The following is a 286,419-nucleotide window of genomic DNA, read 5'->3' as shown; positions in this document are numbered from 1 at the left end:
TACTCTGAGTCTTCAACAGGCTGACAAAAGTAAGGTACTTTTTAAAGGATCAGAACTCAAATGGACTAACAAAACTGATTCAAAGACTGACCTGCTTAAATGTGAATGTTAATTCTTGAGTATAGGTAGATTGCATTTAGCATTCATGCAAAGCATACCCTTCCTTACCACCTCCAGAGCTTTTATAACTAAATAAACTCTGCTGACTTAAATCATGAATATCCAAGTGACAGACTTGGCAGGAAACTCAGACCTCACGGAAAGCTGTGAGAATCTTCTTGTGCATGCACAGCTTTTCAGGGATTTGTCCAGTTTATGCATTAATGCACTCTATCATTTTGGTCATGCTTGCTTGCTCCCACACACCTCCTCTCCTGAATGAAGACAGTGTGCTTCCACTGCTGCATCTTTCAGAGACTGCAGGATCTGCAGGCAGAGCTGAGCCACAGTCTCTTTGCAGATGACTCTTTTACCTTTTACTCTTCTGAGTTGGAAGTTCCCACCTGGGAGGAGAGCCAGCAAAGGGGCTCCTCAGAGTCCCCTCGGCAAATGGACTGAAATTGGACTGTGCTAATCTTGGAGAATTTACACCAAAACAGATTGAGCAGTGCTCACTTGTGTGACTGCACCTGGTGATGAGCTGGATGGGACCCTTGTGCCAGTGGGTGGTTACATGTAGGGAGCCACAGGAGCATCTTCAGGTGACAAAGCTGGGGCCGGAAAAGTGCCACTGCCAGTGCTCAGCCTAGGGTAGTGACATTGTGTCTGTGCACTCACCTACCATGTAAAAGTACACGCTTAAATCAATTTCGGTTTGCTCTTCTTCAGTGTACTGAGCCTTCCCATCATCTATTCATTTAAACAACTGTAAGAGCAGTAAACAGCTGGAAAAAAGTCTGTACCACAATCACCAGATTAACCACTTTGAAACTGTTTCCTTTAAAAGAAAACAGCAGCTATTATGTTGCCTTGATTAAAGGCAGCAAAATCCAGCCTTCGGGTAAACCTGGCTGGGAGTTTGAGAACTTTGAGTAACAGGCAGCAATACTTGCGGGTTTGCTGAGTTGGCATTATTGCATGAATGTATATATGATCAGGGCACCTGAGTGACATGGACACAACAATACAGAGGTGAGAAACTTTAGCCATGTATTTGGGTTTTTAGCAGAACAGCTCAGATAATGCCAGCAGAGAGATGTATTCCACAAATTCTTCTTCCATGTGGCCTGCTTTTCTATCCCAAAGAGCCTCTTTGGGCAATACTGGACAAGGTTTTAAATACCCTGGAGTGATTAATCCCACCAAATGTTGACTGTCTGGCACATAAACCCAGCAAAGATTTTAGCAAGCAGTTGCCATTTTGATAAAGAACAAAATGTAGTTATCAACCATCTACTGAGATATAAGAGGAAATAACAAAACCATTATTCACTTTATTCACATCGAAGAATATTTAGGAGCTCCCCCAGAGTAATTTGATGGCTCCTTTTACCCCTTTTTCCTGCAGTAGGATCTGTCTGTCTTTTAAGACTGGAATAGGTTTGCTGTCCTGGATAAAAAACTCTTCCTCATGTCTTCCTCATGTACAAGTTTAGTACTCATGTAATACAAATCTTGTCTTTGTGCAGTCCTGACACCTATATAGAGGATATCTTTCCTAATGGATGTCTTTTTCTAATGTAGTTGTCTCTACAATATTATACTGTATGATGATAATAAAAGGGATTAGATGGCCTCAAGCTTCATTGGTGAGTATCCGACAAGGGAAAATTTTGGAATTAAAAAAAACTCCACAGGTTAGTTTCACACTCAGGATTTCTACACATGAGAGGCTTTCAATTGAAATGAGATGCTTCTCCTTAACTGCTTCACATTATCTGCTCTGGAATAAGTAGAGATAAAGAAGCACTGGACTTTTATCTTGCTGTAAGTCATTGTTTTGTTGTAGTGGTGATTTCTTTAAAAATACTTCCTCAGTGCTGTGAGCTAGAATTTCATGTTCCTTGGGACTGATGGGGACAGGGCATTTTGGGATTATGGCACTGGAATTAGAAGCATATTTTGTTATTGGTCACTGAAAATCTAAATTTTCTGTATTCTTTAACATAAGTGTAAAAGTACCATGATTTGTCTTTTGCCATGAGAGCTCATTGCTCTCTGGCTGTGGATTTGTGTCTGAGGACCAAAGACTGATTGATGTGGGTCGATACAAGACATAATTCTCCAAAGTACCCTATTCCTAAGCAGCAGCAGGAATAGGGTTTATCTGCACTGGAGCTTGCCAAATCAAAGGTCTGTAAGGAACCTCAAAGTTCATTTGAGTTATCCCACTAGTCCCAGGGTCAGCTGTCTTATTTCAGTCTTGACTCAAGCCTTCTAGAGACCTGCACTAGGAAGAATCCCCCAGCAGCAGAGTAAGAAAGCAAAAAGTGGCACTCACCTCTGAAAAACTTCATATTGGGTATGGGTCTTCCCAAGACCAGGGAATGCAAGAACAGAAGTACTTCTGTGATAGATTAAATCAAAGGTCTGGCTAGCTTAACACTGTGTGTATAAGATGTTGAAATTGGGCACATGTGTTGAAAAAGGCCTTATAGGGAATTTCTCCACCGATGGAGACAGTATGCAGACTATCTTTTATAATTACATCAATAGATCTATTTTTTATTAACTTTATAATTCCTTTTAAAAACTGTTTAACTTTTTTTCACTTGCAGAATATCCTTTGCAATTAAGATTCATCATTCAAATCTGAATGGAAAAAAAACCCTTTCATTTTCTTTATTAGAACTCAGAGCTCAGAAGATCTTTGACAATTGAATTGGGGAAAATAGTGAAAGACTATTCCCTGCTCACCTTTCACAAACCATTTGGAAGCTGAAAGTTCCCATAGAATTTAGTCTGCCATCATATGGGAGCCACTCTATGCATTTATTGTTCTGACAGCTTTCTCCTTCCTTCCTGTGCTCTTTGTGAAAGTGAGTGATCAGAATTATGTGCTGTAGTCAAGATGGGAATGCATGATAGATTTTTACAACTGTATGACCTTTTTTACTGTTATTTTCCTCTGCTCCCTTTCTCACAATGCTTAATATGGAATTCAGTCTTTTTGAACATGAAAAATTGCTCCAAATCCACCTTCCTGTGTGGAAATACCTAATTTATATCCCATCACTATGCATTTATAGTTCATCTAATCAGTGTTACATTGAAGCAGGGCACCAGCTTCACATTGTATGTATTTGCGCTGTTTCATGAGCTGTTTTGTCACCAGTTAAAATACAAGAAGAATCCTTGTTGGATGTCTTTGCACTCAGCCTTACCTTGAACACATTGCTCTGCAGACATTGCAACCTCACTCTCTACCCTTTTGCTACATAATTTTTAAACATCTGGTACAGCACCAGCCCTAGCACAGATTTCCACAGTAGTATCTTGTAACCAACCTCTGTTACAAAACCTGGCCATGTCTTCCTGTTTTTTACTCCCACCTTTTAACTGATGTGTGTGTAAGAAAGTTCATTAGGACCCCTCCTTTCTTCTCAGGAGGCTTCTTTGAGAAGCTTGCTGAAAACTTTGGCAATCAAAGTATATTGTATCAAATAAATCACTCTTTTTTTACATGCTCACTGACTTTTAAAAAGGCCCTAATAAACTGGTATCTCAAAAAATTCCATTTATAATGGAAGCACCTCAATCTTTCCCCAGTGGGCCATACTTTGGCTTTATTTCTGTTAAATGTATTCATCATTCTCATTCCTACTGCTTTGCCTTGTACAGGCAGAGGAGGGGATTTTGCAGCAGAATTGGGATGACCAGTGATGGCTGAGTGGCTTCAGACTCTCAAAGGCTATTTTTCTAGAAGCAAGGACATGGGAAACTCAGTGTGTTCAAAAGTTTGGCAATGTGAAGGAAACCCTTCTTTGGACACAAAACCACCAACCCTGTGTCACCATTATTGAAGAATCTACAGCAGGACTGTAGGTTTCCTCCTTAAGAATTTTAATCTGGTGCCCTGCCACTCAGGGTTGCTCAGCAGAGGTTTGAAGACTTTCAGGACAGGCTGAACAGCCCACAGGATGCTCTCCTGAGCAGCAGTTGCCAGCAGCACACAATCTGAGATGCCTGGCACAGCTGCCACAAGGAGGGAACAGTTTATTAAATACTGTTTGAAAATTTTTAAGTTGCAAAGCTTTTGTTTTGCATGCTCTGTGTATTCATGTGCATGTTAAAATGGGATAGTGCACACCAGCCCACCAGGTGAAAGGGGCTCTGTGTGATGGATCAGAGGGATCATTCTGCAGCCTGTGGGTGCTTTCAGGAATGTTGATCATTGTTTACCTGTAACACAGAGTGGATGAACTATGTAAGAGCTTCCACCGACAGGCCCAGAAGGGTTTTCTGTGCACTGTCCAGATTTTTTCTCTCAGTAAGATTTTACCCTTCTAATTTGAACTGCACACTCAGTATGAATGCTTCACCTTTCAGAATTATTTATTTTCATTTTCTATGTTTTAGGAACAGCTGATGAGGAGATGCTTAATCAGTAAACAAGATGTAGCTTCACTAAGTAGACAAAATAAGATTCTGTTTTCCTTGATGTACATCAAAAATATATCACCAAAGGTACATACACACATTTTTGAGACTATTTTATACTATGAAAAGAGCAAAGTTAAGGTGGTTTGGCTTAGGGTCTTGGTGAGTAGCCTTTCGTGTTGGGGATCTCCATGTATTGAAGGTCTGTATCTGATTCACGGCACCTTTGGGAGCAGTTTGGTCTCTGTCACACTGAGGCAAAGAGATGGCAAAGCTTTGAGTGGCTATTTTTATAGTAATAATAATAATAACCTATTGATAATGCCCCTGTGTTGTCACACTCTCTCCATAGCCACTAATTGCCCTCCTTGTTCTGGCCAGACTGTGCTCTGTTATCTTGTAGGTATTTTCTGGCAGCTGCCAGGTCTGATTGAAATCCTTTCTTTCTTTAAGCACTTCTTTATGTTTCTCTCTTTGCTGTTATGCCTTTGACTTCCACTTGTCCTTCACCCTCCCTAGTCTGAGAAACATTCCATGTATCAGAGGGTTGTGGACTCCCAGGAGATCCCTGAACTTTATTTCACCTTTTACTTTTCAGTTCATGTAAAACTGTGAAATGGTTAAGCCTGATGCTTCCAAGGGATGTTACATGTGCTGAATTGGCAAAACTGAAAAGGTTGGTTCATGGGTTTCAGGTTTGTTTTCTTAGTTGTTGTTGTTGGTTTTTTTTTTTGGGGGGGGGGGTGGGGGGGTGTTTGTGGCTTTTTTTGTTTGTTTTGTTTTGGTTTTGTTTTGTTCATCCCCATCAATGACCTATGGTGCTGTTCAAAACCTTGGGCAGTTTTGGAGATACGACTTTGTCTGGATTCTCTCTAAAGGTTTCTTACCACAGATAGTCTTTCTCTGACCCCTGAAACTGAGGAGGCTCATGCTGGGACGCTGGCATGGGAATGGAGAAAGGGGACCCTACCCTGCTGTGAGAAACTTCACAGCAACCCTTGCTCTTTGGTGTGCCACTCTGGCTGCTCTGCACTCAGGAATAATCACGGGAGGTCTGTGCTTTGCACTTGCACAAGTGCATTGCTTGCTTCTCTTTTGGAACATGACCATCACACAGAACTTTAAAATGCACTGGTGAAGGCAGAAACACTTAGGGCTCCTGCTCATATAGGAAGGAAAAGGGAAGCAAAAATCATTTTTCTGCTGTTATCAAATAAAAGAAAACAATTTTTAAACAAAATATTTATAAATTTGGGACAAGGAAGAAAGCTACTAAAAATTTAGGTTCCCACCATTGCTATTACTGAACTAATGGATGAAAAAGAAAGAAAATGAATAATCTTAAATTCTAAATCAGAATTAACAGTATGATGCAAAAATCCAGCACTAATTTTTGATGTTAATACCTTTCTCATCAAATCATACATTAGATAATCATACATGGGTTGTTCTTGATAACCTTAAATTTTAGTTAAGAAACCTAAAAAAGAACTTAATATTATGAGGACCAGAATAAGTAGTGTGGGGAACTGAGGTCAGTGTTGGAAAGGAGAAGCCAGCTGAGTGGCAAACACACATGTGATGAGATAGGCTTTTGGGGCTATTTTGGACAGGGAAATAGGACCAGGTTGGGGGCTCGCTTGACTATGGTAAAGAAACATTTTGAAGACTTGGAGGGAAGCAGTAACATGAGGATGGCAAGGAGCTGGGGAGAAACAAAACTCCCATCTGGGCTGTTGGTGACCTGAATGCTCAGGCAGCAGAGATGCAGGGCTGAGTGCCCAGGTTGGTGAGAGCACAAAGAATGTCACCGTTCTGGGACACAGAGAATTTCTTTTGGGCTCTTGGAACGCATCACAGTCTCCTTCGTGTCCTAAGCTCTCTCCATGTCACTGCCAGATTGTCAGATTGTCAGGAAACTCTGTAGCCTGGTCAGGTGCTAAGAATTGCTGATCTTGTCTGTATTCTTTTCAAAGGTCTTTGAATCACCCTGTAAATCTTATTAAATGTTCAGCTTCAGAACTACTTTCTGTTTTCTACTCCATCATTTCCAGTAAGTCAAGGGGTTCAAGTCTGAAAGATGTGTCATCAGAGGAGATAAGGTAGGTAAAAAAACCCTATGGGCTAGCAAGGCAGAGTCAAGGACTTAGGAATACACAAAGAGAGAAGAAATGAACACAAATAGATCATCTAAGTGCTAGTGTGTTAGAGTGGGATAAACAGAGCAGCCAGAAAGCAAGGAGCATCAAAGCACTCTGGTCACAGTCTTTTCTCTCTGTGCATGTGCATCACTGCCCAGTGGATATCAAGCTCTCTAAAATAAGTGCTATACAAACCCATTCAAATATCTAGAAATATAAACACAACCTGGTTAACTATATTGTAAACTCAGAGTTAATTCATCCTAATCATGTGCGTATTTGTTTTTACATTATTGAAATGAAAGCCAGTATCAAGCAAATAACTAAGGAAAGGATTTAGGGAGTGACAGATGATGTCTCAAAGTCAGTAACAGAGGCTGAAGAGCCAAGAGGCCATTCCTTTGCTGCTGTGGACTGGCATAGGTCCACTGCTACTAATGCTGTAAGCAAAGCATCAGTTTTTGCACAACAGAAGAAAAAAGGTATTTATAGACTCAGGATAAAGAGCTGTGGTTTATTCATGCTGGTAACTTCCCTGCTAACAGAGTTGATATGTATTTTTGCTTAGCCCACTAGGATGCACTTATTACCTTTAAATGTATGCTCAATATGCAGAATAACAATACCTGCAGCATTGGAGGGGAGTGATAAGAGTCCACTGGTCTGCAGGATTAAGAGGCTGAATGCTCCAGCCAACACACAACAGCCATTGCTCATGTTGTTCTAGGAAGTTTGCACCATTGCAAGTCCCTTTTCCACTGGGTTAATTCCATTGGGAATTAGCAGACTAGGAAGGGTGCAGCAGCAGCACCACATTACACTAACCCATGGATTCTGAGTCAGTATCACTTAAGTGAGGTAGGACATTGGAGTTGGCAGTATTGATGACAAAAGCTTGAGGCATCCAGTGCCAATACAAACCATCCTGGTTTTTACTGACAGCTGCTTTTCATTATTTCCAGAGAAGCATTTCCTAGCCACAAGATTTGTATCTTGCTGCTACATGCCTTCTACACACAGTGCTTAGGAGATAATCCCCAATGCACTGTAGTATATGAAGCAATAAATGGCTGCTGAGATTAATAGACTGAGCAAAGCTGAAGCATTTAATCAATCTGCAGAAAGTACTCATTGCCAGAATACTGCAGGCAAGAGAATTTGTTCTTCATGTACAACAAACCTTAAGAGGGAGCAGCAACATTTCTACTCACCAGTGAGCACTTGAACTGCTGAACTGCCCTTTTTCTAAACAGGACACCTCAGTGTGGGGTGGAGATGAAGGGATCAGCTAGAGTCCTAACCAAGCAGGGAACAGGTACAGACTTAGGCCTGAATGAGGAAACCTTGGCCAATGGTTTCCATGCTTTACACTGAACTTATATTGTCCTTTATCTTTGTGCCAAGGTACCCCCATTTAACACAAAAGAATATTAGAGCCTCTTCCTGGTATGAGAAAGAGCAGAATCCAAGGAGACTTTGGATTTTATTGATCCAGCCCAACTTGGATACAATTTATAGCAGCTGCCAGGCTGCTGCAATTTACATCAGTGCTTTAAAGTCCTTAACTGTGTGTCAGCGGGGATTACTGGAATGAGGTTTCCTCTGACAGACCTTGATGGACAGCTCACAGCAGCCAGGGGGAAAGGTAACACAGAAACCTGTGTATGCCTTACCAGCACAGAGGTCACTGCTCAGGCTTTCTGACTTCACAAGCTGTCCATAGGTCTCCAGTTTCCCACACAAACACATCCATCTGCCTCAGAGGCACTTCCACTTGCCTCAGAGGGCATCACACTCCTCCTCCTGGCCTGAGACACCAAAGCAATCCACAGAGTTTAGCAAGTCCCTCTCAAAAGGAATTCATTGTGGTAGTGTTCGCAGGGGTCCCAGGATGAGGGAAGAGATGAGAATCTTGACTCCACGTTTCAGAAGGCTGATTTATTATTTTATTATATATATTATATTAAAACTATACAAAAAGAATAGAACAAAGGATTTAATCAGAAAGCTAGCAAAGGAATTGAAAGGAATGGAATGATAATAAAATCTTGTGACTGACCAGAGAGTCTGAGACAGCTGGGCTGTGATTGGCCATTAATTAAAAACAACCACATGACACCAATCAAAGGTGCACCTGTTGCATTCCACAGCAGCAGATAATTATCATTTACATTTAGTTTCTGAGGCCTCTCAGCTTTTTAGGAGAAAAGCTCCTAATGAAAGGATTTTTCATAAAATATGTCCATGACAATTCATATTTCATGATGCAAGAAAAAATATGCAAGCCCTGATGGGGCAGAAAGAAGATGGAAATGCCATTTCATGCACTTCCCATCTTCACTCACATGTTCATCTCTACCCTTACAGCACATGTTTATTTGTACTTCCCAATATCTGACCAAATGGGGAGCTAGAATTTTCACTGCAAACCCAGTTACTCTTTATTTAAACCTTAAAAAATGTTAAATGCTGGTGCAGGGCTTGGGTGCTCTGAGAAGTGCTGGTGCTGCCTGCTCTCTCACACTGGACTCCTAACTCATTTCTGTTTGCATCTTTTCCCTAGATATCAGATTAGATTGGATATTAGGAAAAATTTGTTTACTGAAAGAGTAATCGAGCATTGGAACAGGCTGCCCAGAGATGTGGTACAGTCACCATCCCTGGAGATGTTAAAAAATGTGTATATATGGCACTTAGTGATAGAATTTAGTGGTGGGCTTGACTGTGCTGTGTTGATAGCTAGATTCAATGATCCTAAAGTCTTTTCCAGCCTTCAGGATTATATAATTCCAGGGTTTTGTAGCCAATTGTCCCAGTTTGACGTGTCCACTATCACAGGCTCTTCCAGCCCTTCTTCAGAATTTTCAGGTCAGTCCAAAACATTTCCAGAGAAATCATACATGTTAAAGGGAACATATCATCACTGGTCACTCAAAAATCTTCTCCCACATGACCAGCTGATGCTTGCTAAGGTTGTGTGAGAATGCAAATGAAGAAGCATTCCTGCCTAAGCTCAGGTGTTTCACAAAGCAGCTTGGTAGATTCAGTTGGATCTGAATCAGGTTTCTAATATTAATAATTTCAACTTCACAGACAGGAAAAAACTAGAAAAGCATACTAAAGAAGGGGGTGGCTGTTAATTTGTAAGGACTTTGAAAACAGACAATAAGCAAAACCAGATTTACTTTTCTATAAATCCAAGGTAATCTGCTTTTCTCCAGTATCTTTGTAATGAAGTCTCATTAGTTTACAGATGGGGCTGTGGCATTTAAGTGGCTAATGATACATGGCCTCATTTTTCTTTCTTCACTCATCTGAGAGATGCCCATAGTGTCCTTAGGATGTTATTATTTTTGAACTGAATATGACTGCAATATTTATTAACTGTCAGTCTTTCATATAACATTGTAAAGTCAATTAAGGAATTATTTATTAGAACAATACACTCACTAATGTGAACTAAACATTTTTAGAAAATTGACTTAGTCAAATGTGAGGAGAGACTTTCTTAAGGCTTTTCTCTGGGTTTCACTTAGACAGGCTTTATTCTGAGGAGACCCTCCAGGTTTTATTCACATCAGCATAAACGTGGAGGAGCACAGTGCCAGGTAGTTTAGGTATCTGTAGAACATGTTCTCCAAAAACATTTGCAAAGCAGGAGGCACTCTAGGTATGCTTATCTTTCATGAATCTAGGAAAGTTGGAATTATTTCTGAGTTTTTATCTCCTTTGCATAAGAAACACGTGAAAGTCTTGGGAGTTTTCTAGAGCTAATTAATTTAATCAGTCCTTATCACTCCCAGTTCTGAGCCTTTTAAGGAACTGGTTTGAGCACTTGTCACTGCTAACTTGAAATGGCCTGATTTTACAGTATTATCCTTTCTAGTTCTGAAAAATAGTTTAGGACTATAGCCACAATTTAGACATGTATCTTACAGGCTTTCTGAAAGCTCTGTCATCAAAATTTATGTATGTTCCTGTGAGAACTTAAGGGATGGAAAATGTCATGCTACTGCAAAGAAACAGATTTTGACAGTGACAATCCATAACTAATTTGAAGGAATCTTACCAATTAGTTTGAACTCAAGGTTGTCCTGCCTTAAAATTATTTTGCTATGAAAAGAAATGTGTTTTTCTTCTTGAAATCACATTTAACCTTTATTCTTTTTTAGAAATGAACATCAACTACTTTTTCTCAGAAAAGCAGAAAAAGCTGTAACACAGTAACCATTTAAAGGCATTATATTTGAAGTGCTGTTACAACAAGAAAAGCTGTCCATGTGGAGAAAACAAATTATCAAATGTGAATCCATTCCAATTCTTTAGTCTATTGTCAAAAAAAGCTATTTAGATAAGACTGTATCTCTATTTCTAGAGTACTGTTGACTGCACTGATTACATTGCAGATATTAATGAAAAAAACTCCAAAGTAAACCCCATCATGTACTTTTGGCATGGGATCCATAAGAAGTGTAGAAGGGGGAAACTATTATTCCTATTGACTTCACTGGGGAGGGGAATAATGTACGTAAAAAGATGGGTACCAGTGTCAGAACTGCGGTCACTCAGTCCTTTTCCATGCATTTAAAGGACAGGATGGCCTTCTGACAAAGACATTTTCTGTTTTCTTTAAACTTTCCTTAAATACATACAGCAAGAAAAGTGGATTTGATACTGCCATATGCGGAAATTGACAGCACAGTAAAATAAGTGTGAAGTTCACTGCGGCCAGAATAGTGACATTTTATTCTGACTACATATTAGCATTTTTATGCCTACTTTGCAAAAGATGTTAAATAGCAGGTATACAGTGACTCAGACACCAGAACCATTTCCCAATTAGCTGCCTTTATTAATTCCATGAACCAAGGGCATGTATCATTCCATGCTACTGCAGGCCATTTTCAATAGGGGTTTGCTCTGACACACCCTAATGACAACTCTTAAGCAATAAAAACTCATACTTTTCCGTTCTTTTTAGGTATATGCATATGAATATCTAATTGCTCTATGAAGAGCTTTTTGTAATCTAAACTTTCCCCAGCTTGAGGGCCTTTCTTCTTGACCTGCCATTTTCTGAGACTAAATAATTCCCTTCTTTCATTTGTGGTGTCAGTTTGATAGTATTTAGAAAGCCTGCTTGTTTCTCTCTTGAGTATTCACTATGCTAGATAGTACAAAATTTGTCTTATCCTCTGTGTAATACAAATTTATTTTATTATTCTCTGTGTAATAAAATTTTATTTTAACTTCAACTGGCAAGTCAGCCCCACAGAGCTGCTGCTACCAGTACCATGGGGTGGAGAATCAGGAGGGTAAAAGTGAGAAAAGTCATTGGTTGAGATAAAGACAATTAAATAGGCAAAGCAAAAGCCACGTGCACAAGCAAAACAGAATAAGGAATAAATTCACAGTTCCCATGGGCAGGCAGGTGTTCAGCCATCCCCAGGGAAGCTGGGCTCCATCACATGTGAGAGTGACTCAGGAAGACAAAAGCCATAGCCCCAAATGTCCCTCTTCCCCCAGCTCTGTATGCTGAGCATGGTGTCATATGGTGTGGGATATCCCTTTGGTCACTTGGGGTGACACACAGCTGACCTGGCTGTGTCCCCTCCAAACTCCCTGTCCAAACTCAGCCTGCTCACTGGTGAAGTGGTGTGAGGAACAGAAAAAGCCTGGACACTCTGCAAGCCCTGCTTAGCAACAGCTAAAATATGCCTCTGTTATCAACACCATTTCCAGCACAAATGCAAAGTATAGCCCATACTAGTTACTGGGAAGAAAATTAACTTTATCCCAGCCAAAACAAGCACTGAGCAATAAAATACTGTTTGATGCCCATGACCATATTTTTTGGTTCTTTTAATTGGCGCACTGACTTTTACATTGTGTGGGCTGGAAGTGCCCATAATTCCAGGTGTAGCTGCTACATGAGCCAGGCATAATATCCAAACTCAAGATTTGCATATAATCCTCCTCTTTGATATACAACCATTAATACCTTTGAACTTTTATGGTAGTGGAGCTGCACTACAAATTTTATTTGGTTTCTTGCTGTTCAAGGGGAGCCTATTGGTGAAGGAATAGGCTGCGCAGCCTGCTCCAGCTGCACAAGGAACCATCCTCATGGGCTCTTGTGCTGCTGGGGGACTTCAACAATTGCAACATCTGGGAAAGAGGCACAGTGAACTGTAGGAAACCCAGCAGACTCCTGGAATGCAGGGAGGGTGACTTCCTAAGCCAGGAAATAGACAGCCCTACCAGAGGGGATATGATACTGGATCTGAGGTCACCAGCACAAGCAAATCACTCTGTTGCAGTGAGGGAAGACTCGGACGCTCAATATGAGTGATCAGCAAGCTTCGTTTATTGATGAGAGCATCAGATATTTATGCACAATAAGTAATAAGCTCATACATATTCCGTAAGCCAAGCAGTCTATTGGTTATACTATAGATATCAGCTCCTCTCTTACTTCCTCATTCCTTACGACTTACATCCCCTTTTTCTCATGTCTCTCTCAACTACAGCATCTTGTTATTGTACCACAGCTATGCCTATGCTCAAGGACACAGTGTCCTTGCAGCCCTCAGGAACTCAGATTAGCTGGGTCCAGTACTTTCCCAATTCTTGGTCAGCTATCCAGAGCATGTCTACGTGGCCTTTGTCACGTAGCCATTCCTCCACACCACTCCAATCAAGACTGGAGTCAGCCTGTGCTGCAGAGATCACAAACCAGTGGAGTTTGCATTCCTAAGGGATATGGGTCAGGCAGAGAGTCAGGACCCTGAACTTCAGGAAAGCAAAATTTCAGCTCTTCAAGGAGTTAGTAAATATGTTCCCCTGGGAAACTGCCCTGAGAGACAAGGGAGCTGGCAGCTCCTTAAAAAGGCTTTCCATAGAGCACAAGAGCCAGCAATCCCCAGGTATAAGAAATCAGGGAAGGAAGGCAAGAGACCAGCATGGCTGAGTTGGGATTTGCTGGTCAGGCTAAAGGGCAAGAAGGAAATGCACGGGTAGGGGAGGCAGGCACAAATATCCTGGAAAGAGTAAAGGCATGCTGTTGCTCAGTTGTATAGGGATGGGGTCTGCAAGGCCCAGGTAGAGCTGGATCTGAACTTGGCAAGAGATGCACAGAGTAGAAGAGCTTCTAACAGGCATGTCAGCCAGAAAAGGAAGATTGGAGAAAGTGTACACACATACAGATAAACAATCTGGCAAAATGGTAACAGTGAATGAGGAGAAGACAATTTTTTTGCTTCTGTCTTCACTGACAATCTGTCTTCCCTCTTACCCTCCCCTGGAGGGTACTGCAAGGGAGGGTCAGGTTTGGAAGCACCTGAGGACCTTGAAGATACGCGGGTCTACAAGACCTGATGAAATACATCACAGAGTTTTGAGGGAGTTGGCTGATGTACTTGTCAAGCTACTCTCCCTGATGTTTGAAAAGTCAGGGCAGTCAAGTGAAGTCCTAAGTGACTGGAAAAAGGGCAACATTGTACCTTGAGAACCCTGGGAATTAGCAACCTGTCATCCTCACCTCTCTGCCTGGAAGATCACAGAACAGATCCTCCCAGAAGCTATACTAAGGTACATGGAAGACAGGCCCCTTCCAACCCTAACTATTCTATGAAAAATGTCACAATATGGAAGATGATCAGCCTTGGCCAGCATATGCATGCATTTTTTCTAACTACTCTGTCTCTGGTACTTCCTGCAAATCCTGCACTGAGATCCAGGCCTTGCCAAAACTGGAGAGCAGCAGCTTCTTTTTCACTTACCCCATCTACATCCGCAAACTCTGCAGAGAACAAATCAGGCACTTCTGAACAAAGTATTTCCAATGAGCATGACTGGAAACTATGTTAAAAGTGTCCTAACGTTTGCTCACCACATTAGAAAGGATATAATTCATTGACCAATTAAAAGTATTTTACCAGGTTTTTAAAAAGAAAACCATGTTTTTACACACTGCAGAGACATTTCCCCAAAAGACTGCAGTATGGGCACTGATACAGGAAAATTGTCATGAACATCTTTTTTACACTATAACCACCAAGGCTGCTACTCTGGGTAATTGGTTTTTTGTTGTAAGGCATTGTAGCTACCTGCATATTTTCAAACTATGGAAACACAAAGTGACATGAGATCTTTCACTGCTACCTCACCTGGAGGTCAATCTGTTCCCCTCAGCCACAGAGCAGTGTTTCTGTAAGAGCCCTTTCCTCTGTGTCACTGCAGTTCTTTCACAGAGCCCTTTTTGGAAGTCCATCTAGAAACCACTGTTTGCAGGGCAGGTGTGCTTACCTATCTCAACCTACAGTGCTTCTGGCTTTCCAGTAGCTATTTAATCCTCAGGACCTCAGGAGATAGGAATTGAGCTGTTTCAGAGCAGATTCCCCAAACTGTCTTTGTTAATCTTATTATTGTGTGCTAAGGCCCAAGGATTTTTACAGCCTGGCCAGAGATTTCTGTAGCATGCACAGGCTCAGCTCAGTGACCTCCGTAACACAGAGGCACAGGGAACAGAAATACATGACAAATTACTGGTATTTGTTACTGGTATTGTGTTTATGAGACAGCTGCCAGTCCCTTTACAGTCTGCTACTGGTGCAAACCAAGCCTGCTGCTATTATCTTTGTCAGTCCAGAGAAGGTGCAGCACCACCAGTCAGTTTTGCTAACCCACTGGGGCAAAGGATGGGCATTAAATCTGTCTCTACCCAGGGATGGATGGTGGCGTTTTATGGTCTGCTGCAGAAGATGTTGGGGCCCTGTAGGTGGTGATGTTAAAGATTTCCCCCTACACTGAGAATGGGGAGAGTTGCAGCTGCAAATAGCAGCTGAGGCAAACAGGTCCAATTAAAGAATAATTCAGTGAGGAATAAAACTCCAAGACATACTGAGTTTCCATTTTGGTAAAAGAAAAAAAGATACAACTTCCAAATATATCAGATCTACTTACATTATTTCATTATTAGTAATTAGGATACTCTGACAAAGCAGACCAAGCCTTTATTAGCTGAAGCAGCAGTTCAGCAGCGGCTGGAGTTTTATTGCTCATTGATTAAGCAATAGATACAACTGAACCAGTAGCCTCATATGAAGGGTATTAGAGCTGAAAGCCTGGCAGATTTGTGTGAAGACTTATAGCCATGGGACAGATAGATCTATATATATTGCCCAGGGTAAAGCTGCATGAATGACTCTGAAAGGAGAAGGTTGCTGCATCATGGCAAATAATTGTCAATTTATCTTAGCGTGAAATCTTTTTACACCTCACATAAAATAAGCCACTTTTGTGGGAGGGTTCGTTCAAGAATATTCCTTTTCAGTGCAATGATGGGGTTAAGTGCTGCCTTTTGTCTGGAAAAATGGACAGTCATTCAGTGAACTTTGGAGAAAAACCTTTCCTTCCTTTGTTAATCCCCGCTCCGACAGAAATATCGAGCAGGGACCTGAGGAAACATCTTGCCATGGATGCTGACACCCAGTCCTGCACCCACTGGCTGCACAGCCCCTGGAGAGAAGCTCTGAAAAAACCAGTCCTACTGTCCCCAAATGTCATCCTTGCCCCACTGCCTAGAAATAACATTTTTGTAGAGGAGCTGGAAGAAGAACACCTTTGTTCCTGATCTGGTGCAGGCATACTTGTTTAAACCTCTGATGAAGATTAATTTCCAGTTATGTGTCTGCTCTGGCATTGCTGTGGCTGAGGTGCAAACATTTTATTGCTGACACTGCTGTGAGAGAACTAATCTGCAAAATAGAGCATCCTAAGCCACAGCAGCTCTTTGCCTCTGGGAACGTGAGTCAGGGTGCTTAGATTGCACTGGTTTCTATTAATTGCCTGCTTAACTCCAAAGAGCCAGACATGTCTATTTCATTTAAAATTACATTTTTACAAACTTAAAATAGAATAAAATATAGGTTATAACAAGAGTTACCTAAAAACTCATTGGACTTCATTTCCCTCTGTTGCACTGTGATGTGAGAATGAAATGATGGAATCACATACATAAAAGAGCTTCTCCTGAGTATTTCTTTTGCCCAGCATTCAGACCTTGTATTTGACATGAATGTCATGGCCTTTACTGAAAAAATCTTGCCCCAAAAGTTCAGGCTCTGTCTTGCACAAGCATAAAATTAAATTATAATGAACACTTCATAAACTAGTAAGCTTACACTGTGTCCTGCTTTTTTTTCCTAAAAATAAAGTCAGGAAAGCAAATACCCATTTGGATGTAAAAGTGGGTTGGAGATAGCTACAGGAGAGATTTCCTGGCCAAACAGAGGTATCTTCTTCATTTGTTGTCAGTTAATTTTCCTTTCATAGAAACACCATAGTTGGGGTCAGCTATAGCAGAAAACAGTTATTGAAATCTGCTTTGTTTTTCAGACAATATGTGATCTTGGTCAGTAACACTCAGGACTTTTATTTCATGCTGTAAAAGCCTAGATGGAAGCTGATTGGGGAGGTAGAAGGCAGATATTTTCCCCAGTTCTGATTTGTTGGTTATTGCATGGCAATCAGCAGATCCCATTCTGCCTTATGATTTCAAAGTGAAATTCTCCTTGAGTGGAGCCTAATCTGTGCTTGAGTGTAATGAATGACCTGTGCCAACACAGGCAGCAGAACTTTACACTGCAAGAAAGAGCCTCCCATGAGCTGTTCAGAGATGCAGTTATTGAAATCAAACACTGAAAGCAATTTTTAAATGCCCAAAGATGGGTTATTCAAACTTTGAAAGCCCAGCTTCACTGCAGTATGGCATAGTCACTGGATGTTGCAGTGTGCTGTGAGAATGCAGAACATTTCCCTGCAACAATCCCATCTCCTGGGCCAACCAGAGGCTCTCCAGTGCACTTGTTTTACAGTGATTTAGGGACTGAGCCCGAGAGCAGCACAAGCTGTGCTTCATTTCATTTCCTGAAGGCACAGACTGAAGCAATATTAGAAGCAGACTGCACTGGCCTGTAGAAAACTCACAGTGTTGGATTTTTTTTTCCACTGCTTGCCAAAGCCTCTGACATCAACTTTACCCCAACAGGGAGCCAGAGGAAGGGGAGGGAGGTGCAATGGCAGATGGCAACCCACAAGGAGGCGAGAACTGCATACTGCACTTTGGCACTCCATGACAAGGACAACTTTACAGTAACCTACTTTGCTTATAAATTGAATGAGGATTATTTGCTATTTCCCCCCCCCCCACCCCTATGTTCGGTCAGATCACTGCAAGACAGGAAAAAAAAATCTAATTAATTAATTGACTTAGCTCTGGCAAGCTGGATTTCTAATACTGGGAGGACATAAGAGAGCTGATTTTAATATAGTTAAGGCAGACGTTGTGTAATTTCAGCCTTTGATATGGTTTCAATGTGTAGATGAGCTGGGGGACAAATTTGCCTACCCAGTAAAGGAGCAGTGAATTTCTCTGTTACCTGGCCTGAATGCCCCAGAAATCTGCAGAAATTCAACAAAAGTTTTGCTATGCTTTCTGCTTGTCTTTGCCTTCAAACAAAAGTATATTTAATGGAGACAACAGGTAAGGGAAAAGGAAATTTGACTTTCTTGGTGTTTTCTGAAAAGTGATTCTCCTGTCTATTTCTAGCCATTAAAATTAACTTGCTATCTAAATGGATCTTGTCTAAATTAATTGTGCTGTCTCTGTGCAGCGTTTCCCCAAGGAATGCACTGAAATACTGTTATGTCTTTGCCTGTTCTTGACTGATTGAGATATTAATTAATTATATGAATAAGCTTAGCAAAATAAAAGTAGGTTTTTCTCCTAATTCGAGTGAGTACTGGGCCTAATGCCTCATACATGGTGTTTGGCAGTAGTCACTTTGCTGTGTGACCTTGTGCACCACTGCACAGTGCCCTGTTTGGGTGGGGCAGGTGTGAAGGAGGAAGTTGAGTTGAGCAGGGAGAGGAGACTCGTGCCTAGCGTTGGGCACCACGGCTGACTCCCAGCAGGTGCTGTACAGGAGCAGGGCTCTGATGGACAAGGTGCCCTCTCAGGTGCCAGCCACAGGGCTGTCTGTTGTAGTGTGTTCGTTAAGTTCATTTAATTCCTCCCCCATTTTATGTATCTGCTCCCCCCCATTTTGTGCAAAATGGTTCTGCCCTCCTCAGTTCTCCCGCCACAGCCCTGCCAGTTGTATTGTCAATCTTTTAGGTTACATAATTCCTCCTCCCCTTTTTCCCTTATATGTATGCCTTTTCTCCTCCCTGGGCCAAGTCAATCACCCCCCCCACTCCACCTAGCATTCCAGAAGCTTCTCATCTTTGGGGATTGTGGTTGGCTGTGGTCCCGGGACCCCTCCCATACCTGGTACCTATTGGGCTCTCCACTATGTCATTTGTGTTAAGTTCATCCCCTCTTCCCCCACTATTGGTCTTCTGTAAACCCCTCCCGGGTCCACCCCTTCCCTTTATAACCCTTAAGCACCCTTTGTTCTTGGTCATTCGCTGATACATCGTGGGCTTTCCAATAAACCAAGTTTAGCCCCCTTGGCGAGTGTCCAGCTCCTTCCTTCTCGTCGTTTAGCAGCGATCCAGTCTGCAACCAGCACAGCCCGAGGCCTTACGACGCCGAGGGGTGCTGGTAGACCATGCAGCGAGGTGTCGGCCTTAACCTCAGCTAGCTGGACTCTGACCTTCTCTGCTCTAGAAGGCTAAATACACGTCGCTGCAGCTGTCATGTGGCTAAAAATGTTTGTCATGCAGCAATCCTGCTGTTGTGGGATTTATTCAGCTCAGTTTTGCATGAGTCACTCAGGCTGGGCTTGGTGCACTAATGCTGCACCCTTGCTCAGTGCTCAGGGCTCAGTCATGACAATCACAGAGGCACAGAGTCATCTAGGTTGGAAAAGACCTCCAGGATCATCGAGTCCAGGTGTTAACCCAGCACCACAGTGCTCACCACTAAGCCATGTCCCTGAGTGACACAGCTACACTTCTTTGGAACACTTCCGGGCACTGCCCACTCCAGGGCTTTCCTGAGCAGCCTGTTCCAGGGCTTGAAAACACTTTTGGTGAAGAAATTTTTCCTACTATCCAACCTAAATCTAAACCACCTCTGACACAACTTGAGGCCTCTCTCTTCTGCTCCATTGCTTGCTCTTTGTGAGAGTTGGGTGATTACTCAGGTCCAGCTTCCCTGCCCTGCCTGACATAGCTCTATCCCAAGCATGTCGGAGTCTGGCAGAAAGCCTTTGGACAAGCAGGGAGCCCAAGAGCATGAGATGTTGCTATTTTTGAAATTCATGAAAAAAGAGAACCCATTTTCTCATCTAGCAAATGGAAACATGAATGTTCTGCAGAACGAATATATTTTCATGATTGAAATGGACATGACAGCTTTGTTTTCTCCTTGGTTGGTTGTTGTTTGCTTATTTTATGAAGCTTCTCCAGGATTTTTAGCTACAAGGAAGAATTTCCTTACTGACACTTTTATCCTTCCCATGGTGTGGAAAATAAACCCCTGAATCATGTAACTTAACTTGCCCCAAAGCTGAGGGGAAGTTGAGTGTACATTTTCTCTGCCACTAGCTTACTTTGAATGTTATGTATCTGCACATAAAATAAAAAATACTTAGTTGGAACAAGAAACAAGTACTTAGTGTTGTTTAAGAATGCTAAAATTGCAGACTTAAGAGTTGCAGTAGCTATTTCATGCTGCTCACCAATAAATGCTTTATACTCCTGTAATATGCCTGTCTCCAGTATGCCTATTTTTAAAAATTTAAACATTTGAAAAACAGAACTTACTTTGTAATTTAGCTTTGGCCTGTAACATTTACATTTCAAAACTCAGACTTGATTTAAAAATAACCATATTCCAGGAAAGTAGGTGTTAAAATTGCTTCTATAGTCTGTCCAAACCTTTTTCTCTGTATGCTCTGTGAACTTGTGTAATTCATATTCAGATGATCATACTGAGAAAGGTTCAAATGTTTGCTTCCCAGAACACGTGGAATTCTTTCAGAAACGGTTGTGATTTACCAAGTCCCTTGGTTTCCTGTCACAGAACTTCTGGAGCCCTGAGCTTGAGGGAGAGGAGTGGGATTTTCTGTGACACCTGAACATCTCAGGAACACTCAGGCTCTGCTGTTGGCTCCTCTGAACTGAGTGCAGGCAGTTCATTCAGTTTGATGCTGTGTAACTATCTCCTTGGTCGCACAGTCATTTTGCTTGAAATGATGAATAATGCCTGGGTAGTGTAAATTCCCTGGGGGCCATAACAGATACTAGAAACTCTGCCAGTGGTGTTGAGGCATTTGGAAAATTATTTTCTTTCCATACTTTATACTGTAAGAACTTCAATACTTGATTGCAAAGGAGTTTGCCTTGAGGGACGGAAAATTTCAGAAGACACAGAGATAGAAGTTTTATAAGTTTTAATAAAGAAATTCTAATAAAGACTGAAGAGATTGATGACCAGGAAAGACATTCTCCTTGTCTGTAGTCTATACAAGATGAAACCAGATTCACATCAGCATTAGCATTCAATATCAATTTTTCATATGCCCTCTACTGACTGTGTCAGGGAGATCCTTCTTTTGGACTAGACACCCCACACCCCATAAGCAGCACTTATTTTTGTGAAGAGCAAAACCATAGTCACATCCTGATGACCCTTAAGCTTTGCTTAGGAGTGCTGTAATTAGAGCTTGTGTCTCTTTACCTTGAGCTTCAAATCTGCTTAGCAAACCTGGAGGCTTGGCTTTAAAGCCAGCATTCATGCTAAGATGCTGTGCTAGCTACACTCATGGATTTGTCAAAACAATCCAACCAACTCTCATAGGAAACCAGAAACAAGAAGGAAAAATTTGGCCAAATTCCTATATCCAAATATTTTTACAGCATGAGAAATTGAACTAATAATGCTTCTGTCTGGTTAACAGCTGTCAAAGGATGAAAAATAAGCTACTGGGAATGTAGTCAATCACTCACTCCTTTTAATGTGGTGTGAAATCCATAAAGGCATTTATACTGACTCTTAATGTGTTTTACAGAAAAATCACTGGTAGCTGTGTTGAAGAGATGCCAACTTTTAACAAGCAGCGTCTGGTGCTTTCCGGGCCACTCCACGCATGTGCACTGTGCAGAGAACGATGAGCTTGCACTCTGCTTGCTTCTGGGAATCCAGGCTTAGTAACATTCCTTCTCTCCCCCCTCTGCTTGAGGTGGGTCACCAGGACATGAGCTTCATTCACAAAATTACATCCAAGCTTCATCCAGTTCCTCTCTGGCAGTGAGTGCAGTTTTCATCCACGTGGAGAACGGGGGCTCCTCTCCTGCACAGGCTGCATCCCACGGACACAGTGGCACACAGGGACACAACCATGGCAAGTCCCACTGATTCCACACAAGCCTGCTATTCTGAGACAACAGAGCAGGTGAATCACTGTTCTCAGGGCTGTGGCCCTCCCTTGTGTGCTGTATTCTCCAGCCAGCAGGCAGTGCTGACAGTGCCGTGCGTGACACAATGGGATATTAATGCGTGTGAAGAGCTCGGTGTTGAACCACACACAGAACAGCCTATATATAGCCAGAGGTAGCAGCTTTCTGAACCAGGATGGCTATTTTTGTGACCAGTAGCATGGGGGAATGAAAAACTCTGCACAGAGAATGAACTGCTCAGGTTGTTGAAGGATTTGTGTTTCCCTCTGGCCCTGCTCTTCACTGGGGTTTATTGGATGGATACAGCTGCATACAGCTGCATACAGCTGTGGTGGTCACGGTCTGAGGCATCCTCCTCATCCTGCCCCAGAGGAGATATACGGTATCAGGGGGTGCTAATGCAGGGGCTAAAGGCCCCTTTGGTCACCCTCCTTCCCTTCTCAGCAGCCCATGGCAGGGTTTAGGCTGGTGACTGCTGGGTGGCTGCAGGGATGATCATCATGCCCAGAACACGAAAGGAGAGCCAGTCCCAGGGCTTTCTGCCATTGTTTCAGGTGAAAGCACCTTGTGAAATGTAACTTGTAACACTCCCTTCTTTATATCTCCACCATCAGTTCATCTGACCCCTAAAATCAGGCTGGCCATTAGAGACTAGTCTTGATGGCAGTTCTGCTACCTTGGTCTGCAGACCTGAGGACCTGGATATTTGACAGCTCATTTCCCCTAAGCTCACAACCACTTCAACCTTTGCTGCCCTTTTTTCATGGCACTGGCTCATTTTGTGGTCTGAGGATCACCTGTTATGTTCAATCCAGGCAAAGTTTTAAATTAATATCATGGAGAGATGGGAATGGAAACATAAAGTATCATGTCTATAAACTGCCATACAACCGCCATGCATGAGAATGGTAAAATAATAGAAAAAATACAGAACAGAGTCCTGCTGTTTTCTTTTCTGTTCGTTACCTTTACCTAATGAACTGTAGAGATGAACTGTTACTATTCCTCAAAACAAACATTTACTCAGTTTTGCAATGTGTCTTTCACATGTGAGTTAAGGCTCTTGTCCACTCTTTCTCATAGCTCCACAGTACAAATTATACAAATACAGACAATAGAGATCCTTAAAGGTGAGATTGCACTCAGAATATCTTCCTGCTGTCCTGTCACACTGAACTCTCCTTTCCAAACTGGGATGTGCACAGGCATAGTCATAACAGGTAGTCCAAAACAGAAAGAAAGTGCCTCAGGATGGCTGTAGGGCAAACACTGGTGCTGTGGTTCCTGTCCAGCCTGATGCCATTAGTGTAACAAAAACTGTGGTTTCAGCTGAGCTCCTTCTATACATTAGTTCAGAGTGCAAAAACCATCCAGCAGAACCAGGACCTGTGGAGGAGATGACCAGGGCTGAACAAGAATGGTGTTATCTCCTTAAAAAAAGAAAGAAAAGATTGCCTGTAAGGCAAACACACACGATACAGCTGCCTGCAGCTTGCTAGGCCAGGAAAACAAATTAGGAACATTGGACTTCTAGTGCCTTGGCTTTCAGAAATGTATCTCCATAATCTCATTTTCTGAATGATTTCTGAATTTATGTACTTCGTAATGTGCAACCACTACTACTAAATACATCATACCAAACCAACACTTATGCTTTCTTTGCTCTATTCATTAATTTTTCTCTTTTAACAGATCAGCTCCCAGCCTCCAGAAATTGCATCTTATGGTAACATTGGGTATTAGTAATGTACAAAATCTGGAGGCTTTCCTAATATGCCCCTGCATTCCAGTGTGCTGCTCTTTTATTCAGCTAAACATATTATGGCCTTGTGCTTCTCTCTTTCACTCATGACAGAAAGGAGACATAATTTTTTTTTGTTAAGATAATACCTTGTAAAATATTATTTTTCCTACTGGACAACAAGAGCCCTGAGCTTCCACTGAACTCTGTAGTAATGGGGGATGCTTATAAAACTAAGTCTGAATTCTCAGCTAAGTGAAGCATTTGGGATTTATTTCAGTCCCACTGAAATCAGTGGGAAATAAAAAGAACTTTAAACAAACATTTGGGTGGTTTGCCAAATGCAGTTAAAATGCTGAACATAGGTCTCAACAAGAAACTGTTTTCTATTTCTTACCGTGATAACGTATTTTGACACACTGTTATGGTACCAAGTCAGCCATATCATCTTTAACACATTACAACCAAGAGAGAAGCCAGCCTGCTGCACTAAAATTCACAAATAAGGAAATACTCATCTTGGAGTGGTATTTCTGAAAATCAGCGACACCCATTTTTACATGAAAAGTACAATGCCTCTGTGCCCCAAGAAGTCTTTCACTTGTATGTCTGCAGGGAAGCTCAGGCCAGGAGTTGGGCAGCCAGGTGCACAGACTCCAGACAGATGTTCTGCCCATTCCATGTGAGGCAGAATTCCATGTGAGAGGCCCTTTAGGTGCCCTTGTGTGTGAGCATGCCTGAGGAGTAGAGGAGCTCATTGTGGCACCACAAGATCTCCTGCAGACTGCTGTGGCTTTGTCCAGAAGGTTTGTAAAGCCACGGCTATCTTCCCCCAGATAGATCCTTTTGGTGTTTGCTTTTTACTATTTTTAGTCTACGGTTTCACTTTTACAAATCTTGGATTTTGTTCTGCATTGCATCCTTACAGCTACAGGACTGAATATTTTCTTGCTGTTCCTGCAGTTTCTTTTGTCTTTACAAATGTTGGAATTTATTTGAATTGTTCCTTAGAGTGTTTGTGGTAATAAATCTTTGTCTAGTTGATAGTTACTCCCCTCAAATTCAGATACCAAAGCAGCAGCTGTTCTAGAAATCTCTGAATATAGTGTTGTGATTGTCACGTATTTGTGGAATTCATAGAACCACAGAATGGTTTGTGTTGGAGAGAGCCTTAAAGATCATCTGGTTCCACCTCCTCTGCCATGGGCAGGGACACCTTCCACTAGACCAGGTTGCTCCAAGCTCCATCCAGCCTGGCCTTGAACTCTTCCAGGGATGAGGCATCCACATCTCTCTGGGAAACCTGTTCCAGTGTCTCACCACCCCCACAGTAAAGAATTTCTTCCTAATATCCAATCTAAACCTATCCTCTGTCAGTTTAAAGCCATTTCCCCTTGTCCTATCCCTGCTTGTCCTACTGCTTGTTATTTGGCAGAAGAGCCCCCAACTCCCACCTGGCTGTAGCCTCCTTTCAGGTAGCTGTGGGCACTCATCAGGTTTCCAGGCTAAGCATTTCCAGTCCCTTCAGCTCCTCAGCACGGGACTTGAGCTCCAGACCCTTCCCAGCTTCACTGCCCTTCCCTGGATACGCTCCAGCACCTCAGCTCTCCAGTCTCTGCTTTGGCCACCTCCATCTCTGCCCAGGCAGCCCTGGGAGGGTTCCAGGGGGAAGGGAAGGGAAGGGAAGGGAAGGGAAGGGAAGGGAAGGGAAGGGAAGGGAAGGGAAGGGAAGGGAAGGGAAGGGAAGGAAGGGAAGGGAAGGGAAGGGAAGGGAAGGGAAGGGAAGGGAAGGGAAGGGAAGGGAAGGGAAGGGAAGGGAAGGGAAGGGAAGGGAAGGGAAGGGAAGGGAAGGGAAGGGAAGGGAAGGGAAGGGAAGGGAAGGGAAGGGTCACCGTGCCGACGCTGTGCCCTTGTTGCCAGGAGAGGGAGCAGGTCCCTGCACATCCCCCGGGCTTTTGTTCCACCTCCTCGCAGACTCGCAGAGCTCCACCCTGAGCCTCTCAGCCGCGGGCTCCGAGGAGTGTTTCGCTTCAGACTTTCTCACACAGGCACACAAGCGGCTCTCAAGCAGTTTTCCATGGCTGTACAGCTTTGCACCTGTGAGTCATTAGACACAGTCCTGCCGCCCTCACTCATAATCACGAGTTTCACAAAGAATTTCCCTGGAACCTGCGTGTTTCCTTAAGGAGAATTCTTGGAATTAAAGACGACAGGAGTAGGCTGTCCAGGGCGTGCGAAGGAGAAGTGTTACACATCTTTAGTTTCAGCAAGTGGAAGATGATCTGCTCAATTCAGGAATGAAAGAAAAAAAAAAAAAAGAGAAACTGGAATGCATTTGCAAGACTGTGGAAAGACCAGCACCCTGTAAGAGGAAATAAATAAAATTTTTCAATAAAATTATAACTACATCTAGATTCAACTAACACAGCAATAAATACCTGCACTGCTTCCTGCAGTAGCAAATGCTACCTTGTACAACACCAATTGAGCAGAGCTTTACACATTGCAGTGTATTATTTTCCTTTTGGATGTGAGGGTTAAAAAGTTTCCTTTTCCATATTCTACCACAAATAAAATTGCATAGAAGACATGTCTCAGAAACGGAATCTGTCATCTGGCAGTGCTCCCACATGTGCAGGCAGGCCTGTGGTCGCTCTGGTCAAGTAATGCTTCATCACACACTGCAAAATAATATTGGGAGAGACCCTAAGGACCAGTTGGACTTGGACAACTTCATGAGCCCCCAGTATTTCATGCATTCACTGTTACCTGCCTGGGGGAGTAAGTTGTCTCTGTGTTTCCTATGTACCATGTAAAAGCCTGTGTTTACATGGTTACCATTTCTTTTAGACCCAGAATCAGTTAAATAAGCTGGAACATGGTAGTATTATCATGTGTCTTTTATATCTTGTGACAGAAAATTTCATCTGCAAGCACAGACTATGACTAGGAGTGAAGAGGAGGCAGCTCCACTCCCCCCTTTTGTGCTCTTGGGAAACTCATGCCAACACTGAGAAAGTGCAGGAGCAGCTCCAGCACTGTGACATGGCCACCCTCACTCAGGAGTGCTGTGTTCTCTAAAAACCAGCTGTGTTCCACAGCCAGCCATGAAGTGGGACCACTGATGTCTCAGGACACCTCAGACAAGTTAGACAGAATGGCAAGGGTGTGCAAATGGAGAGGCCTCCCCCTCTGTGCTGTGATTTTCTATCAATATATCACCAGGTTTTTTACAACTCTTTGGTTTTGCCTCTGTACATGCACTGGCATCTTCAGAAACCTTCTCTGTGCAAGATCTGCCCAACCTAGTGACTGTGAGGATGTCTGCACAGCGTTTTGCAGGGTGACGTGCTCTGAGCTGAATGAAGATAATATTGTAGGTGCCATGCCTGTAGAAATAGAAGGAACTTCAAGAAATGCCATGAGTCAATCCCAGTGCTTAGAAACCGGAGATAAACAAAAAGCAAAGTGACTGCTACTGAAATAGATGTTCATGTAATGATTGTTTAAGGGAAGGCTTTGGGTTTTCTTCTTTGCAAATTTAAAACTGCTGCAGAGTTTTAAGTGGGGGCCCTCACCCTGCCACTTCTGCCTGCATCTGCATCCCATGTCCATCTGTCAGACTTCCCAGTTTCACAAAAAGCCTGGGGATGAGAGAAGAAGACCCTGCCTGAGTGCCAGCTGCACTTCCCCTGCAAACTGGAGACAAATTCCCCATGCCAATGCTCAGCTCCTCAGTGCAGTGCCCCTTTTCCTCTGTGGAAGACAGGATGGCAAGGGCAGGGGATGCAAAATCTTTCCTAAAATCAGCAATTGGCTTAATTTCCTGGTTTAATGCTACTGTTGGGAAGGAAAAACAAAGCTGGGTATTAAAGAAGTGTCAGCAAGCAAATGTGTTAAATGGTGCCCCAAGTCTGTGAATGCAGTGGGTGAGAGCAGAACCTGTTTATAAACTGCAGTGACTGTGCTGCCTGGAGATGACTTCATGCCTGAAGAACTCCTGTAACCTTTTTCAATCGATGCTTTTCTTTTTCTCTCACATAAATGTCACATAAGGACATACACTGCATTACATGAATGTCAGAGATAACTGCCCAGCTATTGTGCTTCCTTTTATTTCCCTTTTCCCTCAAAACTGAGGCCTTCCTTTTTTTTCTGCATGTAAACAAAAATTGGATTTGATGACAAAAATCTAATCATCAATCAAGTCTTTCTTTACCAGTAAGATTATCAGAAGAGAGGAGAAGCAGACATACAAGTGCAGCTTTTTGCTGTGATGATCACAGAGATGTATGTTCACGGTATAATGAAGATTAATCATCACTTTATCAAACTACATCCATTTTTTAAAGCATCTCAATTAAACAACAGCTTAGATTCTGTAGAAGTGGCTGAGCCAAAGATGTGCCATTGGGATGTGCTGGCATCTTCTCTTCCCTGCCTTCTCCTTGCTCACCCATGCCCATGCCTGCCTGGCTCTGCTGCCCCACATTACAGCTGCTGCAGGGCCTGTGCCCCTCCAGCCTCTTCCCTGTCTTTATTCCACACCCTGGGCATCCTTCTGCCAGGGATGGATGATCCCACATCCCAGCAGAGATTTGCTGCAGCCAGGGCACCCAGCATCCAAACCCTCTGAAGAGTCTCACAACCCCAAATATACATTGGTGCTATCAGCTAAAAATCCACCCTGGTTTAAGAAGATTGATTGATTCTGAAGCTCTGAATTTCAAGGCTATAAAACCTCTCTGCACCAGTAAGACTGAATACCATTCACATGTAGGTTGGTGGAGTTCAGGTACCTTTTTTCTCCAGGCCCCTGCTTGCCCACCACTGAAGGAGCAGAAAGACTCTTGCCTGCCCTTTGCTGGTAGCTCTGCCCAAGCATCTGCTGAGACCCTGCCAGGGCAGGGGAGCAGAGGGAGCCCTTAGTGCTCTTCCTGTGCTCTTCCCATCAAAGCCCATGGGATTACTTCCTGAAATAAAAATCTGTCTACTGCTGGTGGGATATTTCGGTCTGCTTGGTTCTGCTTTGCTCTGAAATAATTTCTCCAGCAGCAGCTCAGCCTGGAAGCATTTGGAGATTTGCCTGACTGAGAACTGACTAAAAAAATGCAGACTTTGGCCCTAGTGGTTTTTACATGTAATAGATCATTTAATTAATTCATATTTCTCTCTCTGTCTCTGATCATATACTATCATAGAACACTTGAAAATAAAGAAGCATAAGGTGCTCTGAGGGATTTCTAGGCCTCCTGACATGGCCATTTTCAAGATAATACTAGGAGACAAAAAGAAAGCTTAATCATTAACTACCTGGTAGTGATGTCAGACCTTCTGTTCTCTTGGGTTAATGTATGATTCAATCAGCACAAATGGAGGTCTTCAATATGCCCTTTTACTGGGATTAAATTCTGGTTACATTTTGACGTCCGTACAGACTTCAAACAAATCCAGTGTTCTATATGCATAATATGGTAATTGTGATAAACTGAAATTGAAAAAGATACTGATAATTATATGTGGTGAAAACGGCTAATGCTGATGACCTGATATTTATTATTAGTTGTTTTATTAGTTTTGTTGCTGTTAATCAGTGAAATTGTGAAATGCTAATAACAAAATTCCTCCTGGCTTAAATCTTACCTATGCCTTGTCTTAAGATACACAGAGAAAGTGAAAATGAAATGTATAGTTAGTGTTTTACATTGCAAATGCAGCACAGCTGGCTGGCATTTTTGGCATGATATATGTGTGGATGCAGCACAAACCTGCCAAAATCAGCACAAAGCCCAGGGTTGCATACATTGCAGACAAACAATGAACCATCACTTTACTCTGTGACTCCAAGGCCCCTGAAAATTACTGTATTTTATCCTACAGACTCCTTTCTTTAGCCTACCCTTTCTTAAAATATGCTCTATTAAATGGGCACTGTTTTCTATTAGCAGTGCTCCAGAAAACAACAGAAAAGCTGTGCCCTGTGCAAATTTGCTTTGTTTTACAGCTATTTTTATCTATATCAAAACATGGTTCATGCCTGAGCACCAAAATATGGTGTTGGAGATCTGCAGCAAGAGAGCCTGCCCAAGCTCCGTTGGCACTGACCTGCTGGGCTCCCAGCACAGGATGAGAAAAGCACTCTCTCCTGTCTGCCTCTGCTGCTTTGGCTAATTCTGGTGTAGGTATTTGTCAACAGGTCTTAAAGACAGAGAATCAATGCACTTCCTAGGTTAGTGATGCACAGGCAGATCACAAGTTGTGGCCATTTTTGACAAGGCTCAGAGGTGAAGCAGTGACCTGGGGTCTAAAGGAAATGCACCCTGTTAGAGCCCACATCTGCCTTGTGAGCAAGGGGAAAGCAGATGTCTTATTAGCTGCCATCCTTAAGTGGCTTTTGTCATCATGTCAGCTTTGAAATAACTCACTCTGGGCAGGGACACACACAGCCCCCACAATGGCCAAATGAACTGCCAGGCAGTTTAAATGCAGCAAAGAACGACAGCAGTGTTTAGAAAAAGCAAAATGCAAAAATGAATATAGATGAAATAGAAATATTTTTTTTCAGCTTTGCAAACAATGAGGGGGTGAGACTTGCACTCAGTTATCACAAATTACTGTGATACTTAACAGTGCATTGTGCTTCCACTGAGCATGGACTAAAGCAAGCAGGCTGCAGAAAAATTAGGGGCAATGCTCTACACCCTCAAATTTTTAAGCTGTATAGTTAGTGTAAAGCCTACCTGACAAGTAACCTATCCTCTCTCTCAAAATCTAATTTAATCTGTACTTTAGAGAGGTGGATGTCCCTACAGATGTCTCACTTGGCTGCTTAAAAATATTCTTCATATCACTGAAAATTGCTCTTTTAAACCAAGGGAATCATTTACTGGGGCTGAGATACCTTTCTCTTCTGTCATTAGGAAGGCAGGCAGGTGAAGCAAAGCTGGCACTGAGCTGCTCTCAGGCTCTCCTGGTGCCAAGTGTGTTCCAATGCTGAAGAGACACACACCCAGCTCATGAGAGAGCAGCCAGGGCACAACAAGAACTGCTGGTTCCATCACAGGGTGGACAAGCTGGAGGATGGGAACAACCACAGCATGAGCTGTGCCCTCAGCAGAGGGGTGCAGGCCCACAGGCTCTGGCCATGGTGGGCAGAGCCAGATCCATTTGACAGCACCAGACAGGGCAAGAGGAGAGTCTGGCTTGGAGTCCAGCAGGGGAGGTCTGGGCACCTGCTCTGGCCTTTGCCAAATCCTCTCCCCTACAGAAGATGTTGTGCTCAGGCTGCTGTGTGTGATGCTGAGGTTCACAGTTGTTGGGCCGGTTGTTCTCCTGGCTCCAGAGGGGGAGTGGCTGTGTGTGCTCTGGGAAGAAAAGCTATCAGCAAGGAAGGAAATTAATGCTGGAGCTGTTCTGGGATCAGATTTAACCCTGCTGTGCCCTGGTAGAAGTGCAAGGCAGGAGGTGGAGCAGCCCAGTGTTGGCATCAGGCTGGGGGGCCCTGCCAGCAGGGTGAGGGCTGGGATATTGTGTGAAGGCACAGTGCATAAGCACAAGGACCAGGGGGGTAGAAATGGAAACTCATCTGACAGCAAAGGGACAGTCTGTGTTTCAGGATTAATCATAGAAATGTCTTTGAGTTCATCAGCTGTGAATGACAGAGGTGGAGTAAGTCTTGGTTTATTAGTCACAGTGTGACAATGAGCCACAGAGATGTCTTGGCTGTGAAGATAAAAAGGGTGACCACAAAATCTATTAAGCAGGGAGCTTCCTACAGAAAGCAAGGCTTATTAATGCTCCTGCAGCAGTCTCTGGAGAGATCTCATCCCTGCTGCCTGATACCAGCCCCTCTCAGCCAGGAAAGACATGGCCAGCCTGGAGCAGAGTCAAAGGTGATGGCTGGGGCAGTCACTCTCCTGTGAGGGAATATGCTCAAGAGTAATTAGCTCAGCAGAAGACTGTAGAGCTTATATTATTGCTCTTCATAAGTAATTCAGAAGAGTTAGTAGCAGGAAGGGAAATGGGCCATTTATGTTAAGCTAAAGAGCAGTTTTGGCACAAGAACAAGTGGTGTGAGAGGCTGTGGGGATCCCACTGTGCCAGCAAGGGAGCTGAAGGAAGTGAGAAATACCATTAACCTTCCTGGCTGTCCTTGGCTGGGGGCTGAGTAAACCAGCCCAGCAGCTGGGGACCTGGAGGGCTTCAAAAGGGGACTTAACAGGTTAATGACAAGTTCACTGGAAGCTCTGGGTAGTTAGGAAATTTGGGCTGGGGTAATTAGTGAATAACACAAACTGATGTGTGCTTTTCTAGTAATATGTGGCTATTGTGAAATGCTGAGAAGTTTGGGGTATTGCAAAGGGTGAAACTCAGTTTGGTCTGTACTGAAAAATGAGGTTATAAAGCTGAAGCAGGAGCTGCCAGTAGGCACAGTCTTCCTGTCTGAATCTGGGTCTTCTGCCCCTGTGCTTAGTGAATGAATTTTCAAAAGGGGTGTGAAATGCAAGTTGCAAAATGACCATATATGCTGAGATCAAGGAGGAAGAGTTCTTCATTCACATTTTCAAGTTTAAAGTTACTGTGGCCAAAGTGTACTTTAGCTTTTGGTAGCCTCAGGCTAATGGAGGCTTGAATTCTTTCATCTTCCTTGTCAGAGACCACCTGGACAGATTCTTTCCTGGAAGAGGAAGGGATATATTGTGGAATAGCACAGAGGACAACATACACTGCACATCTCTGTGCTCTCTACAGATATGTACCATTCCAGCCTCCAGTAGAGCCATTCCTTTTCCCTCCTACATTGGCAAAGTCCTGATTAGCACCAAAGCTGAAGTGTGTTTATGGTGGGGAGTTTTGTGCCTCTCCAAGCTGTGGGGATCTGAAACTGTGGAATTGTTAAAAGGTGAGCCCAGGTGTCCCTAGGCCCTTTTTTATTTATATTCTAATACCTTTTGAATGTCTTCTTAGCTGCTTTTGGAGGTGTCCAAGGCAATACCTGGACTTATGGAAGTGCCCTCCAGGCATGTACCACAGAACAAGCATCAAATATATTGGTTTTTTCAAGCTCTCCACCATTACACACAAACAATACCCTTCAGGATTATAAAGATTGCTTATCCAAAACCCACACAGCTCCCTTGAGCTGCCAAAGGCCTCTGTGGCAGAGGGAAAGCTGTTCTCTCTACCAGCAGCACAGCCTCCCTGTTGCAGTGCAGAGCTGGTTTTCAAAAGTTGGGTGCTTGCTGCCATGGAGGAGGTGCAAGACACACACAGACATCTTTTCTCTGTGTTCATGGAGAGGTTCTTTTTGCCTTTGATTGTCTGCAAAAGTGCATGTCCACTGTCAGGATCTGCTGTTGCCTGCTAGGACTGCATTATGGTTCATAGGACTCTGTGAGGGAAGCAGAGATCCCAAGTAGCAAAAGGTTCCTCAGGGTTAAAAACCCAAATCAGACACATCCTGGTAATGACTCCCCCCATGCTCCTTGTCACACATTCATTTTTACAACAGAAAATCAAGAGTCAAAGAGCAGGACTGAGTGCAAATCTTTGTGGCACTAAATCAGGAAGGCAGTAACCATCCTGGCATCTCTGGCTGCCTTCTGAAAGCAAATAGTTGCCCTTGCTTAATGCTGCTAGCCTGAATGAGAGATGTCAGTATTGAAGATGAGCTTGGTGTGGTGGCACAGGGAATGTTCTGATATGGGAAGAAGGGTGGGAGAGTGACAGCAGGTGATCAAGGACAATCCACCCCAGTGAATGAGCATTAAAGGCTGATGGAGAAACATGGACTTGGCAGGGAGGGGGAGGAAGGAGCTTGAAGAAACACTGATTGAGGTCAAGAAGATTTTCCTTTCAAAAGGAGAGAGACAGAGGAACATTAAACAGGTAATGAGAAAGTAAATGGAGAAAAGCACTGCGCAGTAGGGCTGCATGATAATCAGGAGAGGTTATACAGATATTCCCTGGTTATTCACACTGATCAGCCCAGGGACTTGGATCATGGTGATATCTGAGCATGCAACAATAAAAGGAGATTTCCCAGTTAATTGTAGGCATGATCCAAAATGAACTACCTGCAGCTCTGTGGCCGAGTATTCCAAACAAAATACCCAGGAGTTCAAAGGCATACCCTGCACCCTGTCTGCCTCTGTTCCCAGGAAGCTGAGGGAATGCATTTAAAGAGTATAATCTTGTGAAAATTGAGGTCTGTAGAGCTCTGCTTTTTATGGACAAATAACTTCCACTGAGATCAGTAGCACCCACTCATAAGTGGTCTGAATTGACAACCTTAAAACAAGCAAGAGTTCTTAGTCCTCCTGTATCCTTCAGCTGTGCTTTGTTCTCCGTTATTTCTGAGTTAAGAAAACAAGATCTCTGCTATCTCAGGTCTGGAGAGAAATGATATTAGTTTCAAAAACTGGTTTTTTTTATTATTAAGAATAAAGAGCCCCAAACCTTGTAAGCTATACTTAATAATTACAACCTTTTGGATTAGGCTAAGATACTCTTTTAAAAGCCATTGTTTGTGTGAGAATCCTCCCAGTGCTTCAATGTGAAAGCAGGCTGCCCTAGAATATGTGTCTGCATCCTCTCATCTGCACCACCATACTACAGCAGAACCTGGCAGATTAAATTACTAGAGTGTCCTGTTTTCTCCCAAAGAGAAGAGAAATTTGTTTGCCTCTTGCCCTGGGCTTTCTCGTGTTGTTCAGCGAGCTCCTGTGCGGCAGCAGGGTCTGGGTGAGAGCCTTGTGAAGGCGGGCCAGCTGCCAGGAGAGCTGCCAGGAATGCTCCTCCAGCCCTGCTGCTCTCCCTGCTGCGCTGCCAGCTCTGCTGCTGCCGGGGAGAGGGGCTGTGGGCAGCCTCAGCTCTGCCCTCCTGTAACCACAGCACATCCCCTCCTCCAGGCTGCCACGAGCTCCTCATTACAGGAGTGCCACCGGTGTGGCTTTTCCTGCCGGAGAGCAACGCTGCTCTGCTTCAAACCCGGGCGTTTCTGGCTGGATCAATCGATCGCTGCTGCTGTCAGCGGTGCCGTGGAAGGGTGGGAAAGAGCCTGAAGCTGATCCAGAAGAGGGCCTGCATTGATAGTGCTTTTCCTGTCTATGTGATGTGGGAATTGTAAGGATGCCAGCAATTCTGCTCCTTTTCAACATCTTCTGGCAGAAGAGGCTTCTGCTCTCTGCTCCAGTTGAAATGCTTCCACTGGTTTCTCTTGGTTCCTCCTGAAAAAGAGGCTTAAGATCAGAGCCTTTGGGCAGCTGATTTCATGGACATGATACTCATCTCTGGAGCCATAGTACGCCAGTGGCAACCCAAGGAAGGCTCCAATGGAATGTCATCTGTGAAAGGTTGTCCGGTTTTCGGCTGTTTGAAGGGCCTGGAAAGGCCCGGAGTGGCCTTGGGGCAGCCCGCGTATCAAAGGACGAGAAGAGGCTTCAGTTCTTCTTTCGATCTCTATGTTTATTAATTGTTTATCTAAAAGATTTTCTTTCGGCCCGACAGAGGTCTGCTCAGCAGCCAGCCATGAGCACACTGTCCTGCCCTCCGGACAGTCACCTATCTTTATACCCATAGTTACGTGTACAATATTTATCATTTTTCCCCAATACCTTTTATTATTATTGTCCGGTGCACTTTCAGTAATGACCAATCCCAAAGTGCCACCATCACCACAGAAGATGGAGGAGAAGAAGAAGAAGAAGAAGGACAGGACACGCCCCAATTCCTCCATCTTACTTCTCTAAACCCCCCTGTACAGAGATCCTAAACCCTGTGTCTCACCCTCTAATTAACTAATCCCTTCACCATTCACCCCGGTGAAATCCTCCTATCCTCATACAGGTGTCGTCTCCCGTGTAGGATCAAAGTCCAGCCACCAGACACTTCTGGCAACATTCCAGGACTCCCGAGCCCCCCAAGGGTGGTCTCGGTGACTCGGCACCTCAGTCCTGAGGTGCTGAGATCCCACAAAAGGTGAACTTAACCTGAAAATAGGTCTCAGCTTCAAATGTCAAAATTAGCTGAAATGGTTTAACTTCCCTCACAGATACTCTGGGATGGTCAAGAAAAAGCCATGTGGGGGCAGTAGCCAGGGCTTTCTGAACCCTTTAGAGCCTTCCTCAATTCTCCACCATCTCCCTTTTAGTGGGCCCTTGTCCAGCTGCTGCCACCTGCCCATGACACTAAAATGACTCCAGTCATAGGGTTCGGTCTGGGAATACTTGTATTTCCACAGCAGCGCCTCGCATCAGGGAGTGGGTGCAACTTAGCATGAATCCAACAATGGCCTCACATCTCCTGGAGATTTTCCAGGACTGAAAACTCCTCATAGGATAAGCTGCACACACTTCATTGTTCCTCTGCATTATTGTAATACAGAGCACCATGGCCAGACTGGAGGATCTGCTTCTTACACTGTACAGAGCCCCAGCCCACAATATTTCTATTCACACTTCACTATGTGGGACTATGTCTCAAACATAAAATCAGGCTGACAATATTTCTGGTTAGTACTATTATGCTTCAAAGGATATGAAACTATTTTTTTTTTTTGCATTAGTTTAGAAAAAAAAATTAATCCAACTAGAAGAACGATATGTCCTGCCTTGAAGAAAGAAATCACTGATTAACTTTTAGCATATATAAACCCCTGCCAATTTCTGATAAGAGTCACCATACTTCACACAGAAATCACTGCTGAAAATCAGAAGACCAAATTACTTTTCCATGTAGAGGTAATAAGTGCATTTCATGATGGGCAGGAAAGCCTGTTAGGACATTTCTGGTTCTGGGAATTTGCAGGCTAAGGAATTAGCAGAGACATAAAACGAAGACTCTTTGCGAGAATAAAAAACGCAAGTTACTTTTACCAATATGCAATGTGATGGACTCAGCAGCCACTTTACTTGGGCCTGTTTTTAACTGGGATTGGATTCCCTATAGGTTAAAGCTGCTTTTGGTGCTCCTGTTTTATCAATTGACTTGGAGGATATTTTTTTCGGAATGAGAAATTTGCATTTAGATGGTCCGAGGTTAGTGCAGCTACTTCAATCTTGGCATCCAGTACAGCAGGCTGGGGCTGTGCAGGATGGCAGGGGCACACCAAAGAGTGCTCTGTGTCCCACTCTATCCCTCTCCTCACACAGGGAGAAGTCAGTCAGGAGTTGCTTTCTAATCTGGGACACAAATGAGTGATCAAGTGAGTGCCAAGCCCTTGTCCAAGAAGCCTGTGTGGGGTGGTCTTTCCTTTCCTCTCCTCTGCACTGGACACAGAGCAGGGACAATACAGTGCAGCTTGTTGCAGGGACAGGTTTTAACTTGTAGGTTTATTGTAAGAACAGGATGATCATTAATTGATTCCTTTTAGTGTTCTAGAAGTCTCTCCAGCCAGGTGCAGAGATATTTTGTGGGCAGAACCCAAATGGATCCCTTCACTCCCAGAGGGTTTTCCCCCAGGCTCCAGTAAACATGCTGGACTGCCAGCTTATGGAGGCAGTGGGGCAGCTTAGGTATTCACAGCTATGGATGAGTGCACAGGTTTGCAGGATCTAACTTTTCTTTCTTCCCTCTTTCTTTCCACTTGCTGTTTCACTGGAAGTCTTTATGTGTAGGGGGATAGAATATAAGAAAATAAAGATAGTGTAGAAAGTAATCTTACCTCTAAGGAGTTGCAGCTGGGCCAGTTATCAAAGATTAGGAGCAGGCCTGACTTTAACAGGCCACAGCTGTAACCAGGGAGAAGAAGAGTGCTATAAAAGAGTGGGGTGGCCCCTTGAGAAGGGAACTGGAGTCAGTTGGCTGTCTTGTGAAAAGCAATGAGTCAGTGCTCTGAGGAGCTGCCCACAAGAACCGCCAAGAAGGTATGGAACTTCTGTGAGAAGGAGACAACAACATGGAACCCCTGCAATAAGATGACAACGTTTATGTGTGTGGCAGGCTGCTTTTCCTTACTCTGTTTAGATGAGACTCCTGAGATATGGGAGTGCAGCGACTTTAAGTCAGCTCTGTGCAAACACAGGGATGGTTTATCATTCCAGGAAATACTGGGATCTCTTGTGCTGTTCACCTTCTTAGGGAGCAGTGCTCTCCTTTAATTTCTGGCTTTTACCAGGAAAACCATTGATCTAACTAGAAGCTCAGATTAATGAGATGCTGATCAGAATCACATTCACTGAAGATGAGGGTCTTTTGGTCAATTGCATTGGGAATTTTACCTGGAATTCAATACTCATATGGTCTCTGAAGGCAAAGACTTTCCCCGAGTTTTATCATGAAGTTTAAACAGCCTTTGACTATAGTTGTTTTACTAATTTGCAGTCACATCTTTTCTGTACATGGACAAGATTTCCAAGTAAAGGTAGGTTATTAAGATCAGATTCTTGCGATGATTATGCTACTGGTTACTCTCTTGATTAGAGCATGTAGCCTTTTTTCTCTTCCTTCCTCAAAGGGATTTAGTTCTAATAGGGGCCCTTTTGTACTGAAACAGTAAATTATTCTATCATCTGTTGTTCACTTATTAATATTGTTAGTTCTCTTCAAACATATTTTTCTCTTTTTGCTTGAGGTCTGAGCACTTCATTCTGTAATGAAGTAAGTTTGTAGCTTTGCTTGTGGAGTTAGTGAACTACAGTTTTGATCCTTCAGTTGAGAAATAGAAATCCAAAGTCCTGAAAGTAAAAAAATGAGGGCTTTTAAAGTTTATTTGATATTTAGAGCTAATAAAGTCAACAGAATGGAGAATAATTATAGCTCTGAAAACTAGGCTTTAAATTTTCCTCACTGAGTTTGAAGTATTACAGAGATTTCCTTGATTTTTGATGCATGTTTGTAATGCACACCATGTGCATTAAAATGCAGCTAAATATAAGTTTCAAACCCAGAGCAAAGGAATAGGGCTCATATTTACAGGATGGGTAGTCCCATCTTAGGAAAAAGCAGCATGCAGGAAGATGTGAGGGTTCTAAGAAAGACAAGGTAACAGGAGCTCCTAGTGCCCTGCCTTGGTGATGGGCACTGTGCATGAAGAGCCAGCTTAGGAGGAAAAGGCATTTTACCATTAAATGAGGCGTTGGGACCACTGTTACTGAAATAGTACAGGTCATTCTCCTGCTGGTACTTTAAAAATGAAAACGACAGAAACAAAGAGGAGAACTCCAGAAGTGAAAAGGACAAAGATGGAACCTGGACAAATGTTTTGGAAGCTGGAGGAAATGCCTGGCAGTGACAGATTTTGAGAACTCCATCTGCTTAGCTTAGCAAAGAGAAGTAATTTGTTATCACTGGAAAGTACCTTCACAGAGTAACATAAATCTGAAAGGGTTTAACGTAGCTGAGGAGGCTAGAGCAGGAATGAGGCTGGCAGAACATGGGACGCCAAAGACAGTTAAAGCTAAAATCAGGCATGCTTTCAGTATTGCAGAAAATTGTTGGAAGAAAAAGATGAGGGGCATAGTTGATTCTTCATCTCTGTGTGTCTTCAGTCTTGCCTAGAAGATAAGGTTCAGTTAAACATAAGTTATTTTGTGCAGTACAGCCTCACTGGACAACTGTCCTCTCTCCTCCCAGGGGTCAGCCTACACAAGCCAGGTTTCTGGTGCTAAACTGTATGCTACAAATGAAGTGCTGCTTAAATTGGAAGCGAGCCTCATAGTTTGAGGTCTCTTTTGTAATGTCCTACTGTCTCGTGCAACAATGACGGGGAATATTTTTTTCTTCTTCCCGGCTTTTTCAGCTTTTCCATTTCTAAAATAGTGGATAATGTCACAAGTTTCAAGTCTTGATGTTTAGGTCTAGTGTAGTTTAAGATCCTTGGGCAAATGGCTGAAGTACTAAAAGGATACTTCTGCCTTGGATGAATGGCCAAATTAGTTTAAAAATTCATATTTGCATTATTATAAATCTATGTGTATCTCCATCTGTAGTGAAGCAGGAGAAAAACTGAAATATGTGCTGCCTGAAGTCTTAAGCTGAATATCAGCAGGTTACCATTCATGGGGAGAAGAGGTGCCCCAATATGCCTGTATGGCAGGCAACGATTTTCGCCCATAGGAATAATCACAGGAGGGGGACACCAGTCTATTCCTAGGGAACACAGTTGTTTTACAAAGTCCTTCTAAAAAAAGTTTATGTAGCATCAGATACCTGTTACAAGTGCTGTCTGAGACCAGTATTTCCCAGAGAACAGTGACTGTGAGATCTGTCATCAGGGAATTGCCACAACAGAGACTTGATGTGCCAGACTTGCCACTGAAGTATCCTTGGCTGCTTACTCTGCTCTCAAGTGCTGCTCTCATTTGGGTCCTAGCTGGCTCAAGAGCTAAGAGCTATGGAGGTGCTTTCCACTTCACTCTGATGATGTGGCATTGAGAGGGAATATTCCTCAGGGAGAGGTGGAATCATGACTGCAGTTCATGGGTGGACATTTATTGCCTTTGGTTTATTGCAGGTAGGAGTTCCCACCCACGCTCCAATCAAGCACGCAGAGGCTGAGGCAGAGTAGGATATTCTTGTGGAAAATGCTGCTGCTTTTGAGCTCTTGTAAAAAGGCTTCTATGATAAGAGATATGCTAAAAAGGGTGTTACTGGTCTATTGTATGAAAAGAAGCTTGTTCTGGAGTCATCCTTGAACAGCCTGCAGATTGTGATATTGTCTATTTTTTTTTAAACCAGAATTATGTGCATGCAGTCAGTGACTTTGCTAGCTAGCCAGGTGATTCTCCTGGGCTTCACAAGCACAAGGTGATCAGATGCCCTGCAGAGCATTTTTTTTTTCTTTTTACCCCCTTGCTTCTTCCTGCGCACATTGTTTTAAAACTAACTCAGGAGGTGGAAAAGATGTATAAAATTTCTCCTTTACTTTATATGTGTGGTTTAAAATTGTGGACATGTTAATAGTCATGTGTGTTTTAAAGTTTCTTTAATCACCACTTTGAAGTTTGAGGGATATCAGTGTTGAATTGGACTGGTATAGCTTTGTGAGGAGGAGTTCCCTCTGACTCATTTACCAGTGGACACCAGAGCAAAGCTAGGTGAGCAGATAGGCATTGCATGGCACTGAGCAGATGTTTGAGAACATGGTGCAGAGGAAAATCTCAGCTTGGGCCCTCCTTGTTTTTCAATTAGTTAAATTTCACTTGCTTCATAAAATGTACTCCTCATAATTTTGGTGCAGATTGCATCCATTCAGGTGCCTTGGGGAAATGTTTCTCAATGGCCCAGATTTATCTCAGCAGGGAGCTGGAGGTGTTTGCAACTTGCTGAGTGAACTGCTCATGTTCTGTGTGTTCGTGAGGCCTCTGTGCAGCACCATGAGAGTCTTGTATTGGCCATGAGGCAAAGGACATCTGCTGAGAAACGTGGCTGAGGCCAGTTCAACAGGCAGGAGGTGTCTGGTGAGGCCTTAAATACTCACTGGCCATTAGGTATGGAAGTTGGATTTCATGGTCAGGTCCCAAATTTTGTTCTATTGCATTAGGAAAAACTAAAAAGTTGCTATGAATTTTCTGACCTCTTTCATGACATTCATAAACATCTAAATGAATCACATTTTAAACCTCCAAGGCTCATATTTGCAGTGTTTTGCTCCATCTTTATTTCTCTGGCCATAGGGAATTTTTGGTCCAAGGGTCCCAAGAGGACCCCAGACATGTAAAAATTTTTACAACAGATGAATATTGCAGCTGAAAGGCAAGCTGAGAATTGGAATGCTCTGGATGCTTGTTCTAGCTCTGGTGCATTAGTAGAAGGGCTGGAGAGGTTACTTGTATTAATGCTTCAATAACACTCATTTCCCTGCCTGTAAAATGACCTCTCAGGCTGCTATTCAAATCAAAGTCCAGAATTTTGGAAGCTAACAGGACTGTTTGCAAAATGTGTTATAGTTTACAGGCAGCATCCTCCCCCTCCATTTCACAAAACAGGAACCACTTCAGGACTGCTAATACCCACTAGGAACCCAGTGAGTTCAGCTCCAGAAAGGTTTGAATAATTCAGTGCCATTTGCTATGTGAACACAGACTGTGACTCTGGAAGGTCTGATCCACAAGCAGCCTTGACTCTTCCTCCTCTTCCCCTTACAAAATTGCCACATTTGGATAAACTTGCTGCATTTCATGAGGAGAGTGAAAGCAGCCAGGCAGCATGAGGTGAACCTCTGTGGCCAGTGGTACTTTATTAGCTTTTGCTCACCAATAAAGTTTCCAGCAAATTGCTCTCTTCCACTGATTTCCTGGAGATATGCAACATGTGTTTTAGATGTTGGGACCATATAGTAGGCTTTTTAATAAATTAATTTGTGGTTTGCCTATGACAAATGTATGCTTTCCTTACTTCAGAGGAGATTGCTTGCAGTGTGTGCAGCCAGAGACATTGTAGCAGAAACCAGGTCAGCACCCACCAAAGAGCAGTGACAAACTCCCTGGGATGTGGTCGCAGTGATTTGCAGAACAATGAATTTATTTCTCACTTGTTCACTGGAATTATGTAGGTTTTGTTGCACAGTCAGTACTGACAGAGATCTTGCTGAGGTTTGAAGCCTTCTCTTTCAAACAGAGTCTGTTCTTTACTTTAGGAAGAAAATACCCAGCACAGGAGCCAGCTTGGAGTGTGTGGCTAATGAAGATAACTGGGATAAAAGGGGGTGGGTTGGCTGCTCAGGGAAAGCCTTGGAGGAGCCCTGATGAAGAAGCAGGAGAAACACTGCTGTGAAGAGCTGCGTGTGAGAAAATCACCCAGAAGGTATGGGACTGTAGAAATATGATAACAACAATATGAATACAAGTGGTGACCCTGACGTGATAGAAGATAGGACAGCTGAGAGCTGTGGCAGCCTGAGAGCTGTGGAGGAAACATGGCCTTTGAGTCAAGGAGCTGTGTGTGTTGTAAATGGCCTTGAAGTCATGGGGAAATGTATGTATTGCACTTTAATATCTGTATTGTATTTGAATATCTGTAAGTAAAAGAAAATGGGGAAATATAGTAGGAGTCCTAGTAAAATATATGTATTGTATAAGTGGCCTTGCCCCAATCCTAGTTGTTCTAAATGGGCTGCAGCTTTGATATCCTTAACTGGGTGGCAGCTGTGGCTAATGAAGATAACTGGGATAAAAGCGGGTGGGTTGACCAGTCAGGGAGAGCCTTGGAGGAGCCCTGATGAAGAAGCAGGAGCAACACTGCTGTGAAGAGCTGTGGGTGAGAAAACCACCCAGAAGGTATGGGACTGTAGAAATATGATAACAATATGAATACAACAGGAGTGTATTGCCAGCTGTGCAGAGAGGAACTAGGGATGTGCAGGCCCTCAGGCCACCTCACTGCTGGGCTTGGTGGTGGCTCCCATGTGGCAGCATCAGCTTCTCCAGCTGATCTAGTGTGGCCCAGCCTGGCTCTTCTGTATGGCATTTCTTCTATCCTGTGCAAGCTGCTGGGACACTTAAAATACCAAATAGGAGGTCCTGAAAAGAAGAAAATATTAAGAAGAATTCTATTTCCACAGCTAACAAGCAAGAGACTTCTCATTACGTGTTCTGCTTCCCTCTCTACTCCACATCCACATGCGTGTGGAAACAAAGGGACAAAACTGGGAGAAAGCACCATTAAGACCACAAGAACCATCTGCACTCAGACATGTTATGCATGTGCATGCCAACTTTTTGTATATACATTTGGAGGAAGAATTTTAGGGAGTGTGCAGTTGTGGGCAGTGAGGGCCTGAGAAGCATTTGTGATACCTAGGTTTCATTTAGTGCATGCCTTTGGGTTTGGGAACGTACCTAGCCAAAACCACTGCCCTCTTACCATGCTCTCTTAACAGCCAGCACTGAAATAAGACTCAGATGGTGCCTGAGGTTTCACTTTATTTTAAAATAAGATACAAGTCCCTTTCCGCATTGAAAGTTGTCTCATTTGGGGGACAGCTGTGAAATCCTGTTTTAACTTTTCATTCCTTTTTAATTTTCAGAAAATATGTAAGTAGAGTCTGCAGTGTTCTCTCCCTGCATCCTCCCCTATGAAGGTAGCTAGCTTTGTACCTCATGGCTTTATCATTTAAAGCAAGCCTGTTTTGTTCACTGACCTTGGGGGTAAAATCAAAACCCTGCTGATTTTGCATAGGTGTTTACTGACAGTCCTGTGACCAAAAAAGTCAGAAAATGCTACTTTTCAGTATGAAAAAAAAACCCCAAGCAAATCCACAGAAAGCTAAAAGAATTAAAGGAAGGAAATAGTCCACAAAATTTTGCCTGGTACAAGCAGCTTTTTCAAAGTTATTCTTTTAAGGAGATAGAAAACCTTTAAAACACTTTTTTTCTGTATGACCTTGTTGTCCTTGCTGCCTATGTGAAACATGCAGGATTAAGAAGACCTCATTACTGAGACAGGACCATTTACTAGCTGCAGAGTGACATAATTAGTTAACTCTGGGCATTATTCTAAGTAAAACACATCTACCTTTGCAGAGGAAAAAATAAAAGCAATATTTTCATCATAAGTTGGTTTCAGGAAAAGTGTTTAATATCATTTATGCCAATTCAGAGGAGAGCCCAGATTTTTGAATCACAAATGTTCAACATCCAGTTTGAGTTACATGGATATATGTGTATGATTGCTGTGCAACAGTTGGACTCCATGACCTTAAAGATCTTTTCCAACCTACATAATTTTATGATTCTGTAACAAAACCAATTGGAGGTGCAAGGAAGAATAAGCATTGCCTAATTGCAACACTTCAGCATTTGAGGCTTTAATTCTGATTGTGCTTTTTTGATGCAGAACAGCTTCCATGCAACCAGGAAGGAACATTTTGCTGTATAACCAGGAGGTGAGTACTTGAACTGGTCCCTTTCTTAGAAGCATATTAATACCAAGGAAAAAAACTGCAAAATCTTTCAAAGTTTGTTTCACAGAGTTTCAATCAAAACAGCTCTCTTTCTTCATCACAGTTACCTTGGTGAGTTGAGATGGCAGTAACTCTGCAAAAATAGATGTCTTGTAACAGCAAATATAGGCCATAAGAAACTCAGGTGAGCATTATCTTTCTGTACATATGCTAAAGCTGTGAGTGGGATTTTAAAAGTGCATTGATCACAGAGCAGAAAAAAAAATTGCTATTGATTTCCAATGGAATTTACACCTGTAAGTCATTTAGAGAGAGATTCTGAAGATGTGTTTAAGTAGGTAAACATCTAACAGGATTGAGAGGAACAGGAAGGTTACAGGCTCAAGGGCTTTTTGCCCAGTAGCTGTGGCAGCACCAGCTGCCCTGGTATCCAGCCCAAGCCTTCCCTGGTGTGAGGAACAGCAGGCTGGGGCACTTGTGTGAAGGAGACCAAGAGACCAAAGAGCAAGGGACAAGGGAAGCAGAGGAAAGAAAGGACCCAGCCAAAACACCCAAGAATTACCCACTCCATCCTCCTTGTTACACCTACTGCAATCATCTTTTGCACAGAAATGAGGGACAGTGACATGAAGGAAAAATATTTTCTTATTGTCATTACCTTTTTTGGGAAACATGATTTCCTTTGAGAGGTTTCATTTCATGTGTACATTCCTACTATCTTCAAATAGGACTCAGTTATAAGTCTCAATTTATTGTGTAAAATGATACTTAATTCTAGTTGAGACATACATTTTTAAATCTACCCATAAAACTTCTTTTACACAGAGCTAAAATTTATTTGTACCTGAGCTTCAAGTTAAAGTTTAGCAGGCTTTTGTCCTATGCCCTACAGAAAAACAAGAAAAATACTCTTTCCAATGCTGTATTTGACACTGTGCATAAATTCCATATCACTTAAACTGTGACTGAAGTAACATTTGCAAACAGAACATGAGTCCATTTCCTAACACAAGACTCCAAATGTATTCACTGGTACCTCTTACTAAAGCTCTAGTTTGCAAACTCATCAGACACATGGATATATCAATGTCCAATTTTTCTTTAGTTTAATTGTAACACTGAGGCCAAATGTTTCAAAAAAAGCAACACCTTAATAAGAGAAGACTGTATTACAAGAAAGTCTTTTTGTTTGCTGAAAATAAAAGGATGGAAACATTTCCTGACTTAACCCAAGATATCTCCTTGTTTTATCTCCTTTGCCATGTCATGATTAAGAAACAGGACATTTTTTTTGTCTGCTTTTCATTCTTCTTGAGATATAAGCCACATGGTTTCCAACATCCCTTTCCCTCCTCAGCAATTTTTTGTGTACCTAAGGTGATTGCCCAAGAGGGGACTCCAATTTTCAAGCCTGGATGGAGAATTCCAGAAAGCTTAACTTAGGTTTTGTCCATAAACCTGGTATAGGGCTCAGTTTGTAGCCATGCTAAAAGGTTTAGTCTACACCTACTGCTTACCAAATCACTGGGAATAAATCCAACATGTAAATCACCTTATTTGAAGTATTGTTTTCTTGCTTTTGTCTTACTTTGTAATCTGTGTTATGACTAAAAAAAGAAGTATGTATAACATTTCAGTGAGGAAGCCTTGAAAGCACAGTCACATCCATGGTTTTTTATTATTTCAAATGAGCCATTCAGCATGGCTTTAGAGAGGAAAATAAAAGAGAACACTCTTTGGACACCAATAAAATTCAAGGTTAGTGTATAAAAATACAGCATCTGCCTTGTCAGCTTACCAAATCCAGGATCTGGAGTGGCACAGCTGTAACCTTTAAACAAAATTGTTAGTATTAATTACTGTGAATTATTGTAACAGAAAAGCAGGGCAGAAAGGGATTACTTTAGTCTCTCTCACTTGTTCAAGGCAGGAATAACTACACCTGTGAAATTTTTCTCATGTCAAACCCCAATATTTCTTGCACCAATTTAAGCCATTGCTCTTTTCCATCATATTTGGAGAAAGCCTCATCCTCTCTGAAACAGTCTCTATATTCTTGAAAACTGTGATAAATCTGGGAAAGGGAGAGAAGGAATTTTCATCCCTGATCTGGGCAAGTGTTTTAGAAGCCTTTTATTTGTAGGTTATGTTCTTTACTAGGGAGAACATGTTATTCTCCTCTGGATGTTCTCCAAGTGTGCCACATTGCTCTTAAAGTAAATTATCCAAAATCAGTCACAGTGCTCCAGCTGAGGCTTGATCAATGATGGGTGAAAAAAGGATTTTTCTCTGTGTTTTGCAATCTAAATTTCTGCCTGTATCTCCCACTCTTATGAGATTCAGGGGGACTGCAAGAAACAGCACAGCTATGATTTATGACTAGTTTACTCCCAAGACCCTTTACTGAGAAAATGCTACCATACCAATTATTTTTCATCCATTGGGGAGGAATAATCAACTAACAAGTCCATTGCATCTTATTTATCTTTCTTGAATCTTGCCCAGAATTTTTAATCCATTTTTTCCCAGATATTTAAATTCTAAATAACCCTTGTAAGCACTTGCAGGCTCTCCCACCTGGAGTCGCCTTCAAGTTTAATTTCCACTTCTACTGTATAAGTCAAAAACTAAATGAAACACCATTAAAACAGCAGGATGTTTCTAATGTTTCACCCCAGCTAAAAGGCCCATTTCAGTGTCAGAGAAAGGAAAGTGGTCTGGCACATCCACAGGCTGTTATTTATTTCTTTGCAATTCCCACCACTGCTTAGCCAGCCTTTTTAGGTGCCTTCTTTCTAGGAACTGGCATCAGGGTGGCCAATCTACAATGACCACAGTCCTCTGCTTTTCCCATCCTATCCCATTTGCCTTTTTATAGAACTTTACCCAACTTCAAAAGTTGCTTGTATTCTAACACAACTTTAGTAATTTTTTAATATTCTATGCCCAGCTGATTTCAAAGTATCTAACAGAGGTTTAAGTCACTTAGCACTCTGCTTGTTGTTGGAGGAGATCAGTCCTTCAGCTAGACATTACTGTTACAACACATTTTGAAATGATGCAAAAGCCATACACTGTACATGACATTTGATGTTTGACTTTTGTAAGAAAACACTTGTTTGACTTTTTCAAAAAGTACACAAAATACTGGTGGGACTTTATGCTTTCACATTTTAGATGTATTCAGCAATTTATTAGTGAGTGAAGGGCACAACATTGGGTTGTCCAGCAGCATTCCTAAATTGTGATCAACCTCTCCTTGCAAGAATCAAGCTTCTGAATGAGCTGAACACTATTCTGAAAGCAGAAACAGAGCTGATTATTTCCAAATATATGGACTATTGATGACAGCAGAGATTTGTTTCTCTCTAGCTTGTCCTCTTCCCATATTTAGTGATCAGCATATAACAGTTTCATTATCACTCACATTTCTGGCTTTGTAAGATGCCTGATGTCTGCACAATTCTACCACTGCTTTTTATTCCAGTCACAAGGGAAAAGGACATGAGGGATGTTAGCAAGAGTCAAAGATAACACCAGAACTTAGTCTTAATTTGTGTGTAATCTCTAAAAAGCTCTGTTTTACCCATTTATTAGGCTAAAGAGAGGAACTCTGAATGTGTTTCTGATGACCATTACTCCTGCCTTGTTACATGTCTGCTCCCCATGCCTCTGTGCATCTGATCCCACTGTCACAATCACAGAGCACTGATTAAAGTCTGATGAAGTTGCAGCTACAGGATGCTCCAGATCCAGGGAACCGGCACAGCAGAGACAAGAGAAAAACGTGAGTATTAAGCAGTGCCATCTAGTGTAGTGCAGGCACTCATTGACAGGGAACAGAGCTGGCCTCCAGGCATTTTTAGCCCTTAACTGAAAGGGAAACACAGAACTAAACCCTTACACACTGCAGAAGAGTTTTGATGGCAAATAAAAGATGCCAAAATGGTTTTGTGCCTTTGAAGTTCTGCCTGATTTACACCCTGGAACCCAGATCTATTTTTTTGGATCTTTGCCTGGACTACAAAGAGGGGAGTGTGTCTGCATAAGCCTCTCTATAGATTTGAGCATCCACAGTGCCAGATTAAGAGACCCATTTGAGCAGTGCAATGACAGATGGCAAGAACTTGGTTGGAGGGAGCTACCAAACCAATTTGTGTGCAGCACCTGGTACTGCAAGGCTTTAAGGGAAGCTCTAGCAAGATTTGAAGTCCCTGATGGTACAGATGCTTTCACTAGTGAATTAGAACTCCCACAGAACAGGTTAACACACTGCCTAGTTTTAGGCATTGCCCATCCTATACTGAGCTCTGCACTGCCTGATGGTAGTGCTCTCCACATTCCCCATTAGCATTTACAGCTGCAACATAGATCAAAGACAGAAATATAGGTGAAACACCCTATGAAATCACATAATTGCTGTTAAAAGCCAATGGGCATATACAACAATTAAATCTTTCACATAGGTCAACAAGGATTACTGTAGTAACCTTTGTATCAGTTGAACATTTTCCATTCAGCAAGTATCTCCTCAGCCCTCTGTTTCCCTTGGGCAGGCTGGAGACCAGCTAGCTGAATTGAGTACAGGCAATGCTTTCCAAGACTTCCTAAAGGGGCTAAATCAATCACAAGCATAATGTAAAGCCAGGTAAAATAGGTAAGCCAGATCTTACCACCTGACTCCTTCCAGCTCTGTACCATCACCTAGATAACAAGCAAATCAGCCAGTTTTGCATAACAGGCCCTTATCCTCAACATGACCCAGTCTCTTCCCTCCATTAAGTAAGCTGCTTGTTAGCCTTATCTCATCAGCTGGGAGACAGCTGATGAGTTATAGGTAGAGGCTAAACCTGTCATCTGAAAGCCCCATTTCCCATGTGACCTGATGACTTGTTTTTTTAAATATGTGTCTTCCTGAGCAGATACTTTGAGTGTTTTGGGATACTAAGAAACCAGATGAAATTATGTGACTGGTGTTACACAGATTAATGGATTAGATAAAAAAGTGGCTTCCTCCTTTTTAAAAACTATGATTGTGTTTTGGTTTGAGCAGTACAAGAAATGCTTCTACTGGTGTCTGAGCTGTAAATGTGCCCTCCTATATGACAGCATTATTGTCATGGTAAAGAAACCATCTCTTTCAATGAGAGAATTTCTTTGAAAAATGTTATCTATATAAATAGTAAATTAAAGCTTTTTAAGTTTTCAATGCTCAGTTTGGGTTTTTTAAGTAATCACCTCTGCAGATAAATATAACTGTGCATCTGCTGTTATTCACAAAACAAATATTTGGAAGCATACTGAAAAGTAGAAAAAAGCAGGAGTGTGGGACAAGGGGACAAGAAGGGCGAAGCACACAGTGGCCAAGCTCTCCCCACCCAATGCTTTGCCCCCAGCCCTGCCTCTGCTCCTGCAAAGCAGGGAACTGCACAAGAGGTTTGGGAAGCTGCAGGAGAGGAGCAGGACATGCAGCTCTGCACCTCCGGGGTCATTGCACACATCTCCCACTGAGGCTGGCAGCACTCACACAAAACCCCAGGAGAAAGTGCCCTGACTTGATGCTGCCTGCTCATTAAAATCTCCCTCCTTCACAGGAAGACCTCTGAAGAGTGCATGTCAATACTTAAGGCAGGATGTCATTTATTGAGAAATCTGGAAAGGAGATGTCCATATCATTCCAGCATGTCAAAAACCTCTCGAGGAGGAGACAAAGTCAATTACCCTACTGAGGCCTCTTAGAAGCTACTGCTAAGGGAAACTTTGGCCATCCCAATGCCTCTGGGACCTCCTGGTAGAGATGCCCTTAGCTCTGGCCCTGTAGACACAGGGTGCAAGATAAATGTGGTGAATTTTGTATCTTATTGCTGTGTATTTTCAAAATGCTTTTCAGAACCTGTGTAAGGTAGCCAGGCATAACATTCCCTTGAGAAATCTCACTGTACAATAAATGATTTTTACCCATATTTGCTAGCAGCAGTCCAGTTCCCAAAACAGGTATGATAGTGGGGGTGAAGGTCTCAGAATAGGCAAATCCCTTATGACCAGTACACTTCTCACACAGACCTAAAGTGTAATAAACCTGAAGCGTAGGTTTGTCTAGCAACAGTGAAGCTACACATTAGAAACTTGTCATAAATGAGTGTTTTAAGGTCAGTTAAAGATTGCAAAATTCCCATATGAAGAGCTGTTTTAAAAAGTTAAGTGTAAAACATTTAATTCTTGCCAGTTCCAGAGACCAGCCTAGATCTGTCAATATTGGCCTGCAATGATGATTTTTTCCACTAACTATAGAGTTCTGAGTGAGTTTATCTTGAATGTCCAGACCATGCCCATTGCATTGAGCACTCTTCTCAAAGGGATGGCTGTTCTTTGCTATTAGCAAAATTTCTGACTAAATGTTTAGTGACTGCTATAAAAAAAATTCAGCAAGAGAGATCAAAAAAGTCAGGTCATTGTGGATGTCCTGAGCAAAATTAAGCAGGGTGTCAGGTCAAACAAAGAACTGCCCTGTTGGGCTCACTTTCTAATCACCTAATGCACACAATATTGCAAATAGGTGAGGTTCTGAGTGTTTTTTTTAATTCTTCCAAGTTGCTATTACCTGTTAAATTGCACTGCAGATAGCAGCAATTTCTCCTCCTTCTCCCTCATCCTCCAAAACTCTCTAATGCCTTACGAGGCATCGCCACTTATCGCTCATTTTGCCACCTGAAGCTGGCAGGGAGCTGACTGACTAATCCCTGCTGTTAATGCACATCAGCAGCAGTCAGATCACTCACATCTGAATCACTCCCACCCTGTGCAGGCTGAGCCTCATTCAGGTGTTTAACGTGCTAGTCCAAGTGTAGCTCTACATTACAGTCATTTATTAAATGAGTGATTGTTTTGGGCTTCAGAAGGAAAGTGGGAGAGGAGAATCGTTTTGCTTTTCCTTACGGTGTTGATGCCACCTAACTTTACCAGAAAACTAATTTGATACTCATTGTAGAGTATCTTCTTTTACTTTTTTTCTGGTTAAAATGAAAGGTGTTTTTTTTTTTTTTTTTAATTATCTTCATTATACCTTGATATGAAGTTAAAAAGAGTGGTTATGAGTTGACCCTTCTTCACAAAGAGGAGTTGCATGATTATAGCAAATAGATTCAACCTGATCACGGATTAAATTAATAAAAGTATATATTCTGTGAGGTAAGTAACTTTATTCTGTGAAGTAAGTAACTGACGTGAATAGTTCAACCTGTGGATCCTTTAAAAAATGCTATTTCTACCCAGACCTGCTAGAGAGGGAGTTTATTTTTATAAACTAATTTTTCATGAATTTTTTTATAATAATAATATAAAATAATTGGTTTTTTTCACCTATGTCTTAAATTGTGCATGCGTATGTCATTGCTTTTGTTTTATTTCTCAAGAAGCTAGTGCTGTATTTAAAATCAGTTCTACTAACAATACTGTCTGTGGAGAAGGAGGCAGAATTGTATCTGTGGCAGTTCAAAGACACAAGTTTGCAGGAAAAAGTAATTAACCTCTTTGATTAGAAAAACTGTTATATTCAATTTTTCCAGCTGTAATAAAAGACATTCCCTCGTCTATCTTGGCTCTTTTATATAGCTCCAAATGTTGTAATGGCTTCAGATGAAGTGTACAGAACTGCCCAGAGCTACACTTTGAAGTAATGTTTATTTACAGTTCTCTGTATAGTTGGTCTCCATGACTTACCATCAAAATGTCGAAAGGGTTCTCCTTTCCTCATGAGCAGTAATTTTCTAGGTCAAGTAACATTTGCATTGAGCACTGCTCAGAGACAGACACTCAGCTGTATTTAGACAGTATGGTCTGACGCAGTGGCTAGGAAGATCTTGGACATGCATTGAAATAAAAAATTCCTTGCTTGTTTTAAAGTAATTTTTTTCCTTTGGATTTCATACCCCTCAGTGAAATGTGATTGGGAATAGAGAGGTCTTGTTCACAGAGGTCCAGTGTTGTCTTGATTTATATTTAGTTCTGCATTAAAAAATCCACAAAGAACTATTAATTGATAATTTTGTCAATGTGGCAAATTCAGCATCATTTTGGCTTGTCCAGTGAAATTCACTTAAATCCAAGACAAGGTTTCTTCTAGCTTCAGCAGCAGAGGAATCTCATTCTTCAAATTTCATCTGGGGTTACTTTACAAAAGAGCCTGGAGAAAACAAGAGCTCATATTCCACTGAGATGGACAAGGAGTAGGGCATCCCACTTCTCCCTGTACTGTCATGGAGAACTATAACCCATGTGCCTTTTGGAAATATCTGCTGTCAGTTACAGAATCTCAGAATCACAGAGAGTTAGGGCTGGAAGGGACCTTTGGAGATGATCTAGTCCAAGCCCCCTGCCAAGGCAGGGTCACCTAGGGCAGGTGACACTGGAATGTGTCCGTGTGGGAGAATGTCTCCAGAGAGGGAAACTCCATGTCCTCCCTGGGCAGCCTGTTCCAGTGCTCTGCCACCCTCAGAGTAAAGAAGTTCCTCCTCATATTGAGGTGAAACTTCTTGTGGTTTTGTTTATGGCCATTGCTCCTCATCCTGTCACTGGGCAACACTGAAAACAATCTGGCACCATCTTCTTGACAGCCACATTTGAGACATTTATACATATTCATGAGATCCCCTCAGTCTATTCTAGGCTAAACAGGTCTAAGTCCCACATCTCTCCTCACAAGGGAGATACTCCAGACCCCAAATCATCTTCATGACCCTCACTGCACCCTGTCCGGTCGCTCTTTGTCTCTTGTACTGAGGAGCTCAGAACTGAGCTCAGCACTCCAGATGTGGCCTCACCAGGGCTGACTAGAGGGGGACGGTCACCTCCTCTGCCTGCTGGCCCCACTCCTCCTGGGGCACCCCAGCATTCCAATGGCCCTCCTGGCTGCAAGGCACTGCTGGCTCACCCCAAGACCCCCAGGTGCTTCTCCACAGAGCTGCTCTCTGGAATGTCAGCCCCCAGCCTGTGCTGGTACTTGGGGTTATTCCTCCCCAGGGGCAGGACCCTGCACTTGCCCTTGTTGAAATTCATAAGGTTTCTCTCTGCCAAAAATTCCAGCCAGTCAAGGTCCTGCTGAACAGCAGCACATCCTTCAGGTGTATCAGCCACTCACCCAGCTCTGTGTCATCAATGAGACACCAGCTCCCCAAAAACTAGAGGCATGGTGAGGTGAAATATGGTGCTCTGTGCTGGAGGTACTCAAGGCAAATGATCAGTGGCTTCCCAGCCTTAGAACTTCTGAATTCATATGGCAGACAAAACATCCCCCCCAAAGATCATCAGTTTATGTTATAGTCATTCCCAAGCAAATGTAAACAAAGGGAAAAATGCTTGAATCAGACTTACAAGTTACAGTAGGAGAACACAGGACATAGGCAGCTGTGCATTAGCTGTTGGTGCAAGCTTATAGATCCCAAAGCTTAAAAGATTATTTGGGATCATATGTTTCCCCTGTATTATACAAGCTACGGGGTTTTTTGAGTTAACTTCTATAGGAACAAGACGAAAAATTTCTCTGAGAAAATCAATCATTTCCAACTTCAAAATGCCTAATGATGGAGAATCCATTTCAATCCTTGGTAAATTGTTCTAATAATTAATTTCCTTCCATGCTAAAATGTGTCTAGTTTCAAATTTCAGTGGTTCCTGTCAGGCGTTTTTCCACTTGACCAAAATGCCATATATTATCAAATTTCTACTCTTCTATCCTATTTCTACAGGAAGACAGGAAATTTATAAATTATATCCAACTCTCCCCTTGACCTTGTCTCTGTTAAGCTAAATAGATTGATGTACTTAAGCATTTCATTGAAAGACAAAGCTTCCCCTCTTGTCAACCTTCTCTGAACCTCTCTCTGAAGACCACTGGTCCCTTATGGTGAACTGCAGAAGCAAACTCTACTTCGGTGACCACTGCACCTCCGCCCATACAGAGGCAACACAGCTTCCCTGAGAAATCCTGCAGCAGATACAGAGCATTGACCCTTTGACTCACAGTCTTGGAATGAAAATTTACACTTGCCAAATTATTCACCATTATTCCTTTCCTTTCCTTTCCTTTCCTTTCCTTTCCTTTCCTTTCCTTTCCTTTCCTTTCCTTTCCTTTCCTTTCCTTTCCTTTCCTTTCCTTTCCTTTCCTTTCCTTTCCTTTCCTTTCCTTTCCTTTCCTTTCCTTTCCTTTCCTTTCCTTTCCTTTCCTTTCCTTTCCTTTCCTTTCCTTCCCTTCCCTTCTCCTTCCCTTCCCTTCCTCCTTCCCTTCCTTCCCTTCCTTCCTTCCCTTCCTTCCCTTCCTTCCCTTCCCTTCCTTCCCTTCCCCTTCCCTTCCCTTCCTCCCTTCCCTTCCCCTTCCCTTCCCTTCCCCCCTTCCCTTCCCTTCCCCCTTCCTCCCTTCCCCTTCCCCCTTCCCTTCCCTTCCCTTCCCTTCCCTTCCCTTCCCTTCCCTTCCCTTCCCCCCTTCCCTTCCCTTCCCCTTCCCTTCCCTTCCCTTCCCCTTCCCCTTCCCCTTCCCCTTCCCCCCTTCCCCTTCCCCTTCCTTCCCTTCCCTTCCCTTCCCTTCCCTTCCCTTCCTCTCTCTTTCTCTCTCTTTCTCTCTCTTTCTTTTCCTTTTTCTTTTTACCTCTTTCCCTTCCCTCTGTCTGTTTTCTCAGGATACAGACACACTGACTGTATTTCAGTTAATTCCCTGAGGTCTGTAGCAAGGGATGGGCTAGAATCACCTCTTTCACAAATCCAGATGTGCAAATACAAATGATAGAGAAAACCAAAGTAAAAAACGGGGCCAGCCAGCATTAGCTTCAGCCTCTGTCTTTTTTCTGTTTCCTTGGACTAATTACCAAAATGAATGCATGAAATAGAAGGTCAGTAATACACCAACAAGTTAACTTTCTGCCTGTGCTAAACACAACACAGTAGGTGACTATAGAGCAGAGAGTCATGCAAATTTGGAGGCCAAGGCTGAAATGGCCTCTTCCTTCCCATCAGAGCCTGGGAAGCACCATGGCTGTACTTGATCTCACAGAGAGAATATATATCTTTTTATATATTCCTTTTATAACCAAACCAAACCCACAGTGGAAACAGCAGAATATCTTTCTAAGGTACCCTGCCAATGTCCATGCACATCTCTACCTCCCCAGTCCCTGGCAGCAGTAAGAGAAGTGAGGGCAAGGTGTTGGTTATGAAGTGGAGCATGTTATGGGATGAGCAAAATTCCCCTACTGAGTCATCATTTCTCCAGCATGTAGTATCTGTATAACGAGTTGGCCGGAATTTCAACACTGCATATGGCTTTTTCACACATGAACACATTTTTTATCACATATTTGTTTGAATGAGGATATCAATTTCAGAAAACAAAGCACAACTCTGGCTTGAAAAATAGCTGCGGGAAGTACAAAGACCTCCAGTTTTACATTCTTTTATAAGAACCATTATCCAAAGTTCAATCAGAAATGTATGAAAATATATATAGCTTAACACTGCCAAGTTCAGTATATGTTAAACAGAGTGAGGACTTTGCTAAGGCAGCATTGTTCTCTATGGGCTAGTGGTCATAAATAGAAATATTCATGCCAGCCTTCACATTAAGCAGTTTTTTCTGTTCCAGAGCCTTGAAACATTATACAATGGGCTGCTTGGGTATTTTTTTTTTTTGGTGGTGGTGTTTTGTTTTTTTTTTTTTTTTTTATTTTTTTAATGGTCTTTCTCTCTTGGAAAGAGAGAAATCTTAATTACATATGAGAACATGCTGGTTTGGGTGAATCCCTCAGGTTTTAGAAGCAGCGGATGAGTCTCAGAAGTACCTTGGAGACTTTTAAGCATCCAGAAGATAAAGCACTAGGATAATATTTGTTAAAACCACTTCTGCATTGCTTTGTTTACTAGAGAGTGGTCATTAAATGGCTGGGGACAACAGGTGGAGAAATACCACTACTTAAAAGGAGTGAAATAAAATAAGCATTTGTGCTGACTTGTGCTCCATCTCTACCTTTCCTTCCATATCCCCGCTCAGAGTGAGGGGCTGTATCAAAGGGGCAGAATGGTCATGGTGATACCTGGCTCCTCGTGATCTAAAACCTCACTGTCCTGATTGTGGCTTTTGCTCTGGAATTTAAGGAAACTCACTGGCACTCTGAGGTCTAGCTCAACCTGCTTCTGTCAGCAAATGACTCACAAGGTGTGGGTATGGATAAATGCTGGGATTCTGGCAGATCTCCAGAGGGACACGGGGAAATCCTTGGCTCATACTTTGTATAATTCCTGAGTGCTGTCATCTTAGTGTCTCCTCGTTGCACTGCTTGTTCAAGGGCAGAGCCAGTTAGAAATTAGAACTACAGCTAAATCCCTGTTGTTGAAAACTATTGCAGACTTCTATTTCTTTCTGCATGTTTCCACATTGGCAAAAAGGGTTGGGAGAGCCCTAGAGTGGGTGGAAAATATAGAACAGCTGTTTTGTAGACCATCCTTTACTAAAATGTACACAGTACTTACAGGAAGTGGGATCTGTGGAGACGTCCTCTCCAGGCCTGCACTCCCAGGCTGGGAGGTTTGCAGGACACAATGATGACTATCTCTGGCTCCCTATGCTGGGCATTTCAGCATATAATTCCCCAAAACTCTCTACCTAGCTTGTGGCAGTGTCTCACTGCTCTACTGTTGGCAGGGACCATCCTTGTTCAGGGATCCTCTCCTCACTCCTGAGGGATAACCCAAGCAGGCAGAGCACATGGAGAGTAGCAGACCAACAAACAAACCAAGCCAGCCATCCAGAAGAACCCTACAAGCCAACCCAAAACTTCTTCTTAGGTCTGGACCAATTTTACTTCATGTAAATTGGTGATGTCATCTACCTGGACTTGTGCAAAACTTTTGACATTGTCCCACAGGAAGATGATCAGAGGGGTGGAGCAGCTCTCCTCTGAGGACAGTCTGAGACAGCTGGGGTTGTTCAGCCAGGAGAAAGGAAGGTTCTGGGGTGACCTTGGAGCAGCCTTTCTGTACCTAAAGAGGGGCTACAAGAGCACAGGAGAGGGACCTTTTATCAGGGTATGTAGCAACAGACAAAGGGAATGGTATTAAACTGAAAGAGGGCAAGTTTAGATCAGATTTTAGGAAGAAATTCTTCAGTGAGACACGGGAAAATGTTGCCCATAGAAGTTGTGGATATTCCATAGATAGGAATGTTCAAGGCCAGGTTGCATGGGGCTTTGAGCACCTGGTCTAGTGGAAGGTGTCCTTGACCATGGCAGAGGGGTTGGAACTAGGTGTTCTTGAAGGTCATGGAGATCTGCAGTCCACTTCTGTTTTTAAGTTCCTAGTTGCCATGGGAATTATTTAAGCAATTTGGTTGTTTGTGTTCACTTTTTAACATTAATGATCTTTCTTTTCTTCTTGTTGTTCAGGATGGGGTTATACTGAGTAAAAATTATTCAGCAGTTTAGCAGGAACAGAGAGACTAGTGTAAGCAGTGTGTATAATAGGAGTGTGTAGTAATAAGCTGCATTTGGGCAGCAGGGAACAGTCATGTGAGGGCAGATACCATTTCTATTGTTCTGCTGCTTAAGGTTGATACTAACAACACTAATTTGGTGTTTTGAGGATAAATTTATAGAGAACATTGAATCAGTGCATAAATGTTACCAAGTCAAAACCTACCATAACACAATTTATCAAAGGGCACTTTTCTAATGACCATTCTGGGACCCTGCCATATAACCTCAAAATGTGCATGGTGTTCTCACTTAAAGAGCATGGCTACCTCATAGTAAAACTGCAGTGGCAAAAAATGAATGCTTTGGGCAAATTTCACCTGTGAAACAACATCAGTTGGGTTAAGGACTGGTGGCAGTGTATGTAACAGAAGGTTAGAATGTGTGGAGCTTGCAGTTGGCAAAGGTGCAGTTGAGAGCCTCTGGATAAGGATCAAGGGACAAAAAAAGTAATGTGGATGTCATTGTGGGAGTCTACTACAGACTTCCTGGCAAGGATAATGATGCCAACAAATTATTTTATGAGGAACTAAGGGACACTTCCAAGTCAACTGCCCCTGTCTTCAAGGGGGACTTCAACTTGCCAGAAATCAAGTGGGAGCACTGCACAGCAGGTACAACACAGGCCAGAGGATTCATAAATAACCTGGATGACAACTTTGTGGAACAGGTCCTAAGGGAGCCAACTGAGAAAGGTGCCCTCCTTGATCTGCTTCTTGTCAACATTGTGGATCTCATGAGTGAAGAGGAGATTGGCGGCTGTTTTGGCCACAGCCACCACAAAGAGATAAATTTTAAAATCTTTGTCAACAGGAGGAAGAGTGCCAGCAAAACCTCAGCTCTGGACATGAGGAGAGAACACTTCAGCCTGCTCAGAAAATTAGCAAGTATAGCTCCATGGGAAAACATTTTTGCAGGTGCTGGTGTCCATCAGAGCTGGTCACTTTTTAAACATCACCTCCTAAGGGCACAGGAGAAGGCAATTCCCAAATGTCACAAGTCAAGCAGGTGAGGCAAAAGGCCAGCTTGGCTGAACTGGATTCTTCTTTTGGAAATAAGGTTAAAAGGGAAGGTGTATGCCCAGTGGAAGAAAGGTTAATTGGCATGGAAAGAATACAGAGATTCTGTTTGCCCCTGTAGGGAGAAAATTTGTGTGATCCCAAGTTCAGCTGGAGTTGAAGCTTCCAGAAATGTGGGAAAAAATAAAAAGAGTTTTTTCAAATATAAATGGCAGGAGGCAGTAGAAATAACATTGTCCCATTAGAGGATGAAAATGGTCACCTCACAAACAGGGACCTGCACAAGGCAGAGGTGTTTAACAAATCCTTTGCCTCTGTCTTCAACACAGATGTCAGACCAAGGGGCTCTCAGGGCTCTGAGCTGGAGGACCATGACTCTGTGAATGATCAACTCCCAGCTGATGAAGAAATTGTGTGGGATCTGCTTCTCCAGCTGATCCCTACAAGTCTATGGGACTTGATGGTGCTCATCCAAGAATTCTCAAAGAATTGGCTGATTGCCATCTCAGAACCTCTGTCGATTTCTAAGCAGCCTCAGGAATCTGGAAAGGTCCCCAGCTGACTGGAATGTGGCAAATCTTGTCCCAGTTTTCAAGAAGGGTAAGAAGGAGGATGCTGGAAACAAGCCTGTCACTTCAGTGCCTGGCAAAACTATGGAGAAGATTATTCTGGGAGGTGTTGAAAAACACCTGAATGACAATGCAGTTACCTGATTTCCCTTTTTTGTCAAGGTAACACACATGGTTGATGAAGGGAAGCCAGTTGATGTAACCTTTTTGGACTTTAGGAGAGCTTTCCATACTGTCTCTCCCTGTATCCTTCAGGAAGAAACATCCAGCACACAGCTGGATAAACAAACACGATTTGAGGGGTGAACAACTGGCTCATGGGTCAGGCACAAAGGCTTATAGTGAGGGGGGACATCAGACTGGTGACCTGTCACTTGTGGGGTTCCACAAAGCTCCATTCCTGGCCCTGTGCTCTTCAACATGTTCATCAATCTCTTGGACACGGGACTGGAAGGGATACTGAGCAAGTTCACAGATGATACAAAACTGGGAGGAGCTGCTGCCTCAAAGGCAGGGAGGCCCTGCAGAGACCTCAACAAATCAGAGGACTGAGCAAACACCAATCATATGAAGCTCAAAAAGGGTGAGCGATGTTTTCAGCACCTGGGAGGGGACAACCTTGGATTTATGCACAGATGGGGAATGAGATGCTGGAAATCCATGCCATGGACAAGGACCTGGGGGTCCTGGGGTCCTGAACATGAGTCAGCAGTGCCCTGGCAGCCAGAAGGGACAACCCTGTCCTGGGGGGCATCAGGCACAGCATCACAGCCAGGCAAGGGAGGGGACTGTCCCACTCTGCTCTGCCCTGGGCTGGCCTCATCTTCAATATTTGGTGTAGTTTTGTCCACTGCAATATAAGAAAGGCATTAAACTATTAGAGAGCATCCAAAGGAGGCAACAAAGAGGATGAAGGGCCTAGAGGGGAAGCTGTATGAGGAGTGTCTGAGGTCACTTGGTCTGTTCAGCCTGGAGGAGACTGAGGGGAGACCTCATCACAGTCTACAACTTCCTTGTGAGAGGAAGATGAAGGACAGACACTGATCTCTCCTCTGTGCTGACCAGTGACAGGACTCAAGGGAATGGCCTGAAGTTGTGTCAGGGGAGATTTAGGCTGGATATTAGAAAAAGGTTCTTCACCCAGAGGGTGTTTGGGCACTGGAACAGGCTCCCCAGGGAAGTGGTGACAGCAACAAGGCTGGCTGAGTTCAAAAAATGTTTGCACCATGCACTCAGGCACATGGGGTGACTCTTGGGCATGGTGCTGTGCAGGGAGTTGGACTCAATGATCCCTGTGGGTGCCTTCTAACTCAGCTTATTTTGTGGTTCTGTGATTCTGTGCAAACAGTGAAGGAAGGAATATCTACAATGAGACGCAACAGTAATTTCTTTTCCTCTGGTTTGGTCTTTAGTTATCATTGTCTATAATGTTGTGAAGTCAGGAAAATCCCATGCTGCTGATGCAAATATATGGATCAAATGCAAAGGTAAAATTTGGATGGTGTTTTATACCAGTGAGAGATTAATGCTGCATTTTGCAAAATATTTCAGATTGAGAAATTCTGTTCTTTTTTCCTTCCTCCCTAGTTTCCATCCTGTTGTAAGCAGGACGATGGCAGCTGGTTAAGCACACTCTGTTCCAGTGCTGACTTTGTCTGGTAGTGCCTGACACAATGGCTGTGGAGCCATATCTGAAACTTTCTGGAACATTTTCCAATTATCACATCTCCCTCCATGGCAATGAAGTCAAGAACACTAACAGAGATAGACTGCTAGCATTTACAGCACTACCTTATTAGTCCTGGCTTGGTTTAGACAACACACTGGGTGGTATTCTAGTAGCTGGTTTATATTAGTTTTGCCTTAGCTGGGAAAGATACATTACCTGTAGAAAGAATAAAAAATACTATACACACACAAAAAAAAAAAACAAAAAAACAAAAAAACCCAAAAAAAACCAAAAACCCACCTTTGTGCACACCTTCTTTAGCATGAAAACAAGCAAGGTTGAATGTGTCACTGTAACAATAAAAAATTTTCAGTGCCCATATACAAACCTTAAGACATTTGAAACATTCTCTTCTCTTTTTTTTTTTCATGGTGTGCCACATATTTACTCCCTTTTCCTTTTTTATTACCAAGGAAATAAAGAAATTTTCATGAAAACAAGAGCTTATATTCTTACAAGTTTGTCAATTCCTGCTTATATTTTTCTGTTCTGAAGGGATCGGAGCTTTCTGTACAGGGTACCGTAATTGCTTCCAACTCAACGAGCTGTGATGAATAAGAAGCAGGAACTTTTAAACAAAGACCCTGTTTTCATGCAAATATTCTCAGTAATAAAGCATAGAGTAAAAGAAATATGTGAAGTTATGTTTTGCAGAACTGCTACTTAAAGCAAAGCAGCTTTGTAGAATGAAGCCAAGTCTGGAGTTTTCTAACTGCATGAAGGGGAAGTGAGTTTGAGCATTTTCTCAAGGGATCCCGAATGTCGCCAAAGAAGATTGTTAAAAAATAAAGACAGAATATATCCCAGTATAATTCTCATTGGCATAATCAACCTCACTCTATGTGAAAAGATCCTAACCAGAACACTATTGACACTATTCCCACATTTCATGAATTCATTCTCACATTCCTTTATAAACCTAGAAACATACAGCCTCTTTCTCCCAAATATTTAGCAAGTAGGTTCTTATAAGCCATCTCTGAGTCATTGCTTCGGCCTACCTCATCTTAATTTTCCAAAATCAGCAGTAACTTAAGAAAAATAGAGAAGAATATTGGAACGGGGAACAATTTGTAGAAAAAAAAATTTGAACAGCAATTAATAGTTTAGAGTTTGCTCCATGATAGCTCATTCAGTAGATAAATCAAAACCTAGACAACCTCCCTCTGTTTGAAGTTTTCATATATTAGTGCTACCAAGTAGTACTACCTGTAGTTTCTGACTACCTGTAGTTTCTCCTAAGCAGCAAATACCTTGAAATTGCCATCAAGGATACCTTTCTAGAGTGGTCCTTTGCCAGTAATATCACTAGGTGGAATGGGGACTATTTTCTCCTCAGGGAAGATGTGTCACAGCAGAGTCCTACCCCCCAAATGCAATCAGGTGACTGATTATTGAACCACTCAGGAGAGTCTGTCAGGTGTGTGAGACCAAAGGAGGAGAGCAGAGTCAAGCCCATGCAGTGTGTGAACACTGACTTCTACTTGCACAAGCACTAGGGCTTGCAGTGCTCATTGTTGCTGCCATCACTGGGCTGTAAAGGACACAACAGGACACTTCCACTGAAATTCTCTCCAGAAGAGAGGAAAAGCACCACCAGGTATGTAGTTTAAAGCAAACCATTTGGAGCTGCAGTTTCTTTATTCCTCAGCACATCTTCTGTCAGTTCAGCATGGATGATTTTCAGTCTGCACAAAAAGGGGCTTTCCAACGTAACTCATGGACATGGCAAGTCAGAAGTGTCAAAATAATTTTTTCTCGCTATGTCAATGAACAAAAAACCCAAGAGGCAGGAAATTCACATCCTCAAAGGCTACCCTTAGCCATCCAGTAATGCCATATCAAGCACTGTGCTGAAATATGGTGCATGTTTTCCAAACAATTCTCTTTGGTAGAAGTTAGATGACAGATTTAAGCCAAAAATCTACTCTCTGTTTTTAAGCAAGTTTAAAAAACTTGAAAATGTCTCCCAGCTTTTTCTGTTGACTGAGTTCCATGTCACTGCAAGATTGCAATTTCATCTAGAAACCCTGGTAACTCCAATGAGAGACATCAGGCCCCATTCTGCCTGTCTTCACTTTCTATTGCCAGTGGACTTGTTAAAGCTGATAATTCAAAAAATACAGTATTTATGATATTCATGATTTACTCTAAACCTCTTTCACAGCTTGATGCACATGAGGCAATTCAAATAGCCAAAACTCTGTTTTGCAGCTAGCACTTCATTCCACTGAATGGAAATGTTCACACATCTGTTGGTGGTGTATTGTTTCAGGCTGGCTGCAGAGCAATCAAGCCAGCAAGGCACGGATGTGGTGTCTCCACACCAGAGGAGAGAAACTTTCATTTTCTGCCAGAGGCAAGTGAGTTCTGCAAATGCAGAGCACAGAACAGCCTCAGTCCATGGCATTGAACGCCCAACACAGTCCCTCTTCTCAAGGATGCCACAGTTCCAATTTCAGCTGAATAACAGGTTGTCATTAGAACTCTTGACAGGAGGAGGGTCTGTGCAAGCACTTTTCATTGTGAGGAGATTCCAGACTGTGTTATTAAACTCTGTTAATTCTAAAACAAAAACTCGCCCCAACCAGACAGAACTGAAGTTAACCCCATGTATTTTTCTTATTTAAATATAATCTGATAGTACTACTTTCAGAGTATCAGAAGTTCTTAAAATGGGAGATTAAAAATCTGCACTCTAAATTCACCATATAAATTCCGCTGAAGTTGCTATACACATACACATTATATATATGTAATGAGTATAGGTTGTGAAAATACACTACAATGTATATTTATATGAAAATGAAGCCATGTACCATGCAATTGACCTTCTTTAGATTACCAATTCCTTATGGTACGCATAATTTTTGTATCCTGTGCTGATCCATTGTCTGGCAGGGTGGGTGGGGTTCCAGGATGCTCCTAGGACTTCTGGCCAAGTGATTACTGGAAGCAGTCATGAAACATCCATATCTTCCATCAACACAAATCAAAAATCTTAACTGTAAAACAGAGAAAGAAATCCAGCCACGCTTAATATTACTCGAGTTTCTACTTTCCATCCCCACAGGTGCTTTATACCCATGTTTGTTTCACAAGGGCATGTAGTGGTAGGACAAGGGAGAATGGCCCTAAGATGAAGACTTAGATTTGATATGAGAAGGAAGTTCTGCACTGTAAACTGTAAAGGTGATGATGCACTGGAGCAGGTTGCCCAGAGTGTTACCTGGAGGTGTTCAAGGCCAGGTTGGATGGGGTTCTGAGTAACCTGGTCTAGTGGAAGGGGTCCCTGCCCATGGCAGATGATTGTTAAGATCATTTAGATTCCTTCCAAACCATTCAGGAATACTGTGATTCTTTTTCCTGCCTTGAAACAGTTTGAAAAAATAAATAATATTTCCGGGGTCTTTAAGGCATGGTCCAAGCCTGATTGAATTTAGGAATGTGTCTCTTCTGAGAAGGCACAGGGCTCTTTACATGATCCAAAGTGATACTCCTGGATATGGAATTATTTTCTGATCTACTAACCCATGCCTGCTTATTTCAGGCATTTTACTCATCCATGCTATAACTGTCTGGATCGTCACTCCTGGCTCTGTCACATCTTCCTTTATCCCCTTTGCTTTGTGTGCGTACTTTGGATTCAGTCACAGCACAGTACCAGTGTGATACGGAAGTTACTGAGACCCTCAGCAGGAGGCTGGGTTGAGAACAATTATCTGACAGAATTGTTTAGCAGTGCAGCCCAATCCATGTTACGACCCTTTTTCTAAATGTAGATCTAATGGCACATTAAAGCAATATTACATCTCGTAAAGCCTGCTGGGTAAGAGTTCAGCGAGGTTCCCCTTGCTCCCCTTCTGCACAGCAGTTCCTTTGTTACTGCCTCGCCTCTACATCCTGTGATGGACGGGAGTCCCGTGCTCCTCTAACACTAAAATGGGGCTGCCAAGATAATTTACGAGCCCTGTGGCCAACAAAAACTCTCAAGCCTCCTTGGGTTATCTCTAACTTTTCTCTGCCCATTTTCTCTGCCCATTGTGCCAGCTTGTCCTCTCAGATTTTACAGATAGCAGGAAAGGTTTCGGTAACACAAACATCCTTCAGAGCGCTGCTTTTAAACAATAGTCTTGTCCCAGCTTTGCCTGTGTCTGAGGTGGGGCTTCCAGACAGAAAGCAGAAAAGCAAACATAGGACTGGGGGAAGAGGGGAAAGAGGGGAAAAGGAAGAGTGGGACAGAGAAGAGGGCAGGTATATGTGAGCTGGGTTAGCTGGGGAGATGGAGGCCAGGTTAAGGTGCCCATGCACAGGGCCAGCCCAATGGACCAGCATGTCCTGGCTGGGGTGTGTGAGGAAGGGCTTCTCCTGGTTCTCTTAGCACCTTCAGCTTTTGCACTAGAAATCCAGGCTCGGTGTAAACAGCACGACAGCCCACGGAAGCCTTTTTCTGCAGGACACAAGAGAGTGAACCAAGGTGCTCACTACTGCTCAGATGCGGGCAGGAGAAACACACAGCTGCCTTTCCACTGGGCCCTTCCAGGCCCCGAGAGACTGGATACCCAGACACAGGTGGAATTTCTGCAGAAGAAACCCGAGGCACAGCACAGGAACCCCGCAACCCTCTTCATTTCAGCGCCCTGAGCCCAAAACTGCACGCGTTTGGGTTGCGGTGGATTTTGGGCTCCCCTCCCGCCCACCGAGCGCCGACCCGGGGCGGCTGCGCTCGCTGCCGCCGCAGCGCGGGGCGCGATAGCGCGGGGTGCGATGCCGCGGGCACGGCCGCCCGACCGGGGCCCAAGGCGCGGCTGCGCTCCCCGGAGCCGCCTGCGCGCCCGGTCCCGAGGGCACCGGGAGATGCGGGGAGCGCTGCAGAGGGAGCCCCGCGGGAACGCGGCCCCTCCGCCGCCTCCCCCGCGGCCCGCCCCCGCCCGGCGGAGCGGCTTCGCTCTCCGTTTCCCGGGGAAAGGCCAGCCCAGCGGCGGCCACGTGTCCCGCAGGAATCGCACGGGCCCGCCGCGGCCCCGCCGGCCGGCGCGGCGCAAAGTGCGCGCTACCGCCGGCTCTTCCTCCGCTCCGCCGGCAGCGCGGGCGGGGTGGCGGAGGGGATGTCCGCTGGGGGCGCGGAGGCCGCCGGCCCTCCGCCACGGCCCTGCGCGCGTTTCTTGCTCCAATAAGCAATAATTAGGTCCTCAGCTAATGAAGTGTCAGCTGATCCCCTCGCTCCGTCTGCGCGCGGGGAGGAGGGGGGGCTGCGCCCGGAGACATCGCCATGGAAACGCTGCCCTCGCCTCTCTCTCCCTCGCCGCATCCCCCACACCCCCCGCCGGCCCGGGCCGGGTGCGCGCCGTCCCCCGCGCCCCGCCGCGCCCGCGGAGGCGGGAGCATCCCGACATGGGACAGCGCTGCCCGTCACCGCGCCGCGCCGCCGTCGCCACAGAAACTTTTGTCCCGGCGGCCAATCAGGGCGCGGGGGGGGCGCGGAGCGGCGCTGGGCCCGGCCCGGTGCGCCGCCGCCGCCAGCCCGGCGCGGAGCGCAGCCCAGCCGAGCGGCGCAGCCCAGCCCAGCCCAGCCGAGCGCGGCGCAGCGGCGGCCCCGGAGCGCAGCCCGCGGGCGGCGCGGGCCCGGGCCGTGCCCCAGGCGCGGAGGTGCCGCACGGCTGCGGAGCGGGGGCGCGGAGCCCGGCGCTGGATGGCGGAGGCGCGGGCGGGCGCGGCCGCGGAGAGGCGACGAGAGGAAGCGGCGCGGCGGAGCCTTTTCCCCCCCCCGCGGAGGGGGTGTCCTGCCTGACGCGGCGGGGGAGACCGGGGGAGCGCGGAGATCTCCGGCGTGAACTGAAGCTGTGGCAAAGGGAGGGGGAAAAAAAAATAATCAGGATTTTTTTTCTTCTTCTTCTTCCCCCCTTTACAAAACGGGGGTTTATGCTTAGCATCCGCACGCAAACTTACTTGAATGCCTTGTAGCCAGTTTAGCCCAGAGACCAAAGGATACCCCGCACCCGAGGAGTCCTACATGTGTGAGCACCATCATTACACTGGCAGAGCAACGAGAGCCGCCTCCTTTCCTGTACCAACATCCTCCTGGGACTGATCTCTCCTCTGGTCCAATATCCAAGCCTATCTCATATATATGGGTTTTCTTTCTTTCTTTCTTTCTTTCTTCTTTTTTTTTTTTTTTTTTTTTTTCTTCCATCGGCTGGGATCGCTGTGTAAATAAACAGAGGAAAATTCCTGAAAGGGCATATGAAAATTCAATGGGACTCAATATGAGGAAGTGAAATTTTCACAGACCATTTTTTAAAAATTAAAAATTATTTACTTTAAACGCGGATCGGATGCATTAGGCTTAGAAAATAGCAGGTAAGAACTTTCTTTCTTTCCAGTACCTTCATGCCCGGAGCGGGGATTTCTGAAGCAAAGCCGCCCAGCCTTGGAATAAAGGGGGAGCAAAGAGACCAGTGTGCCCTTCAGTGCTTCTTCCATCCTGCGCGGCGAGGCGGCTTTGGGGAGAGGCACAGCCCGCCAGGACAGAGACAGAAAGCTCAGAAAGCCTTCGGAGAAGACAGCCGAGGGCTGCCGGGGCGGACTAGGGTGGGCTTTTTCTCTTCTTTCCGTTCTTTTTTTTTTTTTTTTTTCCTCCTCTTCACCTGCACTATCCAGGGTGAATCCGGGTGCAGTTGATGTATGGAAAAGAAGAAGGATGCGAGTCAATATTTTCTTTTTCCTTCGCTAAGCCGAGGGATAGGATTTTAATTATTTATCCACCCGAACCCTCTGTGGGTAAGGCGCTGCTGCTGGAGCCAGTGGGATAGTCCTGCCTTGCACAATTATTAAAGAGACTGATCACGTACAGTGGAAGGATAAGAGGAACCTCCACCAGATCCGTTTTGCCTCCTGTGAAAAAAAAATAATAATGAAGGAGAACATTGCCACACTATTGAATTGATTGCTGCCCCCCCCACCCATCCCCCTCCCGACCCCCACCCCCCCGAGCCACCACCACCACCACAACAAAAAAAAAAAAAAAAATCCGCTGGGATCTGCCTGCACCGGGACCTCCTTCGCTCCGGCTCGGAGGTGGATGCATTTTTCATGAGCGCTGGGTGAACAGGTGCAAAGTGCGGCGGGGCGGCCCGGCCCCGTACCCCGGCCCGCTTCGGGGCGGCGTGTGCGTGTCCGTGTGTCTGCCCGTGTCTGTGTGCGTGTCCGTGTGTGTGTGTGTGCGCCCCGGCGTGTGCATGTGTGCGTGTGTGTGTTAGGAGATTATGGAGAGCAGCGACCGGGACATGTACCGCCAGTTTCAGGACTGGTGTCTCAGGACTTACGGGGACTCAGGAAAAACCAAGACGGTGACCCGTAAAAAATACGACCGGATCGTCCAGCTCTTGAACGGCTCCGAGTCGAGCTCCACGGATAATGCCAAATTCAAATTCTGGGTCAAATCTAAAGGCTTCCAGCTCGGCAACTCGGACGAGGTCAGTGGTGGTGCTGGAGGAGGGAAGCAAGTGCTGTACGTGCCAGTCAAAACCACGGTTAGTAGAGAATTGTCTTCCTTGTTCTATGTCGGCCGCTGCAGCCCGCTCCGGGAGCGAGAGGCGCAGGGGGAGCCGCAGCCACAGTTGGCTCCTTCCTCCCTCTTCCCCCAAGTCATCATCACCATGTTGCGTTTGCCTGTCACATTATACACCGCCGAGGTCTTTGTGGGTCCTTTTATTTAAAGCGATCGTGCGCACAACGCGCCCCGCCGGGTCGGTGTCGTTCTCCTCCTCGTCCTCCTCGTCCTGCTCGTCCCTCCCGTCCCCCCCGGGCCGCTGCGGCTGGCTCGGGGTGCGCTATTGTCCCGCCGCTCCGGCCATTGTGCCGGGCCCGCGCCCCGGGCAGCGGGCCCGCTGATGGATGGATGGATGGATGCATGCATGGATGGCGCACGGGGGTACCCTGCCTGGCACAAAGCCAGGCGCGGCGCCGGGCGGTGGTTCCCCGGGATCTCTGCTGGGCTTTATTTATTTATTTATTTGTTGCTTGTATGATTTTTATCCTTTTTTTCCCCCCCTTATTGTTATCCCGCAGCCCTGGCGCCGCCGCCGAGCGGCCGCGAATGTGCCCGGCTGGGCTGTGGAGCGCCGGCTGCGCTAGCGAGGGGCGGCGGGAGGGAGAGAGAGGATGCTCAACAAAGGGAGCCCGGGGTTCCGCATGACCGGGGGAAGGGTGCATTTTGTGACACTTTGCGGGGTCGCAGGAGCCCCTCAGCACTCCGTTCGATGCGCTAGGGTAGCGTGGCATCTCCGGCAGGCGCTGGCGTTTCGGGCTCGGCGCAGGTCTGACAGCGGGAGAGCTATTATGCTTGGTGGTGGCAGGAGCGACAGATTTTCCTATTTAAGAAGATGGGGACTGTTGGTTGCAAGTAGGTTTTCCCTATTGAACTCTCTTAATGTATCATTATTCTTACTTCTTATGCGCTGGGTCACGCAAGCTAAGCTTCTTTTGTCTGTGCGTGGGGCGGGTGTGGAGGGGGAGCCGAGAAAGGAAACCCGGCAATTAAAAATATTCCTGCCTGGGCATTTGGCTTGGATGAGCAATATTCTCTCTCTCTTTTTTTTAATTTTTTTTTTTTTTTTCCTGGAGTGGCAGCTTATCCAGAGCTAACGGGAAGGTTGCTGGGTGGCGCAGCAAAGGGGGCTTCTTGGAAAGTATTCTGGGCTGGGTTGTGACGTAGGCTGCCGGGGAAATCTGCCTCTCTTTGCCTTGCTGAAGTCATAAACCTGGGCATTCCCAGCGGCTGGCTTCTATTTGCCCCCTTGTCATCAGCGCCGTCGTGGCTCTGAGGAGGCAGAAGTGGGAAATTAATTTTAAGGAGATCTTCCATATGAAGATTTAAAGTAAAAGAGAAGCTCTGGACAGTTTTTTCTTTCTCTATGGTTTTTTATTCACTGAAGTGTTTCAGGTCTGTCTATAGATTCAGATGATTTGGCAGATCTCTGTTTTAGTGTTACAAGATTGATTGCTCATCTCTGAGCCCAGACAGTACCATAGATACAATTTATAACAAAAAGGTTGCCTAAAGCAGGAGTCTCCAATTAGCTTAGTATTTTTAAATATCTCTTCTGCCCACTGAAATAATTATTTTGAAGGGCCAGTGGGCAAGATTGTTTATGCCCAAGACTATTTTTTTTCGCTATGAGTTCAAAACTGTAAGCAAATTCAGTATTTTTTAAAATGACATTGACTACTCTACTAAATAAAGAAGATAACCCTTATTTTACACAATTGAATTTAAAAATTAGGTGCTTTTCTGGTCCTCTGAAACACAAGACTCAGTGATGATAAGCTTGTTTATTTTCTCTCACCTTGGCTGGGCCATGAAAGCCTGGAGTCCCACCTTCCATCCTGTTTTCTATTTTAAGAACACAGAATCAATTTTTATTTTTATTTTTTTCCCACAAGGGATTTCAGTGAGAGGTCGAGCATCTTGCAGGTCTTACCTTATGTACATTTGTGGGAATCACACCCTTAGCTGTGAATGTCTCTTTATGCCCCTATACATGTATTTATATTCATATAGGAGTAACTCTCTTCATATAGTTTAGCAACCAAGCAGGAATTCTAATAAAATTAGGACTGGTAATGAAATCAAGAAAGGAAAAGTTAGCATGACCTATCTGTAATATCAGAATATACAGAATATCTGTATATAACTTGACCAATGATATATAATCCTTTTCATAATACATACATACATACATACATACAATTTCCTCCTGCTGGCCATCAGAAATTTGTTGTCCAACAAAAATGGGAAAAGGGGACGCTCTGCAACATTCAGCTCTGAAAAACAATTGCCAGCCCCTCCTAAACCCATGAATCTGGTGTCACCATCCCAGCACAAAAGGCAGAGGAGTATTTGAGCAGACCCACAGGGTGGCAGTGGTTTGTATGAGCTGCTGCCAGGGCTGGGGCAGTGCCTGCCAGGCACCGAAGGCTCAGCAAGAACATGTTTGACAGAACAGGGATGCAGCCCCTGGCGCAGAGAAAGTCAGTGGCAAAGCTCCTATTGGCTTCGAGAGGTCTAGAATTTCACCCAGATGGGAATGATAAGTTACAGGGGGAAAAAATTGGATTTTCATCAGACAGTAATTGTTGGTAAGCCTTAAAAGCCCATTCTCTCATTTCTTTAACTCTTAATTATTATTTAAGTGTTTTAAAATTTGTGGTAATTTTTGTTTTCTCTTCCCCTCTCTCATGGTTATCCCATACATTTGGGCCTGTCCAGCCCTCAGAGACAGCCCCAAACTGTGAGAGCAGAGCTCCAAACTGTGAATTTCTCCTTCATCCTCTCCCTCTTTTTGTCCATCACTTGATCTCACCATAGGTAAAATTAATTTCAATTTAAAATTAATCACTGCATGAGCACTCCCTGTTCAATAAGAGGGTGGATGAAATTGCAAGTTGGACTCTACAGTTACAAGCTGCTCAAAAATAAGCAAATATTCAAATACTTTGTTAGGAATTACTCTCTCCTTGAAGCTTTAAGATTTGCTGCTCAGCTTTGCTGTCAGCCAGAGAGATTTGCTCCTGATGGTGCTGTAATCCACTGCTGCTGGTAATTAGACATCATTACTGCTGCGTTAAAGGGAAAGAGAGAAGGAGAGAGGACAGGCTGGGGCTAATTAACTACTTGATTCTAATGAAAGAAAGAGAGCCTGATAGCAACTGGGAGGTTGCACCGGAACAGCCTAGATGTACAACACAGACTTAATTGAAGCAGGGTGTCTTGCAGCCTCACAGCAGCTCAGCCTTGGTCTACTTTCATATTCTGTGGGCAGTAGTGCACAAGGTATTATTCTGCTCTTCCCTTGCCTGCTTGATAAGTAGCTCAAAATCACAGGCCTGCCTTCAGTATCAAGTTTAAGCATGCCAGCAAGGAGAATGCATAGATGATGATGTGCTGGCTTAATCTATTTTACGGGTATGGTCTCCTCAAGAGCAACAGGAACAAATCAATTTCTGAATGTTCACATCCCTCTGTGGCCTAGGAGATGCACTTTTGGTCACCAGGCAACAACATTCCCTGCAAAACAGCCATTTTAGGTCCAGAGTGGGACAGCACACAACAAGGTATTTCTGTATGCTTTAGGTATTCCTGTATGCTACCTAGTGAGTGTTTCACTTCTGCAAATTTTCAGGTTGTTTCTGTCACCACTGAAGGTTTTCTTGCATTAAGCCCAAGCCGCACTTTGTGAAAGCAGTGAAATGATGTCTAGCCTGGACACACTGTATAAATAAAACAGGTTAGGCCAACAAATATGCCAAATGGTTGCTACTGTAGACTTTCAATAGTTGGTACTTACCAACCATGAGGAGGTATGGAACTAGTATCTCTAGTAAGATATCCTTTGTAACTGTGTACATGATTTTTATGGTGTATTTTAAAATTTATTTTTTGCGTAGTTTCTTTAGCTGGAGCTACTTATTGATTGGCAACTTGAAAACAAATTTCTCCTCACCACTTTGTTTCTCTGGCTTGATGTTGTGTGTGGACACAAAAATGGACCCTAAAAATTAGTCTTGATTAAAAAAGAAGTTATAAAATAATAGCCCAAGCTATATCAGCAGACTTTAAGCAGAATTTTCCTTTAAAAAAGAAGGGCCAAGATGACTGCAGGATAGCTTTTAAATACAAAATTTACACAGTATTAGCAAACTAATAGAATATAAGCTCAAAGGCCAAATTCAGATTACTTTTATGTCATTACTAATTTGAAATTACTCCATTGACTTTAATGATATCACAGACCTAATATATGAATTTTCCTGTGTTTTCTTCTATATTTTCCAAATATAAGCACAGAATGAACTTTCATTCTGAAACTGAATTTTGTTTAGCTTAAATCTTTAGATCCTCCAGGAGGATCTGGTACCTCATGGGTTGCTGCTAGCAGACCAGCAAGGCTTTGTGCAGGTGCAAGGCTGTACTACTGAACCTGATTACAGGATTTAAGGCTTAAAATTATAGACCAGTCAGCTCTAAGGAACAGGCTATGTCCCAACCCACCTCTTGTTCTGTTGGACATGAATAATAGCAGATAGATACAGTTTATATTCCTTTTCTTTTTAGATAAATTACTTTGTTTATGAACAATAGAAAAAAACAGATCACAACATAAATAGCTTATAGGTCAAAATTGATTGCTTTAAACTATCTTACATTTAAAATTGATCATTATTTTAGGGCATTTTGTAGCAATTTGAAAAGAAGCTTTTTTTTTTTTTTGCATTTCTCCCCATTTTTGTACCTATCCATGGAAAAAAAATTATAGAAGTGTTTGTCAAATGTACAGTGGTATCTCTGTAGCCCAGTGAACTGCCAGCACATAATGGTAGTAAGTACTGCAGAAAGGTGACGCCGAGGGTGAACTATAATTTATCCCAAGGTACAATGCTGCAGGAGTTTTACAGTCCCATTAAATGCACCTTCCAGGCTCAGGAGTGGTATTCAAACCCTGCCATATGCCCCCTGCTCTAGCTGCCAGCCACATTTTCCTTAACCCCTGTTGAGGTCTGCAGAGCTGTGTCTCCTCCCTTTCCCCGCAGCCTCTGCCCTGCTGTTTGCAGACCTCCCGATGGAGCCGGTGGGGAGGGATGCTGGTGAATCAGAGAGGGAGTGCTGGAAAATGGTCACAGCAGATGGAACAAAACTGGTTTAGTTGGCAACTCTTAATGCAGGCATTCAGGGGAGTGTTCATGAATAAAGAGAATAACTCCGTCCTGGAATTAAAAAATGTTAAAGCACCCATATGTAGGATGCCATCTCCACATGCGTGTGTGAGAGAGGCAAAGGGACAGGAGGAGCTGAGATTTCTTAGTAACAATGTTGAGTTGGAATTTTCAAAGAAAAATGAGCCAAGGAGAGCAGGTTTTTAAAAACTAAGTGTTTTAAGGTTAGAAAATGTTGACTTGACTTTAGAAACATGAAATAGGGTGTAGCAGTGTGCAAACAAAACCTAGCACTGATGTATCCATCCCAAAAATACACATGTAATGAGAGACAGGATGAAAAATTCAGTGCTATCACCTGGGAAAAGGGCAGACTTGCAGCTCAAAAGCCCAAATCTTTCCAGTAATCAGAAATAAAACCTCACAGTTTGATTTTCATGCTTCTGTGAACCTTTGCTGAGAAGCCAGAGGTGATAGTGAACTTTTCTTCGTTCTTACCCTGAGTGTCTTGTCAGTGAAGCTGCAGTGGATTTGGTCATGATGCAGGGGCTGCTGCTCAGATGCTCCAGCCCTGATTTTCTTTGGACGTACCACGTGCTGTTTCTGTGGCTACACAGCTATGTGATCAGTGGGAAATAAGCTGGAAGGTTAGGGCTAAAATGAGCTGTTAGGCATCAGTACAGCTTTTTTACAGAAAAAGCCTGATAGGACTTCTTCTGATCTTTTTATGGAGAAACTTTCTTTCCCTGTCCTCTGGGGTGATCACTACTGCTGTTGTTCAACTCTAGACTGAAAGGAGACAGGATCTGAGGAGACTATGCAGAGACACTGCAGGTAGAAAGGGCTTCCCATGAACACAGGCTCTGGGGGAAGAAGGCTAGTGCCAGTGCTGGATGAATGTGGGAGTTAATGATTCAAATTTCATTTTACACTACAAAAATAAATTCAAATGGGCTGACACTGAACTGTGAGTTTGTTTGCTGTTGAAAGGAGGCAACTAGCAGCTGTTAGGTTTGGTCTGAAGGAAGCTATTCGGGTCCCAGTCTTCCCCAGTTATGCAGGATACACCTGGTGAGAGTTTGCTGGTAAAAGAGGAACGAAATAAGCAGAGCGTATAAATGAGGTAGATGTGGAGAAAGATCATGAGACTGCGTGGCAGGAAGCACACTCTCCAGGAGGGAGGATCACAGCAGATTCTGCAGCCTCCCATGCATTGCAGAGCAGCACAGGCATCTTGTGTTCCTTGTTGAGTTGGTTGACTGGTCAACACAGTCGCCCAAATTAGTAGAGCTTTGCAGGATGTAAAAGATGTTTTTGTCTTGTCTGTGTCATTTTAAACCTGCCAGAAGCCTCTCTGACTCCAGAAAACTCAGGCAGTGGTAGTTGGTGCACTGAGAGTTGTTGCCATTGTCCCGTAAGAGCGCTGAAAGTGATCCCGCAGCTTGCTTAAATTACCCTTTTGTTCTCTTTAAATAGATGAATCTCAAAACTTTACAATTCCACTAGCAAGGTATTTTTTTATGGTTTATGAACATACAATATCCAGGCATTGTCAATATAGAGGAAAGAAATGCCACAAGTTATGGCATTGAGCATTTTTTCCGATGCACATGGATTTTCTTAGTGATGATCAACTTTGTCACAGACAGTTGCACAGGATTCTAACTGCTTATTCAATAACTCTGCAAGCTGCAAAACTTGACAGTTACTGTGTGCATCTGCTGGGATTACAGCCTACTTGTTGAAATTCAAATGGAGTGTTTGAAACATTTCCTTGTACATGTGGATACTCCTCAACTTAAGGGGCTATCTGTAGTGAGCAGTTTACTTAATAAAACTGATCTATGTCAGACTTAACCTCAAGTAGAGACTTTTTTTCGGAAACAAACATTCTATATAGACTTGAAAGGGCAACATTTATCAAATGACCTACTTCTGCCTAGGATGAAACCCATTCAACCTTTTTTACTTAAGAGCCTGTAATTAAACTCCTTAGGGAAAAGAGAGGTTTTATGTATTGTATTGATAGTAAGGTCTGCGCGTCTGAAGCTTTTGTACATTTTGTTACCCCTGAGATTTAATACCAGACATGGATGCTACAACATTTTGACCGTACTTAGAGAAAATTTACGTGGTGAGATTACTTGCACTTAAATGGCTTATGAATCTAACTCATTGTAAAACTTTTAAGTAATTATGACTTGTGATTGCTCTTTTTGTTGCCTCTGGACTTACACATACCACTACTAATACTGCCAGGTGCAGTTTGTAGAAAACTTTTGTTCAAGGCAGATCCACAGCTGGAGTAGCTGCCACTAAATCATGACCTATCTGTAGGGTAAAGCAGCATTGTGCTGGTATATAGGAAATCACATTTAGGAATGGACTTTCACTACCCTGAGCTGATTGAAGATGAGTAACAGGCAAATCATTATACAGGTAATTAGATTCAATAAGAGAAGGACAGCTAAGGCATGGCCAGAGGTTTCAGTGGACAGGAAAGATGAGGACTATAAACACATTTCACAAAACTTTATTTTTCAGTGTGTATCTTTTCTGATGTGGGTGATAAAAAAGTATCTACCCTGGGTTTACATTTTTCAGGTGATAAAATTGAAGAATGGTCAGAAATAGAGAAATAAAAAAGAGGGGATATGACATTGCAGGGCATCACTGCAACTTGCACAAATTCAAAACCACTAAAGAACTTAAGAATGAAGTACCTAAAATACTACTAAAATATATTATTTGCCACTATATGTGACAATGATGCAACAGTATGGACAAGAATGTACTAGAAAGGGAAAAACTGGGTAGTAAAGATAGCTCACAGAAATAAGAGATAGTGAACCATATGTCAACACTAAGAAAAAAAATCAGTAAGAGTCATTAAAAATTATCTTAAGTGTAAATATGAACTGGAGCTGGTTGGGAACAAGCTTGGATTTTGTGGCTGTTAATGATGTTTTTCTAACTTGTGTTCAAGAATCTTTCAGAAATTTTCAGGTGAAAACTGTTTCTTGCTTCCTTCTGAAATGAAACCCATCTGATACAGACTTTATTAAAGCAGGGTTGTAGCTTTGACTATGATGACAAATTAAAACTGATGAAGAACTGGGAAACCACAGCAAGTATTTGAGAGCTATGCAATGCACTCCAATGTGTGTATGTAAACAGCCCCCCTCCATATATATATATATATATATATATATATATATATATATATACGGAAATGCAAATTAATTAGGTTAAGTCAAAGAAAAATTGGGAGCTAAAATAGAAATATTGTAACAAAGGGGAGAAAAAGGGAGAAATGATGGCAGGCAGAATTCCCTACAGACCGTTGCCAGATAATTTACATTTTATGCCATCATGATATTAGCTTTTGGAGAGGAAAGGAAGAATTCATGCCTTTCAATCACATCTAAAATATAGGGAATTAGTGTAATATCTCAAGGGAAATATTTAGGAATGGTTTCAAACAAATCAATAAGTGTATCCAAAATGAGCACAGCACATATAACAAAAATCAGCATTAGGAAACGTATAGAGAATAACACTGAAAACTTATTATTCTCATACATTAAATGGTATGTCCTTGCCTTTAATGGCATGCTTAGTGTATTTATCTCATCTCTAAAAGGTTGCAAGAGATGAAAGGTCCATGGAAGGTAACCAAGCTTATAAAAAAAAAAAAGGGTACTTACATGAGAAGTAGTTAAAATGGTTATTTCCAAAAAAATGGTTATATACCAAAAAGATAAACATTAAGAGAAAAAATGTTCAGCAGAAAACTGACATGTAAGAGGTAGAAAGAAAGTGAGAGAAATAGTGTGGTGTAAATATTGGTGAACAGCAGAGAAAATTCAGTCACTACCCTTTTAAATTCTATTTCATGTCCCAAGGCTCTTTTGACAACCATCTCAGAAGATAAATTCAAAGCTAGGCCATTTTTATAAACCAAAGTGTTGGGAATGGAAAATCTGCACTGCTGTCCCTAGAGAAACCCTGACTGATTAATCCAAAATTTATTCCAAGGATTTTACAGGAGCTCTGTGGCTCTCATAAGGATGTAGCATGCTCTTTATGTCAGTTCAACTTTGCAGGCTGGAGCAGAAGTGAGGACAAGGTCATGTTCATGCCCTTCCTGCTCTGTGCCACCAGGAGTGAGGGCATTGGTGTGATGGCATGATCTCTGCCTGGCTCCCACCTGGTGTCTTGCAGCATCTCCCCAGGTGTTGTCCCATAGAGCCTTTATCAGGGTGAGTCATGTTCCAGCCCATCCATTCAACACAAGGAGAGACTGGTGGGGCATCTTGAAATCCCAGCATCCTCTCATCCCCTTCCACTTTGTACTGAATTTCAACGCTGCTGGTGGTCTCAGCCTTCATGCTCTTGTTTCATCAATAGCTTAATAAGTTTTAGGTGTGTCTTAGGTTGACTGATGCTATAGCAGAGGAAAATAAATTGGTCATTATTGCACAAGGCACAGTATTTTGGTTAGGAATATGTTTATTTACCAATTACTGAGCTCTGAAATATCTTTTGCAGACTCCCTTGCAGTCTGGTACTAGATGGTTTGTTGGTCACTTGGGCTGTAGCAGTTTCTGTGGCTCGTTGCTGTGGTGATATCACTAGTCTGGAGGAAGGAGGGAGACAGTCAAGTTTCTGAGGTCCAGCACTATGTGAGCTATGAGATTGTTGTGGTTTACACAGAAAGTCTGCAATGAGCTAGCCCTGGTTTACAATTTACTGCGCTTGTGGTGAGAAGGAATGTGCTGCTTTCACCTCTGTATTTTTGTCTACCTGTGTCAGCTTTTTGAGTATGTGTATTTGTCGAGACTATTTCCAAACCCTTACTGTGATGGAATGAAAAGAAAAAAGAGCAGAATTGTCAGAGAATTAATGACAAATACGGAGGAATTAGCTCATTCAAATGATGGCAGTTTCTGAAAGCCTTTGGGTTTTGACCAATGGGACTAGGAAGTATGGCATTCATATAATTAGATGACTTGTCCCATTGCATTTCTCAAGAAATGGCAGTGGAAAAGAAAAAAGAATGTAGCTCCTTCCTTCCTCCTTTAATCTAGACATAGTCATAGCTTTTTTATGACATCTTTTGATAACCTTTATCTTTTTATATTTTGAGAGTTCAGTAAAGCCCCCTGGTTATAGTTGCTGTAATACTGAAGTATTTAATTTTTACTGAGCAAACAGTCAGCATTGTTTTAATGAGTGCTATATTTGAATGCCAACCATCCATCTAAAAACTGTAGTTCAGGCAGATCTCATCTACTTATCCCTTTTTGTCTCAATTTGGGCTTATCCAACAAGGAAATTGGATAGTAAATTCTGTATGAATGCAGCAGCAAAAAACAATTCTCAAAAGGATGTTTATTGTAAACTTCTTGCACAATGACCCTGTGTTTTTTCTGAAAACTTACACAAATCCTCTGCCACATCTTACTAATGTAGAAGGCCTCATTATCATTGTTTTGGTGTAACTAAGAGTTGAACTGAGCATATAGGGAGCTTTCAAATAGTTAAATTTGCATCCGAGCAAATTATAAAGCAATACAAATAAAGCTAACTTTGGAAGTGAATAAAGCTAGTTAAAATAAGACTAATTTCTTCTTTTTAAATTGCCCCTCTATATAGAAAATTTCAGTATTGTTCTCTTCATCCCAATTTTGGCAAGATACATCAGACATAAAGGAAACTGTGGAACTGAAAATACTGTTTTACCTATGCTCCTAATTGAATCTTCCATTTTGAACTGGAAGCAAAAGGACTGCTTTCAAAAGCTAAGTAGGAAAAAGCATTCCTAAACAGGAGAAAGCAGGTCAAATTTTATTAATAAGTAGAACATTTCAATTAATAGAATTGTAATGAACTATGCATTTTTTCTGCTTCTTAACATTGAACTTTAATGAATTTATAGGTAATTACAATATTTCTTTTTTAGTAAATTTAATTTTAATGGATGTAAAGTCAGGAAAATTTTCACATATACAGACTTCAAAACATTCAAGAAATTTGCATTATTGTTCTTGCTGTAATTTAAAAGCAGGCAAATAAGTAAAGTACAATATAGATGATTAAGTGATAATATTTTAAAGTAAATTAGTATTTTGCCTAATAGATCCAAAGAGTGAACCAACAGACCTACAATAAAGCTGAAAAACTGTAGCTAAAGGAAGCTGGAAGGAGTTAAGCCCGTGACATTTGTGAGGTTTGAAGGACCCACCCTGTCATCCTAAATCATGCTGGGTGAAATCCCCTCCTGGGACAGGACCAGCAGAAGGTCTGTGAATAATTCTTACAAATTTTCTGGAACAAAAGTTATGGCCCTGTTTTGAAGACATAATGCAGCCCTGGCTGATGCTTGGGCTTTGCAATGGTCAGTGCCCGAGGGAGGAGTCCACCCAAAATCCAATGCCCTGGGCACTCAATGCCCCCATTAGCTGGTGTGGGGTAGCAATGACTGAACTCTCCATAGGATACATTTAGACAATATTTTTTCTATTTGTGAAGAATAATTTATATGTCAGTGCTATCTGGTTTTGCCAAGGTAAATTCCAATGTGCTAGAGACCGGTGCTTAACAAGCATATAGAGAAGTTTATAAAATGGATAAAAATATCAAGAAAGGTGTAGTAACAGCAAGGCCAAATCCAGCTCTAAAATAACAGCAGGGGTACCCTGCTCCCACCTCTTTGGTTATAATCTTCTGCAACATCAGAGTGCACTCAATGCAGTGCACTGTGCAGACAGCTCTCTGTTGTAGAAATCCCAAAGTTCTGATTGTTCAAGGAGGAATAAACCAAACCAGAGAATGAGCTTGATTTCAATCCTTTAAGCCATACATATATTTAAGTCAAATAAATGAGCATCTCTCATAAAGTAAGCACACACAACACATATATTCACCCTCAATTACACTGTTGAGGTTGTTTGTTTACTTGTTTTAAAATAATCTCCCTTTTCTATGGATATTGCATTAGGACATCTGCTATGATGAGAATTCAGATCTCCTTCTCTTTTTCCTGTCTCTTTGAACTATATTTGCATTAGAGCAATCCTGCTTCTAATAAGAGTGGAAGGAAAGTGAGATGAGAGAGCAAATGGAGTGAAGTGTTAAAGCCAATCAAGTAAAAACAAACTTTGGCTTAATCGCTTCCTATGAGCTGATACTTAAAGCAAGAAAGTCAGCTTGGAAGAGATGGAGGCTGAGGAAAATAAAATAAGCCTAGAGAACACATATTACACATTTCACAGTAATAATAATAATAATGAAGCTAATGAAATAAAGCAGGCAAAAAAAGACAGATGCTTTCTGTTAACTGGCTCATAAAACTACTTCTGATCTTCAAAAGTAGTATTTAAGCAGCTAGGTATACCTGTCAGCTACCTAAAAGCACAGAACAACCTTAAGATATTAACTGCATAACCAAACTGCCTGGGAAATGTGTGGAAGATGAAACAATTTTGGGGGGGGCAGGTGGGGAGGCATAGGGGGAAGCATTTTCTCAAGGAAATTTGATATCAGCAGAATTTTGGATAAATGTCTTTTCCCAACCATTTATCCATTTATTACAAATTGGAGTCTATTAGTCAACAGTTATTTCAATGAGTATCACAGCATGATGTAGCAAAAAGTAGCTGAGCAGAATGTTGCTAGACTCTAAAAAGCTTTTAGTTACACAAATAGGCAAACAGTTAATACAGGTGCTAGATACACCTAGCACTTTGAATTTGGACATGTTTACCATTGTGTCATAGCCCCAGTATCTATCTGATGCCCACAATTTTTCCTCAATCCTTGTCATTTGTCTTTACTGCTGCAGTTTATTATTTACTAATAGGCAGAGAACATTTTTTCTCCCCTATGCTGCCTTTATTTCCAGACCTCGAGGCCTGCTGTTTCTCATTTTGAATTCCAATCCAATGGCAGGTGCCAAGATTCAGATGTATGTTATCTATGGGCAGGAGGATCAGCCTGTTTTTGTGGCAGCAGTCGAACTGAACCACTCCCTGTGCTGGCTGCATTTTAATATTTTTAATCTTGCTTTGGAAGGCATGCTATTTTGGTGAGAAACCAAATGCATTCAAAGCTGCACACAACAGGAGATCTACAAATGGGTTTCTAAATCTAGGCTTCTGTAAAATTAAAAAGCCAAACCAAAACAAAAAACACTTAAACACACATAACTGGAGAATCTATTAGGTCCAGTCCACCCACAACCATCTGGAACACTAAGTTATCTGTCGGATTTATTCAAACAAAACTTTGGACAAAACATGAGCAGAAATGAGGTGAAGAAGTTGAGCTGAAGTAATTTTTACATAAATCTTTTAAAATGTCCAAGGCCAAGAAGGCCAATTTTAAGAATTGCTGAATGATATTACCATAATAATGTGAAATAGACCATTTTAAAGGCAAAAAGCTGTTCCCACTGAAGTCAATAGCAAAATCTCACTGACTACAATAGTAGTGGGATTGGTCTGCTAAGTAGCAAACCATGCTTTAAAAAAATCAATACTTCAATTTTACAAGGTAATATGGGTAACAGTATAGTTGCCTATTATCAGACCCCATAGTCTGTGGATTTTATCTCTCTAATAACGGCAAGGTTTAGCACCTATCTTATGAATCATTGAGAGGAAAGACATAAGCCATTTCAAAGCATTTCCCTGCCCCGGCCGAGAAAGCTCTCCAGAGGCAGGACGCGCTGCACCGAGCGTGCCTCCATCAGCGCCGTGCAGCAAGGATTACTCTGAAATGAATGGCTGCCCGCTTGGAAAGAAAAAATAGCATTAATCGCTGTGGATCTCGGGCTAGCGTTTGATGCCCAGGGCTTCCATGCCAGCCCTTCCTACGTGCCAATCATAGACAGAGATGCCCCGAAATGGGTCAGGTTTTCCTCTCAAACCCCACCGATAAAAAAAAAAAAAAACCCAGGAAAACAACAGGAGACCTTTTTAGTTCTTATTTTCCTTTTCACGTTTCAAGCATTGCTGATCCAGAATAGAGCTCTGTCCCATACATTCATCTTTACGCCGAGGCTATACATAGATGTTAACAGATCTAGACTTTGGGGAAGGGAGTTGGTTTTTCCCTCTCCGGCCGCCCCAGGGCAGCCAGCCCGCTGTGTGTTTGTTCCCTGGAGTCCCCACCGAGGATTGCCGGGGTGCCTTGGCCGCGGGCTCGCCGCAGCCCCCGGCAGCAGGGTGTCCCCCCGCGCCCCGGAGCGGCGGAGGCGCGCTGACCGTGACTCCATCGGACATAATGAGCGCGGCGGCTCGGCAGACATGTCCCTCACCCCTCCCCCTGCAGCCATATGGTGGCGTAAACAGCCGTGCGGGGACGGGGTTTTGTTGTTGTTGTTGTGTGCGTGTCCCCCGCCCCTTCTCCCCGCGGGTGTCCCCGGGGTGCGGCCGGGGCTCCCCAGCGCCTCTCCCCGGGCGCGCCTCGCCGGGGACGGGACGGGGAACGGGGGCGGCTGCGGAGGGACCATCTGCCGGGCCACCCCTCGGGGACCCCCGTCCCGGAGTCCCCCCGGGGAAGCAGCGCGGCCGCGACGCCAGCTGGGTGCGGGGGCTGCCCCGAGAGGGGGCACAGGCCTCGGCCCTCTCCCAGCCCGGTGCCGGCTCCATTAATTGATTCAGGGCTTGGGCTGGCATTGAGGGCACGGGGGAGGGGGAGCGGGGAGAGGGTGCGGCTGTGCCGCCATCGCCTCCCCCCGCCTGTTCCTATGGAAACAGTGCAATACCTCCGGGACACACACACACACACACACACACACACGCACACGCACACGCACATACACACAGACACACACAGACACAGGCTCAGGCACACACATATACATACACACACCCACACACCCGCTTCTCGCTCCCACAGGCGGGCGGGGGGGCCCGGCCGGGCCCGGCCACCGCGCCCTCGGCAGCGCCGTTCCCATGGCGACGGGCTGCGGCAGCACCTGTGCGGCCACGGCCGCCCCTGGGCCCGCTCCCCCCGCGCCTGCCGCATCCCGGGCCGAGAGGCTGTGCCTGCCCTCCAGGGAAAGGGCTGCGGGTGGCTGCAGCGAGGGGGGATTTTGTACCGCCGCGGTGGGCACGGACAGCCCCTGCGCAGCCATCAGCCTGCACCCACTGCGGGCAGGGAATACCGTGAGGTACAGTGGAACATCGTCTCCAGTTTATTTTCAGTGCAATGAATGCCCTGTGCCTACCCGGCGTAGTGCTTGCTGCAGGCACGGGGAGCGTTATGCTGGAGATGGATGGGTGATAGAATCATGGAATTAAGGGTTGGATGAAATCTAAAGATCATCTACTCAAACACACCCTGCCATGGCCAGGGATGCTTCCCACTAGACCTGGCTGCTCAAGGCCTTGTCCAGGCTGGCCTTGAAAACTGCCAGGGTTGGGCATCCACAAACTCCCTGGGCAACCAGTTCCCTTGTCTCACCACCCTCACAGTAAAGAATTTCTTGCTAACACTTAACCTAAATTTCCCGTCTTTCAGTCAGTACCCATTGCTCTTTGTATTGTCACTACGATTACTGATGAAGAGTTCCACTCCAGCTTCCCTGTAGGACCCCTTCAGATACTGTGAGGTCTCCGCACAGCTCTCTCTTCTCCAGGCTGAGCAGCCCCAGGTTTCTCAGCCTGTTTTTGTAGGGGAGGAGCTCCAGTCCTCTTATCAGCTTTGTGGCCCTCCTCTGGACTGGCTGGTGATGCCCTCGTCTGTTGGAGGAGCTGTGTGGGCAGCCATGGATGGGTTTCAGCGCCAGCCAGCCCTGTTCCTGTGTTGCTAGTGTGTGTATGCACTGATACAGCTGGTACCTCTTGCATTGGGCTGTCCTGCACACCTAAAATGCACTTCCATCATGGTTGTGTAGCCTGTGGCCAGCACAGGCCTTGGGAACTATGATCTTGACTTAAGGAAGCCCTTGACTTTGGAAACAAGCCCCAAATATAAGAAAATTCACCGTGATGCCACACAAGACCCTGCTGTGCAGCATCACGGCAGCTACAAATACCTGCTGTAAACAGCGATGTGTCGTGGTTGGTGTGACTTGAGGTGCAGGGAATGGAAATAAAACCCCGTGCCACTGTCACTGTTGGTGTTCACTGTTGCTTTCTGCTTTTGTCAGAACCCAGCACATGAGACATGTCTTCCTACCAGCCCTGGTGCTTTTTTAACCCTGTGCAGGCAGCTGTATGGTATGTAGCCTAGTATATAGTTACAGCTGTTGCTGAAAATAGTGTTGCTCCATTTTTGGCCCTCAAGGTATTACACTGGCTATTACAGGCAATAAAAACATTTGCATATGGTTGTGATAGGAAAACATGGACTTGGGCCCCTGATATGCAAATATTATGATATATTTTGAAGCCAGGTCTTCCTCAGAGGAAGACTTGTGGGACCCTTCTGCCGTTTAGCCAATGGGACAGCCCAGAGACTGGGGAGAGTGGGTAGATAAGAGGAATGTCTTTAGCCCCAAGTACCAGAAGAGGTTTCTCTTTTACCCATAACAAGAGAAAACTGCTTTTTATCAGCTTCACTAAAGGCTGGAGGACTCCTTTTGTATTTAAGACAGTGCTTCTGGGACCTAAAAAGTTAGTAAGGTATCTGACCAGTAGTAATATCACACATGAAAATAAAGATTTAATTATTTTATGAAAAACTAACCACAAAACTGTATCTGTATCCTAATGCTGTCAATGTCAAAAAGATCAGGAAACTTTCTTTTTCTTTATAGATGTTACAGTAGCTCAAAAATGGATTCTTATCAACTCTAACTATATCATTGTGAGTCCCATGGTGTTTGTAATTTTTTTCTTTTAAAATCCCATCTACAGTCAAATGCTTGTGAAAATTCTACTTTTGTGTCAAAAAAACCCTCACACAAAAATCCTTTAGCAATCCCTACAGCTGTATAGAAAAGATTGTCTTAGCAACAACTCCCTGTCAGTTCTCAAACTCTCAAGGACCATGGATATTTCATTATCAGGCTTTTGACTGATGAGTTTATGAAGTGTGGGTAGTTAGTGTGGTTCTAGAGACTGTTGATTTATTAATGAATAAATGGTCTTGCAGGCTCATGTTTGAGAACTTCCACTTTAAACTCTGCAAATTTCCAAAGTGGACCCTGTAGACTAAGAACCCAGGAAATAAAAAAGCAGGGCCTTTTTTTTCCTAAATTGTAACATTTTTCAGGGCAATTTAGTGATTTTCCATACCCTATTTCATTAATCCAAATATCAGTTAAGTAATTATCCTTAAAACAAAGTGAGAAAATGAAGGATATAATTTGAGAAGAATCCTTTCAACATAATGCCTAGTAAGCTCTTTGAAAAAAATTCAGAAGGTGCTCAAAATAACAAAACCAGACAAATTTAATTATAGAGATAGGAACACTGAATACATCTTACATTTTATAAAACTTGGCCTCATATTAGGGGAGTCTAGAAGCTTCAGTTTCAGAAGTTTACAAACCAGATTGTAAAAGCTAGCCTGAAAAAAGCTGTATGAAAAAAACTGCACCATAAAGCAAGATCTGGAGAAGGAGAGCATTCTAGTAAACTTGCTCAAGTTTAGGTCACAGGTCCTATCTCACTGGGAGACATTCCTTCTGCTGCAACACAGCAGCACAGGAGGACCAAATGTGAAAGCAACTTCAATGCCATTATTTTTTTTGCCTCTTAATAGTAATAGATTTACTTCTGTGGGACCAAAAAAGCAAAATAAATTTCTACAGTAACTATAGCATCAATAACTCACAAGGATTAATTCAGAGAATTGATATAACGTCAGTTGAGTTGGTCACAGTCATCATCCTCAGTTTGATCAGCAGGTTGAGGGAGGTGATTCCATCCCTCTGCTCTGCTCTGCTCTCATGAGACCCCGCCTGAAGGGCTGTGTCCAAGACTGCAATCCACAGCATAGGAAAGACATGGATCTGTTGGAGTGGGTCCAGATGAGGGACATGAAGATAATTTGGGGTCTGTTGCACCTCTCCTACAAAGACAGGCTGAGAGAATTGGCACTGTTCAGTCTGGAGAAAACAAAGCTCCAGGGAGAGCTTATTGTAGCCTTTCAGTACTTGAAGGGCACTTACAAGAAAGATGGACAGCGAGTTTTCCCCAGGTCTGTTGTGACAGAACAAAGGGCAATCTTTTTAAACTGAAAAAGGGCAGATATAGATTGCACAGAAGGAAGAGATTTTTTTCAATGATGGTGATGAGTCACTGGAACAGGTTGCCCAGGGCAGTGTGAGTGTCCCGTTCCCAGAAGTGGTCAGGGCCAGGTTGTATGAGGCTTTGAGCAACTTGATATGGTAGAATGTGTCCCCATCCATGGAAGGGGGATTGGAACTAGAGTGTCTTTAAGGTCCCTTCCAACACAAACCGCTCTGTGGTTCTATGATTCTGTCTCTGTAACTCATGATGTTCTGTATAACAATTCTGGGAAAGATGAAAGCAAACAACAGGGTGCTCACCTGGACAGTGTTGTCTTAATTGATTTAAGAACAATTTCAGTGAATATACAGGCTGAAACATACACTGGATGGAGAAGGAACGTCTATAAACTATAAGCAGAAACAAGGAGACAAAAAAAAAGGGGGGAGGAAAAAAAGGAGCATCTGAGCAGAAAATCTAGTAGGAAAAAATGAAATGGACCAATACTTTTTACATCAACATCCAAAATCTGAGCAAAATACAAAAAGATTATTTTTGCGGTATCATCAGAAATCCTAAAATGTATTAAAAAAAATTGAGTAAAAAATATTCCTGACCCCTGGAGGAGAGTGTAATGATGGCATTGTGTTGTGAAGTACTCTCAGATGGCAGGTTACTGTTAAAAATGACTGAAAAGATGGAAAAAGGGCAGTAGTAGGGAATAGATGGATGGGATAAAACCCCAGATACAGAATGAAACCCCAACCTAAACTCATTGTATCAGCTGGTGACAGCTACCTCAAGGGTCTGTTCATTTTTCCTAGGCTACATTTAGCAGCTTGCCATGGCAGTATAATACTGTTGAATCAAATTGAATTTAATTTCATGTATATCCCTACATGAAAACCAAGCACACATATTTACCAGATGTGCAGCTGTGTCTGTTGTCTCCCCAGAAAGCAAATTTCAGGATACATGCAGAATACCCCCAATGAAAAGTTATGGTAGAAATGATTTGATTTGGCAGGAAATTACTGTGTCATTTCCTTTTAAAGGCTGTAACACACAAAATCCAGTACTGTAATAGGCTATTTGCACGGAACAGAACAGGGCTTGCCTATATGGTCTTTTAAAAATCTTCTTGGTGATCCATGCTGGTTTGGCAGTTGTAGACATACAATTTTGAATTTAGAGTTTACTTACAACTGGCCTTGTATGTGGTTTGGGTAGCCAATGTGGTTTGTCAATAAAGTAATAACATATTTTTCTTAGAGCAGGCAAGACTTAAATTATGTAGATGAAGTACACACTCAGTCCTCATAGCTGACTCTGATGGTGCAAGTGCATCAAAGCCTTTTCAGTCATTTTGGAGTGAGTGGCTCCTATAAAGTGCAGGCAAACGAGTGGGTGTAATATATTTACAAAGAGAGACACGTGGCACAAGAATTTCTACTACACTAGCGCCCTTGGCTTTACTAATTGTTTCACAAAACGAGTGATCTCCTGCAGTGTGTCTTGGGAAATGTAGTCCAGGAAGACTCAAACCTGACGTAAAGAAATGGTCAAAGTTTGAGATAACCAAATTGCTTTTTGTAGGTATAGCAGTATATCAGAAGAAGCAGTTTAATGTTGAATCAACGCATAAAGGAACAAAATATGCATTTGAAAATTCAGTCCTTGTTAATATTTTGTTCAGCAGAATAAAAACATTGCTGTTCATGTTGTCAGCAAGATGAAAACAGATGTTGGCTTTCCTTATGAGATAAATTTGAAGCTTTATAACTGTAGCCATCTCTGATGTGTATGTGAAACTGTGATCTCTGCATTTGCTGAGGAATGAAAATGATGATGGTGTGCCCCTAGTCCTTTGCAGGCAAAACATCATTTAGGAGAGAATAGGACAATTTGGAAGATTCAGCTACAGTTTATTAAAATCAATGTTACCTTGAGATTAGCTAAAATGGTTAGAGCATGCTGTTAATATTTTAAGGGTTGTGATCCCTGTAGAGGCCATTCACTTTACAGTTGAACTTGATGATCCTTGTGGGTGCCTTCTAACTCAGAAGATTCTGTGATTCTTCAATGGGATTTTAAATTATGCTATTATTTGTGAAGAAAGAATGTGCTGAACTCCTTGCAAGGGAAGCTATTTTTGGTAGGAGATGAAATTGGGCTCCTGGAATTGGGAGATAAGCTGGAAACAAGGCAGTGACATGACAAAGCCTTAGGGAGGTGATCACCTATTTCTCACTGCCACCAAGAGGCCCTTGCTAACTCCTTCTTAGCAGATATGATCTAGTATGACAGAGGAACTTTATTCTCCTGTGAGTCCTGGAGAGGGTTAGTGTCATGCCTGTGCTCCAAGTGAGCATAACTAAGAAACAGCAGCACAGCAGTCTGCAAAGCTTTTGTGGCAGGCTCTTGGCACAGGCTCAGCCAAAGTTTCTGTATTTACCCCTACTAGTCTGTAAAATAGTGTCTCAGATGAAACCTAGAAGAGATGAGTGATTTATGACAAGACAAGAAATTACATTGTGAGCAACAGAAGACAGTCCCTTTTCTGTCATGGATAGACTAAATGCCCATTTGATTTTTCTTTCATCTGTCCCTAATTTTCTATAGTACTTTCCAGCTCAAGAGATCCCATATGACAAATTCAAGCTAAACTGTCAATTACAACCAGCTCTGGGTTGGTTGGCACATCCATCAGTCAAGTTGTACACATCATGTGAATGTCATGAGAGGAAGAGAACTTTATTGTCAGTACTGAAGGCATCCAAGTGCTGTGTCCCATTAACATAACACAGCCAACATATACAGCAAGTGAGAAAATGCACAGGTCACTTAACACTGGTTAATTACAGTTTTGATACAGTTTGAACAGAGTAGTTTAAGATATTGGGAGACAGATCATACAATTCATCTGAACTTCATGAATAATGTAATCATTATACTGTGTTTAAAACATAATTGAATTTTAAGCCTGTGTTTCAACTCCTCTTCCTGTTCTTATAAACAACTGAGGAACTTAAACTTTCTTCTTTTTATATAAAGAGAGAAAGTTTAAGTAAGGATACATCCTCACAGAGAATTGTTAATAGAGTGTTTGGTTCGTGTTTTGAGCACAGAATTGTACTATTAATTACAAAGCTTTGCATAGTTTGCATATTTCCCATTGTAGGTATGACAAAATAAGCATGATTTTTATTAGACAGAGCAGACTGTTTCATCTGCATATTTTCTTTTCTTTCATCAACTGTACTATATGTATATTAATATAATATATAATATATAATATATAATATATAATATATAATATATAATATATAATATATAATATATAATATATAATATATAATATATAATATATAATATATCTCATCTCATATCATATATATTTGCATGCAAAGCTTAGTCTATGGTAATGAATTCATGGGCATGCCTGGATTAAGGCAGAGACTTGCAAACATCTTATTAATAGGGAGTCTTCAACTTGCAAGTACTCTGATTGCCTGTCTTTCATCTTACATCAGATGTTGGGCAAATCTGGTTACCCACTTATTCAAAACACCAGTTCTTGCAGTATAGTTGGGCTAATAATGGTCCCCTTCATTATTTGGCTGTTCCCTTAATTTTTTTAGCAAAACAGTTAGGGTGATGAGCAGCATCATTAGTGATCAGAAGTGGGATGAGAGAGGTTTTTATCTACACTGAAAAGAAATTAGGTAGCTGATATCTATAAAAATTAGGAAGCTGAATTTACTCAATATAATAGAATTTGCAAAGTCAGTGTTGTAGTTACCATTGTTTTGAACTGTTTGATGCTCAGGCATGATTCAAATTTGATGCAGGAAAAGTTCTGAGTGAAATTCATATAACTGCACATCTAAGGTCTTTCTACTATGAATTTACATTACTATGAATGAATGAGTCCAGACATTGTCCATTTCAGTTTCAGAGCAACATAATAAAGGAAAATGATTCCATTTACTCTCCCATTTAATAATCAATGGTAGATGTGCATATAAGATGAGACTGCAGAACATTTTAAAGGAAATTCACACAGAGGCTTTAGATACAGCCTTTTGAAGAAGGGCACTACTATACAGTAAAGGCCTGAATGAGGGACACAACAAACGTGAACTCATGGAATTTCACTGCCAGTGGCACAACTGACACAGATTTTGATTTCCAGCCCTCTGATGAGTGTTGGTGCCTAGGCATGCCTGAGAGAACATGCACACAGTCCCTGTGGAAATTGCTAGCCATAAATCTGCTTAAGCCCTGGAAAAAGTGTTTGGACTGCATGAGGAGCTGCAGATGGAATGAGAGAGGAGCAAGGGGGAGAAAAAGTAAAAGTAGCATGGAAAATGCATTTTATCTTAGTGCTTCTGTAGAAGTACCAATGCCACTCCCACAAACATTTAAGCAGAGTATTCTTGCTGCTTTAAGAAGGGCATCAGAAAAGGCAGGAAAGACTTTGGTTCATGCAGTGCTTATTGCAAGGTTGATATATCTTGTTCAGAGAAAAACTGGGTTAACTGGGTCTTCAGAGAAGTTCAGGGGACTGTTTAAGGACATTGTATCCTTGAAGTGCATGACCCTACAGGCCCAATAGAGTTCAGTGGCCTTGCCTGAAGGTCCATCATATGTAACATTAGCAAGTGTTTTCTATTACACCAACAGCTTCAATGCAATATCTGATACAGAAGAGTTTTCCTTCTAAAGGAGATTACCAAAAGGATTCACAGGGACTCCCTTTTTCAATCAGCACCACCATTTTTCTCTGAGATTCTTTTTATATCTACTACATTTACACCAGTGTAACAAAAATTAGTTGGCAAGGTGAAACTGTAGATCAGTGTTGAAAATTTCTCCTAAGCAAAGTCTGGCTAGTATTGACTTCAGTGTACAGTAGCAGCATGTTTGTGCTGAGTGGTGGTATGAACTCCCCATCTGCAGATGTCAGCCTCCGAACTATCACGCTGGTCAGGACTGAACATATGGTGGAGCAGTGTTTTTCAAAACTTGGTTCTGCTGGCAAGGATTGGCCTCTTCATGCTGTAGACTTTGTTTATGGTTGAGGAAGGGAAGAAGAAGAAAAGGGAAAAAAGTGGTGTAAATAATCTGACTATCTGCAACAGTGCTTCCTCACAGAAACACAAGATTTTTGCATCTGGCACTTGTTCTTGCCTGGGTTGAACAGGAGACAAAAGTGTTGCAGGAGTGAAAAAAGTGATAGAATTGGGGAAATGTCATTCAATTAAAGAAAATCTCAACAAATAAGTTATTGAAGAGCCCCACATAGGCCTGCTGAGCTAATTTCATAAAGCCTGATCTGTGTGCACACACATACAAATATTAGCAAAACAAAAAAAAAAAAGGAATATTCATTATTTACCAATTAATTTAATTTGATTATACTTTTGAGGGTACAAGCTTTCCCTCAGGTCTGAGGGAGAATGAAAAAACTTTTGGTTTTTTCCTGTCTTTTTGGAAGGAAAACTTTTATACCCTTCCATGAAGAATCTTCCTGAAGAACATGGTTAGATACTTGGCTCATGGCATTGCTGGCTGCACCAAAAACTTATTGCCAATTTCTGTCATGATATGTTTTGTTTCAAACCTGGTAGAGAGATTTTGTAACAATGTTTTGCCTGATTTTTCTGGTTACTGTGCTGTTACATCTGAGAAGAGACCCTAATCCCTACAGTTCCTACTTTGCTACTGTTTGTACATCATCAGGGCTGGCACTGTGCTGCTGTTGAGAGCCCATGAAGGCTGAAGTCAGTGACCCTGCATTCTGATTGTGCTGATATGACCCTGAGTCCCCAGTGGCCTCTGTCCCTGGCCAAGTAACATTACCTGTGCAATTCTTCATAATCTGCTCATTTGTCCTTGCAGAAATCTAGAGGGATCTCCATTAGAAGCTGTTAATTTTTGCTCTGGGAGTGTTTAGTCTGGGAAGCACCTCTTTGCTCCCTGCAACAAGCAGCTTTTTTTTCAGTGTGGGAGTATGTTGGTAATGTGGTCAGAGAACCAGGCCACGTGCAGAACATGGGTGCCCTGGAGACTCCTGTCCCCTTTGCCAGTGGAGCTGGGGACAGTTGTCATTATTCTGCACTTGGCCTTGCAAGTGAGGCTCCTGAGTCAGTGCTTAGGCTGTGCCTGGGTGGTACAAAGCCACTGATGTTTAGTGTACCTTAAGCTGCCTGTGCAGCACCAGTGCAGCTTAAAATCTGATCCCCAGTGTCTTTACTGATGACGTTAATGAGGTTACCAATTAATGGCACCTGATGGGCTGTTGTAGCAGTGGTTTTGGTGATGGAGACAGCTGTCCTCTGGGAGCTGTGCTGAGACCATGAACTCATTCTGTATAAGCAAGGGAACAGCTGTTGCAGAAACATGGATGGAAAGATAAGGTCACATGTTTCATCTCCCTACCACCCCAAGGCTGTTCCTTGCCATAGGCAGCAGATAAAAGGAGGAAGCAACTTTAGAGACAAAAGCCCTTGCTAGAGTTGCAGCTAGAGACCTAGACACAAAACCACTAAATCCCATCAGCAGTCCTCTGATTCATCCTCTTTCCCTGAGTTTTGAAATATTGTATCAATTAACTTGAATTTTGAAGGTTTTTTTAATTTATTTAGACCTTTTGTCACTATGCAGGGTTGATCTGTGGTGTGGTATGCTTTTGGCACTTCGCTGCAGTATGTAACACTTGGCATTTGCATTTCACATTATGTATTAAAAAAGCTCCCTCTGCCAACACCCTTACATCAGAGGCTTATGAGTATTTGGAATATAATTTTAGAATATATATATTTAATATATATAATTTCGCAGGCAGCACTTTGGGGTAACGAGTTCTTATTATTTAAACTTCACTTTAGTGTTAGGTTACTTTTGGTGTACAGTAGTTGCATTTCATCAGTCTGAAAAAAGGTGGCATTATAGATCTACATTGCATTCCCCTAGTGCTTGAATACCTGTAAAGTACAGCACACTTTAAATTCTAATTGGGAGATTGTTCATTTTTGGAGCATGACAGGAATGTTAAGAGGTAAAGTTTAATTAGTATCTCGTCCCTTTCTTTCTTCTGAGCTGATGACAATACCTGATCTTATAATTTAGGAAAAAGCCCTGAACATACTAAGCAGGCCCACACTAGGATTCACACCCATTCATTTTAAAATCCCCTAGAGTCAAAAAAACTTTGAGGAGAATTAGTTGGTTTATCCTTGTATTCTTATTCAGGATAAGCAAATCTTTTCATACTCAGCAGATACAAAGAACTGTCTGTCTTGAGACTAAAGGAAAACTAAATTTTGTATATATTATAATTGCTACTAACTTTTGAAAAGAAAGTTTCATGGAAATTGCTGTACAGTGTGCTGAGCTGTTGGAGAGGGGAGCTGAAGTCCCTTCCCTTTAAAACACTCACCAGGAGTAGCTGACCCTTCCAGATTAGCTGTGAGATTGAAAAGGCAACTCCCCTGCCAAGCATTTAGCTTGGCATTGCAGTCTTTGCTGGAAAAGTCCTGGAGCAACTGTTTACAGCTTGGCAGATATAATTATCAGATAAAATGCATGAAGAGTAGAAAGACATGAAAAAGACAATGTCGTTTCAGTATTCATACACTTAGTGGACACTTGTGCTTCAGTGAGTTGTTATCCTTCAATTTTTTTACTGTGTCTGATGGTGTGTTTACTGTTTTTTCAGCAGCTGAAGAAATCTGTGCACAGAAAGATTACCTCCATCCTCAGAATGTCTTTGAAATATTTTTAGTGTCTTAAGAGAAATCTTATAGTTATCTTAATACTTGCCTCTATGGTCAGTTTTACTTTCAGTAAAAGAATAAAAAAATAAAATGTTACTTTAATGGGATGAATTTTCCCACACTTTCATCTTATTTCATGGTAGAACTGAAATGTTGACAGCTTTTTAAGCTTAAAATCTACAATTTCTTAGAATTCATAGTATTACAGAAAATTCTGGTAGAAAGTCCTTATACCTAGATGAATCCTTTAATGAGTCATGAAGAAGGAATACCTGCATTAAAACTTTGGTCATGAATGTGAACTTAAACACAAAAGCTTCAGTTAGATTTGGCTCTCTGTTCAGTTACCCTTGATGTCCAAGCTAGGTTTATCAGCTCTCAGTTGCTTAAAACTTTGAAGAGGGCAAGTGAAGTGTGCAGGATATTTCCAGACCTGTCATGAATATTAAAAAAAAAAAAATCAACTTCAATATCAAAACTAAATTCTTTCTAATAGAATGTTAACCCATTAGAAAAGAGACATTTTCCTTCAGGGAACAGGAAATAATACAACCTGGTTATCAAAAAAAGAAATAGTAATTGCTTCTCTTTTAAAATATAAGCTTCAGAAAAAAAACTTCTTTGAAACTTCCTAAGATCAGAAATTTTTTGAGACTATTTTTCAAAATTAGGAATGCACAAGTAAATTATAGTTAAGTTCATGTAAATAAAAATATGTAATTCAAGAAATTGCTTTCCTTTAAAATCTGCAGATTTTTTTTATTATTATTACTATGAATGATAATTTTTCAGATTTGAAATGCAACCTGCAGGTGTTATATGTGCTCTTTCTCTCTCTCTCTGTCCAATTCTAGCTTTGGTTTGATTGGAATTGTCACATACATTTCACTCAATATAATGCATGTAGTGCCTGGGTTACTTTTTCATGTACTAAATACACAAACTCAACAAACTCTTGTAGACAGAATAGAGCCTTACTTTGCTTTCTCTGTCAAAAAAAAAAAGAAAAAAGCCAGCTGATATCAGACTGCATATAATGATGGAAGCATTATCTGTTGTTTTAACAGGACAAGTAGGCAGGAATTTGCTAGAGAGGGAGGCCTGTAGAAGGACTAACATGGCAAATAATATCTGTTTTAGAATAAGTGTTTGTTCAGCTTCTTTCTGATCTCCTGAGTCACACCAGGGCCATGTGTGTCCCTGAGCTAGATAGTTACATATTTTTCTCATCAGTTTGGGTAATGTTCATCACAATATGTGTGTGTGAAAAATCCTGTCTTGTTGCCTTATTAAGGAAGGTATGTCAGCATTTATTTAGTTTGGAAAACATGCGTGTCTTTGGAACAAAGCTCCTGACCATGTTTGCTGGTCTTTGTTTCACAGTGTAATATTTTTTCAGTATATAAACAAATTTCTTTCAGTGAAAGCAAACTGGCACTTGATAGACATTCACCTACTGGGTTGTGACCAGAATTGTGCCCATTGCAGAGGTCCAGGTTAGAGATATCCTGAAATGCTTTCGGTGTAGCACGCGCTCCTTGGTATCACGTGCTTTGCTCACAGTTGTGCTGCTCCTGTGGTGACCTGCTTGCTGATAGAGATCCAGCTCGTGGTGTTTGGTTAGCCTGCAGCTAACCAAACTTCACAAACAGTGAAGTGTGACCCAGCTTCTGACCTGCTTTTGTTCAGAAGGATTGTGTAAATGTTTAAACATCAAAGGAAAAAATAATCAGGTGCTGAGGGGAAAAGGTATTCAGACCTCAGTTAAGAAGCAGCTCTTAACTGTGAAGAGTGAACTGCAGTCAGGGCTCTGGCTGTCCTGTGTTCATCACAGGGTTTCCTGCCATTCCTTCAAGGCTCTGAGTGCAGGCATCTTTTTGAAATTATCTCTTGTTTCCCATGTCCATGCTTGTTTTTGGTTGGAGACTCAAAAGTCAGTACATGCACTCCATGTTTTAGTTCAAATATTTTCTGCACTCTCACTGATGATAGATCTACCTTTCACAGAATGGGTCAGGCTGGGAGGGACCACTGTGGCCATCTGGTCCAACCTCCAAGTTCACGCAGGGTCATCCTAAAGCACATGGCACTGGATGACATCCAGACAGTTCTTGAGTATCTCCAGTGAGGGAGACTCCACACCCTCTCTGGGCAATCTGTCCCATTGCATGGTCACTGCACAGGAGTTGGAGCTCTTCCTCATATTCAGGTGGAACTTCCTGTGCATCAGTTTCTGCCCTTGCTATCCATATACACTTCTGAAGAAAGATGAGAAAGCAAAGTTTTTGCCCTTTAATATGGAAAGAGCATGAAATATTTATTGCAGAGGCCACTGGCCAGGTTCTTATCCTATTCATGCCAAAGCAACCTCTGAAAATACCCTTGACAATATTTTGTGTATCGTGAAATAATCTCTGGGCCTATTTTACCATGCTGCAAGGAAAGACAGGTGACAGGCCTTCCTTTCACAATTTGGCAAGTTGAGTTTCACAACCCATTCCCTCTACTTGATAGAGCTTAATTTAATGGAGCTAGTGATCTGCACCAGATGATGGCCTCACCTGAAACAACAGTAGGATAGCCCTTTTGGGTGGGATATTTTAGACTTATATGGCACCCAGCATTCACCCCTCACCGTTTATGGACAGAGATTTGGCTTTGGTGCTTTCCCATCATCTGGAATAGTTCAAGAGATAAAGGAGAAAGGGACTTCTGCTCAGTATTGTGTATTGGTTGTTGGATTTTGTGTATTGGTTGTTTTGTACTCACCTATCAAGCCAAGTAAGAGGACTTTTTGTCACCTCCAGCTTTCATAATGCACCAAAACTCTGTGTCTGTTGTTTAGTTTTAGTCTCTCATCTCAAAGGGTAAATTAATTTGCCATTTTTCTTCACTTTATTCTCTTTGTTTTCATGATCTATATCTACAATTAGTTTGACTCATTGCTGTCATGCCCTAGCTTATTTTTTAGTTCTTGTAGTGTATGTTTTTTTCTAAAGGGAGAACTTGTCAGCTGGAAATGGTTTTGGTGTATCTGTTTTATTAACTCTGATTTTTCCTGTCTCCATCTGCTGGCAAAAAATGAGATTTGCTGTTCAAACATGATATAATGATGAACAAAAACTGTAAATTTCAAATAATAAATTTTAAAAAAATAAATACTTTTGCTATTATCTATCCATTTGGAACTGGATAGAAATGATCAGTTTATTTATTTTAGGCTACTTAATAATAGCTACCAAATACTAGTAACTTTTTCTCTTTTGTGGATTTTCACTGTGCTGACAGGAATGAGTCAGATATTTAAATGGATGTACTCATAACCTGGGAGTTCAAATACATGGGCTGATTAAAGTAATTTTTTCATTTCTATGGGAGTAAGAGGCATTATGAAACACTCATCCCTATTTTAAATATCAATATATTTTACAGTTATTTTACTGAATGAGCAGATAAAAGAAATAATGTAAAATGAGATTTTCAATTTATTAATTTGTTTTGAATTATTTCTGCAGGCAGATATATAGGGTTCATGTTATACATAACTACCATTGCTTCCTCCTAACACTTTCCATACAAAATTTTTGTATCTTGAACCCTGAGGGAGTAAAACATACAATCATCCTGAGGGAGTAAAACATACAATCATGTCAAGAGGTCATTATGCATGAACTAACAACGTGTAGGGCTATGAGCAAAACTTTCTGTTTATTCAGAGTATGGTGTTTCAGTCAGCAAAAGACTTTTTTTCTCATCCAGGGGAAATTCAAAATGTGCTACGAGTCAGCAGAGGTGTGGGGGCATAAATGAGCTTTCACTCTGTTGCTGTCTGAACTGATTATATGAGAAAATGTTGCACATCATATTTCTGCATTCAAAGCAGTCTTAGATTTATATGAGATTCATATTATGTAATGAAATATTTAGGTGCATTGTCATTTGCATCTACTCCTAATGTTTTTTAGGTGCTTCTAGCTTTGATGCTTTTACAACAGAGGCTTTTATAGACCTGAACATTTTCTATAAAACTACCAACCAAGACTTTCCTTTTATTTTCTATTTCTGTCTATCATGCCTTTATAGGAATATTTTTCAAACACTGTCAAGATGCTGATAGTTATATTCATTCATAAAGCAAGAGGATGTTTTATGAGACCTATTTCCTCCTAGAAATTTCAACAGGAGATGGGGCAGCAAGGAATTACAAGCACTCTTGTTTCAGTGGCATTAATTTTAAAGGCTTGTATTAAATTATTTTCTCCTCTGCAAAGTAACTATAAAAATGACAACCTTTCATTTAATAGATATTTTTGCTGCCTTAAGAGTTTTATCTATTTGCTTTACTAGCAAACTTTCTTCCTTTCTTTACTGTGACAAGCCCTGTAGATTCAACCTCAATAAAAGAGACTGCCTGTCTCCCCAGCCATCCTGGTTCGCAGAGATCCTTAGCACTTTCTGGGAGGTGCACAACTCTCTGTAAAATTCACTTCTGTTCAGAAACTTATTCTTTGTCTAGATTAAAAAAAAAAACAAAACCCTGAGGAAACAAATTTAATCTCAGAGAACAAATGCAATTTGTAGTGCTTAAAATGAAAGGAAACATTTCTTTATTTGTATCCTAAGATTTTCCTGATATCCAGGAGAATCTCTAGATATACATAAAAACAAGAGTAAACAGGAAAAACTGTAATGCAAACAGTAAAATCTCACTGATAGAGATTGAAACCATTCCAGCAGCTATAAGGATGAAGGTGGTTTGTCAGTGTATGTCACACTGCTGGCCAGAGAGGCATCTGAGAAAACTGGTTTAGGACAGGGCATGGCACACCTCAGTGATGGCTGAAAGGAGAGGGATGAAATGGCCTGAAAGATTGGAGAGTCTAGGTTCAATGCTTGAAGTAAAGCATTCAGTGAGGCTTCCATTCCTAAATCATTTTTGAAAGTGAGGCTTGGACCCTTTCCGTGCTGAATAAAAGTCCTAAAAATACCTCAGTGATTTATAAATATCCTCCTTGCTATTCCAGAGTTGCTACTGCCCAACTCACTTTGAAAGTGGCATTTAAGCTTCCTAGAATTATCAAGAAGAAACTCAATTAATATCTAGTATACCCAAGACAGGATTTACTCATAGTATTCCTGACAGATTTTTGCCTAACCTGGTCTCAAAATCCTCCTATGATATACATCCCACAGCCTCCCCAGGCAAACTGTTACTGAGCTTGACTATCCCCATCAATAGTAAGTTTTTCCAAATGTCTGATGTAAATCTCCTGTTCTGTGGTTTAAGCCTATTACTTGTCCTGTCCCTTGTGGACATTTCATAGCCCTTCAGTCATGGGAATAGCATTATGATGCATTCTCTCATTCAGGTTTTTTTTTTTAGCCTGAGTTGAAGCTAAAAACCTGTCCCCTTAGGCACTGTGAAAATATTTACCCAAAGTCAGCTTATAAAGCAGGGCTGCTTTGTTAATGTCTTTATAAAATAGCAATTTCATGATAAAAGTGTAGTATAATGGCATATGGCAGGAAAGTCTGATACAACTGTGTCCACTTCAGAGACTTCATGGTTTAAATGGAGATTTGAGGTTTTATAAATTTCCCAGCTTTTTACCTATTGGGATGTCAGCATGGAATATCAAAAGTGTCAGTAAGTAGCTACCCTATTCAAATCACTCATCTGGTGTATTGCTTCTGCGGCTGAGGCTTATGGCACTGCCCAGCACTGCGTGCTGGATGAACTGAGCAGTTCACTCACAGCACCTTGGCACCTCCTACAGCACTGCAGGTGTTTTGAATCAAGGTCTACTTCATTGTCTTAGACAGCACCAAGCAGGATGAAGCCAACTCAGTCATGTCCAGACTCCGCTAGATAAAGTTACAGATGTAGATATTTAATTACAGCCCCTGAAGCAATTTCTACTCTATTTAAGCCTTTTCTTTCCTGCCCTTTTTGAATGAAAAGGTTTGGAAAGTTTGTATTCCTTTTCTAGCACTTCAGTTAGGAGTCATGACAATTTGTGCAGACTTCACTTCTGTGTATTTTTAGAAGTACTATCAATGCTTATTGATTTAGGCAGCTACATGGAGAAATACCCCTCCAAGAGCACCCCCAGCTCATACTGCCAACCTTTGGGTCTCCATGTCTGGGGAGGGACGTAGGAAGACCATTACAGAGAGCACTGCACACTATGGCCACCAAAAGCAGCAAACTGAGCTTCATTCCCGAGCTTCTTCTTTAAATGTATTCATAATGTTTGCATGTGTCAGCTCTACTGAGGTGGCATCTCAGGTTTTAAATTAATATTGTTGTAATGCATTTCTTTTTAATTAAAAAAGAGAGCTCCCTCATAGGAAATTTCATAAAATAAAGCTAATTAGTAATAAACAGATTAAATCTTTGTCAGTTAATCAACACTATAAACTTCTGACTATTTGGAGAGCAGTGTGAGATAACACTGTCGTCATAATAAGAGTGTTTGAAATCATCAGGGATCCCACTGTGCTGTTTGGGTGGTGAGAAAATAATGATTGAAGATGGGCCCCCCTACAGTGCTCACATGTGAATTCCCCTAAAGATTAAAGCTGCACAGATCTGAATTTGATGTTGGCCCTATCTCTAAAGCAAGTTTTTTTAAAGAGTAGGCAATGGTGGTGTATAGTGCCAAGCAAATTCTTAATGATGCTTAAACCAAAACCTGTCCCAACTCCACAAAGTTTTTGAGCTAGCGGTCAGCAGCTGATAGTGGGCTGGGAGCTTCGCAGCTTTCTTAGAACAACTGTTCCCAGCAGATCTGAGGCTTTAACCTGTGGTGGAGATTGCCCTGCAAATTTCTCATGTTCTTCCACCCTCAATCCTCAACAGTCATTTCCATCAGAACTGTGACAGTTCTCTCATCGCACATGTGCCAAGGTTCTGCCCAGGTCCATCTGTCTCCTGGGGTTAAAAAACACAATGGAAGAGACCATGTAGCTTTGGGCAGGGACCTCTCTGAAGAAAGTCGGGCATACTAGAGCAGGACAGGGCACAGCCTGTCTGGCTGGTGTATCAACACCTCCTAACCCACTGTCACTTGGGATAATGCACATTTAGAAGGTTACGCTCTAAACACGTAAAATTGACATTTTCTCCATTGGTACTAGGAACGTGTCAGAGCTCCTCTCATCACCCTGGCAGGTTCTTGGAGCCGTTGGGATTATTTGGGTTCTTCCTTTGAAATATATGAAAAATTTAGGTGGGCTGGAATTAGAATAAGGGGAGTGAGAAAAATGAATCACGTTTGTCCACATACAGCAAACTTAGTGGAGTGGGTTAGCAAGAAGTTATGATCTGGGGAACAGCAAGTGGGAGTCATACAGAGTTATTATCTTTTAATTTCTCATCTTTGTCTATATTTGGTCACTGCATCCATAATTGCATGTGTTTTATCATAGAAGTGCCCATGTAAATCAGTTTTGTTGTGGCATGAATTAAATGAGCAGTAATGGTATTATAAAATACATTCAGTTTGGAACACTGTTATTGCTTAAAATACACAGTGAATGTTAGATTATACTGCTGCCTCCAAAGATCTAAATTTGAATACAGAGTTGGAGTACAAGTGAATTGGCCCTTCTTATTTTATTTTTCATATACTGGTGTTGTATTACAAACTGCAGCCTGCTTGATAGATCTCTATTCTGGAAAAACAAGTTTCTGCTCCTTCATTAGAACTGAATCCATAGGCAGCTGTAAAACAAACAAAACATCCACCAAAATGTGGATGGTTCTGTTAAAAGGGCGGGAGCTGAACTGCACTGGTTAATTTCAGAGACGCTGGGGACTGTTCCTTTTCAGAAGTGTTTATCTACCCTGACACTATCACTTTTGAAAATCAGATGCTAGGTGTTCTCACTTTTCCACTTCTTCCAACTGGACATCTGTGTGCAAAAGTAGAAACTATTTAAAACATCCCTTTCTTTTCCTCATATTGTAGTATGTCTTCATGTAGTATGTCTTCATATAGTATGTCTTTGCAATTTTTGCAAGGGCAAATTGTTTATTACAACTTCCTTCATATTCATAATTACAATCAGCTCTTTGAATTAAACCCTTTTATTAAACATCTTTATGAAATACTCAGCACAGATTTACTGGGAAGTGAGAGAATAACAGAGCTGTTGCATCCTTGCTAACAACCACATAATGCATTTTTGTGCTATGTGTTTGAGACAGCTTCTGCCTTTGAATCATGTTTCTGCATTTGGAGAAAGAAGCACAGATAGTTTTTGTTTTGTTTTTTAAAATATTGGAGTGGAAGATCACTTCCTATCAAGAAGCCAAATGCCCTGGTTTGGCAAAATGGGCTGCTTGCAGGCGTGATCCTTCTCATCACACAGCTTTCCTACAATGCTGCGTCTGTTATTTGCATGGTGGGTGATCTTCAGACATTAATGGGTCTTTAACTCCCTTCTCAAAAAGGACAATAATGTGTCTCATGATTATCATAATTTGTCTATTCATCTTGTCTCCCTTACTTTTTCTGTTCTTTTTTTTTTCCCTTTTCAGGATGGAGTAGGTGTAGATGAGAAGCTGTCTTTACGGCGGGTGGCCGTCGTAGAAGATTTCTTTGACATTATCTATTCCATGCATGTTGAAACTGGGCCCAATGGAGAACAAATCAGAAAACATGCTGGACAAAAGAGAACCTATAAAGCAGTAAGTACAAAAAACAGCTTAAAGTGAACATGAGTCTCTAAAAATGTGAGTTATTTGGGTTTGGTCGGATGGCATGAGATTTGTGGGGTTTTTTTCCCAACTAGATTAGTACTGACATCCTCACTCAAACTGATTTCAGAGATCTTTCATTAGTGCATGAAAACATATTGTTTAGAAATCACATTTGCTGTGTAATAAGGGCCATATGCACTGACTTCACTAGACATTCTCTCATTGGTACAAGAAGAGAATTTGCTATTTCTATAATGGTTTCTAATAGCTCTGTATTAATTAATTGCTATTAAATGGATGGAGTGTTAAAGCAGACATAGAAGGTATTGTCACAACTTGGCTAAATGGATTTCTGTGTTTCAGCATATAAATGAAGGTGCCTTATAGGTTATTGCCATAGACTAAGTGATACTTAATGATTTAATGGTATGAAAACTTGTACATGTCCTAAATTCAAAGGACTGGAAAACTACTAGGTATAATAATGAAAGTGTTGAGGGAGCACTTCCCATTCCTGCATAAACTGGCTGAGTAGAGAGAAAATACTATTTAAAAAATTTTAATTGCCTCATAGTCCTAAAATAGCTATAAATGGCTTTTGTGATTGGTGACACAAATATAAGACTTTGCTGTCCTATGGAGAACTAATGAAACCCTTGCTACACTTTCCCAAGGTGCTTAAAATTCATGGTCTTGCCTGGGTTTGGATGACTAACTTTCCATGTGCAGGGCTGTGATAGTGCCAGGCACACTCAGAGGCTGATCCTGACCTACCTGCCCAGCTGTTTCCAGTTGCTGAAGCACCAGGGGATCTCCCAGGGTGGCAGGACAGGGGTGCCCAGCCAGGTCCCATCACATCCCTCTGACCAGATTGCAGGGCATCCAAGGCACCTCTCCCCCTGGTCCCAGTGGGATGAGGCTGGCAGAGAGCTGTGGACAGGACCCTGAGGTGACCTATCACTCTGGACACAGTTCTTCATCTTAAAAACAGCCTGGGGTTATGTGAGCTGTTTTTTTATCAGAGGTCACCAGAATATGGGGAAGCTTCAGGTTTCTGATTCAATTTTGGCTGTAAGAAACAGCTGGTTTTCCATTACTGTTTCTTTCACCCTTACAGCAATCTTTTCTCTATATCTGTGAATCCCTTCACAGATATTTTATTTATAGGCTATTTCAGATGGTTTGTTGAGGGATAAGCTCTTGGCAAAATTTCTTATAATTTGTTCCCAGAGGTATTGACCTTAAGATAGACATATGAAGACATCTTTCATCTGGGTGTGCTTTTGTAGGGCTTGGAGTGTTATTTCAGGGTGATCTAACGCAAACTCTCTAAATTAATTTTCATCTGGCACCTCAGCCATTTTGATACTTCATCTTCTCTTTCAGAAAACATTAGAAAAGTGATATTTTCCATTGACCTTTCTCTTTCTATTTTGTTTTACCTCAGTAGGCTGTTCAAAGGTATAGGTCACAAGTGTCTTAGACTAATATACAGCTATAAGGAATGCTGCCAACTGTAAATACAATACTTCAAGTCATCATCCCACAAATGTGTGCCAAGTATAATATTTACTACTGTAAGAATCCCATGATTGCAGGTCAGATAAGAAATTTGTTTATTGTGAATAACAATAAAAACAATAAAAGACTAGTGTATCTTTGGTGAGAAGAACTATTTGTGCAGATTCAGTAGCCTACACAGTAGTTTCATCTATTGTCAACTTCTATTGCAATTGAGACATGAGCTTGTTGCATCTTTAAGGGTGCCAAAATGTAAGTTTTTGTCAGTCTGCAATATTTGTGCATTCATTTAATTGTATATTAATTTGTCAAGGGCATTGAGTTGCCTTTCCCAGTGACAGATTCACATATATAATTTTGAAAGGCTTCCATAGATTAAAAAAATGGAAAAAATACTCCAGAAGAAACAAATTTCAATTCTTGCTCTCTATTCTGACATAAGTATTAAGTGAAGTAAACAGGCATCAAACCCCCAGAACTTCTGGGGAAAGGCATGCTCCTTTACTGGACCTGTCCATGAAAATGCCTTTAGTAAAATTAAAAGCTGTAGTGTCAGTCTGTTCCAGGAAGCCACGCAGTATCTACCTCCTCTGTGGCAATGTAAGGAGGAATAAGGTAATATCTCAGGTAACTGTCTCCCAAACCATTTTATTTTAAAAGCTTTATAAATCAAACTGAAGTACTTTGGTGGGGTTTAATTTCATTAAGTAAATCTGGAACAAGATTAATTTAGTCTTGTTTCTTTATTCACGTGTCAGAAGTGAATCATCCCTGAGATCTCTGCATGTATTTGTCATACATAAGTATTCACCAAATGGTTTGAGTGAAGAACTTTTATAGGAGATGTGCTTCACAAACTCTGTGCTACAATTGCTATTTATAATTCACCCCTGGCATGATCTAGTCACATTGCTTCCATTCTCTCACCAGATAGCCTAAAAAAACTTTTTAACAGAGAAATTATGGGAAGAAAACACCACAAGTTTGGTACAAAATTCCTGAACTTCTGAAGTTCATAAATACTGTCATGGATTTTCAGTACCTAAGTATTTCTGAAAAATTAATGGCACAGCCCTTGAGAATTGGAACATATTGATTTTAAGTAATTAATTTGCTTATATGTGTGTGAGTCTCATTTTCAATAGAAAACCTGCTCCACACAAAGTTCTGAATACACTTCAGAATGATTTTAAGGGTAATGAAATTGTCAAAGGTGACTTAATTAACTACTGTCTGCATTTACATGGAGTTACAAATTTGGTATAGCTAGAGTCTTTTTAATTTTTGATAGAGTCACCCTGGGTGCTGGTGTGCTAAAATACATCAGAATGTCTCTCTAAAAATGTGTTCAGAACACTTGACAAACTCATTTAGGGAATCTGCACTGCCTTGTTTATGTTAACTGCATGATATTTTTACAACTGATTGATTTGTGTGGAACTTCCTACACTAGCACTGTGCAGGAAGATAAACAGGATGTGGTACTTGAGACCTCTTAAAGAGCAGAGTACTGGAAAGAGCCTTTCCATTTTAATTGGGGCAGCAATGTACCAAGCTCAAACTTTAGGATTTTTGGCACAAACCCTATAGATAAATTAGGAAAGCCTCTGTCCTTCAATATTTAAGTTTAGAATAAGGTCCCATTCTCTTCTCCTCTGCACACTAAAGACCAGAAGGGAATTGTATCAACTCTGTGTGTATGTGGGAGAGTAACCTTGAAAATATGCAAAACAGGAGGAGTGTCCTACTTAACTGGCAGGTTTTGTGTTCATTTTGAGTACCAGACTTGTATACAAGGTAAGATTGATGTGCTGTGTTCCTTGCCAGCATAACTTTAAGTAGATCTATACCAGCAAATAACCCAGATGTGGCTTATACATGTAAAATGAAACCAAGAACTTTAAATCATATCCAAAGTATGCCAAAGTGAAGGAATAATTAATGTGGTGCTTTTAATCTCAGCTACTTTCCCAGCTCCCAGGGAAGTTTACAAACAGGGAAAACATTGAGGATCTTGATCTGGGAGATGATTCCCTGACAAAGGCAGGATATGTGACGCAAGGCCTGGCCAAGTCGCTTGCTCAGCAGGGGCACAGGTGACTCGGAAGATGCGGAAGGTGAAAAGAGCATGTTCCTCAGGGCAAGGGGAAGCGGTGGTGCCCAAAGAGGGCCATGCTTGTCCTGCATTCCCCTGGGTGCTCTGCTGGGCCTCACAGGAGGTGGAGTGAGATGCTGATGGCAGCAGTGTTGTCAGGAGAAAGCACCGGGATCTCGCCGGGGTATCTCCGCTAGCAGGTGCTGCCACAGCTCAGTGTCTAAGAGGAGCTCTTTGCTTTGGGGTAGTGCTTTTCACTCTGTGTTCTCAGGGAGTTATTTCTGTACAGACATCCCACTCTGAAAGGAGAACTGTGGCATCAAACTAGGGATGGGGACGCATGGGAGAGAAATGTTCAGGAAAAGAATCCATCTGGTGTATTTGGGAAAGGCATGCAACAAGTGCATCGCAGGCTTTCTATGCCTTTGTAGAACTACATTTCTTGACTTAAACTATTCATCTGTGTCTACAACTTAAATACAAGTGTTGAGGGTATATCAGAGGTGGGAGTAACTGGGAAAAGTTGTGGCTACAGTAGCAGCATAATGCAACAGGCTCAAGCTGTCAGGATAACTCTGTGATTCAGTGCAAACCAGGGGAAAAAATAGCCTTATTACACTTTGCAAGAAGTGCAAATGGTCTGTGATGAGGCTGGCAAGCTAAAACATCTGTGTTACTTATCATGCCCAGCTATTGGTACTGTCAGGCCAGACAAAGGGATTAAGCCCTATATTTCAGAACAGATTTGACTTTTCTTACTTTGTTTTGATATCCTTATAAAAGGTATTAGATTTTCATTAATTTAAACAATTGAGAAGGTGCCTTACCTTTCTATGTTATATCTGGACACATTTTCCCACAACTAAGTGCATTATCTGAGAGCTGTGTATAAGTCTCATAGCTACCTTAAGCACCTTTAATTCTATGTAGATATTCTACTTGAATTTTTTAACTGTGAAGGATGATCTAATATCTCTGTTGAGTCTGTGAGTCTCTGTGCAAAATCTTGAAACATTACAGCAGTGAACTTGAATTGTGGGTGAGGGTTGTCATGTCTGAGCAGGTGAAATGGGTTGGTTAATAAGACTCCCAACCCATAAATGAAAAAAGAGCCACTGGGCTGATGAGCTGGAAGGAGTAGGCTTGTAAAACACGTGGAGATACTAATGTGTCAAGGGAAAGCAGCCTGAGACAAGACTCTCATCAGATAGGTAGTACATAAATATATAACATCTGAGGCATTAACAGGAGCCTTTAAGATGTGGGGTAATATCTGGGGTTTTTTGCCTCACCCAGCTGTTAAATGTTATCACCCACTGATAAATGTTTCTTGATTTTGGATCAAGATTTTGAGTAGCTTCCCATCTCTCCTATCAGCCTAAGAAAAGCCTTGCTGAGACTGAGAAACAGGGGGTTCTTTTCCCCTCCCAAAACAAGAATGTGCTTGTGAGTCCCCTGTGAGCATCACACTGAGTGTGTTTTCCTCAGGGAATAATTTTTTGACAGGTTGCTCTGTGAGATAACATCATGTCCTTCCTGATCAAACAGGGCTAAAGTAGGTTTGGGTCTTGGCTGGTTTCTGTACAGGACAGACTTGTTCTTGGGGAAGTAGAAGAACTTGAGCTTTGTGCAGGGCCCTAGCATGCTTAAATTCTTGCATCCACACTGTTCTTGTGTGCATGGCAAGACAGCCAAGCGCCGTGCACTTTTACTCTATGAGCCTGATTCTTTGCAAAGGGTGAGTGTTCAGTGTCCTGGCAATTGTCCCACTCGCAGGTGTTTCCCATTGCTTCCCTCACAGAAAGCAGTTTTTGCTAGAGGAGGGGAGAAGGGAAGGGAGCTGTGAAGTGCAAGTTTAGCACATGAGGGAACAGCATTTCCCACAGTGTAGCAGGGTAGTGAGCTCTTGCTAAAACTCCCAGCAGTGCTAGATCTGATTTCCTGTGTCAGCCCTCCATTCTGACCTCTTGCTGAGGAAAGGAGAGGGCTTCCCTTGGCTGCCTTGCCCTCCTGTCATCAAGAAACCAATTTCTGCCACCTGGTTTGATGGCTGTGGGCCCAGGACAGACTACCATCTTCACTCTATCCCTATCTTTCTCTCTTTCCCTCCTCCTGGAGTCTTCTTTTGATCATCTTTTCCCCCTTTACCCTCCTTAATTAAGAAAAATACAAACGCACATGCAAAATCTCTATTCTGACACATTGTATCTTCCAGACTACACATACACCCTCCATGTTAATTCTTTAGAGGTTAATAGGTTCACTTGCAAAATTTCACTCCCTCTCCTCACACTTGTCTTTCCTACTCTGCCATATGTGTCCTAAAATCTGCCTTTCAGTTTAGGACTTGTTAACTTTCCAAGCAAAAATTTAGCTCTGAAAGCTACATCATCACAACATCCTGCACTTAAATCATCTGAGTATGGGAGAGCAAAAAGGAAATTTTGCTTGTTTTCCCTGCCTGTAGTGATGCAGTAGGAATGAAATAGGCTTCTCACAGACAATTAGGACATTCATTGCTTAGCTCCAATATAAATCAGATTACATGCTCAGGTAGTGGATTACTTGCCTGTGCTAGTTGTGCTCTTCATGGGATCCAGTAAACAAGCCTAGACTGGCCTTCACTGCTGCATGATGCTTTGGATGCAGTCATGTATGTCAAAATATACCAAAAAGTTTTTGTTAATGGTAAGATCATAAAAGCTTTGACTCTGGAACCACTGAAGTCAACTCCTTTTCCTCTCAATTCAGAGTTAAAGCCAAACATATGTAGATGTACATGGACTGTATTCTTGCTTCTTATCTTTTAATTTCTGAGGCTAAAACAAACCCTGTGTAATTTTTGTGGTTTTTGCTTAATGCCCTGGAAGTTCTGTTTCTTCTTCATATATCTTTACAATGTAAAAAGGCATATAGCTATAATAGCTATACCTAGTATGCAATACCTAAACACAAACCTGCTAGAATTTGCTGGTTTTCTGATTTCTCCATGATACAGAACACATCCAGTTATGAGATAACACATTCTACAAGCAGCAGAAGATGTACTTATGTGCCATAAAAACACAAGTAAGAGTAAGGAATCCCATAAGGATATTTCTAGAGGTTATATATTTGAGAAAAGTATAGTTATAATATTTTTTTTAATCAATCCAAGTAATTTTATCAGTATGGTAAATCAGCACTCATTGGTCTTTGATGGGAATGGGCATGTGCATTAGAAGTTTCTTGTAAGTCATGCCAAAAATATGACAGTCTGATTTGTCAGAGTATGAATGTAAATAAGGCAATATCTCCCACTTCTTTTTTCTGGCTTTAGTTTTTCTTAAAATGTAGAAGTATGTTCATCTTTGAATCTTTTTTTTTTTTTTTTTTTGGCATGGATTTACAATAAACCCATATTCTTTTTTTATAACACATCACTGAAAAAGATGGTCTGGCTATATGTTTTATTAGCTAATAGCCTTGAGAAGAAGGCTAGGAGCTGGGCCACAGAAGGCAGTGAGAGGATACAACATCAGCAAGGGCTGAGTCATTACTTCCTTCTTTTGGATAGAGTAAAGGACAGAAACCATTTTTCCTGATGACATCAGACCACTCAGGTATTTTTGTGTAATTACTTAGAAAGTGTCATAGGCCTCCAGGTTGTTCTCTGAAACACTCACATGCAAGCCAGCTCCATGAATTACATCAGTCCAGTCTTGTGCACAATCTGGTAAACTATACTGAGACCTGAAAGAAGGGATTTTATGTTCAGCCTTGTGCTAATTTGGTTGAGTATTTCTTGGCTACATCTGGTTCAGAGCTCGGCCAGAGCCAGCAAGAGGCTATCTGCATCTTACAATGTAGGGAGGAAAGGCAAACAAGGGTCTGCACTGCTGGGGGTGTGAAATTGTGCAGTTGAGAGGAGACAATTCATCAGCTTCCTGGCAGTGAAAATTGGAGATAGCTTTCTTTTCTATATATTCAGGCAACAAGAATAAGGAATGTTGTGGGCTATGCTCCTTATGTATCTCTTTTAATGTGATTCCTGTTGTGTTATGCCAATTTATACAGACTGAAGTCTAGGAATGTCAGTGATTGATTCAAATTATAAAATAAACAGGGGAGGAAGTTGGTGAAATCTGGAGTTATTTAGGGAAGGGCATCCTTAAAACTGTGTTGCAGTGGGAGGTTGGAGACACGAGCATCTGCTCTATGGACAAATTTAGTTATAAAACCCAGTTCCCTTATAGTCAGTGGAGCAGACCTACCAAATCTGGGCCTTAGCTCACTTTCTCTCCATGGAGGAATTTCATCTTGTTTGAGCAGAACTGGAATTTTGACAGAGATGCTTGATTAGAATAAATGGAGCATTCCTATCAAATGCAGGGGACTAATGAGTCCATTGGTAAGCTCCATTAATTTCAATACAGTGCTAAGCATGTTAAATGTTGTAAGAGAGAGGTTGCTGTGTACGTGCGCTTTCCAATTTGTTCAATACTGAATTCTAGCTGGCTTTATGTTCTTTTTTCAGTTTCTGTAAAGCATGAGTATAACCAGTGTTTTCATGTTTAGAAAGGTAAATAAGCATCTGCTCTGTGGGTATAAAAAACAGGAAAAAATAATCTAAAAATGTATTTTTAGTAGGACCTCCCATTCAAAAGTGGCTTCATTTAGTGCCTTAATTTTCAGAAAAGGTGCTTCAGGCCCAGAAAAAATCTTTGCCAGTTTTTATCACAGAACAATATTTGCTTTTATACTAATTGTCTTCTCCCTTCCCAAAGAGATTTTCATTATATAAGAAAACAACAACAATAAACAGCCTAAAAACCAATGTTATAGACATGACGGTATATTTTGCATTCTCATTTTATAATGCATAATTTCTATGTATTGACATGATACACATCACATCAACAAACACTAATTTAAACTCCACCTATTTTCAAAAATACTGTGACTGATAAATTTGATCCATGGAGTTTTAGGAAATGTAAAATTCAACGTAGGTTAAGTAGGAGACAAGCCAAGTGGAAAAGTGTAAGAAAGTTAAAACTGACCATCGTTCCTCCTCTTAGCTCCCTGTCAAGGGGCAGAAGTGATTAGGACAATATGTAATCCCATTTAATTCTAGTTAAATTCTGATCTTGTCCTTTCTGTAGCCACATTTTCATACACACCATCTCCATTCTTCTTCACTTCCTAGTGTGACTTGCATCTCAGCATAGTGCTTGATAGGAAATCAAATCCTGCTGAAGGTTCTACAGTAGGGCAGTACAAACAGATTAACAACTCACTCTCCTAATCTCTCTTGCTGGGCCTTGGTCTTCCATTAAGGATTATCTCCATAATAACATAGTCACCATAGCTGGGAAAAAAGAGGCTAGAGATTCATTACAACACTTGCACTGTTCAGTGTATATACATCAACATATCTAAGGAATCACAGAAAAGCCATACATTTGCCTTTTATTAGCTTGAAAACACCCAAGTTTGGATGTTTTCATCAAACTCCACCTAACTGATAAAGCTGCTCCAGTGCACTGGATTGTAACAGTCTCTACTGATGTCTGGTTTGAATGTCCCAAGATACCTCTGTTGTTGTCCCTAGATATACATTATGAAGAGTTTTTCTCTACAGATTTTTAACTCCCTTTCAGGCAGCAGTGGACTAAAATGAGATATTTCTTGGCCTCATAACCTACATGAAAGGAATCTATCTCCCTCAGCCTTTCCTTCAAGGTTTCCTTTAGGTTCCAGCTGCTATGATGGCCTGGCTCAGAGCCATCTCCTGCTTCTTAGCAGCCTTCTTGAAGTGTGGAGAAGAATGTGAACTTTGAGGGGAAACCTGGGCACATTATTCCAGCTGCTTTCTTACCAGCACTGAGTAGAGAGGGATAATAATTTTTCTTGATCTGTTGGCTCTACAGTTAAAGTAGCCAGTATGAGATGTAGTTTGTCTGGGATCAGAGAGTATGCTGTTAGCTCATTTTCAGCTTGGCACCAGCCTCCGGGTCCTTTTCAGCGAGCAAAATGTCTGTAAAGACAGATGCATCCTTTGGGGTGAGGGAAATGCAATCTTTAAAACCAGTAACAACTTCTTCCTCCTCTCCTTCTCAAAAGAGAAAGAAATCCCTCTGGTACCTATTTGTGAGTATGTGGTTAGAAACAATGATTTTGTTGAAACCAAGAAACAACTCAAATCTGTTGTTTCAAAGTATTGCCAGGTAAAGCAGAGTCTCTAAAATCAACTGGTTCACAAATTCTTTAACTATTAGTAAAAATAACATAGGTACTCCAAAGTACAAAACCACAAGCTTTAGAAAAAAATTTTCACAAAACATTTAAGTACAAAGTTAAAATAGTAAGGCAACCTTCTTTACTGCTAATCAATCAAGTCCTATATCTGTCCATGTATTGTTGCAGCAAAAGAAATAGATCACATAAGACAAGTGCTTTCTCTTTTTTGGCATTGGCTGTTAAAAAAAGGTCTCTCTTCAACTTTTTTTGTTATATATTAATCTTTTTGTTGAAAGGAATTTGAAATGAACTGTAAACAGAAAACAACCCCCCCTTTTGATATAAATGGGATTTTGTTCAGTACCAACTGTTAGTAGCCATTAGATACTAAGTAGGCAGATTGGAGAGATGCTTCTTGAAATCCTACGTAGTATGCAGAACATGCTTTCATTGTGCTTCCTGGCATTAAAAGATAATGTGCCTTATTTGGAAATATGATGATCAGGTCTGTTAAATCATGCTCAATCAGCTTACATAATAACACCTATATTTTGTTATTAATTTCAGATTTCGGAGACCTATGCCTTCCTACCGAGAGAAGCGGTGACACGATTTCTAATGAGCTGCTCAGAGTGCCAGAAAAGAATGCATTTAAACCCAGATGGAGCGGATCATAAAGGTAGTTTTAGTGTCAAATAGTGGGATGTAAAGTAATTTCATTTCTAATACCCATTTATAGGTTCCTAGCTTAAGTGAGGGTTCATATAAATTTGGTAGACTTGTAACAGTTCACTAAATCAGATCATCTCATTTACTTAAGCTGGAAGGTAGTGAATCTTCTGCTTTCACTTAAGGATGGAGTGTAATGCCATCTGCACCCTCAATAGAAAGATGGTTTTATGTGGAGGAAATAATTTATTTTGCTATGGAAATGTTTGTATGGGAGCTTAAGCATAAGGAATAGATGGGGTATATGGGCTGTAGTCATTTAAGGTAGAAGAGTTAATCAGTTTTCAGGGTTTGATCTTGGTTTTCCTTTTTTTGGGGGAGAACTCAATTTGTACAGCCTACAAGTGATTGCAAATGCAAAAGTTAGAGCTTAATAATCTAACAGTCTTACTTTAACTGCAGAACAGGCTGACTTAGCCTCCACAATTAACATGTAATGCATAATTACTAATTTTTTTTGCAGATAATGGAAAACCTCCAACTTTGGTGACCAGTATGATTGATTACAACATGCCCATTACTATGGCTTATATGAAACACATGAAGCTGCAGCTACTAAATTCACAGCAAGATGAGGTAAGACCTGAAATCTTTTTAGGTCTGGTTTTCTGTTCCCCTGTGTTGTTTTGTACTTGTCTTTCAGGTGGCTAGGAAACTGAAGTGAAGATGATTGTTGATCCTATCTTTATAATTTTGTTGCTAAAACAGTCAATGTGAAGCCAAGGCAGGGTTGTTTTCAAGCAATCAGACTGAGAGAAAATATGACCTATGGCCCTTCTGTGACTGGGGGTAGTGAGTGTACTTTGAATTGCCTGAAGGTGCTCTTTCACTGGACCAGTGGAAAGGGTGATGTGGGCAGCATGTTCACTCAAGACTTACTTCTGTGCCCAGCAGTGACTTCCACTGTCTGCTTTTAGAAACCAATACCATCAGCAGCTGAAATGACTGCCATGGTGTTCTCAAGGCTAGCAAACATGATGCAACACATGGCACTGACAGTGATGAAAGTCCTGGCAACATCAGTTGAAAATTTTAAGGTAAAAACTTAATAATAAGAGTAGGAGTTGATTTTGAAATTTTAAATAAAAAGGCAGAAAAAAAGAAGGAGGAGAAGTAGACTGAGAATCAAGCTTCTTCATGAAGAATTGGGATTGGATTGTATTTATTTCTTCTCAAAGGTTGTTTCCTTTATCTGATTTATTCAGAGTTTTCCCAGATCTTAAGAAGTGCTCCATCAATTCACAGGCCCATACCAAATTATTTGTGATAACCTCATTTTGCTAGAAGTTTGTTCATTTGCCATTTAAACTGCCAAATAGAAGCCAGCAAAAAACCCCAGTTCTGCATTCTATGTCTTCCTGTTCAGCTACAAGATATTTTTTAATAAAGAAAGCCTTCAAAAACAACCTTGACTGTTGGATTGTGTCAAGACCCTGACTGACTTCTGACTTGTGCAGTCAGCCAGATTTGTTTTACCAATAAGTAGGTATGGGCTATTGCTGGAGATTTCATTAATCCAACACTCCCTGGAATGGGGATTTCACCACTTTTCTAGAAATATCAGGATCCTTGTTTCAGTTCGACCCTTGTTTTTTAATTGCAGAGGGTGTAGGGAGAGATCCCAAACACAAATTTCTTAATGCATAATACAGCCTGGTCATCTTTTCCTTCTATTGAGTCTCCTGATGATTTGAGGGGTTTTGAAGTAGAGTTTCAACTAGCAGGAGAGAAGAGGTTTTATTCTGCAGTAGCCTTAAGAATTAAAGGACTCCTTGATTTCTACACCTTTTCCCTTTGTGAATTACTACTTCCACAACAGGGTCAAGGACTCATGCTGGATCAGGACCCCATGCCACAGATCTTCTGTAGCCTGAATATTTTGGTGTAGTCTTTCTGGTCTGATGACTGAAATTTTTGTTGAACCAGTTTTTCATCTAGACAAGCCAGTGGCAATGATTTGGAGGCAGCAGGACTTAACTTTGCTGGGTATTTCCCTGCCCAGCTTGGTTTTGTAGCTCTGTTGTTACTGTATATGAAATGCCTGCAGCAGTGGATTTATGAAAGTAATTTCCTATATGTTTTATTAATAATAATTTTTTAGGGTAGAGTGGGCACAAGGAAAGTTTTGGATTTATGAAAGTAATTTTTGTATGTTTTAGTAATAATAACTTTTCAGAACAGAGTGGGCACAAGGAAAGTTCTCAAAATAATCCTTATGTCTTTTCTCAAATCATGGTTTTGCCAAGGTTTTCTTTTTTCCCCGGGCTGTACATTTGTTGGCCCTGAGAACAAAATGACAGGGAAAATGTTGTAGTACAAAGGAGCAAGACATCTGGTTCAACTATTTCATGCACTTAAAAAACAGGCTTGGGTTTGTAGGAAAGATTTAATCAATCATATAGGTATTCTTGTGTGGAATTGAGACAGGAGTAAACTTGGTTCCCACTGCTAGCTAGCATAATGACTGAAATCTCCTAATTCTCTCATCTTCAATTCCACATTTTTAAGCTGAGACCACTGATGAGAGGGAAACTGGCTTCATCTAAAAGGAGAACTCACCACTCTGTGGGAATTTAGAGCTGTGCTACAACTGCTATAAAAATGCCATAGGTACTCAGTTTTTGTTCCCATGCCCATGTGTCCATGCAGATTCAAATAGAGGTCTACACAGATAGAGGTGTACACAGTTTGGGAAGTGAAGTGGAGGTATTCTGCAGTGCTGTAGGCAAACAGGCTGCCTATGTGTGTTGCTTTATAACTGTGCAAGTGTCAGCCAGAGCCCCCTTTCTGTGAGCCCATCAAATTGCCTAGCCTCAGAACTGAAATATGTGAGCTGCTGCTTGCTGGGTCCTGCAGGATTCAATGAGAATTACCCCTGCATTTTAACAGAGACACAGCAATCCAGAAGGTCTGGGGGAGTTTGTTTTCTTATCTTGCTCTTTGAACAAGCAGAGTGCATTTTCCCTAAGCCTCAGACCCATCTGGTGTGTGTGTGCCCTGGCCCTGTCTGTCTGGGCAGGAGGCTGGTGGGCACCAGGGTCCATCTGTGAGGGCACTGTTTGGGTGTTTGCTGCTGCTGTGACTGGGCGCTGCTACCTTGTGTAAGGCAAGACAGACAGGTGCCTGTTAGAGAAGCCCTCACTCTTCCATTTGTTTTTTTACAAATCCCTGAGAACAAAGTATATTTACTCCCTTATTTGTCACTGTCCTGCTGTGGCAGTGCAGAACAGCTTTACTTTGTGTGTTGTCCCACTCTTGCTCCTGAATGGCATTTGCAGTACTTCATCCTAATTTAACATGAGTCATTACTGCAGGGAACTTGCTTTCTGGAAACAGGAGAAATGTCCATACAACCTGGAAACACTGCTGAGACCTAGGGGAGGAACTGATTTGAGAGTTAACACTCAGAAAGAAGCAAGCAGCTATATTAAAACCTGTAATATCCACTTCACAACAAGTACACAGTAAATAATGTTCTAGAGATTGCTATTTTTCTAGGTCAGTTCTGGTGAACAACCCACAAAAGTAGTCAGAATCCTGTCTTGTCCTGTTTTGATTAGAAAATGCAAATAAAAATGAATTGGAAAACTGTTTCAAACATTTCAGGATGTACAAATCTATTTGCCATAGTTTTCTCTCAGCTCTTTCAAGTACTTCTTAACAGCAGTAACCATCAGAAAAGTTGTTACTGAAAATATATTGCCTTAGGTTTGTACATTGCCTCAGCCATTTCCAGAGCCAGACTTGTGGATACTTAATTTCTAATCCATGAGTGGATGTGTGAACTTCAGTGGGACTGAAGCAACTGAAGTCAAATATGTATTTGAATATTTTCTGAACTGTGCCTAAAACTATTTTCTTTTATAAGTGGGGATAATGATCAGGACTTTTTGCCCTTCTTATCATCCCTGTAAAATGCTCTATAACTGGACTTGATAGATAAGTCATATTAAAGATGTACAATGTAGAATAAATTTACAATGATTCTCCTGTATTTATATTACTTTTATTTGCCACTGACAGTCATGACCATGCTCAGAACTTTTATAGGCTTTCTCATTTTCATAGATGCTTCTTTAAACACAGTGTAAGTGTGACATCATGTCAAGGGAATTTGACCATGGATTCTTACCAGGTCAGGTTGCCAACCCCAGCCAGCAGCTAAGAACCATGTAGTGGCTTGCTCACTCCTCTACCCACTCTGGTGGGATGGGGAAGAAAATCAGAAAAAAAAAAGTGAAAACCCGGGGGTTGAGATGAGAAGAGTTTAATAATTTAAACAAAGTAAAATCTACTACTACTGCTACTGCCACTACTGCTACTACTAATTGTAATGAAAGGAGAGAGAGAGAAGGAGGGATAAAATCCAAGAGAGACATGTGATGCCAAATAAAATTCCTCACCACTCACAGAATGATGCCCAGCCAGTCTCCCTCTGGTCAACTCCTCGCAGTTTATATACTGGGAATAATGCTCTATGGTATGGAATATCCCTTTGGCCGGTTCAGGTCAGCTGTCCTGGCCACCCATGCTCCCTCCTGGCTCCTTGTGCACCTGCTCACTGGCAGGTCATGAGACCTGAAAAGTCCTTGATTTAGAGTAAGCACTACTTAGCAACAACCAAAACACCAGTGTGTTATCAACATTATTCCCACACAAAATCCAAGCACAGCACTGTACCAGCTACTAGGAAGAAAAGTAAATATCCCAGCTCAAACCAGGACAGGAGTCATTCACAGGGTTACTGACTTCCATGTGGGAAAGGTAAAGGATTCAGACAGAGAATATAGGGAGGTCTCCTCAGCCAAATTTGAATAACAAGGACTTGCTATGGGGTCTCTAGTTACCAATTCTTTTCTGGAATATACTATGTGGTATCCTCATTGTTGAACGGATTACATTTATCAGATTATCATACCAAATAAATGCTGTAGTTTCCTCCCTCTTCTTGATGTCCTCTGCTTGTTTTCTTATATAAAAAATTGTTTAGCATGATTACACTTCACACTGTGTGTGAGTGAAACAAATGGGAAGAGAATGAACTGCACATATAATGTGAACAGTGCACCGTGTTTTCTGACATGTCTCTTTCTATTTGCAGGATGAAAGTTCTATAGAAAGTGATGAGTTTGATATGAGTGACTCAACTAGAATGTCAGCTGTAAACTCTGACCTCAGCTCAAATCTGGAGGAGAGAATGCAAAGTCCTCAGAATCTCCAGGGTCAACAGGATGGTAAGGCTCTCATTTTGTACAGAAAATGTGGCATAGCCTTGTCTTTTTTCCCATTCTGTGCTTTCATTTAGAATTTGCTTTTCTTCATAGTATGTTTCATTAGGTAATTTGAAATACATGTTCCCTATATCTCAGCATGAAGAAGAAGAAATTAGTTTTTTGGGTTTTTTTCAGTTTAATTTATTTGTTGCTTAGTCAACAGGTGAGTGCTTAGACAACTATATGTTAAGTGGCATTATCTTACTGTTCATCTATACCTCTGTAGTGTGAGCATGCACAGGAATAAAAGGAAATGAAACTCAAACCTTTCTGAGGCAATCCAGAAAGCTACGAAAGTTGTTTTTACAAGGAGGGAGAGTAGTGTCACAGAAGCTGGTTATTTGGGAGATAGGAACTGGAATGTGATATTCAGAAGACAGGATGAAAACAACAGATTCCTATGGAGAAATAGAGGCAAAAGATGAGAAAACAGCAAGCACATTTGAATGTTAATTGTTTCTTTTTTACAACACAAAGCTACTTTTTGGTCAGAGATAAAACTGACTTGGCGTTGAAGGTACATGGGTGTGTAGTCTTTGGATTCAGCCCTTGTTATAGAGCAAGATAAATTTGTCTGGTTTGGAATGAACTTGTCTGGATTGTGGAGCTCACAAATAGCCTGTCTACTACAGACTGTGACAGTGGCTCAGGAGTGGCACATGAATGCTTAGCACCCAAAGTGTGGGTCTATTCTATTGCCATTAGAAACAACACATTGGAATTCTGTACTTGCTACTTGGGAATTTCCTGATCATATGTGCCAAATCAGAAATGCTTTTAATATTTCTCTTGAACACTAAATATATGGGATTTGACTAACCTGGATGCTTTGCACTTCATGCATCATGGTCATTTGCTAGCTGGTAAGATATTTAGGTGAGAATGATGTGGTGCATAGTGGCTGGTGGGACCTGGTGATGGCTTGGATCTTCAGCTGGGTTGCTCTCCAAACAAAGGAAGGAGTAGGATGTCTGTGATGATTTGATAGGCCAGATTCTAACCACAACTGCCTTTTGTCTGAGTGTCCTCAAGCCATCACAATTTTTTCAACTTTTAACCAATTTCTGTCTACATATGTTCACTAGACAAACAGTTCTGATGCATATGATGTATGAAAAGATAGTTCACTTTTCTGTTGAAGTTTGACTTTTCACAGGAATAATATAGTAATATTGCTGACTTAGAGGTTACAGGGATACTTAGGAAGGTGATTTTTTAATGCATCTGGCTTTCACTGCAATACTATGCTGTAGAAGTTTCACATATATAGTTTCTTAATAGTAATTGCATGCATGCTTATGTCTGAAATAAAAATTATAGCTCAGTACAGTAACCTGTGAAGAAATGCCTGTCATACATATCTTAACACCTGCTGCAACCAGATTCATGTGCCATATGTAATCATATTAGAACCTAAGTATGAATGATAAAATGCTGCAAATCTGTCACTTGCTATTTGAAATGATGGGAAGTAAATCCACTGTGGTCTTTGAACTTCGAACAGTGTGATCTTACAGTATGGCTTTAAATCTCCCAGCTTTCCCTCTCTTCCTCCCAGATGGCACTTGCTCACCTTCCTAAGGCAATCCTATTTTTTGCTGTGTCTTCTGGCTAAAACATCTGCTGATAGAGAGATTTGAAATAGCCACTCTCCCTGCTTCATTGTTTTCCTTTGCTAGCTGTTGTCAGGTAGCAAACCTAAGTGTGGCTAGTTATAGCAGTACTGCTGTTTCAGATGTGGGAGAAGGGGCTGAAGGAGGAGCAGAAAGACATGAGAGAAGTGGGGGGGGGGGGAAGAAGAAGGAGAAGAGAGGGCAGGAAAAAATAAGATTGGAAGAAAATGAATAATATGAGAGGTAGAGGAAGGAAAGATGGAACAGAAAAGAGGGAAAATAAAAGGGAACTTGAATTTAGCAGTACAATCCCTTCTGCTGTCACAGGCTGCCTTGTAAAATTTTACAAATTTAATCCTTAATTATAGTGCACGTGCACTGAAATCATCACCAAAGCATGAGACTGTGTCAAAAGTGATTCTTGCTCCCTTCCCTCAAACACTCTGCATGTCTATGAAAGTTTATGTCAGCCACCACATTCAGCCTATACACAAAGACACTTGGCATTTGCCTCATCTGAAATGTGTTTGCTGCATCCTGGCAGGTGGAAATTTGCTGTTGCATAAGGTTGCCTGTGCACATGCAGTTGGAAATGGTGTCTGGGGTGGAATAGGACAGCACAGGTCTTCTGCTGCTCCAAGCATGCTCTCTTTGGGAGGATAATTTGCTAATGGGAATCATTAGGAAAACTGCTGCCTGGGGTGGATTAAGGATAACTCTAGTGTACCTAAAGGTGATGTGTTTAATCACTTTACTTACGTGGTTTTCCATATGAAATAGCATAAGAATATTTTAGGACATCCCCTGTTTGTTTTTTTTTTCTATGCATTTAAATTGATTTGGTACTGGAATATAAACAGTCTGTGTACCCTAGAGGAATGTAATAGTGAGCTGGGTCATGCTACCGAGGGATAGATGGAGGCTCCTCCTCCAATTCAGTTTATCAGAGCATCAGAATGTTGACACTGTCTATTTAAAAGAAATATGATGCTTTCATAGCCTCATCCCTTGGGGCTGTACTTGCACCCTACTTAGACAGGCATTTTTCATTGGGAGTCCATTACAGACTCATACTAGAAAATTTGACCTGAGGTTTCTCAATGTGTTCCAGCCCAATACTGTGTCCTGTTTCTCATTGTTGGGTTGCTTGAACCTAAATAGAATAAAGTCAAGTATGAGAGCAACTCACAGTATGAGCTGAAAACAATAGACTTCTACATCCAGAAATGCCATGGGAGGTGAGAAAAATGCTGAGGAGGGAGGGCACAGAGACAGAAGGTGCATATTTGCTCAGAGTAGATGGGTGCTGGCACTGCACAAAAGTCCTGGGCTCTGCAAGGAGACTGAGGCTTCATAGTACTTGTACTAAGCTTATTGGGTAGAAAGGGTACAGGGAATTAGGGAAATAATGAAAAGAGTGGAGAGTTGGTGAATTGCATCCGTGGTCCTGAAGTTGCTGCAATACTACTAAGGACGGTTCCCACTTTAAATTAGCCTTTGTACACTTTTCAATAACAGGGTCTTGAGTCACACCTGCTGGTGAATGGCTGAAAATCCTGAGCACCTGCAGGGCTGCTGCAACAGTGGGGTAGGAGTTGGAAAAGGGCTGCTGCTCTTCCCTGGAGAGATGGAAAAGGAAAGGAGCTCTAATTTACAATTTGTTCATTGCCCAGCTGGGAATGGGGTATGGCTGTCTGCTCAGCAGTGCCTCAGAGGTGTTTTCTCTTGCAGCCAGCTGGATAATAGAGCTGCAAATTGCTCATGCATTCCTTTCTCTTTTGCTTGCCACTTGCTTCCCTAGACATGACACAGTTCTGTGTCCTAAGCTGATTCTTTGGAGTGAGCCCTGTGTGTAACTCATCTGCAGGCAAAGCTCCAACTTGAGAGCTGTCTTTAATTCTCTTTTCTCTTAATAATGCTCTTGGGGCTCTGATGTTGCTGGATCAAACCCTTTTGCCCATCTCAGACCACAGACAGCAGGCAAGGTTTGTGAACTGAGTTGGAAATAAAGGAGCTTTTTTGTTTTTTAAGTTAGTGGTTCAATCTGTTTAAAAAAATGATTTTTGTAGTGAAAAATGACCTCTAGATAGGCCTTCAAAGAAGCAGCAACAGCTTCTACCCTGAGTGAAAATAAGATTTTTGTTGCCCTTGCCTGTTAGCTGAGCCCTGTACAGAGCAGCTGGGTGTGTTCCCCTCCTCACTGTGGAAGTTCATTAGTTACCAAGACATGAGATATGTAGGGGGATGCTCTATTAGAGGAAGTTAAGAGCATATACAATCTTAGAAGTGAGGAGAATTCACTACAAATTTGACATTGCATTTTTTATTGTTTGGGTTTTTTTAACTATGTGAGCTATCAAGTAAAAGTCAGGGGTAAGACTATTTGACTGTAACTCAAACTGAAAGATGCAGGATTGATTTATTTTCAGTATTTTTCACTCTACTGAGGTATACTAAAACATATCAGTGATTAGTCTGGATTTGGGTGGAGGGACTGTGTTCAAGGGTCTCTTCAATCTAGTTTTTAGAAAATTATAATTACATGTTTATTTATACATACACACAACTACCCCTCACAGGCACTGTGTGGAGACATAGGAGCTAACAATGACAAAATATGTCAGCAGTCAATCTTTAACAGGGCTTGTTCTGCCAATTTAGATGTAGAGATTAATAGGCTTTTCCTAGTTGTATTTTTTCTAATTTATAGAAAACTGAGCAATAATATTGTAATGCAATGGAGAGTTATGTCTTTGAGTAGTTTGTGATCACTTAGATGGTGCCAGTTGCCTTTCCTTGGCATGTTCAAATTGCCACTTTTACACAATATAGATGTAGGAAACCTGGCTGTTAACATTAACTATTCCTTTCACTCATTTGTGTTTGTGACAGATGCAAGTATTGGAGTCAGCCATCTAAATACCTGTTTTCTGCATCAAAGCTATAATCTCTACACAATGGCTTCACCTGAAATAAGTAACATTAGCTGATTAAGTTGTCAAAACTGACTGTCTATGCAAGAGTGCAGACTTGCTGTTGATTTTTCTCTCTGAACAAAGTCCAAGCCAAGAGTTTAACCCATCTTCTCATTCAAATCTTGTTGTAGTGTTTTACTTCTTTCTGCTTTTATCTTTATTCCACTGAAACCTGGACTCCCTGCCTTGAAACATTGACTTTTCTTTCTTCTCAAAGCAGATTAAGTTCAAGATATATGAGTCCAAGCACCAACTGCAGGCCAGAATGAAGACACATTAGTGAAAGAGCATAATGGAGTAAATTGTCTAGGCTGTTGACAATGTATTGGCCCTGCTCTTGATCTTGAGTAAAGTGAGAGGAAGCAAAATCAACATGAGAGCAGATGATTCACAGCATTAAATCCATGCTTTTTGGATTAAAAAAAAACAAAAACCTTTTTGCTGGTAATTAGGAATTTTCAGTGGAAATGTAATTTTACATTAATTTATAAAATCAGTTTGCATCAAGGGGAATTGCGCTTTTGATTTTTGTTCAAGCACTGAAAGGTTTTACAAATGTCCTTGTTCTGAATGAGGTCTAAATCCACTTGACTTCAGTAAAGGCCCACTAAAGGTTAGCCAAACTGTTTGCAAAGTTTAGATATCTTTTACTGAAAAACCTTTACTGCTTTAGACTTCAAAGGAAAGCACCTGAAATTTCTGTGGTATATGGGATAGACTGACATTACCACATGAAGTCATAAAGCCTTAATAAAAATACTAAAAATAAAATAAGAAGCAGTCTGTCAGTTTTCCTAGATGCCACCTCATATACTTTTAGAGAACCTTTTCATTTCAGGGACTTCTTGTGACTTGACTGGTTTTATTTGCAATCTGTAGATCCATATCAACAAAACTAAAATGCTATTAAAGTTGTTGATAATGCTTATACTTTATAAAAGACATTATGCAAATTAAGAAGCATTTTACTGTGAAGAAAAAGCTAATTTTTCAGAAAGAAAAGGTATTTTAACTGTGTTAAAGGTAATTTTACTGTGAAGAAAAGGTAATTTAAGGTAACCCTCCCTTAGTAGGGAGAGTTTGGGCTGGTTAAGAATGTTAACTTATAAAGAGGATAGAAAAAAACATTACTTTTTTTTTTATTTGGTGAAATGGCAGACCATTTAAAATTACATTTGAGCTAGGACCAGGTGATCTGACAATTTTGTGATATATTCAGACCCTCCAGTCTTGTTCAAGCCCCTGAAACTTGCAAACTTTTGGGAAATAATCTCACTTCTTATCACTCAGAGTGAAATGATAAATACTACTTTTCTGAAAGTGAAAATCTAAGATATCTGCCTGTCTCATGGCAGTGAAAAAGGAGCACAGATGTAATGTACAGAGGCAAAGGTCTCCTGTCTCTGCAGCTGTTGCTCTGCTACCTTCTGCAGTCACCAGCTTTCTTACTGAATAAAGCAAAAGACAGTGCAGTCACACATATTTGTTTCTGAGTGAGTCCATGGGCTGCACTGAAGTGTGTCAAAAATGTCAGAATCAGAGAGGTTTTTTTAGACAGGAAGTTAGTTATAATATGTTCCTCTGTCTGAGAAAATCAGTATCACTTTCACCTAAGCAGAGTCAAAGTGTACCTGAGAAGCTGGCATGTGATGCTATTTTGCTTCAGTGGAGCTGCACCTGGAGCGATTTAGCTCATCACATTTGGTTTGATGGATTATTATTTGCATAAACCAATGTATTGTAGTGGAAGGGGTCCCTGCTTATGGCAGAGGGCGTGCAACTAAATGTTCTTTAAAGTCCCTCCACCCATAACATTCTCTGATTCTGTGATTTAAGAAAGAGGAGAAAAATGGTGAAACATGACCAGAAAGTCAGAGAGTTTTGAAAATCTAGTTTCAGTGGTGCTTTAATGGCTTCTTTTGAAATGATACCCTATCAGTGCAAAAGGCATTACAAGTAACACTGTAATGACACTTGAACAGTGCTACAATGTCACTGACAATGAATATTACTGAACCTGGGCAAGAGCTTGAAATGTTCCTGCATCTGTGTTAGAAACTTTCAGCCCTTAATATTGTTGAGGAGAGCTGGGTGGAATTTTCAGCAAATCAAGTATTTTAATGGACTTGCTGCTGATGAGGCAGCTGCTGTGTGCATTGTCATCAGAATACTGAACTGATGCATGAGGCACTTCTATTGTAAGAGAGGATGAAAATCTTCCTTTGACTCTACACACAATTCAAATTTGTTCAGAATTAATCATCAACATTTCTCAATGGAGAGCCCTCCTTCCTTCCTCCTGGACCTACCTAATCATACAACAGTCTCAAACTGGGATTTGGACACGAGCCCCCATCTCATTGAAGCATAGCAAATGGATTGCTTTTATAACTGACTCTTTTAATATGTAGAGTTACTGTATTTACATTTGCAAGCATCTTGTGAGTTGGCTTTTGTGAACATCTCCCCCCTGCTCCATGTTTTTTCTGCGTGTCTTATTCCATCTTATAATAACTTGTGGGATTTTTTTTTACATGTCTCTGTTTGTTTCTTATCTTATACTGTAATTTGCTTTAGAGACTAAAATATTATTAAACATGAATTATGCATTGAGCAGACTCTCTGCTAGAGTCTGAGTGGTCTGTTGCAACCAGAGAACAATCTTGTTTCCCGCACCACCCTCCCAGCTGCACAACTGTCACTTTCTATTACGCTTGCCTTGAACAATTGAGTGTGGCTTGTAATGACAATAATTGCCTCAAAATTGTTTGTCATGTTTGCCTTGTTAGCAACAAACTACTAACTGTTGGTTACAATCAGGTTCTCAGCTATTACTCCATAATTACATCAGGGAATACTTGCAGCCAATAATAGCTGAGAAATTAGAATTATCTTTTCACAAGTAATGCTAAAATGCTTGCAGACCATTCGCTCTATTCACAGCCACTCATTTTTACATCAACAATCTAGAGGTAAGTGCAGCTTGCCCCCATGTAAAAGGCTAGCTGCAGACTCATGTCCTTTTGCATCTTCAGAACAGTTGTATTACTGTTGTACATGTCCTGTAACAAAAGGTATTTCACTTTGGCAGTATTACTACCCATCGAGCTATCTCTTCCTTATGCATGTACTGAAGGCAGTCTGCTTTTGATTTCAGTGTGCAAATCCTTGTAACTAAGCTTAGCTGGATTTCTGAAAGTGTTGTTTGGTTTGGGTCAATATCCTTTGGTTTTTTCCCCCTATCTTAGCATATCTCAGGCTGTTCCCTCCTATTTCTCTTTAAAATCAAATAAAAGGAGGGGCATTCTGCTACAGAGATTTAGTTTTGCTTTCCAGTAAAGGCACTTAATACATTTTATCCTTTCATATGTACCAATTGACTTTAGCAGACGCTATGTGCACAGATTGCTTGATTTAATTTGTCTACTTCCTTATAGTAGAAGCGGAGGGTTTTTTTCATAGTTACTGTTAAAATGCATGCTAGGCATTTACTCTCCCTTTTTTTTTTTTTCCCTATTACATATATCGTAGAATAATATAATAGAGCATTTCTTTTTCAGGAGAAGGAATGTAAAACAATGTGCTTTAAAGAAATTTAATTTAGCCATTGATTCTTCACTGTGTTATATTTTAATTAAGGAAGCTGTTAATTTATTTTTTTCTGAACAGGAAATTCCCTGGAGACATTGGTCTGTCTTGTGAAAGATATTTTTAATAGAATTTTTTTGAAGCATTTATTGTTTGATAAAATTTTTGTAATGCTGAATGTTTAAAATTAGTAACCCAATGAAAATAGTTTGATTGCAAGAAAAAAAAGAGTATTTTTTCAGCAGTATAGCATTTTGGAATATTAAAATACATAGGAAGTAGTTATATATGTTTTCCTGAAATTTGTGAAGAGATGTTTTCAAATAATTGGTTTAATGTTGCTAGATAGTCACCATATTTGTTGTCCTGAGGCAGAGGGACATGCCATCTCTGGCACTTCTTAATAACAGGGTGGAAGCAACGGTGCAATCATCCTGAAAGTTTCAGGATAGCCTGAACTCCAGTGTGTTCTCCAAGTATTCCTGAACACTGATAGCCTGGTTTGTTAGAAAGATAGTAGAGGTGTTTTGCAGGCTGGCTGGAGACACAAAGATAAAATAATGATTAAATTTAGCATCATATTAGGATACAGCTTGACTTGTTTTACAAGTTTTTCAGCCTTGGTGGCTGGTTAACAGCCTGCTGGGAGGTGTGTGAGGCTCAGGCAGTCTCTCCACTGCTGCAGGCCAGGTGGAGACTGACCAGTTCTGACCACTGCAGGAGCAGCCTTCCCGACTGACAGACAGACTGACAGACTTCAGCAGCTACTCAGAGCCACTCTGGGAAAAGATGTGGAGCAGCACACTATTTAATTGCCTTTGTTGGCTCTACTACATGTGATGCTGAGAAACCAGCCCAGAACCTCAGCTGTAAGCGTTGGCATTGCTAATAGAATAAGCTAAGATAAAAGCTAAATTTACCTAATATACAGCTTTCAGACTTAGGTGCACAGAACTGAAGAGAAATTGATGCCTTAAATCAGCTCCAAGAAGCTTTTCTCCACTTTCATCAGGACACTGGCCTTGCAGCCAAATGTGCCTTTCCAGCAGAAAGATTGCCTTGAGATCAGCCTCTAGTGCAGAGGTTCCTGCTTATGGAGATAGTTCCATCTCTGTGTTTAAAGTCTTTCCTCAGTGCCTCAGTTTAACTTCAGTGTTTTACAAGCTTCCTGAGTTGTGACATAAATCAAGGAGTCAGTTTAATGCATCTCTGGAGGACTAGTGACTGCTTCTACTGAACTTATAACTCTTCTGATATCCTGTGTGCTTTCCTGGGTAGAGTTCCCTAAGCAGAAGGCAGAGTGATCCTTGTTAGTAACCATCCAAGATCCCTGCTAAACTTTTGTAAAATTAGTCATTCCTTCTGACTGGAAGGTGGAATTCAAACCTCTATGCTTAGCTTTTTGTACTTTGAAATCTGAATTTTACACAAATGTAGATATTGGCAAGGAGAAGCAAAAAAAATCATAAACCAGGAAAAAAAAATAGCATGAGATTCGCTAGCAGCTTTTAAATAAGGCAATATTAATAGATACCTTGGGGCAATAATTGAATAGAAAATTTGATTTTTTGCTTTGAGAAGCTATAATAAAACCATGATATCAACAGACTAATCTTAAGAGTGATAATTGGTATTACTAGTTTGATAGGAAAAGAAATTAGGAGATGTAAACTGGGATTTTTTTTTTTTTGCTCTGCAAAAACAATATAAAGAGATGACATTTCAGTTACACAAAGTTACTGTTCTAAGAAGAATCAAAAAAATGAAGTGTAATAAAATTTTAATGACTTAACTGGCAAAGACATACAGTGAGTTTGTTATGTCACACTATTTAAGTGTCTCATGAATGGTTATTCTGAAGGGAGCTGATGCTGCAAGCTGTCAAAGAGAGAAGGAAAGACAGAACTACACGATGTGGGAACTCTTAATGTGAATTACTTGAAGTGGAAGAAATAAGCCCTCTCCAAAAGGAGGTGATATGAATAGTAAGAGCAGCAGTGTGGTCTAGAGAGTTAGAAAGTAAATAGAAGCAACCAGTGCTTTCAAAATAGTTTTAAAAAAGTCTCCTTGCATGTGTATAAAGAAACTATAATTCTTAATAATAGTCTTTGAATAGTTTACAGGTCTGCATACATCTTCTAGGATTTCTGTCTGTTTAAAAACAATTGGTAAAATATTTAAAAAATATATCCCTCCATCTTTTAAAAGATATCCCTCTGAGGTAACTGGCCAAGGATTGTATTTGTATCAGAAGTTTAAAAAACTTTGACTTTTAGTGACTTAGTTTTTAGATATTTTATCCAGCATGATCATCTCCAAAATATATGGATGCAATGAAAATCCTACTGAAATAAATAATGAGAATTTATATGAACTCCAATAGAGACAAAGTTTCTACATGTTTTCATAATAATGTTTTCAAACCCTGCATGTTTTCATAATAGGTACTTTGTAGCTGAATGAATTCAGAAGTAGTTAATATGGGCACTGAAACTGCTGCTTTCTCTTTAATTAAACCATCAGTGCAATTTATGCAGTGATGATAAGTTTTAATTCAGCAAGTTAGCCAAGCTCTGTCTGTTCCTGTATCTTCATTTCTCCTTTCTGCTACACTTCTGCAGTTCTGTACTACTTATACATGCTCTCCAGGAACTGCTCCTCTTAGATTCCTGGAACAGGCTATAATCCCTGATTATTCCTGTAGGACTGCAGTCCCAGACTTGAAGTTGTACATATTACTGTATCTTCTGCAAATATGTCTTACTTTAGTCAAACGCATGGATATTGTAAAGTCTCTTAGCACAGACAAATATTTTTCTCTTCTCTGAGCCATCCATTCAGCAGTGTGTTTACATTCACCCCCCAGAAAAAGTGGGGCCTAAAATGATTACTTGCTCTAGAAATTGAAGGAATGCTGGTGACAGCATTTAAAGACAAATGGCGCAGATTTCAAAGAGTGAAACAGCAGCCTGGCCAACTTTCTCATAATAATTTAAGAAAGAGTGTTTCATGGTGATCCTTGAACTTAATTATCTCTGTTGGCATTGTAAAGTGTTGATTTCAATAGGAGCTTTCTTAAATGCAGCTTTTCAAAGGAAATGGTAAAACTGTTGCTTTTCTGAGAAACAATTTTTCACCACCTAGAAACTGGGTACACTTCTAGCCTTTTACAGGCAGCTCTGATGCTATCATGGGCACACAGAAGAACAGGAGTTTATGAGAAGAAATTCTACTACATGGATAATTTACTTGGATGCATAGTGGTAGTCTATTTGCCCTTTCTGTTTCTTAGAACCCATTCCAGTGTAATGCCTGGTTTAGAGTAGTCCAGTTCCTAGAATCATAGAATTATAGAATCATATAATCATGGACTCATAGAATCCAGACTTGTAGAATTACAGAATCATAGAATAAATTGAGTTGGAAGGGACCCATCATGATCATAGAGTACAACTCCTGGTCCTGCACAGGACACCTCAAGGGCCACATCATATGCCTGAAAACATTGTCCAAATGCTTTGTGAACTCTGTCAGGCTTGGTGCTGTGACCAGTTCCCTGGGCAGCCTGTTCCAGTGCCCAAACACCCTCTTGGCAAAGAACCTTTTCCTGATACACAAATTAAGCCAATCTGACTCAGCATCATGCCTTGAGTCCTGTCACTGGACACAAGAGAGAAGGGATTGGTACCTGCCCCTCTGCTTTCCCTCACAAGGAAGTTGCAGACTGCAATGAGGTCTCTTCTCAGTCTCCTCTTCTCCAGGCTGAACAGACCAAGAGACCTCAGCCATTCCTCATAATTCTTCCTCTCAAGGCCCTTCACCATCCTCGTGGCTCTCCTTTGAATGTACTTTAATAGTTTAAAGTCTTTTTGATATTGTGGTGCCCAAAACTACACACAATACTCAAGGTGAGGCCACCCCAGTGCAGAGCAGAATGGGACAATCCAATCCCCTTCCTTGTCCGATGCTGTGCCTGATGCACTGCAGGAAATGCTTGACTCTCCTGGCTGCCAGGGCACTGCTGGCTCATGTTCAAATTCCAGTGACCAGGACCCCCAAGTCCCTTTCTGTGACTCTGCTTTCCAGCCTCTCATTCCCCAGTCTGTACACACAACCAGGATTGCCCCATCCCAGGTGCAAGTCAATAGTCTGTGTGGTGGCAGTTCTGCTCAGTTTATGGCTTTTTGTTTTTTCTTCAGGCTAGCTTTGTGGCCTTCTAGTGCAGCTGCTGTTTATTGTAGGTGCCTGATGTGAGCCTCTGTGAATAGAAAAGAATTCTGCAATATAGTTTTGGGGAGAAGGACAACAGGCATGTCCCAAGTCTGGCATGTCCCGGTTGAGCATATTGTAATGAAACAGCAGCCCTTTGCTTTTCAGCTGAAATATGTTGTAGGACCCTGTGCTACTTGTGATGTGGCTAACACCTGGGCATAAGCAGACTGGCCAGAATGATCCCAGACCTAACTGATCATCCAGTACACATTTATGAGGGGGAAGCAGATGCTAGCATACCAGTGTCTGTGGTTGTTTTAATGTGTAGGCAGATAGAAGAGAAATAACTATTTAAACTCTTTCTGCCTTGCTGAATGAATTTCTCTTAATAATAAGGAGTTTCTTTAAAGATATTTCTGTCTTGTGGGTCAGGAAGAAATCTAGTTTCCCATACTGTCTGACTGCCTCTTGGGAATACTGCAATTAGCTATACTTGGAACCTCAATGAAAAAATGAGGAGAAACCACTCTCTGGACTTCTCCATTATTTCTACTCAGAGTGAAAACGGTCTCTCTTCAGCACCCTTCAATGCAGTAAAATGTTACTTATTCTGCTTTCCTATGTGAGTATATGGTGGATGAATTTCCATTTCTTTTTCCCTTTCTGTACACACAGATGTGAACAGAAATCAGTTCTGAGGAAAAATCCAGAGAGCAGAGAATTAGAAATGCTGAGATTGAAATGCAGTCTGGCTCTCCCTTCTGAAATGTCCACTTTCCTACTCAGTTTGGTGTTAGCAAACTTTGTCAGTGTACACCTGATCCCATCTTCCAAATAATTTGTGATGATATTAAACAGCATTGGGCCCCACACAGATCCCTGTGGGACCCAACTTCTGGTAGGTACCAGTTTGGAAAGAAGCTGTCGCCACCACCCTCTGGGTGCACCCTGTCAGCCAGATTCCCACCCCCAAGGACCACATGTCTGTGGATCGTACCACATCACTCTGTCCAGAAGGAAGCTGTGGGTAAACATGTCAAAAGCCTTGGAGAAATCCAGCCAGACAATGCCCACCTAGCCCCACAACAAGTGAACCTTATTATAGAAGGTGATCAAGTTTGTTGACTACGATGTGTCCTTGGTGACACTGCCTTGGGCTTTTCCCAATAATGTGCTTCATCTGACATATGATAGCCCCTAGGAGGATTTGTTCTGTAACATTCCCAGGGACTGAAGAGAGACTGATGAGCCTATACCTTCCTGAATCTTCCTGTAAGACCTTCTTGTAGGTGGGAGTGGAATTAGTCTTCTACCAGTCTCCTGGGACATCCCTGGATCTCCAAGGCTTCTCAAAGGTTACGGAAAATGGTCTCAAATCATGTCAGCCAGGTCTCCTAACAACACCTTTGGGTGGATACTCAATAGTATCTCCTGTAATAGTTCCCACACCAAATCTTCCTCTACAGTCAAGCGGACTGTGTTTGTATCAACCTGGATTTTTGTTCCTGAGGCCAGACCCAGCAGTGCAGGTAAAGAGAGAGGTGAGGAAAGTCTTAGAACCTCAATTGTTGCAGCATCATTGGTGACTAATCCACCTTTCCTGTTTAACAGAGGGCCAGTATTTTCCTTCTATTTCTGCTTGTTGTTTATGTACTTGAAGGATACTTTCCTGTGGTGGCGTGTCTTGCTTTCTTGTTTTGGTGTGCGTGGAAAAGGTTTTGCTTGAATGTGTTTCAAATGTATCACAAAGTGTGTGCCATCTATACCAGCTTGTTTTTATCTCCTCAGTAGAGGCAGCAGTGAGAAACAACAGATGTTCATATCTGTAGCTCCTATTAGAATATTACAGGCTTTATCTGATGGACAGCAGTAGCTAAAACAGTTCAACAGCACATTCTTCCTCCAGGAATGCAGCAACAAAAATAAATTTGGATGTCTGTCTCTTGTACAAGTAGCTTCTATAAATATATATATTTATATATAAAATATATATTTATATATAAATTATATATATATGCATGTTTTTATATACATATGTTCATGAAAAAATAAATATTAATCCACAGTGAAGCTCTGTCCATCCTTCAAAGTGTTCTTCTGTTACAGGACAGGGGAATCATAGTGGCTTCCTCTCAGAGCCATTTGCAGTGGTGCTGTGTAGGGCAGATCAGAGACTGAGTGGAGAAGACTTGTATGACAATCCAGCTGGAGTGCTGTGTGCAGCTCCAGGATCATCAGTACAAGAAAGATGATGTTAGATTTGCTCCAAAGGAAGGCCACAAGAATTGTCAGAGGGATAGAACAACTCTTCTGTGAGGACAAGCTGAGAGAGCTGGGGCTGCTCATCCTGGAGAAAAGCCTCTGGAAAGATCTTAATGGAGCCTTTCAATATTTAAAATGTCATATAGGAAAGAGAGAGAAGCTTTTTTCCAAGGCACACAGTGACAGGACAAGGGATAATATTTTTAAACTGGAAGAGGATAGGTTTTAGATTGGACATAAGGAATTTTTTTTTCTTTATGATGAAGGCAGTGAAGCACCGGAATAGGTTGTCCAGAGAAATTGTGAATGCTCCATCCCTGGAAATGTTCAGGGCCACGTTGGATGGAGCTTTGAGCAACCTGGTCTGGTAGAACGTGTTCATGCTTATGCAGGGGGTTGAAAAATGGGACTGGTCTCAATGTCTGTTCCATCTCAAACCACCCTTTATTTCTCTGATTGCCCTAATCAAGGAGAGAACACATACACTTCAGCTTATAAGACCTCTGTCAGAAAAGAAAGGAGACTTCTGGATCATTTCAGGTGGAAAATTTTTTTTCCTGCCATGCCTGTCTGGGCAGCCAATAAGGTAGCAGCATCATGAAAGGTCCCAAAATTGAAGAGTGGGTTGAATAATTTAAAGCTGGATATTCTTGTTACTGGAATATGATCAGGAGGTGTTTCCTTCCTCCTACCACCTTTCATTTGTCTGCCTTTGTTGTTAAAAGGCTTTTTTCCCCTGCTATCATTTAAACATCAAGACAGTTTGAGAAGGAAATGAATTCTGGAGTAAAAAGCTTTGTGCACTGGTGTCAGGTGATAAGGAGCAATTTTTTTCACAAGTTCATGTAGTTATTGAGGAAGAATGCTGAGGCTTTTTTTGTCTGTAAGGTGTGGATTTTAGCAGGAGAGAAGTAGTTTTTGTAATAATCCTTAGTTCTCAGTCTAAGGAAATCTGAAATAATTCTCCTCAATACTTCATGTTTGCTTATTTGCCAGCTGAAGATATGTCATGGGAAAGGAGAATGGTAGTAAAAGAAAAGATGCTGTGTTTTAAAGGCTTGCCCCTTGAGGAGAATGGACAAGAGTAGACCAAATGGAAAGGTAACCTATCTTCCTGCTTGTTTCTGGTTTGGATTCTGAGTATGAGATGAGAAAGTTAGTCAGCTTTAGGAGCAAGGAAAAGCAGTTTTCCAGAGAGTTGCCTTTTGGACAGGAAGAGAGTCAGCAGTGATGGCCTTGGCAGAGGCGTAAGTTGTAGTCAGACCTCTGAATGCTGCAGAGAGGCAGAAGGAGAGGGAGAGCTCTTCTGCCATTTGGTGCCTTTTAAACTACTGCTCTTGGGGAAGTTTTGCTAGTTCTCTTCAGTTACTCCCTGAATGAGCTGTTTAAAAGAGTGTTACTTGCCAGTGTGTGAAAGAAAAACACCAATGCAGGCAAATTTGGATGTCTTGCATCATACTCTGTGTTTATAGCAAATGAGGTCCTAACCTTTTTTAAAAAGAGGAATTATTTTCTGTTTACAATACTGATTTCTGTCACAGTTGATAGTTGTCAGTGCACTCCTGTAAGCAGGAAAAATGCGATCTTAACTTTATTATTAGCACAATATGTCAGTCCAAAGTGCAGTTGAAATAAAGGAAACCTATTGATGTCTACTCACTATCCATTTTCATTTTCAAATGGTGAAGAAACCACATAGATGTTTGTGGTAAACATCTGTGTCATTTCAGTATAAGAAAATCTGTTTTGGAATACCAGCAAGTCAGTAACATGGCATAAGTGGCATGCCTTATTATATTGTCTGTGTTCCAAAAGAGATGCTGCCACCTCTTCCACCCACCCTCTGCATGTGGAGTATCTTTTCAAAGTAATCTGAGAGTTTTTTTGCCTATGCATTTAAGCTGAAGGTCTGATTCAGTAGTTTTATTGTTCAAAGTAGTAGTACTAAAGGAAGCCTTTTTAATTGGGAGCATTTGGAGGAGTGTTACTGTCTTTTTACATGTACTCATCCATACAACAAGAGTGACAGCTTTTTCCAGTGACTCAGAGCATCATTAATCCAGGAGGTTTAGAGCTATTAGCAGCGATAGCACAGCTCAGGAAGGTTACTCTCCCATCTCCCTAGATGCATCAGAAGGTTAGTGGAGCTGTGGAAATGAGGCAAGACAAGATGGGTCTTCTGTCAGAGGAGGGGACTTGGACAGATGAAGAATGTCTGTTGCTTTGCATCACAGCAATATATGTATTATTTAGAAGCTGGAGGTATCAGAAGTTGCATCATGACTGAAGAAGCAGTATGACTAAAGAAGCAGTATGCCAGAACATACCTTGCACCCTCCAAAATAAAACAGAAAAGTCCAAACCATGTGGTTTAATAAATTCAGTTTCAGTTTGGTGATGCTGGAATTTATTGATGGCTGTAACCTGGAAACCTGGTGAATGGATTAACAGGAGGAAGGACATTACTGTCATATTCCTTTCATGAGAGTGAAGAGAGATGATGGAGGGTTTTTGGCAACTACAAGCTCTGATGGGAATAAGTTGTAGAATTAGTGGAAAAAATTCCACCTTAAATCTGAACTACACCTTAATGAAATGTGACCAGTTTTTGGAAGGGAAGTATGGAACACTGAAAATTGTTTGTATTTGTTTTGTCTTTTCCCCTGGATGTTCACGCTGATTCAGCACTGAATATATTTCTAATTTTTTTTTCTTTCAAAAAAATTCACTCCTTTGATATTAAGGAGGAACAGTTTTTACACTAAGACAGAAATCTGGAAGATATTTTAAGATCCACCTACATCTTATGAGATAGTCTTTACTACTCTAAATTAGATTCCCTAAACATGCCAAATACAAGGATGAGTAGAACATATGGATTGGCCAAAGGTATCTGAAATAGGAGCCTTTTTTTCTGCCTGCTACAGCTCAGCCTGAAGTGTGACAGGCACTGTTGGTGACACATTTGTGCAGGAAGGATAGGCTAGAAGCTTCCTCTCTGGTAAGAGCTCCCTGGCTGCATGACATGGTTACATAAAAAGCCACAGGAAAGCTGTGAGTTGCTGATGTTTCCAAGGTTGGGCTGAGGCCTTGCTTTTGGACTTCTCCTTACAGCTGTATGGATCTGGTGCAGGCAAGCTTTGGCAGATACACAAAAATCCAGTGAGTTCCTTTGTTCTTTGCTATAAATATGGCCATCAATGAACCCTTTTAAAGCCTTTGTTTAAAAAAAGTAGTTTAAGCTTGAGCCCTGGTTCTAGGTCTTTATTAGCCAGTGTTGGCGGCTCATGGGTTGCACATCCACCTCTTTAGCCTAAATGAGTTGAAAAGTACTGATGAACCCTGCAACATGGAGAGGACTTTAGCAGCAGAGATAATATTGGATGTTTTCACCAGTTACTCTGATTCCAAATTTTCAGTTTGCTGCAGTGTCTGCCTTGGGCTGGAGTCCCTCAGGATCAGCTGAGGGCAGAAAAATGCCTCAAACACACAGCCTTTCCTTATTGTCTCTCAGATGGGAGCTGCTGACACCCTGACCCTTGTTCCATTTCAGGACTAATTCAAACACATCTGGAAGTGGGCTCAGACTTTATCCCTTTCCATTGAGTTTGCCACTTGCTATTGACTCCACACTGAGGTAGAGGCCTCTGTGTGCTCAGTTGCAGAGTTCAGTGAAGCTGTTGCCCATTGTGTGAGCTCTCACTGCTTTGGTTCCAAAGAGACTGCAACCAGGAACACACAGGAAGAGCTGAAGGTTGTACAGGCTCTCCTCAGCTTCTGGCTCTGAGAAAGCTTGGGAGGAGCAGGGTAAGAATAGGGATTTTAGCTGATTAAATGATTGATTCCATGTTTCTCTTGCCAGGATGTGTCAAGAATCCTCTGAGTTGTAGGCACCTCTCATTTATGCACGATATACTTCCTGGGTTTGGAGGAGAAAGGAACATACTGTTTTAATAGAGATTAAAGAGTAATAAACAGTGCACAGGTTGCTCAGCTAAACTTATCATTAACAAGTTTGGCTACATCCTTAGGAAAAGATTTGATAATGAAAAGCAATCATCCTATCTGAATAGACAGCTATTGGACATAGACTGCCAAGAGATTGTCTGCTGACCTCTTTGAAAATATGAATGTTTAGCTGCAAATGTTTTAAACTTGTTCTTTTTGAACTGCACAGCCTATGATAATCAGTCAAGAATAAGTTCAATGAGTATGTGCTGGAGGATATTCCTTGAGGGGAGAGATTTTTGCACTGGCACACATATTTTACATCACTACAATTCCCTATGTGTGTTCATATCTCTTTGGACTCATACCTACAGTGTTTGTTTCTTTCATTCAAATAATCTGCCTTTGGTTAAGTAGGTTTTCCATCCTTTTAAAAAACCCTATTGCATGTTAAAGGTTCACCTTTTTGGCAGTGTTGCATTTTCTGTCTTAGTGTACACAAATATGTGCAAAGTTATGAATAGAAGATATTCTCTGAATACTCTTTATATTCTAAATCTACACAATTGGTGCAAAATCATGCTTTTGTGATGATTTTAAGTTGTGAAAGCCACTTTGACACAAAGGTTCATCAGAAGGCAGTAGATTTCATGCACAGGTGGACACAAATGTCTTTTAAATAAGAATCAACTTTTCATATTGTTCATATGATTTATCATTTTTTCATCAGCATATGAAGGAGACCACACAGAAATCTGTTGAACAAATTTGATTTAGACTTTTTGGTTGTGTGAAGGTGTACTGCTATGTGAGGGAGACAGCTACTCTGAATCTAAAATGTATCTGAAAGAAATAGTATGAGAAAACTAACTAAAGTGAGGTCTCTTAATGGGCAAGTGGGAGGCCCTCAGGCAATGAGAATTTGATTTTAATATTGCTTTCTTACTAATACTGTATGAGTCTAAGTGTTTCTTCTTAGGAGATAAACCCCCTTGATTGTCTGAGAGGAAAAGATAGTTAATACCATCTGTAAAAGCCATTAAGTGTTTGTTAGGCCTAAATATCACAAAAGCCTTTTAACTAGTCACATGGGCAGGAAGGATAAGATGGCTAATATGCAGATATATTCATATAGATTGTCCTCTTTGCCTTTCTGGATTTGGTGGAAAATCTGACTCTTTCCTATTGAGGAGTGTGGGAAAGATAAAAATCCTGAGCTGCATTTTAGATAATGTAAGGGAATGTAATGTCATGACAAAAACTTTAAATAAGCAAATTAAATGAGCAAAAGCTTCAACTTTACAGCTGAGTGTCCCTTATTCAGCCATGAAATCCATGTCTTTGAGATTGCATTAAGCTAATGTAGACTGATTTTTCAAAGGTCATTGAGACTTGCCCTTTACTGGTTCCTTTACTAAATCACTTCAGGGTATCCTATCTATTTTACACCTGCTGATAGGCACTGCAATATGACAGTTTAGCCAAAATGAATGAAAAATCATTAAAAAGGATATTTTACTAAATACTGACAATGTCTGGCTCTACATATGACAGTGTCTGGCTCTCTTGCTTGGAGTCATGGCTAGCTACACCACGTGACAAAGTCCTCCTGTCCCACAGTCCAGACTGGGGATGGTCCCAAGCCTTCTGCAGACCAGTTCTGACTTGCAGGTCTGAGGTCTCTCCAGGAAGGATGTGTGGGCAGAGTGAGGACTCATGCCTTGGCTGGGGAGCCATCAAGAGCTTCCCTGTTCCTTTAAAGACTCAATTTCTAAATAGGCCCCTCAGAATGTTTGGCAAATATTTATGTATTAATCTCAGAAAATTTTAAAACGTCCACTGCTGATTCAGAATTGGGTTTTGATGATTAAATTTGCAAAGGTATTTATTTAGCTGCGTAATTTTCTTAAAAATCAATGAGAACCAGGTCTCTATCTACTCCCAGTGTAAGAGTTGTGAAATTATGCAGGCATTTACTATGGGTTAATAACTCTAATAACATTTTGCTGCAGTTTTTCCTTTGTGGATTTTCTCCTGTTTTGTTTTCTGAAGAGCATATTTGTATTTAAAAACATAATGTAACCATCAATTACTGTAATAGCCACTAGAGGTCTACTGATATCAAAATTCCACCAACATAAATTATTTCTGCAAGTATTAAAAATGTTTCATCCAAAAGAAAATGCTTTTTATTAAAAATAGATTGCTTTGTGAGGTGTATAATTTAAATTATCTGAATTTTAACCTTAGAGTTGTTTTTAATTAAGTCACACTTAACTGAAATAAGAGTTGAAATGTTAAACTCACAACTGAAGAGTGACTTAGAAAATTGCCAACTATATTAAAAAGTAATTCACTGGGTAGAATATATTTCTTAGTGGTTAACCTTGAAGCAAACAATGTTTTAATGAAATTGTTCTACAATTAGTGGCTTCTTATGGCATTATTGAATTCTATATGCCTTTGAGGATATTTTTTTATTTCTCAGAAAATAAATCAATCTTCAAACCTTCTTGTCGGTGACCGTAGTATGATACCTTGTCAATTTCTAACAACAAGTGGGAAGTAGATTTTGCTGCCTTTGCTTTAGGTCTAGTTATTCATCACAGGAGCAGGAATGTACTCAGTGGGACAAATGGTATAAAAAGTAACATTAAGGACTTTTTTCCAGTGACTTCCCATCAGGTGACAAATACCTCTTCTCTGTCAAAACAAACACAAAACCCAAAACCAAACAAAATGGGTAAATTGCAATTCTCTGCGATTCATGAGCTCCTTATCTAGAGTTTGTAGGGATTCAAGCTGGGTCATGAGAAGATCCCTTTGAGACCTAGCTAATGGCTCACGTCTGTTCAGCCATTAGCTGAAAACATCTTTTTTTGTTGTGGCCTAACAAGTCATGGAACAGTAGCCTGTGAGTTTCAGAAGAAGGGTAAGACTCTTCAGATCTCATCTCATGATGCTTCCTGTTAGGTGTCTGACAAGTTTGGTTTTTTTTTGTGAAAGAAGGCGGTATCACAGGCAGTGTCACAGCTGCAAAGGATACAAACAAGGCTTGATTCAGAACATTTGTAAAACTTTCCTGATGTGTATTTAGCTGTATTAGGTGCTTTGTTGAACTGGGATACATCTTAGTGGAAATATTTATTGTATATTGTGTGAGTATTGGGTCTTGTAGTGAAATATTGTTTGTTTTCTGACTGTATTGTGACTGCTGTACTCCCCCAGTTCTTAGCCTAATGCTGTCTCTTCCCTTGTGCACAGTTTTCCTCACTCACTGAAAGATGAGGGCTGTGACAGTGTAGTGACTTCAGTAAGTTCTGTGGGTGAAGTCAGTAGCTTATGGCTGATAGCTAAGGTAAAAGAAAACCTTCAAAGAGTGTCTCTTTTTTTTGGACTATTTATTATACTGGGAAAAAATCTGATGGATGCATCTGTCAACCTTAATATTTATTAAGGTATTCAGACCTGCCTCTCACTAGTCAGAGTGCTTAGTATGAGTACACCTCTTTAATAGGAGAGGAAATTGTTAGTGTGATAGCAGAATAACTCAGTGTAAATGATTAACTAAGGTTTTCCATAAACCTGTGTGCAAATGTCCACTGTGTACATAAGTCATGCCTTATGAACATAAGATAGTTCTCACTTATTGCTGTTTGTGGAAATATTTAATTTCTCTCCGTTTTCAGTTTAAAGTGGAAATGCCACATGACGAGGGCAAAGCTTTCCTTAAGAAAGAGCAGTGAAATTAGTTCTTTTAAGAATAACCTTGCTTTCTTCATTGGACTTGTTGGAGAGTAAGTCCTTTGCATGAAAGGTAAAAGAGTGGATTCATTCAAGGCAGTTCTAGGAGGTGTCTCTCTGCAGGAGTGTGGAGCCAGCATCCCAACAGGGATTCCCCTGAGAGAGCAGGTGGTGGAGCTGCTCTACCCTTTCTAGGGGTTCAGGGGAAGGGTTAGTGTGAAGTTGCTGTCAGGACTCCAAAGAAGCTGGAAGCTGGCTAGAGCAAAACAGATTTAGCCAGAGTAGCTAGGAAAAGGATGCATTCTCCAGCCATTTGTCTATCTATCCTGTTCATTAGCATCCATTCACCACCTCATAGCTCCTGGATGAAAAGTTATTTTATTTGTGTTCATGTAGTTGAAAACTACAGATAATTATAATTGTTATTACTGTAGCTACTGTTATTAATGTTATCATCATCATCTCTCTTAACAGTCCCCAGAAACTCTTCTGGTGCTAGGTCCACCTGCAGACTTTGTGATGACTGTAGTTCCCAAAGTGCTGGGCAACAGGCAAAATACTGTGACTGTCTGGCTTTCCTCCTGAACATCCCATACTTGAGAGGAATGAATGCTGAAAAATGATTAGTGTGAGGGACAGAAAAAATACAAGATACACCATGGGCATGGGCTATTATGTTTTTCATATTTAAGTAAAAGCAGATGTAAGCTATGTGAGGCTAATGGGGCATTACTTACAGGGTCTCAATGTAGCAAAACTAATGGGAACATTTTTCTTCTTAGCTCTCAAATATAGTGTTTAAATGGAATTATATGGCAGAAGGGGTGGAGCTAGCATGGCATTTTCTCCAGATGTTTGAATTTCTAGTTATTCTTTCGCCAGAGCTGGTGATTCATCTCTTCAAAGCTTTATTCCCTGTGTCTATGTCAGCAGTATTGTGAACACCTTCACAGTCTCATTTTTGTTTCTGCAAGTAAACAGTTTGGGGGGAAAAAAGAATATTTGGACTTGGAAAATGCACCTTACTATCCTTTTTCCCCTGGGTAGAATGGGGCAAATTTCCATCCTCTGGCTTCCTTTCTCTGCAAGAAGAGGATGAGGAGTCAAAAGGCAGTTCATTAGCACTTGCCATGCTCACTACTATCCCAGGCTGGGACCTCTGCCAGAAACAAAGGCATTAGAAGAAGATGAGAGGAATACTGTTCACTGCAAGAAACACAACACTTTCTCACACTGACAGATATAGAATCGTAGAAATTGTTGGATAAGATCATTGAGTCCAAGACTAAACCAGGTCCCTAAGTGCCACATCTATAAAAGGGATAGTAGTGAGCATAGCAAGCTCTAATGAACAGTCAGACAGGTCTTCTTCCTCATGAGCTCATATTTCTGCACATGAGGACAGCCTGCTCCTGTGCCTTTGGGATTTCCCTCCTGAAGAATGTCCAGCCTTTCTGGATTCCTTTACCCTTCAGGTAAAGGGATGCTATCCCAAGGGATGCTATCCACCAGTCTCCTGAGCAGGCCAAAGCCTGTCCTCTGGAATTCAAGGTGTTAGTCCTGCTAGCACCTCCCCTTACTTCTCCAAAAACTGAAAGTATAATTTTGTGATTGTTATGCCCAAGAGTGCCTACAGACATCACAGCACACACCAGTCCTTCTCTGTTCACAAACAACAGGTCCAGCTGGGCATTTTCCCCAACTGGCTCCGTCACCAGCTCTCTCAGAGAGTTTTCTTCTACATTTCCCAGGAACCTCCTAGACCATCTCCTCCCTGCTGTGTTGTATTTCCATCAGGCATCTGGTACATCTAAGGCCCCCAGGAGAACAACACATAGTGATAGTGAGACTCCTCCCATATGCCCTTAGAATATTTCATCTGCCTCTTCATCCTGTTTGGGTGGTCTATAACAGACTCCCACCATCACACTGCCTTGCTGGCCTTCCCCCTCATTCTTACCCAAAACCACTCAGCTGAATCACCACCATCACCAAGCTCTAGTTGTTCCTGCTGCACAATGGCTTCCAGCTCCTCTTGTTTGTTGACAACAAGTTTGACTAAATTAACAAGAAGAGCTGTTTTGTTTATCCATTTATCAATTTATTTATTTTTCATTTTTTAATTTCTGTTCTCCAGAAAATGTGGTTGATTTTTAGGAGAGCTGTAAGCAGAAATGCTCATCCAAGCAAGACCCAATGAAACACTTAAATGAAATGCAAAAATCCATTTTGCTAAACAATGCAGATTTGGGGATTTACTTATTTATTCATAAATTATTACTCTAGTAATTTTGAGAATCTTGAACTTCTCATCTGGGGCACTTGATATGAAAGTGAAACTCATGGACAAGTAATTCAGGTTTCTGAAGTTCTTTTCACTTAGTCTGTGAAATCAGAAACTTTGGCAACTTAAATGGGATCCTGTGTTCATATAAAATGCATTTCTTAAAAGCCAGAGATACAGTGAACTGGATATGGATACTATGCTGGAAAAAGCCATAATTGGTGCTGGTTTTATTGACCGAATCGACATACTGTGTATTTCACTTAAGGCTAGAGTGTCTATAAGTTAAATAGCCTCAGGCCTGTGGCTTAGAGACAGGACCTGGGTTTGTGTGCTGCAAGTTGGGTGAAAGAAAGCCTTGGGAAGGGTTTCCCTCTGGTATAGTGTAATATACATGTAAATATGTGAAGGAAAAAGACAACTTTTCTATATACTGTAGATTCAGTGACTGGAATACTAATATCCCTGTGTGAAGCCTTCACTTGCTGTGACAGCCTAATGAGCCACTGACAGTGGCTGTCTGCTTGTCCTGAGTGAATGTCCTGCATTATGTTGTTTGTGTTGTACTGCAGGATGCTGAAGTTTGGTTGTCTGACTGCTGTCCCCTCGGGAGGCTCAGGAAGAGATGTACTGGATCTCCCAGGAGGCTATCCTCAGAAATAGTTTTCTACCTAAATAAGTACCATCTCCTGGGGATCTTCTAGTATAGTAACCAGTGCATGACTGCCAATATCTTTTCATACTGTGAAATTTTAAAGCCTTAACTGTAGAGTCAATAATATGAAGATACAGTTAGGATGCATGCTCTTTTTGGTATATTATAATTTACTGACTGAACAGTTTTGGCTTCCTACCTGTTTGCACATGTAACTTCAGTTTTTTATACACTCTATACTGTTTGAGAATAAGCTTTCTTATGGATTTATCCTTATTTACCATACAAAAGCTGAGGTCATCTGTGATGTGTTCTTTGACATTTCTTAGAGGTCAATGCTAAACAGGGGAGGGAGGAGTTTAAAGAGTTTAAATTTTGCTGTATTCCTGTGTAGGATTTCTTAGCTGGAAATACATATCTGTGTATCCTGACAGTCTGTAGTGTGAGTCCAGTTCATCAGAGCCACTGATGTGAACTTTAAAAACAGCTTGTATGTTCTTCTGCAGAAGAATTTGATAGCTTTTTATGGAAGAGTAGCAGATTTGGACTTCTCAATCTACAGCTTGTTAATCTTTTATACATAAATTGATCTCATATTTGTACGCTTAGGGAGAAATGTTAGCTAAAATCTTCTCTGCTTCTTAAAACTCTGCTTAAACACTGCAAAAAATTTGCATACAGAATATGAATTCATTATCATGTTACATTCTGTGTGCTTCCTTGAACTTAATTGCATTATCACACCTTGAAAACTGATGTTACAAAACAAATACTATCACAAAATGCTCTAGGCCTAGAGAAGACATTATGAAGAAGGTGTATAAAAGAAAGAGTTGTGAAATTAAGAGACATTAAATAAAGTCCTGGACATTTCATTTTAGGGAAAATTATGCCTGAGGGAGTGGTATGGCAGAGGTTTGTACAGTTGTTAAGTGGTGCGTAGTGGTAAACATGGTGTTATTATATACTGTTTCTCATACTGTAAAAATTGTGTCACAATAAAATGATCAAGCAGTGAGATCATAAAAATCTAAAAAAGGCATTTTTGCGCACAGGCAATCACTAAGTTGAGATATTAGTGTCCTAAAATGTCCAGAAAACCTGAAGTGGACATAGTCTTAAAGCATAGATCAACTGATGGCTATTCAATATGTTTTTTAAAAACTTCTCTTGGAGAAGATGGTGACGCATTGATTGCTGAAAGCTGCAAGGATGTAGTAGGGGAGAAATCATTGTATTTTTCCATTTGTATGGTCTTCTGCCCAACATCTGCTTAAAATTGAGATATTTGGCCAGATGAATCTTTGCTTGACCCACTGTGATTATTTGTGCTTGTTTTTAGATTTCCAGACATCACATCTAGATGTCAAATACTTGATGGAATATACTGCATAGTATCAAGGAAACAAAGTCCTGCAGATAAAATAAGTGATGGGATTCCCTTCACCTAGCAGAGCATCAGACAGACTATAGCAAAACAGGAAGAAAAGGCAGGTTCAGTTGCACACTGTATTGCAAGCCTGCTGTTTGATTTTTGGTCTACTGTTGTCCTAATTATCCTCATGAACCAACATAAACACTGAGTGCAACTTAAATCTTTGTTTTACCTCTTCTAATTGCTTAAACACTTTTTGTCATCAGCGAAGTGGAATTCTTTACTGAAAAGCATCTGATTATTTTTTGCTAACATGCTCAATTCAACCATCCTGAGGCTTTTTAGAGCCTGTTACTGCCGACAATTTGCAACTTTTTTTTTTTTTTTTTTTTTTAATGAAGACAATGTTATTAGATGCACCAGTAGTTACACAGAGAAATAAATGTACCTCTGAAAAAAATTTCCTTTGTTGGTGTGGTAGAAAAAAATAGCTTAACAGCAAAAGTAGCATTATGGAAGTGACTAGTGTGCAATCCCTGCTCTAGTCATGGGAGGGGGAGATGCAGATTCAGGCATTTGAAGGGTTTGCATTTCTTTCCTAGCAATCTTTGCCCTGGTCAGATCTCTTGATTTTTTGGTCTTGGTTCTTGTCTGGAGAATGGAAGGGATAATATTGTTTAAAATCCATGTATTTTCTCTCTTGTCCTGCTTGATCCAGCAGTAACCTTCTAGGTCAGGGGTTTTATGGGAACTTGCATGTATGGGTACATTGCTGCTGTAATGGTGACCTGATGCAAGCAGGAGTGTGTAAGTCCTAATGCAGACGCCTGTACATATATATTAAGCTGAAATGAAAAATAAAAACAACAACCCAGACTAACCAAACAAAAGAAAAACTACTAGAGGACAAAGAATAGGCAGCTCCTTGGGTCTTCATTTCAGTCCCTTGTATTCTCTGTTTATTTCCCCTCTTGTATACTGCTGACACACTGACTTTCTTTTCCTTAACCTTTCTCAGATGGCAAGAACAATCTCTCTAAAACAAAAAGCCTGCCTCTGTTTGGTGATGCTCATTAAAAGAAAAAGTGAGCTGTGAGGGGTCACTGCCTGGTCTGCATGTGCCTGCTTCCCCCAAACAGGCACTGAAGCGCTTAGTCGTGTTCCTCAGGGGTTGCACCGTGCTGCAGCTGGAGCTGCTTGTGCCCAGCCTCGTCCCCCTCTTTGTGCAGAGAGTGACACACTCCTGCATGCCTGGGAGGCAGAGCTCAGTGGAGACGCAGGTGTTGCAGGCAGCCCTGCAAGATGTGCCTGCTGGCAATGTCAAACCAGTGCAAAAGCAAGCCAGAAGCACACATCCAGCCTTCTCATGAGGAACCAGCACCCCAGGGCAATGGCGTTAGACAGTGACTCTCTGTGTATCCATGACCTTTTAGTGATTTGGTGGCAGGAAATGTGAACAAAAATAATAATAAAAAAAGAAAATCAAAGGGACTTTACTCTGTTACTGAAAATCTGTAAGTCTGAGATGCAGGATGAAAATGTTGCCATTCTCATTTTGATATAATCAAAGCCTTTATGTAACGTGAACGTTGGTGGGGAGCAGTCTCCCTGAATCGTGTTTACTGGTGGGAGTTTCAGAGCTGATGTGTGGGTGGGAGCTAACAATAACCCCCCCCACATCCCTCTGCTGCACTGCATGGATGGGACCAGGCTGGCAGCAATAGGCATTGAAATTACCCTCATCTCTTTGGTTTTGCATAGGGGACATTAGGCTGGTTGGTGTTTCTGTTTTAGAGGATACACTGTGGATGTGATATCCCATTCCCGCTCCCATTCCTCCTCCATGGTGAGTACTCTTAGGTCAGTTTTATGGCACTAGCCCCCCTCTGACTCTATTAGATGTTCCTTAACATTGACATCTATCTGTGAGCATTAGCTAGCAGATGGAGTAAGCAGAGATTTTGGCCCAGGTAATGCTCTCATGTCTCAACTTCATTTGTTTGTCTTTCTTATCTGCAGTGCCTAAGTGGTTTGCTTCAGGGTAGATGTCCTTGAAATATTTTCTTCGTATCATTCTTTGAGTCTAATGCCAGCTGTTCTGAACCAGTCAACTGCCTTCTCTCTGGTGATGTAAGATAACAATTTAAATGAGAATTACATAATTCCCCTCTAGAAATTAGTTTAGCTGTTGCATCTATCAGGTCCAAAGAATTATTCTTTCTATACCTGCTGATGAAACTTAACAGCACTTTGGAACAAGATGGAAAACTCAAGAGGAAGTAGTTTTCTTCATACTCTTCCTCATGTCCATTTGAAATGTTATTGCTCCATCATCTCATAGAAGTGTTCCAGAGGTGCACCTCATAGCCAAGCAAAGAACCAACTCAGGTATTTGGATACAGATCAGCTGTGCTTAAAAGGTTGTATCTGATAGTTTGTGAACTATCTGTTTTACATCTTGCACTTTCTTTACCTTATTTTCTTCTTCAGTTGTCATTCAGCAGCCATGGGATAACATGAGTAAATTTCTTTCAAATACCTGATGTCCACTGAACCAGAATGAAAATGTGAATTTTCAATTCTTTCCCCATATCGGGTATTCCTTTAGTATGATGCTGTGTCAAGCCAGAGCTGGATAGCATATCCTTCTTGCTTTATAGACAAGCAAAGAAATAGAGCATAAGCTGCTTCACTTTCAGTCTTGATCTTCATGATCTTTTACCACGTATTTATCCTTAGATTTTAAAAGATAAATAACTGGGAGGCTTTTTTGTCACTTTTCTGAACCACTAACTTTTTGTATTACCTGATCTTGATTTCTCTGTGTGTCTGTCATAAATGGCAACTCCATGAGAAACATCATCAGCAAATGAAATTTATGTAAACTTTGTTATTTACCATGATCTTTAAGACAGAAATTATTTAAAATGTTTTCTCCTGCTCTGAATTCATAATTAATATAGTGACAGAACAAGAGGAAATGGCTTTCAACTGAAAAAGGGTATATTTGATTAGATATTAGGAAAAAATTATTTCCTGCCAGGGTGGTGAGGCACTGGAACAGGTTGTTCCAGAGATGCTGCAAATGCCCCATCCCTGGAAGTGTTTAAGGCCTCAGGTTGGAGGTGGCTTTGACTTCAGCTACCTGGTCTAGTGGAAGGCATCACTGGTCATGGCAGGGGGGTTAGAATTAGAGGATTTTTAATGTTCCTTCCAAGCCAGACTCTTCTGTGATTCTGTGAAAGCCATTCAGGGAGCTTTAAATAGAATATCTGCCTGGCATGACTGGGAAAAGGGCATTTTTGGTCTTTCCAAATTGTTTGTTTACAGAAACTTCAGTCATCTCATTATATGTTTTTGCATCCATTTCCAACTTCTTTTATGTCAGTATCTTTCTCCTCAACAGTAAACTAAATTGATATATATGGGAAAAGAAGCTGTACATTTCTAAGAAGACCAAGTATTAAATAATTGGAAACCAGACTTCCTGTTACATTGAAAACAGACATAAACACATTTAAACACAGAAATGCACAGGGGGTCATCCATAGTACCATAGTGACATGATTTGGAGTAATAAGGAGGAAATTTGATGCAGCTTCTAAAATTAATTTCATTTGAAACCATGAGCACTACAGAAAGCATTTATCATACTGATAATTTCCCATAATGTCATAAATATGAGCAATGAAGAAGAAGTTGCTTCAATAAAGCTAATCTAGATTAGGTTTTCCTTTCTTAAGTAAAGGTAGTATTTGAATTTCTTAAATGCTCAAATAATAAAAGCTTAGATTTCCTGGATTCTTAAAATCAGCTGAAAAAGTCAGACTGTAGAGTGTGTCACAGAGATGCTGCTTTCTGAGTGAAGAGATGAATACTGAAAGAATAAAGCAATAGATACCCTGGAGGTTTGGGGTTTTTTTGTCTGAAAATTACTGCATGATACATTGCCCATTTGTATAGCTTATGCACAAAGACACGAGCTTGTATAGCAAAATCCATAATAATAAACAGAAATCAATTAGCTTCTTTAATAGTGTTAAAGGTAAATATAAGAATCTGAGAACAATAGAATATCTCAAGTTTAAAGAGACACATAAGATTCATCAAGTCCAACTCCTTGAACTGTCAGAACTTACAGAACTGTCTAAACCTAAATCATATCACTGAGAGTGTCATCCAGACACTCCTTGAACTCTGGCATGTTTTGTGCTATAAATTGAAAGGTATACTTCAACTCTGTATAACAGCAAGAACACTGAGCTTGCAAAACATGAGTTTGTTTTTTTATCTCAGAGGGTTGAACATTTCCATTTGTCCAAATTTACATGGTGCTAAATGCAACCTTTTTGTGATAGTACCCAGATAGTATTTAATTTAAATATTTTAAGTACACGTGCCTTGAATTTCCTAACTGGGAATGTTGAGCTTAAGGCTCACACTTACATTTTAGAAAAAAAAATTATCTGACCTTCAAAGCATCTTGCTTTGAAATGGAAGATAGCAGATGTGAATCTTGCAATGCTGCAGCTGGTATCCAGGGTACTGCAGATGAAAAAAATCAGAGATCTTCACTTGTCACGTTGGTACAAAGCTGCCCTGAAGAACAGGGCCTCTCTGCAAGAGCATAGTAACACAATGTACTCTGTCTGACATCAGGAGAAATTTCTTCATGGAAAGGATTTTCAAATATTGGAATGAATTGTCCAGAGAGGTGGTGGAGTCACTGTCTCTGGAGGTGTTCAAGAAATGACTGCATTGTCACTTTGTGACAAGGTGTTGATCGGTCAAAGGTTGGACCCAATGATTTAGAGATCTTTTGCAAGCTAATTGATTCCAGGATTCTGTGACAATGGAGCTGGATGGTGAGAGGGTAAGTCAGGGAAACACACTCCCTTTCTTCTCCATCCTGCCTGTGCCTGTTGGCTTGTGTCACTGTTGGGAGAGTGTATCTGTTGTTTTCCTCTTGCAGGAGAGTGCTAAGGGCTTATTGCTGGAAATATAATGTATTTCAAAGTCAGTGTTATTTTCTATATATCCTCTTTTTGAATAAGAATATCCATCAGACAGAAATATGGTGTGATCTTTTACTGTTGCTCTTGCTCACCAGAGACTGTACTGCCACAAAGTAGTCAATGTAACTCACAGAATCACAGAATAAGTGAATTTGGAAGGCACCTCTGGAGATTTCTCACTTGAGTCTTGCTGTCTGTTTAGAAAAGTTATGAAATTCACTTTTTAAACTATATAAGCAACAAACATTTGAAAGAGCACTTTTATCTTTTCTAGGCCTCTCCACCACTCCCAATCTGATAAACTAATCTAACTAATCTTAAAGATCTAGAGAAAAGAACATCCTACTGAGACATCTGACCTCATCTTGCATTTATGATTTCAGTGTATAAATGATTTAATGTCATTCAGTGTTGTCCATGTTTCGCAATAGGGTGGCTTTATCCCTTCAGCAAGTACTTCTACATTTGCACTATGGTCATAAAATGCAAAACATTTGCTTAAGGAGATAAAATTATATTACAATTTTACAAGTACAGGCTGTTTTAGTCTTTCTGTATAAGTTCCTTTGGCTGTTAGAATGAAATCACAGCACTCTTTATCATTTTGCATATTAAAAAAAGCCTGTCTTCTGAAAAGTGTCATTACTTCCAAAATAATTTGATTCAAAGGTCGTGAACACTTACTCTGCTGATACCTACTCCTATCTGTAAACCTTGAGTAAAGTCAGTGAACTGAGAGGAACTACAGGGAGGGGGAAAAAAGTGTGAGAGGTGCGGGAAGTATGTCCCGATTGCCTAAATGATCCAGTGGTAAAATTATAGGTGGGAAGTGCTTAATTTTATGACACATTTAAAAAACCCCACAAACCAGATTGTGTTTAAGGACAATTTTGTTACAGTCTTGAGGCAAAGAAGAAAAACCATCTTTTTCATTTATGAATTCAGGTGTATGCGGGTGATTAGCTCTGTGCCATTAGTTCTGTGCTTAGAAGATGAAGTCTGTGTTTGCTGTCAGGAGGGGGTGGTACAGCTTGCACTGGGTGTAGGCTGCTGCTTGATGTGTCCCTGCACAAGGACTGAAGGTCACTCTGTTCCCTATGACCAATTCGTCTGACAAGAGCAGGATCACAGTTCCCAAGGTATATTTTAAAAGAGAGGGGAAAGGGTGGGGAATTAGGGGATTTAAAACCCCAAATTGCAGGTTTCATCCTGTAAAGTACTGGGCACTGTTGCTCAATTTCAGCAAGACTTAAATGTGCTTAAGCCTTTTGTTCAGGGCTCAGCATTTAGCCCTGTTTAATCTCAAATGAATGGTTCTTAAAAAACAGAGTGATATTTTCTTTCATCCACAGATTTCAAAGGATTCTGTGAGCAGCTATGTATAAAAATTATATTATAAAATTGAGAATTCAACTATGATTTCACAGTTAAGCATAATAAAGAAAAAGACAGGAAATCAAAACAAAAGCCTTCGCTTTCCCATGTCCACCTTTCTTGTTGAATCTCTATATAGTTTTATTTTTATTTTCCTGTCTTTTTTCTTGTTTATTTTCAATGTGAAATCCTCAGACTCCTCATTCGAGGTCAAAGCTGCAAACTTATGCAGAAACACAGGACAAGATGTGTCCTCTGACCTTCCACATCTTGTTTTTGAGCTGTGTGTGTCCTATTGAGAGGAAAAGGGGCTGTTGTGTATTCACCACTCATCCTCTTACAAGCAAGAGGGTAAACAAAGAGCAAAATTCAGACTCCAATCTTGATAAAGGTAGATTCTACCTTTGAAAAAGCTGGGAGAGACCTAAGAGATTGGTGGGGGCATTTTCTGCTAAGGGCCTGGAGCTGGTTATTGTACTCAAGCCTTAGAAATGTGCTGCTCTGCTTTTGGGATGTTACACTTAAGTGTTGTTTCTTAGTTAGAATAGACCACTTAAATATATGTCCTCTGCTTTCATTTTATCTTATCCCCTATTGTGGCATGTTGCATCTGGGTTCACTAAAACAGTTGTCTTTTCCTGGATATACCCAGGGATATATGGATACAATAAGAATACCTGTAAGCTCTTGGGTGTTCCAGATCTCCAAATTTACCTCATTTAAATTTCTTTTGTTACTTCACTTCTATGTAAGAGCATGTGTTCCTGCTGAGAGAATGATTTGGATATTCATCTGAAATAAAACAAGAAGTTTTTGCTAGAAATGGAAAGAATGTGGTCAGGAATAGTGTGGGCCAAATTTAGTAACTGGGTGTTACTTGTTTAGGGTGCCAGCAGGGGAATCCGTTCCCTATCCAACAACTAAATAAATGTAGTACTTATGTTTTGTACCTGGCTGAAAGACTGAATTTCCAGGAACACAGGATACAGTATTGTTAAATGGAAGATCTGCGCATGAACACTGAGAAATGAATGATTGCATTCTAATGGCAATATTTACTGGTTTCTACAGTCATAGCTTGTGAAACAAAAAAGAAACAGAACCTTACTTTCATTAACCATAATAGTAGTTTAGCTATTTTCACAGCATTAATCTTGCTGTTAACTGTTCTTTTTAGATTGTGAGGAGACAGCATGTGAGAGGAAAAATCTATAACATCATTCAACATCTGATTATATGCCCCTTTTCCTCAAAACCAATTTGCATACCTACAAATATCAGTGTTTCCCACTGGAATTGAAGGCGTAAAATATTGTCTTTCAAGCTGAAAGTTATTTAAGCAAAGATTTTTCAGTATTTGGGAATTCTGGCTGGATGATTTCAAAAGCAAAACCATATGCCACTTACATGATTTGGCATTTCTCCAGTTGGGTAGAACTTGAGTGGAAAAGTAGAAAAAAAAGTAAAACCTAACACTAATTAGATGATAATAAATACAGGTGCTATACTGTGTGGTGTAATTCATCTTCATAGCAAGCTGTGGGATGAGTCAGAGCCAGCAGATTCTGAGGGATACTGTTGTGTGTATATATATTCCTGACACATGGTAAAATCCAAATTAAGGTTAAACTTTAAAGGGTTGTGTAACACTGAGATACTTTCCAAGGTTATGGAGGTGTGATATTGCATAGCCTTGGAAAAGGAATTGTATGGTGGTTTTTTGGATGGGTTTTGTCAGAGGAGTTCTCATTGTAAATGCAATCAGTGTAGTACCAGGATAAAAACAGTGATTTGATGATCATTGAGATCCTCACCCAGGCTCCCACATACCCCCATCCTCCCAGACCTCCCAAAAATTTCCTTACACATTCCAGTCATCAAGGTGCCTCCTCAACACAGAACCTTCCTTCTCCAGCCAAATTCTTGGCCTTATGTGTTTTGCCAAGATGAAGTTGGTTGTGACTGACCTGCCAACTGTCCTGTATAATGTGCTGTTGAGGGAAAGCTGCTCCACATCTTCCCATTGTTTCATCCACCCCCACCTTCCCTGCCTACAGGAATTCTGGCTAAATGCAACCCCTGGGCTCCTTCTCTTTCTTGTGTCAGATACGTTTATGGAGGTTCTTTTCTTTTCTTCTCAAATTTCCAGAGAGAGAAATGGTGTGGATTTGGCTCATCCACAGCCAAAACTTTTGTACTTGGATAGGTTAAGCTTTTACGTGTACCGAGGGGACTGGTGTTTTACCTGATGATGGGGTGTTCAGTGTGTGGCCACACGTTACATGCTCAAAAGGGAAGGACAAAGGAGGCAGGATTCCATCCTGGGCAAATGAATGGCTTACAAACATGATCAGAAAATGAAAATTTTCGGTTACTGTGGCTTTAAGGTGTAAGCTCACTGAGACATGCTTGTTTCTGAAATAACAGGAGAAGACACTGCCATGGTCCAGCCCCCAGGAATTTACCACAATAATGTGCTGTCTGATTTTGCAAGAGAAATAAAAACACAAAGAAAAACGCTCTGCATGAAAATTTGATTGAGCAATTAAAAATGTGTAAATAATTGAAATGCAGGAGCTTAAAAAGCTTTCCATTATTCTCATTGAGAAAAAAAAATCTTTAAAGTGTAGGATTTAGACATTATTCTGGGGCTGAAAATAGCTGATATTTACAGTATAGATTACTCAATTTTCTTTTGCCTGATGAACAGGGCTCCCAAAGCTTATTGTGGCTGTTGTGTGGTTTGTATAAGACACGTGGCTGCTGTGCCTTGCTTTTCTCGGTGCCCCCTCCCCCACAAGCAGAACCCTTTGAGCTCCAAACACAGATGTTACACTGTGCTCTTTGTGTGCATGTGTGTGCATGAGCATGTGTGTGTGTGAGCATCAAAACGTGCCTAATATGCTGGAAAACTGAAGCTGAAGCACAGGACTGGGCGTGTGACTGTATTACAGTGAGATGTTAGTCTGAACAAGAGTAGGACTAACGTGTATGAAAGAGCGGCGGTTTAAAAGCAGCCACGCTTAAATCAGCAATTTAATGTAAGGAGGAATGGCAGTTTCATTAAATAATGCTATGATCTCTCAACCATATTCTTAACTAGTAATCTCCCCACAGCAAAATACATAGCTAATCAACCTCCTAGCTTGTCAGTAAACTTGCAAGGGAATTAAATCCTGGAGGAAGGAGCCCGTAGCCCCGGAGGAAGGCTGAGTGCATGTTTCACTGTCGTCTTTTCAGCTCATCTCAGTGGTCCCACTGCTAGAATGTGCTCTGTTGTCATGGCAACCCCATCTCCTGCTTCCTACAGGAAAGATTAGCTTGTACTGTGCACTGGAGAGAATTTAGGGGAAGTCAAGCTAATCCCTGGGTGCACTGCAAGAGAAAGGTTGGACCTCGCCTGAGGGATGCTGTATCTGCAATGATAGAATTGGCCTGCCACAGACACTGGTATTTAAGTTGAAGAGCAGAATTCACAGTAAGTGTCAGATCCTCCAGAGAGGAATATTGAATGAGGTTTTCTAAGTCTTGGTGAAGACTGTCCCATGCCAGCAGTGGAATGACAGCAGGAGGCTGTGTGTGGAATACCAATATGTTTCACCCGTTCAGGTGGTATTTCAAATATAGATGCAAAGCCTCAGTTCCCTGGAAGCTAGGTGATAAAATTTTAAAACATCATTGTGAGACGCGCACATAGAAACCTGAAGCGTGTCTCATTTGGTGCATAAAGCTGAACAAGTGATGAGGCGAGTGCCTTACAAATTGTGTGTGCACTGTGCAGGGTGCTTAGGAATTCCTGGCTGCTGAAAAATAAGTGGGAAAGCGCGAAGAAACTGCTCTGTGTGTGCTGCAAACTCAACTGCAAAAGTGCTGAACTATCAAATTAAGCATAAAAATTTACAACTCCTGATGCAGGCTTGTTTTTTCTTCATATAATAACCCAAACATTGAGCTTTTTAAAGGTGTAGTCAAAATAGGAGCTTTTCTTTGAGGAAAACTCATTTTAATGTAGCTGAATTATGGTGCTGTGTGACGTGATGTAGCATGTAAAATTTGTGTTTGTTTTCTTGTTGGTAGAATTAAACAGAGGATATTCTAGGTTTTCCATTTCTGGTTATTTTAATGTTCTGCCTTTCTTTGATATGATCCTGCATTTCACTTTAATAGATGCTCAGGATTCCCAGTTTCAAACCAGACTGTTTGCAGTAAGATTTTAACTGTCTGCTTTTTATTACTGTCAGCTTTTCCTAGACTAATTTTTCCACCAGTTTATAGATTCAACCTATGTATTCTTGCATTTTTATTATGCATAACTTTTCTGATTTTAATCAAAAATGCCTCTGTATAATTATTTAATGCTTATTTTCTACATAGCTATACCCTCTAACTTATATCTATTATGCATATATGTTTTACATGTATGAAATGTATGCATGCTTGTGTGTTTTTGCAATACATACAAGCATATACATATGCAGACAAGTGAAGTCCTTGTTTTAAGGAGGCTCATGAGTAATTAATGATAATATAACACTGAGGAAGTTAAAGACCTATTTTCACCTTGCAAGATAGGTATTTTCCTCCTATCTCAAAAGCTTAATGCTGAGAAATCCTAGTAAACACACTCTCAGTCTGCTTAAAGAAACAGCACATGCTTTATTTCTCTGTATGTCTATAGAGCTAAAAGCAGAATCATCATGCTCATATGATAAAAGAGCACTGTGTTACCTTTCCAGAGTTTTGGGTCCATGGCATGGGTAGTTAAGGACAGCGGTTGTTTTTCTCCTCCCTCCCAAGACAGCTCAGACAGAGTCACATGTAAGCTGCAGATTGGTTAGCACAAGAACAGTCTTCTCTTCAAACTTCATGCTTTGGGCTCTTCTACCAAATAGTGAGAACACTGATAATCAAAGAAACTGTGTCTTCTTTGCAGTTAACAGCCTCAGTAGCCAGTGTACATCTATTATGGAAGACTACAAAATAAACAAAAAGGGTATGGAAGCTTTAAGTTGTGATTTAGGCTGACCCTTGAATGTGTGGTGGACATATGGGTGATAGGGATTCCACAGAAATGTCAAGCAAAGTGGGGATCAGGGTAAGAGCAAATTCATCAAATAAATGCTTTTTTAATGAAATTATTTCTTGATATGTGTCAAATTAAATCAGTGATTAAAAAGTCCCTTCTGTGATAAAAAACACACTGGGAAAGATTTCCCAGAGGTTTCATAGTATATTTCCCCCATCTCTGTGAGAATGTCTTTGTGGCTGTTTATAGCCTTTAAAATTACTGAGATTGTTAAATGCACAGCTTTTCTACCTTGTGTGTAATTTTATTAAATTAATTAACTGGAAAGTTGGATTATTTTTTGTTTTTGTCTTAAGGTGTTGATTTGTTTCCTTTTCTTTTTCTCCAGCACTTAACTTGTACTAAATGGAGTAACGTTGGCTGGTCAGACATTATCTTATTCTGCTTTCTACAAAGTGTGTGATTTTAGGCATCTAGTCCAAGTTTTACCAGGGGCTTTCACAAAGGGACTTGAATTTCTTATCTGCATTTCTAGACAAGAGTAAACAGAACTACCTGCATGTGAGGAAATACAGTGAGCTTCAAAGCATGCATCCAAACCCATAGCCTGTGTTCCCATTCTCTTCCAGGAAAAGGGCTGGAATGGTCCTTGTAGCAGTGGGATTGTATTCCACACAGGCAGGTACAGTTGGTAGAGGCTGCTCACACTCAGGAGTCCAGGCCACCAAACTTGAGGAAATTCCTATATAAACTCTGTATCAGTTAAATAAACTGAAATTCCTTGAGTTACCAGAAACTAAAAAGCAAAGTTGACTCTATTTGCTGTATGCAAAAATGCCAGAGTTTCTAAACTTTTAAAAACACCAGAACTTGTGCGTTCTTTCAGGGCTTCTCTTTGGCACTCTCTCATTCTGAGCTGCTGACTTCCCTACAGCAGTGGGTGAGTGTCCTCTGCCCAAGCTTTTCTCTTCATTCCTTTCCTGCCCATCATTCCCACTCCCAACAGGTATTACAATCTTCCTGAACTGTCTTCTCCCTGCTCCACTGTGTCCTAGTGTTCAGGCTGTCTGCTAGCCAGATGTTTAAGTGGCTAACATAATGCTTTCTGATGTGTCTTTGCCATGCATAAAAGTAAGTAGGATGATTTAATGTATATACTGATTCATCAGAACAAGGTTTTGAGTTATGGCACCAAACAGAAAAATATTGTCAATAACGTGTCACTCTATTTCCTTGAAACATTTCTCACTATTGCAAAAGTAGCCCCCAAAACTTGTACAGCACAGCATCTGCCTACAGCCGCCATTTGGAATTAATGACTAAGAATTTGTTTGTCTTTCAATGCAATTCTCATTCAGGGAAAAGTAGATAAAACGTTCGGCACTTACTGGGTGGTACACAGCTCCTTGAAGAACCTGCCTGTCTTTTAGCATCCACAAGTATAAAGCCACAAACTTTATTCTGTCCCAGAAGGACTCTTGCTGCTGATATTCTCATTAAATCAATAGCAGAAATCACACTTCTATACTATATATAGACTTCATATGCAGTGTCTGTGTGTCTCTACATATCAGAGATTTATCTTACAAATTTTAATAAGAAATCAGCAATAGTGATCATATTTTTTCTTGTTTGCAAGGCATCTTATTTCCTGAGGCATCTCTGCCTCTTTATATCCTTATTTTCTTTAAAATGTGTACATATATATATATATATATATATATATATAAATAATGTTTCCAAAGACAATGTAAATGGTCAGTTTGATGGTAGCAGAAGTAGACCTCAATGAAAGAAGTGTACCTTCACTTAAAACACTTATTTTAAATCTATTGAGTTTTTTTATGTCTTTAAAATGAATTCAAATATTTTGATCATTTTTATATTTAAAATTATCTGAAATATTTTAAAATATCTTTTGAGGTAAAAGTTTGTCCTAATTTGAAACAGTAATAGCCATCCACATGGGAATATTTTGATTATTTTAAACCTCCTTTGTCTTCCTTTTCCCTTCAAAAGAAAGCCTCTGAAGGCACTGATTGTATGTAAATTGCATGAATTTAATGGACTAAATTATTTCTTAGGCTGCACCTGCTGGGTCCTGTTGATTCTAGTGAAATTAAGATCATAGGCATCCAAAGGTAGATTTTAGCCCAGTGTGTGATGGTCTTCTGGCCAGCTTTCTAGCAGCAAATTAAAAAGTGCTTTCTCAGTGCTGTGCTGCTGGCTCTGTGGCTTACTGCAGAGTAGATCCTTTATATTAGCTGAAGAGCTAAGCAAAACAGCGATGCTAATTTTTAAAAGGGTCAAACACAAAGGGAGGGAAACCAAGAATTCCTGGGCAAGTTCTCTTTCCTATCAGTAGTTGAGTTTCTACATGTAGTCTATCTGACAGCACTGATACTGAAAGGAGTGTGATTGTTTTTGTTGCAGCTCCATTATTCTAATTTTTTATGCTGTCATCCATAGTAATCTGAATATTTTTGTCTTTTCCAGAGGTTGTTTATCAGGTCATGACAGCAGGTGGCTATAAGGAAGATGAGAGAAACACATACATCCTCAACAGCAATGCTACATTTTTTTTTGTTTTTTTAGATTCCAAATATCAAAATATCAATACTAATAATACCAAAATGTCAGTTGCAGTAGAAAGTTATATACAGTAGGAATCCAGTATTCCTGTTGTTCTGTTGCCAGAAGAGTCCACTGGAAGTTTTACAGGGGATGGGGGGGATGAATGTGTGCACAGGTTATGAGTGATTGATCTTTTCACATGTAGTGTATTTTATTTTATCTTTGCAAAATCATTCTTGAAAATAGATTATTATCTGGATCCCTTTAATGGTCTCTCTGTAGGTGAATAATGGGTAATGTTGAATTTGTCATTTCTCTTGTTGTTATGATTGAAATTGTTTTCTGAAACACGCTGAGGAGAAGACAAGTGCTGAATGTGTGGGTTGATGGCAACCACTGATTGCACCTGTGATTTGTGAAAGCCTCCAGTCAGCAGCGAACTAAATGGGATCTGATCAAAACTATCATTTGGATATTCAAGTTCTAGACCAAGAGTGCTGTGATATTCACTAATGTCCTTCCATTCTGCCCTTTACTACTATGTAAACTACTGAAGATTGTTTTTAATGGCTTCTATTGTGGTTACCACCTGATGCACAAACAGATTCAGTCCTTTTTACTGTCTGCAAATGCGCTGTCAGTGTATGTTCATGTCTGACACGAAAGCTCAGACTCTAATCCCTGTGTTTTATCTTCAATTCCTGCATCAGCAGCTGTGGTGTTGAGTTTTGCAGGGACTCCTGGTGTAGAAATCTCCAGAAATTGCAGATTGCAGTGCTGAGGTTAAGGATAAATATTTCTTGGGAAAACAGGCCAATTGAGAATTGGTAGATGACATCTACATAAAAGGGGCTTAGTGTCAGTGATTTCCAGATTATTCAACTGGTTTTGGCATTTTTTGGAAAATATTTCAAACCAGAGCTGTCCCAGGTATTCTTCAACAAAGGAAGATAATGTTGAAATTAAAGCAGTTCTGAGAAAATTTTCATCTTCAAAGGCTTCTTGAGGGAGCCTAAAAGGCTTTGGACCAATATTTCAAAAGCTTCCAAGAGCAGTTTTCCTTGGGTGACATTGACTGACAGGATCACGAACTAGAAAATCTGTATTTATCTGTTTGCATAAGGAGGAGTGCCAAGAATATCTCTCAGGTACTGTACTAAATGCTTCTGTACTGGAGCCACTATATCTGTCATGGGGTAATTAAGTGAGGGACAGTCTTTTAGAAAGGCTGTGCTTTGAGTCCTTTGAAATGTTTTTATTCACATTTTGCAGACTCAAAGTTGATAACTGTTTCTTTGCTCAGACAGGTGTAATTTAAGTACCTGAACTGGCATAGATTTTGATGTGTGTTAATAGTTTTCTGTATGCTGGAGCCCATCAAACTATCTTAATCAGGGGTGGTAAAGTCATGCTTTCTCCAGATTGTTTTGTAATCTGGGGACCAAGGAAATATCTAGCTCTGAAGTTTCTGATGATTCCTACATACAGAATGTGAAACAGTCTCAGAAAGCTGCCCTACCTGGATCATCAGGTGCCATCAGCAGCAAATCAAATTTGTGTTTGAAGTGCAATTAATAGATTTGATTGTGGTGTTTACCATTCACAGCTCTCCCTTTGGTTGTTGGCTTTTTTGTTTTTATTGCATTGGTTGTATTATTTCTTCTGATGGCTTCTGTTTGCAATTGCAGAAGAGGAAAAACCTGTTTGTGTTCTGTGAAAGGGAACACACAACACATTTCTCGCTTTTCAGTGTTGGTCCTAATGTTTGCTCTTACATTGGATATAAAAGGTAAAGCCCCCCTCCCAAGACTGTAATACTTATAAGGAGTAACATGATCAGGGTTGAAATCGTGTGTTTCAGCATAAGTAACTTTTCTGCTCTATTCAGTGGTAAAAACTTTCCACCCAGAAGAAATAAGGTTAATTTATTTTCACATCCATCTTCAGATCCATGTTTTGCTCCTACATATTTTTAACTTAGCTTTTAAAAAACCCAGTTCTCTCAGAAATGGTTTGTAATTATTATTTAGGAAGGAAGGTAAGCAGTTTATGAAGGGGATGTTAGGAATTGCAAAGTAATGATCTAGGATTTGAAAGCATTTGTCAGGATTCTGTTGTCTTGAGGGACATTTGCAATTTATCTAAACAGAAAAAAGATTACTAGAAGTGTTGTTCTTTCTTATAATTGTTTTTTACAAACACTATATTTTCTAAGTTTTCTGGAAGCTTGGGAACAGGTCTGCCATACAGCTGTTTGTCATACATCTGTTTCTGTTTCTAATGTGCATTTCAATTAGATTAAAGTAGCTATACAATGCTGATCCTTTCAAAATATACAGTATTCCATGGGCCAAATAATCTTGTTTACAGAGTGTAAAGGGAAAAAATATTATAGATCAGATTTTGAAATATCTTCATCTTCACTTCTCTATTTAAAATAACACCAAGGATATCTGTGAGTGCTCTTACTCCAGGCTTCCCCTTCCTCTCCAAGCTAGCTTTGCCACAGAGAAAATCATCTGTGGACAGAATTCTTGGTTTACCAGGAGCAGCCTGCTGGTTTCCACACACAGATCTGTTAGGCCAGCTCAATGGGCCTTTTTCACAATTCCATGCTGCCCTTTATTCTCAGTCAGTCCCATATCATTAGGGGGTCAAGCAGGTATTACAGGTGGACTCTGTGGTAAGATTTTATTCTTTCCCTTTTAATGCTCTGACATTTAACAAAAATTTGTACATAAATAGTGTTGAAATTTGAGTGAGAATAGGACTGATTTGGTGATATTAAAACATTCTTAAATGCCATTGGCAGTGGTACCTTATCAGTAGTGTAAAGCACAGGAAAAGCACGTGCAACAATTATGCTGTGTGGACTGTGCTGTTGCTGAATTTTCCTGGGCTAACAGAAGCCCTTAAGTGAATTGGAATAATGGAATAATTATTTTACTTCCTAAGAAATCTCACCAGTCTTCAAAGAATAGCAAAACAGCTCATGGTTTCTCTCTGAAGGGTGGAATTCTGTTTGCCCTATTTTCTGGCCTTTTTGAGTAATCTTGTTTTGAGTCTAGCTCTCAGTGATGTTTCATTAAGAGCAAACTGGCTGCCTTTAATGAGAACAAAATTTTTGAAAGTTGCTAAATAGTATTAAGTTCAAGAACCTGGAGTATTTTTGTTGTCATTAGCTTCCCAGAAAGGAAGTGTAAATTGACAGCCTTCATACAAAAGTTTTCAATTTTTAATCTTTCATTTCCAGTGCTGCTCATTACACACTCTCATACTTGCTCTGTTCCCCACCCAAGCAGAGTCCAGTGCATAGCACTGGGAGGGAAAGTTTGAAACAAGAGATGCATTGCTTAGTCAGGTGGCTTGGCAGTGAACATTTCAAGTCCACAGCTCTGGTGAGGATTAGCAGTAGATATGCCAGAGCTATCTGTTAGATCCTTTGTGAAGTTTTTGAGCTCCGAATCATAGTTCCTTGGCCTGACAGGAGTGTTGTGACAACTGACCATCCAGTAAAACCTTTTTTTCTTTTTTTTTTCTTTTTTTGTATTCATATACCTCTTATTCTAGTCCCTTTTTTGCCAACCAAATTCTCATCTATATTTTGATAATTGTGCAAAAAGTTACTGACTTGGATAAAAAAAAATATGGCTGATTCTTTCCACCCCCACCCCCCCAAAATAGTTTCTGCAAACAGAAAAGCATGTTTTAATTTTTTCACATTGGAAATCAACATCTGTAGGATTATGAGGCAATTGAGATTTAAAAGTGATGACTTTCATGAAGGTAGAAGACACCTTCCTGTAGTGTTAATACCTCATGGGAGCTCTGCTGTCTTCTGTGTAACACCATCAAATTGGTGTCAAATTCCTCACATTGTAGACATTTGTGGATAGAGTTTGCAAATCTGCCATTTTCCAACCCAAGTTATATTGCATATTTCAGGATTCTCCTAAGTTCATACAGTTCTGTAGTGTCGGGTTTTCGGCTGTTTGAAGGGCCTGGAAAGGCCCGGAGTGGCCTTGGGACTGCCCGCGTATCGAAGGACAAGAAGAGGCTTCAGTTCTTCTTTCGGTTTTTATGTTTATTAATTGTTTATCTAAAAGATGTTCTTTCAGCCCGACAGAGATCTGCTCAGCAGTCAGCCATGAGCACACTGTGCCGCTCTCCGTAAAGCCACCTATCTTTATACCCATTGTTACGTGTACAATATTTATCATTTTTCCCCAATACCATTTATTCTTATTACTCGGTGCACTTTCAGTAATAACCAATCCAAAAGTGCCACCATCACCAAAGAAGATGGAGGAGAAGAAGAAGAAGAAGAAGAACAGGACACACCCCAATTCCTCCATCTTACTTCTCTAAACCCCCCTGTACATAAATCCTAAACCCTGTGTCTCACCCTCTAATTAACTAATCTTTTCGCCATTCACCCCGGTGAAGTCCTCTTATCTTCATACAGGTGTCGTCTCCCGTGTAGGGTCAAAGTCCTGCCACCAGACACTTCTGGCAACATTCCAGGACTCCCGGGCCCCCCAAGGGTGGTCTCGGTGGCTCGGCATCTCAGGATTCAGATCCTGAGATCCCACACTGTAGTAGGAAGAAACATTAACTGTTGTAAGCTTCCAAGCAGATTCTAATGTCTTAATTTTGATAATGCCTATACATCTCACTTGCAGTTTTGACATTTACTACTTGAAACAGATTTTTCAGATCACAGGGAGCACTGCTTATTTTTCTGCCTTATAATTGTAGTCAGCATGCTAGAGAGGCTCCAAATAGGCTCTGTTCTTTACCTCAGTGGCAGTATTTTTGTGTTCAGGGGGCACTGCTGACTTTTTTAGCACTGCTGACTCTCACCACTTTTTGCATTCTTTTGGGCTGGCACTTAAGCACTGGAGGTGCTGAATTTTTTTAACTTACACTTGATACAGTAAAAAATGCAATAGGAAAGGCATAATGGGTATAACCATTCAAAAATGATTGCTTGCCAGATGAAGAAAGACCAAGGTTTTTATCAAGTGCTGTCCTGTGTGACCAGAATAGTGTTTTCATTTAATCAGTGAGGAGACCACTTACTGTTGTTACCCATGGCACACTCAAAGCAGGAAATAGTAATGTACATGCTGTCATGGGCATTTATAAGCATTTTAAAGTGGCAGAATCAAAAGCAAGCAGAATTGAAATGGTACATGTAATTTATATCCCTCAGATGCTTATTTGCTGAAGTTTGTAATAGCAGCTTTCCAAGCTCTGGAATTCATTGAATTTCTGAACTTATGGTTTATCTGTAATAGAGTTGTATACTTGACTCACAGAGACTCTGTCTCAGCAAAAACATTAATTGCATCACTGCCACTAAATAAGGAAAGAGCAACCCTGGTGGAGTCCTACACTTGCATATTTACTGTTCTGGCTTCTCAGATTTGCTAACATCCACTTTCCTAATCTATTGAGGAAGTTTTAATTCACCTTTAAGACTAGACACTGCACAGAAGAACAAAGGCTGTAAGTTCCTACTTCCCATTCCACATAGTTTTCTTCTACTTCTTCCCAATTGTATGTTTACTACCTATTTTTAAACTGAATTTCTGTATGTGACTATCAGAGGCACTTATTTTACTCTCTGTTGAGGTAGGGAATTTTCCTGAAAATTTCCTCTGTTAATGTGAGTGGAGACAGCTGAGTGGAAAGGATCTGACAGAATTGTTCCAGAGTGAAAAACAAATATTTTGCAAAAACCTGCTTCATTTCACCAGCATTATAAAATGAAAACTAGATTAAAAAAGAGAAGAAAATCATAGGAAATGTTTTCCCTTCTTTTGAGGAGTTTTCATGTCCTACATTTTAGTATGCAGTTGTAAGTAACAATAAAATTGCTTTAATTTAAGTAATACAAGTCTTTAGATGATACTTTTCTGTGTAAAAAACAAACCAAACAAGAAAATTAGGTTGTAATTTTGAAATTCTGAACTATACAGTGACATGATGATCATGAAGACTCTAATGAGTCTGAACTATTAGAGAAATATTGTTACTGAGAGTTATGCTATCAACTCAATTGAACTATTTTTATTATTATAGAGATATGCAAAATATTGGACTGACAGGGTGTCAGGTTTATCTCGGCTGTTTGAGGGGCCTGGAAAGGCCCGAGGTGGCCTGGAGGCAGCCCGCGTGTTGAAGGACGAGAAGAGGCTTCAGTTCTTCTTTCTGGTTTTATGTTTATTAATTGCTTATCTAAAAGATGTTCTTTCAGCCACCAGAGATCTGCACAGCAGTCAGCCATGGGCACACTGTGCCGTCCCCCTGACCACCACGTATCTTTATACCCCTTGTTGCGTATACAATATTTATCATTTTTCCCCAATACCATCTATTCTTATAACTCGGTGTACTCTTAGTAATAACCAATAGAAAGGTGCCACCGTGGCCAAAGAAGATGGAGGAGAGGAGGAAGAAGGAGGAGGACAGGACACGCCCCAATTCCTCCATCTTACTCCTCTAAACCCCCCTGTACATAAATCCTAAACCTTGTGTCTCACCCTCTAATTAACTAATCCCTTCACCATTCACCCGGTGAAGCCCTCATCCTTGTCGTCTCCTGTGTAGGGTTAAAGTCCAGCTACTAGACACTTCTGGCAACATTCCAGGAGTCCCGAGACCCCCAAGGGTCTCGGAGGCTCAGCATCTCAGGACTGAGATCTTGAGATCCGACATCTCCCCCTTCTGTTTGCCCCAAGAAAACCTCTTTTACAATCCGATTCATGGCATCTGGGACGACATGGATGAGGACTAGGAAAGCTATTACAATATAAAATCCTAAACTATTAAAACATAAAATCCTACCCTTAAAATTCTTCTCCAAATGGGAGAAATGTCAAAGAAATCTACCCTTAAAATTCTTCTCCAAATGGGAGAAATGTCAAAGAAATTTAAACTTCCAAGGTGAATTCAAAATCTAATCCTTTGTCAGTTTTCCCTGTAATAGGTAAATTTACTCCATTGCCTATTGCAATTCAAGACCCCAAAGAGAAAACCTCCCAGTCTTTCGTTCTTATACAGAAATATTCAAGACCCCAAAGAGAAAAAACCCCCCCAGAGTCTTTCGTTCCTCTTGTTTCTCTTCTGAGTTGTCCTTTGCAGTCTGAGTCCCGACTTTTGTCTGAGTATTCGTTTCTTCTTATATCTTGTTGAGGAAAATCGCTGCATAGTTGCATCCGGCATGTTACGAAATGATGCTGTAGCTCTGCTGACAACTGCCTCTTTGTTCCGCGATTGTTGCTGTTTGCAAGCTCACTCAGGGGTTACCTAGTTTTTGATTCAACTGACAATAGGGTTAGAACACACGCCTCCCCGGGAGGGGAGAGGCTTAGGACTCCGAGGGTTTTTACCAAAGGCACCAAGTCTGGAGAGGGCCCCTCCTCGCCCGAGACGTTACCGTGGGTCTGGCCCGCCCCCGCCCGCGCTCTTTACTCTGCGCATGCGTGCTTTCCGAGCCGCCCTCTGTCTCTCCCGAGGTAATTTTTTCCTCTCCCTTTTTTTTTTTTTTCCGCCTCTGAATTTTCCCCCTTCGGTCTGCCCCGACTCTGTCTCCGCCTCCTCCGACGCTGTGTGTGTGTGTGGCCTTTCGTCAGTGTGTGCGGCCCCCCCCGCCGGCACCCGCGCCCGCCGCGACTCGCTCCGATCTGCGTCCCGGGTTTTTTGCGTCACAACCGCGCGCCCCCTGCGTCTCCCGGCAGCCTTTCTGAGATTGCGCAATTTCCCTAATTTCGCTGCATGGGTCAGACGCCCCGGCTTTGGTTTGTGGCTTCTCCCCCCGGGTTTTTTGCGAGTTTTGCCGCCGTGCGCGTTTCTGCTGCCTTGCCGGCCCCCGGGGCCGCTGCACCCCCCGGCCCTGAGCTTAGCAAAGCCGTATCTGAACACGCGTCTTTTGTTTTTTCTTCAGCCGCGCTCCCCGCCTGCTCCGCCGCCGCGAGAAAGCGCCTCCCCTGATCCCTTTTTCTTCCCCCCCTGCTCTCCCCCCTCGGTCCTGAGTCCTCCATGCTCTCTGGGCTTTCTGGACGCTTTTTGGGAGTTTCCCAGGGTTTCTGGGTTTTGGGACCGGGTGTTTTAATAATATTTCTTGCTCTTTTTTCTCCAAGAGCATTTTCCTCTCGGCCTTTTAAGGCCAGAGCTAATAATTTTTTCCTGGAGCCTTGCTCCCCTCTCTCTTTCAGAGAGTCCCCCCCCCCGGACGTCTGCTGCGTCTCGGGGTCTTCCTTCCTGGCCTTTTAAGGCCAGAGCTAATTTTTTTTTCCGGAGTCTTGCTCCCCCCTCTTTTGAGGCCCCCCCCCGGACGTCTGCTGCGTCTCGGGGGTCTTCCTTCCTGGCCTTTTAAGGCCAGAGCTAATTAATTTTTGTATGTTTGTGTCACACCTTATAAGGTGGACAAAATTTCCCGTTGTTCCTGGGAAGGTGTGCCCCCATGTTCTTATTTTTCAGGCTTTCTTACCAAATCTGTTGTTCAGAGCAGTCTGGACGTCTCGATCACTGTCCAGCAGATCAGGAGAAGTGGTTCCAGGGCGCCTTCTGGTTCCAGTCCGGGCTGTTCTGCTACGATTGTCTTCGGCAGAAACTGAGAGATGGAATTCTCAGTGACTGCTGTTTTTTTGCAGTCTCTGTTTGCTTTTTTTTTTTCTTCTTCTCTCTCTTTTTCTTCATGGTTTTGAAGGTGGTGGTGGTGCCCCCCCCGAAAGGTTGTGGTGGTCAGAGCTCACCCAGTGGAAGCCAAATGTCCGGTTTATCTCCCCCCGAAAGGTTGTGGTGGTTGAGCCCAGCCAGGGAACGCCAAGTGTCTGGTTTATCTCGGCTGTTTGGGGGGCCTGAAAAGGCTCGAGGTGGCCTGGAGGCAGCCGCGTGTTGAAGGACGAGAAGAGGCTTCAGTTCTTCTTTCTGGTTTTTGTGTTTATTAATTGTTTATCTAAAAGATGTTCTTTCAGCCACCAGAGATCCGCACAGCAGTCAGCCATGGGCACACTGTGCCGTCCCCCTGACCGCCACGTATCTTTATACCCCTTGTTACGTATACAATATTTATCATTTTTCCCCAATACCATCTATTCTTATAGCTCGGTGTACTCTTAGTAATAACCAATAGAAAGGTGCCACCGTGGCCAAAGAAGATGGAGGAGAGGAGGAAGAAGGAGGAGGACAGGACACGCCCCAATTCCTCCATCTTACTCCTCTAAACTCCCCTGTACATAAATCCTAAACCTTGTGTCTCATCCTCTAATTAACTAATCCCTTCACCATTCACCCGGTGAAGCCCTCATCCTTGTCGTCTCCTGTGTAGGGCTAAAGTCCAGCTACTAGACACTTCTGGCAACATTCCAGGAGTCCCGAGACCCCCAAGGGTCTCGGAGGCTCAGCATCTCAGGACTGAGATCTTGAGATCCGACAACAGGGCACTTTGATTTCAGTTGCTCTTTGTTTTATGTGCCTAAATAGCAATTGGCAACTACTGACAATGTGTATAAATTACAAACAAAAAATAAAAATGCTTGCAAGTCTTCTTCAAAATAATTCTGAAATAAAACTTGACATACAATACTAGAATCCATTGAACTTCAGCAGAGCTCTTGCTTTTTGTACATCTGAGAATGTATCAGTATATTTTACCAATTCTCTCTTGGTTTATTTTGGTTTATTTTGGTTTATTTTGGTTTATTTTGGTTTATTTTGGTTTTGTTTTTTGGGGTTTTTTTGGGGTTTTTTTGTAGGTAATATTTTTTTCCTTATTTCTACTCTGTTATGGTCATCTAGTGACAAGCACAATATTAACAGACATATGCTTTTTCATATTTCAAGAGGAAGCTTCTACTAAGCTCTCTGGAATTCAGCAAACAGGCAAATCCAGCAATTTGTTCTGTAAACTTTGGGGACCCAGGTCAGAATGTGGGTTAAATGTTGTTAAGGACATATAAAGCTCAAAGCAGCCATTTCTGTTTACTCTTATGGTTTCTCCCTCCTTTCTCTCCCAGTTTTCCTGATGAAGGGGGTATAATGAGCCTTTCCATAGCCTCTGCTCTTATGGAAGAGTAGGCAGCAATTTGCTGAGGGGATGCAGAGCTGTCAAACAATTACTTATTTTGCTTGTGCTCAGGGCTTCACCCTTCCAGAAAGAAATTCAGACTGACATCACTGTTGTTTGAACCCACACAACACACTAAACCTGGTGGGATATATTTTAAAGGGCTTGATTAGAAATTCCAGATTTGGGGGCATCCAGTCTGTGCAGAACGTCTTCTACTGACTCCAACTTGATTTCTCCTCTTTGCTTTTGTCTTCTGGCAAATCCTGATGAAATAAAATTCTACACTACACACCCACACTAGGTCCAAATGGTAGATAAATTTAACATAATTCCTTTCAGCTCCATTTGTGTTGCAGTTTTGGCACCAAATGTGCACCTACATGTTACTCTTTGTCTGCTACTGGCACAGCACCAGATTCTTCATGCTGCCAGGAACAGTGGCAGCTGCTGCTTTTGCTAAAGCATAAGCCTCTTCCTGCTGGACAAGGAAGAGGAGAGTGCACGATCTCTTAGGTTACCTCTTTTTTATAGAAAAGGCTTCATATTTCTCCCTTTCACAATACATTGCAATCTCAAACATCTTTGTTGCTGATGTGTTCTGTGCAGGGTTGGAATTTTAGTGACCCTCAAACCTGAGTCCTATTTGCCTGCCTGAGCCCTATTTGCTTGCCTGTCTCCCATGCTTCCACAGTTCCTAGATTCTTATCAATAAACTGCTCTGCAGTCTGGAGTCCTCTTTGGGATGAGCACAAGACAATACCTCTGGCACCACTCAGAGTTGTCAGGCTGAGAATTGTCCTTCCTGAGAAGGAACTGCTTGTTCTTGCATTGCTTGCCCAGGAGTGGAGCTCTAAGCCATGTTCTTGCTGCCAGATGACATTTTTGCCTGTCAAATATGATCCTATATGAGTCATAAAAACTTTTAGAAGAATTGCAGTTTTTTGCCTTGAGAACTGCTTGATAGAGTCTTTGCCACAAAAAGCACCCTGGAGGTTTCTCCAGAGCAAGGGGAAAACCAGGGATTTTTCTCTCCAGAGGCAGTAAGGGCTCTGTGTTCTGAAGTGTAAGTGCCAAAGAGCAAGGAAGAGCTAGATGCATAGTGGTAATAAGGGCACTGTGCACCCAGTGAGCTTTCAAATTGGTTATTTATGTGTGCAGTACCCTCCTAATAGACATCTCCTTCATCTCCTTGCTGTGCATATGCAGGGACAGTCGCTCTGCAGGCAAAAAAGTAAATGTGCAAGTCACTCATGAAGCTTTATAAAAGAGCCCTTCTATGATGCAGTGACTGACAGGGCAGTAGTATTTTTCTGATGGTTGTTGATGTCATGGAGTGGCAGTTGTTCATTGCTCTGTTATTTAACATTATAATTGAATAAAATAGCTTCCTATTTTGTGCCTCCAACAAGAAGAGATGTTTACCCATGGAAAAATGTGAATTGCTGAAATGTTTGTTTAATAATGAAATGAGATTTGCAGCCTGGCTAATGCTGATTCCACTATGTATGTGCATGTGTATATCAGATTTACTGTACTCTTGTTGACAAGGCTAAGGATCAGTTTTCTCTGTTCCTTTTTCTTTTCATAAACTCATGCAGTGAGTGATTGTATGAAGTAGCTACTGTCCTATTCCTCCACCACTGAAAATAACAGTAAGGAATTTTTTGATAAGCATCACTGAAACTGATGAACATTTCAAATTTAAATTCAGTGCAGTGAGTTCCACAGCTGAATTCACAGAAGGCAATACCATCAGGAAAGCATATATGTCAGAAGGAGAAAAAGAATTGTTATTGTTATTGAGGGTAATTGAAGAGGATAATTAATACATGTTCTTGTAATGGACCAAACACAGTCTGACTGGGAATAAAAGGACTGAGCTCTGTGCACACCACCCTGCTCTGTCCTCTGGAAAGGCTCTTGTCCACCTCTTAATTCCTTTGCTTTGTTTCCTTGATGCAGGACAGTGGAAACAGAAAGAGTGGTGGTAATTTATTTTGAGGAGCAGAGAAGGGTGCTTGAGAGATTAATATAGGTTCAAAGAAAGGCTGGTTACTTGGAAGGAAAAAACATGTTGAGCATCAGCACATAACTAGAAGCCACATCCTGCTCAGGAAAATTGCATTTGAAATTATTAAGGGCTCAGGAATCCACAGGAGGAAGAATTGTATATGGTTTTCTCTAAACACTCCTAATAACCACTGATTAGGAGATAGGATATTGGACTAAATGGATTTTTTATCTCACAAACTATGGCCATTCTTATGCTTTATGAAATGGGAAGGTCTGAGATCACCTTTGTACCTCCATTAATTCAACCCCTGTTCTATATAACAATGTGAAAGGGAATGGAGATGATGAATAGATAGGGTTGATTTAAGTTATGTTCTGAACTAATGCTTCAAACATGACCTGTGATGGAAATGAAACATAACCAAATACATAACTGTGACAAATTAGTATTAAACAATCCTTGTGAAAAGTGGTGGGAGTGAAATGTGTTCTTGCCTTTTTATCAGTTAATTTAGAAAAGTCCCTATAATATTTTATGCTACAGAAGTTTCTGTGAGTCAGCACTGTACACCACCTTTTGTCTGATTCATGGTGTTCCTCTTCCAAAACTGCCTGCTGTCTGTTGCTACCAAAAGAGTGTTTTTTTCATTAATCCCCATTAGGAAGGTTGCCTTGGTGTTGTGGAATTGTGGAAGGAATTCAACTTAGTTTATAATGTTTGTTTCTGCAGCATATTATTTTCATTAAAGTTGTATTTTAACATAGGAAAATAAAGCACATGCACTATTGAAGCCAAAAAGGTTAAGGAGAACAGCATGGTAATTCAAAATTGGTCTTGAACCTGCCACTCTCTGGCCTGCAGTACTGCCTTTGCATGTGATCATGTTCAAATGGATTGGATTGCTAAGGGTGTAAAGTGGTGTTTTCAAGGTCTGGGCTGGTGGTATCCAGCCCAACAAGATTAAGGCAACCTTCATCATCCAGGATTTTGGTAGACAATCTTTAAGAGTGGGTGTTATGACAGCCTGCATTTGCACAGCAAGAAGTTTCAGTCTCACTCATCCCACTCAGCTCATTCACTTCCAATCTCCTCCTTTTAGAAGGAACAGTTACCCATCTCGCTGCTCTCAGAGATGCTCTGTCGACAAGCAGCCCACTCAAAATGTTCATTTAACCTGAGTGCCTGCTACCTCAGAGTTTGCAGGCATCAGTGTCTGTCTGCATGAGGGCCCTCCCCCATCTCTGTTCCTTAGAGGAGAATGAACCCAACAAGTGCCTTGTTCTTTTATGTGATTAATCAGAGTAATTATTATCAGGAGTGGGTTTGGTTTGTAGGGTCCCCTCATGCAGTCAGACTGTCTCAAAATGGCCAAAGGTGTTGTAAGGTTAATTGCCTTTCCCTTGGTTTTGACTGGTTCCTAAGCAGGGTATCTGCCCTTAAAGTGGAGCTGAAATTCCATGTGGCTGTATGATTGCAGGACTGTGCCACACTACTGCTCTTAGAGCTGAAGCCCAGCCCTAACTAGTAAAATATGTTCCAGGTACCTGAAATCTCAGCTGTATAAACTGTAAAAGCATGTTCCAAATCTTAATTGCTTTCTCATCTGAGAGGTAATATGAGAGAGGGTCAGGATATATTCAGAGATTTGTCTTAATGTAGAATGGCTTGCTAACTCATTCTGTCTTACCTGCAATATGAGGAATATGAAGAATTCTGAGTGATTTAGAGCATGAAACTGATAGCTAAGAGCTCCTTTAGAACATCTGGAGATTTTTCTCTCAAGGACACAAGTGAGAGTATATATTTGTACCTTGGTTAGCAATTCACAGTACTTCAAAGACACTTATATCAGAATTCAGATCTTAAATATGTGCTCTCAGAAAGCAAGTGTTTGATGAACTTGTTATTCCAGCAAGATTTGGTGCACACTTCAACTTCCTTTCCTCAAGAAAGAACTCTTACTGAGAACAGTGTTGAGCATTTGACATATCTGGTGTGAAGACAGCTCTTTTGGGGTAGAACAACTGTATGTTAACTTGTAACCAAAGAATCTCTAATTCTAGCTGTATATGTTGTTGGCCCATTCATAAATCTAGACATCATAGGAGAAAGTAGGAGAACATTCCTATAAATTAAGACCTAGTTTCGTGCTCTAAATGAGTGTGTCCTTAAAATATCAGCTGCCACTGATATCACCTTGCAGAATCTAAGATGTACAGGGAAATGGGTTGGGATGGAGATTTAGGCCATGATAATGTGAATGTCTGAGGCAGAGAATTGAAGTGAAGGATGCAATAGTTCCAAACATCAAAACTCAGAGCATCTGTTTGCTTGGGCTTTCTTTGGCATTGTCTTTTCTTCCCCCATTTCCAAATTTCCTTCAAAAGCAGAGAGAAAAGCCAACATAGTGATGACTGCAATGAGCTTGGAAAGTTCACAGCAGGAATCTGGAATTCTCATGTCTACAAAAATAAATCTGGTGTCACTTTGTATCTTGCTGGTCTCAGTGGGATCTGGAAGGAGGAACTGGAAGCTGTAATGCAATGTGATAAGACATTAACTTGAAGTCAAAAAATCACTGTAGATCTTGTTTTGAGAATTAGAATCATAGAACTGTAGAACTGGATTCCACTAGACCAGGTTGCCCACTGTGCCCTTAATCACTCCCAGATATGGGACATCTACAACTTCTTGTGGCAACTTTTTCCAGTACCTCAGTAAAGCATTTCTTCCTGATATCTAATTTATACCTACTCTCCTTCAGTTTAAAGCCAGTACCCCTTGTTCTATTAATTACCTCTGACATGGAGAATACTTGGACTAAAGGTGTCCAAAGGGTGTTCAGAGCAGTGCACAGGAACAGTGTGGAGCAGTGTGCAAGGTGAAAGAAGGAGGTGTTGGCACCAAGAGGCTTAAGAAATATTGGTCCATGAGTGAGAAGTCTGTGCCTGAGCCTAGAGAGTGTCCTATGCTTCAGCAAGAATGTGGCTGCTGCCTCATCCAAAGATACTTTCCCTCTGCTTTTAGAATGTTTTGCTTGTTAGAGGGGTGATGCTTTTTAATCCCTGGAAGAGGATCTCTGCATAGGTGAAGGAGGCCCCAGTTTGCTGTTTTCAGAAATGAATACGTATTTTGTAGATAGACTCCCTTTTCAGGCTTAAGTAACAAAACCAGTTGTAGATTTACTTTCAGCCTTCCATCATTCTTGGATAAAGCCTTGACAGCTGCACAGTTCCCAAAGACATGTCCTGCCCTGAGCAAGCAGCATTTGATGGCTGATTTTCTGTCATTGCTGATACTTGTGGATAAAAGCAGCTCCTGGGTGTGATGATGATGTGAGCTCATCCCACAACTTCTTTTATGACTGCCCTAATACCCAATGCAGGGCATGGGGCCCCTTTGCTCCCTCCCCCTTCTCAGCTCCCAGTGTCTGAGGCAGGGTTCTCTGGAAGCCTTTCCATATAATTCACCCTGCAGGGATGGTTCAGGCAAGGGACAGGATTTGAAAATGTGCTGCCCTTGCCTCAGTGGAGTTTAATGCTGTGCGAAGGGAGGCTGGAGTGAGCCCAGAGAGGAATGCTGTGGTTTGCTGAGCCTCCTGTGTGTGGGAGGGCAGCTCTGCAGTGGGTTCATGGCTGCTGCCCCGTGTACACGAGGCTGGGATTGACCTTAGCTCTGGGGTGGACCTCATGTCTACTGAATTCCCAACAAGGAGCAGGGACCAGTGGCCGTAGTTAGACAAAGCCCCTTCTTCCCTGAGCTCTTCCCAAGCCACCACATCTCTGCCTCTGCTGGATGGAGGGGAAAATAGTACTTGGTAAGAGAAGAGGCTTTTGGCATTATCAGTTCATTGTTGCTGAGGTGCTGTGATAGATGAAGGTGAGGAAACTGTGAGCAAGCTGCTGGTCCCAGTGCAGTCTCTGCTTTAGGTGCAGCCCCACTCAGCAGCTGCACCAGGCGCTGTCAGGAGCTGAGGTCTCACCCCCTGCCCCTGGCAGAGGCAGTGGCCACTGGGGAATGTGGTGTGAGGGACTGGTCCATGGATCTGCTCTTGCCCCTTGGCATCCCTGTGATGGCCATGAGTGTTTGCAGTCCCTGCAGGGTCAGGAAGTGTTTGGGCTGTGGTTGCCTATATTCAAGGTTGAACATCACTTTCCTCTTCTGGGCAAGACCCTCTTGCCTTTTTCCCCAAACTCAGTCATTCCTGATGTCTTTTGTGTTTATGAAACCTTCTGAGAAACTCTTGCTTTAAAGTAGCCTCATTCTTAGCAAAAATAGACAGCTGCCCAGGGAGGAGGAATGTACTAAACCTTGTAATCTGGTTACCTTGGTAACATCTGTGAGAAACTATTGCTAAACCACTTTCCATTTTTTCTTCATCTCCTTTATGGAAATACATATTTCTGTTTACTTGACAAAAGTGCAATTTATGCCATGTCCATTGTGGCCATTCTCCTGACCATTATATTGACAAACAAATTCCCATCTCTAACAAGCAAGGTTAAATTACTGTAAGAACAGATATTTGACTTTATAGTAGAAACTGAGATTTGCCGTCAAGTAACTTAAGCTTTTGCAAAGAACAGCAGAAATCTTATAAAACTTTTCTATTGTTTTAATGCTTGATCACATTTACTCAACATTGAGTGGTCATGTTTTAGAAGAAACATGAGATTATTTTTTCTTCTCATTGTAATATTCTCACACATTTGTAAGGTTTAGTTATCAACCGTATGTCATACAGGGCAACAAAAAAAAGAAATTAAAGCATTATTGCTGGGCAAAACTAACAGCTGTGCTTGAGAGTTGGCTGTTCCTGAATCTAGCTCTTAGCACAGCTCCCACCACTCCCATCCAGCCCTCTGTGTCCTGCTGGTGGTTCCTCTGCACTGCATGAGCTGGGACACTGGAGCGCCAGCACACAGAAATTCCCGAGGGATCGGACGTGTGTGCTGCTGGGTAGGCAGTGCCCCCACCTTTTCGGTGGCTCTTTGTATCCTCTGGTTACTCACTTGTTTCTGTCTTTGCTGCCGACAGCAGGGAATTTTCTGAGCCCTTCAAAGGGAAGAGCATCCCTCACTCAGTGACCCATTCAGTAACTGATTTAATTAATTTGAAACTAACTGTCACTTTTTAAACTGTTAATCAAGAAGTCAATTATCTGCTAACAGTCTTAAACACAACAGTAATCAAAGTGTTTCTCTTTTAAAAAATATCTGGGTTTCTTTCTTTCTTTTCTCAGAGCAAATCAGTTGGAAGTGTGTCTATTTTCTTTAAAAAAAATAAAAACTCTATATTAGAATTCCATTTTCTATTTTGGAGTAGTAAAACTGCTTATTTATTTCTGAGAGTATGTTAGAATTTTAGCCTTTTTTATATGTTATGGCCTTGAAGACAAAAGTCTCAGGGCATGATATAAGATTTATTAAGGATAAATCCTGATCTTTTTATTCACTTACATAGCTGAAATCCTCAAGCAGCATTGGCTCTGTTACAAGTTTGTTTGGTATACACACTTAAAAGTCTTATTCTAGGAATGTTATGTAATTTATTGTATATACATTGGCATTCCCAAGAGATAATGTAAAAGTGATACACACCAAAGCACAGTTGGTTGTTTTTTATTGTAGCCATTAGTTTTACAGCTGTTTTAGAACAACAAAAAATGGTCCTCAAATACAATTTTTTAAGTTATGACCCTTAATTTGTGTTGTTAGAAAATTCGATTTTTTTTTCTCCCAAGTTTACAAAACAAAGCAATTTTTAAAAAATATGGTCATAGTGCATGCCCAGTCCTGTATATATTTATGGCATAAAAATATTTTTGGAGTGCAGAAAGTAAGAGAATGATGTATGATAGCTTGTCTCTGGCTTTTCTAATTCAATTGAATTAGATCACTACCCATTTATCCACTATTTTCTTCTCTTTTAAAAATCTCATCTGAGAGCGGTGAATAGTTGTTTTTTACTGTAATAATGATGGTGAGTCAACAATTTGATTAATCATGTAGTTAAAGCATGAGTATTTCTGAGCACAACTGTTAAAGCATGTGTCCTAATGGGTTTTTTAAATTCCTCATGTGTATAAATGTGTTTGCTCCTTTTCCATGGAAGTTGTTTAGAAGGGCCTAAAAAAGATGCTGTATTAAGGTGCTAAGATATGAAGGTCCATCTCATTTCATATCTCCAGTTTCAATCTGAATGCATTCCTGACTACTGACCTCCCAGTTTTGTTTCCAGCTTCATAGTCTGCAATAAGCAAATCCTTGTAGAGCCCTGGGCAGGTTTGCACCGTGAGCAAAACCGTGTAAATTGCCAGCACAGGGGTGCTTTAGAGAACAAGAAGAGGGCAAAGTGAGTGCCAAATTCTACTGCCATTTAATCCTTTGAAAAATAAAATGTTTTACTAAATTGGCTGTTGGCCAAAAGATTGTTTAGAAGTAAAGAAGGGCTGAGTGGTAGGACAGGTGACAAATTCCAGTATTGACAAGACACACAAATCCGTAAGTAAGTGAAGACACATATTAAAATCATACAATCCAACTGTAAAATCATAAGGGTAACAATGACACATCCAGAGTTTCTGGATGGAGTGTTCAGGCTTATAGTTTAGTCCACTATTTATCAATATTTTAAAGTATATTATAACACACAATGAATGAAAGAAGTGAATGGACACCTGAACAAAATGAAGACAGGATCTTTATTTCAGGAATCAGCTCTTCTAGTGTAATCTCTGCTGCCAGCAGTGAACACATCAGATTTATTTACACTGTATCTCTGCAAAAAGATATTTATGGATATGACACGTGCTGTTCTGCACACTTAAAACCTGAGATTCTGATTTTCTCTCAGTACCATGTGCACCTCTGTTGATTTCACAAATATGTGATAGTGCACTAATGAATGTGGTATAAGAATCTAAATAGATCCATAGCCATATGGACAGCCAGATTGATCAAGACAGACTTTATCACTTTGTCCCTAAAAATCCTTTGTGATTATCCTTTATGTACAGAGTGGTGCTAAAGTGTCAGCCCAGACAATTTCCCTTTACTTAATAATATTTTATGGATTTACTTCAAGCTTTTATTGTAAACATGGAGAAGTGTGTTTGCACTTTTTACAGAAATTTACTGGTGCTAGTAATAGAAACAGCTTTCATTCTGTTTTGAAAAAAAAAAATTTGAATATGTAAATTATTTTTGAACTGGACAGAGATGATTATGTGGCATGTGACTGAAAATGTATCTTTTTTAATAGATGATTCAGCTGCAGAGAGTTTTAATGGCAATGAGACCGTGGGACACAGTTCCAATGCTTCAGGGGGAACACACTGCAGGGAGATGGCAGAAACCAACAGTAATGGCAAAACAAATCTGGAGCAGGATGAGCAGCCTCTGAACCTGAGTGACAGTCCCCTCTCTGCTCAGCTGACTTCAGAATACAGACTAGATGATCACAGCAGTAATGGAAAGAACAAATACAAGACTCTCCTAATTTCTGATCTCAAGATGGAACGGGAGGCAAGAGAAAATGGAAGCAAGGTAAGATATGTAGCATGTAGTTCAGAAAAGAAAAAGATTTGTGAGGCCAAACTAAAGGTTTTTCCCAGCTAAGCACTTAATGTGATGTGTCTAATGTTTGTCAGATCATTGTTTAAATGCCATACATAGATTTGTATGCTCTGTTACACATATATGATGCCTATATACATTAAATGTATGTAGATGTACATGGGTGAATATCTATGTATAGGCAATATATTGTGCTGACACACTGGCAAAAATGGTGTAGTTCTCCATCAGACATGATTTTTATCAATTTTATCAATTTTATAATTTATTAAGAATGTTCTACATTGCCAATTTGAAAAAAACTATATATATAAATATGGAGATATATATGTATGTATATTTACAGATGGCCATCTCATCACTTCTATTATGTACCTGTAGAATTTTCATGGTTTAAACACAGCTGGCAACTAAGTACCTCACAGCCACTCTCTAACTCCCCTCTCTGCCTTGGTGGAGTCAGGAGGAGAATGGAAGAAAGGTAAAACCTATGGGTTGAGATAAGAACAGTTTAACAATTGAAATAAAATAAATTACTACTACTACTACTACTACTACTACTATTACTACTACTACTCATAATTGTAATGAAAAATAATACAACAAAAAGGGAAAGAGGAATAAAGTCCAAGAAACACAAGTGATGCACAATACATGCTCACCACCCGTTGACCAATGCCCAGTCAGTGTCTGAGCAGCATTTGACAGTTTCTGGCCACCTCCCCCCAGTTTATATACTGGGCAATCCTCTCTGTGGTGCAGAATATCCCTTTGGCCAGTTTGGGTCAGCTGTCCTTGGCTTGCTCCTTTCCAAACCATTTGTCCACCTGCTCACCAGCAGAGCTTGGGAAATTGAAAAATCATTAACTTGGGATAAGCACGGCTTAGCATCAACTAAAACATCAGTATGATATCAATATTATTCTCATACTTAATCCAAAACACAGCACTATACCAGCTACTAGGAAGAAAATGAACTCTTTCTCACCAAAACCTGGACAAGAATTAATCCACATGAATGTTAAGTGCGTATGGCCAAGAGAATTCCTACCAGTGAATTATCAACATCTGAAAGGAGCTGATTTGGTTTCTTCATGATTGTGTTATGCAGGCACCTAACCTGAATTAAAACTGACAAGTTTGCTTTAAGAAGCTGTAATCCCCTGAGGGCTTTTCGCTGTCGTTTCTATTGTGTGGGTAAGGAGAAGCAAGGATGTTATTTTGTAGATAAAGACAGATCTCACAGATTAAGTCAGCTAGCTTACTAGGATGGTGTTTTTCATGAGGGCCTACAGTAGGGAGGGTGAAGAAATGGCATATGTCATAGAATTTAGTCATTGATCTTACTGGCCACACGTTCCATTTTTTTTTAAATTAGTATCTGATGACCAACTGGCTTACCACTTTTACAGCAGCAGTAATAGGATGTGAGTCCTGGATCCAAAGACTATTAACGCTACTCACTGGCTTTCAGTAGCCTGACAGGATAGATATACCTTGAATGGGGACATTTTTTTACAGGGCTTTGAAACAGGAGTGTTAAAATCCTTAAGCATACTTAGAAAGGGATAGTACATGAGTGATAGCTAGAGAACAACATTTAATCATACTAAGGTTTTATCTCCTATCTTCATTGCCTGTGGAGTAAAAATGAAAACTTGTAATGATTTTGTAATTTTAGTGCCTAAGTTTTAGTGGGTAGAACAAAGGGAGACTAAATGGGAGATTAGTCTTTCTCACGGCCATTAAGCAAATCATGTATCCCAACACTTCTCCATGAAATCTTTATGAAAAACTGTTTATCTGTATGGAATACTTTTTTTCTCACAAACTTGCATTCTCTGGAAAATGTTCTGACTAGTTCTAGTCTCTGCCTGTGTATGAACCCCAGTGCTGGATTTACTCAGTACTTTGAGTTGCACAGTGGGTCTCAAATCGGCTGATATGAACAGTATCTTCTTTTGCTTCAGGGCAGATTGTTCTAATGAACCTTTTATAGGCTCATCACCCAAATATTGACAGACACACAAGCTCTTTTGCCTGAGGTAGGTTGTTGCTTGTGCCATCACTCTTGCACATACACAAATAAGCTTGGCAAAGAGGGGGAGGAGTCTTAATGTGACACTCATTTATAGCTAAGACAAGAACATAGCCTAATGTTCACTTTCCAATTTGAATCAATTCCAACTCAGATGCAAGAAAAATGTATCAAAAAGTGTTAAAAATCTATAATGAACTTAGATGACAATCAAAGGCATCTCATTCTTTACAAATTTTGAGGCCAGAATCGTCCCCCACATCAATACATTCTTTCACACTTGCTGTCATCCTGCCCACTCTATATTGCCAACAATATGCAGATTTGTCTCCTCTTTTTGTCCTAGTGAAACTCATGTTGATGCTTAGAGTTCATTTAAGTATATGATTAATTAGATATGCAGTAAAGATTATTAAATATAGAGTAAAGACTTCAGGAAGAACACAATCCTCAGATAAACAAAATTTGTTAGAGATTTGTAAGATGAGTTACTGAAGAAAATATCTACTTTCTAAATATATTTGAATTGATGGGCTAGTACTGAAGGAAGAAATACATTATGCTTGCTCAATGTCCCATTTAACCTACACAAGATGGTATTCTCTTGGGAGTCAAGACTGTGAAACTCAGGGGCAAAGGAATGGAGCTAGGAGGATCTCTTGGCTGACATGTTCTGATAGATAGATAATTTTGTATCCGCTGCAGAATTTTGATCAGAAGAAGCTGTTGAGATAAAAATGGTAGTTTTTCCATCATATTTACTTTGAAAACACGAGAGCTAAAATGGAAATAATTATGGAAAATGGTTATTTCTTTGTGGAAGTTAAATTTTCAGAATATTCATCTTGTCCATACCGATTTTGCTATAGGGAGAATTTGTGAAAATAATGGTATTATTCTGCAAAAGGTCTTGGTAGTCAAAACAGGGATATTTAACATTTTCCTATTATAATGCCTATGGACACAGAGGACATAATTAGTGATTTTTAAGAAATGTAGGGTTTGCTTTTTTCTTGCCTGAAAAAGACTTAGATAAATAACTGGAGATTAGATAACTCTATGAACAACCACATTATATTATTTAAAGAATGCTTGGTTCAGTTACTTCAGAATATGGCTTTTAAAACTGGTGTTAGTAGCACTCTTTAAGCAAGTGACATTTCCGTGGACAGTGTTACTTCGAATCCTCAGTTCAGGCAGTGAGTTTGTGTGGTAATCTCTTCTTTTTACAAAAAGATCATGACCTGAGTGCAGTGGAGGGAGTTGGCAAACTGTAACAACTTTAAAATCTGATCCAAAATGTTTTACTATTTACTGAAAATTTGTTTTGCAAGGACAAAATGGGTTTTCATAGTTTTTAATGAATATATGTACACATAATTATGTATATACATTTTATATACATGTACTTTTTTTGAGCTTATATTACGAAACAGACCCTCCAGTAAGACCTAGTTGTTCACAGCAGCAGAAATTTCTACAACCATTTAGGGCTAAATTGAAGTTTGTGAAATTTTGCATAGCTGAAAAAACATATACCTAAGTTTAACTTACCTGGTCTGGGTCTTTGTATTAGAAAACACTTCTAAAGTATTCATCAGCAAATGCTCTGCAAATGTGGTTGTATGAACTCAAATAGTTACATGCATATATGAATTATTTTAGATCATTACTTATGTGTGAGCCTGCTGGGTTTTTGTATGACTGTGGTGAAGTCTCTGTAGCACTGAGGTTTTTTATTGCTGGATTCTTTTGTTATTGCTACTTCCTGCACCATATATTTTATTTTGAAAAGTTATTATATAGCTTTATCTCTTCTTCATTATTTATTTCACTAAATACAGCAAGCCTCCTTGTTTCAAATGATTTTGTCTCTTGCATTTGGATAACAATGTTATTTTAATATAGTATTGGAAAACAAGCGTTTGAGCTCACCAGTCATACTTACATTGTGCCATTATTTTACCTGGATTAATAAATGGTTTGTTATGTCTGTATTGCAAAGGGTACTCCTAATATGCAAAAACTTCATTGTGGGATTTTCCAGATAGAAATATATGCTACTGATCATAAATGCCTAGGAGAAGCATTAAAATGAGGTAACAAAGACAGTATACGTGCTCATTTTGACCAGATACCTACTAATTGCAAACAGTTGGCTTTTTTTCTTTCTACCAGATGAAATTTCTGGTAGAAAGTTGGACACCTTGAGTCCCTCTGGATGTATGGTAGCCTAAGTTAATATGCATTATGTTTAGCTAAAGTGTGTAATTGGCTTCTTGAAGAATTACACAAGATAAGAAATGTTTCCTTTAAGTCTGGAAAGTAAAACATAGTTTTAAAGGAGAGAACAGTAAATAATGGTTGCTGCATACCATGACCTTTAATTATAATACTGCATTCTAATGTGCATGTCAATATAGCTACAGTTGATCACCATGAGGCAGTTTTCATGTAGTCTCTAAAACTAAAATCTTTCTGTCTCTCCTTTAATGCTGGGCTTTTGAAGTGTTTCTCAACCTTTTTTCTACAGCTTGATGTAAAGAATAGTGTTATTATCATGGGCCATTGCTGTTTGCTTCCAGCAATTGCAACTTCAAACTCTTACACATTACTGTTGCAATGGATTGTATCTACACTCTGGCCGGTTAACCTGGCACAGTCCGCTTTTAACTCAGGCCCCTCTCCAGGAAGGCATTTAAAGGCTGTAACCTTGTATGGCATCTGAAAGCCAGAGCATGTATGAGGTCCTGGGTGAAGTCTGAAGCTCCTGCACTATAAAATTTAGTCATCTTCAGTGATTAGTCCAGCTGTAGAATCTTGTAACATCTTTTTGATGGAGCTCATCATTACCAAGGGAAACCAGGCATGACTGTCCAAGCAGCCTGACCTGTGTATGCAATTATACTGATAAGCCTTTGGTCATCTGTGGTGAATCCTTCTGTTTTCCAAAAGTGCACATGAATTTAGCCACAGCTAGACAACACCTATGAGGAGCAAGGCAGATCTCGATGAATTTCTTCCTCACTCTCTTTTCTTCTAAAAGATGTGATTGCATCTTAGCAAAAGGTGGAAGGTCATTCCTTAAATCCAGTGAACGTCATCATATCTGACATTGTGTTTCTGAGGCAATGGAGTCACTGCCTGTCTAGTTCCCTGTGCTTCTGTCTGCAGGTTTCCTTGGGCAAATGGCCATGGTCAGAAAATAAGGAACCATATGGCTTTTTCTAAAGGAAGTGGAATCCTTAGGAATTGCAGTGCACTTTTAATTGAGGCTGATAGAGGCCTATCGAGAAACTTATGAAGTAATTTATTTTAAAAAAATGTTAATAAAATGTTAAACAGGTTTGCAGCTACTTGAAGCAGGAGTTAAAATGAAGACTTTGGGAATTTGCATGTTATTAAGAACAGTGTTGGTGGTGTTGTTCTGGGGTTTTTTTCCTTTCTTTTTTTTACTTACTAATTCAATTTTTTTTCTTTCATCATCATCATTATTTACATTTAAGTGGAATAGACAAGTTTCAGCTGAATGGGAGCATTGTGCTGTGGTTCTTATATGAGATGGTTACCTCAGCTCTAAGCAGGAGGGAAGGTGGAAAGGGCAGGATAGAAGTGTCTCCTCCTCTTTTGAGGATACCACTAAAATCTGTATGTTGGTTTTTTAGTACAAAAAGAAAATACCCTTTTGCCCATCTAGTTTGTTTTGCTAAATACCCAAGTTAGGATAATCTGGATTGAGAGTTTAGCCTGTCAGAAAGGATCTTTTGATTCCATCTCGTCTCTCCTCAGAACTTGTCATTGTCTCCCTTGCTTGAAGTTGGGTCTCTTGGTATGGCATAAGAAGAAATTAGACTTTTTTGGTTTTGTTTGTTCTAACTTTTATTTCATGTTTTATTTCATTTCCATGGTCAGACAGAAAGTGTTCAAGCAATGCCATATTTTACTGACTGCTGTTTTGTTTATGGAAGTATCTTAAGAGTCTGCAGTCCAGGGGTTTGACAGCTTTATTTTATGGCTTAATTGTTAGGACTAGAAAGAGACTTAGCAGGAAATACTGTTTGCTACTGTCATAATAACTTATGAAGAGTGGAGCAAAGTCTTGTGAAAGGTTTAGAACATGTTACTACAAGTAGCGGCATACTAGATTTTGAGCAAACAACAGCAGGAGTGAGGCAGAAGGCAAAGCCAGCATTATGAACATTCTGGAGGAATGAGATACCAGCACAAAATGAGTCTTCAGCTCCACTAGGGTCCAGTCTGCTTTCACCATTCCAATCGTAGCACTGAGGACAGGATGGTGACATATTCCAGCTTTGCCTTAATTGCTACCCAATCATTGGTTCCATCATTGCTGCTTTACACTGAATCTGTGGAAATAGTTTGTACTGAGATTTAAAAGTAAAGATGATAAAAGAAGGGAACTGAAGGCAGAATCCACCCCTGCCACCATCATGTGTAGGTGATAGGAGGCTATATCTTTATTCTTGCATCTCACAACTTTGGTGTGTGAAGGCAGGCTCAAGGGTTCTCTGTAAGTATGTATCTTCTTTCTCTGCTATGCTCAAGTTTGTGCAAAGGTCACTGGCATGTCAGTGCTTTTCTCTTCTTGGGAGATAGATATACTACAGTAGAAGATAAGCCTGTTCTCTTCTCCTGTGCATGAAGAACTTCAATGAAAGGAGAACAAAAAGTGTATGCAAGCAGTTTTGTGACTTCCTAATTCTTTTTCTGCCCACTCACCTACAAATTAACCTGTTTTTTTCTCTTTCCCAATGAATTTCTGCTTCATGCATAGGGGCTTTAGAAGTTGCTCTCATAAATTCTGAGTCCTTTATGTTTTACTCTACCTTTTTATCTGACACCTTGATCTTACTCTTCCCTACTTGTAAAAAACAAGCAAACTGAGAAAAACACAGTTTTCTGACTCTAAAAGTCAATTGATTTGTTTTTTGGATAAAGCATCTTAGTTTTATGAAGAAAAAAAAAAGTTCTTTTTTTGCTGCTCTTTTGTAGGAAGATGTTAGAGGGCACTGAGAAGCTTTAGTACCAAAAAACTTTTGATGTTAGTTTAGTGGTTTAATAATCACTGTTCAAGTGTAACAACTATGGTTTTATAGAGCACTGTTTTTTCCAGAATTGCGTCTTCTGATTTTGGGGGTTACCCATAATAAATGGCTAAATAAGTAATTGTTTTGAAGAGCATGTTTTTCATGCCACTGCAGCTGCATGAAAAAAGAAATAAATCAGTGTTGTCTTTGTCAGAAAATATGAATTCTGTAGCATTCTCTAACAGTCCCATTCATCAAAGTCCTTTGTTTATGATACCATCAGTTCTGTGTCTAATTCTTCCCATTGGAAGTACATTTAGTAGCAGGTTTTCATGTTCACTCAAAGCTCTTGAAAGTGAAATTGATTTCCTGCAGGGCATTCATTACAATGATGTCACTCCAGGTCAATTAAATGGAAACTGATGATGCCACTCCAGATTTACATACCTATAATGCAGAACACAAGCTGGCTCCATATGTGTATGAAATCCCAGCTAATGTAAAGCTGGCATGGAAGAGAATAAGTTTTGATGTGATCTTTTAGAAATTTTCTCAGAGGTTTCTTTTTAAAGGAGGAAGAGCACATGGGTCAAGTAGCAGAAAGTGGTGCTCTTGATTCCAGATTGAATGTGTGTTGCTCACAGATCCAGCTGTCCATCCTCATCCACTTTTACCTTTGGAGTCTCTCGTCACTCATATCGAACAAGAAGCACTTGCTCAGGAAGGAGATGCAGGAATTTCTCCAACTTGCTTTTAGAGGCTGGACATCTGTTCAGACAAGCCAGAAAGCTATCAAGTGCCTCTGCAATCAAAGAGGTAAGGTCTGAAATTATTTCCCTCCCTGTTTACAGCCAAGAACGTTTTATAACTTATCAGTCTGGGAACACATGTCTGTACCTTTCAGGCAAATTCTTGTTCACTTCAGCTGAGATTTGTTCCTGATAGACACCTTCAAGGCTGAACCTTGTTACAATCTCTAACTCTTATTTTTCTGGGGGTTTTTTTGTTGTAGTTTGTTGGGGTTTTTTCCCCATTAGGAAGGAAATTGAATTTGTGTTGAAGTCTTACCACATTAAATGATTTGCTGCTCCTTTTCCTTCTTCTGTTATCACATATGCAGCTTCTCTGCCACCTAGAAAAAGACTGAGAGCAAATCTTGCTCTTGGAAGATTAAACACTATTTGATGGTAAATTGAGCAAGATATAATGGGGCAGCAATAATTGCTACCTATTGTGATTGTGTTTAGTCTTAATATTATTTACACTTAATGAACTGTCATTTTTTAATTTTTCAGATGCTGAGGTTGAAGAGCTGATCCTCAAAACTAATCTTTGATGAATGGCTTCCTATTTGGCTACTTTCTACACATTCAACTCCTTCAAAACTATATTGTTGTTCAAGAAGTTGATAATCATGAATGTTAGTCCTAATTTTTTCTTTCTGGTATTGAATTATTTTCTACATGCCAAGACGAGTCCTGAGAAAAGAGAGGAAAGAAGCCAAAGATTTTTCATCTTTAATGACATTTATAACAATATATTGATGAGATTTTAAAATAAATATAATTTTTATTAGTTGTCTTACAGATATCTCATTTGCTAATCTTTTTGTCTTGTTGAATGAATGCCAGTAGCCAAATGTCTTGCTGAATGCTTGATACACTTTCAAGCTGTGCTTTTGTGTGCGCTCCATAGCAATTGCTGGGAATAATTAATTACATTAGAACACTGAATACTTTTTTTGGAGACTTATTCAGGCAGCTGGATTTGTTGGGTGATGTGAGTGAAGTGAATAGGTCAATTTTTAGTAGAGGAAAGAAAAGTAGAATTCAACTTTAAAACTGTTTAACTAATTTGTTCTCTTTCATCTTTCCTTTTGTTGCTTGCTCTTTTTTCTTCAACTTTTCTGGTCATTCTCCTGCATCTGCTTCTGAAGATTCATGGAACACCTATCTTAAATTTTGGTTTTTATGAAAAAAATAATAGGTAAAGATAACAGTATTACTTTGCCAGAATACAGGGCTGTGAGAAATTAACTTTAATTACTGAATCTAGTCCTCCGTAAAAGGGAACCTAGATAATAGACATTTGCTCCAAGAGGATATGCAAGAATTCAATTCACGTTGTCCACTGAGTTCTGGTTAATAATTTCAGCCCCATAGAAAACAACAGTGCTGCAGCTGTAATGTGCCACTGAAAACAGTGAGGAACTGGAATCATGGTTGATGTCCTAGATCCCTACAACAACAAGGGATTTGCTAGATGGATTTCCCAGATGGTCTCTAGCAGCATCTTATTCCCCGCAGAATGGGGAGTGAAAAAGAACAACTGCCAATAATCCCTATCAGTCTGCTTGAGGTTTTGTCTGCCATATGTTTCATCAAAACATCCTGCTTTGTATTTCATCTCTAACACTGACTGATTTTGAATACTTGAAAGAAGCAATTAAAAAACAGCATCTACATTAGTTATTGAGGAAGGGAGGGGATAGTGGTGTAGGTAGGCATTGAAAGCTGTGAAATGTTTGTTATGTTTATTAAACACAGTCAAAAGACAGCAATCAAAAAATTTTGCAAAATGCGTGGTAAGGAATAAGACATTGATGGTTACAAATATTACAGAATGGTATTCTTGCACAATCAGTAACAGATCCTGGAAACTGGTCTGTGAGAGCTGTGTAAACAGTCAACATTTGTGTTTCACTGGAAACTGATGAAAGGGTATAAAAATATACAGCCAAAGGTAGGAATCTGTAACTGATGTGAGTTTCCATTTCACCCATGTAAGTGTGGCATGCCATGAAACATTTTAATACTGGATGAATTCCATATGCATCTCTAGAGTTTTCCCTAAGCTGCTGCTTCTTGGAGCTCACAGTGTTTCTGTGAAATACTGCAGCTGTTGCCTGGATCTTGGCGTGGTACAACTGAATATTTCTCATAGAGATGCTGAATATTTCTCATAGAGATGCTTCCTCTCATCAGCTGCTTCGGTCAGAGTGTCATTCTCAGTGTCCCTTCACACCTATTCAGTCTGCGCTCTCCAACTCTTATCATGAATATGCCATGAGCTACTCCCAGATCTGATGAGAAATCCTACATGCTGTTCTCTTCATATACATGCACGCACACACAATATATATACACATATATATATATTCATATATTTTTTCCCTTTGTCTGATGAGAACAGTCATATCCAGTGGCCATGAACCAAAGTATGGAATCATACAGATGAACCAGGAGCATAGAAAGAGCTCATGTTGTTAAGGCACCTGCAATACAAACATTAACTTTGTGTACAGGTGTTCTAGCAGACAACAGTGCGATTGTTTTTCATGTGTGTTTTAATTATATTGGGGTGAAATCATGTATATTGCTTCTGACTCCATTTTATATTTTAGTAGAGGTCATGCAGTAATGTGTTTCCTCCTCTTGTGTTTCCCATGGCATTTGGGAATTGTCTGACTCCACCAGGAAGATCCCTTTCAGAACTATTCAGAATTTCTTCCCTCTACTTTCTACTGTTGAGCTCCTGGGCTGCACCCTCTCAGGATTAATAAAAGAAAAGCAAGGAAAGGTGAGTTGATTTCCTTAGGGGTTACCATGAATGGCCCCAATACAGTCTGTTCTCAGTCCACAACCTCACACTGTGAGCTGTGCATTGGCTCTCAAAAGGACACATGGATATTCTTTGGGCCTTTTACTTAATCAGAGATATATGTTTTTTTTGGACCCCCTCTGAATGAATTTATCCTTGTCTCACTTTGTACAGTTAGTCATATGCTCTTAAAAAATCTTTTGCAGATGGAGCCCCGTGGGACTGGACCTGTTTCAAAAGCTGTATTAAATGACTAAAATAAAGGTTTTGAAAATTCCTGTTCCCCTCAGTGTGTTGCTTAGCAAGAATAGCTGTGTTTATTGGAAAAGAAGTTAGATGAGTCTGTGGCATGTGTGCTATCTTACAGCCTCTTGGCTCAGCTGGGAGGTGGACACATGAAGGAATGACGTACAGACATCTTTTGGAATATGATGCTTGTGGCAGTTTCAGCTTAAAGATGAGTCTCACAAGGTTGATGCTTCTTTATGCTTCATTAGAACCTTTGTAAAATCCACCTCTATTCATTCAACTAAGTGTCCACCCTGCCTTCACAAAAAACAAAATATACAGGTTTATGTAATACTGGAAAAAGATGTTGGAGTTCCTAATGGATCTAAATGAGTGACAAAACACTGAGGAGCTGAAAAATTTGCTGCATAAAGATGGAATTACCTTATTAGAGATAAAGCAGCCATGACTTCATCCCAGATCTCAGTGGTTATTGCCAATTAATAGGTTTTTGTCTCTGGAAAGCACATTTATCAAAAGACTCGGCAGATAAAACTTGTTTTTATAGGTTAGGTTGGAATTGAGATGAAATATTTTTGAAATGATTGTAACAAACCATTCATATGAAACTAGTCAATCATTACTCAAAAATATCTACATAAGGTAGGTGTTAATTTTATAAATGTATGTACTAATGAATCTGAAAGTATATGAGGCGTGATTGTGTCATTTAGGAAAATGGTGACAACTATTCTCTTCTGTTCAAGAGCTGAGTGGTCATGTTCTATGGTTCTGTGAATTGGTAGGAGTGTCTTGAATGCTTAAAGAGCCAAAAAGGCTTTTAGCGTCTCACACTGCCAGTTGCCTGGCTTAAGCTTTTGAGAAACCTGGCCTAAATATCTGTATTTCATAATCTTAAGTACTTAGCCCTGCATACTTCTGGTCTGAGATATAAACTCCAGGACAATACTTATTTTTACTGCACTCACTATGCCAATTCAAGATCATTCTATTAAGTATAAGAGGTAAGTAGTTTTTAAGGCTATATCTAAGCTCTGAGGAGATAATTCTTTTTTTTCTTCTTCTTCTTCTTCTTCTTCTTCTTCTTCTTCTTCTTCTTCTTCTTCTTTTTTCTTTAGTATTAAATTGACATGGAGTATGTAGTTTGCTTTTAGTCTGTTTCTCCATTCCTGTGTTTAGATTTTGATTTTACATGATTTTTCCATATTTAATGCTTACTTTATAGCAATGCTTACAGTACCTAGAACTTATATGTTGGGCTATTTACATGAAATAGTAAACTAAAAAAGAATAGACTCTGTAAGTCTACTGTTAACTGTGAGATAGCAGGACTTTCCTTTCCATGTAGTGTAGGCAGTGGCAGTCGTGGCAGCATCCTCAAAACTTTTGCTTCACTATGTTTTTCCTAGTTGAAATTTTTATCCTTGAAATATATAGGATATTACTGTGTTAATTTTTACATTTGTCATTTAACATCTATAATTTATATAGGTAATACAGTCTTTAGATTATTCTGTTTCTAATAAGATAATTCTTCATAATAACTTTATACAGCATGAATAAGTTGTTTATACCTTCATCAATATTTTAATTGCCACAGGTTCCTATATCTAAATTCTTTGGATTTACATAGCACGCTTGGGATTCTGAAGACATCAATAAAAATAAATGAGCTTAACATTACATTGGTCTTGTGAGGCAGACATGTCTACTGGTTGGTAAATACAGGCATGGCATAATTCCTTTCCCAAAGCAAATCAATCAATTTCTCCAGAAAAGCTGGAGAAGCCATTTGTTTCTTGTGTGTTATAGCTGAACATTAATCACAGTATGAATCCTTATCTTCAGACATTCCTGTTCAGTTAAGGTAAAGAGGCAGAGTCAGCTTCAACTGAGTAGCCATTGGAAAGTTTCCTCTGGTTTTATTAGCAGAGATAAAATTCAAATCACTGTTTTTTAATGTTTGTTTTAATTTGGGCTTTGTTGGAACCATGAGGAATACATTTTCACTGATGGTCTTGATAAATCTTTCCAGACCTCATCATAAAATCATGTTTATGTATGCCCAAGAGAGCCTATGGACTACATTATTAGTATTTGTATGATTAAACCTTAACTGACCTAAAGTTGAATGCTTTACTTAGATTCAGTCATACAGCTTACTTGTATAGTGCATTTACTTATTGAACTGAGTATGTAGCTCAAAGTGAGGAAACTGCAGGAGGACGAGGTTGTAGAAGTGTTAGAATATTCTAATTTTCTGTAGCTATTTAGCAGTTGGGTTTTTTCTTTTTAATTATGAAAAAAAGAGTCAAAGTAAAAGTTAAAATCACTGAAGCATGGGACTTCAAATCTGGATTTTCAATTTATTGTACGAAATATGAGTATGTCTGTGCATCTGTGTACCTGTATAAAGATAATTGTTTTAATTCCTCCTTAAATGTTGCTTTTTACCATACAATCTTTATTTCACAATGCACTATTTCATAAAGCTTGCTTGGCTGGTTGCCAAATCCTTCTGCTGCAGGTCAGAGGCAGGGTAAGGTGCAATAGCCTCCTTCTTCCTTCCTTCTTCTTTGAAAGAGCTTTGTCACCAGGACATAACATTTTCACTGCCATGCAGCTGTTTTAGGCCTTCACTTCATCTGCCTGTTCCTCCCAATTGGCACAAATTACTTAATATTTTTACCCTCTGTCTCCTGTGGTGTTGTAAACTCCAGTTTAATCACCCTTACATGTTAATCCAAGTCACCTATACTGTGCTTTGCTACATAATTATTTATTGAGAGAATTAAGCTCGAAAAGTGGATCTACTCTGTATGGTGATCTTCTCTTTATACAGGATTATCCCAACAGATGATCTCATGACTTTCAATACCTCTTCTTACACTTCTGCTACAGTATATGAAGAAAACAGCTAATAGAGGAGTCAGAAAAGCTGCCCATTCAAAATTCAGTTCATGGTCTGAGTTTTAGGTACCACCACCTTAGTTCAGTGACCTTTTCTTGTAATTGCTCATTCAGGAAAAAACATCCAAACCACTCAGAAAGACAATTTATTGACTAGAACAAGTGATGAGATTGGCAGGAATAGAAGATATTTCCTATCTGATCTTGTAAGCATGCATTACAGGTCACTGCTTTACCTTTGATAAAGTATCAGAGGGAGGAAAAATTCGGAAACTGAGGAGAAAACATTATGCAGACTTGATGTAGCAAATGGCAGGGTAGGGCTGCTGGCAGTAGCAGGTCCCAGTGACCTGCAGAGAAGCAGGAGGGGGTGTGAAGGCCACAGCTCAGTGCAGGAAGGGCAGGGAGCAAGCCAGGAGCAGCCTGGGGCATTCTTGGTCCCCACTTGCTCATGGTAGAGCTCAGCTTCACTGGGGCTCCTGGGAAGGGGCACAGAGATGGGGGTCTCAGGAGAAGTGGCCAGAAAAAATAAAGTGCAATAGTGCAAGGTCCTGATGAGGGTGTGGATTAATGACAGAATAAATAAAAAAGGTCCTGATTAGGGTGTGGGTTAATGACAGAAAGTGTAAGAGCTTTTTAAGTGGTGTTGGTACAAAATGAAATATTAACCTCAGAGCCCATTCCTCTCTCACGGAGGAGAACTTGTATTTACTCTGCAAGGGCAAATTTTCATGGGCTGGGCTCAGGCCACAGCTGGCTATCTTACAAAGTAGAGATGTTTTCTTTTGACTTTGGTGGAAAGGCAGATGCAGGTAAGCAAAAGGATGGCGTTTAATTTCCAAAATTAATGGGCCTCTCTAATCCTACCCTAAAGCCTTTCATCCTACCAGGAAAAAAAAAGAGCAGACAGCATCTTACCTTGAATTAGTTAATTGAGGACAGTGCAGTTTTCAGTGATTGGATCAAGTGAAGGACCAACCATTTTTCATGCGCAGAGTTAATGGGTAAATAGTGTTTCCAAGTAGCTCCAATTATTTAAAGCCTATGAAACATGATCTCTGAAAAACATAAGGCAGAAAGCTTAAATTTGGGTCCTATGATGGGTTGTGTATCTTTCCCCTTGACTTTTGAAAGGCTGAATGGTAAATAGGAAAATTTTTTTATTTCAGTTTATAAACCTGGGGGTTTGCAGTTTTAATAACAGCTGGGATCATCCTAAAATTCATGGGGAACTTTGATTAAGCATGTAATGCAGAATTTATTAGCAATTAAAAACTACTGGATGGTCCATTTGTCATCCATGTCTTAGAACAGGACCTTGGAAGGAGGTGCATTAAAAGAAATATGTGTATGCACTGACATTCTGTTCTTATATTAGCTGACCTATTAGTCTCATAGGTTTATTTAATAGAAGCAGCTACTTGGAAAGATAAATCTTTTAAAGAGCATCACCTTTTCAGAAGTTTTTGGTGAAAGTGATTTCATACTTTTAACAGGTTTTGTAGAATCATCAATTCATATTTTTTGCTTTCAGTCAAGATGTGAGGTTAAATTATGTTAAATAAATAAAAAAATGATCTCCCATATTTTATTCAATGCTTTGAACTTCTTAATAATTCCAGTTGTCCATATATCCAGAAAATTAATAGTATTAGAGCACATAATGCTGTGGAAGTGGCTAATAAATATGGGATTGTTCTCTGTATGGATACCTCCCACACACCCTTGTGAAATTCATTCTACCTAGAGCCATAATTTGCAAGGTATTTGTTAGATCTTTCCAAAATATAGCTTTCCATAAACATATATTTAGATGCAAAATGTTATTTAAAGATATATGTCAGACTGTTCCTGTTTTACTTATGTCCCAGGTAAAAAATGCTTTTTCAAGTCTTGTCTGCTGGGAAAGTTTTATACAAAAAAAGTGCTGTTATGCTATCCATATGGTGCATTTTATTCTATCAGTGTGAGAAGGTGTTTGTTGTTATTTGTTGTCTTGTTGTTGTTTTTTTTTTTTTCCAAAGGGGGTGCTTTATGCTCTGTCAGTTTTTCTGTCCCTGAATAACCTTTGAATCTAATTTCACAAGGTAGTAATCTTGACAATGTTGAGTTGCTATGAGCTGTGAAAATCTGCATTTGGCTCAAGTAGAAAGACTTGCTTTCATGAGGGAATTGGACTTTTGAGAGGCAGATACTGCTTGGGCAATGAGTGATCTCCCAGCCCTCAATACCCCACAAAGTTCTGCCCTATGAAAGTGAGAGAGATGTGGAGTGAAATGAAGAATGCATACTGGTGAGATTTGGGGATTTAGGACATACATCTTTAGGATGTCAGGTTTCTTCAGCTCTACTTTTTTGAAGATAAACTGGTTTAAATATAATATAATGGATATCTCTGTGTAGGAATCAGTGAGTAGATATTAAAGCTACTTCTTTACAGGACTTGTAGAGGTAAGCTGTGACTGCCAGCACAAGTCATGTCTCTGTATTTTGTTTGTTTCCTATGGCACTGTTGAAAGCATATACTACATAGAAAAATTCAGTGGCTTGAGCCCATATCATCACATTCATCTACAAACACTACTACTGGAGTTGCAACATTTCTTGACAAAGCCTAAGAGATCGTGTTTGCCAGGGAAAATCAGTTTCTAAATGCTTCCACTGCTTGTGTGTTACTTTTTAGTAATGGAAAACAAAGCTATTAGCATCCTATGCCACACATGAACACATCTTTGTGTTCCAATAGAGCCCTACTACAGGTACACACTAGGAAAGAGGAACTTTACCTAAGTTAACTTTGCCTTTCTGTTTTTAAAATTGATTCCTGCTCAGGCATTAATAAAACCTGCTCAGGTTTTCTGATCCATGACGTGGCCACACAACAGAGCAGAACCAACGCCAATTCCAGTGACAGTAATGGGAGATGTTCACAGAAAACTCTCCTGTCCCTCAAATTCTGTGCCTCTTGTATTTAAGTTTAGTAAAATGCAACAAGTGAGAGTTACATTCTATATTCCAGAAAGATCTCAGCCTGTAGATCACAGCACTGCATGCCTTGAGCTCAGAAGGGCTCTGTGAAAGAGGAGACTCATGAGCACCTAGCGTAGGCAGTTGCACCACGAGAGGGTGCAACTAAAAATAGATCTTTCACTTTCTAAAAATAGATCCATAGATGAGTTCCTTTAATTTTAAAAAATGTTTTCTATTTTGGTTTCCTCTTTGTTCTTTAAATTTAATCTGTGGAAGCTAAGGATACAATAGTAGTCACACAAAATAAGAAAACAAGTAGAAAGGGACAACAACCTATAAAACTTTAGTGCAGCTCAGATCTGGATTTAAAGTTTTCAGCTAGTTCTCTTCATATGATAAGCTGACTTATCGTAAGATCAAATCCCTTTTGCCTGAATTTAGTGGCAGGATGTGGAAGATTAAATAATTTGGGTTGAAGAATGATACAAAGCAGTTTTTGTAGCTGTTCAGTTCTCCATAGTCAGGTATTGACTTATGATATCAATATGAGAAAATGCACTGTATGCTCTGATTTATTTAATTTTTCTGGCATAATTCTAGCTGGTTTTCCTCACACAATTCTTCCTCTATGAGAAGGTGGATTGAATGTGGTCTTTGGCAAAGGTGGAGTTTTGCCAAATAGGATTTGATACTCAGCTTTATACTCTGATAGGGGAATTCTCCATGGCAGGGTGGTGATTTAGTTACCTAATGGGGATGCATGTAACTAAGTGGTCCCAGTATTCACAACTCAAGTTATCTTTACTAATAGAAGGTAAATATTTTTATTGTAAATGAGTTTGAGCCTTTACAGACCAGGTCTATTAGATCATCTTGGAAATTTCAGTGCTGCTTGATGGCTGTATGGTCCTCTCTAACTGAGCTCCAGGTACCAAGTGACAGAATCATTTTGCAGTAAACAAAGTTTATTCCACTACAAAAAACCACAGAGAGTATTAGGGCATGGCATCAAGTTGGTAAGTGCAATTTCCTTTCTAAGCAGCAGCTGTTCTGGGAGCTTACAGTGTGCCATGCTATCCTGGAGGAACCTGGCTGATTCTCTTCTCACAAGCTTGAGAGTTTAACAGGAAACATATAAAATCTCAGGGCTCATTTTTGGCCAGACCAACCAAAATAGCTCACTTTTGTATCAAATGTATACTGATGTTTGTATAGGCTGGAAAGTCTTGTACCATCTTGGGCAGGTAAAATTATGGCTTACAAGGACAGATTTTGGTTTCTTCAGGAGGATACCATGAAAGCTACCACCCAATAGATATATTTAATAATATTTGTAGGGATTTAGGGGGCTACCATGACCTGTCTGACTCTTCAGGGGAAGAACATTTGCTCTTCAACACAACTGTGTTGTTTGCTGGAGTTGGCTGCCTAAGTAGTTTGAGCAGCAATTGTTGAGCAGCCTCCTCTGGGAGTCAGGTTTAATGCTTTTCATAATATCATCCTCCATTCTCCACCCCCAAAATGTCAGACCATGTCTTTAACAGAAGCACAGTCAGCACAGATTTAGAATGGAAAGATTCTTTTGTTGTTTCTGTTTCTTCCTGGTCTTTTTGCATGAGTCTTAAGGATACACTGAACTGCAGAGCTAATAGGCAGAAACTGCCTTTATAAGGAATTCTCCTGCAACATTCTCATGATTGCTGTCCTGTGATAACCTCAAGCAATGTCTCTGGCTTACTCTTATGATAAATGTTTTATTTATCCTTCCCTAAACAGGGAGAGTCAAATTAGATGCCTTTCTTACAAGATTTACTTGATTTACGAGATGCATTTCTTTAAGATTTATTTGTGGTAGATAAGTAGGGAACTAATCAGTAATCTATTCCATCAGCCTCAGCTGCAGACATCTCAGCTGCTCCTCTCTTACTCAGACTATTGCAGACTAAGAGTAGGCCTCCCCCTTGACTCAGGAGCCCTGCCTTCATCTGTCCCTTCCTGATTGGTCTCAAGTTCCAAATCTTCCCACCTGATCCTTAAGCAATAATTAGCGCCTTTAACCTCTGTCTCTCAGGGCTACTCACTGGGATAATCCAGCTGATTTACCTCCAGTGAATTTTTTAAAGCTTGCTAAACATTGCTGCTATAAGTAGATAGAGGTAAAAGGCCAAAAGGAAAAGCAAGAACAAGCATTCTCAAATTGTACCCTGTACTTCTCACTAGGTAATATGCTCCTCTCTTGCATATGCAAAAAAATTGTGTTGTGCTGCTGTTGTGTTCCTTGCTTCCCCCTAGAAAAATCAATCTTTAATATGTCATCTTATTACCATGATCAGTTGTAAATGGCTATTCAGTACTGTACAGATTCTTTTGGGTTGCATTTCTGTTATTTATCAATTGGTTTGCGTTTTTTCCTGAGTCTGTCTCTCAGTATGTTGCTGTTACTGGGGGTTTTTTGTTGTTTTTTCCTTCAAGCTGTGCTTTTGAGGAAGTGCTTCTCTTGGTCAGAAGAGAAAGAGTGACAGGACTGTCTCCTCTCACCTATTCTGGCATAGGATTGTGGTGACTGAGCAACACAAACTGTAGGAGGGAGGGCCTAAAATTCTCCTAAATGATGGAGACAGATGAGTGGAGTTCCCTTCTCCACTGCTTCCACCAATTGATATTAATCTCCTTCCCAATTATTTGCACTTATGCCATGCTCAGACTGGAAAAGAGAAAGGTGTGAGAAATTATGAAATGTCATTATGTAGGAACAAACTAGGAAGAGGAAATCAGCTCAGGGAAGAACTTATGATGAGTTCAGAAAGAGCACACCAAGGAAAGTCCATTGTTAAATTTTTCCTCTCATCCCAATCATCACTTCTAGTTCCTCGTTATATCCAACTTTTGTTGTGTGCACTGTGTTCTCCCTTCTCATATGAGCTGGGATACAAAATGCTGCATGTCCTTCTGTATTAGAAAATACAGGTGCACAGCTCAGCATATAATGACGTGTTTAATAAGTTCAGCTGCTGCATGGCCTTAGGCAGACATTATAGGGAATTGCTGAGTTCCTGGATGTCAAATAGCACTCTTTTGCCAGTCTTGACAAGGATGGGACAGAGGTACCATTTGTCTCCATTTCTTTCTTTCTCTTTACCTATTGAAAACAAGTGATCCTCTTGTCTGCTGTTCTTACAGCACACAAACCCTGCAGTGATTTTGTGTTATTATTTCTGCTTCTGCCTCTGCTGTCAGTCTCTAGAAATGTCTTTTGAAACTTTATACAGCCTGGAAGCCTCTTGTGCACTTTCCATCTCTAGCTTTTCTAGGATACAACAGAAACAGGGGAACAAGGTGAGTGTCAACAACCAAAAATCAGTCTTTTCTTCTGGATTCCTGATATAATTCAAGCTCTTTCATTTGTGAATGTATTTGGCCCTTGGGAACTTTTTGTTGCATTAAAGGAGTAGAAAACTGCCATGATAAGAACTGTGAGGATGAAAAAGACAGTGAATTAAAGGGGCAGGTACAAAATCTACATTCTCTGTGGTCATAGTATGCTTAGCAAGACTTCTCCTGTAGTCATAGATTCAAAGGGTGTTTTTTATAAATAAACACATAGTTTCCAAATAAACACATAGTTTCCAAGTGTATATTCTTGCTTTGGGACTTGAGGAGATAGCCCTATATTTTGTAGAATCATGGAATGATTTGGCTTGATCAAGGAACCTTGACCTTTGGAAGGAACCTTGAAGATCATCTACTTTCAACTCCCCTGCTGCGGACCTGAGCATCTTTCACTTGACCAGTCAGAACCGCATCATTCCTGGCCTTGAACAATTCCAGGGATGGGGAATACACAACTTCTCTGGGAAACATCTTCCAGTGCCTCACCAGCCTCACAGAACTTTTTCCCAATACCTAATCTCATCCTAATTTCTTTCAGTTTGAAGCCATTTCCCCTTGTCCCGTCACTACGTGCCCTTGTAAATAGGGCACGTTTTTCTCCATCTTTCTTGTAGGGTGCCTTCAGGTATAGGAAGGCCACAAATGGGTCACCCCAAAGCCTTCTCTTTTCTGGGTTGAAAAACCCCAATTTTCTCGTCTTTCCTTGTATGAGAAGTGCTCCATCCTGGTGATTAACTTGGTGCTCTCTTCTGGACTCGCTTCAACAGGTCTATGTCTTCTTGGGACTGAAGAGGAAAACAGGTTATTGAACTGTTTTGATGTCACAGCTTAAATTCATGGCAAGAGGAAGCAGAGAGAAATTTAGGGAGGAAGAAATTAAGGGAATAGCATCAGAGACAAGAGAAGAAATCAAGAAAAGACTGAAGCAAAAAGGAACTAAAGGCATAATGAGTTCACAGATAAAGAATGAAAAGATTTAGGAGTAAGCTGCATGGGAAAAAACGGCTGAAACTGAACCAAAGGGCGTGAATATAAAGAATAGCACAGAAGGGGGAAAAAAAGATTATGACAGCTTTCTAGTTAATTGTAGATGTCTGACAAGTGGCCTATGACTAAACCAGTGAATTGCATGTGCTCTGTATTCCCTTTATTCTTCACTGTTAAAGTGAGGAAAGGGATTCTTCTTATGTTTTCCAGCAGCAATATGCTCAAGATTAAAACAGCATCCACTGATGCTATGTTGACAAGAAACCCTGCTCCTCTGTATTTATGGCAACATTATTTCCCTACACCCAGACATCCATAAGAAATTAAAATCATAGAAATAAAACAATAAGCTTAGCACATTTAAGCTACTGCTCAAGAAATTCTATCAGTCCTGTATCTTCTGGTTTTTGCTGACATTAGCTTCTTACCTAAGTAAGACTTCAGAGGACATTGCAGTATTGAGTAACTACTTCTGTTTTGAAAGTTGGCAGCAGTTTGAGATATTTTCAAACAGTATAGGGAGCACTGTTGGTGTGTAAGTTGGATCTTTAATGGATAGACAGGGTTTTGTCAGGGATTCTTCCGTTTCCTCTCTGGAGAGTTGGAGCTTGACTGTTTTATCCTTGTTGACATGTTTATATTTTAAACCTCTGTCGGTTAGATTAGGACAGGCTGCAAAGAGGGGAGCAAGAGTCTTGGGACCTACCTTGTAAATGTCATTGTGATATTCAGGTTTTAAAAATGTTCTCCATTTTAGTGGCTTCCTGAATGTGTTGCATGCATTTGAGGTTTCATTCTCAATTTAAATAGAATGAGAAGAAATTAATAGTCCAGTGTTTTTACAAAATGTTTTGTAGCTCTTACCAGCCAGTTGTCTAACAATTAACCGAAGAATTGCTGGTCAAAAATGCCCATTACTTTCCTGTAGTGTGAACCTTAGTCACTGAAATATATTCCTTAAGAAAAGTGTTCACTAATCCTCATATAAACTGCTGCTATTTCATTTAAAAAGGAAAATAAACTCCCCCAAACCCTGACAAAGGGAAAACTGTGGTATCTGGATAAAAACTGTAAAGAGTTTTGGCAAAAGGCCATAATTTCACCAAAACTTGGAAATGACAATTTTCCAATAGAAGTTTTAGGTTAATGGATTTTGCCACAAGCACAAAAACTATGTGGGGCTCTCTCAGGCTCTTGGCTTCACTGAGCTATGACACTACCTGCAAAGTGGGCTATTATTGTCCTTGGAAACTCACAGATGAAGTGTTCCTGATTTTGATAATAAAGTAGGGTTGTTGTTTTCTTTTTCTTATTTTGCAATGTAAGATCTTTAAAGAGTGTAAATTAATTCAGATGTTCTGGTTTGATTTTGGGTGCACTATAGAAAAGGTTTAAATACTCTGTTGGCACACAGTTTGCAGAAATCCAGAATTTTGTGATGAAGCTTCCCTATGTGGCAACCTATATTTCTCAAATTCTCAGAAACTCTGTCAGATTCTTTTAGAGCTTCAAAATAGCAGTGTAAGACGCCAAAAATATTTTAATATTTTATTTGAGTCTGTCACCATTTCAGTTTGACTTTTCAACTCCCACAAAGGACATCATATTTTTTCAAAGACACAGCAGCCACATTTTGCAATATGACTACTTATTGGTGATTGTATTAATATGTTCTTTTAGTATTTGGTTGAAAATGCCTGTCTTCCTACATCAGTTATAGGAGTTCTTAAAGTTCATTAATCAAACAACTTTGTAAAATAAAAGCTATTTAGTAGCTAAGAAGCAGCCAAATCTCCTGCTCTGCTGAATCAGCTCTGCTCTGGTACTCGCAATACTGGTGCACTAGGGTGATTTGGAGATACTTATTCTGATTCCCCCAAGAATTCTCCTCCTGTACAATGGCTGGGGAAGGAGCAGGAGCTTTCCTGGAGATGCCCAATCAGGTAATAAGAGATTGGTTGTGGAAAAATTAGAAAGAAGCTCTTTAAACTATAGCCTGTAAATACACTTTATTCTTCTACTTGAGTGAGAATTCTCAGTTGCCTCTCTGTTTTTACTCTCTATTTAATTTTTGAGGTTATTTCTATTAGGGTAAAGTGATTTCTTTTGATGTTGGTCAATACCAGTGGGGAGAGGCCTAGGAGAGACTGTATTTTAGCTAAAAGGAGAAAATAGCATGGGAAGATATGTGTCTCAGATGGTCTTTCAATTATTTCTTAGCTTTCAATTATCCAAACTTCTATTTATCCAGATAAACCCACTGGAATGAAAGTGTCTGGGTAATTTATAGTTTTCTTATGGCTAATAAATGTGCTTCTGTTGAGAGGAATATTATAAGCAAACACAATATAGCATAGATTGGAAAATTACTGAGAAAGGATGAGCAGATAGTCTTAGAAACAGTCAGTGTTCTCTCAGGGACTACTGTAAAAAAATGTCTCTGGAGAGAAGATAATGCCAAGGATAATTTGGGAGCAAAACCTTTTTATTTCTTAGTTCCTGTTGTAAATAACTGAACAGTTTGTTTCTGGAAGTCACATTGTTAACACAGAGCAAAGAAAGAAGATCTTTTAATATTTCAGTGTAATACAAGTTTTGTGTAAAAAAGTCCTTTACAATTTAACACTTCGCATGTAAGATAACACATTTTAGAGTCAAACCTATGAAACTCTAGCTTTCTGCTCTCCATTCTTCCCATAAAAATGCTGTTGTCCTCATGCTCCAAATAGCAGAATTGCACACAAGGATGCCTTCCCATTATCAAGGGTGAAATTTTATAAAGGAGCTGGAAAGGCCAATTTTTGTGCAACAAGGGGAGCAAACTGGTCATAGTCAGTTGCAAAGATATGGGTAAGATGAAGAAATATGTGAGGATTTTATAAAAAGGAGGTTAATTGGATCTTGAAATAAAACATGAGATTCTGGAATTGTATTTGGGAATTCAGAGTCTTCCCTGAAATGAGAAAAGAAGAGATGGACAGTAAAGTTCTACACATGTGACAATATGAATGTTTAAAGGGGCCATGAAAAAGGATAATAATAGTAAAGTCTGGAAGATAGAAAAGCATAGGATTTAAGAGAGGTTGTGGAAAGAAAATCGCTTATTAATGCAAAATAATAGAGACTTGGACTTCTATCCATAAAAGCTGATAGCAAATTCCTTAGGATAATAGCTGAACCTGGGTCTTCAGTTATGCCTCCTGCCTTCTGTTTGAATACAGGAGGAAAATTAGGATTTTTTTTAATGTTTTCCAGTATTTCAATAGCAAAAGAGCATGCATATGCCAGAAATATTTAATGTTTTCTAATGTGTTATTTATATTACAAGTATTAGAAATTTAATGAAAAAAATAAAACCAAAGTGAAACACAACTACCTCCTGTAGGCAAGTTCCCTGCTATATGGAGAACTCACAGTTTGCACAGGAATGAAGTGGAACTCTAACAATGCAATATTAATTTCAAATATATTTTTAAGGGAAAGTGATAGGACGTGAATTTTCCCTTAACCTTTCAGGCTTAACTTTAATTTTTTTTTTATATGTCAAATAAAAGGCATGCTTCTCACTCATACCAGTTTACCAAAAGTTAGTTTTTTTTAATTTTTCAAAAACTTTGTCATATGTAGAATCAGTTAAAAATGTAAATGTGAAAAAAAATCAAAACAATGTTCTAATTTAATTGATAATTTTGGAATAAAGCAATCAAATCCATTGTCATCAGAATGTTCTAATACCTTTCTGTGTCATAGGAATAGTTTCTATGAAAATATTTTGCTACACAATAGCACATGGGAAAGTATACAGAAAAGCACACATAATTTGCAAGACTAGTTGCTGAAATTGTAGATTTTTGTGTATTCAGTGGCAGAGAGGGAAATACTGAAATGTAGGAAAAAGAAGAAAGGGCTGATGTACAACGGGGAACAAGCAGAATTCTGTCAGCTTTAGAATAGGGTTTTATGTATTCATTAAACAGATTTAGTAACTTTTACCAATGTTGAGGCAGATTTCTACAAGAGAATCATGCAGAGCCAGTAAAGTGTTTTCATCTCTGCCTGCCCCCTAACCCCTTTCCTTTCCATGAAGCATGGAGACCTCTGCTGCTGTCTTGCCAGCTCTTCAAACATTCAAGTGTCTCTTGCTCACAGGAGTTCTGTGGTTTGTGAGTGTCTGATGTAACTAACTGAAAGAATTGCACACTACTCAAATTGATGTGACGGTCTCTATCTAAATGTAAATGTAAAATGTAATGTAAATGTGAAAAATGAAGCTTCATTTAAAAAAAAAATTGCCACACTTCCATCAGAAGCATTTTTCCCTGAAAAGGTGGTGTCTTTTTTTCCATGTTGGCATTTTTAAAGTCACAAAGACATGATTGTTCCAGTTTTTGGTCATTTCAAATAGTCACCCTCAGCAATTAGCTTTCTATCACTGAATTAGTTTTGGTTGGGTAATCAAGTACATCTTTGTACACTCACCAGGGTAGCCAAGAGTCTCTGCTGGGAGAAGCTTCCTGCAGTGAGTTCTTGTGGTGTCATCCTCCAAACCCTGTCCAATGGCCATACACCAGTGTTGAACCCCAGCAGGCACTGAAGCACTTTGGTAGACTTTGTATTTTCAAATGTTACAGATTACTTCTGCTTTAGTCCTCATAAAATAACAGCACGATTTCTGTTGGCAACTGTGGGGTTTCTGCACTGCTGTCTTTGGCATCTTTGGGGTATTTTTCTGCAAATAAAGGGATAAGGTTTTTCTGCTGTAAGCATGCTATAAATTGATCAAAAAATAAAGAAATATATTTTTCATATAAAGGCATCAAATTTTAGAGTTTTGGGAGTTGCTCTTTGAGAAGGTTTCAAATCAGATGGAAAATATCCATGAAAAACATGGGTTTCATAGCATAAATGAATTTATTGGGAAGAGAAGACTGAGGGGAGGGGACGTGATAACAGTCCTTAGTTGTTGGAAAGAGTCTCATGAAGAGGGAAGAAAATGCTCTCTTCTCCCAAAACCACACCTTTCCTCCATTGCAATCTATGGTAGACACATGAAAAAGAAATACGCTTAATACATTTATAAAGTCAGAGGTTGGTCTTAAAAATGTTTTAATAGTTCTGAAGACAGTGAAACATTGGTGCAGGTTGTCTGGGGGATGCATGACATCTTGGCACTGGAAGTCTTAAGATAAACACTGGAAAACAGTGGTCAGGAGTGACCATCTGACCTTGTTCTGGTGCAGCAGGATAAAGTAGGTGATACTGTGATGTCCTCCCAGGTCTCCTCTTCTATGATTTGACTTCAGGTGAATGTTGTTGCTGACTTATAATGTCTTAGAAAGAGGTTGGTATTTCATGTTATAACCTCCTGAAAACAGGTCATTAGGCATGAACATTTACTTTCATTTTGATAAAGCAGTACTGCCTAGTACTTATTATTGCAAAGAAGAAATGAAGATAATGAACTCTGAACCTTCAAGAAAGGGTAAGGACAAAGTGGTCACAATATAAATAGCAGCATCTCAGTATTTTTAAGACTGCTGGATAATCATCTAAATGTTTGGGGAAGGAAATAATCTTGTCTTTAGCCTTGGCTAAGTTCTCACTGAATAATTTCTGATTGTTGTCACTTTTTTCTCCAACCCTCAGTTTTTAAGCACAAAGCATTCACCTGTGAAACATCTTGCATTTACTAATACTTCCACTCTACCAAGATGTAATCTTTCATTGCTATCAACAGAGATGTGTATGCTTCCCTCCATGCTCATACTTTCGTGTCAGCACAAAGGTTTTTGCTTTCAGGTGGTGAACTGAAACCAAGAACTGACTCTTGTCTTAAGCAGACTGGCAAATATTGGGAAAAAACAAATCTACAAACAAACAAGCAAAACCAAAACATTTTAACCAAGTTCACTTCAGTTTAGTTTACTACAGGACTATAAAATGTATTTGTTAAAGTCTGTGGAGGAATCTGAATGAGCATGTTCCTGTCAGTCAAAGGTGGGAGCAGCCTTTTGAAAGGACAGTGCAAAACCTAAAATTGGGTATTGTGTATGAACTATGATCTGTCCTCTACTCTCCCACCCCTTGTTTAGCACTGCAGCTACTTAGCAGAGTAGCAAAAGGAAATCCTTATTGGCTTTTGCACAACTGCAGAGTCAACACAAGTGAGAGATATCTCTTTCTTCTCTGAATCAGTATTCATCTGTGTAGAAATACAGAGAGGCAGAAATTTTGTTCTTAACTGAGCTTTTGCAAACTCAAAGTGAGCTTTTTGTCTTCCTCAGTTTGCTAATGAAACAGCTAGGAGAAAAACACCTCTTTTTCCTGGTACTGTACACAGTCTTCAAATTCACAGTGAATAAATATGGATTCCAACCATGCAACTTTCTCAGACTGTTTTTCCCCACACTTCATTTAAGATGCTAAAGTTGTTGTTTAAATAAAAATTTTAGAGAAGATGTTGGGCAGGGCTCTCTATGCAATACTTTCTTTAATAACTAAACAAAACAAAACAGAGCTGAAAACAAAAGAATCATCCCGACTGTTGCATTTTTAAAGATATACTTAAGCCATTTTGACCTGAATTTGTTTCCTTCACAAAAGGAAATCTCAATGCTGGTGCATAATTTATGATCTTGGCATCCAGCCGAAACATATGTACATACTGAAATCAGTTTTGCATCCGTTTAACTTTGTGCACACGAGTAGTCTAATTGGATTTAGTCTGATGAAATGACACATGTGAGATCAAGTGTCTGCACAACAAGGATTTCAGTTAGTAGGTTTCTTTAGGGCAGCAGCTTCTATGCTTTGTGTGGTGCCTAGCACATGAAATGGCTTTTTGATTATCTCAAAGCCTTCTGCATGCTATAGAGCTGTAGTGATGGGTGAAACAAAGAACTGCAGAAGAACAAGTCTTGCAGCGTAGGTCAGATCTGCTACTGCATAGCACTGTACAAAAGTAGCAATTAATTCATTGTAACTTTCTTTTTTTAAAAAACATGTCTTTTGATAATCTCTTTAGGTTTAAGGGAAATGACTCTTTCCTTTGTTACAGGCTACCAGGCTCTTCTGGTAGCCATTGGCCAGTTTAAACATTTTTGCTCACACATGCTAAACACACTGATAAAACACAGCCATCACCTCCTTTAGGATGGAACCTGAACTTACCTGACTGGGCAGCAATGTAGATACTCTGCATCTTCACAAGACAAGCTATCAGTATATCAAGAACTGGAGTTTTGTTTTTTGCTGCTCTTGCAAGCCTTATCTTCCCATGCCATCTTGCATCTGCCATCTTTAACCCTGGCTAATTCCTTGCCCCAGAAGAAGTGGTGCTGAGCTTGCTACTTGTTGAAGCTGTTTTTATCCCCAGGACAGCTCTTCTGGTTTGTTCTCATGTTTTCTCACTCTTCCTATATCTGCTGTAAGAGTCTAGGGAATGAAGAGTGATCCAGAGAGTGAAGAGATTCAGGAAGGGGATGAGAGAGACTGCAAATTCTCATATTAGGAGCATTAGGGATTAAAAACTGGAACTCCAGGGGATGAGTACTGTGAGAATATAGTCTGGGGGGATATAGAAAAAAGGAAGGCTTGGAATATGAGTGCTGTTAAGGCAAGGCAAGTGACTCTAAAACACTCTGTACAGAGGACCAAAGATGGAAACGAAAACAGGAGAAGGGAAAAAAAAAAAAGCTGAAGTAAGACTATAAGGCAAAAAAATATATCTTACGGATGAATGGTTTTGTTTTTCCTTCCCTTCTCCCTTACTGTCCAGATTAATTCTCTGGCTGGTAAAATACCCTGAAATAAAGATAATTTTAGGAAGCTTGGAATGGGGTTCAAGGCTTGCCATTTGAAATGTATTTTTATTTGAAGGATTATGCTCCTGACTTTTGCTGACATTAAGGGAGGAGGCATCTAAAAAAAGTGTGTGTGTGTGAAATTTGTCATGTGGCACCTGATTCAGACTACAGAATGCTTTGAAGCAAGAGAGAAAAATATTGAAATATTACAGCATTAAGATATAGAAATAAAATTTTGCTCTGATTGACCTAAATGTGAATCTGATGACTCTGGTGAAGATACTGTCTGATATGTTTGTGTGGCTGGGGAAAAGCTTTGATCTTTAAGTTTTATGTTGAAGAATGTTAAGTTGTGGAAGGCTTTCTGTTACTGATGCTTTTTTATGGTCTGCAGTTTGAAGTGTATGCAGTGGGAACAGGCAGCTGAGAACTTGATATTGCAAGGGAAAATGCACTGTATTAACTTTTGGTAATTGGAAATTTTTTGGTCCTACAAGTGGATACACTTTATTGAGATGGTCATCTGTTTTATCCAACAAAATGAATTTCTGCTCAGGGGAAAGTTCTGAATGCTGGTTTTCAAAGAGGAAATGGTTTTACAACATGATTCTCAGAGAGCATTCAAAAGTAAACCTACATATCTCTAATTCATTCTGGGGTTTTGCAAGTGAAACTAAGACATAATCATATCCTTATTTTGAATAAATTTTTGCATCTCTTGATAATATTTAATATTCATTGGATGAATAACAGTATTTCCTACATGAATCCTCTTTGCCTTGAAATGTTTAAATTTTAATTCTTTGGAGTTTTGTTCAAATCAACTATCCTTTATTTACATTTTGATTAATACAAAAAAGTTAGTACTTATAAGAAACTTCTGTAGGTAGTACTTATACAAGGCTGTATGGCAAAGATTTCATATTAACTGTAGTTATCATGGGTAATTAATTTGTTAATAGATTTACTGAATTTGCAGTCAGTCACATTTTTTAAAGCACTGAAATTATTATAATTGTGCATTGTTTGCTCTTGGAAAGATTAGGAGTGCTTTCTGTTGAACAAAGTATAAAAAGAATTCATGGAATTTTTGAAATATTTACTGAGAATTTTTTGATAAGTAAGACCTTATTTTTGCTGAGAATTTTTGCAAGCATATTCTTTTTCTCTATTTTCAGTCCCCTGCACATAGCTATTCAAGCTATGACTCTGGCAAGAATGAGAGTGTAGGCAGAGGTGCTGAAGATCTGTCTCTGAATCGAGGAGATGAGGATGAGGATGACCATGATGAGCAAGAGGATCCTGAGAAGGTTAATGAATCAGATGGGGTAGAAGCTGAGCGACTGAAAGCTTTTAACGTAAGCCCTCTTGCACTCACCTTGTTTACTTCTTCTGTTCCTTTTGCATTGTTGTTTTTGGGTAAGTCTGACAAGGCACATTAATTTGCGGGATTTATTTCAATTATTATTTTAATGCACATTAAACTCTTGCCAACAGACGACAGATTTGCTGTGTTTCATTTAGAATTTTGAGGCAGAGTGCCATCTTTACCAGAGAGGAAAACAAAGCTTTGTTCTCTATGTGCATGTGTGACCATGTGTGTGGCTGTGTGGATGTGCATGTTCACCCATTGAATGGAAAGAGGCTGTAGCTAGTTTTGTCAGGAGACCATTCTGGTGGTCAGCTGTTCTCTATTGCTTTCTCAATGTATATAATTATGCATGAAAACATAAGCAATTGTTCAAACAAAGAAAAAAATGTGAGTCAGTTCAATAAAATGATTAGCAATCACAGCTTATTGTTAATAATGAAACTTAAGTAGTGCCTATTTTCACAGTCTGTTCTGGTTTATCTCACAAGTTCTGTATCCTATAGACTTTTCTTTTCTTGTCTATTTTTTAAAACCCAACCCACCCCCACCCCAAATAACCCTTTAAAGAACTGTTTGCTTTATATTTCTGGCTTCCCGTTACAAAGCTCTTCAGTGGATAGAAAACAAAAACTGTCTTCCTATCAGTAATCAAGCCAGGAAGCTAGGAAGAGAAGAGAGCTGCCCTCCAAACCCATCTCCTCTGTCTCCCTCTTGCCAACAGATGTTTGTCAGGCTGTTTGTAGATGAAAACTTGGACCGAATGGTCCCAATCTCTAAGCAGCCCAAAGAAAAGATCCAGGCTATCATTGACTCATGCAGGCGACAATTCCCTGAGTATCAAGAGCGTGCCAGAAAACGCATACGTACTTACCTCAAGTCCTGCAGGCGGATGAAAAGAAGTGGTTTTGAGATGGTGAGTTTTGACTTAAAACCCAGCCCTAGTTTCCATCAAAACCCCATATGTAAATCCATGGCACTATTTTGTTTTCATCTTAGCGTCTTTATTTTTTTGTTTGGTTTTTTCTTTTTTTTTTGGTAATACCAGGTCAGAGATTTCTTTTTTTCCCTCCTTCATTCTTCCTGAATTTATTCCCCTCAATTTAAAAGTGCTATAAGACAGTAGAGTTCACAAAATGAACTAATATGGATCTGTAGAAAAAGAAGAGCAAAGCAAGGCATAAGGAAGGAAACTGAACTATGGACTATACAGTGACTTATTTCTTGCTTTAAGTTATAGTGACAGATTTTGCCCAGAAAAGTCTTGCTGTAAGATGGATTTTTCTCTAAAATGCCTCTGCTAGCTGGATTCCAGTGAGCTCTGTAAAACTGACCCTCAAGAAAATGCCCAGTGTAGTAACATCATAGTGGCAATGGCTTTGGCTTTGGGTGTTTTCTTGCACACCTTAGCCAATTGCTGATCAGTGAAAGTCACTCCTTTGAAAGCTTTCAGTTGATATATAGGTATGCAAAACATGTTTAATGGTTGTAAACCAAACATGTTTGGTCAAACTTACAATTTGAGCATTCCAATGGTTTAGTAGTTATAATTGAACCAAATCTCATGAAGATTATAATGGTATATAACTGACAGTGTTTTCAGACATTGTTATTTTAATATTACTCAGTAGCACAAAAATGGGTTAATAAAGTCTTCTCATTAACTGGCAGCTTCATTATCTCTAGAAAACATTTGTATTTCCAAAATGGAGGAAAGTCATAAGAAACTAGATAGCTACACACCTTGTGTTTAATGTCTTAGCTACCTCTCTGGCCTTAAGATGACCACAAAACCACCTCATTATTAAAAATAGATATCATTTAGTGATTAAACATACCATTTTTTAAATGAATCATCTGCAAACCCATTGATTACATTAAAATCATTGGAGATGATTGCATTTTACTGTTTTTCTCTTTCTCTCTGTCTTTCTCTTTCCTGCAGTTTTTTGCAGAATATTTATGAGTACCATATGTTGTTTAAGATGGTAGCTGACAGTTTTAAGAACAAAATATCAAGCTTATTTGTAGGGTAAGACCACTATTTGATAACATCAAAAGCAAAGACAGAAACTAAATTTTTGTGTGTGTTTTGGATTCAAATCAACGGCATGGTTTTATTATTTGAAACATTGGGATAACACCATTTCTGAACAATGGAAGCTCAGATGAAGAAAGGTAGAATATAGGACATCTGTACAGCCAGAAGTGCCAAAGATTGACTGGTGGTGTACATGGCAGATTGTTTAGCCCTAACAAAAAAAACCAAACCAAAACAAAAAAGGACAGATAGAAAATAAATATTTCCTACAATATACTAAGTAGTATTAAATTGCATCTACTCACTGACAATAATTGACCAACATAAATTTCAGCTTTCATGAAGACAAATATTTTATTTAGCTTTACTTTCAATTGAAAATACGTACAAAATTAGCCAGTTCTAGCAAGTCTCCTCTCTGTTCCAATTTATGGCCTTATTACCATCATTTTTCATGCTGATGAGCAGTTATGTAAACTGGCTCATTTTTTTGTAATCTGAAAGATTTGTGCAACTGTTTTGCAATATGAAGAAGGGGCTGCAGTCTAATCCATGAGACCTGGGTTGGATTGACTTCAGTGCACATTTGCAGATGTTACTTTTATATGAACAAAGGTTGCAGGATCAAATTTTTCCTGGAAGGGGAAAAGGAGCAGAGATTATTGGGAATATGATCCTGATAGGCAATCTTTGTAGCTCAGAAAGATTTCCTGGTTTTATAATAACAGTTTATGATGGGCTTTATGTCCTTTAAAACAAACAAATCACTCTCTAAAACATTGACTTTTTGCCCATGAATGGAAGTGACAAGGCAATGGAACACATGCCAAAGACTGCAGCCCTCTTGGGCCTGAAGGGATATTTGTCCTCTGTCCCTGTTTGCAGGTAGGAATACAAGCCAAAGACTGTCCAAAGTCTCTGGAAGAGCTCCCATCAGCTTCCTAAGAGAATAAGCAGCATTTTATGTGTATGTCTTGAATAATTCTGAAATTTAGTGTGTTTCCCTTTGAATTTTTAAATTATTTTTTGGTTTCTAAGTTACTGTATCATCATCTCTTGATTACAGGCATTTTTAAAAATGCTACCATGGACAGAGGCATTTGACTACTTGATGGTTTTAAACATCCTTACTATCTTGGTAATGGAGAAGAATAATTTTTTCTGGATAATAACATTAGTTCAAAACAATCATGAAGGGACACAATGGTGTTTTGAATAAGGGGCTACCCTCAAATACAGCAAACCAGAATAATGATCTGCTCAGCAGCTGTACCAGTACCATTGTTATATGAAATAGGGTGTCAGATAATAACCTCCACAGGAGATGTCTTTTGCTATACACATGTTAAATACAAGTTTTTTATTTTGTTCAGGTTCAAAAATGCTACATTTTGACCATCTAGTTGCATGAGAAAAAGAGAATATTCTCTTTTATGGCATATGACAGTTCAGACTGGGTGTGGAACCTTGCAATTATCTACAGCGTCATACTGGAAAGTGAAGAGAAAATGTAAACACTGTGTTAAATTAGTGTAAAACTGCATGAAAAAGATGAAAAAGCAAGCCTGGAGCCTGATTCTGTCAGTTATTTGCTGCCTGTAATCCCAATGACAGTTCTTGCTGCATAACAGGCCAGTTCTAGCTTTGAGGCAATAAAAAAGGCTCAGTCTCATGAGTGTTCATATTGTTAATTAACATGATTCTTAGTATTATTATGTTTAAGAGATTACTTGTAGTTATTCTGCTTCTCTTTGTGACAGATAGCTGTCTGTGGACTCTCAGGCAGCTTGCATAGCTTCTTGTTACAAATACGCCTTTGAGAAGCTCCCTTTCTGCACTGGAAAAGCTCTGCCCATTTGACTGTGCAGATGTAGCTGTGCAGTTTTCATTCTGACACAAGTTCATACCTCAATAAGGCACTCAGTTTTTCTCGTGAATCGTAAGATTTTTTTCTCCTCCCGCCGTCTCTTGCTAATGGACTCTTGAGAATGTTCTCTTACTGAATTCCACAATCTTGCTCAGAAGCTTTCCTTGGGAGGGAAGTCTATCAAATACCAAAATCACTGGCTTTTGGATGGGATTTCTAGGTTGTGCTTCTGCCTGCATTGTGCTGTATTGCTTTGAGAACTTAAAAGTTTTTTATATTCTTAAAGGAATTCTTTCTTTTTCTCTTCATTAGCCCAAAAACAAAAGAAAGAAATTACTTCCTCAGTTTCAAGGACTGATATCAACGAGAATTCCTGTATATATGTTAGGTGTTTTGTGACCTCTGTAGGGTATGCAGGAGAAAATTTCTCCCTGCAATATTAAGATGGCCTGTTTCACTGTTTTTCAAATCCTTTGTTTAGACTTGTCCCAGCCTCTGTGAAAAAGATTTGCCAATTAAAAAGGGTTAGTAGACAGATGCTGGAGATATGTGCTGTGCATTTATTTAGATATAGTCCAGAAAAACTTTAGATACTAGAAATAATCAAATGAGGTTCAATTGTCTTAATAGTTATATTTTCTTACTATTCTTTGCTTCTTCCAGTCTTCACAATCTCCTATAATCAATCTCACTGCATTCAATTTGAAAGTGTGTCTTACAGTATCTTTTTCACAGATATGCTATTTTTTCTGCGAGCATCCCAATGCAAGAACAAGATTTTATCATTCACTAAGAGATCCTTCCTTTATTTTTAAGAAAAAGGAAACCCTCCTTCTAAATACTACTGTAATAGAAAACAATAGTACCAAAGAGCAAAGTGTTTTGTGTTGGAGAGAAAAGGCTAGTCATAAATGCGTTTCATTGTCCAAAGACAAGTTTCGATGTGTGGGAGAGGAGTCACACTGTACCCAAAGACAGTTCCTGATCCAGGCCCCAGTGTTGCTCATCCCAGCTCCTTCTGTCCTATTGCCAGCCTCAAGAACAAATAATTGTGCTCTGTATCTTTCACTGCTGCTGTCACTTTGTTGTGCCAGTTGGCTGAGGGAGGTGTTTTAACAATTTGCAACTTTGCTCATGTTAATCAAGGTGTTTTGAATGTGTCTAGTGGCTTGTCATATGTCCGTACTGAGACTGAGCAACTTTGGTGGCAACTGGTTTCCAGAAAGGGTATGTTTTCCAAAAGCTGCCTCATTAAAGTTACTTGGGTTAGGTGTCTAGGTTCTGCTTTTTAGTTTTAGAAAGAGGAATCTTTCAATGATTATTGAATTTAGTGCTGAAAAGTCCAGCTGCTCTTGCAGGGGTTTTCAGTCCTCCAAGCTTTTATATCTGGAAAGGTCATAAGTATTTTCAGGAAAATGAGGATCTGTGGATTCAGGGATGCATGTCTAATTGATTAACAAGCTGGGAAACATTAAGAAAATTATCACAATAACAGTTACATGAAGTTAAAAATACTAATAGAGTTGTTGCTTTGTATTATACGCAAACACTGTCATTTGGGCACTTCCCTTTCTAAGCATCTCTCCCTTTTTTGGTAGTGGCTAACTTATTTAAGTCTGATGGGCAACTTGATTGAAATAGGCCAAAGCTACTCTCTCATAAAATTTGACTTTTACCATTAAATCTAATATAGTCTTGAAAAAATATTCTAGGATCAGTTTTTCTAAGGCTCATAGATATGCTGTTCTTTTTTTTCACCACAGAACAGTTAAATGAATACTTCTGTGATTTTTAAGAACTTCCTACTAAATCTTCCCCAGATAACTTTTGCTTTTTAATGACTTTTCAAAGTATAGGCAATTTTGGAAAAGTGTGGAGTTGAAGATGTAACACTTTTCCCCTTAGTCTTGCATAATGTGAAGAAGTTAGCTCAAAAAAGGATGGTATTTGGAAAAATAGGATTAAAACTAAAAGTGAAAAATACCTACTAACCTGATAGGACTTAGTCTTCTACATCCTGTGAAAGAGGAAAATATAGGAACCAAATTTTGACATTTATTTCAATTTTTTGTTGAATTTAGCATAAAAGTAATCCCCTCTGAAATAGCAGTAAGCTCTGATGTAGAACAAAATCAAATTTTTATTGAAAAACAAAGAATAGGTTAAAAGAATGTTTAATCTGTTTACCTGTAAGCTTGAAATCAGAAAAAAAAAAGTAAATATTTTAGTGGGTTTTGATACTATGATTCTGACTTAGATTGAGAGCTCTTGGTGCAGTGTTACTTGGTTAACTGGCCTGTGCCAATGGTTGAAGGATAGGAAGCCAACTCAGTGTATTATTTTAGGGGAAACAGTAAATAATGTTAAATCATACTCAGTTTTTCTAATTCCTCTGAAGTTTTGCTAGTAAAGTGCAATCAGTGTTCAATACAATCCTCACCTGACTCTGAAGGAGTTTGGTCAGCAGGATGATTCCTGGAGTTCTCTGTCACTCTGAAATACCAGAACAATCTTAGATAGCGATAATAGTGCCTAGGTTTGTTAGAGAAATTAGGTGACTTTGGCTCCCTCAGCAGTCAGTGAAACACTTAGATGAACCAGTCTGGAAAGGTTCATCCCCAGATCTCTCATAAGTCAACAATTAAACAAAAAAAGAAGCCTGGATGACTACTTTTGACAAAATACTTCTGTTTTATGTAAATAAAGTCAGATGAATATTCTTACTGTTGTTCACTTAAGTAGTTTAAAATTTCCACTAGCCCTGCTGAAATTGCTCAAATAAGCAGAGCCAGACTTGGTCCCATATGTGGGCATAGCAGCAGCAACAGCAGCATGGTGGTTGATTGGAAAGAGTCATTTGCTAAACTTTTAGACAGAAATATGGATTTGTTAAGATATACTTGGATTTATTTAGGTGTCATCATAATCAAGGTGCAATGTTTCAATTCAATGTATTTCAAAGCTGAAAATGTTAAAAAGTGATTTGAACATCACTAGATGTTTCAAAAAGCCTCTTCCGCCATTTAAGAAAATATTTCTAGCTATTTCATTGAGTCTTCTAACAACAGGGTATTTATCACAAGACCATGAGACTGAGCAAAATATATCAAATCCAACTGAAATGTAGGGCTAGAGGCATTGAAATGCCAGTCCAGTTGTTCATATTCCACTATTCTGTACTAACAAATCATAGAATTACAAAATGGTTTCGGTTGGAAGTGACTTTACAATTCATCTAGCTCCAACCCCACTTCCATGGGCAGGGACACTTTTCTTTCACTAGAGGAGGTTGCTCAAAGCCCCACCCAACCTGACCTTGAACACTTCCAGGAATGGAGCATCCACAGCTTTTTTAGGCAACCCAATCCAGTGCCTCACCCTCCTCACAGCAAGGAATTTCTTCCCAATATCTAATCTAAATCTACCCTCTTCCAGTTTGTGACCACTATAAAAGTTCATCTAACATGGTGCAGTGCTGTACTTCATTCAGTCTTTAAATTCAAAAATACAAATACTCTTTAAAAGGGTTTCTGAGTCCTTTGCTATTCTGCTGTGCACGACAGTTCTGTTATACATTTCAATGCATTGTTCTGATTGAACACGCTTATTTGAAGATCATGTCTTCCCTGTCTTGTAATCTATTTTGCATGTTTTCTATGAAAAAGTGCTATTTAGATAATGCACACCGTTACAAATATGTTGAGCATTTTAGGACACGGTGTTAGATCTTAATAATTTATTATGAAAGAATTGTGGCATATTTGTAGTATTTTATTTTGGGAATGAATTGGTCTTGCAATACCTGAGGAGAAAGCTGACATGCAGGAGAGCACTAGGGAGTATCTAATTTTTGGGAGCCCAATATGCAAAGAAGTGCCTGGTGGTACCTTTGGAAAAATGTAGTTATTGTCAGTGAGGTATTTTAGGCATTCATCTTCAATTTTGGATGCCAAGTCACTTTGAAAAATTTTAAACCATTTTTTTCCCCAAGTTTGAGTAATAGTTAAAATACTCCGTTGTTCTCACATTTATATTAATCTCCCAAAAGTAGCAAACAATAGGAGTCGGGGAAATGGCCTCAACTTGTGCCGGGGCAGATTTAGATTGGCTATTAGGAAAAATTCCTTCATTTGAAGGTGAAGCATTGGAATAGACTGTCCAGAGAAATGGTGGAGTTGCTGTCCCTGGAGGTGTTTAAAAGAAATATGGACACAGCACTTGGGGGAAATTGGGAGTGTTGTTTTAATGGTTGGACTCAATGATCTTACAGGTCTTTTCCAACCTAAATGATTCTGTGGCTCTATGATTTATATTAGAAGTAATATTATTATATTTTGTCTGTGAAGAAAATGAAGTAGCTTGCATGTTTATGTGCTTCCAACTGTGTTATACTGAAAGATGTAATTTTCAGTGTTAATTGGCCTAAACTAGAAGGTAGTATTTATGCACACATCAGCTTATGGTGTCTGGCATTTCATCAGGGGTACATGTGTGCCCATTATCTGACTAAACATAGCTGTGTTTTTTCAGAACTGAGCCAGACCAATGTAAAGTGTGAAAGTATGTAGACCAAAATATGTATGACAGCTTTGGCTTTTATTTATACTGGATCTCAAAAACATGCCAAGGTAGTAATTTTGAGGACAATGGATCTCTAACCACGGGGGGACAGCATGCAGAGTAAATTGCAAAATTCTTTTTAGTGACTATACTGCTCCTAGTGGTTTAGACTGAAATACAATCAGTTATGTAGTATATCATTAATTAGTAAATTTATGCCAAAAATTGACATAAGAAATTAAAACATAGAAGTTTTTTAGATTCTGTGCAGAAATACAAGAATTATGTGACTATGGAAGAAAAAAAATTTGGTGTTTCACATGAAGATACTGCAATAGTACCTCACTTTGAATAGCAGACTTCATGATGCTCCATACAGTTGTTATATGAAAATGCAGATTTTACAGCATATTGAACATGCTAGTCTCTCCTTTATTAAAAAGTCAGAGATTATACCAAGAGAGCTAATTTCTAGATGAACTAGGCCAAGGATTTCAGATTTCAACTACTAAAATTCAGCAACCTTGCAGGACTACTCTGTAACTCCAGAAAGGCTTGTTGTAAGATGCTTTGATTGTTGATACCCAGATCTAAGGAGCATCAAAGTCATGAAAGGGTCTTCATTAGGTTTAACATACTTTAAGGCAAAACAGCACTTATTAGACTAGAAAGAAGTATTGACTTATCCGATTGTCCATTAGGCAGTTTTCAAAAGGATATCTGTCAATTATTTATAAACTCTTCAGAAAGAGAAAAATGGATGAGTGGATAAAAAGTTCAAACCAATTTGGACAAAATTTTATTTCCCACAAATGCATACAAAAGTGTATATCCAATAAGGTGGTTAAGTGTGCATGTTGCTTTGTTGTCATTGTCATCTACAGGCTCTGTGGTGGTCTCAAAATAGTTTCAAATATGGGAGGATTGGAGATGATTGGTCATTTCCCATGAGTTACTGAAGGAATTCCAACCACTTCCTAAATGTCAGTCACTTCAGAAATTGTAATAAACAAAGGCATCCATGTGCACATGCAATCTAGCAGGTTTTCCTTACATAGTTTATCAGAATGCTCTTCACCTGCATTGTGTTAGAGGCTGGATGTAAGCTGTGTGTCAGCTGAGGAGATGTAAAAACCAAAACCGGATGTGTGTTCAAAATGTGACTCCTGCTTCGGGCAGTCACGAGCAGTATCATGCTTCCAAGTAAATACAAAGCAATTCTGTATACTGCTTTTGTGTGATGGACATACAGTCTTCTCAGAAGGTCTGTATTACACTGTTCACCAGATTCCTTTGAAGTTTTATTCATCTCTTCACCTGAGAGTTATATTAAAATTTTCACGTCTTTTCTATCTGTCCTTGGTTCAAAATGTCAAAAATGTTATCCTGCCTTGAGATTTGCTACTTCTGGTAGATTAATTTACAGGGTTTCTTCTTTTCTTTTGTTTTACACATGGGTAGTTCCAGAATAGTTATTTTCTGCTTTACATCACTGTGAAGTGAGAGAAATACCAGACTGGAGCTGTGAAGGGTGTGCCTCAGACAACACCAAGCACATTCCAAACCAGCTAAATCTGGTTGGGAATTTTTTGGTAATGCCTTTTATTTTCCCCTTTAAGAAATGTTTGTCAAGAGTTTTCTATTTTGACATAAAATTAAATCTGGTTTTCTGCTAGTTCAGTTGGCAGGTTGTGGATCCAGGGATTGTGGGGGCAGTCTGGGAGCCCTTGGAAAAAGTTCTCCTTGGCTCCCACATTTCCTGCTGTAGTTCCAAACTTGTAGGAACCAGCACTCAGCTCTCAGCTCTGCAGAGGGTAGCTTGGGAACCTGCAAAATGTCCTTTTGGCTGAGATCTGCAGGCTTCCTTCTGCAAAATTGAATGATATCACTTTTGCCATGTTTTCCAAGGCCTTTGAATCTCACCCTCAGCTTGGGAATTGAGAGATGCTCAGAACCCAACAGGGATGTTTGAGCTTCTTAGAGAATTGGTTTTACAGCTGTAGTTATGAGAGAGATCATGAATAATCAGAAGTAGAGAGGAAAAGGAAGCTGAGTTAAGCCAGAAAGGGTCTTCTGAGCTTAGAAGATGGAGATATTAATTCAGTTTATTTAAAACCAATTTTTTGAAGTGGTTATTTCAAAGTAATTTTTCCTCTCAGGCGAGGCTTTTAAAAATTGATCTTTCTGAGACTTTACAGATACAAAATTTTGCAAAGCAGAAAAATCTCCTTTTTAACAGCTCTGCTCCTGGTGACAGAGGACTGTGTTCATCTTCTCATTCAGTGCCACACTAAAGCTCTCTTGATGGAGCCTGAACCCTGAGCAGATGATTTTTCTCCTGTGCTTTGTTACAGTATTTTAATCCCCAGGTGCTTGGGCCATGCATTCATCACATTTTCCTAAGGTTCACTCTGGGTAGTTCTTGACATGAACATATCAACAGCCAGCTGCAGTGATGATTGAGAGAAATTATGGGTTAACACATGTTTTGAGAGGAAGATACTCCAGTACCCAGAGATTTCCTCTTTTTTGCAGGTGCTAACTAGAGTTCAATATTTCAATAGTGAGCACATGACCACTACACTCCTTTTCAAAGATAACTGCTTGATTTTGATAATAATAATTTATTTTTTGTTTTATAAAACACTTCAATAAACTTATTCTCTCCCTTAAAATAAATAAACTGGGAGAACTGGTGTTCAATTTACTTTTTGGTCAGAACATTAGGTTTTCTGGCTCACATATCACCTTCTAAAAATCCACTGATGTGTAGGTATAGTTACAGCTTTAGCTGAAGACCTGAGCTGGAGGAATTAACCAGGTGTTCGTTCACAATTTTTCAAGAATATCATTATATGAACATCCCTGTTACAGGACCACAGTGAGACTTCCATGCAGCCAACAGAGTCAGGGCACTTTGAACATATGTAAACCACTGGTAGGTACAGTGGTTCTTGGCCATCAAATACAGAGAGGGATCTAGTGGGATGGGTAACAAATTCAGAGTAACATCACCATTCCAGGCAGGCAGTTTATTAAATATAATGTTTTTTCAGTGAAACCCTTCTGCAAAGACTTATTTTGTTCTCTGGAGCTCTGAGTAGGGTGTGTGCCTGTACTGCATGTCATGTTAACCTCTGTCATCACACTGGGGCTTACATCAGTGTCCCTCATCTCTCGGATTGAATTATTTTCAAACTGGAAAGAAGTTCAGTACTTTGTTCTGTCAAATCAATCAAAGTGTAATTTATTGCAGTATTGCAGCCTCTGGCTGCCTTTCTTGCAGTGCTGCTTTGCTGATGCCAGAGAGCTTGTTCTCATGTAAGTGGGGATAAATAAGCCTATTGCACTAGTGAGGAAGACCCATAAATCCCTGCCTATTTCTGAAAGCTAGTTCATCTTCCAGTCCCAGACAGACTGTGGTCACATTCTTTAGAGAGACTAGAGTGTCACATTTAAAATTGGCATTCTGCAGAGCATATCCAAAGTCAATAAATGGACTTCAATTTTTAAAGGTAACAATCTAATACTGATAATGACTGGATCCTCCGTTTCTGGAATGTTATGAAAACCATAAAATCATTTGAGCCTATACAATTAACCTGTTTTAAGGTTGTTGTCTAGGAAGTGAATGGGAATAACTTCAAAATTTTCTTCCGAAATTAATTGACGTTTCATATCAGGTTCATATCCATGTTTTTGGTAGTAAGAAAGTAAAACTCTTCAAAAACCAAACCAAACCAAATCAAACAAAAAGAACACCAAAAACTAAAAACCACCAACCAACCAAAAAAAACCAACAAGCAAAAAACCACACCCAAACCCCCTCACACATGGCCATAGCCTCTGTAGGTAAAAATTTACATGGTAAATGTAAATTTGATTTCAATAAAGCTTTGAACATTTGTGGAAGTTCAGAACTGGGCTCAGTAAATTGCAGCCTCTGTAATGGGCTTATATGTGCATCAGTATCTCTGCTGTTATCTCCACTTTGTTTATTTCTGGTAATTCTGATTTGTCTTTGTATATTAATGAAGAAGATTATTATGACAATCATCTTTCAGGAAGATTGTTCTGTATGTAATCAGGGAAAAAAAGCTGTGTAAATATCCTTCCTAATGAAATGGTAGGCAAGATCATACTGGAGTTCATAATCAACAATGATGCTAAAAAGATTCAATCATTCCCTTTTTTGGGGGGGATTCACTGCACCTTTAACCTTAAATGTGTAAATGCTATGAAATTAGTAATGACAGGTTTTGAATCAGAAAAATGAACTGTATCTAGTTGAACAACAAAATATCTGGAGTGTTGGAAGGCTGGCATTATCCAAAGAAAAACAGATTTTTTTTTTAAGTCGTTTTAATCACATCAGTCATGTTGCAGCAAGGAATGCAAATATTCATATACTACAGATTGAGGCTGCTCTGAAATGTTCTGACAATCTGTTAGGTTTTGAGTGATGTTTCAACCCTATCACTTGGGTTTTTTTGTTTTGTTTGGTTTTGTTTTTTGGGTTTTTCTTCTTTTTTTTTATGACTATAAAAAAACACTACTCATCTCTGTCACATGCTGCACAGGATAAAAAGCCTTTCAGTTTTCTTAACAAGAATCAGACGGCCAGGGTGCTGCTGGAACGCAGAGAATATGCCACTGTCTGTTCAAAGTACAGCTTAATGAGCCAGACTAAACACAGTGGACAATAGAGCTGTGGGGGGAAAGGGCTTCTCGTGGATCTGTGGATCAGCTGCAGCTTTAACATCTAACTAGTTTCATTTTTCATCTTTGCAAGTTCCATTTCCCTGTTTTGTTGGTATAAACTGCATTTCAATGAGCGGACTTTCCTGCCTAGGTGATGGTACGGTGTGCTTTGAACAAGGATGTCGTGGATTTCGCTGGGAATAATTCCTGTGTTTCTTTTTCTCTTCCATAGTCTCGACCTATTCCCTCACACCTTACTTCAGCAGTTGCAGAGAGTATCCTGGCTTCCGCCTGTGAGAGTGAAAGCAGAAATGCTGCAAAAAGGATGCGCTTGGATAGACAGCAGGTACTGTGCTCTTTGGGGGTCTGCCACATCCATATTTATCAGTGCACTGGACTCATTTACATAGGGTGCCATGCAGAAGGGTGGTGCAGTGCCTTGTATGCTTCTTGCTGGCGAGATTAATTAAAATACAAAAGCTGTAGTTTTTTTTAAATGAATACACAAGCATGTCTTTGTCTATATTTACATAAGCCGTGTCAGAGTGTCTAATACATTTGTAATGTCCAGCTGGATAAAGCTATATATTTACTTTTTGATGGCTGTAGATTTTCAGAGCATAATGTGTAATGCCTGTACTAGAATTAAAAAGAACTGAACATAGAGTGGATATAATGTACATAAATAATAGAAATGGTGCATGTGTCCATGAATCAGTGTATTTATTTGTGCACATATTCTCTTTGAAAAAGTGTACGCATTTTAAATAGAAGGTGAAATATTATTATTGACTGAAAATAGCTATTTGCCTGAAACAGAGAAGTTGCAATGCTGTATAACAAAATGCTGTCAATTAACTTATTAGTGAGTTTTTAAAGCTCTTTTTTTTTTCTTTTGTGTGTGTGATTACTCACTTTTTGTTGTGCATGTTACAATTTTATTTCCTTTAATTTTCTGGAAATTGCATGTTTTCTTTCAGATTTTAAAAATTTAACTGGTAGTTCATTCCAGGCTTTGATTATTTCCTCACTCCACAGATACAGTGAATGTCTAACATTCATATTACAATGACTATTATGCTTTATTTCTCTTTGTGATTGTAACAAAGTAAAAATCTTAGTGATATCTCATGTGTTCCAAAATGTGCTTCTGTCATATCTGATGAATTTTTATTTTGTGGAATAGAACATTTTTTAAAAGAACATTTTCCTTTTATGCATAGTCCATTGAGTTCTTTCAGGTCATGCCCTAACTGTATAAAAGATTACTACTGCTGTAGTTATAAAATGGGTAGTTTAGGATCTGAGAGTGTATGTTGTTATTTCTTTTTGCTGTGATATTTTTTGCTAGTATTTTCATTATTGTGCTACATTTGCCTTAAGATTTACAAATCACATGAGATGTCAAAGCACTGTAATACTAAATATAATTTAGTTTAGAAGCAGTGCTCATTCATATTGTGCAAGTTTTATATTGTCTTATTTTCTCTCTGATTTTTCAGTAATAATAAAAAGCTACAAAGTCAATGTGATCTTAGCCCAAGGGGAACTAGAAATGACTTGCACAAACATCAGTTACTTTCATTGCACAAAACTAGTGGCTCAATCCCTTGGTCCAGCCAGGGTGAGGCAGAGTTTAAGTGATTTGAGTGAGAATCCCATAATGCTCCTCAGGGAGCCAGAGACCTGTTGAAACAAAAATCAATATTTAAATGGTAGTCAGAACTAAAAAACCCATATTAATAGGATTTTTTTTTCTTTTATTTGTAGTACTATCACGCAAGGACTTGATAACCTCTTTGGGGGGAGAGGCATATCTTTACTTTTCATTACAGAATTAAAAATCTGTAGTCAGAATATCTCCCAACTGATTGCCTTAATTGCAACGGTGACGTTAAAGCAGCAAAGCTGCCTATGAACAATGGGTGTTGGGTTTTGCTTCCTTCAGCTCTTCCCCCTTTTTGCCAGTGAGTTCTGGGAACACAGTGGAATTGCAAATAGCACCAGCCATTTGATTCAGCAAGTAGTAAATTATCTGAGCTGGTGTAACTTTGGTGCTTGCAAAACTACTTGTGAATTCAGGGCAGAGATGCTGAGTAGATATACTGAACATGCTGGAAAAAAATATAGCAGTGTGTGTTAGGTAGCTTCATAAAATTTAGTAAGAAATTTAACATTCAGGGTGGAATAGATAAGTCATTAGAGAAGGAGAAAAGCTTGGGTTTAGCCCCAGTTCCATTGAAATGAAATTATTTATTCTGAGGATGGGAAATTAATGAAGTAGACTGAGAGCACAGCATTCCAGAGTTTTTCTGAGTGTGGTATTTAATGGACAATAGTGTGCTTAGTTCATCTGCTGAGATGAGAACTGGGTCTGTATCCTCATATGCAGAGAATGTGACTAATAGGTAAAAGGATTCTATTTTGCTTATTCTTCTTAAGTTACTATTAAATTTCCTTCACTTTTCTTACATATATCTAAAATGTTATATTTTCATTCGATTTTTTTCTTAAACAGAAAGATTGGAAAAGTTCAGTTCATCATGTTGTTTTGTTATTCTATAGCTCTTTAAAAAAAAAAGTGCGCCTTGTTTTCAGACAGGCTTTGAGGATGCCAGTGAAAACTTGGGAGGGAGAAAGGGGAAATAAGATAAATAAGATTTTGATGATGAAAATTAACACTTCATAAATTATATAAAGAGATTTTAAAATTGAAAATAAGCATTAGACAGTCCTGGAAAGTAGATTGTCAAGAGGATCTGGCAAGGGCACTCATTCAGCACTTCCCCTCAGAGCTGATAGAAGCATCGCATCAAGACTACTTTATTCTTGCATACAGTACAGTGAAATTCTGCCTTTTGTGTTCCAGACAGGTGATCTGCCTCAAAATGAGATGTGGCACTCAGTGCCATGGTCTAATTGATGTGGTAATGTTCCTGTGACAGGTTGGACTCGATGATATCAGTGGGCTCTTCCAATAGAGCCTACAGGGCTCTGTAATTCTGTAATTTGTATCCCTTCCACCACCTTTTTCAGAATACTGCCCATAAATCATGAATTAATTAAGAACATCATGAGTGTTATGCCCATTCCTGAAGCTAAGGTAAAACCTTGCAGCCTCCTGAACTTCTTTTCTTATCTTGTTTATTCCCTTTCCTTTTCTTCTCCAATTTTCCTTCTCTCCCTGACACAACACAGGCCTTGAGGAGGAAGTTCTGAGTATCTTGCATGTATGTCCCTTATGGAAGTCCATTTGTTAAAAATGACATGAATTTCCAAATTAAATGAGTTTGTTGCCTACAGTGTTAATTTTAGCCGTGATTTGATGAAAAACCATCTCAATTATTGCTCAGCAGAAGTAAGCAGCTTAAAAGTCAAAATTAGGGACGTTTTAAGACCTCAGTTTTTTATAACAGATAGTGTAGGCCATGCTCATGAGTGTTTTCTGTTTCTTTCACAAGTATTAAATGTTAATGACTGGCTTTATATACCTACAGTCCCATGCCCCCATTTGTTTTCTCTTCAGAAGAAACCTCTCCTTGTGTGTATATGTCTCTACAGACAAAAATACTTCATCTTATGGATTACTTTCCAGAAGTATTTCTAATAGCTGCAGTGATCTGGGGACAGTGTTAAGAGTGATAAAGATAAGTCTGAATAAGGAAGAAACCTTCTTCAACCTGTGTCTTAAGTTTCACCTATATGATCTTTGCATTTCCTAACTCAAGGCTGAAGATTTCTGCCAGAAAAAATCCAATCTTAAATATAAGTTAATGAAATCTAGTTTCACTGGCATCACTGACTTATTTTCAACATTGCTTGTTTTTCATTCCAGGAATTTATTTCTTAATGGGAAAATAAATGCTTTCTTGTCTTCCAGGAAACTAGTAATTTCCCAATACTGCAACAATAATTTCCCAACTGCAACAATAAAAGCATTGTCAGTTTGTGAGACTTCTCTTTAAAATACATCAATGTATTTGCTAGGCTGTGGTAGCTCAGACTGTAATGCTTGGGCTGTCTGACTGTGTTAGATGTTACTCAAGTGCTCTCTTAAGCTCCAGTGCATTTTCATTATCTTGAGATCAAGCACTGTTTGGTTGGCCAGCAGCTTTAGTGTTGAGAAGTTATATATTTGATACCTATTACCCAACTGAAGAGTCCTGTCGCTTCCACCTTTAAATTCTGCCCAGTACCAAAAATAATTTATTCTGCTGCACAATTTTTATGGATTTATATGCTGAAATTGTCTAGGTTTACTGGTAGTACTGCTGAACAGTGAAATGCTTGTGACACTGGGCTAAATTTGGCTGATCTTTCCCAGTCCAAATCAGGAAGATGGCACAGAGGCAATGAAGAGCTTTTGTGTCTCATTACAAAACACCTCTGTTGAGTCTGGATACTGAAAAATAGTAGCTCTTTTGAATTTTAAACACATTTTTGATCAGAGTTGATGAAAAATTCTGAAACAATAATTGAATCAACCTTACATGATGTGCTTCAGTTAGAGATAGAAGAGGCATTATCTGAATCCTTAAGGTTTTCTGTGCTACTTTGGATATTCTCCTGGGATAATCCTTCAAGATCCTTATTACATCTCTAGCAATATTTGGTACGAAGCAGTTGCATTTAGTGGAGGCTCTGAACTACAATGAACAAGGGAGTAATGTAACAAAATAAGTAGAGCTAAAATGCAGCCCTTTTCACTTGTATTCATTGCATATGGTGAACAATATAACCATTCTTCTTTTGCCATGCTCTTCCCTTTACAAACCAAATTGTGTCTTGGTTGGACAAAAGAAGAATGGTTAAATAAATATAAAAATCTGAGAAAAGCCATCCTGTCATTATGTCCTGGGCAGTGAGCAGAGGGCAGGATGCCTGTTTTATGTACTCCAGAGACCTTGGTCATGTGGCTCGATTGGTTGTTGATCACAAAAATGGAAGTTTTATTCTTAAGAGCTGAACCATTGCCAGTCTCTGCTTCTTCCAAACAGAGAAGTGAGTGCTGTGCTTTTTGTAAAACCCCAACATGAAAGTGTGGAGCAGGACTGGGCTGTGGGACTCTGGAGAAAGTGAAGGTGGGTTAGTGTTGCTATTGTTCCATCTGAAATTAAGGAAAAAACCCCAAAAACCAATTAAAAGTCTTCAAAGAAAGATGTAAGAGTAAACAGTAATTTATATATAGTATAGAAGAGCACCTGCCTCTTTATTTTCCCTACAGAAGATGAACTAGATGGAATCTATCTGTGGAAAACCACGTAAGAATGGTAGTAGGAAGAAATGCCTTCCCCTTCATTTGGACACAAGTGGTTTTTTGTAAGAGCTAAATTTTGTTGGTTTTTGGTTTAGAAATTATACTTTTTGCGTGCTGTCATGTTGCAAAATTTATGAATGAGAATTTTTCTCTAATTGAAATTAGTAATTTTTGGCAATCAAGACAAAATGTCAGCACTTGGGAATGAGGAGGGAGGATGAATATAGGAAAGCAGGAAAAGAACTGAATCACAGAGTAATATGACTGTAGAAGTATATGAACCTTTTTATGGACATGTCATGTATAGTTAGTTAGATCATTTAGAAAATTGATGTTGCTTCATTCACAACATGTTGATTTGTACCAGTTAGGAATCTGGACCTTTGAGAATACATTGTTATATTTGCAGATAGACTAGTGGTCCCATATGACTGCAAAGCCAGTGGCCTGGATGCTGTACTGGATTCAATCCATGTCATTTTAGCCATTTGACTCCACTTCAGTGACTAATGTCATGGAAAAGCTGCAATAGCATGCACAGATTTTTGATCAGTCAAAGGAGGGAGCTACATACACTTCTTTCATCCTTATGCCCCAAGTAATTGGACATGCAATATGTGATTCTATTGCAGATACACAGCAAATGACAAGTTGAGCCCAAGAAAAACTTAAGCTCAGAGGAAAATGAAAGTTATTGTTATCTAACATATTTCCCATCCTAAAAATGGCATTTCTCACTCAGGGCTGGTGCTCTTTAAATTAGTAGTCTCTTCATGGAATGCTTGTCTGTAAATAATTTATAGAATATACATGATGAGAAAAAGTTATTCTGCATTTAATTTTTTTAAAAATATGGGTTTAAAAGGTACACTTTCCTTTCATTCCAGTGACTACATGAAAATAGCAGTAGTCAGACAACTTTATAGTCTGATAAAGGTGTTGTCCTCACAATACACTGACCTGATGTGCTAGCCTCAGTTAAAAAAAAAAAGTCTTTGTTTATTTGAGCTTCTCAAGTTGACAAGGGCAAGTCTATGTTCACTGAGTATTATGCTCTATGATGCTATGAAACAGTTCTTTGTGATAAACACTGAATGCATTTTTTAAAAAAATCTCTCTTTGAGATGACAGCGGTAATTTTTTTACTATGCTGTGACTTGTAACCAGACAAATTAAATATCAGTAATCATTGTGGGGAGGAAGAGATAATTTAATTATCCTAAACTGTATGAGGAGCAGTTGAGGTTACTTGTTCAGCCTGGAAGAGGAGACTGAGGGGAGACCTCACTGCAGTTACAGCTTCACTACAAGAGCAAGAGCAGGGGCAAGCAATGATTTTTTCTCTGTGGTGATCAGTGCCAGGACCAGAGGGAATGGCCTGAAGTTGTGTCAGGGGAGGTTTAGGTTGGAAATTAGAAAAAAGTTCTTCACCCAGAGGGTGTTTGGGCACTGGAACAGGCTCCCCAGGGAAGTGGTCACAGCACCAAAGAAGTGTTTGGACAATGCTCTCAGGTACATGGTGAAACTCTTGGACTCTTAGAGTCTGTGCAGGGCCAGGAGTTGAACTCAATGATCCTGATGGGTTCCTTGCAACTCAGCTTATTCTGTGATTTTGTGGTAAGTTTGCAAATAGGCACTTCAAACACATCTTTCTCAGCTGTTTTTGTTTTGGGGGATAAAAGCAAGGAAAATCTAAAGTTTTCAGTGACTAGGCTGTTAAGGATATTGTAGCATTTTGTCGTTTTAACAATATTGCTTTTATCTGTTGGAGGAGTAGGAATAGGTGGCTATTAGGTCTCTGACAAATGAATTATGGCCTAGACACATATGCTGGGAGCTGACCTAACATTTGACTCGGGATGTTGTCATAGCAGCAACCTGAATAGAGCAGATTGGTACAAGTGCTGGTTGCAGAACTGGATACAGGTTCTGTGCTAATGCAATACATCTGAATATTAATAAAAGTGCACATGTACTGCCACTAGGAAATCACTGCTATGGTGCGTCCTTCTGTTTATATCTAATTCCTAATTTTTTTAAAAAAATTGAGGTTTGTGAGGAGATGTTACTGATCTGCCTCCACCAATTTCTGGTGCTGTTTTGCTGCATGTAATAGGGGGTTGACATAAAGAAATACTCTTCGAGCACTGTTTTATTAACAAAAATAACATCTGGCTACTGCAGCCCAGGAGCAGTTTGTGTTTTGATTAAGAAGAAAGGAAATTACTGGTGGACAAATTACCAGTAATTGTGAAACTGCTTTGGTAGAAATGAATTAAAAATCTAAATTGCAGTCTAAATTGCAATCTAAAAATCCATGCAGAGGGCATGGACCTCTAATGCAAGATCACTGTATCTGGCTTTCAGCGGTGACTGGTAGGAGACTTTTAAACCTTCGTATTTGGAGGACAGAGAGAATTTTGCAATTAATGCCCAGCTTCTAAATCTTGACACTGAGGAGTTTTCTCATGTATTAACTTTCAGAGAGCAGGAAAGAAGGAAGAAAGATATACATTTGTGTCCTTGATTGTGTGTTGTTGTCTTTCCTGATCAATACACTTCCCAGGAGGAAGGAAAAAATTGTATGGTATTAAATTTTTGTCTTTCTCTCTTTTCTCTTTCTAATATTCTATTATTTATAGTGGCAATATAGGGTAATATATTGTATGGGGCAGATTTGGACAACACTGGTCACAGAAAAGGGAGTTATGCAAAAATATCTCCCAGCTGATGCTGAAGGATGCCCTGCTGAGGCAGTGCTGCTGTGGCAGAAAGCTGCAAATGCAGAGGGAGCACAAAGAAGAGGTTTTGTGTCAGGGGGATGGCGTCCTTGTCACAGCTATTCAGTATGCAGGGAGAGCACATCAACTGTACATCCTTGTAAGAGGTGGAGGAGAAAGCATCAGGAGTTCCCTTCCTTTTGGGTTTCACGGAGCCTAATTTGCTCTAGAGGATGGAAGAAAAAAGGCACTTGATCCAAGTGGCAGCTGTGCAGAGGGATAGGGCCATGTCCTACCTCTGCTCTGTATTTATGTAAGACCTGAAAAATTCCAGCTCAAAGTGATTTTTGCTTCAGAATGGGAGGTTTCTGGAGTCTTAGAAAAGAGCAAAAGGAAGCAGATGGTTCACTTAACATAAAGCAAACAAATAGAAATCAGAATCCCAAAATCCACAAGAGGCAAATGTCACTTAACTTGCAAAGAGCTCAATGCCTCTTACACTACAGAAGATTTATTAGTAATAGCTTTTTGTGCTCAGACATCTCTTTGTGATTTGCTATTTAATAGGGATGAGAATGACTTCTGTACTTCAGTACTTTATCCTTTTTTATCTGCATTCAGAATTATCACTAAGATGACTGTAATGCCCTTGGATACCCACACTCCAGTTTGCATTTCAGGCCTTGTTCACTCCCATCATTTCCCCACCTAGTGATTATTTTACTTCAAGGTTGGTCGTTGGTTTGTTTTTGTGGTTCCAAATGATAGCCCTTAACCACTGAGGCAAAAAATGTTATGCAGGCACCGTTTAGCTGCATGTGGATTATTGTCAGGAGATCAAATTATGTACAAGTATGGGGAAGCTTAGCTTCCTTCCCAGAATGCACTGGCCATATTGTCAAGGGGAAGAAAATAAGTGGTATGCATTGTAATTTTAAATCCTGCTGCCTTTCAAGTCAGTGGCAAAATTCCTGGTTTCAGCAGTGCTGGATAGGGCTCTGTCATTAGCAGATGCAGCTGGAGAGGATGCCAAGTATCACAGGGCAGCCCCCCTCCCTCCTCACTCCACACCAACCTACATTAAATTTGCTACATGCAATGGAAAGGAATAATGTGCAAGGCATGCAATTGCAAATAATTTCATGCCTTGGATTTTCAGTGAGGCCCTAAGGTGAAGAGCTAATTTTTCACCTCAACACAGAGATCATTAAATTAGAAAATGCTGTATTTTTCCAGGCTCTTTGTGCTGAGTGTGTGTAGTTGAATTTCAAGCTGCTGATTTCAGAGTATACTTTAAGGCACCTTGAGCTGCAATAAGATCTTGAATGTGAAGTAAAATTGATGTCAATGTACATTTTCTGTTCTGGAGGTTGACAAAGCTGAAGGCTCAAAAATAGAATATTGTGTTGTTACTTCGACAGGAACTTTTAAGCAATCTTATCCCCCTTCCTACCATAGGTGGAATGAAAATGAACAGGGTTGGGAACAGCTTTCTTCCAGGTGTCTTTAACATTCTTTTTATGTCAGGGAGGCAGAAAAGGAAAGGCCAGTGAATGTGTAGATATAAGAGTTCTCTATTCACATCTGAGGATCGAGGGCTTAGAGTCAGGACTTCTGTTCTCCCTGCTCCAGCCTTAAAAGCCAGGAATAGAGAGCATTTTTACTTATCCCTTCCTTTCTTGCCATATGGCATGAAGATATTAAATGTGAAGCATTTTCTTGCCTTTCAGAAGTTTCTATCATAGACACAGGTATGTATTTCCTTTCCTGTGTTTAGTTAATGACTCCATTGCACACATATCCCTGCCCAGAGCACAGGCAGGGGATAATGTTTCTGGTGAGTAAATCCCCATTATCACGCAGAGTTTGGGCCACTTTAATGACATCAACGCAAAGCCAGTGTGCATGAGCAAGCCCTTATTTTTCAAGAGAGGCAAATTCTGGTTTTGGTTATTGAATTCGATTTAGTAGGTTTGAGAGAGACATAAATTAATCCTAAATTCCAAACATCAGTTGCACAATGGATTCAGAAGTGTTCCTCAATTAGGAAATGCAGTTCTGCCCACAGAAAATACATGTACAAGTGAATGCACAGACTGCTTATGTTTGGTAGCAGGAACATGTTTGTGATTCAACAACTGGCTTGATGTCCTAAACTAAATTTAGAAACATATTTTTCTAAGAAAAAAATTAAACCTATAATAAGCTGTGGGAGCAGGAGCTGAATGCAGTGCCTGAGAGCAGCACCAGCTGCTAAAGAGGCTAGGCACAGGACAAGGCAGCCAAGCAGGCTGTGGCCAGCAGCCCAGGCATTGTGCCAAAAGAATTCTCCCCTGAAATGAGAATATTTGGGGAACAGATTTGCACTGAAGTACACATATTTCATGCTTATTACTCATGGTATTTCATATTAAGCTTCAGTTTTACTGTCTCCATTAATAAAGCAAATCAGAAAGTGCATCCTCCAAAGGCCAGTCAAAGTTCATTCTTTGTTTCTTCCAATGGCATATGCTACTTTGATGATTATGGAGTCAAAAGGCCATGCCCCAAACATCACTTCTTATTTACTTAATCTTTTAAAATACAGAAGCCTCACAGCACTGAAGTTAAAGGATTATAAAGTTCTATAAAAAAATTAGAGCAAGTCTTCTTCAGTAGCAAAATATTCTCTTTCTACAAAATAGTTGAAGACAGGGTGCGGAGGTCAGGGTTGTTTGGTTTTTTTTAAATACCATTTCTTTTTAAAATATTTTTTTTTAAACTGCAAAAGTTAAGTTTTGCCTGAGACAGTGTTCATTAACAGACACCCTGCATTGAATTAATAGAAAGAATTTTGTTTTCCACAAACATGCTGTTAAGGTTTTAATGCAGATTTGAAATGAAATAATTAGCATTCAAATTTTTCAAACATAGGGTAAAACATCTTTAAAATATCTGAACCTACCTTTGAAAAGAAGAACCAATCATTAAGTGAGTAAAAAAAAGCAATTGCTTACTCTCTAACAGACAAGAAAACTGGGGCTTGTTGGTGTTTTAGGTTTCTTTTTCCCCAGAAGATCTATAACTTTGATTATAATTTACCTGTGGAAACAAAAGGATGGAATCTGCAGCGGGCTTACTTTTCTTCCTTTCCAAACTGGAACACACAGACATTTTTAATTAGTTGAAAATGAGGAAGTTAATTCAGCATTGACCTCAAATGCTTCATGTCTAGGCCATCATCTGTTTCTAAATGAAGAAGATTTAATTTGGAATCTAACATAAAGTGCTTTGGCCCATTCCTCCTGACAGACACTCCATGATGTGTAATAATAAAAGGCAGTCTGGAGCAGAAGAGAAATAGGAAGAATCACTCAAAATCCAAATCATATACCCCATAGTTTTCCATAGAGCCTTTTTCAGTGGTCACATCTCAATATCCCAGATCTGGCAGGAGAATGGAAAACTGTTGTGTGTCAACAAAATAGGCTGGCAGTGGTGGGAGTGATACCAGTTGTAGTGCAGTAGATGAAGAGACCTATAGTGGGAGGTTTAATTAGGGTGACCATGATGATATTGTAGTAATAAATCTGCAAAGCTGGCACAAGCATTGCTCCAGCACTCCCACACACTGTTCCTTGTGTGCTTCCCAAACATTTGATTCATAAGTTTAAAGATTTTCTCTGTTGGTGCTCTGGTGCCACAGTCCTTCTGCACTGAATGGAGTAATGCTGATCTATCCCAGCTGAAAATGTTGCCCATCACAGTCACTGGAAAATGGCATTTTGGCAAGGGGAGAAAGAAACTCCTGCAGGAATACCTTACTGAGATAATTTCTTTAGGACCGTACACATAGGCATGAAAAGTACTGAGTAAAATGCTTGATTGTTATCATAAAAGTGGAGCTGCCTGAGGCATAGCAAGGCTTGTTCTGAATGAGAGGATTACACTCTCAAAGGAAAGGAGGAATTCCTCTTGCTTTGCATATTTCTGGTTCAGCAGTAAGTACTGCTATGCCTTTGTCATCACACATCAGTTCCAGTAAAACATTGATTCATTCACCACCATTACCTGCAGGCAAAACCACTCCTGGGATGGCAAAAGAGAACATTGTTTCCTTGCAGTTTATGTTGTTTCTTTTTTGGAAAAAAAGTCAGATATTCAGACTCCTCCATTAGTACTGCCTGTCAACAAAGAAGCAGCAAAAATGATCAGTAGCTATGATCTTCTGCAAGGTGCTGGCCTCTGCAAAGAAATTGGCTTTGAGAGGGTTTATGTAGCAAGATGAGAATAAACATGACATAACCTCTACTTCATTTCCCCTGAATTTTTACCTTTATTTTCTTCAGATTTTTAGCTACTCTAATTCTGACAGGGGCATCCTAGGCCCTTCAGTTCATTATGCAGTGCTTCAGTTTTGGGATCATATACAAAATGAATTCTCTTAGGAAAGAGCAGGTTTAGCAAACCTGTGCCCTTGGTCCTGTGTCCTGAGTGACCTTAGGCTGAGAGCTCTGTGGAGGGAAGGAAAAGATCCTTTCATATTCTCCCCTCAAAGGCTGAAGGATTGGCATGGTCTTCCAAGGGAAACTTCCTTTCCTTTAATGGGAAATGGAGGCTGGGAGTGGGTGGGGAGGTGTAAATAGAGGACGTGGGGATTCTCAAGGTTGTCTACTTCAAAACAAAGCCTCAGTCAATAACTTGTCATAAGGTCCAGGGGAACAATCATACTGTGCTGTTCTTTAGGTCAGAATAAATGTCTGCCTTTGTTTTCCACCTGTCCTAAGAGGAAGAAATTCTGTAGGAGGCCTGGGACCTAACAATTCTCTTCTCTTTGCTGGTACAAAAGGGAAGAAAAAATTTCCACCTGCCCTCTTTCCTGTTGTTCTCCTCTGCAAGGCAGAAAATGGTGGCTGAAGACTCTTCTGCTCTTCACGTGGCACCATTTTCTGGATTTGTACTGCTTTCTCCATAGGAAATGTCATGTGTATGTTGTGAAATACACTGTCACCCACAGGAGTTTTGCCAAAACCCAAAGTTATTGGAACAATTCCCATATTCATCCAGGCCTAGTCCTACCTTTACATGTCTGAAGCTGCTTGTAACCTGGTGCCAGCCATTGTTGGACATAATTTAGATTTGCACAGAGGAAGTCCCTGCTGTGCACACACTGTGGTGCATTGTGCAGTCTTGCACTGGGCATCTGTCCTGTATATTAAGATAACTTTCAATTAGTAGTGGCGGAATACCTAGCTATCTAAATGATTTCATATATTAAAATTCTCTAGAAAAAGAAAGAGCATGACCAATATAGCTGATGAAATAGTTTAGGAATTGTGATATGAAAGCTATGGTGGTGCAACCTAAGAAAAGAACAGCAGGAGCTACAGAGAAAATTAACTTGCAAGGCCACTTTCTACCATTAGTCCACCTAAATGGGATTGCTCTATTGAATCATTAAGCTTTTTAATATTCCTTTATTTCTGATGGGAAAAAAGCCACACCAAGGAGAGCACATTCAAAAATCAACTATCTAGAACCTCACTAAAGATAAGGCCCTTATCTTAAGGGCCACAGGAAAGGATAAATGCTATCCCTTTCCATTTGGGCAGAGAAATACAGTCCTTTAGTAGAACAGTTTCTCTTTCCCCAGGGTCTGAGCATCCCAGTTAACTAAACTGTAGGAGTAGCTCATCCATGTGTCCATGCTCAACAGCAGCACTGGTGACCTCTGAAAGCTCCTGTTGCACTTCTGCTACCACAGTGGATAATGAACTGAAAAGCTGACAGACTGTGAACAGTGAGGGTCTGCTTAAGTACTGCTCCAGCAAAAGTGGTTCTCCAGCAGCTCCTTGCAACAGCCATAGAATACCTCTTCTCAAAGGTTGTTTGCTGTACTGCAGATGATGTGGCAGTGGTGAAAAAACAAGACTCAAATGCTGCAATCTGAAAACACCAACCTTTTATTTAAGGTTAACATAACCATTCCAGTTTATAGATGATGTGTCATTCTATCAGAAATGCACCAGTCTGGGGTTCATTTATCTCTCTTCTACACAATAGCACCTTTTTATTTTGATCTTCTTTTTCCATGTCAGTCTCATGTTTCATTTCTTGTTGAGCACTGGCTGATGTCATTTTTGATGCCTGATGACAACACTGATGGTGACAGTTCATTTCAGAGTTAATAATCTGAGAGCAAAAGGAACCTATGCCATTCTAACCTGAAACTGAAGCATGGCTTTCTTTTCTTGGCTCTATATCCTGTGTCAGGAGGACAGTCTGGAATCCTTGAAGTGCTGGTAGCTAACTTAACATTTTCATAGGCACTCTTCAAGTTTCCACATCACTGTTGGTATTTCTGGCAGTTTAGATGCCTAACTGGACTCTGTATTTCACTCAATTTACCTCAATTAGGCTGTATCAATATTTCACCACCATCTAAAAAATTCTAGTTACATTTTTTTATCAGAAGTATGAAAAAAATTTTTATACTGGACTTCAAAGCAAAATCATCATTAGTACCTAGACTCTGGCAGTGACATGTTTATTACGGTTGCCTCTGCAGGCTAGGAGCACTTTTTCAAGTAATCTCAGGTTTTCAGGCCAGAAAATTCTGCTCTGAGACTGATGTGCTCTCCATGTAATGATGAGATGATAGACTCACAGCTAAAGCATGAGTGTTCAGCTTGGCTGGAATAGCCAGCTCCAACTGAGCTACAAATTGAGTAGTATGTCACACAAGAGTGGGCTTTCTCATTTTTTATACATACTTGATTTAAGTAAGTAAAAGTGAAGAAAATAATGCAGAGAGAGTGGCAGAGAAAAACACAGTCTAGATCTGATAACAGAGTGGAAAGCAATTTAGCAATCCCCCAGCTGCTCCTTACAAGAGGAGAAATAGTGTGCAAACCCAAGAGCAGCAATTATGTCCCACTTGATTTTACTGCTAAGTCCACTCCTGAATTATCAAAACATTTCCCAGTCTAAGGAATATCTGGCATGAGTTCTGTGATTTTATTTGAACTTTACTTCATGTTTTATTTTAGCCAGCTTGCTCAAATTTGCATTAAGTATTTCTTGATAAAATCTCAGGGGTCTTTCTGCTGGCTGCAAGTAGACCTCACCCATAAATCTAGTGCCTTTTCCTGCAATGCTGTTTTGGAGGATAACTAAACTTAAAGGGGAAGGAATCTGTCTAAAGATGCAATTATTTTGTTATATCTATCTGTACTGAAGGTTTTTGACACCAGGTTATGGGACTGTCAATAAATGCATCATTTTAAGGGATAATGTGAATAAGCTGGGAGGTGGAGAAATACCCATGGAGAGATATTATGTGGCAAATATAAATATATGTATAAGTCTTGAAAGGTTATTAGAGAGAACTCTTCCCCTTCAATAAAATATTGCTGTGTTATATTTTAAGTGTTTTCCTAAAGAGACTAAGATTCTAGCACTCATTTTTCAGGTTTCAGCTATGGGTCCAGTACAGCAAGTTGAAATTTCAAGTAGATGTTAATTTTCTATTAATAATCCCTCAACATAAGGACTGGAAATTCTGTAGAACTCTATTTAAAATACTTTGGAGGTAAGAAGACATGATGCCACGTGGCAAACAGGTCACAAGGATTAGCATTTCTATGTGCAAATTCAGAGTCTGTAGCAAATGCTTTGCTTTTCTTACTGTGCATACTAAAACTCTGCTGACTTAATTGAAAATTTAGCTTTTGTTCATTCCACTGTAAGAGAAATAAGTCTTTCTGGGGAAGGTAGTATCTTTTCTTAGATAAGCTTTTGGGTACAGAAGTTCTCCTGGTCTTGCCTCACATTGCCTCCATGCTGAGCTTACAGCTGTAAGAGCACATCCTACAATATTAAAAGAAGTCCTTTTACAGGACTATAAATATTCAGTACTTTGGATGTGTACTTTAGCCACTGCAAAGGACTACTGTGTAGCTTCACTTAGATGTCAAACTTAGGAAATTATGTAGGTCTATGAAACTAAGAATTATGCAGGTATATTTTCTTTTTTTTTTTTTTTCAAGCCTCACTAGTCTTGAACAGGCTTTATTTAGTGTAGTTTATTTAGTAGTAATCCCAACACAAAACTTAGCAACTGGAGAGGGGAGAAAGAATGTGCAATGGAAACCAAAACTGAAGTGAAAACTCACATCCATCATTTGCAGAAATACCATTTCTGCTACTGCTAAGCACACTGAGTCAACAGCCTTACTGCAGAATTAAGGGAAAATTTAGCCTACTATGATATGCCGAAGTAAAGTTTAGCTGTCCAGGCTTCCAGGATATTAGCTATAAAATTAAAAGCTGGGTTAAACACTAGAGAGTTACTTTAATGTAATTAAAGCTAATAAAAGATCCAGTATTCTGTCAGAACAATGTGTGTCATCTAAGCAGTTGGTAGAATCGTCACTTATTAAGATTGCCTGACATTTCCCATTACAATACTAGGTGTGCAGTTCAGTGATAGCTTCATGACCTTCAGCCCACAGGGATTACATTTACTCTTCTCTATGCCTTCCATCTGTTGAACCCTTTCAGAGATAATTACAGCCATTTTCAAGAACGAGAAAAAATTTATCCTGTAAGGGTAGTTTGATCCTTAAGTATATTTACCATTGCTTAAAAAAAAAAAAAGGCTCTGTGTTTGTTCTTGACAACATGATATCATTTATACCAAGGATGTAACACTGGATACACATCTTTACACAATCAAAGTATTTTATTTGCTAAATTCTGATCTCAGTGCAGAAGGGAGGAGAAAAGTGTTGAGGCTGGAGCCTGGTGAGGGTTGACAGGAGCAGTGAAAGCAAGGGACAAAGGGAAAGTGACATTATGAGAACTTGAGCAAGATGAGGCTGGCAATGGGGTGGAAACTGGCCAGGTGGATTAAAGAACTGGTGCTGAAAGAGGATCAGATACTACTAATGAGAAATAATGTGACTTGAAACCAGGAGCTGCTCTGGCTAATTATGGAACCTGGCTTTGCTCCCTGTGGGACAAGATTTTTGGGATTAGGATACGATAGGAGTCTGAGCATAGAGAGAAAATCTCAAATGGAACCATCAGTGGGTATAACACTGATTAAATACAAACAAGGAAACAAAAGGCCTTGAGTTGTTGAAGCTGCTCAGGTATCTGGAATCAAGAGACTTGTTTAGAAAGGAGAGATTAGGATTTGCTAGGCAAGAATATTGAAACTGAGATGGAGGGTAGAAGACAAGACTGGAGAAGCAAAATCCTCAGGGATTTTGCCAAGACAGAGCACAAGGTGTACACAGTCTGGTCCTGGCAACAGCAGGTTGGTGTCTAAGAAGGGGCCAGATTCTGGGCCCTTCGGTGGGAGCCAGGTTTCCTGTGGTTTATCCTCCTTTAAATACCTTGCTCCATGCAGATGGTGATGGCTGCTTACCCTGGCAGCTTCTTCTCTGTGCAAAACCTGAGATGGGCAGAGAACTCCCAGCCCCACAATCCTCTGTGCATATAGCAGGGTGTCTCGTGATGTAACTTTTGAGTTTGTTCCCAGTTAAAAACTTCAGTGTTTTTGAAAATTAATTTACACAAAGAGAAGCTCATTATGTTGTTATGGTTGCAGAACTCAAGAATTTTACTTATTAGGTAACTCTAGCTTAAGGTTGCCTTTGTTGCAGAATCTCACCATCTGAAAGGCACTGATGAAAGTCCTATCTATCAGGAGTATTGTAAGGATTAATTGAGTATGCTTTGAAAAGTGGTATGTGGTTTTATCATATGTTTTGATTTATTTTACTTTTGATTGTAGAATTAAGTTAGTGGGATTCAAATGAGAAAAACATATGAAACTTTATCTTCTTTCTTCTAAAGCCATATTACAAGCTACTGAGACCTAAAAAAAAAAAAAAAATGTAAAGCCTGCTTTGTTTTTACAAGTGAATGAATTTTGTTCCTATGCTGAAAAAGGAGAAGACTATATGCAAATATGCTTGCCTATTTGTTTGAAGACTTATCTGTATTTGAGCTTTCCTAACCTCAAAGTGGTATTCTTAAAGAAGCATTTATTGACAAGAACAACAAGCAATCCACATTTTTCAGTTTAACTTATTTAAAAAGGCAGTATCAAGAAATATGAAGTGAAAATGTGTTTGCCTTTCTGTCTCTTTTCTAATTCACAGGGAAAAAAAACCACGCTGACATAGGGGCAGTTAAAAGCTGTTATTCTCAGAGTCGTTGATTTGTCAGTCTGGCAAGTACTGCATTATTGAAAGCAGTAGCTCTGTGCATGTCACCAGCTTTGCATTTCTGGAACATTATTATTTATACTCTTTTTGCAGAAGTTTTGTTAGCCCTGTGGTGTGCTGGCACTGGCCATGTGAGTTGATCTGCGCACACACTCCCTGTCAGAATTTACATTTACATTTTAGCAATGCTTGTTGCTAGCAAGGAAACCAAGGCAATAGTACTGCTCTCTCTTAATTGGAGTACACTGAATTTCTGACACTTGTGTGTATAAAGGGTTCAAAACTCAGTGTAGCACAAATTTGCCAGGGTTCTCGATTTTCACAAATTATTGCTTTTTTTTATGTTATTTTGGAGGTGGTAAAGGAGATGGGGAACAGAAGGGATCAGTCACACTGCTAAAGATGCTTCTATGAAGACTGTTGTAAAAGAGTTGTGTGTGCTGTTCCTCTGCTGGCAGGGGAACAAGAGGTTGGGAAGTGCCAGTGAGCCTTGCTCTTTGTACCACAGTCCTGACAATCTGCACCAACATCATGTTGCTGTGGATAGTGATTCCTCTGTAAACTATTCATTTGCTGCTCAGAGCATCAGTCAGAGCAAAGGGTTTCTTCAATATACGGGTTATGCAACAGCTCATGGAAAATTTTGTTAGGATGTACTGTCCTCAGAGGGTTACTAAATTGCTTCCCTGATTAAAAATAAAATCAAATATATTTTTTCTATCTCCTCTTTTGTGGGGAAAAAAAAGTGTTCTCTCAGTACAGACCTTGACATAAAACTGAGACATAAATATCTCTGGTATATATCAAGTTGAGGATCATAGTAAGGACTTCATGCTTCCTCTTTTCAAGCCAATAGATAAGTTTTTATTTTAGTATGCTTTTGTACCTACCAAGTATTTTTCCATATTCTGATTTCAATCATTTTGCAGGTAATGTGCTCAAACTTAAATGTCTTCACCTCCAAAATAAATACAGAAGAGAAATATTGTTAGAGGGATGATTTATTTCCTTTGGCCTATACTAAATTAAGATAGTATGAGCCAAATTCTAGATCAACAGATGTTTTATCTGCACCTTGATCATTCTTCTTATTAAAGGCAAATTATAAATAGTTTAAAAATGCTTAGTTAATACATCAAAAGTTCAGCAGATGATTATGATGACAACAGTATATATTCCATGTAGTTAGGTCAAACATGTCTCTAAATGGTTAGTTAATTGCTAATGATTGTCTTGAAATCAAGGTATTTTTAAAATAAAAATTCAAATAAATAAGCCTTTTCAGTGTAAACATTATATAGGGAGAAACAGGAGGTGCTGAATAACTAACACAGAATATTTCAAAGATGTCTGTTTTCAGTGGAACTACAATATATTTACTTTCTACATTAGTTTAAAATCAAAGGCATTTCAGGTGAAAAGAATGAAGAGAATGAATCTATTAAGAATGAATCTCAGGTATATATAATGATATTCATATTCTCCATCTCCAAGAAAAAGAGAGACTGGCTTCTTTATCCTTGGTGTGGTTGCAAGGGAAAATGACACAGCTTTGCCATTTGAACATTAAAAAAAAAAAATAAAACATTTCCAAAAAAAAAAAGCTTAAATCCCAGGGGAATGTATGAGAGGCAACATCTAACCCCCTGGGATCAGGCTCATGGTTCATTATCCTACCAGTAGGGCTGATGCTTGGGCCTTCTCAGAAAAAGCTTGACAAAAATCCTACCCTATTTCTGCATGTAGTTGGTGTCCTGAAGACTGAGGTAAACACTAAATTAAGGATCAGATTTAATGTCTGAAATGTATGGCAACTTATTCATCATTTAGGGACAGGTAATCATTGTGCTGTTTAAAGAGATGTGTAATAGTTAGAGGAAGTCTCCTTTTCCTAGTGGCCAAGAGTTTAGAGTTCATATGCAGAACCAGGAGCCCTGGTTGCAGCATCATCCTCAACTCCTTTAGCCTGCCTGAGAATTCCTTCCCCACTGGAGTGCCCAGACTCCACCTCAAGCCCCATCCCTTGGCACATCACAGTGTTTTGTAGGGCTATGATCAGTTCTGTACAAAGATCCCCCTTCAGTAGCACAGCTCCAGCCTTGGCTTTCTGACCTCAAAGCCAGCTGTGGATTTTGTGTTAGGGAGGAGCTGGAAGGGAGCCTCCCAGGGCAGAGCTTCTGAGGGGGACCTGAGTCATGCTCCCTTCTCGTGTGCAATCTCTGTAGCGCTGTGAATTGTGCATTCCTTCCCGCGCAGTGGCACAGCTCCCGCGACGACTCCCACCGCAGTTTTGCTTGGAGCCTGGTTGCTAGGAGATGGCAGCTCTGAGTTCAGGGCCTCCTCACCACAGCCAGCTGAGACCCTGCATCCCAAATTTTCCGCCTCTTCACCGTGCACAGCGACAAGTAGCCAGAGCTCTGGTCTCCCACTTCTTGGCTGTGTGCTCCGAAACACGTGGGCTGGTGTGCACCGAGGTGCACCGAGCTCTCCTGCTGCCTCCTCCAGCCAGGCTCTGCCTTCTGGGCTTTGCCAGGAGCTCTGTGCATCTGCTCTGCAAGACACTTCCAGTTAGGGCTTCAGTGACCTCACTAGAGAGGCTCTGGAGGACATGTAAATCAGGGACAGCAAATCTGTGGGTTCTAGACAGCGAGGATAAGGACACCAATCCTGAGACACTCTGCTCAGCTGTAGGAGTTAGTCCTGTTTGCACTGTGCCCCTTGAACTCAGCCTAGTCCTTGATGGTTTTGCAGAAGTTCTGCTGTTAAGCTCTGTGAAAAAAAATGAGGCTCTGAGTGAATCTATGGCAGGAAGTATAATTTAGTTTTAGACATAAGGAGGCAGAACATCTGAGTCTTGAGAGTGTTAAAATTTTGGACGATGAGTTAAGCTATGTTGCCAAGATATAACTTTACTCTGTAGCTTATGAATGTTCTCTGAGAAAATAATATATTTTCTCTCATAAGAGACATCAATGACCTTTGGAGATAAAAAGTAAGTGTTATTAAAGTTGAATTCCTGGCAAAAATGCATTGCAATTCTGGCTGTTTGTTTAAGATTATTATTACTTAAGGAAATGCTTAGGAGACCACTTTGGCCAACTCTCTTAAAAATGTAAAAGTTTGCCTTAGCTCATAATACTGCCCAAGAGGCTCCATTCTTATTGTTTATGGTATTAGTTGTCTAATGGTTCAGCATTCCATATTAAATATTAGAATTTCTGTTAATAACATAAATCCCTTCTCCTCAGTTATTTCAGTTGTGCTTCAGGTGAAAGTCTCTTTCACCAATAAATATCTGCAAGACAAGGATGTCTTCATCTAAGAGATGCTGATAGGATAGTGTCTTCTTGAGAAGTGAAACCAACAATTGCTCTTAATGCATACAGGATTCACAGCCCTTTTTACTTCAACACAGAGACTGAACACTGCTTGAACTATTTGATCTAAGAAAAAACTATAAAAAGTTTTCAGAAATTTTATAGAATTCTTAATAAGTTTGGTATATTTATGAACCATAAAAGAGCTGTGCAGCAGAGGTATGCATAAAATAGCAAAATATCCTACACAAAGGGGAGGTAATTTTAGCAGATTTTTTTTTCAGTTAACTACTCTGAAAAGGTCCTTTAAAAACAAAACTTCCATAGGTCCATTTTATTTGAAACCATTTTATTTGAAAACATTGAAATATGTTTTGATTAGAGGAGAGTAGAAAGTAAAACCAATGAAAAAATTCAAGAAGCAAAGAAAGTGTTCAAATACATACAGACTAAATCATATTTTGTGTCATTGAGGTCACTATGGCTGGATGAGCAGTCACACAGCGATAGTTTTCCTTGTTTCCAACTACTAAAATGGGTTAAATCTTCTCTCAATGCTTTTCTTTATTTCACCTACTGTTGCTAAAGTTGCTGCTGTGGCATTCTGTGATCATGAATGGAAGTGAGGTATTCTAAACAGTAGTTACAGTAAGTACAGATGGGGAACAATACACTTTCACCTGAAGCATCTCCTTTCAGGGAAAATTGAAGGGCTGTTGTGCTAAATTCTGTTAAATATTGCACAATCATAAAAGAGGCAAACAGAAAGCATTGAGGAAAGCTCATGGTGTACAAACAGACACTGCTGTTACACAGACAACCACGGTACTCAAGTCACTTTTGTGAAGGCATCCTTACTTTATGGCCTTTGTGTGGAAGGACACTCACTTAAACTTCTCCAAACATAAGAATGCAGTTTTATTCCATTCCTCTATTCCTTCTGTCATTTCTGAGACTGATGCACCCAAATAAGTAGATGGTACCTTCTGTATTCGTTTATCTTATCAAGAAATATATGATTCTCTGACTTGTAAGAGTTACTCCAGTACTCAGGAAATGGCTGTTTCTTGTCCTTTCCCACTATTCTGGACAGAGATGGGTTTTGAAGAGCTCTTCAGGGTGAGAGGGTACATGTTCTCCTTTGAGAATCAGTATGGCTGGTTTGTGGAGCACAAATAAATGAATATTCTCAGATTTTTGGGAAGCCTGTGTTCTTATTTCCATTGTTTCTTTTATGCTGATATTTGTAAATCTGAAATATATCTGTGCTTGTTTAACATGCATTATACATTTGTAAAAGCAATAGAGGTAGAATCTTAATGAAAAAGACCTACACATGCAAGGTGAAATGTAACCATAATTCCAAACTTTTTCTTGTTTTTTGCAGGATGAGGCTGCTCCAGCTGACAAGCAGTGCAAACAGGAGCCAGCCCAGGTCACTTACTCAACATCAGCTGTTTCCAGCACGCAGGAGGTGTTGTACATCAACGGCAACGGGACCTACAGTTACCATAGCTACAGAGGGCTCGGAGGTGGGCTGCTAAACCTCAATGATGCTTCTAGTAGTGGTGAGTTTCCTCACAAATCGTGGCTGTATGTATCTGTGCTGATGTGTATTTCCCCCTGCTGTACAGAAAGCTAGTCCATTGGGTTCAATAGCCACAGGCTGTTATCACATAATGAGCAGGAGCACAATCCTGTAAACTGCTACTGCTGAGCAGAATCCTTGCTCCCTGCATGCTAGTCTCTTTCCAGCTTCAAGGGACTAATATACAATAGGGCAAGACTGAACCATAAGCCTCTAACAAAGTTGAGTAAAAAAATGCCAGGTTAGATCTTCACTGTTTGCATAACTTTATAGGACCTTATCATTACTGTCCTCTCCTACACTGATCACAAAAGGAGGCCATCAGTATATTTTTGGCTCTAGATTCAAAACACTCAACTCCATATTGTGTAACACAAATTAATTAACATAGATTTGTCACATGGTCCCACCAGCTACTTTAATTTACTGCAGATAAGGATCTGGCATAACAAGTGTTAAATGAGCAATCAGCATATTCATTTATACCCTACACTAAAAATGACAAGGTAAATATGTCACCATGAGGTTGTATGTCCCTCTGAAAAAAAACCAAGTGGTATCATTTATTTAGACAACATTCCTTTCTTCCTACATTGGCATGCTTTTTTAACATAAAAATGTAAGCAAATTGTAGTATTGTTTGAAATTATCCCTCATGTTGATTTTGTACAAATGCAGAGCAATACCCTTCTGATAAAAAGGGTATTGTCTCTCTGTCAGAGAAATGCCATTCCTCTGGAAGCCTGAGATTTTATTGACTCCCAGGACTGTATTTAAAGAAAAGTCTCAGAGGATGGAGAAATCCCTGGGTTTTTGCCCTGGCTGATCTCTGTCTGGCAGGCGAGAGTGCCAGTTCAGGTAGAGCAGCTGACTTAGGCTAGATGATAATTGTTCAGCTACAGCCTCTATATTCGGCATGCTCAGCAATTTTCAAAGTGCTACCAGGGCTGCAGCCTGCAAGGAGTTATTGGAATGAGGTGTGCTGAGGAATTTCAGTCACATCTTCTTCCTCACCCCCTGCCTGCAGAATTCTCAAAGGTCTGTGGATGATTTGTGCTAAGTTTTCGAGAGTCTTTTAATAGGTAATACTTTAGTTGTCAAAAGTCTTTGACTCAGTGTGAATGATGATTACAATTGTTTCCATACACATGAAGAACACATCTGAGGCACTGAATATGGTCTCTGATCAAATACTTTCATCACAGTAAGACAAGCTGTGGAAGTCTGGATTTGTTTGTGAAAATGCACAAGAACTTTAAAATTGTCTTTTACATTATGCCCAGAGAGGATCTGAACCAGTTCCCACTGAAAACAGTTGGCTTTTGCTCTTTTGCCCAGCTAAGAGGAGGATTAAGCTCCCCATGTGTTATTTGTCAGCAAAAGCCATCAATATTGTCCTGGCTTATATAATCTTAAACTGTGAGGAATCACAACTGTTTTGGTACTTGTTTTTCCCTTCAAACTTCTTGTAAGAGGATCCATTTTCTTAACTCCCATTTTGCAGTGACTTGCGGGCTTTAGGCAAAAGTATTCTATGTCGCTTCAGCGTGCAATTTTAAAAAACGATGTACAAATTAAATGCCATCTATAGCATCACAGGAGAGGTTTGTTGGGACCAGACAATAGGCAGCAGCACCCACCATCCAACCACACATATTTTTAGCCATCAATTCGTCTTGCCTTTTGATTAGAAGCCACATCTTTGTGCCTTTAACACAGAGGACTCCAGTGTTTTTTTTCAGAATTAAAGCTCAAGAGAGGTTTTTATACAGACATATGCTCAAACATTTCTTCTTCCTTGCCTTTCCCTACTTTCACTGGACAATTTTGGCCGTATGTCCTTTTATTTTGAAAAGCCAGTAAGCCATTGCACTTCTCCCATATGGTTGCACAGTTGGAAGGTTGTGCCAAGGTGCCCATCTTCTCCACAGGGATCCTACACGAGTCAACGTATGCAAGCTCTGGGAACCAGAGGTCTTTGTGTGCCAGAACTTGGAAACCAGTTGTTGATGCTGACAGTCTAGTTAGGTTGGTGATTTGTGATCCACTTGCCATATCAGGAAGAACATTAGGAAAGTTGTGGAAAGGCAACTCTGTCCATTCCTCAGCCTCATTGACGCAAAACCAATGAGGAGCCAACCTAATTATCTCTCAGATATTAAGGGTAAATTGCTCTGGCTCTGGTTGCTGGTTTCCCCACAGGAGAAGTGGGACGACTCTGAGGCCAGTGAGATCTGTCAGTCTTCAATGATGTGTCCATTGGTAGACAAGAGGAGTGGTTGGAGTTGCAGTTGACAGAGGTAACCACTGCCCTCCTGACAGACCTCATAGGACCCTTGTTTGCAATCATTACACTGTTTCAAGGACTCCTGTTCCAAACATATGCAAGGCTGTTAAAATGGTTAATGACACACTTCTCTGGAGAACAGGATATTTATTAGTGAATTGTTTTCAGGAGTGAAGAACTAATTTAGAAATGCAATTCCTTTTCAATATAGTAACCTATCAAATGTTCTTGTCACATTAACAGATGTTCTCCTAGGGTAAAAACAAATAGGCACCTCAGTCAGAATGCGTGTATAAACAAATAAGATCTGTTCTTTTGTGTCTGCTAAAACAGAAAAAAAAGAAGTTGCAATAGCTGCAATAGCTATTTAAAACTTACTGCTTGATTACCTATTTCTGGACCTTCCCCCACAGTAATATAATAATTAATGTCCAATTAACTCTCTGTCTAGTAGTCCAGCTGATGTATGTATTTTGTATTCTGTGACTCATTTAATTTGACTATTTCCTCCATATAAAGTTCACCCCTACTCTGACCTTACAGACGTGGCTGTCTGTTCGCCCAACTGTTTGGTGGCTCTGGCTCAGGGACCTCTCTCTGCCTGCTGTTGCAGTGCTTCCCTCCTCATGGGGAGGTCAGTCCTTCCACATGGCTAATTACAGAGCCATAATTAGCTCCTCACGCAACTGCATGGGGCAAGCCTTCATGAAACTGCTCAATATGAGCAAACAGAATGTAGCAGCTTGAGCAATGACCCCTCCTTATTATGGGCGGGCAAAAAAGCACAGAAGGAAAAGGCTTGGTCTTATAGCACCAAGGTGTCCTTTCCCCCTCCTTTTAAACATTTTAGGCCAATCCAGCTTGGCTGGAAATATTCACCAAGCAATCTGTGGGTTGACAGAGTCTCTGTCAGCCTGTACATGGGCTGGGGAGAAGCCTTTGGTCATGTTGTATTTGATTTGTTTAGATGGTAAAGGAGAGCTACTCTTTGAGAAGGGTGGATTTCCACAGCTCCTCTGTTCCTGTTACAGAGCTGAATGGAGAATCTCCAAGGTGCAATAGCTCTGTGAATGCAGAGTTTGTCTGCCAGCTCTTAGCCAGCCACAAAACTTCAGCTGTCCTCCTATCATTCCTGGACTGAGCTCAGAAAAGAGTCCAGCTTGAGGACAGGAGGGTGAGGACAGGAGATAATGTTGAGAGGAAAAGCTCTTGATACCACCAGGAGCTGTTGAAGTCCCTGCATATAGCCTGGGCGTCTCCTGAGGCAGTGGGATTGGCTTGTCTCCCCATGTATTTCAGGCCAGGGGGCTGCTGTCTGCCCTCTCCTGATGACTGTCAGCACTCTCTGAAGTCATGTTGGGCTCCTTGGAGCCATGGTCTTTGCAGTTGCTTCATTTCCTGAAGTCCATTTTCTCTAAGAGTGTGGAATGTGTTTCTGCTGCCATAGCTGGGTTGCCTGGAGGTGATTTCGAACTGTTTCTTCTGCATCATTGTCTGGTTTTCTACCCAGAAATGTCAGTCAGTTCCTTTTGTGTGTGTGTAAAAAGAGGGTATTTCAGAGTCACTGTTGGGCTGGCCATGCAGGATATGCCCTCATGTCACAGTAAGACAAAGTGTGTTGTGTCTCCTTTTCTCTCCACAGATCTGCAGCCTACCTCCACCACAGCCACAACTCAGCACTGCATCCCAGGCACCACGAACGTCCAGTCCCCTTCCAGCTCAGGTGAGTTCTTTGGCTGAATCCCATTATGTTCACACCATAGCAGATCCTGGCAGGATCCTGGCAGGATTCTCTTTCAGCCTTCTCTCCCATGGGCAGGCCTGCAGACCATGATGGCCCAGCTGGTGGCTCACCACCCTGCTCACCCCTCCCTGCTGTTCCTTCCAGAGGCTGTGCCCTCCCAGCTCTTCCCTGCTTTAGCCAGGCCTCCTACATGTGCCAGTCTGCCTTCCTGGTCCTTTGCATCCTGGTCCTCCAGATGCTGCAGCCCTGCTGGAGACAGTGGGGTAGCTGGGGGAACCTCCCAGGGCAGGTGCTGCTGACCTCCAAGGACCAGCACAACCATGCTCATCTGCAGCAGGGAGAGGAGTACTGAGCACTCTTGTCCACTTGCTCATGAGATAGCAGGGAAGGAAGGCACCTCGTTTCCACATCTAAGTATTTGTTCACAATGTAACCTTCTGTAAAATCTTGGCACTTGCGTGATTGATGGTGGTGATAAACTTGGTGATATTCTTGGTGGCAAACTAGGGGGAAAAAACTCCAACAGATGAGAATATCCAATATGTAGCTAGTTTTTAAGGTGCTGAGTGGGTTATTCACAGGTTGGCTTGCCAGGATGTAGTAGTTAAATGGGGTTTTTGCTGTGGTTCCTCTCTCCAGGTCTTTATACCTCTATTCTTGCTCAGTCTTGTGTTCTCAGTGCTACCCTGATGACATCAAAGTGGAGAAAGGGGAAAGAGAACACAGTTTGTCTCTAACACAGAGCCTGGAGCATGATGAAACAGATCAAAAGTGATAGATATAGGAACCTGGGACAGTGTGTTTAATCCCATTTGAAAACCCAAAAGGTGGGGTTGGGAGAAGTTAAATGTTTTGACCTGTATTTTGGCAAAGGGGAACTTGCTGGAAAATGCTGGCTGAATTTTCTGTTAAGACCTTCCCTACATTCCTCTTCCTCCTTCCTCATCCTCTTCAAATTGTCAGGTATGTGGCACAGGCAAGTACTACTCCATTCCCACCACAGGGATGGAAATGGAATGTACTGGGCAGAATCTGACTTTCCTACCTCTGCACAAAGCTGAGGTGACAACTGTTAAGGCAACACAGTATACACCACATCATTCATCTCCTGTGGTGGATAGGGAGGATCTCATATAATCATTTAATCCCGGACCACTGTGTTTCCTGATCACTGAAAATGAATGATGGCTGTAGGCATTTCTGTGTTTTTCATATCACTTTCCTCAGGCAAGACAGCATTTTTTCCCTGCTGTCTAAAGTAGCAGAAGATGTGTCTTCCAGAGGGAGAGGTGTAGAAGGGAGAAAGGAGCTTAAAAGGTCCAATTCATCAGTCCCAGTTTTCTTGATTTTTCCTGGCACTTAAAGCAATACTTTTAGAAACATCTGCTCTATGTTTGAAGGCAGGAGGAAAAGAAATGTTGACAGATACATAAAATCACAATAAAACATTCTTATTACAATAAATACATCTGATTCAGAAAGAAAAGGTAGCATACTTTGATAAATTCTTTTCTATTTTGTTTTATTGCAGTATATAAGTTTTTCAGTCAAACCTCTCCCCTAAAGCCATTCATGAGGAAAAAAATGAAGAGGAGAAAAGATGTCATAGAAAAGTTACACACAAGAGATTTCAAAGTATGGGCAAATGTATTTTTCTCTAAATAAGCGTCACTGCTTTTTGCATTATCACTGCTGAGAAAGGTTGCTTAACTATTAAAAAATGTAGATGCTTAAGCACATAACACTTTTAAAATTTTTTTTTACTCTACATTATTATCTACAATAGTGTTAACCATTTTGAGAGTCACTGACACATTTATTATTCTTTCAGTAGTTGTTAATTATAAGATTGGTAGCTACCCAGTGACAACATACAATTCTTAAGGGAATTTTGCTGAGACAGTTGATAGTGTCTAAGCAATCAGTATCAACACATCTACATCTGACCCATATTTTGGAATTTGATATAAATCACGTTGGTAATGAGTAGTGCATGAGGCAGTAACTACTTCCATTAAAGTCTTGTAATTTACAGAAAAAAGCCATTTGTTCCACAGTGTGTTTAGTGGCAGACAATTCTAGCAGCTAATTTGATGAATGCTTGTCTAGCACATGAAGAATGAGTTTTTAGAGTTTGCATATTCAGCCTGATGTGGTTCCAACAAGAACAATTGCACCTCACAGGGGAAATTAGGTCAATGTAACTGGACAGAGATAGTAAATCAAAAATATTCCCATGTTAAAGTCAATCAGGTGGCCTAAAAAAGAGGCAGATGAACAATACTTTAGTCTTCTGAATGAGTATAAAAGAAAAGGTTTGTCTCAGCAATTTATTTAATCCACTGCTTGTGAGAATGTTGTGCTGTTATAGAAACATGGAAGGTGACAATTTCATGTTATGGCAATATGCACTAAGAGAAAGAAAAAAATGGAAATAAGTCTCGTGTCTTAATCTCTGTGATATATGGTTAATCTTTGCTTGCTCAGCAGACATTGTGGAACCTGATAATAATGTTTGCAATCAAGATTTTAATAGTCCTGAAGTACTCCAGAATAGGAAGCAGTATGCTAAAATGTGCACTAACATCTTGGAGGAACCTGACACTGCAAAATTCATTGCAAAAATATTCAGATTTCTGTCTTTACAAATATACACTTTCTCATTCCTGTGAGGACTGGCAGCTTAATAAATGAAGTTACATAGACTAAAGAAATAGTAAAGAGTTATTAAAAGACATAGTGGTGAAGCTGTTCAGCTTTTTCCAGATTTAGTAACCTGTCATGATGGCTTCTGGAGATAGATGTACATAAAGTGTCCTTAACCAGCTATTTTAAGCCTTCCAAATAGCTGTGATTTATTTTTCTGATTAAAGAGATATGGTAGGTGTGAATAAGGTTTAGGTTTCCATGTTTCAGTAGCTAATTTGCATAAAATCACATGAGAAAAATCTACAGTACAAGAATGCACTTATATGTTGCACTTATTCCTTAGTTTTTAAATGACCAGGTATGACTGATGAAGCTACAAATAAGTTACAATATTTTAGTATTTAGCAGCCTAGCCCACCTTTGAGAATCTCTATTACTGCCAGTGAGTGTCTATCATGGCTATTAAAAGCTGAGACCAATATAACACATCCTGAGACTAATCTCTGAGTGAGGTGTTCTCCCAGAGATAGAGCTTGGGCTGTCATAGGTAAGCTTTAGAGGTGAGATGGAGGGGTCAAATAACATAATTAAAGGAGCTAAAATCCTTATCTCCACATGAAGCATTGGATTTTTTTTCTGTGCAGTTCTCTGGCAGCTTCCTTTCCTGAAAAGGCATGGGTGTTCTCAGTGTCCTAAAGTCATAGCTATGAAACTTTTCTCTCTGTGTGTATTCCTCTGTGGTTTTTTTTGAGGGGGATGGAGGACAGCAATGGGAGTTGTTAAGTACAAGGCAGGAATTGGGGAGTGAAGTAAAATCCCATTTTCCTGGTAAGTAAAAAAAAAAAAAAAAAAAAAAAAAGCTCACCAAGTAGTTTGAAGGAGCTGTGTACATTAAAATTTGAGGCATCTTATTTTCTTTGTATACAAGAGCTCTGACATAACAGAAATCTCCCAGACCGAGAGGATTTTTGGGCTGTGGTTGTTCGTTGTGTATGAAGGCTGCCATCTGGCTTTTTCCAGTATCATCCAGTACCAGGATGCAAAGATAAATATTCTGAAGAATTAAAGAACTTTCTTCATGAAAGTTAATTCAGACATGTAGGAATACAGAGCCAGCCAGGTCTTCAGACTATGTAAATAACTGTGACCCTATAGACTTGTGAGGATTTATGCACTGGTTTGTGCATGATGGATATCTGGTCCTCTCCAGATATCTAGTTTTCCTCTAATCCTCTAGTTTTTCCTTCAGAGCAGTGCACCATCAGTTTGTTTAGGGAAAACCTGAGAGGTATGACCAAGCACATTTCCATGTGTATTTTATTTATGAGTGACATAAACTGATATCCTATTCTGCCACTTAAAATCTGGATTAGCAATGAGAAAAGCCCTTCAGTTAAGATTTCTAAAATGAAATGATCTGCTGCAGAAGCTCTGTTCTGCCAGATATTTTGTGTGTGAGTGTGTGTGTGTGTGTGTGTTTGGCAATGACATGAATGAAACTCACGGAAAGAACATAAAAGTTAAAGTGGGTTCATATGGATCACAATGGCCTCAATGTGTCAGTGGAAGCTTTTTCACTTCTGCCTCAATAAATGTAGAAGTCTTTAATGACTGCCTGGAACCATTCAGCCCACCTGGCATTATGATTGGTATACCATTCTTCCCTGTGCTGGGTTAAGATTTTATTTAAAAATATCCTCTGAGCTTCTTCACAGTCATCATTTTCCAACAGCATGTGATCACAACAAACAAATTCACAGAGCTAATTATGCTTAATTTATCCTCTGTTCACTGGAAGTAATTTAAAAGTCAGTTCATTTATACTGGTGTAAAACCAGGTAATACAAGTTGTAAGGCTAAGTGCTGCTTATTCTACTTGTGTAGTAGGAAATCAGATCTAATAGGACCCTTTCAGTTTGAGTAGTTTCTTTTCATTGTCCCAGCTCTGCTTTTATTCACTCAAGGGGAGGTTTTTCATTAACTTCAGTTTTTGTAGGGACATGGCAATCTCCACATTTTTTGTGGTTTCACCTGTATCTCTGCACAGGTATATAAGAAAGAAAGTTAAATAAGGTTTATGACCAGATCTTCAGCTTCTGAAAATCAGGCATCTCTTCATAGTGCTTATGATTGTGAGTCTGTGTTTTTGAATCTTATAAATTTTGTGGGATTATTTAGGAGAGCCTCCACAGTATGAATTGGTGTGTTCTGTGTTCTGCAGTTGAACATGCTAAATTTTAAAATTATTCTAGTCTTTGCTGGATAATCTTGGCATTGACATATATTGTACTGATCAAATTGAGGAGTGACATTTTTCTCATAGGAAAGCAAAATACATTGCTTTGGATATCTTGATCCCAATTTCCAGGAGAGTATTAGGATTAGAGTGAGGCTAGTCTGATTTTCTGCCTGCTGGAAGTATAGATTTCCTACACTGCCAAAATGAGAGAGCAATATTCCCTAGATTTGCTTAATAGGTATAGTTGCATCTATATCCTTCTATATATGCTCAAAAAAGTCCTCAGTCCAATTCTACCTGTCCAAATTTACACTCCAGGAAGAAAAAAAAAGTGTTAAATGGAAATTTTAAACGCTTCATTAAAGCACCATGCATCTTAGCTGGTTAATAACTGATCAAATAGCCAGGGAAATTTCATACAAAGACAAAGTTCATGATGGCAGATGTTTTGCCAATCACAGTAGCCTGCAGACTGCCCTCAGGAATGCTGTCTTCTATATGAAGTATTCATGGTCTTGAGAATATTTTTTGAAGAAAAGTGCTAAGCATATTGCTGTGAGCTGCCAATACAACAGCATGGTGATTGCTGCAGAATCTCTTGTCAGTGTTCTGGCCTTACAAGATCCTTGCAATGTGTTGCCAGCTGTATGCAGCCCTCACAGATGATAGTGTGTTCCTCACTGTGGCAGCCAGATTGTCACCAGCCTAATCTCATTCATGAGCAGCTCTTTATGTAAGTGATCAGACAGCATCAGGCAAGTCATGTGGATGACCATTTATCTACGTCTGCAAGGGATTCAATCTGGCCGCATGCTGATTGAAGCATAAAATGTGAAAATAGCTGTCTAGAGAGCATAAGTTGGATTTTTTGTGATAAAAATTGCAAGTGTGCATATTGCCATGAAGTCCACCGTGGCAGCTGGAGCTGGGGAGGCACAGGAGATGAGCCTTCTGCCTGATCACCATCGTCAGATCCCAGGGCAGCGTTTGGGGTGCAAGTGGCTTGCACTGTTGGAATATGCCCCTGGAGGGTAATTTTCTGCTGGCAGTGGACTTGCCCCTCATGTTCTGTAAGTGGGGTCTGTGATACATAAATATAAATTGCTGAGGTTCCTGTCAAGGCGACTGGTAACAGAACAATTATTGCTTATTTCTGCTGCTTGCACTCAGCTGTGAGCAGGTCCTACTGCTCTGCATTTGTATCTACAAACCTGTGAAACGTCTCTGGCAGGCAATCTGAAGCTTCTTTTCTTTCCCTTTGCTGTCTGCAGGTCCAACAGATCTCAGTATGAAGAGGCAGTTAGCAAGCAGCTCTGGATCCTCCAGTAGCTCCAGCTCCAGACCCCAGCTGAGTCCCACCGAGATAAACGCAGTGAGGCAGCTCGTGGCAGGGTACCGGGAATCCGCCGCGTTTTTGTTGCGCTCTGCGGATGAACTGGAAAACCTTATTTTGCAGCAGAACTGAGTCATGCGACCTTCACACCGGCCTGGTCTTATCTCAGAATTTCCACTAATGACATTTTGATTTCCCAGAGCACACACTTCAGTTACTGCACAGTCTTTTAGGAGAGTTAATTACCATAATGCCACACTGTTCTTGATCCATAAAGTGATGTGTTAAGGTGCTTCAAGTGAACTTCGACCTCTGGTGTTTCCGAGGTACTTTACTGTGTCCAGGCTATTGCTTTTGTTTTAGTGTGTCAGCATAAATATCGAAAAAGTGGCTAGAAATTAACTCATTCTAACAAGTGGAGGAAACAGAAGATGCTGTGATGGTTTTTTAAAACAAGTGGTTCAAGATCCAAGTGCAATATTAGTGGAATGTGATACTGACTCATTGGACTTAAAGCTGCAGTATATGGCAAAACATTGCCAAATGTCCTGTTGCTACAGGGCACAATTGCAATTAAAAGGATCTTGTATTTTAAAAAAATGTAATTTTTATAAAAAACGAAACAAAAGATTTTTGTTTTCATTCAAGATTTTTCATTTTTACTTTGGTAAACTTTTTCACTGGTCCTGAAAATGTTTTGAGGAGCTATTTTAAGTCCCCCCTTCCTCTCTTGAATCCCTGGCTGTGCCCTTCTCCCCAACTTCATATTCTTTCTACAACGAGTAACTCTTGATGCTGGATAATTTCCTCCCCTGTGTACTGTAAATTGTCATCTATGGAATACCTTCAAAAGGAAGTATGCATTTCCTGCATTCATGCCATTCTCAACTCCATTCTGTAATATATTGCAGCTTTATTAGCAATTAATAAAGAGTTGAGCGTTTTTTAAAAAAGACATATCTTTGAGAAAAAAAAAGATGATTTGATTTCTTATGGTGAGCTCATCTGACTCCATGAACACTGCTGCTGTCTTATACAAGTCCCTCTAGTTGTGATTGGATGTAGATGATGAATGTTAAGAGGTTGCAAGTGACAATCTGAAAATTTGCACTCTTGTGTGTATTTATTTTTTTTCCTTAATTTAAACAAAATTCTTAACAAGGAAGGTCATTGACACTTCTGGTATAATTTGTATAATTCCCAGGCCTAGCTAAAACCTGTACAAAACTGTAAGTGGATGCAGCTGCAACTATAATAAAACTCTTCTCTCCCCTTCCCCACTCTTCCCAACCCCTCTGTTTCTTATTTTATAATATTGATTACACATTAATGGTGTTTTCTTTGTGCACTATGGCAGGCTTCTTTTTAAGTATATAGAAAAAGGTACTTTAGTTTATGCTTATTGTACTATCTGTTCTATTGTTTAGCTTTTGTTGAATAACAAGTTTCTTGTGCATTCCTAAATTTGCCTTATTTCATGTACAAAATTTTATGTAATTCCGTTTTTGACAATGAGTTTAAGGCATCAGTGATATTTTATATCTACTTGTTACATATAGTTTTCCAAGTAATGACTGTGATTGTGACCAAGTAATGTGCACTTTTTCTTGTAACTGTGGACATTGCTATGCTTTTTTTTCTCTAGTGTTTCTAGAATTACTGTTGCTTACAGTTATGTAAAAGAAAAAGAACTTTTGTGATACTGTTGGTGAATATTAATGTGAAAAAGCCTATGAAATATGAGTATTTTGGAGGTACATAGATACACAAACATCTCTAAGTTGTGGACTCATGTTCACATATTTAAATGAGAATTCAAAACCTGAGGGCTGGAATCATTTCCTCTGTTTTGTTTGGGTAAATAAACAGATTTCTGTGTTTAAATACATGATTGTGAAACATTATAACATTTAAATGGAATAACATTTAAGGCTATAACTGTAATGGTCTTTAAAGAGGGAAAATGGCCTTCCAGTCCAATTCATGCAGCTCCTCAAATATTTTTTCTCAATATTACTTAGTAAATCCAGTAGGATTGAGTAATTAGCATATATAATTTAAAGTTGGCTGGAGGGAACACCATTTTGCCACTCTACATTTGTTCTTAAATAACTACTGGATGTCTTTTTAGAGGCCCCTGTTCTTGGATATGAGAATATTGTTGCAAATCCTTACCAGTTGTTGCCCATCACTTGGGAGTTGCATTTGTTTCTGCTCAGCTGAGCAGCCTCACCACTTTTCAAGCTCTTTTGCTCAATCCAGGTAAGGACAAGAAGCTAGAGGACAAGGAGGTAAGAAATTTAATTCAGTTTTCTGTCCTCTGACTGCTCTTTCTTCTCCCTCAATTGCTCCTACTCTTGAGGGAGAAGTAGGAAAGTTTGGGGTCACCAAACAACCTTCAAGGCCCATGACTAGTTTCCCCTTTTCCAGCTCCATTCCCAGACTACTTTGATAGCTCCCCATGTCTTCTACACTATGTCTTCTACACAGATCCTCTTCTTCTGGGTGCCTCCTCTGGAAAATTTAGGGTCTCCTTCAATCACAGAAGCAATTGATGTCCTCTAAAGTCTTATACAGATACTTAACTGTGTCCTCAAGTGGTTTGTCTATACCAAATTCCATCAGACAGATGGGAGTTTTTATTCTAGAGCTGTTTCTACCCATAAGTACTGGGTTTATTAATTTCTTCTTTGGAACAATCACAGATTCAATTATAGTCTTAATTTCCTCTTCTAAGAGGGTACTGAAATTCAGACCCATCCAGTGAAGGAGAGACCGTAAACCTCTGTCCATTTTTGTGTGTGAAAATCTAGACCCAAGCATTGAAATGAAATTTGTCCTCTTGAATCCAGGTCTCAGAGCCCCCTGCTTTGTGTCTGCTTTGAACATTCTAAGGCAGTAAAAGCACAAGGGAGAACATCTTGCTTAGGCACCCAGAAACAACCTCAGGGTTATTTCTTTCTCTCATTCACATCTTCTGTAACAGAGGCCTGGTAACCTCAGCCGAAATATTGCTGTTAGGATAAGGCCAGTTTATTCCAGCATGGGGTATACCCAGTGTCCACTGAGTATGGCTGCTTAAGGCTGCCTTCAGAAAAGCATTACCCTTCTATCCAACATCTTTATTAAACTAGTGCTTCAAGTTTGGTGGATGTCTCACCACAGAATTTCATCAGACTGGCAGGTGCTGGTCCTTATAGAGACAGTCTCACATCTTCCCAACCATCCTGGAGTTACTCTGTGAATGGTCCTGTCAGACCTCTAGTCTCCAAGGGATCGTTGGGCAGGGAGGGATGGTGGAAAAATGTCATAATGTCCATAAACTTCCCTACAGAGTTAAGTACCAAACCTGACCATGGTCCGAGTGTATTGAGCCTTTTTAGGGTTACATACACGCTGGGAAGACAAGTCAGTTATCCATTCTTTGCCTGATTTCCAGGGTAGTTTTCATGGACAGCTGTGGGTTATATCTTTAGATTCAACTTTGGGTTGTGAGAGTGGACAATCAGGCTAGCTTATCAACTAACCAGATTGGTTTGCTGCTTTCAATGCCTGCTGGGAAACTGGAAACACATGAAAAGAGATCTGGAGTCAAATGTTTTTTATCCAGATTGGCACCTTGCTGCCTATCATTGAAGGATGCCACCACCATACTCACCATGGTGAGTATCAGAAGTTACAGAAAGAATATACAGAGGTAAGCAAGTATTTGACAGTTCTAAAGCTGCCCTTCCTCTACAGAGAAGGAATTTTCTGGATGAGGGAAAGCTGGTGAACATGTACGTGACTGTGGCTATAAAACTAATTGGAAAACTGAGTTATACTAAAGTATGTGGATATTTTTGCTGTAATGGCCTGAGTCACTGCTGAATACAGTGTAGGTAGAGGTAGGTTTTGTTGGTAAAACTTCATTGAAAATGAGGAGCAATTTTATTTCTTCTAAATGTCTAGCACTGTGTTAAAAGACTCCCCATAAATTTGTTGAAACTCCTCTGAATCTGGCTTTGAAAGGCTTGTGATGCATTGATAAAGAAGATGATTTTCTATGTAAAGAAAAGCTGATTTTGATAAGTCCTGAAGTCAGGATCTAGTCCGGGCTCCACCCACTATTGAAAAACACCAGCATGTGAAAAAGAATTGTGAAATAATGGGAGAAATCAAGCAATGTCATACAGGTGGTTACTGGATTAAATATGTAAGCATATAAAATGTCTGTACTGGACAAGATCAGCTGTTCACAGCCTTGTAATCTGTCTATGAATAATGTGTAAAACAGATAAAGATGTGCTAGATACAGCAGGCCAGAAGAATAGAGCAAGCCTATAGCAAGGATTTCTAAATGCACATCCATGGCCTACAAGAGCTCAAGGCTGTGGTGGGCTGTCCCTGGCTGGCAGGTAAGTCGCCCCCCACCCTCTCAATCCCTCCCCACAGTGGCACAGGGAAAAATCCAAAGAGCAAAAGTGAGGGAAAAAACTGGGTCAGGCTGAGTAAGTGAAGAATGAAAAAGCAGAAGGGATGCAGAGGTAATCCCTCATCACTTCCCACCAGGAGACGTGATGCCCAGCAGATCCCCAGGCTATTTAGGGTGTACCCTAAGTACAATTCTCACTACTTCTTTTTGGCCAAGAATGATGTCATGTGGCATGATATATCATTAAAAAATAGCAGGAAAAAAGAGAAATTAGTTGCTTGAGGCCATGCAACCTGTGAATGCCTGGGTCTGTTGACCCCTTTCCATGGTCAGAACTAAATCAAATGTTGTATTACAGGGTGCAGAAATGTTTTTTTACCTCTTCTCAAATTACTTAAGTGTCTTTTTCACCACTGAACAAAGGAGCATAAAGCAACTGGAAAGGCTGTAAAATTACTGACTGCTTTGTGAGTAGAAATTTTATGTTGTGCCACATAATTCAGTTGATTTCCTCGAGTCTGGATAAAGATATTCTATGCAAAATTTTTTGCTCCTTTTTCTAATGATGTCTTGAAACACAGTGTAAGAGTTCTAATTATTGTGACTATACATAAAACCTTTTTGTAAGTATATTTTGCTGTACTTAGCCAACCAGGTGTAAGGAGAGCTGGGAAAAGGATCTAGCACATAAATAGGTTTGTCTTCCTCTTCTTGACTTAGCAGGGAGGTAAATTACAGTAGGTAATTAAAAAGAAGCCGTGTTAATGAATTTTCAAATTTTCCAGAAAAGAAATTAAAATTTTTCCTAATGTTCCCCTGGAAACTTGTATCAGATAATTTTTCCTTTTTTTCCTGTGAGGCTGCTGTTTTGTTATTGTAGGGTCACTAATCAGTTCTTGGTGCTGTTTATTTTTGTGCACAGTGGAGTACTCATAGCAGGAAAAGCAGCAGGAAAAATTGGAAAAATAGGAGGGATAAATATCATTAATATTTCCAACATGTCATTGTTTAACAGTTTTAAAATTATTTTATTTTTGGTTCCCAGATCACAGTGCTTTAGCACCATGAGCTTGACCTATTTATATCCTCTCATATTTAGAAGGAGAAATAGCTTCTAGCTGAGAAAAGCTCTTACTGCCCTAGCCAGCAGGCAGCCTTAATAATGTTCATTTACTGCACCTGATATTTGAAAATTGCAAGCTACAAGGCATACTTAACTCTCAGCGCCATTCTCTAATAGTTAGAGGCACAGGCTATTTTTTAAATGTCTCTGTCCAATCTAATTATACTTTATTAAGCCATATATTAATTGATTTAAACAATAAATAACAATAGAAATGAAATTAGAGATTTAATATAAATCCTTAATATCTAGCATAGAGTTGGAAAATTTGTCTCAGTGCTTAAGTATAAAATCATATGATTTGTCCTTTTAAACAAATTGCTATTAGTATTGTTTGTTTACAGTTTATGGAGTCCAGATTTCTTCTGCTATTGGGGGCAAATCTCTATGGCATAAATCCACTCTCTTGTTTGGACTCAGGTGTCAAGAAGACATTTAGTGTCCCTGCCATTCGTAATTCTGCTGCCTCACAAACAATTATGATAAAGGGTTTGAAATCGTGGTCAATTAAAAAAAACTACCACGTGGTTATTGACTAAAGTTTAATGGTTCAAACACTAAATCATTTACATTCTGGTAGAGTCATATAATCAAATAATGGTTTTGGTTGGGGGGGACCTTCAAAGCTCATCTAGTCCAACCTCTATCCATCGGCAGGGACAACTTTCAAAGCCCCGTCCAACTGGGCCTTGAACATTCCCGAGATGGGACATCCACAGCTTCTCAGGGTAATCTGTTCCAGTGCCTCCCCATCTTCATTGTAAAAACTGTCTCACTTACATTCCGTATAAATTTACCCTCTTTCAGCTTAAAATCATTGCCCTCATTGCAACTTGTCCTGCCGCTGCAGACCTTGGTGAAAAATCACTTTCAGTCCTTCTTATGTATCAAAAGGCTTCTCTGGCTGCTCCAGAGCCTTCTTTTCTCCAGGCTAAACAGCTCTAACTCTCCAAGCATTTGCCCATAAGGTGGGGGTCCCAGCCCTCTGACCATTTTCATGGCCCTCCTCTGGACCTGCTCCAGCAGACCTATGTGTGGGGAACTCCAGAGTTCCTTGTGTGGGGAACTCCAGAGGAGGCCACAGTTTTCATTAGATGGGCAAGGATGTGTCCATCTTTCTGGCCTGCAAGCACACATTGCTGGCTTCTGTCCAGCTTTTCATCCACCAGTATTCCCAAGTCCTTCTCCAGTCCCAATCCACCCATTCCCCAGCCTACACTGATATTGAGGGTTGCCCTGTTATGAGCTCTGTGTGGTGCTACAGAAAAGCTCTCATTCCCAGTGGCCTTTTGGCTGGGTGCTGCATTCCCTGTATTTTTGGGCTCAGAAGTTTTTGGAAAATCTGTGTGGAATGGTACAGCTTAGGTATAAGTGTCACTGTCACTGGGACTTCAGGCTGATATTTTAGAACTTGAAAGAGAATTCCATTGCCAAGAAATTGAGAGAGAAATGTGGTTACTAGCTGTCTCTCTGTACATTGTGCTAAGATGGTACATTTTTAGGATGTAAAGCAGTGAAAATTTATCTTCTTTGCTTAAAAAGGGCCATCTGCCCATCCTTGTCATTATAAACGAACACTTTTTTATTTTCTTCTGCAGGAAGAGAATGCTAACAAGGATACTGAATTTTATTTGGCTTCTCTTTCTCCCCACCAATAAGAGAATGTCATTGTTATGGTAATACAGTGTGAATGGCAAAATATGATGACAGAAATCAGTAGGCATTGGGTGTCTGGATGAGCACCAGGCCCTAAAAGGACTCTGCAGACTGAAGTTACTTGAGTCAAGACTCAACTTGACACATTTTGAGAGGGCAGCTTTTTGTTCACTAATTTTTATTCATGAACTATCAGAAACAGCTACCTACAAATTATGCAGGTCTTATCCCAGGCTGTGAATAAAAGTTACTGGGGCCACTCCTGAATGGGAAAATGAATGGAACTCATTGAGCAGCAGATCTCAGGCTAAGACCTTTGAAAATCTCTATAAAAATGAAAGCATTCACCTCAGTCATAGCTTCAGGATTTGGCAAACGTCACAAAGAGTGTGCAATTGTCACCACCCAGTCAGTTCCTGAGCAGTGGTCCTGGCCAGCTGTCCCTCTTTTCCCTCCCTCAGGTTATATATGGGGCCATATGGTGTGTGGTACCCCTCAGGCCAGCTGGCCTCAGCTGTCCTGCTTCCTGTGTCCCCCAGCCTGCTCCCCGGTGGGGTGGGATGAGAGGCTGAAGGATCCCGGGCCACTACAAAGCAACAACTAGAACACCAGCGTGTTATCAACACTGTTCTCATTCTAAATCCAACCACAGCACTGCACCAGCTACTGGGAGGATTAACCGTACCCCAACCAAAAGCAGGACAGTTGATAACACATCTTTATTTATAATAGCTCTTCCAGCAACCCAAGCTAAGCTGGGAGGCCTGCAACATGTACTCTGACCATAAGTTGCTTTCTAGAAGGCTGACAGGTCTAGGATACAGGTTAAAAGCTCATTCATAACTGATTGAGACTCCTCCAATTAAAAAAAAAATCGTAAACATTTGGTTTGGGTGCAGCAGACTCTGTGTTCACCCACTGAAACCTGCTAGCTAATTTGGTGTGTTCACTTGTAACATTTAGTTGCCAAGTAGTAGATTCAACTTGAATGCTAAGGAATGGTAAACCACTCTGAAGTGGGCTAGTTGTGACAAGCAGGCTTACTGTGGTAGCTTTTCTTCATGAATATTTCACTGTTGTTGAATTCAGCAGAGACCAGACTTCTTCCCAAAGTATTTTGAGATACCAAAATAATGTAGTGATCTTGTCTCATTTCCTTCAAGAGTGACAGCATGACATGCTGGAGGTGTGCTGTGTAAAACCCACACTTGTCAAAGAGGTTGTATTACCAATTAAGAAGTTTTGGTTCTGTTCTGCAGATGGCAGTGCTTATCAGCCAACGCTCAAGTAAGACTTGGGTGATCAGCCCCTCCAGGTCAGGGGTCCACAAGGGCTTTCCTGTGGGTGTTGGTGAGTCTGACTAAAAAGTTCCATCAAGTCTTGCCTGACTAGAAGTCACTCACAGGCTCCTTGAGGTTAACCCTGTACCAAGGTACCTTCCTAACCTCCATGCTGTGTTTGTTCTTACACTCCCTCTTTACTGAATTTGCAGGGTTGGAGTTTTCACTAAAATGAAGTGCATATTCTTAAATATTTTTTGCTTCCATCTGTGCTGAGGAATCCTTTTAATAAGCCTCCATTTGTTTTTTCATCTTAACCCTTTAAGAATCTAGAAATTTAGTTGTAAACATAAATGTCTTAAAGACTGAAGAACAGATTCAAAAATATGGATTGCAAAAATAATTTTAAAAATCCAGAATAGATTTGCCTGGTTCCTGAAGTTTAGATTAAGAACTTTGCAGAGATCATGAAGCAAAGATAGACAAAGGAAGGTTTAGAGTTCTGATAAGACTTTGAACTTCAGTTTTTATTCTCTCACTGAATAGCAACACGCCTTTTCATGTGATGTGGTGGGAGTGAGTTTGGGGTTTTTTTCCCAACCTTTAAAGGGCTAAGATAAATAAATAAAAAAACTCCAAGCCAACCAACCAACCAAAAAAACCACCACAAAACTTTTAACAGATGCCTTTATTGGGAGCAGGAGAAGTGTTCAGGAGAAGTCATCAGGCCAGCAATCAGATCAAACTTTAAAACACTGCTACTTTACTCTTAAAATGCAGTGTGCCTGTGCAGGCAAAAGCCTGAAAAACTGAACACCCTGCCTGGCATTAGCACCAGGCTTGCTGTTGGAAAGGTGAGAGAAAATTCATGTCATGCTGTAATTTGCAGCAATTCTGAATGGATGCAATCCTTGTTAGCACAGGCACCTGATTGACTATCTGGCATATCACAGTTCCTTTTAATTGATTTTCCAGACCATTTTTTTTTTTTCCCCAGAAGGATGAGACCAAAGCCATCACAAAAATGGACATGGCTGAGAGTTGTGCTTTGATGTGTGTGACAAAAATATCTGAGTGGACTGCTCTTAGACATAGCAAATATGTGTGGCATTTGTTTTCAATCTCTTTCTTCAAAGGAGAGGTTATCATTAATTTCTTTAGAGAATGCCACTTGTCAGTCACTTGCCCACCCCATTATTAGTGTGTCCTACTGAAGGGCAGGTACCATTCCTGGAAGAAGAGAAGCTGGTGTATTCCACAAGCATCAAAAAGAAATTTTGGGGGCAATGACAGAGGTTTTCATTTGCAGCACATCCAAAACAACGGGAGTAATATCTGTGTGGCAGCATCTAGCAAAATTAACCAATGGCATCCTTTTAACCAATGGCATCCAATGATTTAAATAAAATTCTGTAATTTTTAGTTTTTATTTAACCACTTTATCTCCCGCTCCACCAAGAATTTTCACAGGTTGCTGTAGCATGACACCTACTGGTAGATATAACCAAAATAAATAGATGCAGCTCCTGAACGATGAAAAAAATCTGCCAAGAATGGGATTTTTGTTTCCCATTGAAATGATTATTGATGTGTGTCCATTCACATGGGGAGCACAATCGCTGCAGCTTGCCAAAGGAGGGCGTGTGTTCAGACGCAGCAGTGTCTGGAGGGGCAGCTGCAGCCTGGTCAGTGTGGCCTGGGGCAGTGTGGCATCCTTGGCTCCTGTGCCCTGCAGTCCACACAGGCCACTTCATTTTAGCTTTGGCTGGAGAACTGTGAAGGCAGAGCTGCTGATTTAGCCCAAGGCTTTGGAAAGCTCCTCACAGACAAGCAGCTTCCACAGTCATATCCTACAAGGACTGCTGAAGTTAAGCCTGAGTTTCTTTCATTTGAGGTAATGTAATAGTTGATGGAGTTTTCTGACGACACCAGGGGTGGACTGAAGGTGATGTGGAGAGAAGCAGTAGAATCACACTTTCAACCGTTTTATGTGGTTATCATCATCAGGGGGGTTTGTGACTTACACACTTTCTCGCCTTAAATAATCTGTTTCATCCACACAGAAAACAGATTTGTAGGAACTATAATCAGTACTTGTGGGGTGAAATTAAAATAACATGTTTTACCACATCACTCCATCAAAGGGTGCAGAATTTTCCAAGGTATTTCTAAACCAAGCAGCTTCCCGGCACCTTCACAAAAAGCAGGATCTTTCCTCTCCTCAGTGCTAACTCCCCTGGATTGTGACCTTTCCAACTCAGACCCACACTGGTACTCCTATTACCTGGAAAGTCACCTGCTTCTCTAGTGTGTCCTGTTTCATTATTGAACAGACTTTCCCTATTTGACAGCACACCAGCAGTGCTTTCACGTCTCAGGATATGGTTTACCAATGAGCTATTATCCAACTCAAGCTTTTGAGATCCAGTCTAGGTTTTCTCCTCTAAATAAATTACCACAACAATGTCACTTACCAAATTGTTATCCCTGTTAAGTTCTTCCACTGTGCATAAATCCATTTTCACACTGCACAGAGCAGAATCAAGAAGCTTTTCCATCAGTTTCCAAACTGTATGTCTGGCCAATACTTCATAAATCATTTTATGTCACTCAAATATGAATAAGAGCTTAGGTATGTGGATAGAGAAAGAGAGAGAGAGGAGCAAAAGGTAGTAAGGATACCAGCATTTCTTATTTGTTCTTAGCACATAAAAGGAACTTTTTCCCTATTGCAGTTTCCAAAGCAGTAAAACAGATGGCACAGGTTCCTAGTGGAAAAAGTACATTTTGCTTTAACCATTTTTGAAAACTTCATTTGGAGATATCAAAGTTTTTTTTTTTTTTTTCCATGCAACTATCCCTTTAAAAGCTGCAGTTGTATCTTTGACACATTCAGTTGGATTTCACCTGGAGGAATTTTTTGCATTAGCTAGAAAGGTGTATTTTTGCATTAGCTAGAAAGACTCCTGAGCAGATATCCCACAGCTTTGTCAGGGGGGAAAGTGCAGATCTGAATTTTTTGTTAGATCCCTTTTTGCTAGAGCCGCATTGCCTCACTAGTTTGTGCACAAGGAAAAAAAATCCCAACCACTCCTTTACTTGTATTTTCCTTTTGCAAATGAGGCCTTGCTCTTGCATTTTCCTTTAAACAGTAAATTACCTCCCACCTGAGATAAGACAGAAGCAGGAGCCTTCTCATTAGATCAACCTCTCCTGAGACCTGTAGATGATGTATTTACTGTGCATCACAGACAACAGAGGCTGAAGCAGGAAATTGGTCACCTAAATCTTTGCAGAAAGAGATTGGGGATTTTCCATTAATTCACAGCAGAAAAGGTAATGTCTAAGACATGTTTTTCCTTGAAAAAAAGCTTAATTGGCTAATTATAGCTGCAACTCCATTTCCACTATCATCTTTTCTCCTGGGTAAAATTTTCTGCCAGCTCACACAAAGTTAGTTAAAAGGCAGTACATCTCGAAGAGCCAGCTTATCAGCTGCTTTGTGGTTATGAGGAATCCTTTCCCAGTACCATCCCCTATAGTAATGCTATTTGCAACCTCAAAGGATGGCTTGCAAGTTCAGTGAGCTGCCCATTCAACACCATCCACTTCCCCATGCACTGGCACTGCACCCCTCAGCCTTAGCAGAAAAGACAGCTGCCACTTTAGATGTCCTGAATGTCTTCTGAGCATGGTGTGAAGGACCTGCCTGGACTTAGGCATGGAAACAAATCTAGGTATAAACAAGCACGGGGGAGAAAAAAGAAGGAAACTAATTCCATTTACACATCTACATGTAACTCTGTGTAAACACCATGTAGGCTGCATTTTGATTCATTAATCCTCTCTTTTTCTGTTGGGGTTTTCCCAGGTTGATGGCTTAGCAGTCCAAATCCAGCCAATGATGTGCCATTTCTGTAGTCCCCTTTCCCACCCTTTCCCCTATGTCTGGGGCAAGAGGGAAGGGAGCTTAGGAGGAGGCTCAGTTCTGTGCCCCCAAACTCAGAGCATCCCCACCTGCTTCTGCTAGGCATGTGGAAACTTTACCCTTAGGGATCCCAGGCTCCTGATACAGCCAAGAATTTTTCACCTCTGTTGAGGCAATGAAAACCTTAAGCCTATCCTGAACACAGGAAATCTGGTGTTTCTTTTCTTTGTGTGCCATTGTGTGTGTAAGAGGAAGGAGTGTGGATCAACAGCTGCCTTTAGTCACCGCAGTCAATCGGCTTAGGAACGTAATCATCCAGAAAAAGGAAGGGAGGCTAAACCGCTGTCACTTGCTGCTAATAAAAGTTACAGCATTAAGCAACAGCAGGAGACAGGCCTTTGTTCACTCCAAGTGTCTGTCTCTCTGTGTGCCTTGCACTGTGGCAACACCCTACACTGAGAAGGGGCCTTACAATGGAACAAACTTGGAGGAGACATTTCTTCAATGTGCTACTTTGACATTCATTTCCAGTCTCCCTGCTACTTTGCTGAATATTAATGGTCAAATAAAGCTTCCCTGTCCTCCACTGTCTAATTTTGCATTGTTAGGCACAATCCAGTGGTTTTATTTCTTAGATTTTCGGGGGATTTCTTTTTTAAACAGCAGCTGGTTGGGTTTGGCGCAGTAATTACTGTTGTGTCATGCATTCAGCTAAATGGCTGCACTACAGGACTAAGCAGACCGGCTGTGAGGCAGCAAGTCCTTACTTAAACAAAAGAGAGCTTTGATAAATACTAATATTGGCCAGGAAAAATATTAAAAAATATTTGCAACTAAGTATGGGCTTTGTTACTTGACAGACACCATATTTTAACCTGCCTACCCCTTTGAATATATTACCTCTCTCAGTTTATTTGGGATTGTGGGTTTGAGGGCGTGGTTAGCAGAGTTTAATTCTCACACAGCGGGCATTAGGAAGGATGGTGGAGTCCTGTTGACCCAAAGAAGAGATGAATATTAATTCAGACTTCTGCATGCCCAGTGTTGTTAAGGACTGATATGGAAAATACCTTGGAGGAAGAATTGACCTGATGCTCAGATCTTTGTGTGCTTTCTGAGACCATGCCACTATGAACTGCAAGAAGGGCATAAAATCATTTCAGCTCGACAGACACTGAAGACTTATCAGGAAGCAATTCACTGTTTCAATAATTCTAATATTCTGGGATGACGGAAGAAAACCAAGGCTAAGGCAACTGATCAAGTCGTGTACAGAAGTTCAATATCTAGGTACAAGACATGAAAAACCAAACCTAACATCCTATCCAAAACAACAGTCCGGTTGACCTACTGCCTATTGCTAGTTGCTTCTATGAGGAATCCCAAATCTGATGGGTTTTCTATATACCTTACAAACTAGGAAAATATGAAAATGTAGCTATAGCTGTCTATATCATGGAAATTATGGTAACACTGAAGCTCTTGAACTGGGAGCAAAAAAGGCTGACCTTCCAATACAAAATGATAAAAAAGGAAGCAGTATTTTAGCCTGGCAGTGGACAAAGTAAGTTTCTGAGACTTTAGTTTAACATTTATGTTTCTTTTTTTCTCTTATAGTATTGTGTAACATCAGCAGTATTTGGAGAGTTTGGGATGACAGTCTGTGAAGATTGATTTAAGCATTTTTCCCTCTGAACCTGTACTCCAGCTGCTGTACTCCACTCTGTATACACTGCAGGCATTTAACAAGTGCCTAATGTAAGCCAGCATTAAGTGTATTCAAGATGTTGGGACCAGCCCCTTGACAGAAAGCTAAGTGTGACATTTTGGATAATGCCAGACACTTATAGCACACTTTGCTGCCCTTCATGATGAGAAAGTCTTCTCTGTGTGGGTCAGAAACCACAGCATGCCTTAAATGCCCAAAGGGTGATTCAAAAACAGCAACCAAAACTTCCAAGTTTGAGTCATTGTTTTCCATTCAGTGCTGACCAGGTTAACACTGCCAGAGGCCTATCCACCAGAGGAAAAAGACTGTGAGGATGAACTCCCCCATATCCCAAAATCTGGCCTTTATTTCCTGCACACCTGCCCAAGGAATAACTACCAGCAGTGGTGTCAGGGCATGAATCTGGTCCTGATGGCTGCATCTGACTCCTAATGGATTCAGGGCAGGTGGAAAATAACACAATAGCCAAGGGCTGACCTGAGTAAAACATCCCCAGTCCCTCACCACAGACCTGGGCAAGGTTTGATCAAAAGCCAGGTTTGGCAGGAGCTAACTTCTGTTATCATATAGTTGATATGCAAATAGGACTGTAAGTCATTGCCCTACTGCATAAACTGTGGGCAGCCAGGGGCCTGGGGAGCTCTCCTGCACAGCTCTGGGCTGCACTCCAGAATCTCCCCTTGAACAGGGATGCTTCTCAACGTTACTCCTCAAGAATGAGAGATTTCTTGCCACAATGTATTCTCAGTAGTAATTCTCAGATTAATAGGTTACTCAAATGTTAAATCTCAGCTAAGTGATATAAAGGATGGATTGTGTCCACATAATTAGTTATAAACCATTGGTTAAGTCTGGGTCTAAGTCTGGATTCAGCTGCACCAAAACTCCCTTCTGAAAAGGAGTTTAGAATAAGAGGGGGTCTTTTTTGAACCTCATGACTCAATGGGAAGCTCTCCCTTGTGGCAGTGTTTGTGGGGGTCCCAGAATGGGAGAAGAGATGAGAATGTTGACTCCATGTTTCAGAAGGCTTGATTTATTATTTTATTATATATTTTATATTAAAACGATACTAAAAGAATAGAAGAAAAGATTTCATCAGAAGGCTAGCTAAGAATAGAAAAGGAATGATAGCAAAGACTTGTGACTGACTGAGACAGTCTGAGCCAGCTGGACTGTGATTGGCCATTAATTACAAACATCCAACATGGGCCAATCAAAGATCCAGGTATTGCATTCCACAGTAGCAGATAATCATTGTTTACATTTTGTTTCTGAGGCCTCTCAGCTTCTCAGAAGAAAAAGTCCTAAGGAAAGGATTTTTCATAAAATATGTCTGTGGCACTCCCTGATAGTTTTGTCTGGCCCTGCCCTCCATGCAGTAAATAACCAAGTGTTCTTTGCCAACAAATCTTGTCGAGCCACTGTTGCATTTGCTATCAGATTTTGTGAAATTGCTGGTTTATATCTGTAAAAAATTTGCTGCTTTTTTCTCATGAGTGAAGCGCATCACTGTATCCATAACAGACACCCACAAATGAAGCTCATCCTGTGAGGGACACAGCAGAGCTGGTGGCCCAGGGAAAGGGTAACAGCATCACAGTTTTCCTTGAGAAGTCTTGAGCTTTGTCACCTGAGCCCTACGTTGGGGATGCCTTGTGGGTAAGGCACACAAGCCGAGGGGCTCAGCGACAGCCAGAGGTGAGGCATTGTTCTGTGCTGGAGTTTGGCACTTAGCTGAGATCCTGAACTGGAAGTGACAGCCTGAGTCTGCAGAGCCATCCAGGGAAGGAAGGAAGAGCAGCCTTTAAGCCTGACAGTTATGTGCCTCCCCGGTGCAGTAATACCAGAATCATGTCATGGGAAGATTTAAATAGAAAGTGTTCCATTTAATGGGATTTTGGTCACAGTACTGTGGCTCTCTTTAGCAGCATAAAATGTACATTTGAAGCACTGCCTCTTTGCCATAAACTTCTGGCTCATTTTTCTTTGCTAGTGCTTTAATGGTGGGCAATTTTTTTTCAAAGGGAGGAATGTTCTGCAGCACCATGGATGATTCAATGGCTTAACATATTGCACTGCTGGCTGCTGGAGGCAAAATACTGCCTCTTCAATTTATCTGTGTTATATGCTAATTGATGTAATTGCAAGAAAAAGGAATTAATTATGGACTGTAGAGATAATTTCATTGAAGAAGAACACTACACGAGACAAACAATATGGCATTCCTTCTTCAATTGAAGATTTTTTTCCTCTGGCTTGTATTTCTCTTCTTCAAACCCCTTGTTACTCCACTCTCTTATCACTATACTGAAGAAGCTCAGGCTTTGTGTGTGAAACCTGAGATAGGGACAACAGAGGAGGTGAAAGAGATGACGGAGTAACTGCCAGAGAGGACAGGGGAAAGGAAGGTTGATGAGAGTGGATGAAGAGTGAGGGTATCTCACTTCGACGAGCATCCTTTGCTATCATGTGCCCCAGTTCCAGGTGGGAAATAGCACAATTCATGGAGGAGCTGCCCAGTCCCACCTGAGACAACCATGTTTCTTCCATTCAACAACCTGCCCTCTTTTCTGAGGCAGGCAGCAGCCCCAAGAGTGGATTCTGCTTTCAGCAGTTCTGCAGGATTTTGACTAAAAAATTAATTCAAATACACAGTTCTTCTACCACCACCAATACAAATTGGTATGTGTCACGCTTCTTGATGGAGTCCCACCTTTTAGCTAGAGCTCCCTGGGGGCCCTTCCACCCCTCAGGCCAGTCCCCCACACAGAAATCCCCTCCTTGGGCCAGTCATCATATTCAAAAGAAGAAATAAATCTACATTACCCTACTCTACTCCACGGTTCTCATTCAAGATTGGAACTCTCTTTTCCTGCAGAAAACAGTTCCTTAGACCTGCTTGCTTCTCTGTCCCCTCAGTGACCCCAGCCAGTACCTTCTGAAGCCAAGGGCCTCATGATCTCCTAGCAGGTCTCCTCTCAACAGCCTCCACAGCAACCATCAGCCACTGCCAGCACACTCTTTTTGAAGACCATAAAACCAGTACCTAAAACTTTTCCTGATGCCACTATTATTTCTGCATATCCTGCAAACCTTTGCTACTGAACATGTCTGCCATGAACAAATAGTACATGTTCCAATGGATTAAACGGTGATTTTAGTAGTTGTTACTACATGTTCAATATTTGCTTATAGATGTAACATATTTGAAATTTTTAAACGCAGGAGGAGCAACTAAGTGGGACTGGTATGCAAATAAGTTATAAAATGCAAATGTGATATGTAAATTGTACTATCTTTAGAAAAATTATGGAATTTCCCCATAAATTATAGTTTGCAGAAATGCAGGAGATTGTGGTTAAGGAGGGAGAAAGTAATTCCCAGTTCCAAGTGGCCCATGTGGTCTGAAAAGTGCAGCTGTAGCCATAGGCTCCCACCTCACCTTTTCTTCTCCTCTGATTTCCAACGTCTTGTTTTTCCTGCTCCTCATGTCCTGTCTGTCTCACTTTCCCTGCTTTGTCTGAGCCCATGGCCACCAAGGCCCCTGTGAATGATCTCAGCTCACTGCAGTGTACACACAGCACACAGCATATCACCCACAGCACATCGCCCCCAGCACATCACCCACAGCCCACCCGTGGGACAGCTCAGGCTCCGTGTGCTGCTCCATGTGCAGGAGAAGGCATTCAGTCTGTACTTTAGTCTGTAGTTCAGCATGGACCTGTGGGGTCCCATTTGACCCCACTTCTGTCTGTGGCATACAGATCACCTCATCCTCTTACAGATCACCTCATCCTCTCAGTCCTTTTTGTTTTGTTCTCCTTTCTACTCCAGGGCAGCAACTCCATTCACTGACCATGTTGTAGCACCTCTGCTGAGCAGGTGAAAAGGCTGTCTCACCTTTCTTGGGAGTTCTGAGCTACCACTTGCTTCCATCCTCCAGATGGGCCGTTCTGTAAAGGCAGAGTTTTCCCTTTATAGGCACAGTGGGCAGAAAAAGAAAAAAATCCTGTATTTGAGGATATGGAGTTGCTCCTCATATGAAGCTCCTTCTTCTTTGGTTTCTTGGTTAAAATGCCCTGTTCCTGGGAGTGTTCAAGGCCAGGTTGGATAGGGCTCTGAGCAAGGTGATCTACTGAAAAGTGTCCTTGCCCACAGCAGGGATATTGGAGCTGGATAATTTTTGGGGTCCCTGTCAGCCCCAGCCATTCTATGATCCCATGATGATTGTGCAATGAAGCTTTTTGCATGCTTGTGATGACCTGCCCTAGGTACCTCCTCATCTCCCCATTCAAGTCCCAACACCCTGTATTCAGCTCCATGTCCTCAGGTGAAGGCTTGCCTGGAAAAGGGCGTTCCAATAAGCCATGCATGGCTGTGCTGTGTGTTCTTCATGTTGGTCAAGATTTTCCAGTTCTTCTGTGTGCTAAGAGAGCCCCAACAGGTAACACGTGCCATTTGCAGTGGTGATTGCTGAGGCTCTTTGCAGACTCAGTTTTGCATCTCTTGAAATTTTTGAACTCACTTCAGTGGGAGCAGTTTTGACCATCAGAAAATGGATAACTACACTGGGTGTATTTACTGATTCAAACATTTCCCTCTCAGCAACATCTAGTTTACCCTCCAACAACTTTCACTCAAGATATCCTTTGATTACTTTTCCTTTTCTACTTTAATCTCCTTCCCCATTGACCTCTGTCATGCTTTGCTTTGATGCAATCATCCACTTCCAAAGTTTTCTGTCCTGTTACCTGTTCCATTTTTGTCTTTTATCTCATGCCAGCAACTGCATTTCTTTGGCCTGTACACAGGAGTTCACCTGACAGCTCTATTTCAGAATGCTACTTTGAACTTTGTTTAAAGATAAAAAGTGAAAGTCATGATACACAGCATTTGGTAACAGAATTTACTACTATGTGGTACCTAATGTAACACACTTCTTTTGTCCCTAAAGAAGAGCTACCAGAAACAGACCCCAGCATCCCCCTGAATTGAGACTTTTTATGGGTTAGCATTCTTGATCCATCTTAATTTATGTGTTGGGCAACACATCCTTCAGCTGAAATCCTGCCCAACTCCAATATACAGCAAATGAAGAGATCATGTCTCAGAGAGCAATTATAGGCATGACTTCTCTTGATCAATAATTAAAAAAAGTATTGAAAAACTTTTTAAGGTTTTAAATATTCTTTTTTAAACTCTAGAAATCTGAATTTCATGGGAATGTGTAGCCAATCTGCGCATAATCCTCTGATGGTCCTGCAAGTGCTACCTTAATCACAAATGGTGCATATTAACAAAGGTCCTCACCAGATGAAAGAGAATGTTAAAGAGTAGTTGAAGCTTGATGGATTTAATACAACCAACTTTGACTCGTTCTCAGATTGAGTCAAACAGCTTCCAGCTATATTTCTGCAAGAGGGGGAGGGGGAAATCCCAGATGACAGATGCTGTGCAGAGCAAAGCCTTCTGTAAAAGAAAAGAATAAATCATTTATGTACAGTATTCACTAAAAACTGCAGGGGGCAAGAGACTGCAGGTTTTCCTTTTAATAAGGAAGAAAAATGCATATATAATAATTGCAGTTGCTAACATACACAGTGCACAGAAACTGAGTCTGGATTAGATTCATGCACTTCCCCAGGACAGAACATAGGTAAGTTACTCCTGGGTCACTAATCTACTAATATTATCAGGATTGTCCTGTTACAAAACAAAAGAAATCTATAGCATCATCTTTTTAATCTGTGCATTTCTATCATTCAATGAACAGTCCAAAAGGCACAGATTCCTGTCCATGTGCACACAGTCATTTCACTGAACACAGAAGAGATCACAGAGCGCAAATGGAGTTGGGAACAGGAGTGATTGGATGGGATTTGCAGGAAGGGGGTCTCTGTCACTGCTGCTGGACTCATAATTCAGCAAGGTCAGTGATTTTAGCAACTGTTGCTACATCTGCTTTCTGAGTAAGCTTTTTTCACCTTTCTTTTTGAAGAAAAACCACAATTCTGAACAGCAATCTGTTGACTTTCAAACTTCATAAAGCAGAGCACCCATTTTGTGCTAAAGCACAAAGGAAAAATAAACTTTGATGGTGTGTAATTTATGGCAATAAATTGGAAATGTACTTGTTCCCCCTCCTCTTGTTATGACTGCTATCACTTGTAGATCTGTAAGCTGCAGGACCTTCTTTCCAGATGGAAAAGCCTCTGTGCCAGAGCCAGCCCTCCTGTCTGCTCTTCCAGCAGCACTCAGGATGGGAGGCAGGGGCTACATCCATACTGCCATTCAGACATTTCTGCCTGGTCAATGGTCCCTTGAGGGCCATTAGCCACAGAACTCTGGAGAGGAGCTCTGAGAGACCATTCCTGATCTCTGGCTGCATCATCTCAGAGAAGGAACACCCTGTAACTATTTTTGGCCTCCTTCCCTGAGTTATGCTCTCAGAGGACAACTGCAGCAGAGTACCTGGGTGTCTCATACTCTGAAGTAACAGAAGCACAATGCATCTTATGCATTCTCAGAAGTGTATAATCATTGTAAGATATGTTTTTTAATATTTCAAACACATGATTTTTTTTTTCAGTAGTAGCATCTGTTCTTTTCAGAGGGAAATTTGTGACTACTGACACTAATTGCACCAGGCAGGAACTGACAGGACACAGTCTTGAGCTGCACCAAGGGAAATATAGGTTGGATATTAGGAAGAAAAGTTTTTTACAGAAAGGGTGATAAAGTTCTGAAATGGGGAGGTGGTGGAGTCACCATCCCTGGGTGTGTTTAGAGAAAGAGTGGATATGGCACTCAATGCCATGGTTTAGTTGAGATGTTAGAGTTGGACTCAATGACATTTAAGGTCTCTTCTAACTTAGTAATTCTGTGAATTCTGTGAGTCTCACTTAATGCAGAAGAGGCCATGTCCATGCTTGAGAATCAGCTAAGGGGCTAACCTGCCGTGCCACGTTTGTGGAGGCAAGAAAGCCCACCCAAATCCAGGTTCCATTAGGAAAAATGACCTCACAGTGAAACATCAGGCTGTGGCTGGCAGGCCTGGTCCCTGTCAGAGCTCCAGAATGTGCCTCACACCTTCCTCCTGCCATCACCAGCACAGCACTGAGTCACCCCGTGCAAGGACTGGGCCCCATGTATTGAAGAGGGTAAAGTCTGCAGTGGTGGTTGGTGTTTCTCAAACATCCTGGCCTGGCATCTGTTGGGAGGCCAGGAAACACAGGCATATCTTATCTCTCCAAGCCCTTGCTGCTGTGGCTGGTGTGCACGTGTTGCTGTCAGCTAAACCCACAAACTGCTTAATGGCAGGTACATAATAGCCCATTAGTTCAGGTCTGCCTGGGATGCTGGCAGGTGTTTACATGAAATTTTGCCCTGCTTGTCACAGCATACAGGACAGCCAGCACCTGGCAACCTCGTAGCCAGCAACACATTCTTTAATTGCTCCAAAGCAGTGGCAGCAGCTGACACCAGCCTTGTTAAATAAACAACAGGTTCTGCACCTGCCTGAGCAAAACCCTGACCCGTGTCCCAGGCAGCCAGTGGGCACATAGAGAGCCCTGCCTGTCCCCTGCACAGCAGCCTCAGGGATTAGTCAGAGTCTCTCAGCATTGATTTGTCCTTCAGCAACAGAGGTTTGCCCTGCCCTTGTCTCGGGAGTATTTTACTGAGCCATGAGACATGAAAATCTCCCTAATTAGATTTCTAGTTTATGAGTTTATGGACAATTCTCATCACACACACACACAGAGCCCCACAGACATACAGGCTCAATGATAATGAAAAAAAAGTACTATGGCATAATAGACAAATGCCCGTGCCTTGTAGAGTGCTTTGGTACAGAACAGAAGAATTGTGAGTTATTTCTGAGGATATGGAGGTTTTGTACAAAATAGGACTTTTTATTCTCCAAGGAGTGAAAAAGCCTGTGCAAAAAGCCTGATTTTTGTTAGGTATAGCCATCAAAGATAAGAGAACTATGTATCCTGACTTGTGACAGGTGAGCTGGTATTCCCAAAGCTATACATGATTATTTTATCACTCTCTTGTCTGATTTAATTAAATCTTGGCATCTTATTATGTTCTAGAGTAAATAGTTTGTGTCACAATCTTACCAAATCCACAATCTTACCAAACCAGGAGGAATAGTGAAGAGTAGGAGTCACCCACCTGATGCAAGGATATTTCCCCCTAAGTGTTTTTCTTCCCTCCCCTTTTGCTGGTGAAGAGGATGTGCTCTGAGGGACCCCACAGCATCAATCCAGCCTCCAGCCAGGGGCAGGTACTTGAGGAGGCTGCACATGAGGCACAAGTTTGTAAAAAAGGGGTAAATGCAGAGAAAAGTCCTTGTAAGGACACATAAAAGCCACTGAAAGAGACAAAGTTATTACAACAAAGAGAGTGGAATTCCTGTTGAATGCTAGAAAAAAGCAAGAAAATATGTCATCAGAACCCCCCAAAAAAATGACAAAGATCAAAATGGTCCCTTTAGGAGCTTTAGGAGGCTTGGTTTGGGGCAGCACTTCAAGAGCAGAGTGCTGTGCTAATTGGGCTCTGTTCTTTTGATCCACAGAGCAAGACTTGTTCCATTTACATGTTTTCTTTAAAATTAAAAGGCAGAAAATACTTAGTGGCATTTCTTACAGTGCAGTTTTAGCACACAGACATACAAAGGACCATCTGTTGGGTCTCTCAGCTACAAGTGAGATGAAAAGGAAAAGGTGAAGCAGGAGCACCACATCTACTTTGTAGTTGTATACTCACCCAGACACAGGGATATATTAACCATGCTTTGGGAGCATTAAATCCCTGGCAGTGACACGTTATTTACTACTGATAGCTCACAAAAGCAAGTTAGCACAGCAAATCCCCTTCACACAGTCCTACAGGCCTTCAGGTGTCAATGGTAATCAAGGGACTATTATTGGCATGTGACTGTTTTTTTCCAAAAAATTGTCATCAGCCTGCATTGCAAACACAGCTGATTGTAAATGCAGTAATTGCTGCTAAAGCACAGGACTGAGCCACCAGGGACCACTGCCCCTTCTTGTGCTGTGCCTCTCAGATGCTGCAGGGCTGCAATCACTGCTCAAGAACACTCCTGTGTTTTTAACAGGTCCCCTACTCATGACACACAAAAGTGGCAGAAGTGATTTCATTGAGCAGCAGTGCAGGTTTTGGTTTAAGCAGCTCTCAGGGAACACTGTTGAAATGCTTTGGCTGTTTGTGGGATCATGTTGCCTTCTAGTGGCTGGCCCCAGCTCCCTGTTGCAGAAAGGTTTTGGGATACTCTTCCACAAATATATCAGGAGCGCAGGATATTTTCTAAATTCCTTCTAGGAGAGAAACAACTGTCAGGCATGAGTCATGCTCTGTATTTCTTTGGAGGCACAAAAAAGGGTTATCAAGACAGCTTTTCTTTTTGACACACATAACTGTTTGAGTGTCTTCTAGGATAAATTTTGGTGAGTTTTAAACTCTCCACAACCTGTAGCAAGGCAAAAACAATGGAAATGTATCAATTAATGGTGCTGGATAGGCTTGTCTCTCCTGCACAATGTCAGAGAAAGTAAAATATTAAAAAAAAAAAAAAAAGAAAGGTAAAGTGCTTTCGTTCAAAATACTGCTGGCACAACAATCACAAAAACTGGAGCTGAAGGAGAACTCAGGGACAAGTTTTGCTGATTGGCATCTGAGAAGCAGGATGGTCTCCATCCTTGAAAGTGGGGGAAAAACCAGTTACTGCTGAAAAGCACTCATTTGTTGGGGAAATACTTAAGTCAGCAGATTGAGGAAAACAGAAAGCAGGAGAGAAAGAGAAATGACAGTCGGATGGAGTGGTCTCCCTCCCAGACTTATTACAGGAAGAATTCACCAGTGATGCTGTTAATCAAAGGTCTTTTTATGTCTTCCACAATCTGCCTGAAAGACCAATTTCATCTGAAGCAGTTGCACTTGAAAAGCAATGGCTGCTTCAACAAAATACTCCCAATGGGCTTGATAATGTTGGCCCATGTTACTTGCAGGATTTTCAGCAGGGCTGGATCCTAAAATACTTATCTAGAAAGGCAAGAAAAGTCATTAAAAGAAAAAGAATTTAAAATGTCAGTAGGAAAACAGTGACTAAGCTGCATCACTGAAAGAGAGGAAAAAATGGCCAAAACTGTGAATTATTTGAAGAAACGCAAGTATAGAAGACAAGTTTTTCCTCCTCTGATGTACAAGACCATGGCTGGTGGGGGAGTGAAAGAGGGGGTTGGACACAAAGAACAGACAGAGGAAACAGAATTACAGCTGAAAATTAGAAGAAGCCAAATCATTTGAGGAACAAAGACCGGATTGTCAGCTCACAGGGTGAAAGAAAATGTGACAGCAAGTAAAATGCAAGGGGTCTGCTACAAGAGACCTGAAAAAAAATTAAAGCAAAATGCCAAGAAACTGGAAGGAAAACCTTTCGGTTGCACAGATTACAAAGAGCCCAAGGACAGCTGTGTGGGTCTGGAGAGGAACCCAGTCATTGGTGGTGTGCACATTTTTTTATGATTCAACACCCCAATGCCTCCCTCCTGCTTCAACATAACAGGGTTTTACTACCTCAGGAGAAGTGAGATCCTTGGTTTTGAGGACTACTGAGTAACATAGCTAGTGAAATAAATGCTTCAATCAAAACGGGATGTCTGCTCTCCAAGAATTTCACACATGTACAGAAGAACGTGATGCAAGAAGTCAGATTAGACTGCTGCACCTCCCTCTTGGCTCCCTAATCTATGAATATTCTTGCAACACATGGCTGTGTCATCCCCACCTGTTCTCCAAAACCCTTCCCATGCACACATTGCATTCATGGGGGAAAAAAGCAAGGCATCCGTGAGCGGCAACTGTCTTACCACAATCTGCACGAGGTAAACATGACAGAGATGAGTGAAACACATGGCTGTACCAAGCAAAATCCAAGTCTGTTTCTTCTATTCAGAGTTCCAACTGCTGACTCTTGGGGAACTGCCAGTTTGAAGAAGGCAGCTCGTATTCCTTGAATATCCAAGCAGTGGGACTGGTGGAAATACAGGTTTTAGACAGCTGTAACTCTGAATATCCTGCAAAGTGTAGGAGCACTAATGGGTACACAGTGGCATACCTCTTATCTTTTTTAAGTGAAATGATCAAAAATAAAAAGTGCCTTGTGAGTATGGATTTATGTATGGTAATATTTGAATAGCTTACTATGGTTTTTTTTCCCAAACAGGCTGTCATCCAAGTAAGCTTTGTGTAGGATATTCCTTTTTGTTGGGCCAGCAACAGAATTGATGCATACAAGTCTGAATTTAACCTACCAATTGACATTTTCTTTTTTATCAAAGGCCATCAGCCACCCTTTTCCTGTCTTAGGTTCTTGGGTGACACCACTCTGCACAAGAAATGCTGAATGATTTGAAACACACAAATAGAGTCTTACAAATTATCACCTGCAAACACAGGTCACGAAAAGAAAGAAAAGGAAAGAACAAGGAGAAAGTGTAGGAGAAGGTGAAGGAGAAAGAAGAGAAGGTAGAATGTTAGAAAAATTTTACTTGCAACTTCCTTATTGATTTGGTGCTTTGAGAAGGTCATGGCTTAAAATTCAGCACTTTTTTTCAAATGAAATGTTATCTAAAATATTTATAGGGATGCCTCTTGGAAACAGAGAATACCACAGACAGCTGTAATAATTGTGGGCTGTCTAATGAGATGATCCTGGGTGTGATATGGACCAACTGCATAAAGCCCATAGGAAATTATTTTGTTGCAACAGTCAGCACCTTGCATATGGGATCACTCCAGATGATTTGTTTTTACATACAAAGAGCTTGGTTGTGGTAAGCAAAGAAATGTATTTGATACAGGGTAACTGATCACTGTAATGGTCTTCCACTAACTGGAATACTACCTCACTCTAAACCAGATTTACCCCTATACTACCCAGCTTGAAAATCAGTAGTTCCTTTTTCCTCAAGAAAGATATATAACTCAACATTCAATAAGTTTTTATAAGCCTGATAAAGTAAAGGCATATTTGATAATTCTGCAATAAGATCATTTCAGAAAGACACAGCATACAGGAAATGAATGGCATTGATGAGATTGATTGAAAGTAGAAAAGAAAGTGGAGTTCATATTTTAAATAAAAAATAATTTGGATTCAGATTGATGAAATAGTGCCAAAAAAGAATTCAAAATTTTTTTCAACATTTTTCAGGTTCATCATAGCACATTGATTAAACCCCACAATGCCTGTTCCTAAATCTTCCAGAGAGGATTAATAAACAACATAAGCAGTGTGGAACAATATTAGTGCTCATGTCTATGAATTTAGATATTCACACCACCATTCTGTATTTCTAACTTCATTTATTTATGAGAGACAAAAATAAAGACTGGTAGCCCTTATGTCAGCATCCCCAGCTAAGCCTCACAGAGGCAAGGTTCTATCCCCTTGTGGATGGACACAGAACCTTTTTATTCCCAAGGAGGTAGCTCTGATTTTCCAGGGTAAACTGTGCTAGAGCCACTTGTAGATTACTGTGTATATAACACTTCATTTTTATTCTTCCCATATTGCCTCCAAGACAAAAAAAAAAATGGTCTCCTGGTAACCTGTGCCTGGAACCATATTAGCCTCTCTATTTGCAAGAAATGGGAAGTTCATCTCATGACCATAAAATATCATTCCAGGTTCCGAAGAGGTGACAGCATATGGATGACTGATCTCATATGAAGAACCCTAAAATATAAACCACAGAACTTTTCTAAGAGGAATCCTATTCTAAACAGGGAGAGTTGATTCATCTGTTTGCTTCCTTTTAACTTTATAACCCATTCTCAAACTGAAGTGTTAAAAGAGTATAGTTTCTAAAATCATGAGGATCTGAGTTATGCTTGCATGGCATTTTGTGTACTGCCACTATCATATTCTGCCCACACTTGGAGTTAGCTAGAAATAAGAGAGCTCTGAATGAAATCTAGATGGCCGTGCCTGCCTAAAGCTGGGCCCAAGCTAATAAGTCTTGCTGAAAACCAATGTTTTGTTGTTGTTGCTGTGCGTTGTTGACTCATTAGCATGGCTATGTAGCTTCAATAAAGCTGTAGCTGTCACCAGTGAAGTAAGCTCACATCTGCTCAGGGCATGTATAGACATATTTACAGACTATTAACAAAATAAGAGAAGAGAAACAGAGGGTTTTCAAATTACAAACAATAGAGTTGGTGCCTGTGCTGCAGTCATCCGCAGCACACCAGTCAGCACAGTCAGTCTGCTGTTGGTCACAATCTACTAGTCCTTCTATGTCACGTCTCAGGGAGCGTATCACAGCTCCCAGAGTCACAGCTCTGTCCCTGTTCTGCTCCTGAGACAGGCCAGATGGACCCCATGGCTGCTGCAGAGGCCATGTTACAAAGCCAACAATTCGCTTATGATTAATCTTAATTTTCCCTTACTAGTCATTGGTTTGGTCTCCGCTACAAATATTGCCATTACAACGATGTAAATGCTTAGTAATCCTGATTTACAATAATGGCATATTATCCATCCCTAATTGCTATTCAATCCTAATTGTCTCCTTGAAACACATACCTGATTAGGTCAAGATTTAAAGACAAGAATCAGAGCAAGTGCTTAGGACCTCAGACCACTGAGTACAGGCAGGAGAAGGTCAGTCTGTCAAATTTGGAGGAGGTAGCAGTGCAAGACAGTAGAGTAAAGCTAGAAAGGAGGCTCCACTGTGCTTCCGTGTGGAAACTCCATTGCTGTAACACCAGCTCTGCATCTGATGTTAAAAAAAATCTCTCTGATGTGTGAGACACCACATGTCAGAAGTGTACTGTGAAACATATGTTCACGTTTTCCCTTTAAAACAGAGTATTTCACATTTCTTCTTTTATGTATACTTTAGATTACAGATGAATCTATTGTACCAAAATATGGGCAACTGCTTTCCAACATGGGAGACTGCCTTCCATGTTCAGCCTCCATGATTTCGACTGTAAAGCATTTCAGCAGACTCTTGTACATTGATATTCATTACCTGTATGGCTCGATAACAGAAACAGAAACAGGCCAGTCAATAATATCAGCTCATATTGACCAGATATTCCTACCCTGAAATAGGAATGCCAAGCTTCCATTGATTCACATTCATGCCTTGCGTAAATATAATTTAAAATTAGTACAAGAAGGAGCACATACTGTTATTACCATGTGGAGTAATCTGGGGATGCACTGCAGCACAAAGCTGGTGTTTGAGACAGAGCTGGTGAATAAAATGCAAGGTATAAATTACCACTGAATATCCCATGAACTCCAAATGTTGTTGGCTGTGACAGAGCTGTAGTCCAGTCCTGTGCTACCACCAGTAGCTCCCTGCAAGCTCCAGGTGAGGCAGAGAGGGTACAAAACACGTCTGACCAAGCTGGGTACCAAAATACCTCCTTCTTTCCTCTACAGAGCGCTAAAGAAAGAGAATCCCACCTTGTACAACTGATTAAAACTCAAAACTTAATTCACGTGACATGGTCCAAATATTTCACAGAATCATAGGTTATCTGAAGTTGAAAGAGCCCTACAAGGAGCCCTAACCTCCTTCTCCAAGCATGACCAACTAGAACTAAAGCATATGGCCAAGGGCATCACTGGCATACTCCTTGAACTCTGACAGGCTAGGTGCCATGATCTCTTCCCTTGAGGGCCTGTTCCAGTCACTGATCACCCCCTCAGTGAAAAAACTTTATCTAAAATCTAACCTGAACTTCTCCACATGCATTTTCTATTTCCTTGTGTCCTACTGCTGGTCACCAGAGAGCAGAGCAGCACCTCTGCCTCTTGGAGAAGCACCTCTATCCTCCTTGAAGAAGTTGTAGTTTATGAGGAGGCCACCCTTCAGCCTTCTCTTCTCCAAGTGAAAAAAAAACAAGTAGCCTCAGCCCCTGGTATTATATCTTTAGGAGGACATTCTTCACAGAAAGAGTGCTTGGGCATTGGAATGGGCTGCCCAGGGACACGTTGGAGTCACCATCACAGGAGGTGTTTAAGAAAAGACTGGGCATGGCACTTTGTGCCATGGTCTAGTTAACAAGGTGGTGGTTTTTCCTATGTTGGACTCAGAGATCTCAGGGTCTTTTCTAACCTAGTTGATTCTGTGGTTCTGCCTTATCCTCGAGACATTTTGCCATCTTGGTCACCCTTCTCTGGACATACTCTAACAACTTTATGTCTGTTTTATGTTGTATCTCCTGACAATGCACACAGCACTGGAGGTGAAGCAGTCCCAGTGCACAGCAGAGCAGGACAATCCCCTCCCTTGCCTGGCTGGCCATG

At 40.4% G+C, this 286,419-nt stretch overlaps 1 protein-coding gene and 1 long non-coding RNA gene across 4 annotated transcripts; one reads left to right on the top strand and one right to left on the bottom strand.

Annotated features, from left to right (window-relative positions):
* The first annotated feature begins 68,385 nt into the window (after window positions 1-68,385).
* NOL4 (nucleolar protein 4) lies at window positions 68,386-258,815 on the top strand. 3 transcript variants are annotated; one of them, XM_064706060.1, is made up of 12 exons: window positions 68,386-69,031; window positions 103,730-103,879; window positions 114,297-114,408; window positions 114,922-115,034; window positions 119,560-119,692; window positions 179,732-180,015; window positions 210,221-210,400; window positions 211,136-211,327; window positions 223,813-223,926; window positions 246,479-246,659; window positions 250,609-250,689; window positions 256,870-258,815. In XM_064706060.1, exons 1-12 carry the CDS (start codon window positions 68,765-68,767, stop codon window positions 257,061-257,063), a joined length of 2,001 nt encoding a protein of 666 aa, XP_064562130.1. In that variant the 5' UTR covers window positions 68,386-68,764; the 3' UTR covers window positions 257,064-258,815. The 3 variants fall into 3 exon arrangements, with proteins under 3 accessions (XP_064562130.1, XP_064562131.1, XP_064562132.1); XM_064706061.1 differs by lacking the exon at window positions 211,136-211,327; XM_064706062.1 differs by lacking the exons at window positions 68,386-69,031; window positions 103,730-103,879; window positions 114,297-114,408; window positions 114,922-115,034; window positions 119,560-119,692 and adding an exon at window positions 156,160-156,254.
* On the bottom strand, window positions 90,855-118,982 carry LOC135444417 (uncharacterized). The gene is made up of 3 exons (XR_010439213.1): window positions 118,862-118,982; window positions 95,457-95,617; window positions 90,855-92,471 (listed from the first exon to the last, which is right to left on the bottom strand). It is a non-coding gene; the product is annotated as an uncharacterized LOC135444417 (long non-coding RNA).
* Window positions 258,816-286,419: the final 27,604 nt, after the last annotated feature.

The sequence above is a fragment of the Zonotrichia leucophrys genome, chromosome 2 (assembly GCF_028769735.1).
Source record: "Zonotrichia leucophrys gambelii isolate GWCS_2022_RI chromosome 2, RI_Zleu_2.0, whole genome shotgun sequence".
Lineage (NCBI taxonomy): Eukaryota > Metazoa > Chordata > Aves > Passeriformes > Passerellidae > Zonotrichia > Zonotrichia leucophrys.
The sequence above is the reverse complement of the archived record's forward strand: the minus strand, read 5'-3'. Positions and strand labels throughout refer to the sequence as shown.

What these genes read in the sequence shown, in the direction of transcription:
- NOL4 (XM_064706060.1), top strand. Translation starts at nt 68,765, where the DNA reads ATGGAGAGCAGCGACCGGGACATGTACCGCCAGTTTCAGGACTGGTGT. An exon ending in TCTCCAGGGTCAACAGGATG is followed by an intron (nt 119,693 to 179,731) that starts GTAAGGCTCTCA and finishes CTTTTTTAATAG; the next exon opens with ATGATTCAGCTGCAGAGAGT. An exon ending in TGCGCTTGGATAGACAGCAG is followed by an intron (nt 223,927 to 246,478) that starts GTACTGTGCTCT and finishes TGTTTTTTGCAG; the next exon opens with GATGAGGCTGCTCCAGCTGA.